General features: G+C 51.4%; 5 protein-coding genes and 1 non-coding gene across 12 annotated transcripts in view; 3 read left to right on the top strand and 3 right to left on the bottom strand.

The window, feature by feature from the left end:
• Positions 1–5326: 5326 nt before the first annotated feature.
• On the bottom strand, positions 5327–74321 carry OTOG (otogelin). Its single transcript, XM_036258969.1, has 55 exons — positions 74270–74321; positions 72814–72889; positions 71830–71922; positions 71508–71662; positions 70590–70708; positions 69179–69378; positions 68805–68810; positions 68288–68418; positions 67947–68053; positions 67461–67570; positions 66972–67100; positions 66009–66117; positions 65682–65728; positions 65055–65200; positions 63186–63318; positions 61751–61928; positions 60028–60152; positions 58914–59126; positions 57114–57294; positions 54599–54673; positions 54291–54334; positions 52708–52861; positions 44510–44617; positions 42535–42673; positions 40756–40890; positions 40310–40456; positions 39914–40033; positions 37822–37938; positions 37084–37240; positions 35108–35134; positions 32520–32687; positions 29774–30052; positions 27655–27772; positions 26865–26944; positions 24616–26402; positions 23549–23717; positions 23046–23191; positions 22386–22475; positions 21516–21699; positions 19051–19271; positions 18701–18839; positions 16908–17102; positions 16489–16701; positions 15813–15917; positions 15517–15624; positions 15059–15160; positions 13374–13472; positions 12304–12344; positions 11212–11287; positions 10937–11115; positions 10117–10221; positions 9802–9921; positions 8382–8427; positions 5735–5814; positions 5327–5627 (listed from the first exon to the last, which is right to left on the bottom strand). The coding sequence occupies exons 1-55, from the start codon at positions 74279–74281 to the stop codon at positions 5427–5429; spliced, it is 8544 nt and encodes a 2847-aa protein (XP_036114862.1). The 5' UTR covers positions 74282–74321; the 3' UTR covers positions 5327–5426.
• A 3488-nt stretch (positions 74322–77809) lies between these two features.
• On the top strand, positions 77810–124257 carry USH1C (USH1 protein network component harmonin). Of its 3 annotated transcripts, XM_036258347.1 has the most exons (28): positions 77810–77900; positions 88572–88639; positions 89520–89663; positions 89775–89913; positions 93440–93548; positions 93684–93708; positions 93914–93971; positions 94272–94366; positions 96145–96229; positions 97111–97170; positions 97322–97378; positions 97688–97830; positions 98906–98971; positions 99349–99473; positions 103632–103681; positions 107346–107495; positions 108551–108667; positions 109190–109663; positions 112897–113016; positions 114115–114165; positions 116722–116763; positions 117211–117264; positions 117591–117690; positions 120327–120433; positions 120903–120905; positions 121766–121821; positions 122868–122970; positions 124109–124257. In XM_036258347.1, the coding sequence occupies exons 1-28, from the start codon at positions 77865–77867 to the stop codon at positions 124157–124159; spliced, it is 2688 nt and encodes an 895-aa protein (XP_036114240.1). In that variant the 5' UTR covers positions 77810–77864; the 3' UTR covers positions 124160–124257. The 3 variants fall into 3 exon arrangements, with proteins under 3 accessions (XP_036114240.1, XP_036114241.1, XP_036114242.1); XM_036258348.1 differs by lacking the exons at positions 103632–103681; positions 107346–107495; positions 108551–108667; ... (2 more) ...; positions 114115–114165; positions 122868–122970 and adding an exon at positions 102515–102582 and having other exon boundaries at positions 124115–124257; XM_036258349.1 differs by lacking the exons at positions 97322–97378; positions 103632–103681; positions 107346–107495; ... (3 more) ...; positions 114115–114165; positions 122868–122970 and adding an exon at positions 102515–102582 and having other exon boundaries at positions 124115–124178.
• Positions 124258–140811: 16554 nt separating this feature from the next.
• Positions 140812–219671, top strand: ABCC8 (ATP binding cassette subfamily C member 8). Of its 5 annotated transcripts, none has more exons than XM_036258151.1 (39): positions 140812–141012; positions 142272–142413; positions 146440–146561; positions 152050–152216; positions 153784–154023; positions 154923–155111; positions 159363–159527; positions 162845–163000; positions 173195–173329; positions 173671–173833; positions 182922–182962; positions 184101–184246; positions 186988–187093; positions 187227–187343; positions 187732–187807; positions 188539–188644; positions 197820–197852; positions 199555–199590; positions 200217–200315; positions 201376–201460; positions 202098–202178; positions 203819–203956; positions 205309–205434; positions 206317–206416; positions 206645–206886; positions 206988–207154; positions 208240–208309; positions 208792–208949; positions 210915–211007; positions 213813–213915; positions 214462–214575; positions 214972–215092; positions 215239–215369; positions 216261–216339; positions 216543–216651; positions 217041–217144; positions 217869–218002; positions 218461–218523; positions 219034–219671. In XM_036258151.1, the coding sequence occupies exons 1-39, from the start codon at positions 140865–140867 to the stop codon at positions 219169–219171; spliced, it is 4743 nt and encodes a 1580-aa protein (XP_036114044.1). In that variant the 5' UTR covers positions 140812–140864; the 3' UTR covers positions 219172–219671. The 5 variants fall into 5 exon arrangements, with proteins under 5 accessions (XP_036114044.1, XP_036114043.1, XP_036114041.1 ...); XM_036258150.1 differs by having other exon boundaries at positions 197817–197852; XM_036258148.1 differs by having other exon boundaries at positions 153784–154026; positions 197817–197852.
• Positions 219672–223261: 3590 nt separating this feature from the next.
• KCNJ11 (potassium inwardly rectifying channel subfamily J member 11) lies at positions 223262–225935 on the top strand. The gene has a single exon (XM_036258798.1). The coding sequence runs from the start codon at positions 223651–223653 to the stop codon at positions 224836–224838; it is 1188 nt and encodes a 395-aa protein (XP_036114691.1). The 5' UTR covers positions 223262–223650; the 3' UTR covers positions 224839–225935.
• A 7743-nt stretch (positions 225936–233678) lies between these two features.
• The window catches only part of NCR3LG1 (natural killer cell cytotoxicity receptor 3 ligand 1), an 11455-nt gene continuing 1340 nt past the window's right edge, over positions 233679–243793 (bottom strand). Inside the window, exons 3-5 of the mRNA XM_036258757.1 lie at positions 237553–237876; positions 236009–236111; positions 233679–235844 (exon numbers count right to left, since the gene is read on the bottom strand). Of these exons, the coding sequence (XP_036114650.1) occupies positions 236041–236111; positions 237553–237876 (395 nt within the window). The 3' untranslated portion in view covers positions 233679–235844; positions 236009–236040. The remainder of the gene's footprint in view (positions 235845–236008; positions 236112–237552; positions 237877–243793) is intronic.
• On the bottom strand, positions 241978–242140 carry LOC118629198. The gene has a single exon (XR_004959432.1). It is a non-coding gene; the product is annotated as a U1 spliceosomal RNA (small nuclear RNA).

The following is a 243793-nucleotide window of genomic DNA, read 5'->3' as shown; positions in this document are numbered from 1 at the left end:
TGCTTTTAATATTCTCTCTTTGTCTTGAACCTTTTGCATTTTGATGATGATGTGTCTTGGTGTGGGCCTCTTGGGGTTCATCTTGTTTGGGACTCTCTGTGCTTCCTGGACTTGTATGTCTGTTTCCTTCACCAAGTTAGGAAAGTTTTCTGCCATTATTGTTTCAAACAGGTTTTCGATTTCTTGTTCTCTCTCTTCTCCTTCGGGCACCCCCAAGATGCGAATGTTGGCACGCTTGAAGTTGTCCCAGAGGCTCCTTACACTATCCTCATTTTTTTGGATTCTTTTTTCTTTTTGCTGTTCTGATTGGGGATTTTTTGCTTCCTTATATTCCAAATCGATGGTTTGCTCCTTGGGTCTACATACTCTATTATTGAAGCTGTGTAAATTATTCTTTATTTCAGTTAATGCCTCCTTTAATTCTAACTGTGTATCCATGATTTCTAACTGGTCCTTTTTTATGCTCTTGAGGCCCTCCCTAAGTTCACTGAGGTTCTCACTAAGTTCATTGAGCATCCTTATAAGCAGTATTTTGAACTCAGTATCTGTTAGGTTGCTTATCTCCCTTTCGCTTAGTTCTTTTTTTGGGGTTCTGTTCTGTTCTTTCATTTGGGACCTGTTTCTTTGTCTCCTCATTTTGGCTGCCTCCCTGTGTTTGTTTCTGTGTATTACTTAATGAGAGGTATGGGGCTCGCTGAGACCCGGTGCTGCTCGTTTGAAAGAATTTAGGAAAAACCTGAAGCAGGATCCAAGATCGGCCAATCCTATGGTTAAGCAAGTGGCAACAGCTTGGGTGGGCTTGAAAGTTGGGTGGGGTGGGGCGGGGCCTCAGGGAGTCAGCAGGGCGGGGCTACCAGTGTGAGCCAGGTTGCTGGAGTCCCAGATATGGCTTCTGTCTGCCGCCCCCGGGAAGGGCTCACCAAAGGAACAAAGGCCTCTGACAGCACGTTTGTCCCCGAGAAAGCCCCCTCTCCAGCCCTTGCTCCAGTGCCAAACAGCTCAGTTCTTCCCTGTATGTCTCTGGCGCCCCTCGAGCTGCCTCCCCTCCGAGCTTAGAGGGAGAGAGTCCGATAAGTTCGTGCGCCGGCCCTTTAGGGAGCTGCCTGGGGCTCCAGCCGCTTCAGCTTCCCTGAGCCTCAATTTCTGCTGGTTTTTCCAGCCAGAAGTTATGGGGACTTCTCTTCCTGGCACGGGAACCCTGAACGGGGCACCTGGTGTGGGACGGGGACCCCTCAGTCCTCAGGAAGGACCTTCCCAGCCGCAGGAGCCTCCTGATTTTTATCCACCACGCTTGGGTGTGGGACCAGCCCGTCTCTCCGCCGCCCCCCTCGCGCCGCCGCCTGTCCTACCGGTCTGGATATAGCTGCTTTTTTTGTTTTTAGTTCCGTAGTTGTACAACTTCCATTCAGCTTGATTTCAGGCGGTTTTGAATGATGGTTGTTCTGTAGTTTAGTTGTAACTTTGATGTGGTTGTGGGAGGACGCAATACCGCGTTTACCTACCCGCCATCTTCAGTAGTTATTTCCATCCTTCATTTTTGACTGGTCCTTTTTTATGCTCTTGAGGCCCTCCCTAAGTTGGCTGAGGTTCTCACTAAGTTCACTGAGTATCCTTATAAGCAGTATTTTGAACTCAGCATCTGTTACGTTGCTTATCTCCATTTCGCTTAGTTCTTTTATTGGGGTTTTGTTCTGTTCTTTCATTTGGGACCTGTTTCTTTGTCTCCTCATTTTGGCTGCCTCCCTGTGTTTGTTTCTATGTATTACTTAACGAGAGGTATGGGGCTAGCTGAGACCAGATGCTGCTTGTTTGAAAGAATTTAGGGAAACCTGAAGCAGGATCCAAGACAGGCCAATCCTATGGTAAAGCAAGTGGCAACAGCTTGAGTGGGCTTGAAAGTTGGGTGGGGCGGGGTCTCAGGGAGTCAGCAGGGCGGGGCTACCAGTGTGAGCCAGGTTGCTGGAGTCCCAGATATGGCTTCTGTCTGCCGCCCCCGGGAAGGGCTCACCAAAGGAACAAAGGCCTCTGACAGCATGTTTGTCCCCGAGAAAGCCCCCTCTCCAGCCCTTGCTCCAGTGCCAAACAGCTCAGTTCTTCCCTGTTTGTCTCTGGTGTCCCTCGAGCTGCCTCCCCTCCGAGCTTAGAGGGAGAGAGTCTGATAAGTCCATGCTCGGGCCCTTTAAGAGGAGCTGCCTGGGGCTCCAGCTGCCTCAGCCTCCCTGAGCCTCAGTTCCCGCTGGTTTTTCCAGCCAGAAGTTATGGAGACTTCTCTTCCTGGCACTGGAACCCTGAGTGGGGCGTATGGTATGGGACGGGGTCCCCTCAGTCCTCAGAGAGGACCTTCCCAGCCGAGGTGTCCTCCTGATATTTATCCGCCACATGTGGGTATGAGACCAGCCCGTCCACCTCCGCCCCTCCTACCAGTCTGGATGTGGCTGCTTCTTTAATTCCGTAGTTGTAGGACTTCCATTCAGCTCGATTTCAGGCAGTTTTGAATGATGGTTGTTCTATAGTTTAGTTGTAACTTTGATGTGGTTGTGGGAGGACGCGTGTTTACCTACCTGCCATCTTGACCGGAAGTCTCCTGATTGGTGATTTGATTGTTAATCTTTCACTAAAGTGTTTTAGCCCAAAATAATGAAGGGAGATGAAGGACCAGGACTGTGAGTTTGGGCTAAATGATTGGGGTGGGAGGTTGGCTTTCAGGAGGAGAAGACAAGAGAGGGTGCCTGGGTTAGAGTAAAGGTGGGGTGGGGGATGAAAAGCAAGGAGCACTGTGATCCCATCGATGGAATGTGACCATCAGGGCTGGGGCTACCTGTAAGGATAGGATGGGGAGACAGCAGGTTGCCTGGAAACTGGTGCCCACTGAAGAGAAGGAGGGCCAAGTCAGTAAAGCTGGGTCACTGGTAACAGATAGGATATGAAGAACAGGCATCTGAAAACCTGAGGCCGCCCTTCCAAACTGAGGCTGCAGAAAGATGTTCAGGCCAAGGCTGGCTTAACCTGATGCTCTCTGTCTGTTTACACATGGCTGACTAGGAGCCCTGCCTGCTTGTCCCTGGATGTAAACAGATGGGCGTGGTGGTGAGGTGAAGGGTGAACAGCCAGGAACACTGGCATTCCAGCAATGACTAAAGAATCACTTTATGTCTTAATCTAAACATCTTGCTGTCTAATAGAATCAGTATTTTAGAATCTTTTCTATTTGAAGGTATGTTTAAAGTCATGTTCTGTGGAGCTGAAGGTTTGAAACTGTCTCTGAAAGCTATTGATATGTGACTTAGATGACTGAGTTGTGCTGAGAAAATGCCTGATCATGAGTCTTTGATCATCATGAAGAATTTAAGAATTGTGAAGTATGCATTTAAGGCTATAAATGTTCCTCTAAGTACTGCTTTAGTATCTCACAAGTTTAATGTGTCATAATATCATAATCACACAGATCAAAACATTGTGTAGTTTCCACTCTGATTTCTTATTTGATCCATTGCTTATTTAGAAGTGTGCTTCTTAAGAGGCTGCCAAGCTCTCTTTTCATTAGGAAAAGTCCCAGGGTACATGTTAGCAGACAGATGTAACATGAAGGAAGACATTTACTTGTGAAATAAAAACCAAGACTTCCAGGTTTTAGCTTCAAAGGGGATGCTCCACCCCTCTAGTCAGGGTGAAGCTCTCACACCCTAAGCACTGACTCAGGTCCTAGAGTGTCGCCATCTTACTGGTAGGTGCTTCCTCAGACCTCCCTTCTCCTACCCCTCCCCACATGGGACAACCAGCAAAGCATCCTCCCACTTGCCCTTTAGATATGCCAATGTTCCTTAAAGTTGAAAGGCCACTAAGAACCCAGTCCCTGGACTCTCCCTGACCCTAGCACAGTCAACAGTGGTTGTAAAAACTTACTGAGCTCTACGAGAGAACAATGGGAAAATAGACACAGAAATGTTGAGAGGCCAACACGCAACCTACTCTCAGTGCCTATGTGAGAAGCATCTGTCCCTGGCCCCACAGAGCTGGGACCATTCCTCAGGCACCTCACCTGGATGCCAGTTCCCCAGCTCCCAATGTCTTCTTCCTTCTTCCCACCCCTTCCCCTAGGAGCCAGTCTTCAATCTGTTCAGTTCCAAGCAGCAGATACCCACTGAGGGCCTGTCCTGTGTGGGGGACATGGTGCTGGGCATGGGTGGGGCAGAAGTCAGGTTAACTTCCAGGGCCATAAAATAGGGTCTTATCTTCACAGCTGAAACTCCTTCAGATTCAAAGCAAACCTGACACCCCCAGAGATGCTCAGAGGCCTGATGTCTTCCATGGTTTATTGGATATATAAACAGAATACAGGTACAGGAACAAAGGGCCTGCAGGAACAGCTGGGGACCATCCTGGCACAGAACCCTAACCCCAACCCTAGGGGAATAGGGCCACCCCACATATCCAGATATACAGGGCAGTGCTGGGGCCTGAACCACCTCATGTTCATGCTGTTTGGACCCAGCAGCACAAAGTGGCAAGGTGGTGAGTGTGTGAGGGTGCTGCAGAGTAGGGTGTGGAGGGGGCCCTGCCCTGGTTTAGGAAAGACACTCTGCTTCAGAGACCAGGCTGTGACAGATGCTCAGGGTCTCCGGCTGCACACACACGGGGCCTGTATTGTCCAGTGACAGGTGCTCGTCTACTAAACAGTCCCAGGAAGCAGTGAGCTGAGAACCTACTGAACCATAAAACCCACACTGAAGCCCCTCCAGACACCAACTCTGCTGTGTCCTTGGAAAAGTGGCCGCTGCAAAGCCGGAAGCTACCCATGCAGGCTGAAGGTACCCACTGAACACTTAAGGCCCTTGGAGGGGTGGGCTGTCACCAACACTGAGAGGAGCTGTGCTGGGCCCTCGCGGAGGAAGTCATTCCCTCCCATCACCACCCTTAAGAGCCAGCCCAGCTGCCAGGAAGGCCAGCTTTGGTGGAGAGGTGGGGGTGACAGGGAGCAGGCAGGGACCTGCTCTTCTAAATCCTTCCTGAATCACAATGTCAATAACAGAATACCAGGGCATCCCTCTTGGTGCTCAGGGGACTCGCATGCCACCGAACCCACGCCTTGGTCTCTGGGCCTGACCTCACAGATGCTGGTAAGACTGGGTCCAGGAACCTGCCCTTTTTGCCTCTGGGAATTCATTCTGGGCAGCTATATGCAGGCCTGTGTGTTGTGAAGCTCTCAGCTGTGGCACTTTCCCAAGTGTGGAGGAGGGGCAGCCTAGAGAGGGAGCCAGGTGGGCAGGTGTGGCCCGTTCTGGTCACTCTCTGTGCCTCTGCGCGCCATTCCTTGCTCAGCACGAACCAGCTCTCCACACCCGTGGTGCCCCCATGTCCACACATAGGCCAGCTGGAAGCAGAAAGTGGGGGTGGCAGTGTGGCCCAGCCAGCCCCAGCCCCCAGGCTTAGGACCACTGGCAGGCGCAGTCAGTGGGCTCCTGCACGGTGTAGGGCACCCAGGTGGCGTTGGTGGCACAGAAGAGCTGCACGGAGCGCCGCTGCAGGCCCACCTCTCGGCAGCACTTGCAGAAGCGGGCATAGCTGTTGATGTTGTAGTTGTAGATGCTGGCGGATGGGCACCTCCCATCACAGGATACCAGGTTCACCTGGAGATAGGCAGGCCCGTGAGACAGCCTGTGTAGCTCCCACCCCCCAAAACCTCCATCCTCATCTTTGGCTGCCCCCCCCCCACTGCCTTGTGGGTGCTACGCACAGGGGTGTTGCTCCTGCATTCATTCTTGCGGATGGTCATGCGGATGGTCACTTTCTTGCAGGAGCGCCCGTCCTCTTTACCTAGGGGTGGGGTGGGTGAGGCGGCCGTGGCTGAGAAGTGCTCCCAGGGCAGCATGATGAGCCGGACTAGGGCAGCTAGTGTCACGCTGGAGGGTCCCTCTACCAGCGTTAGTGCCCATGCATCACAGTCCCTCCCCATCAGAGGGAAAGCTTTAACTCCGTGCCCTGGCAGGAGGTGGTGGCACGGAGGCGGAGACAGAGGATGGTGCCTGGGATGGCCTCGGGCACTCTGGGCTAGGGAAGAGAAGGGTTTGGGGACAGGCAGGCTGCCTCCTCACCCCAGTCCCAATATCTGTCTCCAGTCCCTGTTGGTGACCTCACCTCTGTCTGATTTTTTCAGCTTTTCTACTCAAGAGGGCTTCTAGCATTAAGATTCTGCAATTTCTTGAATGAATGGAAACCCCGCTCCCTGGCACCCTTACACACAGCAGGTCCACTTGGTTTCCATAGCTATCAAACAGGGGGAGGGGGTGTCACCCACCTCACACAGCTGTTACAGGGATGGAAATGGGGAAGTATGCAGTTTCCTCTGCCTGGGCCATGCCCCCCACAGACAATAACAGCGCGGCTCACTCACGCCCGCCCCTGCTCCAGTACGTCCTCACCAAGGCCCAGCTGGAGCCCTTCCTAAAATGGCAACTCTCCCTGCACAGTCCTCCCCCCTGCCCCCTCTCCGGAAATTTCCATCCAGGACAGTGTCTCACCCCAGTCAGAGACACACTTCTAATTATTCTGGAAGCTTTGGAAACTTCTTCTTTTTTTTTTTTTTTTATCCTCACCCGAGGACACTTTTCCACTTTTTGTTCAGATAGAGTAGGAGGGAGAGAGAGGAAGAGAGAGAGAGAGAAACATCAATGTGAAAGGGACACATTGAGTGGCTGCCACCCACACAACCCAACCAGGGCCGGGGACAAACTGCAACCAAGGTACATGCTCTTAGCGGGAACCGAACCTGGGTCCCTCTGGACCACAGGCTGATGCTCTAACCGCTGAGACAAACCGGCCAGGGCTGGAAACTTCTTTTGCATGGCCCCTTCCACAGTTTGTGTGAGTTCTGTTCTCATTCTAAATAAATATTCACTTTCACAGCTCAGTATGGGTTTGTGAGTTTGCGTTCTTTCCTGAACGAGGGCCTGCAAATTGCCTAAGCTTCAGTCCCCATAAAACCAGAGGCATCCACTCTCTCACATCCTGTATTTTACTCGTCACTCTGTCCCCCCCCCACTACAATGTCAGCTCCACGAGGCTGGCGCAGGGCCTGGCACACTGGTGCTCAGTGAATATTTGCCAGATGCATGGACTTGCTCTGTGACCCCAGGGTGGCTGCTAGAAACGAGGGGACTCCTTTCTCTGGTCTCTGGGCCTCACCACAGTAGGTCCCCCACCACACAGGCAGGTCGACTGCCGGCCAGAGCTAAGTGGACTTTGTCCTTCCTCTCTGCTCCCAGAGGCAGGAGAACCGAGTGCTGTCCCTCTGGGTTCTGGACTGAGACTGGCTGAGTGACCGGCGGGAGCAAAGCGGTGGCAGCATTGGGCACTGGTGGGCGCCAGGAGAGCAGGCACCGCCGAAGCATCCCCATGCAAGCCCAAGGGCACAGCTCGCTACCCAGCATGCACTGTTGGCTGAAAGGTCTTCGCCAGAGGCAGGGAGCAGGGGCGCCACCCTCCCCTCCCCCACCCCCTCCGCTGGGGCCACCTAGCAGAAGGGGCATTGTTGGAAAGAGCGATGCTCCTGCCCGCCTCCAGTTCCGTGGGCTTCTGAGAGGAGTACCTGAGTGGCAGTGGACACTAACCCGTGGAGGAGAGGCGGGGCTAACGGGGACCACGGGAAACAGGGTCCCCGGGGAACCTGGGGAGAGGGACACGGTCACAGGTCACACAGGAGCACACAGGATATTCAGGGAACATGAGTTGTGGGATCAGTGATCAGCCAATGTGACACTGAACCCAAATTCCTTGAAGTATGCGAGGTGAGCATAAAAGGGTCCCAAATTCTAAAGCTCTCCAAGGAAGGATCTGGGCCCAAGGGGGAGGCATGAGGGCAGAGGTGCCAAGGCTGCCTGGACATGCGTGCATGCATGTGTGGTTGGGGCTGCAGGCCCTGGGGCCGGGGGTGAGGACACGTGCACAGAGCTTTCACTCAGACTCATCAAGGAATCTGTGGGCCTGAATCCCAGCCAGGAGGCCCCTCCAACACAGGGCTCCTGGCCACAGGGAGAATTCAGGTGGTGCTGGGGGTGCGCATCTCGGCTGGGCACCTTGGCAGGGCAGGAAGAGGCAGAGCAGCCAGTGAGCCACTGACCTCCTGGACCCCATTCCCCAGGTCCCTGTCTCCAACAGGAAGCAGAGGCCTTGGGCAGGGACAGGAACGTGAGCATGGTCTCTGCCCACCAGCATTTCTGTGCCGGTGCCTGAACCTTGTGGTGAGGATTATCTCTTCATCAACTCACCCCTGAAGAGCCACGACTGGAGGTGCCAGGCCAGGAACCTGGCCCTCTGAGCCCCATCCTGACACCATTTCCCCCACCAGAGCCCCTCACCCCTGGGCCTCCACCAGGCTCACTCACATGTCCTGCAGCAACCTTCCAAGGAAGGAACCACCGAGCCCCCAACCTGGAGGGAGAGGGGGAAAGTGGGTGGGAGATCGTGTCCGACCAGAAGCTACGATCCCAGTAAGAGCCAAAGAGTCCAAGAGACTTGACTCCTTTCCTCCCACGATGCCCCAGGCACGACCTGCTGGCTATTGCGCCTCGGCCAGAGGAAGAAGGGGTCCCTGGGCTGGCCATGGGAGAGCCACAGGTATGAGCCGACTGCCTGGGCACTGGCACTCAGACTGCCTGCAGCCCCCGTGAGGCTGGAGTCTGCTTTAAGATGGCGCCAGACCTCCCAGCTTTCCAGTGGCAGCTGCCCACAGGGAGGGTCAGGGAGGGAGGGGTGCAGGGGCTGACCCACTTGGGTGAGCGGCCTGGGCTCTATCTCAGCTCTGGATAGTTGTCCCTTTCTTCTGGGCTTGATTTTCCCATTTGTAAGTTGGGGGCAATTCTCCCTTAGAGCCCTCCTCCTCTGCTGTCTAGTGGACAAGGTGGTGGATGTGGCGGTTCTTTGTGAATACGTGTGGGTTTCTATACGTGTATGATTTTATGAGCATATATGTGTATACACGTGTGGTTTTGCATGTGTGAGTGTGTTTATGAGAGTATGATTGTGTATGTGTATATGTTTTCTAGACAAGATCAGAAAGCTTTAAATGTCCAATGTCCAGTATTCATCTCAGGAGCTTTAATAATTTTTGTTGCTGTTAATCCTCACCTGAGGACATTTTTCCACTGATTTTTAGAGAGAGTGAAAGAGAGGGAGGTTGAGAGAGAGAGAGAGAGAGAGAGAGAGAGAGAAACATCAGTGCGTGAGAGACACATTGATTGGTTGCCTCCCTTATGACCCCGACTGGGGCTGGGGGTAGAACCTGCAACCCAGGTACGTACCCTTGACCAGAAATCAAACCCGTGACCCTTCGTCCATGGGCTGATGCTCTAACCGCATAGCTGAACCGGTCAGGGCTGGAGCTTTAATAATTTTACAATAACCCCAAACCTTCTAAGAAATCCTTGTCCTTGATGTGTGCCCATAGCTGTCCATGCTAGTGCAGAAGTGCTCGGGTGTGTGATTTACGTGGTGTGTGCACTGGTATGCTGAGGTGTTAATGTCCCTGTGGGGTGTGTGGTGTGTGTGAGGAATTGACTGCCTGTGTTGGTGTATCTGTAACTGTGCATGTACCTGTGTGTGGCCCTGTGGGCATGAGGATGTGGGTGTGATGTGGTCAGAACAAAGATGCATGGACAGATGTGGAGTTGGGGTGGCAGGGCAGGCACAGGTTCTGGGAACCTCTCCTCCCACACCCCTGCACACAGGACCTCTCCCACCCCACGAGTAACAGAGCGGATGCACTGGCCCCAGGCCATGCTGCAGTGGGAGGAGGCTGGCACTGACCTTGGTACACTCAGTCTCATTGAGTGGTGGGCAGCTGATGGGTGAGCGGACAAGCACGGCGCCCAGGGGAGTGCTGCTGCAGTGGTGGCGGGCGCAGTCTGCGATCCAGGACGCCCCTGGCTGGAGGGCACAGAGGTGGGCCATGGGGACGTGTGGCCAGATGGATGGCCCAAGTAAACCAGGTGGGTAGGGTATAGCTCCAAAGACAGGTGCAGCGCAACAGCTAGCACTGCCCAGGACCCTGTCTGTACCCAGCCCTGGGGCCTGGTCCTAGGGGTCTCCCCTTACTAGGCGAGCATGTAAGGAGTTGCATACCAAGAACAGGGAGGTGGTGCCGTTGGGGAAAGTGAAGAGGCAGGACACGTTCCTGCAGGAGCCGCAGCAGGCCGCCAGATCCCGTGGGTGCTCATACTCCTGGTTCTGTAGGACAGGGAGTGACCGGATGGGACCCGCACATGCCCACCTCCACCCTCCTGCCTCTCCCACCGTCTCTTGTCTCTGAGACCAGAGCAGGGCCCCCTGGAAAAGCTCAGGAAGGGGACTCCCAGGTTCCTTCTATCTTATGCAAGAAAGTCACCCTTCTGTCTACCCTGTGACTCCTTTGCTGCAGTTCCTAGGCTCAGCGCCAGTGGACAAAGCCATTCCACCGTTCGGAGACAGCATCACTGGTAATTACAGGTGCTAAGTTTTGGTTCTAGCTCCTGTCGGACTTTTGACAAAGGACTGGACCTCCCTAAACCTCAATTTTCTAATCTGAAAAGTGGGAACAATTTTAACCCTTCTATTCAATTAATATTTATTTAGCCCTTACTAGAAGCCAGTCACTGTCCTAGGTATTGGGCATGTAAAAGTGTTCAACAAATGGTAGCAACACAAACAAAGAAACCAAAAAAACAGGGAATGTGCCAGCCATAGAAGGTGCTTCATAAATGTGTTCTCTCTGTCAAATCCCACCCTTGCCAGGCCTCTCGCCCAACCCAGCCTGGTTCCCAGGGCTCTGAGGGGCCCCTGATGCCCACTCTCCAGACTTGTCTAGAGAGCTTGGGACAAGCTGGAAGGGCCCCTCTGGTTCCCCGAGCCCTAGGCTCTGCCAGGCCAGCCCTCCCGGCCCCGCCCCGTCCTGTGCTGCCCCTACCGCCTCGCAGTGGACGTCGCACAGCACGGAGGTGGTGTTGATCTGGTAGAAGCCGGTGAGAGGGTCCAGCAGGTCAGTACAGCGGGAGGTGTGGCACACCCCGTCGGCCGAGAGCTCCACCACTGTCTGGCCCGGCTGCATCACCCCCAGCTCTCGGCTCAGACACACGGCAGCCTTCACTGGATGGGTGTGCAGCGTGGCCACCGTCACTGGGAGCGCAACACCCAGCCCCCCGACCCGCGGCCCGCCCACGCTGGCGCCACCTCCCCGCTCACCGCACTCGTATTTGGCGCAGCCGCACACGTTCTCCGCGCTGTGCATGAACTCCTCGTCCAGCTGGGACTTCTCCCACTGTGGGGGAGAAGGGGGCAGAGGTGGTCGGCACCCTGGCGTGGGGTGGCCCCGCCCCGCCTTGGGAGCGGTCTGCCACCTGGGTCCCCCACTCTCCTTGCAGCGGTGAAGGGACTGCCAGGCCTGAGGACCCTTGGCACCCTGTGAGCTCAGCCACCCTCCCCCAGGGAGAAATGCCCCGTGTGGCTTCTGAGCGTCCCCGCGGAGGAGCACTCCCCAGTGTCCTCCCTGGGACCCCAGGCCTCTGCCCGCATTCTGAGCACCCACTGGCCCCTTGCATGGCTGCGGCACAGAGTCCCGCTGGGCTTATACTACTTCCCTTCTTCCTTCACCAGTTGGAGGGAGGAGCAGGTGGAACAGGAGACAACATGGGAGGAGGTGCATGCTGGGGTTTGGGGGGGAATACATGTAATCCAGAAAATTATGTGGGAAACATGACTTTAAACACAACTTTACACTTCTGAGTATTTCCACTTCCCTCAGGGGCTGGGGAGGTGGTGGTTAACAGCATGGTCTGTGGAGTCAGATTTCCTGGGTTCCAGCCCTGGCACTGATTTACTAGCTACGCGACCTTAACCTCCGTTTCCTCGTTTGCATCATTAATTAATTATAGAATCAAAGAATCACTGGGCTGCTGTGAGAATTAGTTTGATGATATGCATAAAAGCCTTAGGCGAGTTCCTGGCGTGTAGTTAGCTCTCAGTTAACATGAGCTACCATCATAGGTGTCATCATCTCGGTCGTCATGGTCTTCACCATCGCCCCCAACCCCACCATCATCATCATCGTCGTCATCATCGTTGTACTTAATCCCTACCACAACACTGAAGTATGATTACACCTATTTTATAAATAAGGACACATGTCCAGAGAGCAGCTTGGGACAGGAATGCTGACCTGCAGTCCAAGGCTCTTTGTACTAGATGGAAGGAATAGGCTCTCCAGGGGAAGGGAGCACAGAGAGAAAAGGAAAGGGAGCAGACCAGGGAGAGTGGGGAGGGGCAGGGTCTACATACCAGATGGCACCGGGGCACTGGGATGGTGTCACAGGCACACTCTGGAAAACAGGAAGGGCCAGGACCCACCTCACCAGAGATGTCCAGGTGGAAGTCCCGCTGGGTCTCCAGACCCCTGGCTGCAGGCGCAGCCCCTCCTCCAGCCTGCCTCCATTCCCTCCTGGGGGCTGTGGCTCCCCTGGCTGGGAAGGCAGGGCAGACGGTGATGGGTCCCCACGCAAGCTCCACACTGGAGGTGGAGTGAGAATAGACAGGCAGCCGGACCAACCACAGGTGCCCTTTAGTCACCTGGCATCTTCCTTCCCCAGGCCCAGAGCCCATTCCCGAGCAGGTGTGGGCCTCTCCAGGAACAAACATAGCAAAGGTGAAACTTCTCACCATCTGCATTTCCCAACTCTATGTTCCAGTGAGCTCAGCCTTACTACCCGAGCCTCCGCCCCTGAGCAGGTCCAGTCTAAGCTGCCAGGGAGCCAACCGCTGGGGCGCCAGGGCTAAGGTAAGGGAGACCTCTGACTCGGGCGAGGGGCTCCAGTGTGGAGCGGCTGCGAGACACCCTCTGGGAAACTCAATGCAGCAAGTGGTTTTAAATGCCTACTCTACGCCGAGCTTTTCTCTGCAATGACGAAGACAGACTAAAACCCCTGCCCTGTGAGGTTTACCTCTAGGCCTGGAAAAAAGACAAGCAAAACATCCAGGTGCAAAATAGAGTTTCTTGGCTCTTTTTAAAAATAAAATTTTTCTATAAAGCTCACTGGTGTTCATTACTGATCATTGACATTCCCACTTGCTTCCCCAAAGGCTTTGAGGTGAATCTAACAAAATTATGTTTACTGTCAGACAGTTTTAGATGGAAAAACCTCTCTGAAACAAAGAAGTTGCCTTGTTCTTCCTTTTATCGAGGGGAGAAGAAGGTGTCGGACTGCCCTGCACCCAGAGCAGACGCAGAGTGGGAGGGAGGCGATTTGGAGAGACAGAATCTGAGCAAGTTGATAGTGGTGGGCCTGGTACCCCCCTCCCCCACAGGGGCCCTGGATCTGCGCCTGCGGGGGCCTCCCTGTCCAGACACTCACCACAGGACTTGTAGGGGCAGCAGCGGTCTGGGCTCCACACCTCCACCAGGGCAGTGCCCATGCCACACTGCACTTGGGGACAGCGGAAGTGCTCACACACTGCGCGGAGGGGAAGCGGGGGACACATCAGCCACAGGCAACTGGAGCGTGAATCCTCAGAAATGCAACATGACTAAGGAGGGGGTACCTCCCAGCTTCTCCGTAGGGCCCCCCAATTTTCTCAGTACCCTCCTGGGCTGGAAGGGGAGAAGCCTGGGATCCCGGAGTCTCCCTCGGAACTACATCAGGAGGCCCCACTTCTGCTCTGGGAGGCGGCACGGCATGGCAATGGCAGAATAGTGTCACCCACTGGGCCTCCCCCTCGGATTCTGTGTCACCCTGGGGGGAGTGGTCAGAGGGGAGCCAGTGACCAGGGCAGGCACCACCTGCAGAACATTTCTCTCTGTAGGAGGGCACGCCCCTCCCACCTGTGGGAGTCACCAGCTGCAGCCCACTGAGCCTGCTCTGCCTCAGCCACACTCCAGGGCTCACACTCCCCTCCTCCCGCTCTGCAGGCAGGCCCATCCTCGCTTAGGATTTCCCAGCCATTCTCACGTATTGAGAGGCCAGGCGAGGAGTGAGGACATCTCTAGGCACAACTTTTTGGTGGGGAGGGGAGGTGCAAGGGTCAATGCTGAAGGGGAAAGACTCTTAAGACTTCTTCAATTTATTTAAAAAATTATTGGCACTGCCTGGCCAATGTGGCTCAGTGGTTGAACGTCAACCCATGCATCAGGAAGTTGCCGGTTCAATTCCTGGTCAGGGCACATGCCCAGGTTGTGGGCCAGATCCCCAGTGGGGGGCATGCAGGAGGCAGCCAGTTGATGTTCTCTCTCATCAATGTTTCTCTCTCTCTCTCTCGCTCCCTTCCTCTCTCTAAAATCAATAAAGAAAAAAAATTTTTAATTAAAAAAAAAATGATTGGCACAGGGCCAATGTTAACATCAGTTACAGTGGCTCAGCCACACAGCGTGCGTCTCCTGATGGGATGTGCTATGAAGCTCGTGGACTGTCCAGTTAAAAACCCACCCAGTCTTAGATCTAACGTCCGGTTTGCAGGGAGTGCACAGGAGAGACGAACAAGATAAACAGTCTGAGAGGAAACAAGAGGACAACTCCGAGGGTGGGACTCTGCAGGACCGCAGCCCAGGCTCTGCAATTTAGGGTCACACAGAAAGAGGGACCCGTGCTAAATGAAAGGATACATAAGAGACAGAATATTAATGTGTGGTCCTGGACTGGATGGGTTGGACAAGCCAGGAGAATTGTGGACTGGGTATGATATAATTTTAAAAACATGTATTAACATGGAAAGGTGAAGGGCACATTTTTACAGCTGGTTAAGAAAGAACATTACAGGTGACCTCATTTTGGTAAAGGCATAGAGAACACCAGAGGGATAGGTACTAAAATGGCGACAGTAGGGTACCGAGGAGGTAGGAAGACAGTATTTTCACTTTCTTGCATGTACTTGGATTATGTACTTTCTATGAGGCATATATAGTGCTTTTGTAATAAAAGTATATTGACTGGGACAAGGTAGTAATATCAATGGTTCTGGGGCTAGGACTTTGTGACGGGCCCGGTGGCACATAAAGGTCCCAGGAGCCCCTTCCGGCCGCGGCCGGTGTCCAGCCAGGACTCACCACACTGGTACAGCGGGCAGCAGAGCTCCGTGGTGTTCCTGTCCACCGTGAGCGCCTCCCCTTCCTGACACTCGGGGATCGGATCTGGACAGTCGCCACAGGCTGAGGGAAGAGGGGCCACCGCTGTCACAGGTGGGCCCCTTCATGGGGGGCTTGTGGGACTTGGGAGAGGACAGGTTGCTGGGTGGGGACACCTCGAAAACCCAGGTGTGACAGGGCTAGATTCACGGTCTCATGTGACCTCTCCTGGAGCCAGAATTTGGAAGTTCTCCTAAAGTCTTACACTGAATGAGCTTCGATTTCCTCACGGTCAGTCACCCCCGGGGTGAAGAGGGGTGGGTTTCCTCTCCCTCCTACACGGCTCCCTGTGCCCACCCTAGCCCATGACCCCACCCTTTCCTCCCAGCTGCCCAGGAAGCGGGGTGAGGAGGGGTGGCTGCGTCCAGGTGTGCACCCACCGCAGAAGTAGGAGGTGCAGCAGGAGTCCCCCAGGCGGCCGGTGATCAGGATCTGGTCCTGGCGGCAGCTGGGGATCACCTCTGCCTCACACTGGTCTGGGTCACACTCTGGGGAAGGACAGGATTTAGGCTCCGGGAGCACATCCTGCTTGGCCACACCGAGGGCCCCACCTGGCTCTGGCCTAATCTCCAGCCAGAACCCCGTCCCCGGAGCTGCCCTTGCTCCCCTACCTCCGCTGCAAGGCACCCCTCTCCCCCGGTGGTCGGTATCCCACGCCCCCGCCCCGGCCTCTCACCACAGCTGTAGCTGGGGCAGCAGGAGTCCTCCTGGAAGTGGGTGAGGAGTCGGTGGCCTGGGCTGCAGGTGGGGGCAAGGCCCTCACACAGAGTCTGGTTACACACTGGCCCGGGGGCCACAGGGCCTGTCACCTGGAGGCCAGGACTTGCCCAGCCTCCAGAATTGCCCAGCCCTTGGACACCTGGTCCCCATTACATCTCCTGGCCCCCAGGACCCGTGTTCTAGAAGGAGCCTCTGAGGGTCACAAAGAGGGTCCGGTCTGGTACAAGAGAGCAGTGAGGGTTAACATTCAGCACAAGGGCCGTGTGCCAGCTGCTGTCCTGGATGAGTATTAACTTCTGTCATTCTCACAGCGGCCCAGGAGGTGGGCACCGTCACCAGCCTCGTGTTACAGGATAATCAGCTAAAGCGCAGAGGATGTTAAATGATCTGCCAGTGTCACAAGGCTGCGAGGTGGTGGGGGAAGAGCCGTCCTGCTGCCTGGCTCCAGAGCCTATGCTTATAAGCCCTGCTCACCCTAAGGTGTGGCTTCTGGCCCTTAGGCAGGGTTTTCCACTCTCCTCAACCCCCCTTCCCCCCAAGACACCTTCATTCTTCCAGGCCTCGTCCTGTCCATCAGGGTCAGAGCTAGAGCCTTAGTGGTAAGGCCCAAGGAAGTGAACAGCGGGACTCACCGCAAACAGCCCCCAAGCAGCAGGGATCCTCGGTGGGCAGGAGCAGGACCACCTCCCCAAAGCGGGGACAGGTCTCAGGACGGGGGCCCGGGCAGTCCAGGTCCACTGGGACGATGGTGTCCTGAGCTTGGCACTGGTGCTGGCAGCACCCGCTGAGGGAGCTGTTCCAGGTCTCCCCCAGGGCCCGCGGCACCCCCGTGCTGTCCGTGCAGGCTACAGTGGGGGCATGGGGGACACGGAGGACTCAGGAGTGTGGGGAGACCCAGACTGTCCCAGGTTAGAACCTCCCTGGGACAAAGACCACCCCAAAGCCAACCCTGGAGGGATACAGATGGGCCTCAGACATGGGCAGCAGGAGGGCAAGGAGACCCCAGGTGAAGCGGCTCTGGAGGGTCCCACCCGGGAGCGGAGGAACCTACCGCACTGCTCCTCTGGGATGCAGAGCGCCGAGTGGCGGCGGTGCAGGATGGTGCCCTCGGAGCAGACGCAGCCCTCGCCCATCACCTGGCACTGCTCCGGGTCCAGCGGGCCGAGCATCCCATCCTGGCACGACTCGGGAGGCTCGCAGGCTGCCACACAGGCCTGGTATGTGGAGTCGCTGGAGCACAGGAAGGCTGCAGGGGCAGTGGGCACCCAGCAGGGTGAGGAGGGGGCTCAGGGCACCACCTGTGACTCAGCAGACAGTGCAAAGGGGTTTCGTTGCCTCTTTCCTCTAGATCAGGGGTCAGCAGATGAAGTGTCATTGAAATACAGCCACGCCCACTCAGTTACCTATTGAAGCTGACTGCTTGTGTGCTACAGGGCAGGGTCGAGTCGTCGTGACTCAGGCCATACACCCAACAAGCCTCAGATATGTATCTGGCCCTTTACAGAAAAGCTTTGCCAACCCCTTATTCTAGATCAGTGTTTGCAGACTCAAGTAGATTTTACATGGTGGTCCAATACACACGCACATGTGCAACAGTGGTCCCCAAACCCGATACCCAAAGAATCACCTGGGAGCTTTTATTTATTTATTTATTTTTAATCCTCACCCGAGGATATTTTTCTATTTATCTTCAGATAGAGTGGGAGGGAGGGGGGAGAGGAGAGAGAGAGAGAGAATCATCGAGGTGAGAGAGATACATCGACTGGCTGCCTCCTGCATGACCCTGACCAGGGCTGGGAACTAACTGCAACCAAGGTACGTGCCCTTGACTGGAATCAAACCCAGACTCACTGGTCCATGGACCAAGGCTCTACTGCTGAGCCAAACCGGCCAGGGCTCACCTGGGAGCCCTTAAAGTGCTATTAGGGGGACCCCACTCCGGACAATGGAATCAGAATCTCTGGTTGTGGGGCCCAAGCATCACTACTTTTTGAAGTCCGCTGGGCGATTTCAGAGGTTAGCCAGAGTTGAGAATCACTGATATATTGAAACAAAAAAATACTTGTTCCTGAAATAATGCTTAACCTCTCTAGGTGCAGTACACGCTAGTCTCTTCTCTTCTATTGTGTTTTTCAAATGCTGCTGACCCCCAACGCTGACTTCACACCCACTGAGTTGAGATCCACAGTTTGACAAACACTGCTCTGGATGGCACTGTCTTTTCATGTTTATCTGTCATAGTAAAGGTGTGGTCTTCCTGTGAGCTGTTTGCAGCCCTTCTGGATGTGTCCGAACTGCTCTAGGCCAGTCCACCCCTGCTTGCCCCACGGAGGCAAAGCTGATGGGGGTGGGACCTGGTGGATGTCAATTCTCTTGAAGGAAGGAGGGGAGACTGAAAGAAGACAGTGACCAACTGTGGAGAGAAAGGAACTAGTATTTGCTGGACGATAACCATGTGACGGGCACGGGAGCAGCACTCTGAACACAGGAACTCGTGTCATCTTCAGAACGACCCTCGAGGGAGCTCTTATTACTGTCCCCATTTCATAGGTGAGGCAAGGAGACTCAGAGGAATTAAATAGTAAATAAATAAGATTGACTTGACTTATTAAAATAAATTATAATAAAAAATAAATGTGTTAATTTATTGAACTATTTATAGATTTATTTGTAAAGCATAGATAAACTTGTTAATTACTGCAAGTGAATAAATGAACAATTAAATCTGGAAAGCCTCCACTTGGACTCAGGCCTGTAAAACCCTTTTCCACTCTTAACTGTGGGAGCAAAGAAGGGATGGAGGAGGGGCCCCGCCCCGCCCCACCCCACCCCGCCCCCACTCACGGCAGTAGTCGGAGCGCCGCCACTCGATGCACACGTGGAACTTGTGGCACATAGCCACGTATACAGTCAGTGCCACACAGGGTTGCTGCACATACTTGGTGTCCCGGATCCACAGCTCACAGAACGACTCTGGGGGCACCTGGGCACATGTATCGGGCAGTGCTGCCTCCCCTGATTCCCCACACCACAGGGCCCAGCTCTCCCCAGCCCTGCCTGGGGGCAACCATGAGCCTCTGCAGGTTCCCAATCTGGTCCCAAACAATACCTCTGGGACCAGATCTGCCCCCTTCCCTGGCCATTGGCCCCTCTGCAGGTAGGGGTCCCCCACGCTGAACCCCGCTGGCACATACAAAGTGGTGGCAGGCGCTGAAGGTGCGGTTGGACACCATGCGGAGGCAGGGGGAGCAGTCGGCTGTGTCACAGCTGTCCGGGCGGAAGCGGGTCTGGCCCACCGAGGTCAGGGAACTGGGCACCTGCCAGCTGTCCAGAAAAGGAGCGGGGTCCTCCGCCTCACCCACCACAGAACCATCCTCCAGGGTGAGGTCATTGGCTGGGTCCCCATCACAGATACCTGAAGGGGGGAGAATTATCCAATAGCCATAATAATCACCACCACTCTCAGGTCCCCAGCTGTCACCTTGCATGTTCCTCAGAACAATTCGTTGAGGCTGGTATTAGTATTATCCCATTTTATCGGTGAGGAAATGAAGTGCCGAGAGGCTAAGAAACCTGCTGTGTAAGAAAATGCCTTTGTTCTACATACCTATCCAAGTATTTAGGGATACAAAAACCCTTTCAAATGGTTCATAAAAAATGCATATATAAAAATTGCATATGCATAGAAAAGTGCATAGCTATAAATTATATATATACAATATATCTATATATCTTTATACAGAGAGAAGCAAATGGGGCAACACGTGAACACTTGGTACACCTGGATAGTCAGTACATGGGAGTTCCTTATACTATTTCTGTAACCTTGACATTGATATTATATGAAAATTAAAGTTATTCCAAAAAATCTGCTTTCACAGAGATGGCTAGCTAATTATCACACCTGTTTCCTCTTCTTCCTGGGCAATCTGCTAGCCTATTTTTCCCAGGCTCCCTTGCAGCTGGGTGAGACCATGTGACTGAGTCCCAGCCAATGAAGCATGAGTGAAGGTGATGGGCATGCCTTCCAGACCTGGTCCATAAACATCTCCCAGCTCTTTCCCTCTGTGGAGTTGGAAGCTCATGTTGAAGTGGCAGAGTCACAAGATGGAAGGAATCTCCATTTGGGAATTTATGTGTGCAAGAAAGAAACTTCTGTTGTGTTAAGACACTGAGCAGGGGGTGGGCTGAAGTTTATCTGTCACAGCTGCTAGCATGACCTTAACCTCCAGCTTCATCTCTCACACTCTGGGTGCCAGACACACCCTTCCCTGCCCTTGACTCTGCTTAAGTAGCTCTTTCTGCCTGAAACATTTTCTCGGAAGTCCTTCCTTTGAGGGCCCCTCAAATGCAGCCTCTGTGACTTTCCCGATTCTGGGTAACAGGCTTTGGTCTAGCTCTCAGAGTACAAAGACTCATTTGCCTTTAGATTCTCACTATCCCAGTATTCCCCCTACATGGCCTAGCAGAGTGCTCATGATACCAAGTGTTGGTTTGGATAAAATAGAGACGAGTGAGCTGTTTTCTGCCCTGACACCTTCAGCCATCAGTTTCATGAACATAAAGCATGATTGAATACAATTTTATCAATGGTCCCAATGGTCATAGTTTTGGTCTTGGCACTGAGTCACCGAAGGGAGGAGTTGGCCCGCCAGATTACTGCTGACCACAGCACTCTCTGCCAGGTGTAAACAGTAGAAGAAAAAAGTGGTGAGAAGAAGATAGTGGTAGTGGTGGTGGTGGTGGTGGCGGTGGTGGTGGTGGCGGCGGTGGTGATGGTGTGTGTGTGTGTGTGTGTGTGTGTGTGCGTGCAAGGAGAGCTTCTGGTGTCAGTAAAAACAGAAGCTTCATCAAACAGGGGTTTTGTCTTACTTGCATCCTGGTCTGTCCCCAGGGACTGGTAACCGTGTGTTGCACAAATGGAAGAAGAAGCATGAAGCAGACTTACACATGTTAGTTCAAGTGAAGAGGGCATTTTGAACACAGGGGCCTAAGAGTGAACAATGTAGTTACAGATCTATAGATGGAGGCCATACGAGTGTGTGTGTATAAGTATTCCTATGTCATCCATCATCATAATCATGACAGTCGGTCATGGAGTTCTCCTCTCCAAGGAGCAACAGTCCACACTCGAATTCCTCCTGTACACTGTTTGCTTATCAAAATACACCCAGTCCTTAAGGGCAGTCACACTGTCGTCTGAAGAACACTCGTTCTATGTGTTGTGGCAGCTCTGCTGTGTGACCTTAAGCAAGCCACTTAACCTCTCTGAGCCCCCTTTCTTCTTTAGTTCAGTGACTATCTCTCGGGGTTATTGAGTGGATGACCTGGAATAAGTGAGGTCAGAGTGTGAAGTGCTTTGTGAAGTGCTCAGGCATATGCAGACTGGAAGGATTATCTGGTATTAGAAAACTATCAGGGAAGCTGACAGACAATCCTGCCTGAAGTGACAACTGGCCAAGGCCAGAGCCCTGCGCCATCTCGGGGCTGGCAGCTTCAGCCCAGGACACAAGACATTAGGTCTCTCTGCCCTGGCAGCTCCATGGTCCCCCCTCTGGCCTGGCACTCTGTCCCAGCTTTCCCGCGGACAGGGAACCTGTGTCTGGGAGCAGAGGTGGACCCAGGAAGCGTCCCCTCCCCCAGCTGGGTCCCACCTCACCGCACAGGCCACGGCCCCGGACCTCGCTGGCTTTGCTGGCCTCCAGAATCATGAGCCCTGAGCTGTGGAGCCACTGGATCAGGATGTGTGACGGTGTCCGGATCACATACATGTGGCCTGTGTCCTCAATTCTGAACCCATACCTGCTCACGGGTGGCCACACAGGCTGCGAGTCCACAGCCACCTTGAAGCGGGGGAGGTAATCAGTGTGAGCACAGCTTTTCCATCCGTCCATCCATTTACCCAACAGTTTCTAACCACCTGCTGTGTTAGGCTCTGTTTCGGGCACAGGCAGCCAAGGCACAGTCCAAGGTGGCCTGGAATAGTTCTGGAAACATTGTTATGAGCACGGAACAATGAAACAAAAAAGGCAACATCTGGAGGCAGGCTGCATCTCTATGCCCAAATTAACCAGTTATGGGCCCTTCTAATCACTCTGTTCTTTCCTGATCTTGCTCAGATCATTTCTTCTGGGAGATCTTCCCTAAATTCCCAGCCTTGGGTTGGGCACTCCTTCTCTGGGGTCCCCCATCTCTGGGCCAACCATGAAGACAGAATCCCTCAGAACAAACATGCAGACGTCAGATAGTTTAACCACAAGCAGCCAAGGCACGGTCTCGTGCCACTCGGACGTCCTCTCCATCACGTATTGCTCCTGGCACTCTTCCTTGCTTGACAGTCGAGTGGCCACAAGTACTCAAATTAAAATCACTTCTTAATATACCAAATTTTGCATGATTTTTCTCTAAGAGGGTCCTTCCCCATCCCTGTTCCCAATCATGAATAAGCCTCAAGGCCCCTCCGCCCCTGGACACCCTGCCCCTCCACTGACTCCTGCCCTGCCCGAAGACGGCTCTTTGATGCACTCACCTTCCTGTTGAAGCGATCAATGGTGACCTGATGGGTCAGGTGAGTCACATTCAGCATCACCAGGCAAAACGGAGGCCAGTTCAGGTGCCCCTGCGGAGACAGCCCAGCCCTTACCAATCGGAGCCCAGTGTGGCCTTCTATCCTGGTGAGCAGGTGTGATCACACTCTTCCCGCCCCCATCCTCGTCCCCCACCCCCGGCCAACAATATGCCAGGGGCACCCAATGGGGCTGTGCAACGGTGCAGAAACTCATGGAACATTGTTGGCTTTACCTGACCTCTTGCAAGCTCAGCCACAAACAAACCCTGCCTCCTCCACCTGGCTTGGGATGCATCCTGGTAGGTGACTCCCTGAGCTGGCACCCTTGACCAGGCCACATCCCTGGAATGGCATCCCGGCTGCTCTGTACTTGGGTGCCATCCCACACGTGCCTAGGAAGCTGGGACAAGCTGGGGATGCACAGGTCCCAGGAAAGGCCAGGAGGTGGCAAACTCCACTGACCCTTTCCCCCACGCCCATTTCAGGGGACCCCTGGGAGACAGAGGAGCTTCTGCATCTGTCCTCACCTCCAACGCCCCTCAAATCCAACTCACTGCTCAATTTCCCGCCAAACCTAGTCAGATCCCCAAGGGCTGGCAGGAGAGAAGCAGGGGCAGTCACCAGGTTGGCACTTTTGCAGTCGAGGACGTGGACGGTGACCATTTCGTCTGGGCTCTGGCTGAGGGTGTAGATGGCCTCCTTGAACAGGGCTGCGTGGCTCCCGTCAAAGGTCACAAAGCTCAGATCAGGGAAGATTGAGCATCGGCCTGGGGCAGGGCAGGGACAAGAAGAACAAAGAGGTGCCTTTGAGGTCAAGGCTGCCGAGGAACACGAGGAACACGGAGCAGGTGCTTGGGCCTTTGCCCGAGTGAGTCAGAGGCCCTGGGGCCGGAGGGTCACACAGAGCAGGAGTCACACAGAGATCAGAGGTTGCAAGGGTAGAAAATCTGCCAGGTCAAGGGTCACACTGAGACAAGAGGTCCTATGGGAGGTCATATTCAGGTCAGGGTTACCCTAAGGCTGGGGAGCACCAGGTCAGAGGCAGAGGTCATGCTGGAGCAGGGGTTCAAGGAGGACACAGTACGAGGAGGACTCAGTAGGCTCCAGTGGACCCCAGGACTCACAGGCACATTCCCAGAGGGGGCAGCAGCGGTCCCCGCCCACTCTCACTGCGAGGCCCAGCACCCCGCAGCGAAGGGGTGCAGCACCATGGGGACAGTGTTGGGTCAGGTTCACACGGGTCAACTGGCCCTCCAGGCAGATGTGGCGGATGCAGTCCTCCTCTGCGATTGGCTGGGGCACGGGGTGGAGGGACAGCGTGAGTGCCCATCCTAGAGGCCACAGCCACTCACCCACCCCACCTCCCCGGAGCAGTGAGGGCACGGACTCCTTTCAGATGCACGTCCCAGCAGGAGGAGACCCTGAGGTGGAACTTCTATTGAGTGGGGACCCCCTTCTCTATCTACCCAACCCACCTGGGGCCTGGGCTGGGATAAGCATGAGCCTGAGGGTCAGGGACTGACTTCCCGAGATATCTGCATATCTGCCAGGTCTGTGCTGAGATCCCCAGGTATGCAGATGTGCAGACTCACAGAAACCCAAGCACCTCTCCATCTATCTATCTATCTATCTATCTATCTATCTATCTATCTATCATCCATCTATTTATTTATCTATCTATCTATCTATCTATCTATCTATCTATCATCATCTATCTGTCATCTATCTATCATCTCTCAAATGTACACGCACAGTCTCTCAACAGCATGTATCACACAGACATCTGAGTGCTCACAGAGGCTCACACACATGAATGCAGACATGTGCACACACAGTCCCGTGCAGGTACCCAGACATAGGCATGCACGTGGACACAGCCATGTCATCACAGTCTGGATATCACACTAAGCCATCCAATTAGCTCCTGGGGCCCCCGTGGGGCACAGTGTGACCCTGCTATGGTATCAGGGGCCCAGAGGGGCCTGAAGACTTTTCAGGCTCCAGAGGCTTGGGAAGGGGTGAAGACGATGACTAAACGCCATCTCGCAGCCTGGCAGCTGGTTAAGGAGCTGCCACAGGACTTGCCCAGCCCAGGAATGTGAGTGTGGTGGTGCCCGAGCCCGGTGTGCTGGGAGGAGGGAAGGCATGAGGGTCCGTGCACAGGAGGCCAGAATCCTGACAAGTCACTCACGACACACATGGCGGATGCGTTGGCCTCAGTGGTGGTGGCCAAGGCCATGGCAGAACCCTCTGAGAAGCTCTGGACTGGGGCCGAGCGCCCAGACTGCTCGGTGGTGGCCTCTGCCACTGGTTCTGCTGGGGGCCGAGGTCCTGCCGAGGTTCCGTGGGCCTCAGCCAGCTGAGGGAGCAGAACCAGTGAGCTCTCGCGGGAGGCGGTCCTGGCCGAGACAGGGCTCAAGGGGTAGGATGTGGGCACCAGTGGTACTGTGCTGGCCCAGGGGCCCTTGGCCTCAGTCACCAATGTATCCAGAGTGTGGGCCACAGCAGGCGTGAGCTCTGTGGGCCCCTCCTGGGCAGAGCCATGTACCAAGGTGGGCAGAGACACTTGCTTGGACAGGATAGCCATCTTCTCCGTGGTGCTCTTTCGTGGGACAACAGACACTGTGGAGGCCACGCCCTCAGCCACAGCTACCACCCCAGAGGTCAGCAAGGTGGCTCCCAGAAGCAGGCTTGGAGCTGTGCCTGTTGCCTGAGGGACTGTGTGACTGGGTGGGTGCATTTGGGCCACGACAGCCGGGGTAAGAGGCAGTGTAGGGCCGAGTGTCCGAGCAGATGGAGTTGTGGCCATGGCGAGAGATGTAGCCTGTTGCTGGATTGGAGGAGTGATGACAGAGCCCTTGGGACCAGGAGTGGCCACTGGGGCAGATGTGCCCACCTTGGCCAGGGGTAAGCTGGTGTCAGGGGGTAGGCCAGAGAGGAGCTGGGGTGGCTGAGTTGACTGCGGAGGCACGAAGGGTGTGGCCCCCAGCCCATGAGCAACTGTGGACAGGCCGGTGGCAGCCAGAGTCCCTGGGGGTGGCGCTGGAGGCCTGGAGGCTGTGGTGGTGTGCCCAGTGGAGGGGGGTGGGGCCGTGGGGGGTGGGCTGGGAAGTGGGGATGGTGGCAGGCCTGTGGGCTGGCCTGGCCCCGGGTGGGCCTTCTCTGTGGATGGCACCATCCCCACTGCCTGGGTCGCCACAGCACTGACAGGACCCTGTTCTGCTGCTGTCCCAGCCTCGGCTGGGGGGCTGCTGGGACTGGGAATTCTCTGGGTCGGTATGGGCTGGGGAATCCCTGTCCTGTTTGTGGCCTCTGTTCCTGCAGGTGTCAGCAAGGCCTTGTGGGACTGTGAGAAAGTGGGGGGCCTGGAGGTCACTGCAGGGGAAGCTACAGGCCTGGAGGAGGAACCTGCAGGCAAGTCCGGGCTGGGCGAGGTCTGTAAGGGGGTTGTCTTAACAGGCAAGGAGCCGGGGCCTGGGACCGTCACTGCTTTGGTCATGAGTGGGAAGCGAAGTGCAGGGGGTGACTGGGAAGAGACTGTAATGTTGGGGCTCCCTGCAAAGGTTGTGGTTACCCTGGTCGTCTCCATGGCACCCAACCCCATGCCAGGTGTGGACACCTGTAGCGAATGGGGGAGGGGGGAGGCCCCTGGGCTGTGGGGGGTGGTCAGGAGGCTGGCGGTCTCCCCCTTGCTGGCCGGGGCCTCTGTGGAGTGGGCAGGGAGGTCAGACGCAGGGATCCCCGGCAGCTCCGGGCTGGGGGCTGGAGGCAGCGCTGGCCCCTCCGTGGCTGCCATGGGTGGGTTCAGGGCTGAGGTGAGTGGGGCAGCTGGGGTGGGTGCTGGCTTATGGGAGGGGGCCCCGGGGGTGTCCTGCGGAAACTGTAGCTCCTGGTCACTGGGGGTGGGCAGCTCTTGACGGGGAGGCAGGGTCTCATTGCCAAGGGCTTCTGCGGAAACCACAACCGCGGGCTCCACACCTGGGGCAGATGAGAGAAGAGGCTCAGATGGCGGGGTGACTGCTGCCCAGACGTCATCACTGTGCAGGGCAGGGCTGTGACTTAGGCTCCCAGACACGCACCCTAGGCGAGGGGGGAGGACAGCTTCCACGGCCAGTTAGGCTGCCTGACAATCCCCAGGCCTCTGCCAGGTGATGACTCCAAGAGGTCAGCGGGTCTGGACTCTGCCCCAGACCTCAAACCCCGAGCCCCCGCCCAGAGACCCCAGGTCTGAGTCTGGCTGCATCACGTTCTCCTCACTCTGGGCCTCATTATCTCTCCCTGTGGAGGCAGCAGAGTGGGCTGGATGAGGTCTCTGCAGTGTCTCCTCCCGGAGGCCCTCTGCTGGCCCTGCCTGTCCAGGAATCTGGGAGCTCGGGCATGATGGGGCCATGAGACGGGATTACAGCAACTCTGAGGGAGGGGTAAGTGCAGGCCACTCACAGTCCTCCAAGTAGACGCATCTCTGTGTGACTTCATCCAGGACCTTGGGGGTGGGGCACGCAGGCACACAGCCTTCCACCCTGAGGACAGAGCAGGAGTGGGTTAGTGGTCTGCAGTGCAGGGAGGGTCACTTCGTTCCCCTGCACTGCGCACAGGCCTCGTCCTTTCTTATGACGTGTGTGTGTTCTTATCATGTACACACCCCCATGAAGCTCCATATACTGTCACACATGCCACACAGAAACACCACACCCAGACATGCGTGCTGCACACTCCTGCCTTCAGACCAAGGGAAACACACGAACAAGGTCCAGCTGTGCACACACTCGCACATGCTCACACGTGCCTGTATTCAGGCACATTCTCACACACCTCTCCACGCCTGCAGGACTCAAAGAGATTCACACAGACATACATGTACATTCACACAGACCACTACAAACATTAGCACACACACTCATGCACACAGCTGCACCAATATCCAAACACATGCAACTCCCATGTGCATATACTGCTGTACAAGCCCAGGCACAGTTGTGCACACATGGGGCTCAGCTATATGCACACTGCACAAACAGATACTCACATATGCCTATATGAAGCACATTCACCCTGGTACATGCCCCTCACACACACAGCACACAGATCATGTGTATATAAGTATATGTGAATACACATACACCCAATATATGCTCACGCCTTGCCCACAGATGACATACAAGCCCATTCCCACACAGGTATGCTCAAACATGCTAATGCACATAGCTTGATGCCATCCATACCCTCTCACCTGGGCACGTCCTGGCAGCTGGCTGCCCCGGGGTCCCGGCAGGTTTGGAAGCAGGGGCTGGCACAGGCATCGTAGCGCCACTCGCAGATGGGGTAGGCAGCCCCCGATGGCTTGGCATCTGGAAAGGTAACCCGCCCCAGAGTTCGAAGACTGGGCATCAGCTGTGAGTCAGCACCAGAGCACAGAGGTGATCCAGCTCAGCCCACATCTGCCCTGCCCTGTGGGAGAGATGATGGACTCACGCGGGGAAAGTGGAGACCATACAACAAAAGCCAACCTCAGGGACACTGTATCCCTGAGAGTCTGGGTCAGTGCCTGGAGGATCCTGGGGTGGAGCTCAGGGAACTTGGTGTAGGGGCTGCGGATGGAGGTGCTATGAAGTGGGCTTTGAGGGGTGGCCGACGAGGAGGCTGCAACCCCTGGTCTCTTCATACGCCTCTGGGATCTTGCCCTGCACCCCGGGATACAATCCCCTCCTCTCTGCCCTGCTTCTGGCCAGGCCACTGCAGACCTCCAGAGAGGCAAGAGGCTTTCCCTTGAAGGGTGGAGGAGGTGTTAGGGACTCCCCTCCCCTCTCGCCCCAGACAAGGGACAGAGCTGTTCTTTACAAGCCCCACCCTCTGTTCCCAGGGGCCTCTGTGAAGTGGCCAGGCTCAGGACCTGGAGGGCGGAGTTTGCCTGGGCACTGTCTTTGCTGCCCCTTGTAACTTAGGCTACTACTAGTAACAACAGCCGATTCTTAAATAGCACCAAGTGTGACACTCAGCATTTCACAGGTGTGCACCCATTACTCCTCACAATAATCTTACAAAGTAACATTCTTCTTCTTCCCATTTTATAGATGAAGAAACAAAAGATGCTGGGAAAATTAAACCTTCCCAGGTGAGAGTTCCTCATAAAAGGCCCTGTGGCCGGTGCCTTGGCAAATGCGGGATCCTCAGGGGCAGTGTGTAGACTCTGGGGGCCTCAAGGCAGACAAGACCCCAGACCTCCTTGGCACGAGTGACGGTCTCTGCCCCACAGCAGGCTGGAGGGAGCAGCCCCACCCTGGCAGCCCCTTCCTGACGTCCCATCCCCACGCCGCTGCTGACTGTGAAGAAATCGACTTTCTAAGATCCACGGGACAAGAACTGAGAACTTAGCTATGAGCCAGGCCCAGAGCAGAGCCGATGAGATACAATCGATCATTTCACAATAACCTTCAAATATCCTGTTGTTCAGGAGGAGGAACAATCAGGGAGATTGGGGCTCTCCTCCAGTGCCAAGGACCACGGTCAGGGTTCGAACCCAAGGCTGTCTGGCTTCAAAGCCTGGGGTCATTTCACTCTGCCTCGGTGTCTTCCAGAGAGGGACACGGTCCTGCCATCATCAGTGATGACTTTCTCCTTGGTGGACTGGACAGCTGACCTCTGAATGTAAGAAGGAGCTGGCCCAGCCGGGGTGTGTGTGTATGGGGAGGGGGGCTAAGTGAAGAGCCTGGCTGGAGACACATGTACACATGTGTGGATCCATTCACAGGCATGTACATACATGTGCACATGTAGGACAGAGAGGCTGGCCTGGAGTGGTACAGAAATTGTGAGCCCTTCCTCCAGGGTTTAGGCCGAGAATAAGTACTTTGGGGGCAGACACACCCGGCAAGGGGATCGCAAAGCCCTGGGACCCTTACCAGCCTTGGCTGGAAAGGACCTGGTGCTGCCCCACCCCTTCCCAGGGTCCTGGGCCTCCAAGGGGGACGGGAGAGGCTGCTGGCTCCCAGGGTAGGCACATGCCCTCGTCAGCATGACACCTGAGCCAGAGGCTACACAAGCACGACCCCAATCTCTTCTCCCCTCCTTCCCACAAAGGCTGCCCTATTGTTAGACTGGTTAATGGCCTGGGGGAGTAGCAAGACCCAGGAAGCTGGCTGGGCCCCCAAGACACCTGCCACAGCTCCTAGACCACCAACACGGAGGCCAGGACCTGTCCCATCTCAGGGAGGCACCCAGGTGGCCTCCCTTCGCCAGGAGAGCAGGGATCCTGTCTCTCGGGGCCGACTGGAAGGGTGAGTGAGGGGAGGGCAGGAAGGGCAGTTGAGTGAGGGCCGAGGGGACGGGGGTGATGGCAGGTGGTCACCTACCCAGAAGGCGGAAGAGTGTGCCCCGGCGGAACACCTCCGTGTGTTCATACGGCCGCAGGGCCAGCGCGGGGCCTGACACATAAAGAAAAGACCCAGGCTCCGCCAGGGACTCCAGGGCCACCAGGCCTGCCCGCCACGTCCCCTGGTGCAGCGAGAAGGAGGCCTGGTGGTGGAAGTCCTCGTCGCCCTGCCACTTAGCCAGCTCCAGCGACCCATTGGCTGTGACGTGGAGGAAGAGGTTGGGTCTGTCCGCCGCCTCCAAGGACACCACATCCAGGTCTGCAAAGAGCCGCACGGGTGAGCTCAGCACAGAGAGGGGCCCAGAGCGGGCAGACACGGGCACAGGACGGCACACACGGGATTGGCTGGGCCCTGCCTGCTCCCCCACGCCAGCCCCCCTCCCTCAGCCCACCGACTTCTGCCCGCTGGCTGCCCCTCTGCCCACTCCTCTTCCCCAGGCCAGGCAGAGGGTCAGAGAAGCCACCAGCTGCCAACCCTTGGGAGGTGACTAAATGCCCTTCCTTCCTCCCTCCCTTCCTTCCTTCCATAAGCATTTTTGAGGACCCTCCCTGTGCCAGGTGCAGTTCTAGATGCCAGGGACACAGCAGTGCCCGGGACGGACAGAAACGGCCACCCTGGTGGTGTAACGTTTTATTGGTCATACTGGACACGCTGGGCTTGGTGACTTGCCAGATCTCAGTGACCCCAGCTTGGTCCTGCTCCTCACAGAATCCCAGAGGGTCAGAGCTGGCAGAACTTGGGGACACTGAGTCCAACCCACAGATAGGAAAACTGTCCCAGAGAGGGGACGGGGCTCACCCAGAGCCCCAGAGCCTGTTTCCCTACCCTTTCTCCTATGTCCACAGAGGCTCATTTCTGGAGAGGGGTTGACCACTGGCTAGATAGCCTCCTCCCTACCCAGGACCATCATACTCTTTCCCATCCTTCAAGACCCACTTCAAGAGCCACCTCCTCTCTGCAGCCACCCCAGATCTCACCTGGGAGGCACTTTCTCTTTTGCTGTCAGTACCTTGGACTCAGTATAGGAGGGAAGGAGCACACAACAGAGTGGGGGTGAGAGCCTGGACTCTGGACGTCTCCAAGGCCAAGCTACTCTGGGGCTCTTCTCAACACGCCCACAAAACCACTGGAAAACCAGCACTCCCTCTGCACTAGACCTCTCTTACTAGACTCAGATATTGAATGGAGAACAGAAAACTCCCACTAACAGATGGCCTATCATATCTGAAAGGTTGTGAGACACCCTTCTTCAAACAGGGCCACACAGATCTGGGGATCAGCAATGTCTTCGGAGGAGGTATTCTTTTGGGGGGTACTTCTGGCCCTCTTGGGGCTCGGTGCCCGGTTCCTCACTCCCAGGCCTCCTCCTGCAGTGACATGATTCCTCCTGGCACCACCTGCTCACCTCCGGCTCATACTACCATGAACACCACCCATGGCTGGGGACTGGCTGTGCCTGCAGCTGGGCTAGAGCTGGGGTGTCACTCCCCTCCTTAAAGCCCCTACATAGCTCCCCACTGCCCTCGGCATAAAGATCTACCTCCTGAGCTTGGCTCAGGCCCCTTCCTGCCTCTTCCCACCCCTCAGGGTACGTCACTCATTCTAAGACTCTCGGACTCCCGAAGACGGAGTCAGGGCTTCTCCTAAGTGCTCCTGTGGGCACTGTGACTGCCCTTGACCACGTCTGTCTCCCGAATGAGACTGTTCTGGTGGGCAGGGATGGTGCCTCTTACATCCCCGATTGCCCAGTGCCCAGCTGTGTGCCTGGCATGGGATCAGGGCTCCGTGAAAGGGAGGGAGGCAAGGAGAGAGGAGAGGGGGGAGGAGAAAGGAAGGAGGGCAGAGCCTCAAAGCTCGGTAAATGGCAGCCCCTGAGAATCGGAGAACTTCAGTTCTTGGACTGAGATGAACTCTCTGGGGTCAAGGTTCCGGTGGATGCTGGGGCTGGCTCATGGACCATCCCTGGGACTAGGAAGATACTGACTAGCTGGGGCCAGCAGGATTTGCGGGGAGAAACCCTGCTCAGTGACCACTCCGGGGACACACACAAATAGCCCCGGAAGAGAAGGCTTCCTAGCACTGGGGCGCTGAGGTGCTGGCCGGCCCTGCACGAGCTGCACACGGGGCCTCCCCTCCAGGCAGGGTCTGCCACTGTCCCAGCACAGCTGAAGCCCTCCGGGTGGCTGGAGGTCTGGGACCCCGGAGGCTGTGGCTGGTTCCAGGGGTGCTCCGGTCTGTGCATCCCACCTGCCTGGACGCAGGGTCATAACCTGAGCGAGTCGAGAGCCCGCTCCTCCATTCACAGGAGGACGCCCTGCCGGAGTCAAGACATCAGCCAGGTCCCCCTGGTATTTAAAGTCTATCCAGTCTTAGAACTGGGGAGGCGCAGCGAAGGAAGAATAGGACGGCGGGGAGAGGGAAGAGGAGCGGGGAGAGGGAAGAGGAGCGGGGAGAGGGAAGAGGAGCGGAAGGGAGAGCAAGAGGAGTGGGAGAGGGAAGAGCGGCCGTCGTCGCCACCTGCCTCTCGGGACACAGCTCTTGTGTGGAGCTCGGCTCGCAGGTGCGCCTGGCCTGGCCTCCCTGGGCTTCCCAGGAAGGAGGGGAGAGGAGTTTCTTCAGGAGCTAGGGGGCGGACATCGAACCCTGTCTCGGCAGGGAAAGGGGCAGCGACAGGAGCCCCACATGTCTTCGGCCACTGCGGCAGCTGCCGCCCCAAGGACCTCACCGTGGGCCTTGGCCTTGTCCAGCGCAGCTGTCAGCAGGAAGTTCACGGTGTCCCCTGGTGCCACGTCCTCCGCGCTCACAAGGACCACGGCACCGCCTGCTGCCTTCATGGCCACTAGGGCACCACCGGCCACCTGGCTGGCCAGCTGGTAGGGGCCCTTACCTAGTGCTGGAGAGACAGGGCCAGTCACAAGGCCTGCCTCCTTGGCCTTGCCCACCTCCCATCTCTACCTGCCCACCCCTGACAGAGGTGGGAGACGAGGGTGCCAAGGAGGTGCTCTTGGTCACTTCCTTCATCCCAAGCCCTGGAGGCCGTGACTGCACAGGAGAAGGAAGCACAGGAGCCCCAGGCCGTCAGCCCTTGATGGGGACGGACTCTCTGCATAGCACCTGAATCATTTCACAGGAAGCCTGGGAGCAGGTCACCTATGGGGGTCATCTGGGCCCCCCGAGGGTCTCTCCATGGGCCTGTCCCACTGCCTGAGACTACCGTGGCAGTCACTGCTGAGTTCAGAGCTATGAGGCTGGGTCTGCCCACCCTGGCCTGAGGGCGGAGGCCGGGAAAGCGTTTCCTTATTCCAAGCAGGTGTCACTGTCGTGCGTGTCTCCAGGGTCCCTGCGGTTGTCAGTATAGGCTGGCTTCCTAGACAATTATAGCAGCCTTGAAAGTGACCTCCCTGCCTCCGGTGTGCTCCCAGCTCCAGGGCCTCCTCCCCAAAGTGCCCGAGTCACCTTCCTAGCCACACTCCCTGCTGGGACTCATCAATAGCTCCCCATTGCCCTCAGGACAGAATCCAAGAGCCCAACCCCTGTCTGCCCCCCACCTCCCCACACCTCTGCCCCTGCCACATTCAACTTCTCTGTTGTTCCCGGAAGAGCTGTGCTGGGTCCCACCGTGTCTCCACTCATGCTGCCCCCACCCCTCAGAGTCGTCCTCCCATTTGGTGCCTGGCAGACGCCGCCGACTCCATCTCGGGGGCCCAGCTCAAATGTCAGCTCCTTGGTGAAGCTCTCCCCGCACCCCCTCCTGCCACACAGAGATGCCACCCCTCCCTCTCTGCACACCGATCACGGCTCTTATGAGGAACTCAGTCAGGGTCCACGTGTGTCTCCTCTGCTAGACGGGAGACAGGCAGCGTCATGCTGGCAAATAGCTAATAATCAGCCTTCAAAGAGTGAACAAACAAAACCCAATTTGTAGTGTTTGCTGATTTCCACGCTGCAGAAACTCCCACCTGATAGAGGTCAGTTTCTATCTACCACCTGAACGGGCGTCAGGAGCACACATTGGGCCCAGAGGGCCGGTGTGGGCCCCTCCAGCGCACCACTGACAGTTCTCCCTGACCACGGACTCCCCGCACCCGGCGAGGGCCTGGACCAGAGACAATGTGGGCAGAGAAGCAGAGCGAGGAATGGATGGGTGGGTGGGTGGGTGGGTGGAGGATGCTAGAAACAGCTTGTCCTTTGCCAGTTACTGCTGCCCGAAATGCCACAGAAGGGAGAAGACTCTGCTCAGAGCTGTCTTGTTGAAATGTCTTGCCTGATGTCATAGACACTGCCTGTCCCAGGGACCACGATTCTCCCATTACAGATTTATTCCTTTAGGGGTTAAAGGTTTTTGTCTATCAAAAGTCCTTAGGGGTTAACATTTAGGTGGGACTGCAGAATCTGTGATTTATACTATACCGTGGCCCAGCCCTCATCATTCAGACCCCCTAACTGGTATCTTTGTCTCTGATCACCCCCCTATCATTTCACTTTCTATATTCTTTCCAGGGGGATGTTTTGCAACCCAAAGTCTGAGAATGCAGTAACTGGACAAGAGGACAAAGCCTTGGGCCTATACCCACACAGGCCTGCTCCTGGTAGGAGGGACCTAGAAGGGATGGGGGCAGGGGGCGATGATAGGCGGGAGTTGGAAGTCAAAAGTGAATGACACCAAGGACCTGATGAGCATCTAACTGCCAAAGCCTGACCTTGGCCCAGCTGGACAGAGGCAGCCCTCCCCCCTCTGCCCACCTGACCTCAGTGATTCAATGGACTATTTGGCTCTAATGCTGGGCATTAACCTCCCTGGGGTCTTTAGTTGGGACCTGTGCTTTCAACCTAGTTAATGCAGAGGTGGGAGCAGATCCTGGCACCCTGCGACCTTGGCTAAATGTGCTGATGAATCTGACGGGCTGAGCCAGCATCCTCAGGAGAGCGGCCTGCACTTGCCATTGCCACCTCCAAACTGTGGTGGACCCAAGACCACGTTCTGTGGGCCTGATGAGCTAAATTATGAAGGTTATGGGGTGGCCCACTGGTGCAAATGGGATTTTACTTCCTAGAGGAGCTGTCCTGGGTGAGCACCATCCCCAGGAAGCTGACCTGGCCTGGGCTCCAGATAGGCTGCGGGGGACAGAGTTCAGGGGCATTCCTGGGCCCTGCACTATCAGGGCTCTCTCTGCATGTGGGGTCCCTCCCTGCCCCGCGTCCCAGCTCTTCCAGGGCCAGCAGGGCCTCAGGGCAGCTGATGCTGTTGTGGCTTCAGGACAGAGCTGGCAGTGCCCTGGCCCCTGAGGCTCTGCTTGGGGAGAATGAACTTACCTTTGTTAAAGAAGTCACAGTCGTAGGCTGAAAAAAAAGAACAGAGATTTCTTAGGAAGCTGGAACAGAAGGGCAGAGCCAAGGCCCCTAGCATCCCAGCACTTCCTCCTTGCCACAAGGGCTGGACCTGGACAACCTCCCCAACTCCAAGGTTCAGGTATGGACATTCAATTCAGATGTCTTGAGATGTAGGAAATACAATGGCTCCTCTCTGTGCCCCCAGCACAAAGCTCAAAGCCTGGTCCAGAGTAGGCACTCAGTATTTATCGAATGAATGAATGAATGAATGAATGAATGAATGAATGAATATTGGACAGAAGGGTATGTTTTATGTGGCCCCAAAAGGCAAGATTAGAATCAAGGAGTAGAAATTACAATCAGAAATGTTGCAGAAGGTCCCAGAAGAATCCAAGTACAACATAGAAGTCAGTTTTCCAAGAGCCTTGGGTGGAAAGGGACCAGGGGTGATGCAGTTTCCACCAGGCTGCACAAGCTCCTCCAAGTATGTGCTTAGCCTGCCCTCTAGTGGCCAGTCTGGTAACACAGCCTGTTCCCCTGGCTCCTCAACGAGAGTCCTCTGAGTTGGTTGGGGTAAGCTGGGAGCCTTGAAGAGGGCGCCTAAATCCAGGAGCAAGGCTATGAGGAGCCACTTGGGTAGCCCTGGGATAAAAGTTGAGGAGGGGCTTCTCCATTCATGGCTATGGTCTGAAGAGAGCCACCAGCGCCACCCCACAACTCTGGAAAGAGCACTCAGGGTCAGAAGATTGACCTCCTGTGTTGCTATGAGCAAGTAGCCCCTCCTCCCCTGTGGACTCAGAAAATGGAACTAGAAAATTAGGAGATCTCCGAGCCTCTGGTTTCAAGTGTGGACCCAGGGCACCGGTGGTGGAAGGGCCTCAGGGGAAAACGGGCAGAAGAAAGAAGTCGAAGGTCAATTCTGCTCTAGCTTCGTCCTGAGGTCATCCTGCCTGGAGCCCTGGGGCTCGGAACATGCCAGCACCACGTCCTCAGAAAAATGACAGCAATAGCATAGAGCACTCTGCCAAGCGCTTTCCATGCGCTATCGCATTTAAATCTCACAACATCCCGCAAGGTGGGTACAATTCCCCTGACCCCCGATTACAACTCAGCATAAAACGTGCCCCAGGTCATCCTGCTTGGTGGAGCTCCGGTCTGAAACCAGAGAGTCCAGCGCCAGAGCCTGTGTAATAAGCGTAACACCGCAAAGTGAGGTATGTCTGCACCAGAAAGATCACTGGTGTGCAGGAAGAGATAATACATAATTAGTTAATCATTTAAATTTCTACATATTTGGTTTCATCTTTAAAATATGTACTATTGTATCTATTTTATGATATACATGTACACTAATAATATACACAGGCACATGTACCTATATATGCATGTGTGTGTGTGTGCTCAAAATATTTTTACCTGATAAGAGTGTGCAACCAAAAGCATTTGCACACTAACAGTGCCCTAAATATACTGATGCCTTGGGCTGCCTCTGACAGCATGTCTCAGCTGACAAAGGACTTTTACATTCACTATCCCATTTGATCCTCACAATAAACCTGGTGGGATAAGTCTATTCTTTCTCAGATGAGCAAATTGAGCCCCAGAGAAAACAGGTGACTTGTTTGAGGTCACACAGCTCACAAATGGCAGCTCTTGGTCTGGAATCCAGGGTTCCTGACTCCTCTAGAAAAGTGTGTAAGAGCATAGGTGTGCAGCCAGGCCCCACTACTAAACTGTGTGACTTTGAGCATTTTACTTAATCTCTCTCTAACCTGTTTCTTCAACTCTAAAACAGGAATAAACAGTCCTACTTCATAGAGCAGTTGGCGAAGAACTCAATGAATGGCATGAACAAAGCAGTCGGTGCCTGGCACATAGTTAGAACGCAACAAACGCTAGCCAGGGTGATGGTCACCCACAGGCCTGCCCTCAGAGGGGCCCACGCTCCCGACACTCACGGCAGAGACGCGGGGTCCGCCAGTCGATGGCCACCCCGTGCTGGCAGCACTGGTGGGCATAGGCAGACACACTGGCACAGAAGCACTCACAGTCACCGCCCCGGCTGCACCCACATGTGTCCGTCAGGCAGTTTGAGTAAAACCAAGTGACATCAACCTAGAGGAGGTCAGAAGTCAGAGGTCAGAGGACAGATCCTGATTGTTCACTCTGAAGCTTCTCAGCTGATGCCAGTTCACCCTCAGGGAGGAGCAGAAACACGAAAGGACCATAGGATGGGGCGAGCTGCCGGTGCAGGGTCAGGGCCTAAGCCACTGATCGTGAGGCTGGAGGTGTGGCTGAGGAACAGACTGGGCCAGTCTGACAGCTGCCTCCAAGGCCCCGAGGCTGCAGTGCTGAGTACCAGCTTTCCTCTGTCTCCACTGTGGGCAGAACAGGCAGCGGCGATGCCAGGGCACGAGGGGTTTGAGATCACTGTTCAGAAGAACTTCCTGACTAGGAGGAAGAGCCAGGCTGAGATGGACTTGCAAGCACATAGAAGCTCTGTCTGTCGTCTGTCTGTCCTGGGTGGGCTGGGAAACAGGACATGCTGTTTCCTCCCAGCAGGCTGGAGGCAGGGGAATGGCAGAGATGGGTCTCCTCTCTAACTTGGGGTGTCTCTCTCAAGGCACGATGGGATGGGGGTCTTAGAGCAGAGGGGTCCCTAGGTGGAGGAGTGGCCTTGGCTGGGGTCTACTCACCACGGGGTGGCAGGTCTCAAACACCTCGCTGAGCAGGATGCTGCACTCCTTCTTGGCAAACGGTTCTCGGAGAGGATTCAGGACACATGTGTCCCGGGGATCAAGGGCGTCTGGGCACTGAGGGCAAAGGCAGGGGCTGTGGACCTCCCTACCCCCTAAATGCCTGATGTGGTGGACAGACTCTTAGAGTGCCCCTGATCCCCCACCTCCTGGTGTTCACGTGCTTGTATAACCCCCTCCCCTGGAGAGTGGGAGGGACCTAGTGTTAGGGTTTTGTTTAGGCAGGTGACGCCGGCTGGTGCCACCTGGTACCTGGCCCTTTCCCTGTCTGTGGGGACAGACAGAATAAATGTCCTCCCTTTTCTCAGTTGTGAATTCTTTCACAAGCCTGCATCACTGACCTAAACAAAACCCTAACACCTAGAACTTGCTTAAAATCACCAGAAGACAGCGAAGGTGATGGACAGATGTGGTTAGAGTTGGTGACTGCATGATTGTGCTGCATCACTTGTACGGCCCGTCCTGCCGAAGTCTCTCCCTCGCTGGCTGCGAGGAAGCCGGAAGCCATGGTGGGGAAGCTCACCTGGCAGGAAGGGTGGCTGATCTCTAGCAGCTGAGGGTCCTCTCTGGACAACAGCCAGCAAAAAATCTCTGAAGCTCTGTTTTGCAGTTGCACGGAACTGACTGCTGTCCACAACCCTGTGAGTGGACGGGGAAGCGGACCCGCCCAGCCCCCCCTCGCAGTGAAAGCCCAGCCCTGGCTGATGGTGTTCACTGCAGCCCACGGCGCCGGAGGCAGACGACAGAGCAAGCCGTGCCCTGACTCCTGGCCCACAGAAACACATCGTATGTGTGGACGGCTGACTGCTGTGTAGTCTGTGGTGATGTTGCTGCACAGCTACAGATAATTAATATGATGTCCTGATGTCTGCTGAACCTCCTCCCTCAGGCCTACATTGTTACTACAGCCCCCCAGGGAGTGCCCAAGGGAAGTAGCAAGAAAGAAATAGCAGTGGCGGGACGGGGTGATCGGAGGGAGTAGAAAAGGTTAGACTCCCACCCATTCTCCAGAATGAGAATGGGGTAGAGCACACCTTTCTGAGCTGTGAGCACAGCCTTGTCCCCGTTTAGGACTGCACCGAGCTCCAGGCCATGACTAACAGCTCTCTGGAACCCAATCTACATAGGCTTATCTCGGTCTGCTCCCCAACAGAGAATTAAGTGGCTAAGATTACTCAGTCCAGGAAAGGCCAATTATGTAACACTGATCACCACTCTCCACTGCGGCACCATGGCAGACATAACTAATCAACCACAGTTTTCCTTCCAGCTGAGCCTGGCACAAGTCTTAGATAGTTCTCAACACAGCATCCCTGGCAGCTCCTTCCCACTGGTCAGAGTTGTCACATGAGGTGAAATTTATTCACCAAACCTCTCCTGGCACAGCCTCTTCACAGAGGATCCTGAGAAGAGGGGACTAAAGGTTACCCAACAAGTCCCTGGATGATCCAAGACAAGAGCCCAGGCTTGGTGCTCACAGCTTGGCAGCCTCAGCCAGACATTTCCCAAACTTTTGGGACACCCCCTCTTCTGCCCCCGCTAACGTTGTTCTCCCTTTCCAGGGCTCTTCTCTCCGATACATGTATCCTTCCAAATTTGTCCTATCCTTTAAGTACCACACTAGTCCCACCTCCCTCAGGAAGCCTTCTCTGATTGCCTCAACCCACATGGGTCTCTCTTGGCTTCTCGTCTGTGCCAGACCTAGTGCCAGGCGCTGGGGGCACAGAGGTGGGCAAGATGGTCATACTCAAGCTTCACCTTCCTAGGACAGAGATTTTTTCTCCTTCTCGGTCCCCACCCTCCCGCTGGAGCCTGGTCCAGGGCAGGTTTGCAGAGCGATGTGTGAGATGGGATGGTGGGTGTCCTTGGGCCATAGGATAGTCTAGGCCAGGGAGGCAGCGCAGAGGCTGAGGGGACCGTTGCAGGAGCAGCCTCACCCCAATGTCCCTTTCCCCTGACCTGGGCCAGGTTCTCTCAGTGCTGGCCAGGGCCCAGCTGGGTGAGGGAGTCAGCCAGCTAGGGGAGGCTTTACCTCCAGTGCAGCCCAGCTGCTGCCAAATTCCTGGGGGTTAGTTAACTCTAAGTTCTCCGGAGTCCTCATCTCGTTGACGGTTTTTAAGTCAAAGTTCCCACAGAGTCCTGCCAGCTGGCCCTGGAAGAGGGGAGGACACCACGTCAGCTGCAGGCTTGCCAGGGGCGAGCCACAGGCAGAGGGGTCCCAGAGCCCAGCTGTCTGTTATGAACCCAGAAGTGACTGCTGGGGTCACAGTCTGAAGAGGAATAGGAGAGGGGTCAGAGGAGAAGGGGTGGGCGAAGGCAGGACAGAAGGCTCCCTCGTAACGGTATAGCTCACCCTCAGACATCCAGGGCCTTGGCTCAGCCCAGGCAGGAGCAGAGGCCCCTTGAGGGTCACTACCCATGTGAGTACCTGCCACTGTGGCCCAGCCTGAACGTGCACCGTGGTCCTCTGGTCCCATAAGAGGGTGATGTGCTCCCGTGGGAAGTGCACCAGCGTGAAAAACCCTGCTCGCCACGTGTGGACTTCCTGCTTCTCATCTAGGAAGCTCTCAGGACTCTAGGGGGACAGAGATGGTCACTCCTGAGGCCAGAGTGTCACCCCGCACCTGGGGCAGCTGAGCCTGGCGACAAGTCACTACTCCGCCCCGGGACCTCACCAACTCCTATGCCTCCCTCACGGCATGACATTGACCTCTAAGTTCCTGGCCCTGGCCAAGGAATTCAGTCTGAGCTGCTGACTCAGGAGCTCCCAGAGAAACTGCGGTGGTAAAGAAACCAGCCCTCAGCCCTCGTCTGCCCCCAGCCCCCGCTAACCTGCAAACTGTCCCTACAACCTTCACCTGCACCAGGCCTTACGGGGTTTCCCGAGTCGTCATCAAAGATGATGAGTGAGTTTCCAACGCTGATGGAAATAAATTTCCTGCAGATGATGCCGGAGCTGTAGCAGTTCACATTTTCCACGATCACAGAGAAGCTGAAATCTGATGTGCTCTGAGGAGAAAACAAGTTGGTTTAGTGAAACCAGAGAGAGAAGGGTTCTGCCGAGAGGCATGTGAGCTCTGAAGTGGTTTTCAATCCACCTCTACTTCCTAGCTGTGTGACTTTGGGCAACCTAGTTCAGTTCTCTGAAGCTCAATCTCTTTTGGGGGGCACTTTGTGCACTGTTTAGCTTATAGTGACTCTCCAAAAAGTATCTGATGAATGAATGAATGGACGAATGAATGAATGGATGAATGAATCTATAATAGGATGATGGGTGTGGGGGAAAGGGCACTGTCTCACATACAGTGATAATGGTAGAATGGTAGTACAAGCCTTTCTGGAGGTCAATTTATAGTCATTAAACAGCATTTTACAGGTACATATTTTTTATAGCAATTTCACTTCTCAAAGTCTAGAGGTACATCCACAAAAGTATTCACTGAGCATTGAAATATTGACAACAACCTAAATATCCATCAATGGGGGAATAATAAAACAAACTAGAGCAATAGGAATAAGAAAGAAAGAAGTATATGACTATATGATATAATGTTCAAGGTATACTGTTAAATTGAAAAAAAAACCAAATTGTACAAACAAATTGTACAAATCTAGCCACATAAACTAAACAAAATGTGTGTGTGTGTGTGTGTGTGTGTGTGTGTGTGTATCTGAGAGAGAGAGAGAGAGAGAGAGAGAGAGAGAGAGAGACTCATGGAAAATGATCTTGTAGGATTCACACCTGACTTAGGAACAAGGAATGAGAACAGAAAAGATGTGAAGAGGAATATTTGTTTTTAATATGTGCTTTTATATAGTTTTAAATGTTAGTGAAGAGTGTATATTAGCTTTGAAATTTAGAAATTAAAGTGGGGTCTGTGGAGTTATTGAAATTGTGTGCCTGCCCCATAGACAGGACTCACTCCATAAAAGATTGTCATGATTATTGTTATTACTGTTATATAATGACATCAGCCCTCAGCAAAACCAAGGTCCCCTGGAGTGTCTCTGGCACTGTCCCACCGTCCCTGCTGGTACACTTTTCTCCTTCTGGAGGGATCCTGCTTCTACTGTGCCCCGCCCTCAGCACCATCCTCTTCCTCCCGGCGAGCTGAAGGCCTACACGGGACTCCTTAAGCACGCCAACTCTCCAGTCAGAGTTCTCGGTTCAAACCCAACCCAGCTCTGCCACCGCCTAGCTGTGTGACCTTGGGCAAGACACCTAACTCCCCCAAGCCCAAGTTGCTACATCTATAGCATGGGGTCCAAGACTCTACCTCGTAGGGCTGCTGTGAGAAGTAAGTAAAATAATCCACACAAAAAATTGCTCAGTAGACCACTAGGATATAAAGAAAGCTCAAAAAGCATTAGCTCTTACTACAGACAGTACAACATGGGGACCCAGTGGGACAAACGCCAACAGTGGGTGGACAGGCTGAAATATTTCAAGACTAGTGAGTTCTGTCCAGCCTCTAGCTTGCTCCCTCAGCATTTCTTTCAGCCCCTGGATAGCCACACCCTAGGGCCTAGATCCCCGGCCACACAATTAGCATCAGACTGGAGTGCAGAGCATCACCCAGCCCTGACAGGTCTGCAGCTTCAGCTGCCCTGAGTCCCCATGGAGCCAGTCAGGCAGACACATCCAGAGCTCACCTTGACCAGGTGCACTTTGCATGCACCCACGAAGTCAAACGGGAGTCCATCAAACGTGCGGTAATGCCGGTCGCCATAGGCCGTGCAGGTGGCGGCGCAGGGGTGGAGCGCACACTGGAAGGAGCCTTGTTGGCACAGGCTGAAAGACACGCACTCGGACCAGCTCACAGGGCACCCCACCCCCACTCTGAATATCCTGGACAGAGACACTGCCTACCGAGCTCTTACTGTTTACCCCTGGGCAAACATCCTCAGCCTTCCACAGAAGCCTGGAGGGAGGAGTGTAGGTCTCTACTTTATGCAGGAGACACAGCCATTGGAGCACACAGTCTGTGCACACTCACATGTGCACACATTCATTGCAGTGAAAGGAACCTCTGAGTCTAGAAGACTCTCCTCGGCCCACAAGAAACAGGGTTCCAGATAGCTGAGCAGCTGGAAAGGGCTCGTACAGAACACACTCATCTGTGAAACAACAGACCAGGAGCCAATACCCTGGCCTGACACAGGCTCTTGTGCCCAGCCTGACCCCTCTGGACAGTCACTGGGATGTGCTGTGGGACCAGGACAGGACGTGGGTGGGAGGCTCCACTGGAATGAGCTGAGGCCTCCTGGTCCTGCCTCCTTCCCCTCCCGGTCTTAGTCCTACTGTTCAAGCTGACACGCTTTGGTCATTGACCAGGGAGCTGCAGGAGCCAGGGCTCAGGGCTCCTGAGATGCCCCCTGGCCCTGGCCCTGGCCCCTGGGGCAGTGACAGGGCGGCCTCCGTCCTGCAGGCACATTGAGAGCTGGAGGAGCGCCTGGACTCTCAGAGCCCTGGGAAGCCCCGCCTGGGCCTCCTCAGGGGTGCGAGGCCAAGGGCAGTGCCTGCGGCTCTGTCTGCCCCCAGGGGTGCTCTCTGTGCCTGGAGCCTCTGAACGCTGGCGGTGGTGGCCGCAGTAGGAGCTGCCCGGCCTGGGAGGCACGGGTTGAGAGGCTTCATTGATTGTGGGGAAGTTGTAAGACCTTTGGAGGGGTCATTGGCGTAATTACAAAACTGGGGAGACTCTTGGCTCTCCCAGAAGCAGAGGATAGGTAGAAATTAGAAAAATAAGTTGCTTAAAAAAGAACCACTTCTAGGAGCTGAGCCTTTGGATGGTAAGTTAATGTGAGTTAGGCCCAGCAGCAGGGGAAGCCTGGGGGCTGTTTAGGAGGTTGACCCACTTCCCACACCCTACTGCTTGACCCAGCGCCGGTCCTACAGAACTGCTTCACCTATCTGTTTCTGTAGAATCAAACCAGGTGCACTCACTCTCACATATGTATACTTCAACTGTTAATGTACATATTATATGAAAATATATTTAGATATATACTCACTTTCATATGTAAGCACATAAATATTCATAGGAAAACACAAGTGCACATTTACACATGTATATTTGTGCACATGTAAATATAAATTTATATCCCAATGCACACATACTTTCACACACTTTGTACATACATGTCCCCACATACTAAATGAATACATATTCACAGATGTATATAAACATACCTGCATACATACACAAATTTATAATTGTATATATTCACTAACATATTCAGGTTTATGAATGCCCACTTATTCATATACATGCACTTTCATGTACATTCACATATGCACTCTCTGCATTTGTTATTTCTGCCCACATTTACACATTTATATAAATATGCAAACACATCATCATGGTTACAAATATGCATGTATACACATTCATATACATGTCCGAACAAATCACATTTATGTAAATATTCACAAAAAACACCCCTACCAATTCTTTCTATGCAGACACTTGTACATGTAGGCAAACCCCTACATAACACACACAAACACACAACATGAATATGAACATGATAGAGGAGCATGCTAAACTGTGCTCATGATCCTGCATCCCATATCCACCCTCACCCCACCCCTGGTAAAAGCTAGAGTCTGGATGGGGCCCTCACTTACCAGGTATGGCAGGGAGACATGACCTGGTCCCCAGGGAAATACTCCTTCCCCTTCCAAGTACATGGGCACTCCTCTGGCAGGAAACACGCATCCCCGTGTCTGAGTAGGCTATAGGGACACAGCAAGCAGGTGGTCAGGAGGGCACCCTTCCCATTTCCACCTGTGGAGGACCCTGCAACCACATGGATACCCTAGGGTGGCTCTCAGCATTTATCCTAGAAGAGGCGGACCATGTACCCACTGCCATCCTGCCCAGTGGGGTGCAGTAGTACCTTGATAACAGGAAACACCAGACACAGACTTGGACCAGCTTGGAAGTCTCTGCCCTTCATCATGAAGCAAGGCTAAGCTCTACCAGCCACGTCCCCAGCCAGGCTGGATGGCAGCTGCCCCTAAGCACTAGCCGTATACTAATAAACAGACCATGGACATGGGCATTGACCCTCCTACTCACATTGCTCATGGAGCAACCAGTGGGCCTGCACTGAAAGAAATGTTAAATGAAATTTTTCAGGAAGATGGAAACTTAGCTCCACATGAAGGAATGAAGGGTTCAAAAATGGAAAATGTATTGGTAAACATAAATAATTATTTCTTGATTTCTTTAAGAGAGAACAGCATTGAGAACAAGTTTTATGTCAATGAATTGTGGAATTTATAACATATACAAAAGTAAAATGTATGACAGTAATAAGAATGAGATGAAAGTATACAGTTACAAGTATTCTACATAGAGTGGTAAAATACTAATTGTGGTAAGCTGATAAATGAAAGGTACATATAATCTCTAGAAAAACTCCAAAAATACCAAGATATATAGTTTAAAATTAATAAAGGAGATAAAAGACAATACTGGAAAATAACCTAAATTAAGGCAGAAAAGTAGGAAAAACAAAGAACAATGGAACAGATAATAACAAGATGGTAGTATTGAATCTAATCAAATTGCACTAAATACAAATGCATAAATCCTCCATTAAAAAGGGAGAAACTGTAACATCAGCTGAAAAAGCAAGACCTAACTATATTCTGTTTACAAAAGACATAATTGAAATATACAAGCAGAGATAAGATAAAAGCAAAATGGGGGGGGAGGGGGATACCATGCAAAGTCCAGTTGTAAGAAAGATGGAGTGGCTATATTAACATCAAACAATGTAGACTTCAAGACAAGTAGCATTAACAGCAACAAAGAGGGATATTTCATGATAATAAAAGAGTCAATTTATCAAGAGACCACAAAAATCCTAAATGGGCATGCACCAAGTAATAAAGCCTGGAAAAAAAACTAAAAAAACCAGAAGCAAAATCTCATAGAACTAACAGGAGAAAGAGACAAATCCACAATTATAGTTGAAGATTTCAACACTCCACTCCATTGATGATAGAATAGGCAAAATAAATCATCAGAGATGTAAACAACCTGAACAACTCTAACAATGCTCTCAACCTAATTGACAATTAAAGAACTCTCTATCCGATGACAGCAGAATGCACATTATGTTCAAGCATACATGGGAAGTTTACCAAGAAAGCTATATTCTGTACCATAAAAAAATAAAATAAATTTCAAAGACTTGAAATCATACAAAGTATATTCTCTGATCACAGTGAAATTAAATTAGAAAGCAGGAACAAACAGATATAAGGAAACCTCTAAATACACCAAAATTTAGTAACATTTCTAAATAACCTATAAAACAAAGAGGAAATCACAGAATAAATGAAAAAATATTACAACAAAAACACATTGTATCAAAATTTATAGAGTGCAGCTAAAGCAGTGCTTACAGGGAAATTTTTAGCTTTAAATGTTTGTTTTAGAAAATAAGAAAGAATACAATAAAATATCTAAACAAAAATAAGTTCAAATTAAATTCAAAGTAAGTAGTAAGAAGAAAATAATAAAAACAAGAACAGTCCTGGCCAGTTTAGCTCAGCGGTTAGAGCCTCGGCCTGTAGACCGCAGAGTCCTGGGTTTGGTTCCCGCTAAGGGCATATACCTTGGTTGCAGTTTGTCCCCGACCCTGGTTGGGGTTGTGTGGGTGGTAACCAGCCTATGTGTCTTTCTCACATTGATGTTTCTCTCTCTCTCTTCCTCCCTCTCTCCCTCCCACTCTATCTGAAGATAAATGCAAGAAAATATCCTTGGGTGAGAATAAAAAATGTTTTAAAAAAACAAGAGCAGAAATAAGTAAAATAGAAAACAGAAAATCAATAAAACCAGAAGTTGGTTCTTTGACAAGATCAATAAAATTGACAAACCTCCTGATAGACTGGATAGTAAAAAAATAATAATAAATAAATAAATAGCCCTGGCCAGTTTGGCTCAGCAGTTAGAGCACCAGCCAATGGACCAAAGAGTCTTGGGTTTGATTGTGGTCAAAGGCATGTGCCTTGGTTGTGGTTCGATCCCTGCCCTGGTCAGGGTCATATCGGAGGCAACCAGTCGATGTGTCTCTCTAACATCAATGTTTCTCTCTCTCCCTTTTTCCCTCCCTCCCACTCTATCTGAAAATCGATGGAAAAATATCCTCAGGTGAGGACTGATAAATAAATAAATAAGTGAAAGATTCAAACACCAATATCAGGAACAAAGAGAAGACAGCACTGCCAACTGTACAGGTATTAAAAGGAAAGTAAGGTGATATTTGTACAATGTTAAGCCAATAAATTTGATGACAGTGGACAACAATGACATCAAATGCTTATGAATAAATCCAGCAACAAATGTGCAAAGACCTTCATGTGAAAACTGAAACATGGCTGAGAGAAATTAAGAAGACCCCATAAATGAATCGATAATACCATGTTTGTGCATTGGAAGGCTCTCTAGTGTGAAGATGTCAGTTCTCCCCAAATTAATAGATTTAACACAATCCCAATCAAAATTCCAGAGGCTTTTTGGTAGAAATTAACAAGCTGCTTATAAATTTGCATGGAAATGCAAAGACCTAGAAGTGCCAAAAAAACCTGAAAAAACAAGGACATTGGAGCACTATCACTTTCTGATTTCAAGACATAGTACAAAGCTTTAGAAATCAAGACAGTGTGATACTGACCTAAAGATAGAAAAATAGATCAATGAAACCAAATAGAGAGTCCTAAAATAGATCCACATTTATCCAGTCAATTGATTTTTCACAAAGGTGTCAAAGCAATTCAACAAGGAGAGGAACATCTTCTTCTTTTTTTTTTTTTCCAAATGAGGCTAGAACCACTAGATATCCATCAGAGGAAAATAAAATCAAACTTGACTCCATTTTACAACATATATAAAATGTAATCATTTTGATAGCTTATAGACTCAATGTAAAGCTAAAATTGTAAAGCTCCTATAAGGAAAATAGGGGAATATCTTGGCAACCTTGGAGCCAGCAAAGATTTCTTAAGACACAGACAGCACTAATCATAGAGAAAGAAATGACAAATTAGATATCATCAAAATTTAAAACTTCTGTTCATCAGAAGCCTTTAGACATATTAAAACACATTAAGTAAATAAACAGGCAAACCACAGACTAGAAGAAAATGTTTGCAATACAAGTATCAGACAAAGGGCTTGCATCTGGCATATATAAAGAACTTCCACAGTTCAATTTTAAAAATCGGCCAAACAAAAAATGGGCAAAAGACTTGAATGGACACAAAGGAAAATATACAAAAAGCACATGAAAAAGTAGTCATTATTAATCGTTAGAGAAATACAAATTAAAACCATAATGAGCTATGACTATGTTCTCCCTAAAATAACAAAAATGAAAAAGACAGAAAACTCCAAGTGTCAGGGAGAAGGTGCTGCAGCTAACACTCTTGAAGTGAGAGTATAAAATTGTACACATGCTTTGGAAAATAGTTTGGCAGTTTCTTACATAGTTAAACATAAATCCACCCTAGGGTCAATGCCATGCGTTCGTGTTCATCCATGAGAAAGATGTAGCAGCCTTTTCCAAAATAGCCCCAAACTGGAAACAAGCCAAATAGCCATCAACATTTGAGGGATAAATGAATCACTGTACATTCATACAATGGAATACTGAGCGATAAAAAGAAACAAACTACTGGAAAATGCAACAATGTGGATCAACCTCAAAAACATATACTAAGGAAAGGAAGCCGGAACACTGTATGATTCCAGGTGGTGGAGGTCTAGAGCAGGCTGAGTCCATCTATGCCGAAATGAAGAATACCGATGGGGGTGGGGGAGGGACCACCTGGGAAAAGGCATGGGGCATGAGGGAATTTGTTTAAGTGACAGAGGTGTTCTATATTTTGAGAGCGCTATGGGCTACAAGAGAGTATACATTTGTCAAAGCTCAGTGAACTGTATACTTAGAATCTGTGAGTTTTACTGCATAGAAATTAGGCCTCACTTTTTAAAAATTAAAAGAAAAACAAAAACAGAAAAAAACAAAAAAATTAAAAGAAAAACAAAAACAAAACCCAAAGCTGTTTGGAAGCTCCATATTTAAGGAAAACCCACCATTTTCTTGAGGAATCCCCCAAACGTCAGTCAGTTTCTTTACTTTGTTTGTTTGGTTGTTTTTCTCTTGGCCCAGCCAATTATCAAGGAAGAATTCTCTTTTCACTATGGCCCGGGATGCAAAAGCTTTGATGCCACCAACCTGGGAACCAAGCTGGGGAGGCTGGGGTCCCCGCAGGCTTTCATTTAATCTCCCAGTTTTCACTCTGTCTCTCATCCTTCCTGGTTCCTCCAAGATCAAAGCCTCTGATTTGGTTTCTCTAGAAACCACCTTTCTCCTGCTGGACGGTGCTAGGCGGTCACAGGCCCCAGAGGGTGGGGAAGGCGGCCAGTGGAGTAACTGCTCCTTACACAGACTTGCAACTCCTCCCCCGGCTCCCTCCTACCACCTCACCTGCGATTCCTGGAGCCTCCTGTTCCTAAAGCTGTCAGCACGAGGCAGCTCCTGTGTGCCAGCATCGGCTGTCAACCTCTGCTCTGCAAGGTCATTTTCTACACATCCGCCCTCGCTCCCTCTCCAAGAATGATTGGCCCATCGTGCCACTGGCCTCCCACTGCTATTCTCGGTCCCTGGGGATCTGCACTTTATTTACTCCTTCACCAACATTTCATTGTGATTGTGGGAGGAAGCAGGGGAAAAGTTTGTGCTTAATCCAGTGTTTTTCTCAAAGCCACTTAACCGTTCTAAGCCTCTATATTTTTATATGTAAAACGGAAATAATGACGCCTTCCTCTCAAGGTCATGATGGGAATTCATTATAGACCTGGCCCACTGCCCGTCGCTGGGTAGACATAGTACTATTGTTTTCATCCCCTCCTTTCCCATAATTGCATCAGACACCAGGAGTGGGCTGGCTCAGTGCCTTCCACCCTCAGCTCTGGGCCCGTGCTCTAGATGCTTCATTAGAGGTCTTCCTGGCCACCCACCATCCTTTGCCCCTTCCCAGCCCTCGGCAGACCTGCCGGCATCCCTGAGCATCTGCTTTGTGCCCACCACAGAGAGGAGTATGCAAAGGCTTGGAGCTTTGGCCTCTGTCTTCAAGGTGCCCTCGATCTGTGGAGCACCCTTTCCTTAACTGTTCAAGGGCCCTCTTGTTCCAAGCCCCCTCTCACGGGACATCAGTAAATGCATGGGAGACAATACTGTCTGCCCACACTGAGTGCTTACTCTGTGCCACTATACAGATGAAGAAACTGGGCTTCAGGGGCTAACTAACTCACCCAGTAAGCAGTGAAATCAGGATTCAAGCCTGACTCGACTCCGTGCTCCTAACCATTGTGCTAGACTGCCTAGTGGCCCTTGGAGCAGCACAGACAGCCTCAGTGGCCCCTGCAGTGGCCCAAGGTCCTTTGCAGCAATACGCAGCATCCAGAGATTCTTAGAAACACTATGGAGAGAGGCATTGGGGTCAGGAGGCTCAAAGGGTCCCCAACGGGGGTTGTTAGGACAGTACTTGGGCATCACAGGGAACCTTATCCCAGCTCCCAGGAGGATGTTCTGAGATGCTAGGAAATGCCTGCCTTTTCTTTACAAGTTGAGACTGTAATCACTTCCCTCTGACAAGCCCCTTGGAAGGCAGAGCAGCTCCTCACAGGACATCTGATACGGCCCATGAGCCACGAGGGCAAGTACCCCTAGAGGCGACGGGGGTTGTGAAGGGGAAGGAACGAATCTCGGGGAGCACTCCTGTGCAGTGCCGGCTCCTTGCAGCCACTGTCTCATTTAAATCCCATGAGAACCCTGCACAGTTCACTACCCTCAATTCACAGAGGAGCAAACCCAGGCTCGGAAAAGTTAAGTGATGTCACATAGCTAGTAACAAACATTAAGCCCTCTGGACTGTGGTGTTCTTGGCACGGCTCCAGGACCTGGACTGACCTGTGAAAGGCCTGGAGCGGAAGAGGAGGATGTGGGTACTGCTCTGCTCAGACGGGTCCTGCCAACAGCCAGCCTGGCCTTACAGATGAGAAAGCTGATGCCCGAGTGGCATGGAAACCGTCAAAGGTCACCCAGCGCATTAGAATCTTCCCATCCTATCCAAAGGGGACTTCAGAGCCTGGGGATTGAAAAGGGAACCCCACTCTGGCTTCTGATATCTTCTGAGTTAAATGAATCCCTAGTGTTGGGCAGTGCTTTGGACCTTGCTACTCAAAGTGTGGTCCCCAAACCAGTAGTTCCAGTGAATGCCGGGAGCTTGCTGGAAACGCAGTCTCGAGTGGAGATCCGTGTGCACAGTTACCTCTGAGCAGCACACACAGCCCTAGAGACCCCAAAGCACAAAGAAACTCACTGACTCCTCCACTCCCCAGACCCCTCTGGGAGGGAGCCCTCAACCCTCCTGTTACAGCTGAGGACCTGCTCAGAGAGGCCACATGCTGAGTCGCTGGCAGAACCGAGCCCAGTTCTCCCAGTCCCGCCCACCTCTCCCAGCTTCACCTTGCCTGTGGCCTTGCCACCATGCTTGGCAGTGACCGGCCCTCTGCTCCTGACCCCAGAGGCCCTGGTTCTCCCTGTCCTCAGGCCAAGAGGCAGGCTGTACACACCAGGACAGTGCCACAGAGGCCTTCAGTGACAGACACCCTTCACAAGCTCCTCTGGTGCCTAAGTGACAGCAGGTGGTAGTTGGCCTAGGATCCTGTGCAGGTTCTTGAGATCTCACAAGGTTTCTTGTGGATGCCCTGGCTGGGGAAGGGGCAGGCTCATAACCCACACTGTGAGCTCTGTGCAGGGGGCCAGGCCTGGGCCTCACAGAGCCAGCTCACTCTAGTCAATGGACAGGGTTTGGAGTAAGCAGAGCTGAATTTGAGTCATGGTTCCCAGGGCAGACCATCTCCCTCCATCCTGCCCCTGCCCTCAATTTCTTCATCTGTAAAATGGGAATAATGATCCTTCCCTCCTTTCTTCTAGGGATGCTCTGAGATCGAAAGGGACAGCAAAGCTCCAACTGACTACCTCTTTCCCACCCTAGAAGCCCTGATATCAACGCCCCCACTTCCCTTGGCTGTCAGGCCTGGCCCAGGACTGCCAGCTGACCACCGATCTTTGCACAGGCTGAAGGACAAGCCCTGCAATGCCAAGTCAATGCCCAAACCCGAAGCAAGACCAGCATCAGGAGTGAGAACTGGCAGACCTGGGCGAGGGGCCTGCAGCCACCTCAGTGCACAGAGTGCCCATGAGGCAACCCACAAAACGCAGCTCATGTGGATGTCACAGTTTTAAAGGGATGCAGGGTGGGGCCTTTCTTTTTCGAGGATTACAGGGGCACCAACCTGTCACTTGAGGGTTCTGGTCAGATTTTTGCGGGGAAAGAGGTTGAGAACTGAAACAAGGGTTTCTTCCCTCATGGCCTTGAACCCAGTGGACCTCTAGAACCTGCCACACAGCCCACTCAGTGCTCAACTTTAGTTTAATCCTCACAACAGCCTGTTGAGTGCTAGGTATTACTATTATTCCCATTTTATAAATGAAAAACTGAGCCTCAGAGAGGCCAGGCCCTTCCTTATCCAAGGTTGCATGTTGGTAATAAGCAGGGACAGGTAGAATCGCGTCAGGCTGGCTCCCCAGGCTCCTGCTCTCTCTCAGACTCCTCACTGGCCGTTATGTCGTCACAGGCCAGCCTTGGCCATGTCTGTCTGCAAGGCTGTGTGAGGTTCTCACTGACCCTCGTTCCGTCTCGGTCACAGAGTGGGAGACCATGGCAACACAGATACCCACCCTTGGGGACAGGCACAGCCTGAGAGACAGGGGCCACGCACTGGCACACTCAGGTTCAGCAGCTGCTGCTCACACGTCCTCTCTCTGCTCAGCTCGGGGTCGGTGTGCAGGTCACTGCAGTTCACGAAGACCTGGCCCGCTGGGCAGGCAGCAGCTGAAAGAGGAGAGGGTGGGTTCTGGAAGGAGCTTGGGGACTCCGCAGGATGCCTGGAGCACCTGGGCCTGGGGTTGGGCTCCTGGACAGCAGGGTTAGCCAGGGAGACAGGGGGACCCAGGATCTGGGAGACTCGTGTGCAGGGGAAGATGGGGCTCTGACGCTTTTTGGGCCCCGGCTTCTCCTAAGGCTTCCTTGGGTTCCCAGATGCATGTCACAGGGAGAGGGAGGGACGTGTGGAGTCACACAACAGGGCACCCCCGCAGCTACCAGTGCCCGCTACTGGGCATGTCCTCCCCACCTGGTGCTGCTCCGGGCCCTTCACATGTGGTTCTTATTTCATCCTGCAGCAGCTCTGCAGGTGTTCTTAACCCCATTTCCCCGTGTAATGGAAAGAAGCCATTTCTGCTTGCAAAAGGCATGGTAAAGGTGAGAGGAAGCGCCCCAGAGGGACTAGGAGAGGAGCCAGAAATTGGGTAGCCATGCAGGGTGGCAGGGTGGCCAGAGGGCTTGTAATGACAGGATGTCAGTTTTCCATTACCCACATTTCTGTGACATCAACCCTCTCTCTCTCCCTGGGCCTCCAGCCAAATTGGCCATGCACACTCACACCTGTGCAAGTGATCTTTAGGATGCAGCAGAGAGAAAGGAAGAGCCCCAGGAGATGAAATGAAAGTCCCAAAGAGGCAGAAACCTGAAGCCAGAACCAATAAAAGGAAAAGACCTTCAGGAATATACCTGAAACACGGGGAGAATGTAGGAATCTAGGTTGTGTACAAAGAGTTAACAAAGGCTCAGAGAAGTGAAGTGAGTTACCCAGGACTGCACAGCTAGTGAGTGCTAGGCAGGCTTTGAACCCAGACCGCCTGACTCTGGAGGCCCTGCTTTTGGCCACCTGCCATATTCTCTGATCCCCTCTGTGAGGATCTCCATCCTTAGTGGACTCCTCTGCCCCAAGAGCTCCTCCCTGAAGACTCCACCCCTCTGTTCTACCACCTCCAAGCCCCTCACAGGCTGACCCACCACCGTGCCACCTCACCCCCATCTTCATTGCCTGTGACCCCAGCATCTAGCACTCCACTGGACTGAGAGTCAGCCTCAGACCGAGGACATCTGGGACCCAGGGGAGGAAGAGGGACAGTCCAGACACCCAGCCGGTTGCCTCTGGGAGAGACAGAGTCTCCGCCTGTCCTAGAGAAGCAGGAAGGACAGCCACTAGGGTGGGGCTGAGCTGGGACAGGACTTCTGGATGCCACCCTCTGAGCTGGAGTCTTTTCTGAAGGACAAGGAATATAGAGGGCTCAGTGTAGGGCAAGATCGGGGGTGGCCTCTCCCAGTCCAGTTGTGTCCTTGAGCGTCCCCCTCTCCTCTCCGTTACCCCACCGCCATGGAAGAGGCAGAGAGCCCCCTCCCTTCCAGTCCCCCTTACCTGGGGCTCTGCTGTCACAGCTCATGACTCCATCTTTGCAATGGCTGCAAGGAGAGAGAGAGGCCCTGGGATCAGCTGACCCAGTCACTGCACAGCCCAGGCACGAAGCCCCGTCACTGCAGGCCCTGGAGACCCCAGGTCACAGCACTCAGGTCTGCAGGGCTCAGACAGATATCCCCACTCCCTGTCCCTGACTCCCTGTGCAGAGGGTGGAGTCACTCCGTGCAAAGTTCTGCTCAGATGCACTTTCTTCAGTTAGCAACTTCATTTAGAGAGAAGACAACAGCACTGCTATGTAGGGGGCTCACCAGTGGCCCAGAGACGGGATGTCGCTGTCTCCGGGGGGATAGTCCACTCCTTGGAAGTGGCAGGAGCACTGATTCCTATAAAACCCAGGGACAGAGAAAAGTGAGCCAACTCAGGAGCTGAGACAGGGACGGACGAGGACAGGGACTCACTCCTCAGCCAGCCAGGGGCATAAGGACACACAGAGAAGTAATGGCATCTACTGTGACATGGGATGCATCTCCAGGGAGTGAGGAAGCCCGACTGGCACAGGGACAGAGGTCAGGACTAGGCCCCAGACTCGAGGCTCATCCACCGAGCTTGGACAAGATCAGCCTCACTGTCCCCGTGCACTCCCAGAGCCGATCTCATTTGGATAGAAAAACAAAGCCACACTCCTGAGCCCATGCTATGTCGGGGACAGGCCCTGTTCTCGTGTTGGTCATTCACACAGCATCTGTCCTAGTCGCTCAGGCCTGTGCCATACAGGTTGTTCCATATTTGATCACCAGGCTAGGCCCTCCAAACACGGATCCGGTAAGGCAGGGATCCCGTGCTGTCTTTCAGGTCCTCGTCGTAGGTCATCTCAGGACAAAGACTGTTTCTTCCTCACCCCCCACCCCCGCCCCCCAGCACCTGTGGGTTATAGCCAAGTGCAGGCCTTGGAGCAGAGCATTGGGGACTGGAAGGGAAGTCTGAACTCATCTAACCCCAGGGCTTCTATCACCTTCTCCTTCTCTAGCCCCCACCCCCATATAACCTACAGAGGCTCCCCTTGTTGGCAAAGCTCAATTTTATTTATTTATTTATTTATTTATTTATTTATTTATCTATTTATTTATTTATAATCCTCAACTGAAGACATTTGTGCATTCATCTTCAGATAGAGAGGGAGGAAGAGAGAGGGAGAAACATCGATGTGAGAGAGACACACTGACTGGCTGCTACCCACATGACCCCAACTGGGGCTGGGGACACACTGCAACCAAGGTACATGCCCTTAGTAGGAACTGAACCCGGGTCTCTCTGGTACGCGGGCCAATGCTCTAACTGCTGAGCCAAACCGGCCAGGGCGAGGCTTCTGTAGTTTAAAAAGGCCCCTTGCCCTGGCCGTTTTGGCTCAGCGGTTGGAGCGTCAGCCCATGGACCAGAGTCGCAGGTTCGATTCCAGTCAAGAGCACGTACCTCGGTTGTGGTTCGTCCTCTGGTCAGGGTTGTTCAGGGGCAACCAGTCAATGTGTCTCTCTCACATCGATGTTTCTCTCATTCCCTCCCACTCTATCTGAAGATAATTGAAAAATATCCTCGGGTGAAGATTAAAAAATAATAATAATAAAATTAAATAAAAAGGCCTCTGAACTTATATGCATATAAGCATAACCAATGGACATAGAGAACAATGCTGTGGAGGGGGGGATCGAGAGGAGGGTGTCAATGGCGGGGGGGGGGGGAGGGAGAAGCACCTGTAACAAAAATAAATTTAAAAAAATAAAATAAAAAGGCCTCTGAGTGCCCAGCTGGGGGGGCTCAGTGGACTGAGCATCGTCCCATGGACTGAGAGGTTCCAGTTTGATTCCTGATCAAGGCACAAGCTCCGGTTGCGGCTTCGATCCCCAGTAGGGGGCGTGCAGGAGGCAGCCGATCAATGTTTCTCTCCCACAGATGTTTCTCTCTCTCTCTCCCTTCCCCTCTCTCTGTAAAACAAATAAATAAATAAATAACATATTAAAAAAAAATAAAAAACCTCCGAGTGATTTCAATATTCCTTCAAAAAAAGCCGCTCTCCAGCCCACATCACTCAGTCGAACATGATACCATTTTACAGATGGAGAAATAGGCCTGGAGGGGACCAAGGGCCTTGCCTGTCAGCCCTGGGGTCCTGGAAGGTCACCACTTCCCGTTCTGCCTTCCAGCCACACGAAGACCCTGTCTACAGCCAGCCTCAGGGCCATCCCCTGTCCCCTGCTGGGAGCGCTTTTCCCTCGGGTCTCTGGGTTTCTGCTCAAACGTCACCCCATCGGAAAGGGCTTCCTTCCACGCTCATCTTTGGGGGCATAACAGTGACCCCTCCCACACCAAGGACTCCTATTCTCACTCCGCTGCATTTGGCTTTATAGCTCTTATCACCACCAGGCCCATCAGGCGTGTTTATCTGGTGGCTGCCCGTCTCGCCACTCGGCTGTGCACTCCCAGAGGACAGCGTTCTGTGTTGTTCACTGCTGAATGCCCAGGGCCTAGCAATGTCTGGAACACACTAGGAGTGGGGAGGTGAGAACAGAGAGACCCTCTGGGCTCCGTGGGGTTATTCTGTCTTGTGGGGAAGCTGGGCTGGAGTGCCTGAAGAGCCAGAGCTGAGGAGAGAGGCCTGGAGGGGGTTCAGAGGGGGAGCCCACCTGCCCCCCTGACCCGCCAAAGTCTGCCCTGTGACTGTGAGATGAAGTAGGGCCATGAGAGGTCCAGGCAGGCTCCCCAGTCTCAGATGCCCTGGAGACCCCTGGCCTCCTCCCCGACTGACAGATGTCAAGCCAACTTGCTCACCTGGGGACACAGAGGTCAGCCTGGGTGTCCAGATAGGCATCCGGTGGGCAGGCACAGCCTTCCACACACTCATCCTCACTGAGGTCACCACCACAGGCCTCAGGGCCAGCCAGGTCCTGGCAGGTTTGTCCACATGGGGCCACACAGGGGCTATACTCCTTGGTGGCCTCACAGGACAGCGCTGTAATAAAAAATGGAACTGAGTTTTGTCTCCTTTGTACCCACAACTGTGTAGGGTGGAGTCATCATCCTGATGAGAACTGAGAACCAGAGAAGTTAAGACACTCACCCAAGGTCACACAGCAGGTGGAATTCAAACCCAGTCTGACTCCAGAGTCCCACGGCCTCCCACTGACCAGAATGGCAGAGCGGCAGAGCTGAGCCCCACCCAAGTTCAGCCTGGACCCTGCCATTGGTGTTTCTAGTTCTTTGCAGGGCGTTCCACTCAGGTAATGATATTGGGGGAGGGGTGGAAATCACTGTCCCCTGACAGCCACATACCCACCCCACCACTCACACTAAACACACACACATGCACGGGTGTGTAAATGCACACACATTTCTGCCCCTCTCATTTCCACTCTTGTAACACGCTTGGGCTTTGAAGACCAACCGTGCCCCCTCTGCAGCCTCTCGCCCACACTGCCTTTGTCTAGACTGCCCTCTCTTTATCTGACCACTGTCCCACCTCGCGGGGGTCCCCACCCTGTCAGGGCAAGTAGGTCATGGAGACTGTCAAGCTCAGTTGTTCTCTCCAAGGCTGTGCACCAAAGTCACCTGGGAGTTTTTAAAAATTCTCCCCTGGCAGATACATTGTTTTCCTTTATTTTTTTTAATCTTCACCTGAGGACATTCTTTCCATTTTTTGTTCAGATAGAGTGGGAGGGAGAGCGAGGGAGAGAGAGAGAGAAAAACATCGATGTGAAAGGGACACATCGAGTGGTTGCCACCCGCACGACCCAACCAGGGCCGGGGACAAACTGCAACCGAGGTACGCGCCCTTAGCAGGAACCGAACCCGGGTCTCTCTGGACCGCAGGCCGACGCTCTAACCGCTGAGCCAAACCAGCCAGGGCAGATACATTGTTTTTATTGATACTGAATGTGGCCCAGATAGGTGCATTTTTAAAAAGTTCCCATGGTGAGTCTAATGTGCCCCAGTGTTAAAAAGCACTGGTCCTATCCAATCACCTCTGAAAATACCTGGCTCAGAGAGGGCACGGCCTTGCCAGGGACACACAGCAATCACCTACAGGGCTGGAATAGTACTCGGGCCTCCTGACTCCCAGTGCTGTCACCTGTTCTTCAACAAACATTCTCCTAAAGCTCACTGAGGGTGGGGCCCGTGCTGGGGCTGGGGGCACAGAGACAACTGAGACATGGGGAGTGTGTGGCCAGGGTGAGGGTACAGTGGGTAGGGGCAGCCCATGCCCACTGAGCCGCACGTGCGCCTAGGGGCCCAAAGCCAGTGGTCTCGAGAAAGCTCGCTCTGGCTCTGACCAGAGAGGTGGCCATGCAGGTGCTGAGAAGTGCGTGGATTTGGGTTCAACAGAACTGACAGGACCTGGAGGTGCGGGTAAGACAGGAACCATGTATCCCATGTCCCAGGTGTCAGGCCTGGGTGACCAGGGGGACGGGGCAAAAATGGAGAGCAGGAGAAGCAGTTTGTGAGGCCGAGATGTTAGGCTGAGGAGACTGTGGGACATCCCAGTGGAGAGTTTGGGGGCAGGTGGACACTCAGGTCTGCAGCTCACATTTCCCCAGCCCCCTTCACGTGGGCACACAAGTGTGGGGCACTCACCACAGTCTGGCAGGTGGGTGCGGAAGTCGACAGGGAGCCCGTGCCGCCGGCACAGGTGGGCATAGTGGGCCAGTGCGGCACACAGGCAGGGCTGCCCACAGCGGCAGGCGTCCCGACGGCACTGCTCAAAGTAGGGCACGGGGCTCAGATACAGGGAGCAGGGTGCAAACAGCTCCTCCGTGAGCACACTGCAGGACTGCACCGCGTAGGAGGCTGGGGACAGGGAGCACAGGGCACGGGGCCAGGGGCTGGTGTGCCTGGTGCCCAGGCCCAGCCCCTTCCTTCCTCCCCACAGCTCAGGGTGTGTGTGTGTGTGTGTGTGTGTGTGTGTGCCTGTGTACATATCTGGTTGGGAATGTGTGAGTATGGTTTAGTGAGTTTGGATGTGAACATGTGGCTGGTCATGTGCATGAGTATAAATAACTGTAAAGGAGTATGTGTTGTGTGTATATACATGTCACACATATGTACATGCATTTGTGCAATGCATCCCACCAGGCATGAATCCACATGCTGGAAGGAGTCAGAGGAGTGAACGAAACAGACAAAATCTCTGCCCTGGTGGAATGTACATTCCGATCAGAGAAGACCACCACTAAACAATTCCCATAGAAAAGTAGAAGGAGAAGACTAAGGAGAGAGAAGGCCAGGGAGGTAGTCATCTTCTCTGTGGGAAGATGATGTTTGAGCAAAAACTTGAAAGAGGTGAGAAATGTGTTGACAGAGGGAAGAGTGTTCCAGGGGGAGGGAACAGCGACGGCAAAGGCCTGGAGAGGACAGCAGACCTGGTTGTGCAGGGGACATCAAGGAGGCCCGTGGGGTGGAGAGGGTGGAGGGCAGGGAAGAAGGAGGTGAGATAAGGGGGTGGGCAGAGGGTATAGGGCCTGGGGGGCCACTATGAGGGCTTGGGGTTTTGCTCTGAGACTGGGGAGCCAGTACAAATGTATGTGAACCTGACAGTGTTAGAACGTGAAGCCTCCTGTCTGCCAAACCCTCACGTGAAGGGAACCCCGGTTTCTTAGTACTCCTGCCCAATTTCACCAGCATCCTCATGCTGAGTTCCCATCTCCTCTCCCTCAAACCAGTCCCCATTCCCCTTCTCCCCCCATCTCACCAGCTTGCAGGTGCACATCACAGGGGTCCAGTGGGGAGCCAGGGACCAGCGGGGAGCAGGCAGACAATGTTTTCCAAGAATTGCCAAAGAGTTGTGGGGTGCTCTCGGGCATGCCCACCGGGGACCTGCAGCCATGACATAGCCACACTCACACATCTGCCCGTGTGGACCCAGGTGAACATCCAGCATATACCCAGGTAAGCACCCACCTGACCATGTACACACACACACAAACCAAGCATGAGCACACGCAGTAAGGGGTACAAATGGACCTCCCCAAACCGGGACACCATAGGCCCATGTATACCACTTGCACACACCTTTCACACACATAGCACAGATACATGCCAGACACGTGACCAGCCAACAGGGTCTCCACAACTACATTCAAACACAATTATGGCTGTGTGTGCGTGCACACGCACATCACAGTCAACAAGTTCCAAAGGGACTCAAAATGGGAGTGGGGCCACTCCCTGTCCTCACCACCCACCTCAGCTCTTCATGTCAGAAAGAGAGAAACAGGAACATATGAACCAAACTTCTTCCTCCCTTCCCTGTGGGCAGTTCCTGGAAACTCCTCTGCCCTCCCCTTCTCTCTGGGTCGGAGGTAGTCACACGCGGGGCAATGAAGAGAGCAGGGGGGAGACGCATGTTTTCTAAACATCACCAGCCTCCAAGAGTCACCAAAACCCGGTGTAGAATGAAGAGAGCTCTCGGTGTCCACAAGGGGCAGGCTTTGCCCACATTACCATCCAGGACAGAGAGAGTACTCGGTTACCTGGAGTTCACATTTAGGACGGTGGCAAGCAGCCCACACAGCAAACCAAGGTCTGCCCCCACCATCTGGCCAGCTGCCCTAACATCAGCCCACCAGGCAAGACAGAGAGAATGCTGCATTTGCAAGTGTGCGGACATTGAAAAGCTCTCAGCTTTTTCTTGTACTGGTTTTCCCCAGCAAATCTGAATTCTTATATCTGGCTGGAGGAAGCCCCTCGTGTTTCCTTCCGCATTGCCAAATGCATGTACTCAGAACCTCCATCTTCAAGATCGACCCTCTTTCTTGTTTCTGGAAGGCCTGACTCCTGTCCCCTCCCAAGTTCCTAAACTGTGCCTATGCCGAGTCTTTCTCTGGACTCTCAGTCAGTCTGGGGAAACAGCCCTCCCTGAATATTGGGAGGCTCTCAGGGTGGGAACCCCAAGCACCAGGCAGTGAAGTTAAAGGGTTAGACTGGCCTGGTGGGACAGAAAGCAGGAATTTGGGCATCACTGGCCCACTGGGGACTTACACTCATCTGAAGGTGTTCACAGTCAATTACAGCAAACAACCATGAGCCAACTCAAATCCCGACTTGGGTCTACTAATTGTAAGACTTCCCCACAAAAAAGTATTTCTCAAAGTATGGTTCATAGACCTCATATACTAGAATCTCAGTGGTGCTTATTAAAAGTGAGATTCTCAGGCCCCAACTTAAAGCAGATTCTTAAGGAGGGGAACCCAGCAATCCACATATTGACAAGCTCTGCAGGTGCGTCTTCTGCATAGAGAAGACTAAATCACTGCCTTAAAGAAACATACCTAAATGTAAATGTAGAGAAATAAATGATTAATAGTGAATGTCAGGCACAGCGTGGGCCCATGGGATTTTGGGAGATGAGGATATCCGGCCTTACAGGGGGGCCCCCTCCTCCCTCCTTCCTGTTCCAGGGCAGGGCCACGTACAGAAAGTCATCTTGCGTGTTGCCATTGAAGGTGCCGCAGAGGCCCACCGTGTCCTCCACCCACCGCTGGTCCACCTGCAGGTAGAGCCGCAGGCCTTGGCGATCGTACAGCACTCGCACGCCCACGTGGGTCCTCACCTGCAGGAACTCGGAGGACAGCCTCCGGATCTCAAAGGCGTCTGGGCACAGAACCAGAGAGGGATGTCAGAAGTTGGGCCAATATGCACCCCACCCGCCGCCACCACTCGAGTGGCACCCTCCGGCCACCATACCCAGCCATCTTCATACACATTGAAGTCATGTCAAGGAATTGGTTTGGGGGGCCTTGAGGAAATCCTGTTCCATGATGAAATCAGGACCCAGGCGTAACCTACGGTGGCAGCCCCAGCTGAGAAATTTCTTTTAGCTTTAAGTGCTATTAAAACATTGCCTCCCGCCCTGGCCAGTTTGGCTCAGAGGTTAGAGTGTCGGCCTGCGGTCCAGAGAGACCCGGGTTCGGTTCCTGCTAAGGGCATGTGCCTCAGTTGCAGTTTGTCCCCGATCCTGGTTGGGTCGTGCGGGTGGCAGCCACTCGATGTGTCCCTTTCACATCGATGTTTCTATCTCTATCTCTCTCTTCCTCTCTTTCCCTTCTGCTCTATCTGAACAAAAAATGAAAATATATCCTCGGGTGAGGATAAAAAAACAAACAAACAAAACTTCGCCTCCCTAAGGAACTGGTATGTTTCCATCTCTAGCCAAGGGGAATTCTGTAACTGCCCATTCTTTTCACAATGGCCACTAGGAAGCTCACAATATGACTTTAGATTCATTGGGAGGGAAAAGGTGGGACATCTGTAATACTTCCAACAGTAAAGATAAAATTTAAATAATAGGTAATAAATAATAAATAATAATGGAGAAATACTTTCTTAGACCAAAAGAAAAAAAAATCGTAGCAATTTTACATTTTAGATGCAATTGTAGTGAATTTTATACCCTCTGTGGTTTGTAGTTCTTTGGCCTCTATCCCCCTGTGTGCCCACTCCTCTCAATCTTGAGCCTCTATTCTATGTTTTTCCGTTTGAATTTTTTCTGGTGCTATTTTATTTCTTAACAGTTTTTCCATTTTTGTTAGATGCGCTTCCTATGAGCTACCATGAATCCTCTGTGGAATCGGACAGAATAATAAGTCATCAGTAAACAAACTATGAGAATGGGGTGGAAAACAGCTCCATCCATGCCCTGATGTTAGGAGAAGCCATCATACTGCTATTAAGCCTGTCATATTGGGATGGGGACAAAGATCATTTTACGAGTCCAGAGTCCATGTTCCTGGGACCAAGGTGCCCCCCTGGCCTGATTCACCCAGTGTCAGAATTGGAGCTTTTGGCCAGAGGAGCCTGAAAGAAGCTGGGCAGCCAGCTCCCTGCCAGCTCTCATCACCACAGCCGTACCATCTGTGTAGGGTGGGGTGACCTTGTACTGGTCGAACAGAAGGACATCCCCCGCTTGGGTCAGGGTCACCTGTCTCCGAGGGTCCTGGTGCAGAATCACTGACACCGACTGGACACAGACTCCATCCTGGTTCTGGAGAGATAGAAAGGCAAATGGGGCAGAATGAGTCTGTCTGTCCTGCTGGTCCCAACAGAACTCTCCAGGAGCAGAGATTCGAGTGCAGTTTGAGGCCAGGGGCAGGTTTCTCATGGTGACAGAGCTCAAAAGGACATTATAGGTCCTCAAACCAAATGCCTTCATCTAGGGAATGGGAAGGCAGAGGCTCAGGTTGGAGGTTAGTGGCAGAGCTAAGATAGTGCAAATAAATACTCTAGTCAACACTCAGGCTGTCTGTGACACCAAGCAGAGATGGACCCTGGAGGGCCCAAAATCTAGCCCCAGAAGCCCTGGCCTCCCCACTCGACTGCAAGCCAGGACTCAATTTCATCCTTGTACGGTTGTTTATAAAGTTCTTTCCATGTGCACATCCTGCAAAGCATCGAGCTTTGCTCAGAGGTAGGCAGGAAATGAGCTAACGTTCTCGGCCTCAGGTTCTCGCCTCTAAAATGGGTAGTGCCGTTGGTCCTTCTCTTGCCCAGAGAGACATGGACACAGTCATACAGTGATGAACTTGACGGATATGGTCCCTGCCCTTGTGAAGTGTACGTATTTGTGTGGGACACAGACATTACATAAGGAATACAAAGTTGATTATTTAATCGTCATTGTGATCAGAGCTGCAAACACACACGTGGGAAAGAACATAGCGAAGGAACCAGGCTTAATCTGCAGAGGCAGGAAAGGCTATCCAGGAAATGACAATAATAATAATGTAAAAATAATCATTACAATAGTAAAACTCTTAATACTACAACTTATAAGAATAGTAACAACTAACTTTAATATAAAGTTTCAATGTTCTGGCACTGTTCTAATCTTTTTTTTCATTTATTCATTTAATCCTCATAGCGATCCTATTCAGTGAAGTTTTGCAGATCAGAAAGCTGAGGCCCAGGGGGAAAGTCACATATGAGCTGAGGTCTGAAGCATGCATAAGTTAGTTGGGCAAAAGGAGGAGGGGAGGAGGGAGACATCCAGGCAGAGAGAGTAGCCTGAACAAAGACCCCAGACACGGGAAGGCATTTAAATCATTCAAGGACATAAAGGAAGACTAGAGAGGCAGAGCCCACTGGGCAAAGTATTTTAGAATAAAGTTCAAGTGGTAGGCAGGGGCCAGTTTAGGCAGAGCTGACACAGCTCAGGGATCACCTCCACCAGGACGCTTTTCTTGATCCACCCCCTCCTGATGCCCAGGTAAAATAGCTACAAGAAAAAGTTCCCCCATGGAGATCTACCCTATACTCTCCACATTGTCATAGCTCCTATAACAGTGTGGGTTATGGGGTCTCTTTTCTGTCTCACCCACCAGGAAGGCAGAGGCAGGTTTAATTCATTCCAGTCTCCAAAACCTAACACAGCTTTGGGCCCAAGTAGATGTTCAGTATTTGCTGACCGCATGAATGAATGCATGCATGCATAAGCACAGTGGTGTTGAAGATACAATCCAAGGACGCAGAGAAGATTAAGTTGAATTAGAGCCATGTTACAGATTTTTTTTTTTTAAACATTGAGACCCAAGAACAGGAAGTGACTCTCAGATGTTCTAGAGGCAGAACCCAGTGTCCTGCCTCCAGCTCTACCCAAGAACAATAGACAGGTTAAGTGGGCTGTAGAAAGACCTGGGGCCCTGCCCTAAATTCCCCAGCCTCTCCAGGGGACACAGGGCAGGAGTGGCTAGCTGGATTGTGTCTGGGGTCCCCAGCCCTTACCAGGCCACATGGGGCATTCTGCAGTGTCACTGTGAAGGTGCCTGAGGATCGGCTCTTGGCCAGGATGTACTGACACGTGGCAGGGAACGTGTACCGGCGGCCGTCAAAGGTGGTGAAGTGGATGTCGCCAGTCACTGAACACTCGGCTGAGGGGCAGAGAAAGGTGGCTGATCCATGGGAGCTGCCACATGGGGACAGCCTCTGCCCTGCAGGCTCTCAGCACCAGGAGGAGCTAGCACCCTGTCCTTAGGAATCGGGCAGTGTCTGGAGCCTTGGCCTGCCCTGTAAGAGCCCTGGTCACTGGTGAGCCACAGACCTGCCCCGGGCAACTCTGACAGGAGACCAGGATTTGAGCTTGAAGACCAATTCTGGCCCAAGCCCCTCAAGCTCAGGAAGGTCCTTAGACATATAGAGCTTCATGAAAAACGGCCCCTGAAGGGATGGAGCAATTGCTTAATCAAGCAAAGCAGCTCTAAGGAAACACAGGGAGGGTGGTTGCATGCAAAAACTGACACCCCCCAATCCACCACCCTAGCCCCAACAGCAGGCCTGGCTCCTGGCGCGTCCCTGCCCCAAAGCTGTGAGACTAGAGGAAGGAGGCAGAGCCCAGGGCGGGGTCAGGTGTACCTGGGCAGACAGATGTGCTGCACACCCACTTGCCGGCCGTGCAGGTGCTGAAACACAGAGAGCGAAAGGAAAAGGCAGGGGCTCGCCCTTCCGGGCCGGGAAGAGATGCTGGAGGATGGCAGGGTCCACAGAGCTCCTGCCCCAGCCCTCAGTCTTCCCATCTCTGAAATGAATAGTGGAGATTCCGCCCACAGATTAGATCTAATGACTCGGAGATGCTAAGTGAGTGCCCCCAAGTCATCAGGGCTCCCAGACCCCAGATGGGCAGCCCTGATGAGAAGCCCTGGAATGGGCCACCTCGTCCAACCCCCGGTAGTGGACACGGACCAGGCATTGCAGTCTTCTTTCACCACAGAGCCAGTTGGGTACAGGGTCCCATGGAACTCACAGGGACAGTCAGCTGGTGCCACACAGCCCCCATCCTCGAAGATCAGCCCTAGGGTGACAGCAAGGCTCACTTAGCGCACCTCCGCTCCTGTTCCCACACCTTCGTGGCTCCCCAGGGCCTGTGATAAGGATTCCCACATCCAAGCTCTTGCACCACCGAGCCCACTTTCAGACTTCCTCCTGTATAAACCTTGGCTCAGGCCAGACCTGAACCCCCTCTGAGCAAATAATCCCTCCTCCAGAACTTTTCTCAGAGACCACCCACCCCAAACAACCTGCATACAGTCTAGCTTCTCCTCTCCACCTCTCAAAAACTTATCACTGTATCTAGAACCAGCATTGGTACCACTTCCTCCAGGAAGCCTTCCCTGACAATCTTTCCCACCACCGAATTCCTATATCTCTTTTTGTGTGAATCCCTTGAGCTGGCCTTCACTACCTGTGCCTTAGAGTGGATTCATATGTGTGTCTTACCATTGCCGTCCGATTCTGATCCCTAAAGTCAAAGGCGTATCTATATTTTTATCCCACCCTCTTCCTGGCGAGTGACCAGCACACTACAGATGTGCTGTAGTTATACGCCGTGAAAACAGTATGTGGATAAATGTTGAAACAAATGTATGTGTAATAAATGAATAAATGAATGAATGAATGAATGAATGACTTGTCCTCATCTACACACCTTAAAAATTTCAGACCCAACGAAATGAAATACCCTGATGAACCTCTCAAGAGCCGCAGTCCCACCCCCACCCTCACCTCCCTTAACCCATTCACTCATTTATTCACTTATTCATTGTTTGCTCCTTCCTTCATTCATTCCACAATCAGGCATCCTCTGAGTCCCTGCTTCAAGCTCCTGGGTGCCAGGCCAGGTCAGACACCCACTCCACCCCAGCATACCATCGGGGCAGTAGCAGCCGTCCACACAGGCGATCTCGCTGTCCACGCAGGCCGCCCGGGGCTGGCAAGAGGTGGGGCAGCAGGCGATGCACTCATTGTAGGTAAAGGCCTTCTCCTTACAGTGCACGGCTTGGGAGGAAGCGAGCAGTATGGTCTGCCAGCTCCTTGCTGGCCCAGCTCTGCCAAGACCCACCCAAGTCCCTACCCACGGCCCTGGGGCAGCGGTGGCAGGGTATTTTCTCCTGATCCCTTAACCCCAATGGGAACACTGGAGAACCACCCTCATCTCACTCTGTGGCCCTAGACTAGTCCGTCCCGCTCTGAGCCTGTTTCCCATCTGTCTGATGAGAATGGGATCTCAGGGCTTAAAGCTCTCACTGTACTTCTGAGCAGGACAGGACACTGAGCTGAGGCCTGGGAATGCCATCCACAACCCGAGGACAGAGCTTGTCTGAACCCCCTCCTTGCCCACCACCAGGCTGCACCTACTGCATTGCCGGAGCTGGGTCCTCCAGCCCTGCAGGGGCCGCCCAGCCTGGGCACATGCCCGGGCATACTCCGCCAGTGCCCGGCACCAGGTGGCTTCATCACCCACTGATCTGTGCAGGAAAATTGAGGGTAATATTGGAGCAGAGCTCAATCTGTCACCAGCCCTGCAGCATTCTATAGAGACTGCCAGGGCTCAGGGAACCCCTGCTCTCCACACTCAACTGGAAAGGAACAGGGAGGGCATCTAGGTGTGCAGAACCCTAGACTGGAGGCAGGACACTGAGGGGGTCAGGCCCCATTTCTGAGTCTCAGTGGATGGAGAAGCTCTGTCCCATCTTTGCAGATAGGAATTTCAGAGCTGTGGGAAGCATATCTGTCAGTGCTGAAGATTGTCCGGCTCAGGGACCCGCGTGCTGAGCCCCTCCCCAATAATGGGAGGGATCTCCCACCACCCAATACCACCCCCAGTCCTGGCTTCCCACTCACTGGCAGAGATCGCTGGTACAGCTGGCTGCAAAGGGCAGAGGGCTGACGTAGGCGTGGCAGGCGTCAAAGGGGGGCCTCAGCAGCACCTCACACCGGTCATACACACTCTGGGGCAAGGGCCAGGAGCTGGAGCTGGGGGCCAGCAGGGCCATGCACAGCCCTCTGACTTCACCAGCCCCACGTGGAACCCCAACTTAGGCCCAGGGGAGGGGCCCATGGGCACCAACAAGCCTGGGCACCTACAGCCAGTGATTTTTCAAGAGGGAGATGGGAAACCAACTTAAGCCAGGCACTAGGGTGGAGGTAAGGAGCCAGGGTGGGGACCTCCCCAGGGTCCCTACCTGCATGGTTCCCAGGCTCTGCTGCAGGCACGGTGGGCGAGGCAGAGAGGAGGTTGTGGGCCCTGGAGGCTGGTTGGGGGCCTGCTCCTGCCAGCTGTGTACAAACTCAGCCACATCGTCCGTCAGCTTCCCTGTGGGGGCGGGGGGCAGCGTGACCACATGGGGGCAGGTGCAGGAGAAACAGAGGGCTCTGCAGGAGGGCAGGTGGAGCTGAGGAGATGGGCACGGAGTTGAAGATTCCAGCCTCCTGAGCTCCCATCTCAATCTGCGTTCCCAGGGGAGCCACTCTCCCGAGGAAGCTGTTCGGTGATAATGGTCAAGAATGCTCAAGAACCGCAGTGAGTCCCTTCTGCTCCACATCGGGCGGCAACACCATGCACTGGACAAGGAGCCTCCGTTTCTCCTCATAGGGCAAATAATGCCCCCATGAGATTACCTCATGGACTATATGGGATGACACATATAAAGTGTTCAACAGATCCTGGGAGCTCAGGGGTGTCACTGCCCCTCCTCGGGCCAGAGCCTCCACGATTTGGCCTTGCCCCCTTCACTTTCACTCTTACTGCTCCTCCTTAGGGATCTTCAGCTCCAGTGGGCCCTTCCTCTGGCCCTCCGTCCCCGCCCCTCCACCACACGCCTCGCAGGGTCAGGCCCACCCAGCAGAGTGCCCGTGGCCTCTCATACAACCTAGTAGGAATTCTCATTATGACTATTTTACAGATGAGGAAACTGAGGTCGAGTAGTTATGAACACGCCAGAGGTCGCATGTTTGGTAAGAAGGGGCCCCTGGCCTCCCCCTAGTCTGTAGTGTCATGACCCAGGGTGCGTTCCAGGCAGACCTGTCCTCCACCAGAACCCACCGGAGGCCCCCATCCTGCACCTCACCGTAACTGGTCACCAGGTCGTCCTGGGGGTCGGCATTGTTGTTCCCACACAGCCCGTGGGTCCAGCCCAGGAACTCGGGGCTCATCTTGATGTAGACAGCGGAGGCCCCATCCCACGCCAGCGTGAAGGCGGACTGATGCCGCACCAGGACGTAGCCCGCAAGCCTCTGCAGGTGCACACTCCCCACCACATGTGGCAGCTGGACCCTGTAAGGCACAGCCCAGGGCTTCAAGGTGCTTACACCACCTCCACTAGTCCAGTCCCTTCACCAAGGACCCACCGTCCCTCCCTGCAGGACCCATCATGTACACAGCGCCTGCCTCTCCGCATGGCCCTGCTGCCATGAGACCCGGGCCCCTCCCTCCCGCCTCCTCGGGAGCCTGGAAGTCCACCACGACAGAAAGGTTCTTTTGTCTCTAGAGTTTTAAAATGTCTTTTTAAAACTGCAATTTCCTTGGCAGGGATAAACCTTAGAGGGACTGACTGCTAGCCCCTCTAAGACAGTATAAGCAGACAGCGACTTTGCTCATTATTTTGGTGTGGATGAGAAAGGAGTGGGGAAAGCAAAAGCCGAGGGAGCAGGCGAATGGAGAGTGTAAGAGGAGATGCAGGGAGCACAATCCCCCGTTTTCCTGCTATAGTGTCTCCTAGACAATCTGGATGTGGCAACTTGCAATCCACCTGAAAAGCGGGAAAGGAAAACAAAGGAAGTGTCTAACCAATCAAACTGGTACCAAAGATCCATAACGCAACCCTTTAATCTCAGGAGAAACTCCTGGGCCTTGCATTTTATACTCAGCCCCAGAAAGCCTGGTTACCCAGTTTCCAGATCCGAAGCCGGAAATGAGGAAGAAGGGTCACTGCAGGAGACCCCCACCTCTCCTTCAGCAGCAAAGTGACAGCAGACAGCAAGGGAAGGACAGTGTGACAGTTTCAGAAAGAACCGCAATCCATGTAGTGTGGAAACAGAGTCCTCATTTCTTGTGTGGTCCTGATGTCCCAGAAAAATGACGTTCAAAATGACCCTACGTCATCGGGAAAGGGTGAAAGTGAAAGTGTGCTGCTTCTGCTCTGAGGAGGCTTGAACTGTGTATTATCCGTTCAGGCATGGGTGGGAAGTAAGCACGCGTTAGCAGTACACGCGCGGCTCTCCGGAAGATCGCTGTTGCCTGAAAACCCGTCGTCTGGAAACCCACAGGGCCTGAGACTTTCAGGAAATCACGAGGGACTCATCCCTCTGCAAACCCAGCTGGCTAGAACCCAGCTGGCTCCCAGTATGTTCCTGCCCTAATAGTGGAGATACTGCTGCTTGTCCCCAGAAAACCATTTCCTTTGGGCCTGAGAACACGTGCTCACCCATCCCCCACCAGCACTGTGCAGGAGTAGGGGAGGTCAGGGCAGAAGGTGTTCTGGTTACCTCACTCCTCCGTGGGTGACCTCCTTGGCCAGACGGAGCTCCTGCTCACCCGCCAAGAAGAGGCTGACAGACCTGGAGCAGGTGTAGGGGGAGGAGCCGCACTGCTGGTCGTTGTGCACCTGATTGGGGGTTCAGAGGCCAGAGTGCAGGGTTCCTGCTGGGGACTTCAGTTCTGGGCCCAGTGGCCCCCTGTTGAGCTTCTGCTAAATGCTGACCACCTGCCCACTGCAGGCCAGGCACCTGTCCTCTGTGACCTCTCCCAGTCCCCACAGCACAGGGAGGTCAGAGCTATGATCGTCTGAATTTCAGAGAGGAGGCAACTGGTGCTCAGAGGGGTGAAGTGACGGAGGTCACACACAGCCAGGATCCTAACCCAGGTCTGCTGGCTCAAGTTCCAGGGCTCCTTCAGTATATTGTGCTGTCTCCCCACTTCTGGACTCTGTTTATCCATTCAGGCTACCCCATCAGGCTGAAAGCCAAGGGTATACATGCATACCATCTCACATGCACACAGAATGAACACACACACCTCATTATCTACTCACAAGGTACTCTCAGGGCACACACTATAAACACACACTTCTACCACAACCCGGCGAGTACTCTAGCCCTCCCCTGCACAAGGTCATTCCTGTGCTGCCTGTCAGATACACATCCCCTCTGCCCCTGCTCAGACAGAACCCATAGCTCCGAGGCCATAGGAACCGAGGGGTGGGGGAGGGGTGGGGAAGTCATGAAACTCTCTGATGTGTAACATCCCCAGGCAGAGAGGGCAGGATTGGTCAAGGTCCCCAGCCCGCCCACCCAGGGCATGGCCCCAGGCATCCTCTTGGCAGGTCCATGCCTGAGACAGAAGGGTCTCTAGCCTCCAGGGCCCAGTGGCGCCTCGCTAGACAGGAAGGGCAAGGGAGGCCTCACCTGGACAGAGAAGGTCTGTCCCTCAGGCTCATGGCACCCAACCAGTGTGTAGCTGCCCTTCCCAGAGAGGTAGTAGTAGAGGCCATCAAATGTCTCCACGTGGTGCTGTCCCCATGCCCGGCAGATGCTGTCCCTCTCAGGGCCAGCATTGTACACTGAATCAAGAAAAGAGAACCTCTCTATGTAGCTGCAGTGGGCATCAAGTCAAAGACTGGTGGGTTCCAGCCCTGTTAGGGTCACCCCATTCACCATGCAGACCAGGATCCCCATACTTTCCGTGTACCCGTGGCCCCTCCCAGGGTGGGAGGAAGCCCAGACCCACCCATCTGGCAGCGCGGCCCAGTGGCATTGAAGCGTCTGCAGTCACAGAAGGCTGGGTGCACACACTCGCCCCCGTTGAAGCAGGAGAACAAGTCTGCAAGGGAGACACATGGAAGGTACCTCCCCATTGAGCCGAGACTGGCGTGACTTGGGGATAAAGCACCTCCCTCATGCCAGGGCCCCAAACCCCAGCCCTCCCAGAGCTACATGGAACTCAAATACTCATCCCAGGCAGCCCCAACATTCCTCAGTAGCTAGCCGTAATGGAGGCACAACCTGGGTGCCTCAGACTGCTGCCAAGCCCCTTCCCTGGCAGGCAGGGGGGGTGGAGTACCTGCCTTCAGTATGTACCAAATGGCCCCCAGGCCAGCCCCATCTGGGTCATCAGCTCCTGCAGCTAAAAGTTCCTGGCCCCCAGGCAAGGCAGGCAAAACTGAGATTATGGAGCACATATGGTGAGCACCCTGAGATCTTCAGGTACTGCTCTTCCTCACTGCACAGAGGCCACCGCATGACCAGGGGAGGGGAGAGGCCACAGAGGACAAGACGATAAAGCAGAGCAGTGTGGTGAGGAAAGGAGCCATGATGTAAGAGGAGGGACCATGGATACAGGACAGGTGAGGCCACGGACAAAGGACAAGTGAGGGGAGAGGCCAGGGACATGGGACAGGATGAAGGGCAACGCCACAGAAACGGTGGAGAGGAAGCAGCGACTGCACAAGGAAGCACCAACTCACTGGAGTCAGACGGTGTGGAAATGAGAGGCCACAAGGCCATGGCCATAAGAACAGAACACTAGACAGGAGCTCCTCAGCCAGGGAGGAGAGCACAGAGTGGGGCGAGGGCTGGGGAAGGTGGAAAGAAAGCCCACTCAGGGTAAAGAGGTCAAAGAGGCCCCGAGGGAAGCCCGACTGGCCCTCACAGGCCTCTCTGCCAGCGGGGCCTCCCACACACGCCCACGGACCACAGGGAGGCGACCACTTACAAGACGGTGCGCATTTGGCCCTATGGAGCCGCCTTTCCCAGGAAGACATGGCCAAGGAGTCCAGGGCTTCAGCCTCCTTTTAAAAATGGAAGAGAATGTGATGGAGGGCAGCCTTGCTGGAGGTCACAGCCCTTTCTGTCCATCACCTGGAGGCCCCTGCTCTCTGAGCCCCCGCCGCCTCACCTCCCCAGGCCCATCTCGGACAGGTGTGGGAAGGAGAGTTTTCAGGCCTGCCAAAAGCCCAGAGAAAAAGGGCTTTTATTTTACCCTCCAGAGCGTCATCTCACACCCACGCCCCTCCACACTCCAATATCCAGCCTGCCCCCCTCCCCGCTCCAGTAAACCTCTGTGTCTCCACAGCCCAACACAAAACCCCCTTGTCTGGAGAACAAACATGTACCTCCACAGAAACCACATGAGGCAGAGCGAAGCCCCCCTCACCCCAGGTCGGGAGAACATCTCACCCTACCCCTCACCCAGCCTTCCTTTGGGGATCTTCCAACAACAGCAAAAACAGTGCCTCCCTGGTCACCACCCACCATCCTCAGAACTCAGCTCCGGGTCAGGACTCTCCCTCATACCACAACTCTGAGGACACAGGCAAAGCAAAGCTACTGATGCAGGAATTTGAGACACTGTTTCCTGTTATAAATGATGCTCCCAGACCTGATCCCTAAGGTGCATGAGGTGAGGCTTGAGACACTTGGGGGACCTGGCTGTGGTGGACTGGATCTGTACCATGTCTGTGGTTGTAGGAAGGAGACAAGTGCAGATCAGAATTAGAAAGACAACCTGAGTCACCTGATCCAGAGCCCAGAGAAATTTGGCAAAGGAAGAAAACAAACCAGCATCTCTCCGGAAAGCACGGAGGACGCTGAGGGTGGCAACAGGGAGTGGTCAAGACTCAGAGGATGGTAGCTCAGGGCTCTGCTCCTCAACCATCCCTTCTTTGCAAATCCCACCAGGTGGCCCAGTTTTTCTCCCCTCTCGGGGCAGCTTTGCTGGGCCACTGCTCAGGGTATGGAGAGGGGCCTCTGAAAAGGTTTAGGGCCTTGCAGGCCAGGCAGGGAAAAGAGAACGCCACTCTCCTAACCCCGCATCTTCCCACTTTTCACCAGGGGAGCGAGAGCTCAGCTGTCTCCTAATAGCACCTTGGTGCCCTCCCCCTACTAAAAGATGACGATAGATAGATAGATAGATAGATAGATAGATAGATAGATAGACAGACAACTAGATAACTGAGCTGGCTGCAGGGCCCTAAGAGATTAGGAAAGTGGGAATAGAAGTGACCTACGAATTTGCACGCTTCAGACACATACCAGAAACCTTGTTTGCTCCCTTCTGAATAATTGCAGAGACAGACTTCCTGAAACCCAGGAGCTCCCTACGAGCCTCAGATTCCAACAGAAATGAGCCCCTCCCCATTGAAGCCCCCCTTCTTCAGGCCTCTCCTTACCTGGCCTCCCATCAATGCTGTGGCATCCCCTATGGCAAGGGTCCCCTCCTGATGGCTGTGGCTAGGTGAGAAACAAGCCTGACATGGGCAAGGGAATAAGAATGGGCCACGTCTTCCCACCACTCCGTGCTAATTCCTGGGGTCACTCACACCAGGAATACAGATGGGAACAGTGGGCGGAGCAGCCGCAAGCTCACACCTACTCACCTGGGATCCTGGACTGGCTCCGGCTGCAGCTCTGCATTGCTGGGGGGTGTAGGTCCTGCGGTTGAGGACAAGGAATTCCTCTCCACTCAAATTGTGCCCTCTTTGTTGGGCCTCCCGCCGCTTGCTCCCCACCTGCTAGGAAGCCTCTCCCGTGTCTCCCCTGCAGACTTCTCAAATCCTTCCTCCCTCTCCCTGGTGACTCTTCAACAAGGGTCTCCCTCTTTCCCTCTACTCTCTGCACCCAGTTATCTGTAGTTCCCCATCTGGGTCTCTTCCACTCTGCCCAGCCCCGTCACCTGGCTATCGCTGGCCTCTCTTTCTTTCTGTGCCCCTCTCTTCAAACTCTCTCCCTGGCTGTCCCTCTGCCCTCCCTTAAACCTTCTCTTTTCATTCCCTCTCTCCAACCTGCCCAGGCCCGTTCCCCCAAACGTTCCCCAGCCCCTCTAGTCCACACTCCTCTCACCTAGAGCCTGCATCTGTAGGGACTCCCCTCCCGGCTCACCCCAGGACAGCCAGGTGCAAGCCAGTAGCAGGCAGAGCGCGGGCGCCGGGAGGCGCGGGGCCGGGGCCCCCATAGGGGCACAGGGGGACTGGGAAGCCTGAGCGAAAGCCCAGGGTCCAAGTGCCTCTCCAGGTGAAGGCTAGGTCACACCTCCACTTGGCGGCCGCCCTCCGTCTTGCTGTCTTTTGCTCCAGGGTTCTCTTGGCCCCACCTCCCAGGCGCTTGGCTCCTCCCCAAGCTAGAGTGACAGGACGGCCCAGCTCATTACCATAATTTAGGCGCCTGACGAAGGTCCAGCCTTCGCCCTTCTATTACTGGCTGCCCTTCCCCAGAGGAGGCTGAATTCAGCCCCAAGTCTCTCCGGGTGCCAGGAGGCAGCCTTGGTAGCCCCCAACATCCCTTACTCCTCAGAGAGCCCAGCGCAGGAACTCAGGTCCTGGAAGCCCCTCACACCGGAGACCCAAGATGCTAGTGTGAGTCTCCTCCGCTCTCTTCATGGAGGTCATGCAACATGCCACTTAGTGGTCAGTAGCAGAACCAGGGCTCAGGACTGCAGTCCTAACCTGTGTTCCCACCACTCTCCACTACAGCCTCCTGAGTCCCCATATCCACCCCCCCACCCCGTTTTCAGCAGCTCAGTAAATGCTGACTGAAACACAGAAGTGCCTCACACCTCCATATTATTGCTCCCATCAAGGCAGGACTTTGACAAAACAAAAACAAAAAACCTGCTTTAATTTTGTGAACAAGGTACACCCCCTGCCCAGAAGGAAATTGAACATGGAAATGTGGGCCTGAGAGCCTTGGGAACCGGTGCATCATTCACTTGTCCAACTGAATGTTGAACACCAACTAGATGCCAGGCCTTGGAGACGATGGTGATGTTAGCCCGAGTAGACCCCTGAACAGGAGTATAGATTTGGGCTGCATTCATTCATTCATTCATTCATTCATCCATCCATTCTACTAAGTTGTTGAGCATCTATTCCTTGCCACACCTTGTTCTGGGAATAGGGTGGTAAATAAAGCACATACAGCTATCCCCAAACATGGGCATAGACGAGAAGATGAAGAGGAGACACCAAGGATGGAGCCTGGTAGGGAATGGGTAAAGGCAGGGTTGTATCAGAGGAAGCTTGAAAAGGAACATTTATGGGAGAGGAGAACCAGGACCTGGAGCTATCCTCAAAACTGAGAGTGAAGTGTTTTAAGAAGGAGTTTATGTCCTGGCCAGTTTGGCTCAGCAGTTAGAATGTCGGCCAGCGGTCCAGACAGACCCGGATTCGGTTCCTGCTAAGGGCATGTACCTTGGTTACAGTTTGTCCCTGGCCCTGGTTGGGGCTGTGCAGGAGGCAGCCACCTGATGTGTCCTTTTCACGTTGATGTTCCTCTCTCTCTCTCTCCTTCCCACTCTATCTGAACAAAATGGAAAAATGTCCTTGGGTGAGGATAAAAAAAAAAAAAAAGAAGGAGTTTATGGGGGAGGCAGTCATGTAAGAGAAGGATTGGGGTGCCAATGGAACACATTCCCTCTTGTAAGGGCATTTGCCACTCTGCCTGGATTCTAAATATGGCTATATGATATAGTAATGAAATGCAGAGAATCAACAAAGTAAATTGGAGAGGAATATATTTTGTGTTTTTCCTGGACCTTTGAAAATCCCACAAGTCTTTCCTTTTTATCTCTGACATAACTAGTTAATACTAAGGTGAGATTGTGGATAATATTTTACAGTTCTTCTCCAGGAAGGGTTTACATCTTAAACTAGGCAATAATTTAAACCAAATAAAAATAGTCTGCTAGAAAAACTTCAGCTACTGGAAGTGGAATGCAAATGAGCAGAGGGTGGTCTTTAGGTGCCCCTGAAGCTACAGTTGTAAGGGGTTCACTGATTTGGGCTGCTGTCCATCTCCTGTTCCCTTCCCCCAATGTGGTGTAAAACAAGTCAGGCCCCCACCCTCCATTAAGTCCAGGCACAAGCTCCTTAATTAAAGGTATCCACTCTCCCCACTCACACGTTTTATTACCCCTTTCCTGGTCCCCTCCTTCCTCTTGTCTGTCCTAAGCTTGGTTCATCATTTCCTTTACACCCAGCACTAGACCTAATGCTGGGTGTAAAGAAAATCAAATGGATCAGATGGGGCCTCAGACCTGGGTAAAGTTCAGCCATAAATCAGGCTGTCATTGCTAGGCCCTTCCACGCTTCAGTGAGTGTGTGTGGGTATGTTTGGAGGGAGTGGGCTAGGGAGGTAAGAGGGGAAGTTGGTTGAGGAGGGGCACCCCCATCCACTGGTTCTGGCCTCTGTGGGCCACACTGAGACCCAGCCCCAAGGAATTCACAGATCAAAGATGTCTTCCTAGTGGGAAAAGCCCATGAAGAAGGCCATTATGGAATGTACCCTGAAGGTGAGACACGTGGCAGTGGGTGACAGACAGCCTCATGAGGGCAAATGGGTCTCTGTTTGTGTATCCAGCGAGTACTGACTAGATCACCCCAATCCCTACCCACTTATGTGCGAGTCTCAGGACCTCTTCATCCTCCCCCTGCCCCCCAAAGTCCCAAACCTCCTTCCCACGCCTCCAGAGATCCTCTCCTTCAACCGTGTGTGTTTGGAGGGTCATTCCAAGAGGACTGGAACAGCGCCAGCCACTCACCTTCACAACCACATACACACGCGCAGCCCATTTGCTCCCCGGCACGTCAGTGAGAGGAGAGGAGGTTCAGACAGGTGTCTCCGGCCTCCCAGCGGTCCTGCCCCGCCCCCGCCTCCACAGGCCAGGCCCCGCCCCCACTGCTCCCTGGCCCGCTGGTCACTGTCGCCCGCTGCCTGCCAGGCACTCGAAGGAGCGAGTTGTGCAAAGACGCAGCGCTGTCTGGCCCAGCCATGGACCGGAAGGTGGCCCGAGAATTCCGGCACAAGGTCAGAGCTGGTAGAGGCGCCCCAAGCGCCCGGAACCCCTCCCTTTGCCAGCTGGAACTGAGGGACCTGGGTAGCCTGGCACCTGCGATGGAGCCAGTAAGATGAGGGAGGATCACTGGGACCCCAGCTAGGAACTGCTAAACTGATCTGAAAGTGTCCTTTCTCCTTCTGCCCTCCAGAGGCTGCCACTTCTTTGGAGTTGTCATTTTAGCCTTGGACACTTCTCTGGGATGCCCCATAGAGGGCAAACCCCCCAGCTCCTAGTGCCCCCAGCTCAGTTGGAGGGTGTGGAGAGGGTTGGGGAACTGCATGTCTCTCTCTGTCTTTTGACTTCAGATGGGACACCCCCCTACCCCACCTTCTCTGCTTAAGGACATTTCTTAGGTCCCGAAGAAGAGAAGCAGTTGAGGAAGTGCTGGCCAGGCGGCCGTAGGAGGAGGGGAGGTCCAGAGAGTCAGACCCTTCTGGGAAAGCCTCATCTCCCCGCTGGGTCCCACTGAGGGGCCTCATCGGTGGTTGGGAACCCAGACCATCACAGAGCTGCTGAATTCCACCCAGGGAATTTCCAGAGCTGTGCAAGGGCCGCTGAGGCCCTGAGACCAGAGAGGACTATTCAGGAGACCCAGGGGACCTACCACTCCACCCCACCAGGCCTTAGGATGCCTCAGAGCCCAAGGGTGAAGCCAAGGGTGCCTGGAGCTACCCATAGGCCCTGCCTGAGGGACTAGCACTGTGTGCCCTGTAGCCCTCCTAGAGCCCAGAGGGTCAGTCTCTTTAGACCAAGCCAATCCCCTTCTCAGGCCTGAGGGGCAGAGCTCAGATAGGCAAGATCAGGGTACTTAACCCCTCTCTCCCCACAGAGAGGCCCAGGGTGCCCAGGAGCCAGCCAGTGCAGAGGCCACTGGGGCTAAGCACCAGTACCCAGGGGTCGGTCGTTCATTTAATAAACATGGGTAGCCATTCTGTACCAGACCCAGTCTCTGCCCTCAGATTGTTGGTCATGTGGGTGGGAGGCAGACCCTGTACTAGTAATTACCCACAGCTGACTGCTGAGTATTGTGATCAAGGTTTGCTTGGAGCACAAAGAGGGCAACTCATATGGGCAGAAAGCCACTGAAAATGAAGCCTTGGGCATCCAGGGGTGAGAGAGAGCAGGGGGCTGCTGAATAGCTAAGGGAGCATAAGACAGTGTTTGCCGGTGTGTCCTCCTGTGAAGGGACGTGAGGAGAGAAAGTTCAACAGCAAGGACATTGGTGAGTGTAGATTTCAGACAACCCACTTTGAAGGATCACAACCTCCCGTCCCCCACCCCAAGACTCAGGCTTGAATTTCACTTTCCTGCCCTTGGGCTGAAAGTAAGGTCGGGTCCTCTTTTGCCTTCTGCCTGTGGGGTACTAGTCTTTGCCTCTCTTGAGAGAATTACTTCTGGGGTCCCAGTGTCTGAATCAGGCCCTGGGTTAGCCCCCGTTCCTCTTCAGCAGGACCTGCAGGCTCCCAAGGGCCTCAGGCCTCTGTGTTTCCACAGCCCTGCTCTTCCTCATAAGTCATTACCTATTAATGCCCCTGTGTGTGCAGGCGGGGAAGGCGTCATGCTGGGCAAGGCCTGAGCTGGACTTTGTGCCCTGCAGCTTAACAGGCAGCAGCAACCTTCCCCTCCCAGGCTGGAGATCATCTAGGAACTAGGGAGAAAGGAAGAAGCAGCTGAGGATAGAGACGGGGGCACAGGGGCATATTAGGTGAAATGTACTACTTGCTGTTGATTGCTTTCTGGATTTCCCCTCAGTATTTCACAGTACATTAAAGTTATGTTGTCATGGCAAGTGCTGTGTGACCTTGAGCCAGCTATTAACCTCTCTGTGCCTCAGTTCTCTGATTAAATGAGGATAACAATAATATTTAACTAGTTAGGCTATTATGAGTGCTGGATGAGATCGACACATATGTAGAGAGCGTAAATCGACGCTGTCACTTAGCGAGTTCTCAACAAATGTCCACTGCTGTTGTCAATTATCTGGGATTACGCAGAACTAGGATCAAATCTCAACCCTGTCCACCCTGTCAACCCTGCCAGTGAGCCTGTGGGCCAGCCACGTAATCACTCTAAGTGTTAGTTTTCTCAATTATGAGATGAAGTTCATTGTAATCCCCTTAAAGGACAGGATATATGAAATAGGAACTCAAGTCCAGTTATTCTAGGAACATAGTAACCATTTGGTAAATGGCCACCCTGTTCCCACCAACGCCTTCAGAGCAACAGGAGTCTGTTCCTCTGTGCAGCTTCCCCAGGCCACCAGGGGCACGTGCATGGCCCTCCCAAGGCTCTCCTGGTAGCTTTGGGCCAGGATACCAAGGGGAGGGGAGGGGGGCAGCAAAGACTAAGGCTTCCCCCCACAGAACCATCTTCTGCAGAGGAGACTACCCCTCTACTCACTCACCTGCACAGTGCAGGAACTGGGTTACTCATTTGCTCAAAGGTATTTATGACCTGTGAGTATCTGTAGTGTACCCTGCCCCAGGCCAAGCATTTGGAGGTGGGATGGGGTACATAAAAAGGTCAGGAAGAGCCCCTCCCTTCCAGGGATTTCCTCCTCATCCATTCATTTATGCATGTAATAAATATTGACTGAGTTCATAATATATGCCAGACAGTATTCTAACCATTGAATAATAAAACAAAGTTCCTGCCCTCTTAGAGAGCACATTCTAGTAGGGAAAGACAGAAAGTTAACAAGTAAACCAATAAAAGTATCATATAATGCCAAGTAGTAGTAAATGCTATGAAAAAATAAACTGGGGTGAAGGGATAGAGAGTAATGAAGTGGTATTCTCTATATAGGGTAGTCAGGAAGGCCTCTCTGAAGAGGTCATATTTGAGCAAAGACCTGGAAAAAGTGAAGGAAGGAGCCTTGGGGATATATGTGGAAAAGCATTCCAGGAGTGGGAACAGCAAGTGCAAAGGCCCTGAGGCAAGCAGATGCTTGCCTTCTTTTAGAAGGGCAAGTATGATGGTGTGTCTAAGAGGAATTATAGAATTCTGAGAGGAATTCAGAGAGTGGTGGGAGATGGATCAGAGGGGTGATGGGGGTCTGGCAGGCCATGGTCAAGACTGGGATTTGTTGTACGTGTAATGAGAACCAGTAGGGGAGTGGCATGACTGATTTACATTTAAAATGGATTGCTCACCCTGGCTGGTTTGGATCAGTGAGTGGTTGGAGCATCAGCCTGCGGACCAAAGAGTCACAGGTTCGATTCCCAGTCAAGGGCATGTACCTTGGCTGTGGGTTTGATACCCCGCCTGGTCAGGATCACGCAAGAGGCAACCAATTGATGTGTCTTTCTCACATAGATGCATCTCTCTCTCTCTCTCTCTATCTCCCTTCCTCCTTATCACTCTATCTAAAAAAAAAAAAAATCAATGGAAAAATATCCTCAGGTGAGGATTGAAAAAAATAAAAAATAAATGGATTGCTCTAAGATTTGAACATACACTTAACAAAAAAGATACACAAACAGCCTATAAGCATGTAAATAAATGCTCTACATCATTAGTCATTAAGGAAGTGCACATTAAAGCAATAAGATCCATTTTATATCCTCTAGAATGGCTAAAAGAAAAGACTTACAATCACAAGTATTGGTGAGGATGTGGACCAGCTAGAGTTCTCATATGTTGCTGGTGTGAATACAAAATATACAACTATGTTGTAAAATATGTAGCTTGACAGTTTCTTATAAAAGTTAAACATACATTTACCATATGATCCGCCAATTCCATTCCTAGTTATTTACTCAAGGAAATGAAAATATATGTTCACAAGACTCATACATAACAATAAACAGATGAACAAATTGCAATCTATATACACAGTGCACTGTTACCCAGTAATAGGAAGGATCACACTATTTTTGCACGCAACACTACAGATGAATCTCAAAATCATTCTGCTGCGCAAAACCATGAACACAAAAGTGTGTTCTGTATCATTACATTTATATGAAGGGGCTGGGAGAGGGCCTGGTGGAAGAGGAAACTCAGATGATGAAATGATTTGGGTGGTGGTCACTCTAGTGTAAAAATTTGTTGAAACTCATCAAACTGGACATTTAAAATGAATCAATGAACGAACGAATGAATGAGTAAATGAATGAATAAATTGCTCTGACTGCTGGTAGAGAGCAGACTGAGAGGACCAAGAGGGGCATCCAATTAGGAGGCTCCTACAGTAGCCCAGGCTAGAGACAGGGGCTTGGACTAGGGTGAGGACTAGTCAGATCCCGCATACAAGTTAAAACATCTAGTTTTAACTAGACGTGATGGGCTTTGCTGATGGGTTGGCTGTGGGTGTAGAGAGAGAGGCATCAAGGGTGAGTTCACATTTTGGGAGAAGGAGCAAGCTGGTGGGGACAGAGTGGGAGGTGATGGAAACAGAGTTCCATCGTGAATGTTTTAAGTTTGAGATACCTGTTTGACCTTCAGAGAGAGAGTGAGAGAGAGAAGGCCGGTGGCTGGAGGAATGTGAAGACTTGGAGAGAGCTCTGTGCCAGACTGACATACGTCTCAGTGAGTCCTTGAGGTATAAATGGTAGTTCAAGCCCTGAGACTAACGAGGTCGCTTAGGGAGACAGTGCAGATGAAGAGCAGACCCAGGACAGAGCGTGGAACACCCCAACCTTTAGAGGCGATGGAATAGCAAACAAGGCAGGAGAACCAGGACAAGGGAGTATGGTCAGCTGTGCCAAGTGCTGGGTCAAATGCTACCAACTAGTTGGCAAGATACGAGTCTTTTGAAAAGTTGAAGGATAATAAAACAAGAGACAAGCAGACCTAATACTATCTGGGGTGCAAACCGTGAAGGCCTGGGAAGGATATGCCTGGGTCCATTCATCCCACCAACATTTACAACATTTACGGACAGCCTGCTCTCTGCCAGCTGCTGAGAATATAGACTTTGTATCATTTATTCTTACTTAGTTTTATTTAGCAAATACTTAGGACTTACTATATGCATGGCACTGTTCTAAGCATCTGATAACTAATAACTCATGAATAATTTTAAAGTTTTGAATCCCTCGTAGAAGGGTGACATTCTATGAAATAGATACTTGTATCCCCGTTTTACAAGGTGAGCACAGACAGGTGCAGACCCAGGTGGAGAAGGGGCTTGTTGGCCTGGGCCACACACACGTTAGTGGGGAGACAGGCGGGCACAGCTCGGTGAGTCCCATGGCGGGGATGGGAACAAAGTGTCATCCTGCGTGCAGAGAATGACAGGACAGGCTTTGTGGCGGAGCCTGAGGTAAGGCTTGACCTAGGAGAGCTGACATTTGAGCCGAGGAGTCTTAACAGTGGAAGAAGAGGTCACAGAGAGGAAATGCTGCTGGCCCCACCATCAATAATAGCTTATGTTTCAGACCCGCCAGGGTCAGGTGGAAACAGCTGGCTCATCCAAAAGGGAAACTGAAAAGAGTTTTATGATGGGACCACGTACAGGGAAGGTCAGGAACTCGTGAACCAACAAGGCTTGTTAACGTAGCCTGGGAGGAGCAGCAGCCGGAAGCCAGGTGCTCCTAAAGGCAAGGGGAGGGAGGGTCCCCAGGATGGGGGACAGCCATGGCCCACACAGGATCTGCAGCCTCAGGTGGGAACTTGCCTTAAGGTGATCCGCAGGGTGGGAGCCAGGAATCAGAACCCGTTCCCTTTCTCCTCACCCCCTCACCACCCACGCTGAGCACAGCAGGAAGCTGAGGGCAGGGTGCTCAGGCAAAGTTTCCTGGACACAGGGCAGGGTGGCAAAGGCTGGAGAGTGGGTCTGGAGGTGCAAAGGGAGAGATTCAGTACACATTTTGGAGCCCTGAGCACTGTCCTAAGTACATGCATTCACTCATTTAATCCCCATCACAGCCCAAGGTTGAGTGGAACGATATACATTATTTAATTTGTTCTTGCTCTCTTTTTCTCTCTTTGGCTGGGTGCACACATGGAGTTGAATTTGCATGCGCTGAAGGTTGTGTGCCTCCCTTGTGCAGCTGTCCTGAAGGGCCAGACCACACAGAGGAAGGCTGAGACTGCAGAGGGCCTGAGGGCAAACCTCAGCTTTGCCTCTCATGCCCCAGACAAGGGACTTGAACCCCCTCTTCTCCCTGCCGTATAGGCCTATAGCACAGAGCCAGTTGCGCATGCTGATGTTAGATGGAGGGAACCAGACGCAAGGTCAGCAGGGGTGGTGGGACTGGTGTGATAAAGAGATCTCCCAACAATTATTTGTAAATAGTGGATTCCTTTAGGATTTCTGTGCCCATCAGTGAGAGGGAACCTAAGAAAGGGGAAAGCCTTCTAAATCTGGCTGGAGAAAGAAGACATGGTGTTCTATATACAGTAGGTGCTCAATAAATGTGTATTAGACAAATGCATACAAAAAAGGTTATATCTGGCAAGTGGATACCATGTGGTGGTTTAAAAAAGAGTGCGAGATCTCAGCTCTGCCACTTCTCTGGGCCTCTATTTACTCATCTGTGAAATGGGGATAATATTGGCATCCATCACCTCAGAGGGTTGTTGGGAAGTTCAAGGCAGCACATGCAAACGTCCCCAGACATGGTGAGCAGTCAATAAACAGCGTCTGCCCTGAATGAGGGAGTGGGCAGCAAGGGCCTCAGGCTGGGAGGCTGGTGAGAAAGCCCTGGGCTGCACTCCCCTTAATGAAGGCAGGGTTCAGCGGGGAGGAGGGAGGATGGTCCGTTTTGTGTGGGTCTGGGACTTGCTCTTTTGTGACAAGTTGAAAGTGAACTAAAAGGAGACAGATCCAGGAGGCTGTGGCAGGTATCTGCTGAGAAATGGGGGGGAGGTGATCACCCAGGACTGGGCCAAGCGGTTGGAAGGAAGGCTCCAGACTAGGGCAATGGGAGCTCATTTGTCATTTCATAGCCACCACTGAGCACGTGCACCTATGTGCACAGCAGAGGACAGGTGCCTTACACATAGCTGTGTGCAAGGTACTGGAGATGCCACGAAGCGTCCTGGAGCAGAGGCTCCGAGGCTGATCTTAGGACCGCTGCCAGGTGGATCCTCCTGGACAGTTTGCTAGAACTCAGGCTGCAGGAGGAGGGGATACCACATACATTTTTGTAATGATTTGAACAGTGAAATTTGAATTATGGTGATGATATTACTGCATGCCAGACTTCTAAAGAAAGTTCCACCTTTCTCAGTTGTCTTTCTTGGTGCCTTTTTTTTTTCTTTATTGATTTTTAGAAAGGAAGGAAGAGGGAGAAAGAGATAGAAACATCAATGAGAGAGAATAGCAATTGGCCGCCTCCTGCATGCCCCCACTGGGGATCTGGCCCACAACCTGGGCATGTGCCCTGACTGGGAATCAAACTGGCGACCTCTTGGTGCATGGGTTGATGCTCAACCACTGAGCCACACTGGCCGAGCTCTCGGTGCCTTTTAAAGCCCAAAGAGTGAGGTGTGAGTGTGTGTTTTCACTTGGGTGTGGTCCGAAAACAAAGCAGAGACATTTCCAGATGGGTAGCAACAGGACATCCATGTTGATTTATCACTTAGATTCATTTTAAAGAGCATTCCACATCAACTAGACGTGTTTTCCCAGCTGTTATAGCATATCGATACTTTTTTGAGTGGATGCATTGAAATGATAGAAGTAGCTGAGTCATTCTGAGTAAGGACAGAGAGGTTCCAGTGTTTGGGGAAAAGGTCTGTTCCGTTGCAGCCGAGTCCCACTTAGGAGATGGTGGAGATGACCCTGGAGAGGAAGGTAAGGGCAGAGTCAAGACCAGGATTTGAGTGACCTAACTGATGAGAGTGAGTGGACATCAGGCTAAAGAGCTGAACTTGGCAGCTGCCTCAGGAGACTGGTAGGATGTGATTTCCAGTTGTGTGTGTGTGTGTGTGGGGGGGTGCTCTGGATGCAGTGGTCAGCATTAGAGAGCTGCCTACAAGGACCAGGACCCTGGGACCCCCAGGAACAGGCTCTTTTCCACAAAGACCATCTCCAGGTGATCTGTGCTTAGCTGGGAAGACAGAAAAACAGAATCTCAGGCTGAAATGAGGGAAATTGCTTTTGTCTTCTATTCCCACTTTCCACCCAGTGCATAAACTCTGCCTACCCCTCAGGAGTGCAGGAGGCATTTTTGCAAGGAGGGGTGGGAGAGTATCAGCCCTAAGGCCTCAGCCAAGAAGAGATTCTGTGGCCCATCGTTTCTCTCACGCACCCCTATGGCTGCAGTGGGTTAGAAGCCCTTTGGTCAGAATGTCCTCATTCCAACCAGAGCAGATAGGATTTTTATGCTCCCCTAGGAGAGCAGAACATCCATGGTTCAGAGTCACTCAATAGACGTTTTGTTTTCTCGCTCGTTAAAGGGTTTTCTTAACAGTGCAGAAGAGAGAGATGGAGATTTGAGATAAGGAAGAACTTCTTGAGAGCAAAGTGTTGGACATTTTGACTTAAAGAGCCCCTAGAGTTTTTCCCTGGGAAACCTGAGTCACACACACAGTGCTACAGCAGGAAGAGTATGGGCTTTGAATCAGATAGACTGGGGTTCAAATCTTAGCTGTCTCTTATTACCTGTGGGTCCTTGGGTGAGTTGACTTAACCTCTCTGATCTTCAGTTTCCTCATCTGCAAAATGATGTGAGAATATCAACCTCATACAGCTGGTGAGAAACAAACAGAAGTCAAGAAAAGAACCTGGTGCAATCCCATAGGGACTCTGCAAACATTCTTTCCTTTCCTCTCCTGTTCCATGATTCTCTTCCTCCCGTTGATTGTGTGAGCATACAAAGAGGCAAGGGGGTGGACCAATCCATCCGATATTTATTTATTGGCCACTTATCATGCGTTAGGCACAAGGCATTTAGAACAAATGGACCTCATCCTTGCTCATAGGATTTTCTGGTTGATGAAGGAAACACATCAATTTACAAAAAAAGCAAGCCTTTTTTACAAATTATGACTGCTGTAACGAAGGAACTGGACCATCTCTGGGAGCTTTAACGGGTTCCGTTTGGGTAGGTGAGCAGGAAGACCTTCCAGAGAAGGAGGCCAGCCATGCAGGGAATGGGGAAGCAATCCAGGCAGAGGGAACAGCATATGCCAAGGCCCTGAGGCTGGAGCAAGTATGGCCTGTCGTAGGCACTGATTAGAGGCCCTTACAATCAGGAAGAATGAAAGGAGATGAAGTTGGGCTGTGATAAGTCAAGGTAAAGAATTTGGATTTGGATTTTACTTTAAGTACAATGGGAAGTTATTAAGCAAGCAAATATGATCCAATTAATCAAAACAATTCTTTCCCTGATCCTAGGGAAGTTCAGAATTTTTCTCTGCTCAGGCTCCTCCACCACAGCGAAATGTGGGCAGCTCAGGCCGATCTCAGGAGGCCTCCCGCCCTGTAGGAGAGAGTCCAGGCTGTGTTCTCATAGAGATGGGCTTGGGAGGTGCCCACTTATGTGTTATGTGCAAGAGTCCCGGCTACCACCCCAAAATTTAGTACCACCCACCCACGCCGATGCGTCTGTCCCCCATCTTCCAGCTGACCGGGAGCCGCTGGCCTGAGGGGGGGCAGTGAAACAGGTGAAGGCAGGAGTGGGCTCACTGAGCAGGTGGGGTGAACTTCTGCAGCAGCTGAAGCCCAGCTGTGAGTCAGTGGGGGCCAGCCTCCCAGGTTATTCCATCTTCACTGAGGTGCTCAGCCACAGGGGTATTGCCAGAGACCAGACATCTGCTTTCTGTACCCACTGCTCAGGCCAGAAACCCCAAGATACCCAGGAAAAAAGGCAAAGCTGCTCTGTGAAAAGAAGCAGCAGCTTCTGCCTGTGGAGAGCTGACCCTGAACCATACTGTTGGGCCTGGAGGCTGCAGGAGGGATCCCCCGAGTCTCTAACCCGGCCTCTTACTCAGTCCCGGAGGAACCAAGGATGCAGCGCATAGAGATGCACACTGAGCTGTCCCAGGGAGTGGAGTTCGAGGCTCCTGGTTCCCCAGCTCCCCTGGGACTGAGGTGCTAATGAAACAGCTCCTGACCCTGACCTTGGAGTCCCAGACATTGACGTCAGCAAAGATGAAATAATGTAACCTGACTCTCCCCTTCGTGTGTGTTGGGGGGACATTCAGGGACCTGGGGAGGGGAAGGAGTGGCCAGCCAAGCTTAGGCCAGGAAGGGACAGGGTGGAGTTGCCCCTGGCTTCGGTGACACAGAAGAGCGCGGTGTGGGGTGCTCCCGAGGGTGGGATGTGCTATCTGAGCGAGTGGCCCAAGTCCTTTCTGAAAGCAGTGATCCGGCATTACAGCCACCATCAGGTAAGACCCGAGCCGACGCTGCTGTCACCCCGGACGCGAGTGGCAGCACTGCTGTCACGGGGTGTATCGCTGTCATGTGTGTGCATGTGTGTGTGCATATGTGCGTGCACCCCCTGGGCGAAGCTCGGCCTGCCACATCTGGATGTGCAGAGGTACTCCAGCAGCCACGCGAGGGTCCACATGAGTGTGATGTGTCAGGGTCAGAGGGCCAGCCTGGCCTGTGGCTTTCCTCCTCTCCTCACAACCCCAGCCCTGAGGGGATGCTGAGGAGGTCCCCAGCGGTGGTCTCCTCTCCCCTGGGATCTGCTGTGGGGGTGCTGGGCCTGGAGCTGTAATTCTACTCTCGGGTTTTCCAGGTGGATTTTCTGATTGAAAATGACGCGGAGAAGGACTATCTCTATGACGTGCTGCGGATGTACCACCAGTAAGTGTGCTGAGTCTAGCTCCTAAGCACCACCTCTGTCTGCAGGGAGCCCCGGAATGGCTTGTTCTGAGACAGGAGGACCTGCCCCTCCCATCCTGGGGAGCTGGGAGGTGGGGCAGATGCTCAAGGCTCCTGGGAACCACATGGACACGCCATTCACTTGTCTCAGCAAACATTTGCATAAACACTCTGTGCGGCTCTGTGCCAGGGGCAGGGGCACACGTGTGAGCATGACAGGCTGGTCGCTGCCCTCAGGTTGCTCACAGTCTGATGGGGGGGGGGGGCTGTCAAGGAGCCACACAGGTTCAATGAAGTGTGTCTGCTGAAACAGGCCAGGAAGTGCCAGCTGGCCCCAGCACCTGCGTCAGATGTCTCTTATCACCCACCTGCTCTCTGATTCATTCCACATACATGTATAAGCTCCTGCCACTTGCCGGACACCATGCAGAATCTAGTAATGAATGAGATCCACTTTCTTTCCCAACTAACTCGCAGCCTAGAGAGGGGAGATGGGCAGGCCCTACAAACACGAAAAGCTCTAGTATACGTTACAATAAAACAACTTCTAAATATAATTAAAAGCAGGATGTGAGGAAAGGGAGTTCTCATTTCTAACCATGAGGGAAAGGACCAAAAAGGCTCGAGCTTGGGTTTGAATGGGAAGAAGAATTTTGATGGGTGGAAATATCAGGAAGGACGTTCTGGGATGAAGAATCAATGTTAGCAGACATGAGACATTGACGTGGAAAAGCAGAGGTGTGACTGGGAAGTGGCCCGTGATCTGGGCCCAGTCGGTGGGGAGCCAGTCAGGACTGCTTGGGTCTTTGAGGTCATGGTCATGGTCATGGGTGAGGCTCCAGGTGTCCCCTTGTCTCTGCAGGACCATGGACGTGGCTGTGCTTGTGGGAGACCTGAGGCTGGTCATCAATGAGCCCAGCCGCCTGCCACTGTTTGATGCCATCAGACCTCTGATCCCGCTGAAGCACCAGGTGGAGTACGACCAACTGACCCCCCGGCGCTCCAGGTGCGGAGGGAGCCACCAGGCTAGAGGCAGGGGATGGGCGAGGTCACCCTGGGCTGGGGCAGCACTGGTGGTCAGGACAGAGCTGGGACATCTCTGACCTCTCCCACGCAGGAAGCTGAAGGAGGTGCGTCTGGACCGTCTGCACCCGGAAGGCCTGGGCCTCAGCGTGCGGGGGGGCCTGGAGTTCGGCTGCGGGCTCTTCATCTCCCACCTCATCAAAGGCGGTCAGGCAGACAGTGTTGGGCTGCAGGTGAGCGAACAGAGTCCTCGGGCCTCCTGCTTTCCCCACGCTCACTCACTGGGCTGCGTGACATCACGTGATCCCCCCCACCTTTCTGAGACTTTGGGAGGGGAAGAGGCTGATGCATCCCGATAGATTTCCCTCAGGCAGTTGCCTGTGCTCTTGAACATGGCTTCCACCTGCTGCTGCTGCCCTGCTCCCCTCCTCCCTAGTTATGTCCTGACACCTGGAGTTTGGGACATCTAGCCTTTGACTGGAAGGTAAAAGGAAATCCTGGTGCAGTATCCTTACTTCCTGGCTTGGATCTTCATCAGCTGCGTGACTTTGGTGAAAACACTTAACCCCATGCCTCGGTTTCCTCATCTGTAAAATGGGGATTATGAGGACACTGTCTTCCTCATAAGGTTGTTATGAGAAGTAAATGAATTCATATTATAAAGTGCTTACAACCTTGCCCGGCATGTAAGTGCTGTTGTTTGTTAGGTTAGCAGAGAGGGAGATTGAATAAACACCTAGAATGTGCCAGGTAACCTGCTCACAACCAGTCCTCGTTGTACGCCTTGGCTGTATCATCTCCTTTTCAGAGCTGAGAGAGGCTCAGAGTCTTGACCAGAGTCACAGCCAGCAAGCGGCAGAGCCAGGATTTGAACCCAGCTCTCCCGACTGCCAAGCCCAGGTGCCCCTCCCCTGAGGTCCCCTCACCTCAGTGTCTGAGCAGAGATGGGCAGACCTCCAGGTCTCGCTCCTGTGGAGCCCAGAGCTGTGTTTTGTATGTTCAGATAAAAGAGGCCCTCCCACCCCCTCCCAGAGCGCCCAGCATGTCTGTTATCAACACCCCAATCTGGGCTGCCAAGCCAGGGGCTTCAGGGGCCCGAAGGCGAAGGGTACAAGACACCGCGGGGTGGGAGGTGGAAACGGGGAGCTGACAGACACCGCTTTGTTCTAAATCCCTGTCTCACGGCTCACCGGTGGCGTCTGAAATTTCAGTCGCTTCATTATTCCTCTCCTGGTCGGCACATTTTCCAGCCCAGAAACGCAGCCAGTGAAAAGGCATAATGAGCTCTTCTCCGGGCGGCAGCGGAGGCCTCTTCTTCCCAGGGCGAGCTCTCCTTCTAGGACGTGCACTTCTCAACGGTGCCTGCAGGACGGGGGGGCTTTGGGACCTTTTAATGAAACAGTTTTATCTTCCCTCCTGTTTCTCAGGCTTATGAACTATCGACCCTTTCTCGGGCTGACGGGCTCATCTCTCCTTAGTGCCGCTGCCCCTCAGATCGTCATTTCATTGTGGCCCTTGCACAAAGGGCCTTTTGCAGGGCTCCACTCGGGAGCGAGAGGGAGAGGAAAGCTGATCTGGCAACCTGAGCCGGGGGCTGTGTGGGAACCATTCTGCCTGGGGTCCTGGGCAGGTTCCCTTTAGGAACAAGACAGGGAATTTCACTCAGAGGCACTGGGGGGAAACACATGCATCCATTCATCGGTCTGGGTTCATGTTTCTGGGGAGATCGCATGCCTGAGTGGGGCTGGAGGAAGATTCTAGAAGGCATGGGAGGGGCATGTTCAGACACAGCCTGGTTGTACTGAAGGCCTATTGATCTGACCTGTGAGGCTGAGCCCCTGGATTGGGGGACTTGGACCCACCAATGGGACCTAGCCCTGGAACCCCATCTCTCTGCTCTTATCCTCCTACTGGATTTTTTTCAAGTGTATCCTGCACAGGATGGTCTGCTGCTTGCTATCTGGTTCAGGGCTGAACAATAATTCTGCATGCCTTGGTTGTCCCAGCAATAAAATGGACGGAGCAATCCCTGCCTTTCCTATGGGACTTGAGGGCTCTGACAGGTGGCAAGGATCCAGAGAGGGCAGGACACAGGGCACTACAGCCAGGCGTGCGCAGGCCCCCTTCTTTTCTGTTTCCAGACACCCAAGAGACAACGCTGTGGTCTGTCATGGAAACCTGACTTCAAATCCCAGCAACACTGTTTACTGGCTGGGTGACCTTAAGCAAGTGATTTGACCTCTTTGAGCCTCAGTTTCCTCATCCGGTTAACAAAAACGCAGAGTTGTAAAAAGTGGGTGCAAGGAGCTAGTAGTTCTTCTCCTTACAGGAGACGGCCCCAGAAACCTAGACAGTTCTTCCATGAGTCCCTCCCTGTGGCAACTGTTTGAGACCCTTACCACTCCTGAGAAGATCAGGATGTGTGCCCAGGTGGCAAGGTGACTGTGGCGGTGCTGTAGAAGGTAGGAGTTGACACTCCCTCAAGGGCGGTCTGCTCACTCAGCCCCCAGACCCCACAGAGAGTCGACATGTAACAACAAGTCCCCGGAGGGCCAGCACGTGTGGTGTGAGCTAAGCCCTGGCTGACCTGCGCTGGCCTCAGGCTGGAGCGGGGCCTCCAAGGTCAGTTCCTGTTTTACAGCTAATGGCTGTGTGACCTGGACAAAACATCACCTCCCCGGGTCTCAGTTTTAGCTGATGTCTGAGGTTCCTTCTAGCCCTGCCGTTATTAAATGAGGAGCTTCCGGCCTGACCCCCAGGAGCCCAAGGCAGTGTCCAATGGGGAGCAGTCTCACCACGGATCTATATCCAGGGCTGGCCCCACAGGCCCCTGAGCCCCCATCTCTCCCGGTCTGATGAGGTCTAAGCCCTGAGAAGAGGGATCAGATCAGAATATTTAGAGCTCAGGTTCAACTAATAATAAAAATAACAATCATGTATTTATTATTTCTGGGATGCTAGGCACTAGCTGGCTTTACACGTTCACGTTCACTTAATTTTTGCAGCATTTCCCATTTTACAGATGAGAGAAACAGATTCAGAAAGTTCAATAGACTTGCCCAAGGTCACACAGCTAATAAGAATAAAAGCAGGGGTTTGAACCCAGGACACCTGATGCCAAAGCCTTGTGTTCATTTCCTGTTCTTTGCTTATGCCAAGAATGGGAATTCAGAGGTCAGGGCTGTGGCAGATTAAATGTCCATCAGGTTTCCATAGAATGGAAAAAAGCATCGCGTGTGTGTCAGCGATGTGCGCTTGAGTCCGGAGGCACGGACGTTCCCCACCTGATGCAATCATGGTGTTGCAGGGAAGCTGCTCCTTGGGGTGGGGGGTGGGGGTGGGTGGGGGGGCAAAGGCCAGGGAAGAGCTGCTTGAATGTGAGTGAAAGGTGTTCCTCTGCATGGATTCTGGAACCTGGTGCCCCAGTGGGGTGAAAGGAACACCAGGGTGAGGGTACAGAATCCTACTTCCCGCTCTGCTACCCACTTTCTGTGCCCCTCCTCCACCATCTTGGTCTCCTCATCTGTAAAACGGGGTGGCAGAAAGACTACTAAGAAGTGCCACCATCCTGGGATCCCTCAGGCCGTTGGAGGGGGCGTTGGTCATCACAAGGCACTAAGGCACATATCAAGGCTCTTCCGCGGAAGTCGCGGCCAGCATCCCCTTCCTGGAGAGCAGGCCTGGGGCGTCTGGCAGTGAGCCTGCCCAGTGCCTGGTGCTCCCTCAAGCTGGTGCCTGTCCCCTCTGTCTGTGGCCAAGGTAGGGGACGAGATCGTCCGGATCAACGGGTATTCCATCTCCTCGTGCACCCATGAGGAGGTCATCAACCTCATCCGCACCAAGAAGACTGTGTCCATCAAAGTGAGACGTGAGTGAAGCTACAAGGCAGGGGACGGGGTGGTTCTGGTGGTGGGGCAAGGTGGGGTAGGCAGCAGGGAATCTGCTCCTGAGGGAGGAGGGGGAGCAGAGGAGCCGTCCTAACCCCCATGCCTTTCTTCCACAGACATCGGCCTGATCCCTGTGAAGAGGTGAGCAGGACCCTCCTCTGCAGGCAGACTCCTCCCTGAGGGCTCAGGTTCCTGGCGTCAGTCCTGGGGTCTGGCTTCCTGCAGGCTAGCGCTGCCCCTGAGCCAGGGGTGGCCAGGGGCTCCAGATGGGTCAGACCTGGACTTGCGGCCTGGTCCCTCAAACATCTCTCTTTAATGACCCCCTTCTCATTTCCCTTCCCATCAGCTCCCCTGACGAGCCCCTCAAATGGCAGTATGTGGATCAGTTTGTGTCGGGATCTGAGGTAAGGGCCAGGGCCACCAGTGATGGGGTCTGCGTGGACTGGTCTTCGAGGAGGAGCAGCCAGTCCTGCAGGGGGACCTGCTCTAAGGATGTGCCCTCAGGGGCTCCACACAGGCCCCAGTGCATCCGGGAAGCCCCTTGTGGGTGGTGGGCCCTCAGCCAAGCCCAGCAGGAACAGACAACCACCCCGACACCCGGGGACAGAAGGACCATAGGGCTCATGTGGGGACAGCAGTGCCTATGAGCTCAAGTGGCCATTTGCACACGTGACACCTAGCGACCCTTATTCTCTTTCCTCCAGGGTGGGCGGAGCATCCTGGGCTCCCCAGGGAGTCGGGAAAACAAGGAGAAGAAGGTCTTCATCAGCCTGGTGGGCTCCCGGGGCCTTGGCTGCAGGTGGGTGGCAGGCACGCCCTGGGGCTCACTCACGGCCAGCGCACCCTGGTAGGCCCCTGACGCCTCTCCCCTTTCTCACTGCTGCTTCTGAGGAATCTCTCTCCACTGGTCATGATACTTCTTGGTGCCTGGTTTCCCCTCTGAGCTTCACAACAGCCCTGTAGGGCTAGGGGCACAGCTCTTAACAGACCCCTTTTACAGATGAAGAAACTGGGGCCCAGCGATAGAGCCATGTTCCTTTAATAGGCCCTCAAGTCACTGTAAAGGGCGCCTGTCCTGCTGGTCATCTCCGTCACTGTTCCCTTGTCACTTATTACTTTGTGGGCTTCCTTAAGAAGCCGTCAGGAAATTGCAAACAGGCCTTCGATCCCACGGCATGGGCTTGTTGAGCACACAAGTGCTACAGTCCTCGATCTGGGGGTCAGCCCCTGCTCTGCCACCTGTGAGCTCCAGAACCTTGGACTAGTTACTTAGCCACTGCGAGCCTCAGTTTCCCCCGCTATACATTGAGGATACTAATATCCGCACGGTGAGGAGGAATGAGATGACAGAAGTCAAGTCCCAGGCGTAGTGCCTGGTAATAAGCATTTGGTAAATATTAGCTATTATTGTTTACATTATTCTTATTGTTTTATTCACATTTACTCACTACTTTCCTGCCAAGTATAAGTGATAAAAAGTCCTTCCTTTCTAATGGATTACAGCCTAATATCAAAGCCAGCTGCATAAATAGTTACAGTAGAGTGAAAAGGAAGCTAATGAGCTGCATTCTGCTATCTTGAATCAATTAGTGGTGGCTGCCGGTGTACTGTTTTGGAAAGAATTCTAAGGCTGGCCCTGGCTGGTTTGGCTCAGCGGTTAGAGCGTCGGCCTGCGGTCCTGAGAGACCTGGGTTCAGTTCCCGCTAAGGGCACGTACCTCGGTTGCAGTTTGTCCCCGGCCCTGGTTGGTCGTGCGGGTGGCAGCCAGTCGATGTGTTCCTTTCACGTCGATGTTTCTCTCTCTCTCTCTTCCTCTCTCTCCCTCCCACTCTACCTGAACAAAAAATGGAAAAATGTCCTCTGGTAAGGATTAAAAAAAAAGAATTCTAAGGCTGTATGTAGGCTGGGTGGGAACGAGTGCTGTGATCGATCAGTGATGTCTGTCACAGCTCTGGGAAGGGAGGACTATAGCACTAATGCCGCCCTAGCTGTGGGTGTTTTAGGAGCGCTGAGAAGGGGACAGCATAGTCATAGGGTAGAAGAGTCATTTAGTTAAAACCCTGTAGAGAAGATAGCATTGGAGTCTTAAGCAGTGAGTAGTGAAGTGCTAGAAAAAGAAACAGCACATGTGCCTGGCTGGTCTGGCTCAGTGGTTGAGCATCGACCCATGCACCAAGAGGTCGCCAGTTAAATTCCCGGTCAGAGCACATGCCCAGGTTGTGGGCCAAATCCCCAGTGGGGGACATGCAGGAGGCGACCAATCAATGTTCTCTCTCATCGATGTTTCTATCACTCTCTTCCTCTCCCTCTAAAATCAATAACGAAAAAAATGAATAAAAGGAACAGCACGTGTGATATGTTGGGTGAGAGGTTGGACGAGGGGCAGAGGGGAGGGATTACAAGTAGTGGTCTGCAGCTATTGCCACAGGTAGACAGTGGAGACCTTGGGTACTGAGCTCACGGGTGACCTGTATCCTGAGCGGCCAGAGCGCTGGGCACACATGCGAGGGGGCAGGGCACCGAGACTGAGCAAGCGCTGAAGGCAGAGGCTCACCTGCACTTCCTTCTCTTCCCCAGCATTTCCAGTGGCCCCATCCAGAAACCTGGCATCTTCATCAGTAGCGTGAAGCCTGGCTCCCTGTCTGCCGAGGTGGGGTTGGAGGTGAGTGAGCCTGGGTCAGACTGTGGTCACACAGTGATGGAGGCACATGTCTTCCCACACAGCCCTTTCTCGGCAGTCACTGGCTGATGATTCCTACCCACCCCGAAGGGAAGGCGTCACAGAGGGGGTGGCATTTGACCCTTTCTACAGTCTTCTCCATCTCTGTAGTAGTAATAATAATCAAAGAGTGTTTACTGGGTCAGACATTGTTCTAAGTCCTTTAACAGTTATGAGAACTCTGAGAATTAGGTACTATCATTATCGCCATTTTATAGATGAGGAAACTGAGATCCAAAGAAAGTATGTGATTTTTCCAAGATCACATACCTAGAACGGGAGGGCTGGAATTCAAACCTCTGCGGTCTGATGCCAGAACCAGGACTTTTAACCTCTACTTTGGACAAATTGCTTCCTCTTTTTGTGCATCAGAATCCTTTCCTTTAAAATGAGGGAATAGCCTTCCTTCTAGAGCTGTTGTGTAGGTTAAATGAATTAATACACATGCTTGGAACTGGCATATAGTAAGGGACTGATAAATGTAAGCTACCAATTGTCATGACTCAGCACAGCCTCTGTTACATGAGAAGCCCAAAGGCACCTATGTTTATATACTGAGTTTTTAAAGCAAATGTCATAAATTCAGCAAAAGGAATGAACCTCTAATGATACAATATTTGGCAGCTGATGAAATAGATATGAGGTAGATGGGCCCTGGGAGGCCCCCATCAGAGCTTTCTGACTGCTCTGCTCATCAGGGAGAGCTGAGGTGCAGCCACTGGAAGACCCAAATTCTGCCCTCAGCCCCCAGGGTGAACCTCTCCTGCAGATGAGTATTATACAGATAGGGCAAACACACTGATCCCTCTCCATTTCTCCCCCAGACAGGGGACCAGATTGTTGAAGTCAATGGCATCGATTTCTCCAACCTGGACCACAAGGAGGTGAGATGTGGGATCCTCACCTGCTGGCTGTTATCATCTCTGCCCACTTTCCCCCTCCCCCTGCCATGGTGTGTGAAGCCTTCTGTGCTCTCTAGAGGCCTCGGTTGCTCTGGTCTTTAGGCCTCAGCTGACTGTCCGTCTGTCCCCGCAGGCCGTGAATGTGCTGAAGAGTAGCCGCAGCCTGACCATCTCCATCGTAGCTGGAGCTGTAAGTCCAGAATGAGCTGCTGGGGGCTCCCTGACTCCTGACCTCCAGGCCCAGCCACTCAGAGCCCTGATCTCTGCCCACACTCCCGAGAAGGGCCAAGAGTTCTCCCCTGAAGCTCTGACAGGGCAGAGAGAGAGGACCTCTGTCCAGCCAGGGGACATGTGGGTCAGAGACAGCAGGAACCACATTGTGCCTGACACTGGGGCCACGGTCATGAGAAGACAACCTTCATCTTGGCCCCCCAGGCTGTGGCAGTGGGAGCCCAGGTTCCCCAGGGGACTGAGCAAGGGGCCTCTTTCTCCCCATGAGGGCCGGGAGCTGTTCATGACGGAGCGGGAGCGGCTGGAGGAGGTGAGGCAGCGTGAGCTGCAGCGGCAGGAGCTTCTCATGCAGAAGCGGCTGGCGATGGAGTCCAACAAGATCCTCCAGGAGCAGCGGGAGATGGAGCAGCAGTGAGTGTGACCAGTCAGGACGCCCTTCCCTACCCTCCCAGAACACTGTACGACCCCACTCGCGTGCTTCCAGCTCACTGTCCTGAGCTGACCTCACGCTCTCCCTGATGCCTGTTCTCAGACTGGATGGGTCCGGTGGTGGTCAGTATAAGCATCCCCTGCCTCCAGACTGGGCTCCTCCCTCCTTGCCAAAGAAAGCCTCTGATGTCCAAGACTCAGGAATATGGGGATGCTACTAACGGTAGCTATTATCTGTTGAGTACCAACCAAGTGGCTGGTGTTGTATTATGGCCTTGCGTATGTTACTTAATGTCATTCTCATAAGAGCCCTGTGAGATAGATGGCATTAACCCATTTTACAGGTGGGGACACTGAGACCCAGAGAGGGCAAGCCACTGTGTACAAAGTCACACGTGGCCAAGCTGCTATTCATACCACATAGTCTGGCTGTCCTATCTATGGTGATAAGCCTCCCACCCCGACTTGGGGTAGTTGAGATGATGGATTGAGAGAATAAATGGGGTGAGCAATTCATAAATCAAAAACAATGTCAAGATCTAAATCCAGGTACATTCTAGGAGCTTCATAAGAATTTAGAAAGGGAAGGTGGGCAGGATTTTCCCCTCTGTCCTATCACAGAATTAGCCTGTAGAACCACCCCTGCTGGTACCTCCTCCCACAGCCCTGGCCTGGGGTAGTGGCTCAGCCTTGCCCCTGAGGTCTGGGGCTGGCTTCCAGGAGGACCTCACTCAGGCTGGGCCCTCCTATCATCGGGGCCTGGTGATCTAAGTGTTTGGAAGTGGGTGCATGGAGTGTGGCCCACATTGACCTGCACTCCAGCTTCAACAGCACAGAATTTCTTCCGCTTAGTGGTGGTAAACACACACACACACACACACACACACACACACACACACACACGAGCACACAACCAGCATCCAAAGCTGCTCCAGGCATCCTTAGAAGGGAACCCGAAAGAAATACTTAAAACTTTTTCCAAATCAGGAGTTAGCTACAAGGAAGAGTTAACTCTCTTGTATAGACGCCAGCATGCCTATCCTCATTTGTGTTTCAGAAGGAAAAAGGAAATTGCCCAGAAGGCAGCAGAGGAAAATGAGAGATACCGGAAGGAGATGGAACAGTGAGTGCCTCAGCTCCATGCATCTGCACACGTGTCTGTGTGTGGACATGAGTGTGCTCTCGGGAGTATAGCCAGCCAGAGGCCACCTCCAGGCCCGGTGTACCGGGCCCTCTTGTCCCCTGGTGGCTCTTCCTTTATTTTTAGCCATCCCATAGTCCTAATAAAGCCCATCCTGTTAGAGTAACTAGAACATAGCCTTACATAATTGCCAGGGAGGCATTCACACTCGATGTAGAATACACGTGCCAAGAACTTTGTCTTCTTCACCACAGCTGGGACCATGTGCCCTCTCCCCAGGCTGGTTGGGGTTTCCCTGTAGGCAGAGGTGGGCCTGTGAAGGTTCTGGCTCCAGTCACGGCGTGGGGGTCTTATTTCAGGATCATGGAGGAGGAAGAGAAGTTTCAGAAGCAGTGGGAAGAAGATTGGGGCTCGAAGGAACAGTTGCTCTCGCCGAAGACCATCACCTCCGAGGTGCACCCTCTGCCCCTTCGCAAGCCAAAGTGTATGTATCATGTGCTGGTGGGTGGGGAGAGGGCTTCCTTCTGGGGCCCAGGGGTGGTCCAGAGATGCTGGTCTCCCTTCACTCACCACCACCTCCCCAGGTGAATAGCCCATGGCTCTCTGGGCTGCATTTCCTTCATGGAGGGGCAGCCATGTGCCAGGGGCTGTCTGCCAGTGCACTGGGGTGGGAGGCATCTGTCTGTCCTCCTTGTCCTGGAGGCCTGCTGCCAGAATCTCCCCAGCAACACAGACACGGGCAGGTGGACCCTCCCCATGCCCTTGGACTACTGAAGAGAGATTGGAGAGCAGTGGTAAAGGTGGACTGTTCATGGGGTCATCTTGGTTTGTTGGGTGTCGTGTCTTCTTGCTGCCTGGTTCTGAACTGGGGCTAAAGGAGGAAAAGCAGGAGGAAAGAGGGCAGGGAGCTCACATAAAGAAGACTCTGGTAGTCCAGGGTTGCTGGGCAACTGTGGGAGGAGCTTACCTGAAGTGCCCCTTCCACCTGCATCCCTGTGCATGGACCCTGCAAGGTCCCTCCACTGCAAGGGTGGAATCAGGACTCCCAGGCACCAAACGATGGCCATCCTGTAGCCTCAGCTCCCTCTTCCTTTTTCTCCTTTCTTCATCTGTACTGTTTTCAACTCCAGTTTCAGTCCAGGCCTCCACCAACTCTTTCCATTCCGTCTACTCTTAACCCCACTCCCAGGATGCTTCTCCAAGGGGCAGCTCATAGCACCAGGGCGACCTGGGGGGCTCAATCACAGTGCTTCTTAAGTGGGCTCATGGTGGGGAGCCAGGAGCAAGGCAGTGTGGGGGCCGTGGCAATCACAAGTTCAGAAGGCCTGGTTGGCCTCTGCTCTTTATAGCTGTTTGATCATACTTAACGTGGGGCGGGTTCTACTGTAGCTGGCTGTGCTCAGCCGACCTGGGCAGCTCCAGACCTGGAGTGAATCTGTACCCAGGAACCAAGTTTCCTCATTTCTGCTCTATGGTAGCCATTTGGGAGCCTGTGATGGGGCCTGGACAGCTCTGGCTCCAACTTTAAATCAATCCCAAGCCCTAGAGGGACGGCAACTTGGGTCAATGAAGAGGTTCGGGGCATCTGGATGGTTCCATCTCATCCCTCGCTGGTGCAGGGCAAACAGCTCCCACCCAGCACATTTTGTCCTGGCAGCAGGCACAGTGTCATCTCAGGGTCCTCTCCGAGGGACAAAGCACACTCTCATCGGCCTTTCCTGTGACATTTGGTATTAGTAGAGGATGCAGCCAGAGCTAAATTCCCAATGAATAATCTGTTTTAGACAGGGAGTTAATTTGCTCTTAATGCATGAAATAGGAGCTTCAGAAGGAGAGAAATCGATTTTAATTGGTTCTCATGAAAGTAATCCCAGTCAATTTAGTACCTTCCTTGAAACTGGGCCTTGGCTTCAGAGCAAACACACTCAGGAACTGTGGAAAATAAAAACCCTTTCTCTAGCTACCTATTTATTTAGTGCTTTAAAACCAAATCAAGCTTCTTGAATAAAAGGAGTGAGAACTTTCCCTTTGTTCAAGATACAAATGTTTTCTAAAGGAACGCCGTGAAGCCTGAGATTGATGAGCGGAGTCTGCCAGCCCGAGCTGGGGCAGCTGCTGCTTCCGTCCATCTCCATGTGCACCGGCGATTAATTCTCCTCTGGAGATAAGTCAGAAAATGCAGGAAGGCCTCTGAGCCAGCGCAATCCCTGCCTTTCTCCGCATTCCTGGGAGGCCGAATGGTCTCAGCCTTGTCGGGCCAGCAGGACCAGGCCGCATTCAGGAGGACCACTCTTTAACTCAGTTAGCTGACAGGTTACACCTGACTCAGGTGTCTGTGCCCGATGAGGCGTAGACCCTGCATTTTTTAACAGTCGGTAAAGAGTGTGGAGCATCTCTTGCCCAGGAAATAAGGCCACTCATCCTAATGATGTGATTGGGACGGGCTGTTCCCCTCGCTGCCACCTGTCCCAGGAATTCACCCCGCCTACCCATGGCCAACCCAGCAGAATCCCAACATCCTGCCAGGCCCTCAAGTCCGAGACACACTGTCACAGAGGCCCCCAGAACAACTTCCTTAGCTAAACCACTGAGGAGGAGGGATTTTTATTAAGGATCCCAGAGCTAGAGAATGCCTGGAGAGATGAAGAGGTTTAAACAAGAGATTTCCAACCTTATTTCACCATTAAAGATCCCATCAGTTGATCCCCACACCCAACAGGCCTGTAGTTTAGAAGGTGAGTTTTTTTTCCCACCAAACTGTTAAGTAACAATGTGTGTCCCCATTGTTGGATTAGGTAGTCCATTCTTGTCAGCTAGAAAGCATCAGTGTCTGACTGCTGAGTAATCACAAAAACAAAGGCTCCTGATGTTAGCCTTTTCACAGGTTACTGGGCAAGTTCTTCTAATTAATATTTGGAAATAGTAATAAATAGCTCGCAGCAGATTTACACACTACCTTCCACCATCCCAGGGAGGCCGGAGTCCAGGTTGGTTTGCTATTCTCCCCATAATATCAAAATTCATGTCTTCCTGACCACATGTGCCCCTTTAGCCCTGGGAATCTCCTCAGCTCCTCAGGACCCCCAGTCCACCCACACAGCTCCGACATCCCCTGGGGACCCAGAGCTCCAAAGGTGGTGAGAAGCCAGAAGGATCTGTTCTCCCGTTGTACGTCTGGCACCAAGCATGTGTGATACTCAGATATTCCCGTCTCTTGTGCCACACCTCCCAAGTTTCAGCTGAATGCCCCACAAAATGCTTCTCACTCTGTCACATCGAGGCCCCTGTTGTGAGCCCATTTTACAGACAGAGAAACTAAAGCTACCAAGGTTGAAAGCACTATATGCACCATCCCAGAGCGAGAAAGCTTTGCACCCTGCTCTGGAGCCCTGCTCCTGCCCCTGACCTCACGGCTCCCCTAGAGGAAGCTGGTCCCAGGTCCCCAGGCTCCTGGGAAGCACCTCTGTCCTCTTGGTCTTTTGAATCCCTCTCGGTTCACCAGCTTCCTCCTGTTTTCCTGGGTAGATGATCAGGGAGTGGAGCCCGAGCCTGCCGAAGACCCGGACAGAGGCACCGAGGCGCAGGGAGAGCAGGTTTGCGGCCCCCGCTTTGCTGCCCGGCCTTGCTGCTCCGCTTGCTCTGCCCACCTTCCCGCCAGCCCTGCAGACACCCAGCTCCAGGGGGCAGCACATGGTGTCTGTGTGCACACAAACCCTTGAGAACAGGACTCATGGCCAGGCTGACATGTCAGCTGCACACAGCACCACGCTGAACCACGGGCTCAAATATTCAAGTGCTGCCCAAAACCAGGTTCATCCTCTGGCCTTTCCCCAGAACTCCCCAGATCTCCCCAAGATCCAGCAACTAGGGCTTAGTGCTTGGCCAGCAAGGGGCTTTTAAGCTTCTGTTCTGGAACCCAGGCTGGTCAAGAGTGGGTAATTATGTAAGGCTTCGCCGCTGGCCTGGGCAGCTCAGGTCCAAGCTACTACCCATAATGGTGTAGCCTGAGGAAGTCAGGGGCTGGTGCCTATTTTCTGGCCTGGATGGAGATATGCTTTTCTGAAGGCCGATCTCCTGCCCGCTGCTGCCTGAGCCGTCCTTCCCAGAGCTGACCCCGATCATTGCTTTCTTTTTCATCGTTGAAAGTGGAGGACATGGCCTGGACTATGAGACAAGACTGTTTTGTTCTGGCTGATAGCAGTTCTAGGCAGAGGCCCAGGCTCCCTTTTGTCTCGAGCCATTTCTTGGATGGAGGGACCAGGCGTTGGTCAGGAAAAGCCTCGTTCTCTTTCAACGGGGCTTTGTGTTTTGCTGTGGCTATGATTTGGGAAAGCTCATCCTCCCCCAAGGGGCTTTCTCTTTGATTTTTCTGGCCCTGGCTTCTAAAGCCAGAGGCCGCTGACGGGCCCAGGGGCGGCAGCCGGGGCCTCTCGCAGGTGGTCTTGGGCCTGCTTTACAAGCCAGGTGAGGCCAGGTAAGTGGAGAGTCAGACACAGGGCGCAGTTCTGCTGCTGGATCCGCTGTGCGGCTCTTCGTCTCACAAAGCATGCGTTCCCGGGCAGCCAGCCCCTGGCCTCGGCCCTAGCTCGACACTGACTGGGCCGCACTGGGCCTCACTGCCTTGCTCTCTGTGTTGTTACAGCCTTTGGGTGGTTTTACCGCTATGATGGCAAATTCCCGACCATCCGGAAGGTAGGACAGGCCTGAGTGCTGTGCTGTGTGCCACTGAGTCTGCTGTGGGGTTTGGCCTTTTCTAAACATTGTTTCTTTTCCTGTCAACTCTCGACAGTGTGACCTGGCCTTTCCACTTAGGGCGAAGCGTGTCTGCGCCTCTGTCAGGCTGCCATCAGACGGCAGGGCACCGTCACAGAGGCATCACGGGGGGAAGTGTTCATGGGGTGAAACCTACCCAGGCACCATCAGGCACCACCTGGGTCAGCACCCGCCCCAGTGGGCACAGGGCATCGGGGCAGGGGCATGGCAGGAAGCTGCCAACTTGTCGTTCTGTTGAGTGCAACTGGAGGCCAAGACCAGAAGTCAGGGTCAGACAGTGAAATGTCAGGTCGGGTGTACAGCGTACAGATTATGAGACCGACTATGCCAGACACAGGCAGGCTGCCAAGGCGGGAGTTTGCTGCCTGGGGTGGAGACCAAGAGCCACACCAGTCATAACTCTCCCTGGAAATATCTCTGCATGTGCCCAGGGTGATGCAATCTGCTGGTCTCTGGGGCCTTGGGTTTTCTCTCTAAATCTTATTACTGTATCTCCAGGCCCCATAAACCTTTCTCATCCTTCTTCTTTTTTAAATCACTCTGGCATTTGATTATGAAAATGCTGCTGTTAATATCTATAGGTCAGACATTCTAGATGACTTGGTATTTGGAATCTGTGCATCAGCATAAATCTGGGTGAACCAAATGAGGCATTATCTCCCGACCGGCTCTTTCTGGCAGGGTGTCTGGCCTCCAGAAACCAAAGGCCTGGCAGCCGAGCGAACTTGATGATACGTAACTTTTCCCTGTGTGTAAAATGGGAATATCTGATGTGCTAGAAGCATCCACCCCTTCCTCTGTTCAGATACTAGACAGCACTATCCTTCCTGACAGGGCAAACATCACCCGGAGCACAGGTCATGGTTTGTATGGCACTAGGGCACAGCCTCTCGCGGGATTCCTTCCCACACCGCCGTGGCCTCAGAAAGGATTGGTCTCGCAAAACTGTCCTTTTCATTTTACAGGCTGACTCTGGCTTAGGATGCTTCATTGGGTTAGATTTCAAATTCTTTCCTATACACTGTCTCTACTAGAATGTAATTTAACTAGACACACACACACACACACGATTCTACTTGAGAAAGTAATTAAAGGAGATGGAAGGTCACATCCTTCCCCAGCACTGATAACTAGGTAAAGGTAAAAGAAGTGTGTGCTCATCTCCTCCACACACACTTCCCATCAGCGATCATGTCCCTTGAACAGTGCTGTGGATAAAAAAGTAGACCTGTTTCCCCCTGTTCACCAGGTCAGGCATTCTAGAAACAGCTGGTATTTCAGTTTTCATTTCATTTCAAAAGAGAGGAACATTGTTTCTAAGTGGCAGCAAGCAGGCATCCACCCATCTGACTCTCCTCTTAGTCCAGACTGAAAGGAACATGTGCCTTGAATTTAACTGACAGCTGAGAGGACAACAGAATGGAGTTCCTCCCGCTGGCTCTGGAACTCCATCACCCTTCTCTCCAGAGCCCTGTGAGACACCCAGGGCCCAAGTAATACAAGTGGATGTCTATGGTCATGACCACTCAGTGTCTTTGATTCCTAACCCCAGGCCTGTGGCCCCACAAAGTCTATGCCAGCGCCTGGGGACTTATGGTTGTGACTAACCCTTTCACCAAGACTAAGTAAGTCACGCAGACCAGCCTTACTTGCAGGAGCCCACTGTCTGGCGGAGAGGCAGAGTCACACACAACCTAGTGCCCATAGGGAGCAGACTGTTATGAGATCAGTAGACAATGCCCTGGGGCAGCTGGCCCTTCTGCATCCGTGAGCAGGTGCTGCTTTCTTGGAGGTGAGATAGAAACTGTCACATGTGCCTGCCCCACCCAATAGTCCCGGCTCTAAAATCTTAGCCCTGGTGTGTTATTTTAAACCAACAGAACGGCCGTTCCTATCACAGTGGTCCTGTGGGAGGCCATGCCCTTATTCTAGCTGCCATCAGGCAGAATGTTTCTGGCTCCTTTGGGCGAATTGCTGTTTGAATTCATAACATGATAGCAGGGATTCATCTATCAACTGACTTGAGAGTCTAGTCAACAGGGTAGGCAAGGAACCAAGCAGGACTCTGAAGCAAAGAGAGCCATCTTCTCGAGTGGCTCACAGAAGGCTCTGGGGGAGGGTCCCATCCCTCACATGGTGGGGGTGGGATCATCTCCAAAGCACATTCCATGCACACAGAGGTGAAGGTTGTCCTTAGGAGGCAGGTTGACTCAATCATAAGTCCATAATGACCCCCGAAGTCCTTCCAGCTATGGACAAATTTGTGTGTCTATTGCTGGTAAACTCAATTCTTCTTTCCTGAGCTTTGTTGCTGGAGTAATTCAGGAATTCTGAGAGCAGGCCCCAGGAAACTTGTTGGGGGTGGAGGTGAGCCCACAGGTGGGTTTCCTCCTTCCCCCAGACTTTCCCCAGAATGCTGACTCTCTACTGGCCCCTCTCTGGACTGTGACGGAGCTGACGCTTCCTCCCGCCATGGTCCCAGTGCCCCCAGAGCATCTGGACACAGTAGAAATTTTGTGGGACATGGAAGACTTGGGTCTAAATCCTGGCACCACCACTTACTAGATGTTTGATGTTGGACAAGAGACTTTACCTCTCTGAGCTTCGGCTCCTTCATCTAGAGAGTGAGGATAATACCTACATAGGAGAAAATCGATGTAATTTCCTTGACACATAGGCAGTTCATAAATGTTAATTCTTTTCCTGCCTTACTCCTTTGGAGAAGCAGCCAGAAAAACAGGCTTTGTGGGTCCAATTCCAACAGGAAAACTAGGGCGTCATTTAGTCCTGCACCTTCCTCCCCAACCTCTTGAATCCTGACAGCCAGTGAAAGGCTATTAGGCATTCTCTCCCCGCAACCCCAACTCTCAGTCTTGCAGTTTCTGACTACTCCTCATTTCAGGGGCCTAGTTCAGAGAGAATGGTGGACTCTCCAGGATGAAATGGTCTGGAACTTAAGCATCAAGGCAAAATCTGATGTCCTTGGCTCTGGGCTCCAGGGTCAAGGCTGGTGCCCACTTTCTCTAGCTCAGGACAGAGGAATTCTACAAATGAGGCTTACCAGCTCTGCAGAATCTCCCAGGGTGTGTCTGTGGCATCTGAACATGAGACACCTTTCTCTCCAACTAATGGAGAAGGCATGTGCCCAGATACCAGGAAATAAATACAATGCCTTTCATTTGTACAGTGCATTAATGTTTATAAAGCACTTTTACAGATGTTATTTCATTGGCTCTAGATGGCAAGCTTATGGGGCAGGTATGTCTTCATTTTGGAGGTGAGTGAATCAGGCCCAGAGAGGTTAAGAAACTTAGTCAAAGTCACACAGCTAGTTAGTGAAGGAGTAAGCCCATTCTTCTGGCTGGCAAAGGGAATGTGTCTGTCTCCTACTCTGTGATGGGTAACAGCAGCCTGCTTGCCCTAAACCTGCGGTCCGATGCCCAGGGGCAGAGCTGGGGGAGGGGCTCACCTTGGGGTGGTTGCCTGGTGTTGTCTGAGGACTGAATGCCCTGTTTGTGGTGCTGTGCCAGTGTCAATGCTACTTTGTAACCCTTGTCATGTAAAAAATGCCACACCTGCTCAGAAAGGAAAGGATAAGAAAGCCAAGTATGACAGCCTACAAGAGTTGAGAAAGAATAAGAAGGAACTGGAGTTTGAGCAAAAGCTTTACAAAGAGAAAGAGGAAATGCTGGAAAAGGAAAAGCAGCTGAAGATCAACCGGCTGGCCCAGGAGGTATGTGTCCTGCTCATGGGCCAGGTGAGCACCCCTGGGAGGCGGTTTGGTTGTTCCCCATCATGCTCCCAGGGAACCAGCTAGAGCTGTTCTCCCCACGTGTGGAGCGAGCCCTGCCCCCTCCTTAGTGTGGAGAGTGAGATCGTCCCACCTGCCTGGGGACATCAGAGACTAGCTTCTAGCTTAGGTGTATGTTTGGGATTGAGACTGGCCTCCTTGCTCAGGTATGGGTCTGAGGCTAACCTCTCTGTCCAGATTGTAGGACTTAGGCTAGCCTTCCACACACCTGGCCAGAGGTTTGAGTCTGTGCCTTCCACCCTCACTGTATCAGAGTGTGAGTCTGAGGCTCACCCCTCTGCTTAGACGTAGATCTGAAATTAGCCTTCCACCCACCATTCATTAGATCTGAATCAGTTTGGTCTCCTACCCAGGTTATAAGTTCAAGACCAAGTTTATCCAGCATGAGTAATTCTTGTTTCCTAGGTGAGTTGGTGACCTTCACTCCCTAGCTATTTGAGACAGTGTTGGTTCTGCTTCTCTTTAATGCTTCCATGAATCAGATCACCAAGCTGATTACATTACAAAACCAGAGAAGTCCTGGAAAATGTGATGGGATTAGGTCTGGCATTAGAAACAAATTAGCTACAAAATAAAAAAAAATTGAACTTGTGCTTCTGAGGATAAGGCAGTCTTAGAAGGGAAAAAAAGTAAAGTTAAACTCAAATGTGCTAAGAGCCTACAAAAGGACTATTTTTGGAGAATCGTAAGAGCTTCAGGGTTCATGGGGGTGCTGGGGACCAGCGAATCCCATGCAAAGCAAGAGCGCCTTCTCCGATCTCGTCAGCAAGTGGCATTAGTCCGCCCAACACCTCAGCCCACTCCCCCTCCTCTGGGCCCAGGTGAAACAAGCTTGGGGCTTTTTCTAGGCAGCTGACACACCCAAAAGTACTCTGGAATTTTTAAGAAATGCTTTCGTGCTACTGGCCAAGTGTGCCGCCGCATGTAACTCAAGTGTGCCCTGTGTCCTCTCCTTTTTACGTTGGCCTCGGTCCCAGGTGTCCGAGACAGAGCGGGAAGACCTTGAGGAATCCGAAAAGATTCAGTATTGGGTGGAAAGGCTCTGTCAGACGCGCCTTGAGCAGATTTCCTCTGCTGACAATGAGATTCCAGAGGTAACAGAACCCTTCTTTCCACATAGACCCCCCTGCTGCCTTCACCATGACCTGCCCTGGGGACAGTGGGAGGCAGAATGGCCACTGTCCAGTGTCACCCCCACCAGCTCACTCCCCCTTTCTCTCTTGAAGAGGGTGAACAGATCTGTTTTCCTGGGCTTATCTCCAGAGTGACCACTAAGTCCCAGCTTATCTGAGATGGTCCAGTTAGGCCCGTTGTCCTGGCGTAATTACTAAGGGTGCCATGTTCACTGCCAAGTATGTTCCAGTTTAGATAAGTCATATGGTCACTTTACTTATCACCCACACATGGCATAACTTGGGACCCTCTTACATTTGAGCATTCCCTACCAGCTGCCTGGCATGAGCTCAGGTGGCAGAGAAATGGCACCCCCATGGCTCTGGTTTGAGGGTGGTGGGTCTCCAGCAATGAGAGAAATCGATGAGAAGAGCCCTGTACTCAATGCAGTGTGAAGTGGAGCACTAGTCAGATGATTACAGAACTTCTTTGCAACCCCCCAGATGACCACGGGGCCCCCACCTTCTATGTCTCCCCTGGCCCCACCCCTGAGACGCTTTGCTGGCGGGCTGCACCTCCACACCACTGACCTGGATGACATCCCTTTGGACATGTTCTACTACCCCCCCAAGATTCCCTCTGCCTTGCCCGTGATGCCCCACCCTCCACCCTCCAACCCACCCCTCAAGGTCCCCGCCACCCCTGTCCTTCCATCATCAGGCCGTGTGAGTGCCTCATCCTCACCCTGGGTGCAACACACCCCACCGCCCATTCCCATCCCTCCCCCACCATCTATTCCCACCCAAGACCTCACTCCTACTCGCCCACTTCCCTCTGCACTGGAAGAGGCCCTGGGCAACCACCCCTTCCGTGCTGGGGACACAGGCAATCCTACAGAGGACTGGGAGGCAAGGAACCACAGCGGGAAGCCTGCCAATTCCCCGGTCCCTGAACGGAGCTTCCCTTCCACCCCAAAGGTACTACCTCCATCCTGCATGCTGCGCTGGGAAGCAGGAAGAGTGGGCAGGGCTGCTGCTGTTTCCCACGTCCCCTGCTGCTCCTGTGGGAGGAATGAGCCCCCCAGCCTGCATGTTGTGGACATCCTGCATGTGCATGGTATCTGCTGATTGTGAAGTGCTGTATTGTATGGTGAAGTGCCTGTGATACTTGGGAGGAGCAACAGCGTATTGACGTTCATGGCCCTCTCTTCCTCTTGGCTAGTGTGGGCTGGTGGCGTTTGGTGTAGTACTTGCAAGGCTGTATTGAATAGCTAGAGCTCTATGTCACCACGAGTCATTTCTTGATATTAACCTAGAAAGCCTTGAGTGTGGGAAATGAATCCCCTGTGTACCAGGGAGAAGGGGGGTTGGGGGCGCAGTTTTAAGCTCTGTGAATGAAGTAATAACACTGCCCCATGCAGCATGAGGACATTGCAGTGACATTTTCTATGGCACGAGCCAACTCTGTTGGCTTGAAGTATAATCCCCAGAAATGTCTGGCCATCTCCCAGCTACAGAAAAGATGAAGATGGAGAATTCCTAGAAATCTTCAAATTCACTACTGAAAGACGAGGGATCTTTTTCTTGGATGTCAGGAGGCAGAACAGTGATCTTTCTTAAAAAGACATATTTCTTATTGTTTATAATCCAAAGACTGTATCGGTAGTGCCAATCCTCAAGGAAGACACGGAGCTTTGAGTCCATGGAAGGAAAAAAATATTCCTCTGCTCCAGTAGCTGTGGGGCCAGGCTTGAGTCAGAGCTGATGCAGCTCATGGCAGCTGGGGCGGAGGCTGGGGGAGGGCAGGCACTACCTGGTCAGTGGTTTCCATTAACCTTCCTGGCGTGGATTTGAGTCCCTCGTGCCGAGCAGAAGAAGCATCTCAGAGCATTCAGGAGAGCTTGGTGGAAGGAAGTGAGAGTAAGAAATTACCAGGTGCAGGCTAGGCTGTAGCTCCCAGCAGAGGACCGTCAGGGGGACGTCCTCTGAACCCCTGGTGGAGTCCTGAGCCCTGTAGCTCTGACCAAGAGACATCTGTCTGTTCCAGGGATGTCTTTTCCCAGCACTCAGCCAGGACCAAGTTTGCAGGTGGCTGAATTAGCCTGGCACAGAGGGCCACATCCTTATTGTGAGTGGTCCCCACCAAGATGGACGGCAGCTTTTCCTCAACAAATTTGATTCAAAAATCATTGATTGAGCACCAGCCTTGTGCCTCTCTGTGTAAAGGGGAGAGGGTAGCAGTGCTGAAAAAGGCACAGGGGAGACTGGCCCTACCTGTGCTCTCCAGGATATTGGCATCTGAAGGGGGAGCAGCTGGGCAGGCAGGATCCAGCTATAAAGTCAGCACAGGTTGGATGTTGTGGGAGAGACTCCCAGTGGGAGGTGGCAGGCACCTCTGTAGAGTAAAGGCTTTTAGAGCAGTGCCTCGAGGGATGGTGATACCTGGAGGATGGGGATAGGGGCATTGCAGGTGCAGGGAACATAAAGATGGCAAGGAGGAGCTGCCTGGGTTTGAATCCTGGCTCGACCACGGACTGGATGGCTCTGAGCATGTGTTACTTCATCAGTCTGAGCCTGGGTATCCTCATTCATAAAATGGGAGTGGGAATGGCACCTGCCTATTATGAGGATCAAATGATTTAACACGTGAACTTTAGGAGTATAGCAGACACATAGTTGATGCTCAGTAGACATTCACTGTGATCAGTGACAAATCAGGGCACAAGAACATTTGGGTGACGTTGCAAACATGAGATTGGAGGAAACCTCTGCCAACTTTTGAGTCAGGGTCAAGATTCAGAGCAGGATCCAGCTTTCTCAGGTTGCTCCAGGAATCACGAAGTCCCCTCTGTGAATTCCCGATCAGGGCACAGGAAAAGTTAAAAGCCAACATGAGAAGCTTGTGAAAAACTGGACCATAAGTGTCTTAAGCAACATCGAAGCCAGGGTTGCTCCTGACTCAAAGACCAGGGGCTACTGTTTTGTTAGTTAGCACTTTGGCCCTTGGACCCCCAACCCAGCCCAACTTCCTTCTCTCTACATGCTCCTGGCAAGCGTCCATCAGTGCGGCAGCAGGAAATGTGGCTGATCACATCTGCACTGTCAGCCCAGCCACCAGCAGGTCTCAGGTGGTGGGAAAAAACACCTGTGTCATTTTGTGTACCTGCCTCGCAGCACCTGCCAAGGGAAGGTTTTCAGGGTCATATCTACCCCCAGACACTGCCCCTTGGGCCCGCTATACATTTGAGTCATGCATTTATTCATGCAGCGTGTTTAGTGAGCAACCACTATATGCCAGACACTATGCTGGGCACGTGAGCACCACCACAAAATAGGCATCCCTGTCTCTGCCCGACACAGTCTGGTGGGAAGACAGACAAGTACGCTGGAATCTACCACACTGCCAGAGGGAGATGGGGGAACACAGTGCCGTGGAGAGTGGTGGGAGTGGAGAGGAACTACTCAGGGAATGCTTCCTGAAGGCAGTCACACATACCCACGTGAACGCCCGGGCAGGTAAAGCAGGAGGAAAGAGCATGTGCAAAGCCTTGAGGCCAGAAAGCCTGGCATTTTGGAGGCTGAAGTCAGGCAGTGTGAGAAGGAGTAAGGGATGAGTCTGTAGACGGAGGTAGAGAAGCTCCTGAAGGACCTTGGGTCAAGTCAAGGAGCTCGGTAGTCAGTGGGGACCCAGTTGAACTTGTCTTGCCCAAGAGGACCAAGTGGGTTAGAGCAAAGCAGGCAGGTGCATCCGCTCTCCGGTGCCTCTCACTGCTCCTCACAACCAGCCTCCAGAGACGGGGCTCTCCCGCCAGGATCAGCGGCGCTTTCTGTGCCGGCCAGGGACTAGAACTGCGGCCAGAAGAGAGAACCCGTAGGGAGGGAGGAGGCTGATCGGCATCCAAGTTCCCTGAGAGGAAGCCTTGAAAGCCTACGCTCTGAGTGACAGTGGCTGCTGGTAACCCCATGACCAGCCTCTGGCTCGAGTGCCTGATTCCTTAGAGCCAAGTAGTTTCTTTGGCTTCAGGGCAGACTGTGGCCAGTGGACCGCTCGTCTCTGCTGGAGATCACACCCCTAGGACTTCTGGCAGAGTGAACGGGCTGGGCCGGTTCAGCATGGGCATGGTGTGCGTGTGCACGTGTGTCAGAGCGCATGGGGGACCTGCCGCGCCCGCCATCACCTCACGCGCCCTCTCTCAAACTGACCCCTATAGACTTTCTGCCCAAGCCCGCAGCCTCCACGAGGCCCTGGCGTGTCCACCATCTCCAAGCCTGTCATGGTCCACCAGGAGTCCAACTTCATCTACAGGCCAGCCGTGAAATCAGAGGTCCTGGTAAGCCTCTCAGGTCCCCTCCGGGGCGTCTCCAGAGGAGCAGACCAGGCGGTCTCCCTGGGGTTCTGCTGGGGGACAGTGAGGTAGGACACAAGCTCCTTCAAGTGCCATCTCCTAACCCCTCACTGGCCAAGAGATGAATCCACGCAGGTATAAGTGGTGTTGCCGTGAGCAGTGACACTCCTGTTCCTCACCTGACCAAAGAGGCTGGAGTTCATCTAGAAGTAATAAAAACAACAGCTCAGACTTATTATGAGCCTAACATGTGTCGGGCTCTACAGAGTCTCATTTAATTAATCCTCCCAACAATCCAGTAGGTAGTGCCTGCTGTTATCCCTGTTTCATACTTGAGGAAGCTTAGAGAGCTGAAGTCGGTTGCCCAAGGCAAAGCCTGGACTTACTGCTTACTCCAGAGTCACTCGGAATCCAAAGCCCAAGCTCTTACCTATGTTGCCATCTTGCCAAAATGTATAGTGATTCCAGTTGTCCTGGCCTCTGCCCCCAAGGCCTGTCATGGTATGGTGTGGCCCGGACCACCCTCAGAGGGGCAGCTGGCCAAGCAGATCCGCTCCCTGTCTCCACTCCACATCTTGCTCCTCACTGGGACTGGGAGTGCGAGGGGTGGTCCTGGGGGAGTGGGAAGGTCTGCCCACCCTCGCCACCTAGAGCTGAGCAAGCTAGTGCCCCAGGGCACCAGCCACAGACTGGCCTCCACTCATGGTGGGAACAGTTATGCCAGAATTCAAATTCTCCTTTCAAGGAAACCCTATCCAAATGGCAGGGCAGGGCAGCTCAGATGGTGATTCTGAGCTTTGACCGTCCTGTCAGCTCCCCAGAGAGCTAAGTTCATGCTCCTGGGAAAGCCTGCTGGTATACCTGTGTTGCGTTCTCCGGCTGATGACAAGGGGTGGTGTCTGCTGAACTGGGGAGCTGCTGTGTCTGGGGACATCGGGCAGGCGGAAACATAAATCAGGCTGTGTGTGTTTGGGAAGGGATGTTGGCAGGGCCGCCCCAGGCTGGCAGGCCCGGGGTCTGGCACCAGGGGGCAGACGAGACCTATTGGTAACATCCAGCGTGGAATTTTCTTTTTTCTGGCAGCCACAGGAGATGTTGAAGAGGATGGTGGTTTATCAGACAGCGTTCAGACAAGTAAAACGATACCCACTGTGTGTCTGTGGTCCTCCCTGCCACCCCCCGTGCCTCCCACTTTGACTTCTCTCTCTGGGAGTGCTGGTCAGCTCTCGGGTGGCCCGAAGCGCCGTCTGTCAGGAACCTCAGGCCAGAGCTGTGTCCCCATGGCCACAGCCAGGGCTTGGGAAGGGTCTCATTCATATCAGATGGGGACATTAGGCTTGTTGGGCCCCATGCAGGGTCCCTGGGGGTTTGGCTCTTTTGCTGCTGTTTGTTCAAAGAGAAACAGGCAGAGGGAGTCCTCAGAGGGTCTCAGAGGCCAAGACGGGCCCTTGCTCCAGCCCTACGTGCCTAACTAAGGTTTCTCCCTGCCCCTTCTGTCTTGTCCCTTCAAGGCATATCATAGTTTTAATCCAGCCCCACCTGGCACCTGGGAGGAAGTAGTGACCCAGGCCCTCCATCTGCCCAGGATGCTCCTGTGCACAGGCCTGTAGAAGTCCCTGCTGGTCCATGAGTGTCAGGCAGGCAGCCACTCATCCTCCCCACCTCCTGGGGCTTGCATCCATAGAACCAACCACTGGATTGGCTGCCTCAGCACCAATGAAAGAGACCCCCAGATGAAAGGAGATCTTGCAGCCAGATAACCCACTACCCAGCCACAGACTAATGTGACTATAGGCAGGGAGCTAAGGGGGGGGGGGGGTGTCGGCTGTACAGTGAGACACGGGGGTCTGCAAAGGAGGCTGCTCCCAGCCCAAGACTGGGCAGTGACAGGCCGTGGCCAACAGAAGGTGTGCTGTGCCAACCCTGTATCTAAATACTTATGTATATGAACTCATTTAATCTTTACAACAATTTAGAAGTTAAGGGCTATTATCACCCCCATTTCGTAGATGAGAAGCTGAAGCAGAGAGATTAGGAAACACACCTGTGATGCCCCTGCTAATGTCAAACCCCAGACTTTAATCCAGGAGGTTGGGCTCCTAGATGCTCCGCCATTCTGCTTCTCAAAGCAGAATGACTATAACATAGACTTGAAGGGCCTTATTGTTGAGGGCACACACAGGTCTCAAAGAGAGAGAGGCAGGAAGGTGAAAAGGCCAAGGATCCTTGCTCTGTTGCCCACTGGCTAGGTAACCTTGGCCATGAATGTCAACCCTCTGGGCCTCAGTTTCTCCATCTGTTGGGTGAAGAATGGGGCTCCCTCTTCAAGGCTGACCAGCTGTAATGGCTTATAAGACTCTGATCTCAATTTACACAAAACACAAGTACTTGCCATCCGGCCTGCCCCTGAGAACAGATTCCCAGGGGGGGATTCTCGGGCCCGTAGCCAACACCGCTAAGTCTTGCAGAAGAAACAGCCCTTCATGAAAGAGCATTGACTCATATCCTGCCTAATCATCTCTCTTCCTTCTGGATTGGCTGCATCCTTTCCGTCTGCTGCCCGACACCCATGGACTGACCTTGTCATGGCCTCAGAGCTGGGCCAGGCTCAACACTCCCTGGCCTTTTGGGGTTGAGCTGGGGCAATGAAGCCTAGAGGGGAAGGAGGACAGGCAGATGCCTGGGGATTCATCATCTGGTGCCCAGAGCTTGGGCATAGAGGTGGCTGTGGCCTCCCCCTGATGCTGACCATAGGCCCTAGGGGACACGTGTGGCCTAGGGAACTGTGTGCTGGAGGTGGCTCCACTCTGTCCGGCAAGGCCACTCCTTTGCTCCCACCTTCCTGTGGGGATTAATGGAGGTTTTGCTGCTCTCAGGCTTGGTGTGCCTGGCCCGTCAGTCTGCGGCCCCCACGCTCCGCTCGCTGTGTGACTCCTAGGAAAGTGGTGTGTTCTGGTTCTCACATCCTTGTCTACTTCTTGGGGACGTTGTCTCCAAAGCCCCACAAGCCAGGTCCCCTGAGCTGCAGGCCCTCTCTCCTTCCCGGCTAAGGCTCCGGGGAGGCCTCTCGCCTTCTAGATGGGCGTTACGTTCAGAACAACACTGCATGTGGGCAAGCATGGACTTCCTGCTTGTCCTCGTGGCGCCTGAGTCCCGTTGCCCCCCTGCCCCATCACCTAGTGGCTGACTCCCCAGGAAGAGCAGTCTCTTGAGCAGTACTGGTGCTTCTTTGGGATCAGAGCCCTGGGTGGAGAAAAGCTGGGCTTCATCCCCCAGAGCCTGTCCTCGCAAGGTGCTTGGAGAAACTGAGGTAGGGTCAGAGGGCCTGTGGCTGTGGGAAGGTAAGACCTTCAACAAGGCTGGCACTGCCTGGGCCACCTAGACGTCTGTCAGTCGGTGAGCCTGCCAGCCACAGATGCTCAGCCCACTGAAACAGGGCAGGCTCCAGGCAGCCTTCTTCCCGTGCTTCCCAAGGCTTTCTGCTTCTCCCTGGCCAGGGGTGCGCTGGCAGCTGGGGCTGCCAGCCTCCTCCCTGTGTCCCCCAGCCGGGCCACATCTGGCCCCCTCACTCTCTCCCCTGCCCCTGACCAGCTCCCCATTGGCTCCTCTGTCCTCCGCTTGTTTCCTGCAGTGACCTCTGGCTCCTAGAGGCCTCTGCTCTGTTGCCCTAACACCCGGCTTTGCTTCCAGGATTTCCGGAAATATGAGGAAGGCTTTGACCCCTACTCCATGGTGAGAGAACGCCCTGCCCCCAGGGAGTAACCCCAGGAATGGGGGTCGGGTGGTATATTCTGGGCCCTGGGGGTGCCGGGATGAGCAACTGCTCTTTCCTGTGAAGGCTCCTTCCAAACAGCATTCCAGGGTGGAGTGTGTGATTTCTAACAGGTCACAGGTACTGAGCACTCGCTAGACACCAGGCACCATGCTGTGCTCACGAGGCATGCTCTCATCCATCTCACAGCATTCCCAGGAACAGGGGATCTGTTATCTGTGTTGTGCTCAGGTGCCCCCCATGGGGCTGGCACCCCCAGTTGAAGACTGATGGCGGTGGGGCTGAGAAAGTTCCCGTGTTCATGTCCTCAGTGGGCCCAGTGTCCCACAGGTGCCAGGCTTCCCTTCCCTCCCTGCCGCACCCTCATCCTTCAGGCAGACTCAAGCTGCCCCCGTCTTTCCCTCTAGTTCACCCCAGAGCAGATCATAGGGAAGGATGTCCGGCTCCTGCGCATTAAGAAGGTACCTGGGCACATGGAAGTCGGGGAGCCGTCCCCTTCTCTGCCCCTGCCCCTCCCATCTTGGTCCCCTGCTTTTCCTACTCTCAAGAGACTCCTGGGTGACCCCCTAGATCCCCTCTATCCTTCTTTCACCACTGAGGGTGCCCCCTTTTGTGGTGGGACCCCACGCCCCTGCATGGCGTCCATGCCTCATTTCCTCCCTTATGGCCCTGCCGTTGCCCCATGGCTTCTCCTGTCATCTGTGTGCCCCTGCTGAGAGGCTCATTGCCCAGGTGCCCACAGGCTGCTGTGTGCTTGGCTCCCTAAGGCCTGTTTTCCTGTAACCAGGAGGGATCCTTAGACCTGGCCTTGGAAGGCGGCGTGGACTCCCCGATCGGCAAGGTGGTCGTTTCGGCTGTTTACGAGGGGGGAGCTGCTGAGCGGCATGGTGAGTGGGGACCAGCCGGTCCCAGTCTGGGGATGGTGTGATGGTTATACAGGGCTCTGCAGGAAAGCCACCAGCTGCCGACTTGGAGTGCGTTGACAGCTGCTCTAGAATGCCCCTCCAGTTCACCCATCCACCCCGCCCCACATGTTGCCTGTGGGCAGACAGTGGTGCCAGGGTCTGCCTGGCTGTGTACCCACAGGTTCTCACCCTGTGTAACCCACAGCAGGTACCACCCTGCCCCTCAGGGGCTCCCCATCTAGTGGTGAAAACCATCACAGTGTGGTCTCCCAGGGCTGAGAAAGGACGAAGGGGGCAGAGGGAAGCTGTGGGAACTCGGGCCCCTAACCCACCACGGGAAAGGGGATGCTGGGAAGGCTCCTAGAAAGGAGATGCCTGTGCTGAGCCTTAAAAGATAAGTCAATATAACCCCTGTGAAGGTGGGAAAGAGCTTTCCAGAAAGGGGGCAGCACATATAAAAGCAGGCGACAAACTAGCGAAATCTTACCTGCCCTTTTAATAGCGATAAGAACTAACCATGTGTCAGGTGCTGTTCCGAGGACCTGGCGCATTACCCTGTGTCTGACTCACTCGGTCCTTCCAACACCCCGACAGTAAGCACTGTAATTCTCATTTGACAGCTTAGGAAAGTGAGGCGCAGGAAGGTCAGTGCTTGTTCGGGAACCCCTAGCCAGTGAGCAGTGGGGGCAGGACTGGAAACCAAGCCCCTGGTCATTTTGTGTCACTGTGCAGTGCCACCTCTGCCCGCTGCTTTGCCTTTTCCCCTCACCAACAAAAACACCTTCAGCTGACGAGTGAAGCCTTAGGGGACCCCAGGCACAGACTGTTGCCTCAAACCATCAACCCATTCGCCTATCAGACAGCATTTGAAACTACACCATTAGTGATTGCTTACTTCAAGTTCGGGAGGCTTTTTAGTACTCCCAAGTCTTTTGTAAAGGCACAGATGTCCTCAAAGGAGGACCCCAGGCCCCTGGCCTTTCTGGGCCAGAGCAGGAATCCTTCGATCAGATCCCTCCTGGGCAGGGAGTCAGGCTCACCCTGAGCCCGAGGTGGCAGAGGGAGGGTGGGTGAGGGCCTGAGGCAGGAGTGGTATGATGGGAGCCACCTGGTCGCCAGTAGCCAAGCTTCTGTGGGGCACTAAGGCAAGTCTGATTCTGCAAGCCACGGCCTTGGTGACCTCAGGCCCCACATGCCACACTCTGAACCTCCATTTCAGCTATAGGAGGGGGGGGGCTGCTCAGCCAGGGAGCTGCCTTGACCCACCACTGCCTGCCCTGCCCACACCCTCCTCCTCTGTCTTATTTCTGATTCAACTGAGAAGTAGGTTGATGCTCAGCCAGAGGAGACCACCTGTCCGCCCTGTCTAGCAGGGAAGGAGGACCAGGATGGATGGATGGCTTCTCCTGGGCCCTCCCCCACCGCACAGAGCCCAGCCCAACCAGTGCCTTATTGCCCCCTAGGCTCCATCTTGGGTTTGTACAAAATGAAAAAGTGAAAGTCACCTCTCCCCAGGCCCGTTTTACACAGGAAACCGCTGTGTAGTTTGGTCCCACACTGCTTTGGACGTACAAGCAGCTGACGAAAGATTCCATGGGAGCACGCGTTCCAAGCCAGCACAGCCGCCTCCCTCAGTAATACACACCACATTCCCACGGGCCTTCGTGCCCACGGGCTTCTTCCGGGTGATCTGTCTCAGCAAAGCCAGGGAATGTTCTGTGAACACCAGGACTGGTTCGGGGGTGGGGGGAGGTTCTGAAGTTGAAGATGTCCACTTCTTAGAGAGCCACTTACCTATTAGCATATTCAGTGTTCTGACCAGTCCTGCAGTGAATAACTGTTTAGCTTATAACTCAGCCTTTCCCAGATTTATTAGATCACAGGTCGTCTTATCCAGGAACACCTTCAGCATCACTCATGTATTCAGAAAACATATCTATTGAATTCCTATTTTGTGCTGGGGATGTTGAGGCAAAAAGATAATTCCTGCCCTCGTGGAGCTGACTGCCTGTGGAAGAGACCATCCGTCAACAAATAGATGATTAAAACTGAGAACGGTGCTATGCAGGAAAAGACCAGGATACTGTGAACGAATAAAAAGAGAGATCTACTTTAGAGTGACTGGGGATGAGAGAAGACCTCTTTGAGGAGGAGACATTTCATCTTAGATGTAGATGAGAAGGAAGAGAGGGGACAATGTTTTGGGTGGAGCAGCATGTGGGTCAGGAAAGTTCACATGCAGGGACCCGAAGCAGACCGGCCGGGCTGGAGCACAGAGATCGATGGCTTGCAGAACTAGCTCGGGTTTCCAGTCACCTCACTGGGATTGCAGGCTGCCTCCCTCTGAAATAGCAGAGGCCCATAGAAAAGCTGGGGTGACAAAGATTCATCACGGATGTCCCTACTCTACTGAGCAGGGTGAGAGTGTGTGGATAGTGTGGGGAGGAAGCGCCCTTTGAATAACCTGGTGCTTGTTTCCCCACGTGCTTTCGGAGCCCAAGTGAGCGTCCCAAATCCAGGAGTCAAGCTCCTTCTACAGCTCTACAGTGATCCCTAGTCAAGCCAGGCCAGGGACCTGTTACACAGCCCAGTTGCCGATCAGCCTCATCTTCCCACAGGCGGTATTGTGAAAGGAGACGAGATCATGGCCATCAATGGCAAAATCGTGACGGACTACACCCTGGCTGAGGCTGAGGCTGCCCTGCAGAAGGCCTGGAATCAGGGGGTAAGAGTGGACCTCCTCCCTGCCTCCCTCCCTTGCCTGCTTGCCTCAAACCCAGGCTTCTGCAGCCAGGCCTTACAGCTGGGGTTCCCCATCCAGGGCAGGTATCCAGGGTCTGGGCAACTCTTGGGTGACACCCACATACTCCATCCAGCCGATGGTCTCAATCTGATAATGTGGGACTGAGAAAAATACATGTCAGTTCCTGATCTTAAATTCAAGAAGCAGGTGACACAAATACAGGTTCCAGAAAACCCCCTGTGGCAACCCACCCAAGAAAAGACTTAAAGGTCTTCTCTAAGTGCACACTGATCAGGAATCAAGAGTGCCTGGACTATTAGAACGTATTAACAGAAGTAGAGGGCCCAGAATGGAGGAGGGGCTGATGGTAGTCTGCTCTGTGTTCATAGACACCCACCTGGGTCAGGGCCACCGCATAAGCTCTCCCAGGCTGTGCACTGCACAACTCGAGGGGGTGCCCTCCCACCGACTACAGTGTGAATGGCGCCCGCTCATGTTGTGCAATGCACAACCTGTGCAACTGTGTGCAGGCAGCCGAGCCTGAGGTATTAAGTTCAGTGCCGAGGAAGCTGACCAGATGGGACTGGGACCCACATGAAGGGATGTGGAGAAGAGAAGACTTACGGGTAACATGATGACTGTCTGTGATTGTCTGAAGGGCTGCATTAGGGTAGAGGGAGCAGAAGCATTCTTTGTGGTTCTTGAGAGCAGAACTGGATTGGATGGAGGGAGGTCCTGGGAAGAGATTTCAGTTCAATATATTAGGAGCTATTGCATGGTAGAGGGGCCCAGTGATCGTTCACATACCTTTTATTGGATACACCCAAGTATGGACAATGATGGATAAGCCAAGGATGGCAGTGATCCATTGAGGGCATTCATGTGTTAGCATCAGAAAGCTAGGCCTGAAATTCCCTTATTGGCTGTGTATGAGAATGATCCAGGGACCTTGTTAAAATTACTGTTTCCCAGGACCTACCCCAGATTTCCAGGGGCCAAGCTTATGAGTCTAGAGTTTTACCCACCATGATCCCGAGGTTGCTGCCTGGCCCAGGTCCACAGATCAGCATTTGGGAACTGTCATTCAAGGGCCTGGCAATGCTGGCCTCTGTGGTTTGAAGCCTCAGAGACTAGAAGCTTCCCAAGACCATGGGACTGCACGGTGAGGCCCATCCCTCCACAAGGTCCTCCAGCCCATGGGAAGGAGGTCCTAGCCAGCTGATCCTGGGCGATGGAGCCCAGGAATGGGAACGAAGGGGCAGAATGCCGTCAATACCTGAGCGTACCCCAGAGTCACATACCTTCTCCCCGTAGGACTGGATCGACCTTGTGGTGGCTGTGTGTCCCCCGAAGGACTACGATGATGAGCTGTAAGTGTGTGCGGGATTCTGGCCCACTGCCTCCTCTGTCCTCCTCCTCCAGAATCTTGTACCTTCTGCCAGCCCACTCCCAGCCTCCACCCAGGCTGAAGAAAGTGCCTAAGCACACAGCTTCTAGTACTAATTGTTCCTAGAAAGCACCCAGGCCAGAGAAAGCCTAGAACTAAGTCACTGTCCTCAAGCATGTCAGAGCCGACTCCAAGACTATCTTGTCCTAGCTCTTCTTTACATATGGAAAACTAAGGCCCAGAGAGGTTACGGGCTCAGACCAAGTAAACAATGAAGTTGGTACAAAGCCTCGGGACTTCTGATTCCCTACTCAGAACTTCATCCCTTGCACCATCATCAGCTCATTTAAAGATTTCTGGCTTTTATTCTCTGGAAGGTCTCCCTGATAGGTAACTGCTTTCCTTCTTGCTGAGCCTTTAAGCTGCCAGACCCACAGGCTGGGCCCCACTTTCAGGGTCTCCAAAGAGCCTTGGCCCAGTCTCCATCTTTCTCTGCGATTCCCTATATGTCTGTTTCTCTGTTTTATTCCTATCTCTGTACCAGAGTGAGTCTCTATCTCCTTCTCCCCATCTCCCTATCTCTCTCTCTCTCTACTCCTTCCCTTCTCTCCTTCTCCCCCATCCTTCCTGTCAATATCTCTCTCCCATCTGCCCCTCTCTTTCCCCTTCATCCTTCATCACCTTCCCTCTTCTTTCTTACCCTCTCTTTTGCTTGCTTCTCTCTATCCCCAGCTCTGAAGCTCCACATCCATTTTATCTCTGTCTGTCCCTCTCTGCCTCTCTGGTGTCCAACACCCATCCTCATCTTATCACATCACCCCCCTACCCCGCTGCTTGCCCGTTGTGGCTGTACCTGCTTGCTCCTCTGCCCTGCAGAGGCTGAGTTCTGTGCGTGCCCTGGAGAAATCAAGGTCTTATAGCAACTAATTCTGGAACCCAGGGCCTAGGTGAAGGGAGAGGTCCGGTGGAGCTCTGCCTGGGAATAACTGAGCCCTGTTTTGTGTTTCTTGCTCCGCTCTGCGTATGTAGCCCTTCTCTTCCCTCTTCTGCAGCCGAAAGCTCCCAGCCGGTCCGAAAGCTCCTTGAAGACCGTGCTCCCGTGCTTAGACACGGGTTCTTCCTGCAGCTGGAGCCTGGCAGCCCCCCACGGTGAATAGGCAGGCGGGCTGCAGGCCCCGTCTGTCCACGCTGCGTGCAGTGGCCGTCTGCTGCCCATGCCGTCGGCAGGTTCTTTGGACTGGTGTCTGGAGGGGTGCACGAGGCGCCATCCCTGAAGTGCCACCCAGGCCTGCTGTTGGCCACACTGGGATTCTGTTGGACTCAAAGGCCTTTCCACTCAGGGGAGCTGAGCAGAGCCCACTTTGTAGCATGCTTGGGACTGGGCATCCTGACTTACCACAGCCCTTGGGTCCTGCCATGGGTCCCACGCAGAACCCCAAATGAGCAGGATGGAGCAGTGAGCACCATTCTCTCTGGGCACAGACAGTCCTGCAAGCCAGGCTCGATGGGTTGGGAGAGCCAAAGAGAGCACAGCCTGGGTTTCCCCTTCCCTGGGGGCACTGCCTGGGGCCTGTTCCAGTGCCCCGTGCTTGGCAGAGCCAGAGCGATTAAGAGGCAATTAAGGCTGGTCCAAAGAACTAGGGTTGGCCATTGGGGTTGTTCATGTCCTGTTGTGACCTCTCATGGCCTGAGCCCTGCTCAGACCAAACTGTCCTCTGTGCCTTCTGTCTCTCTCGGCAACAGATTCTTATCTGTGGGACATGGTAGAGCCCAGCTTTGGGATGTTTCCCACCCTGTGATGGGCTGTGCCATGGGCAGAGCTGGCAGGTGGCTGTAAACTGGTGTTTGATGTGGTCTAAAGCCCACAGCTGACAGCATCGAGGGCAGACCCAAGCCTGGACTTACGACTTTTCTGTTACAAGTTTCTCAAAACATAAGGGCCTCATGCTCCCAAGACTGTTGGCCTGCTATGCGTGCCTTCTGGGCTGGCATCAGGGGCCCTCTGTTTTCTGTCACTTGTCCTCTGCTCTTTGTGAGGGACCCCAGCCTCTCTGCCTTCGGGTCCCCCGCTTCCTCATCCCAGGTGTCTGCTCTGCCTTCTTCCTGACCTCCTGTGTGCTGTGGCTGTGGCTAGCTGCTGGGGCTGCACCAAGAGGGGCTGCCAGAGCCTGGCAGGCCTTTTGCCCTGGGGGTCCTCCCTGTCGCAGGCCCTTCCCTGGGCTGGGTGTGCACCCACAAGGCCTGCACCCTCCTGGTCTGTTTCCTCTTCCCCACAGGACCTTCTTCTGAAGTCCAGAAGGAGAAACCAAATTCACCCCTAGAAGCCAGTGAGCTCTGGACCCCCCTTCTGAACAAAGCCCAGAACCAGCCTTGAGAGACACCAGCCTGCAGGCACCCTGGAAACCCACAGTCAGCACCCAGAGGCATCAGCCTCCTACCAGCCCTGTGGGAGAGCTCCATCCCTCTGAAGGCCGATGTCAAAGGAGAGAGCAGCCAGCTGTTCCGAAAAGGGCCCTGGGACCAGACTCTCGTGTCTTCTCTCTAGCCCTGTGAATTTGGTCTCTCCCAGCCCTGGGAGACTCCTCCCTTGAAATCTAGTAGGACCTGACTCTTAGGTCTCTCTCTCCAGCCCTCTCGCTCCTGCTGTCATTGCTGCCACAAACCTTACTCCGAAATTATCTATAAAATAAACAGATTTCTTTTCCAGCTGATGGGAGAGAGTGTGGATGTGGGCAGCCGATGCAAGACTGTCAGATAAAACACCATAAGGCTGTGGCTCATAGTCAAGAGTGAGGAACAGAGCCCAGTGCTGGGAGTGGGGTCTGTCATGAAGGGCACGAGCCAACGGCCAAGGGCTGGCTTGGAGCCGAGTCTGGGGCAGCAGGAGCTGGGCGGAGCTGGGCGGAGCTGGGCGGAGCTGGGCGGAGCTGGGCAGAGCTGGGCAGAGCTGGGCCAATGTCTTCTCAGCAGAAAGATGGCAGGAAATGAAGCCTGTGAGGGGGGACTTCGCTCAATTCCAGAAAGCATAGCTGAAGGCAGGAGCCCCAGATGGTCGCCTCAAGGTGTGGGGTGCCTAGTTTGCCTCAGGGAAGGCATGGCTACAGTTGCTTCCTCTGTCATCAAGACAGGGTGTGAGTGAGGGAGGTGCAGGGGCCCCCTCCATCCATGAAATTACATCCAGCAGAAACTCATGGAAGGAGGCAAGGGCTGGGGCCAAAGGGCTGCCAGGGGATATGTTGCAGCCCTCCTGGCACAGGGCAGAGGGAGGCTCTCTGGCTAGCTCCAGGAAAGAGAGTGGGGTCCTGTCAGTGTAGGTATTTCCTGGAAACCCCAGTCAGGGAGACAGGGTGTCTCCAGGCCTCCTGAGAATTGGAAGTGGAAAGTGGTTCTGATTTCCAGAGTCTCAGAGAAGCAGTGCTCTCTGTTTAGGCCTCTCGTCTCTGCCGCCAGCTCCCTCTGCATCCCCGGGGCTCAGCCTGAACATAGCCATATAATCATCTGCCTAACTCTAGGTGACCTTTCAGCTGTAGCTCTATCACCACCGCCTGGCTCAGCTTCCATTTCTCCATCCCAGATTCCCAAGGAAGAATCTGGTTGGGCCAACTCACCTGAGTGGACAGCCCTGGGGTCAGGGATCATTCCCAGGTCCAATCAGCTGTGGGTAAGGGGTGGGGTCACACCCCACCCAACATGGCTGCTGAGGCAGTAGGGACTGTGGGCAGCAAGTCATGGTCAGTGGGAGGGGCAGAGAAAGAAAGGGACTTGGCTGGACTTTCTGATCTCAGCAGAATCAAAGCCACAATGACCTCCAAATAACTGGCTCCCAGAGACAGCAACCATGCTGAGGAATTCTCTGTGTTTTCTTGTCCAACTCCTAACTTGGCTCTGGAGATAATTCCAAAATGAAGGTAAATGGAGGATGCTCATATCTGCTGCCACCTAATGTGTGCTTGCTAGGGCTGGGCTGGACCCCGGTGTCTGCCATCTCAAGGTGCATGACCCCCCAAGGAGTGTCATGATAACAGCCAACACTTCGATAGCATTGACTACATGCCAGATACTGTTCTAAGCACTAAGCTCATCTGTTCCCCTCAACAGCTCTACACGGTGGGTACTCCTAGCATCACCAACCCCATTTTATTCAGAGAAGACTGAGGTACAAAGAGGTGAGTGACTTTCGCTAGGTCACATGAGAAAGTAGAGGAGCTGGCATTTGAAGCCCAGGCACTCTGGCTCCACAGACCATAACTTTTATCCTGACATCCTGTATGGGGCAGGGCAGCCCTCATTGGAATGTCTCGGGTTCCAGACCTGTGGCGGAACAATTCTCCCCACAGCTGAAGAACAACTAATACTCTGCTGTTCAGCAATGGTTAGTACCTCTAGTTACTTCACATGACGCACAAGTACTGCTGCTGGAGGCCTCCTGCTTGTTGATGCCTGGAATCTCACCATTTGAAGTTTATCTCCAGCTATTCTTAGTTCTTGGCACCTCAGAGTGAATGAGTTTATCAGTGCTTGTCTGTAGTGATGAGTGAGACAATGAAGAGGACATTGAGCCCTGGTTGGAGAAGAGGGCAGGGAAGGTGTGCCACTGGGCAGAGTGGGAAGAGGGAATAGGGAAGGCTGGGACATGGGTGACATAAGTACTGAGCCATGAGGTCGCCTAGGGCTGGCAGAGTGTGGGGGCTGCACTGGGCTTCAGCTTCCTTTTCTATGAGGCCTGACTCCCTCTTCACCATCATCAAGGAAATCAATCCTCATGTGTTGGAAAGTTGTCCCATGTTGAACCCAAAGTACACAGCTCTCCCCAGCAGACATTGGCAATACCAGGTAAGAAGTGGAACAGTCCAGAAATGAGTGGTAAGATAGCGGTGGGGCCTAAAGCAGTTCCTGACCTCCCGTGGGGCCATGAGGGCACTGCTAAGGCGAGAGTCCACTAGGGGCGCTGGGCCAGACCTGGGAATCCACTTCGGTGCCAAGACTGAGTATTCAGGACTAAAACCCATCCAGGAAAAGGACTACCAACGCACCACCCACTGGCTCCCACGCACATGGCAGACATCACTACATTAGTCCCAGAGCTCTCTCTAACCAGCCAATCAGGGAGCCACTAACAACCGGTCATATCTGGCCCACAGAGGAGCCCTACTTTGAATTGAATTCTCATCCTTGGATGTTCAGGAAAATTGAGGCCAAGGAAGGGGTGACTTGTCCAAGTTAGTCCCCCTAACTTGGTGGTAGAGCTACAATTTCTAATTTACTGTGGAAACAACACTGAAAAAGGCTGGGAATTCAAGGTGCCCTTTGACTTGGAACTTTTAGCAGTTTATTTATCTCACTGAACTTGCTTCCCACAGCTGGTCCCCAGGTCTGGGAGCTGGCCTTGAGCCTCTAACCTCTGCGTCTGGAAGTTGGGGTGCAAGGGCTGGGCGTATAGCTCCGAGTTTCAGAGGTTCCCCTTTTGGCCCTGTGCAGGGCTAGGAAGCTGGTTTTTACCCAGTTCCAACCTAATTCTCAAGGCTGAGATTTGGATGCAAATCCGTTTTCAGAGCTGAAAGCCCCTTTCCCTTCCTGTCCCTGCAACGGCCACTCCCAGGTCCCTGGGGCCCAGGCTGGGCACACTCTGAGAACTGGAGGACGCAGGCACAGCACCCTGGGAAAGGCAGGTGGGGGCTGGCGCAGGGAGAGGGCAGAGGGCCAGAGGCCCTGCCACAGCTGTCCTCCTGGGGCCTGAGTGTTTCAGCCCAGGAGCCCACCCACTGACCTTGGCAAGAGTCAGATTGTTACTAACTACTAGGTGTTTACTATGTGCTGAGCCCTGTGCTGAGCCCTAACCATGGAGTGACATGTAATCATTATAAGACATTACTAGGAGGTAGACAATATGCTACCTTCTAAGGCAACTGAGGCACCAAGACTTAAGTAACATACCTGAGTTAAATAGATAGCAAGTGGAAAAGCCAGATGTAGACCCAGGCAGGGTGGCTCTGAGCGTTCACATCAGTAACCACTGTGAAGTGGTGTACAGAATATGATTTCAGGAGCACCAGGGAAAACTCCGGCCATACAATAACTCCTCTCTGTACCTGTTTCTCTCTGCTTCACGGATCCTTTCCACTGCAGAATGAAGCCGCCGACACCTGCTCTCCTTAAAACTCTTCAATACCTCCCATGCTGTCCTCCGGACAATGTCCAAACTCCTCAGCCTGGTATAGAGTCCTGTCACTTGGCCCCTGACACTTGTGTGTGTGTCTTTGCCCATATTCGTGTTCACTCTACCCTGTCCTCCTCACGCCCAAGTGGACTTCTGTGCATCCTTCAAGGCCCAGGTCACTCGTAGACTGGGAACACTGGGCCTGGTGTGGAATGAGAGCTCAGTCACGTGAGCTCTGCTCCTGCCTAGGATGGACCCTTTGGGTTGTTAGTGACAGAAACCCAATTCAAGATGACCACTTTTGTGGAAATCCAAGGGTATTTGCTGTCAGGTCTGGCTAGATCCCAGTAGTAAAACAAGACATCAGGAATGTCTTGTTCTGGCCATCTGTAACTGTCGGAGAGGGTTAGACAGGAGAGAAAGGATGGGGGAGGAGAAGAGAGATTTTAAGGAATTGGCTCACACAATTGCGGGCTTGGCAAGTCCAAAGTCTGCAGGGCGGGTGAGCAGGTTGGAGACCCGGGAAGAGCTAGTACTGCAGCCCAGGTCTGGAGGCAGAATTCCCTCTTGCTCAAAGAGATCAGTCTTATATGAAGTTCTTCAACTAATTGGATAAAACCCATCCACATTACAGAGGATAATCTTTACTCAAAATCTACTAATTTAAATGTTAATTTCATCTTTAAAAATGTCTTTACAGAGCCCTGGCCGGTTCGGCTCAGCGGTTGAACGTCAGCCTGCGGACCACAGAGTCCTGGGTTCAGCTCCCGCTAGGGGCACGTACCACTAAATAAATAAATAAATAAATAAATAAATAAATAAATAAATAAATGTCTTCACAGAAACACCCAGATACGTTTGACCAAATCACTGGGTAGCGTGGCCTAGACAAGTTGATACATAAAATTATTCATCACACCTTCTCTTGGCTCTACCCACCTCTGGTGGGCTTCATTCTCATATGGGCTCTTCCCCTGTGATGCCAAGATGGCCCGCCAGCACTCAGAACATATTCTACCGGGCAGTGCAACCTCAGGGGAAAAGCACATCTCTATCATAAGAGCTGGTAAATCCTGAGGATTTACCCTGATTAGCTTGACTTGGGGGTGAGGCCTTCTCCAATTGGCCAGGCCTGAGTCACACATTTACCCATGTTGCCGCACCAGGCCCCCATGGACTGAGTAAGGGGAAAGGGTGGGTTCCAAAAAGGAAAATTGGGATGCTGTTACAGAGGAAAGGGAAGTAGATCTTGGCAGGCACAAAGCAGGGTCCACTAAGGACCTCAGTCCCCAGTAGCTCCTTCCCTCACTCCTTTCCTTCTGTTCTTCCCTCTTCCTGTCCCTGTGCCCTACTCTGGGAGAAACCTGGGGCTCAGGAGGCAAGGGGTTAACTCCCTTGGTGTGTGGAACCCTCACCAAGTCCCAGCTGGCAGAGCCAGCTGCTTGGCCACCACTTGGGGACAAGAAATGGGAAAATGAGGGGTCTGCTATGACCACAGAACTCTCGGGGCTGAGATACACTTGCTCCCCAAATATTCTGAAAAGAACTAAAATCTGACCTGGACACTACGTAATCTCTATCTCTGTTTCCCCAACTATAAAAGAGGGTGTTAAGTACTACCTACTCCACAGAACAGTGAGAATCTAAAGAAATATAGATAAAGTGTTTAGAAACAATCTTGGGTCTCAAGTGAATGTTACTTTTTTAAAAACCTGGGATAAGCCCTGGCCAGTTTGCAGTTTGGCTCAGCGGTTAGAGTGTTGACCTGCGGTCCGGAGAGACCGGGGTTCGGTTCCCGCTAAGGGCATGTACCTCGGTTGCCCTGGCCCTGTTTGTCCCTGGCCCTGGTTGGTCGTGCAGGTGGCAGCCACTCGATGTGTTCCTTTCACCTCTTTCTCTCTCTCTTTCTCTCTCTCTCTCTCTCTCTCTCTCTCTCTCTCTCTCTCTCTCTCTCTCTGTGTTCCTCTCTCTCTCTCCCACTCTACCTGAACAAAAAATGGAAAAATATCCTCGGGTGAGGATAATAAAAAAATAAAAAATAAATAAAAACCTGGGATAAGTGCTGTAGAAAGAGCAGCTTGGAGCCCATTTTGCCCCTCAGGATGGAGCTTCCCAAAGATGAGCTCTGCAGCCAGGGGCTGTTCTTCACCTGCCTCTGTGCCCCCACACCTACAACTCAGCACCTGGGGAGCTGTCTCCCCCTCCATTGTTAACTGCAGAAGGTCCTCTATGCACCTTCCCTTTCTAGGGAGCACTTGCTCCCCCAAGAGGCAACCAGCTGAATGCTTATGTGCACACACGTATCCAGGTTGAGTTTTAATATTCATCTTTATTAATTTTATCCTGAAGTGCACACAAGGTATTCTAGAATAAAGACAGAGTTCTTATCAATTACCTTACATTAAATAAGCATGTTCGTTCCCCTCCCCCTCTCAATTGTCCCAAACCTTTCCCCGGGGATGATGCCATGAAAACCAGATGGAAAATCTACATGAATGGTGAGATACTGCACAGGCAAGGGATGGAAAACATGACGTTTCTCCATTTACATACAGGAGAAAGACAGTGTCTTCCTCACGTCCAGGGAGAAGAGAAAGAGAGAGAGAGAGAGGGAAAACACCCTCTGCTGCTTTGAGAAGGGATGGAAAGGATTGCGGATTCTCACCCTAAACTTCGGGAATGTACGCACCTAGGGAGCTACAGCTCTAGTCTTCATGGCACCTTAGGGGCTTAACCTAGGAACCTGGTCCTGGCTATAACACTTCGGCCTTCTTGGAGAGATAAGAGAAGTTTTATTATCATTTTTTTTTAATTGTGGGAAAATACATATAACATAAAATTTACCATCTTCATCATTTTCAGTGCATCGTTCAGTGGTAGTCAATACATTCACAGTATTGGGCCACCATCACCACCATCCATCTCCAGAACTCTCTATCATGCAGAACTGAAACTCTGCGCCCACTGAACACCAATTCCCCCTCCCCCTCCCCCAGCCCCAGGCAACTGCCATTCCACTTTCCGGCTCTATAATTTTGACAATCCTAAGTACCTCATAGAAATGGAATCATACAGTATTTGTCTTTTTGTGACTGGCTTAATTTCCTTAGTGTAATATCCTCAAGGTTCATCCATGTGGTAGCACGTGTTAGAATTTTCTTCCTTTTTAAGGCTGAATAATATTCATTGTATGTAAGGACCATATTTTATTTATACATTCATCTGTCAGTGAACACTTGGATGGCTTCCACCTTTGGCTATTGGGAACAACGCTGCTGTGAACATGGGTGTACGAATACCTCTTTGAGATTCTGCTTTCAGCGATTTGGGCAGGTGCCCACACGTGGTGTTGCTGGATATGTTTGATTCTCCTTTAGGACCAGAGCACTTATCTAGACAAACAGCTACAGGTCTAATTCTCATAGTACATGAGATATATACTTTCCAAGTCTCAGGAGGCCAGGGCTTTTTATAGGAGCCCTGAGAAATCCAAGCAAGTGTTATTTCCCCACAGTCCCTGTGCTGTTGACAGATGGGCAGACAATGGAGGTTCTCAGCAAGCATCGCAGGCAAGTAATGAAGGCTGCCACCTCAGAGGAAGACTAGATGCCACACCGCTAGCCACTCTGGCCATGGACTCTTCATCTGTCACAGATGATCCTGAAATGATTGAGCTGGCTCAGATTTTGCAGTTCAGGCCTCATTCCCACTTGACAGGTCACAGAGCAAAATTCTGCCTGATGGGGCTCCAAACCCTCAGCGCGGACCAACAGACACCTGGCAGCCACCTCAGGACTGCAGTTCCTGACTCAGGGTCCACAGATGCATTTAGGGAGGGTGTACAAATCCCAGGAAACTATTGGAGAAGTGAGCCCAACTTTTTATTGTATTTAACCCCAAAGAGTTTAAACCCACTCTCATAAAATGTTGACAATTAAAACAAAAACAACCCGGCTGGAGTGGCTCACTGGTTGAGCATCGACCCATGCACCAAGAGGTCACTGGTTCGATTCCTAGTCAGGGCACGTGCCCAGGTTGTGGGCCCAATCCCCAGTGCGGGGCATGCAGGAGGCCGCCAGTAGATGTTCTCTCTCATTGATGTTTCTATCTCTCTCTGTTTCCCTTCCTCTCTCTCTAAAATCAATAAAGAAAAAGAATTAAAAAATAAAACAAAAACCTTAATAGTGAGGTATTGGGAACTCCCCAAAAATTAAACAGAGAGCTCCTTCGGTGTAGGCCTTGTATTCACCACTGGTTCTCCAATACTTAATAAGGTGCCCACACATAGTATGTGCTCAGTAAAGCTATGCCAACAAATGAAGAAGAATCTGTCAAGAACAGACCAAGAAAATGTACCTCGACTAGATAATGTAAGTCAATGAGAAAGCTGAATCCAATTTAGAGACATCAATTTTTCACTTAGCTGAGCAAGCACACAGCTGCTATTTCTGTGTGCTTCATCACTGATGGATTCATTTGTTCATTTGTCCTCTCAGTCATTCATTTAACAAATACTTACTGAAATTGAGAACCTACTCTGTGCCAGAACCAAAGATACATAAGACAATCTCAAACCTCAGGCAGCTCTCAGTCCAGTGGGACAGACAGACTCGCAAATGACTCATCGCCATACTGGGTGCTAAGACCAGTGACAAGGCCTATACCAAATGCTGGGGGACCCAAGCCAGAGACTATCTTGTGGGAGGGTCAGGGAAGGCTTCACCCAGGAAGTGACATATGAGCCCAGTGCTGAAAGCTGAGAAGCAGGTAGTCAGTGGGTGAGGGAGCCTGTTTTTAGCTTCCATCGCCTAGTGCAGGGCACACACACAACAGGTGCTCCCTAAATGCGGGTTGTCAAGTGAACAGCCACCAACTGTGGAGGCAGTTCCTTAGAAATGCCAGAGCACAAGCAGTCCAGCCCCCACCACCCATATCTTCCATGACTCCTCAGTGCGCCCCATCCCAGCAAGACTCATGGCTCACTCACTGCATCTGGAAAGTCTTATTTTAGCTTCCTTCTTCTGCCTTTACACACTGATCTCCCTCTCAGCCATGCAGTCTTCCCCCTTCTTCACCTGGACAGGCTGGGCCATCCCTTGAAAACACCTTTTCTCCTAAAGCGCCCAACAAGCTACCTCTCATAGTCCAGTCACCATTTTTTTTTATATATATAAATGTATTTATCTTGTTTTCCCAACCAGACTGTAAGCCCCAGAGAGCAGGAACAACCTGTTGTTGTTCCTTACCAGGAGAGGATGTGGTAGAGAGCAGTCATTCTCAAACTTTGCATGCATTGGAATCACCTGGAAGACTTGGTAAACTAGATGTCTGAACTCTACCTCCAGAGTTTCAGGGTTGGTAGGTCTGGGGCAGGCCAGAGAAGTTGCATTTGTTCAACTTCTCAGGTGATGCTGCTGGTCCCCAAACCACACTTTGAGAACCAGTGGTATAGGAAGCACACAGGTTCCAGTCCCTGCTGAACCTGGGTTTCAACCTAGGCTATGTCTCTGGCTGTGTAACCTAGGGCAAGTCCCTTAGCCTCTCTGGCCCTCAATTTCCTAAGAACACAGTAATACTCATGCTGCAAGGTTTCAGGGGAACGCAGCTGGCACATAGCACATCCCCAATAAATGCTTCCTCATTGATTGACTAATTGCCTCTGTTACTGATCTGGGCACCCTTTGGCTGAGCTGGGTTATTTCTCCCAATTAGGGGAGCAAGCAACACCTCAACATCCTCCTGCCCCACCCCCACCCTCTCCATGGGAAGCTGGACCAGTTTCACTAATCCCAGTGCAAATGGTGATGATTTCTCCAAACCACCAGGCTCACTCTTCTTGACAAAACGTCTCCAAGCTCTGTCCTTTGCCCAAGGCCGAGACTGCCCACATCATTAAATGATTATCTTCTGAAGAGCACACTAGCTATTCAAAAGCTTAAAAAGGAATGTAATTACCAATTTGAATGTTTATTATATTTGTTTTAGCTAAAAACAGATTTTGACTGTACATGGGCATGAGGGAAGTACTTCAGCAATGTTTCCTTCAAGCAAGTAAATGTTAGATAGTGGCTGTGAGTCTCTCAATGTCGCTCTCTCACCCCCAACTCTCCCTCCCTCCCTTCCAGGTCTCAGCTGGCCTGAGTGGAGAAGTCTTTCTTTGCCCAAGCACCAAAGGGAAGAGTCTCCCTCACTCCTCCCCGGCAGAATCACAGTCCCAGGCTGCCCCACATCTCCATGTATGCACTGAGTTTTCACCAGCACACGAGGAAGTCAGCTATATACGTTACATATAGGCACACACTCACGCAGCAAGTCTAAGCAAGGACATGGGTTGCTCTGCAGACACCACTTCCAGACACGGTCACCCACCTTGCTCCCACTCCCCTTTCTGCCTCCCTCATTTTCCCCACCCCTACCCTACCCACCCCATTTCTCAGCAGGAGGCTCCCAGGCTCTGCAGTTTGCTTTGCTGGGGGACCTTGGGCAGTGAGTTTTCCTCTCTGCCTTATGCCACCTGCCTTAAAGGGAGATGACAATCAACCAGAATGCAATAAAGGGCTTGGCACTTCGTTCTTGACCACTTAAGTTTTAGGTAGGAGCTCAATTAATGATTAAAAATTAGTAAGTGTTACAGCATTATTTACAATAGTCAAGATATGAAAACAACCTAAGTGTCCATGGATGCATGAATGGATAAGGAAAACGTGGTGCGAAATGGAATATCATTCAGCCACAAAAGGAAGGAAATCCTGCCACTTGTGACAACATGGACACAATGCTAAGTGAAATAAGTCAGACAGAGGAGGACAGATGCCATATAGTCTCATATACAGAATCTAAAAACATTGAAGTCATAGAAACAGAGGAGATTGGTGTTGCCAGAGGCGGGGCGGGGAGGGAGGGAGGGACGAGTAAAGGGGGTCAAAGGTGTAAACTTTCAGTTATAAGATAAATAAGTTCTGGGGATGTTATGTTCAGCATAGTGACTATAGTTAACAATATTTTATTGTATATTTGAAAGTTACTAGGATAGTAGATCCTAAAAGTTCTCATCACAAGAAAAAAATTGTAAATAGGTGAGATGTAACTAAACTTATTGTGGTTATCATTTCCCAATATACACATATGTCAAAACATTACGTTGTGTGTCTTAAACTTACACAATGTTATATGTCAATTATAGCTCAATAAAACTGGTCAGAAATCAATAAATGTCTTAGGATTGCAAGCAAGAAGCCCTCAGATGATCTGAAAATGGACATGAGGTCTACCGTGTGGCAGGCTTTCTCACACACGATCCATGAAGGAGGGATCCTTCTTCCTTGTTTATAGTAGAGGATCAGGAAGATTGACTTGCCCACGGTCATGGCTGCTCGGGTAGTCCTGGGATCTAAGTTCCCCAGCATAGAGTTTGGGTCCAGCCAGCCTCTGCTCAGGGAACAGGAACTGGGGGGATGAACTGGGAAAGGCAGGCTGTTCAGCAGCACCCCATCTTCCCTGGCCTCAGCCCCAGCTCTAGCAGAGCCCTCCCAGCCCTGGCAGCTGAGGCAGCTGTCCACAGCCAGGCTGTGCCAGAGAGAGGCATCTGCTTCGACTGAGCCCAGATGGAGGTTCTGCTGGAGTGTGGCCCCAGGCGGGCAGAGGGGTGGGTCAGCATACCTAACGGGATCCCACAGCGCTGGGCCAGATCATGAACTGTTCCTGTGTAGCTCGTATGCAGTCATTTCCCTCTGTCGCTGAAGGGGGTTCTCCCCAAAGCAATCACCACGGGGTCATTTGTGTGGCTGCTTTACCCACAGGGCGAGGCCCCAGCCCACAGAGCCCCCTCACTCAAGTGCTCCCATCTGGCCTCCTGACTGATGCCAGTGACCGATGCCAGGACTAAACTTTCCTTTGGTTTCTAACACAGAGAAAAGGCAAGATGCACAGATATGCAGGCTTCCCCAAAGGTCTGCTCTTTGGAGCCTGCACTCCTCCCTCAGGAGACGGTCTCAGGCAGAAACATCCTCAGTATGCCCAACATCCCTTTGGGAAGTGGGCAACAGCACAGACTTTGGAGCCAGGCTCAAATGGCTTTGAATCCTTTCTGTACCAAGTCCCAGCTGTATGAGCTTGGGAGAAGATTAACTCCTCTGAGCTTCAGCTGTCTCTGAAAATAGTAATTGCTAAACAGAGTTACTCTGAAGTTTAAAACAGGGGAAGTGTGTGGCACATACTAAACATTCAACAAATGTTGGTGAAACAAAAGATAGGAACATCTTATTCTCTCCCCGCTGCCCCGTTTATCACCCAGGAAGAGAGCAGGTTTGAGGATGGTCAGGGGCTGGGAAGGGAAACAGGTGTGCTGGAGAAACCCTGAGTGGGTGTGACACTGGATGCAAATGCTGTGTTGCTCTGGGGAATAGGGGAATGTTTTTAAAAAGAGGCTGCTGTATGGAAGAAAGGAAAAGGAGATACATGATAACACACGAGGGAGAAGACTGTTAGGGGTAGAAAATGGGGGGATTTTACTAAGTTTCTGCTGTGAAGTGTGAAAATTACAACCTTCCACCTTCCTTTGAAGAGTTCAGCAAAGGCTCCATTTTTTTTTTTTTTTTTTTTTGATCCTTACCCAAGGGTATTTTTCTATTTATCTTCAGATAGAGTGGGAGGGAGGGAGAGAGAAGGAGAGACAGAGAAACATCGATGTGAGAGGGACACATCAACTGGTTGCCTCCGCACAACCCGATCAGTGCTCAGGACGTACTGCAACCGAGGTAGGTGCCCTTGACCGGAATCGAATCTGTAACTTATTGGTCCTCGGGCCAATGCTCTAACCACTGAGCCAAACCAGCCAGGGCAAAGCCTCCATTTTTAATTGATGTACTGGGGAACTGGATCTTTTGGGGACGCAATGGGAGGCTGAGTTCGACCTCAAGTGGCCTCAAGAGTGTAGAGCACACGTGTCATGCATGGAATCGAATCGCCTTCCAAATAATGTCACTGTAGTCAGGATGATCTTGGACCAAAACTTAAATGAACAGGAACAAGAACTTGATTTAATTTCTATTTCAAGACCCCATTCCACCAAGCTGGCAGAAAACATTGACACTGGGCTTTCTTGGAGTTCTTTCCCCACCTCCCCAGTTATGTGGCACCAAGATACTGGAAAGGTGCACTTTGTCACCCATGCAAGTATGGCTGAGGGTCCCTTGCCTCTGTCAGTCTGGTGGCCCTGCCTTGGGGTAAAGACACCTTTCTTCAAAATAGCCCATGTGTGGGTTTTTTGGCACAATGTACAGCCTTTTGCTTGTTGAGTGACTATCTCCCCCCCCGTCCCCCCCCCCCACACACACACACGTAGAGCAGATAGGCGGAGGCTGGGCACAGGCTCCTGCTCTCAATACCTTCTCTCTCCTCTTCCTTCCTCCTGACATAGGACAGGATGGAAATGAAAGGGGAAATGACTTTTCCCTTCTAGTTCCAGCCATGACATTTTGTCTGTAACTCAATCCTCTCTTTTAATGATTTTACAGTCTTCTAAATCTCTCCCCACCCCATGGACACAGGCTTTGAAACAGCAATTGTCAGCTTTCCACCTGGCCACAGCTTCAATCATTTGCCTGAAAGAGGGATGGAGGCTAGGAGGAGGAGATATCTTTCTAAGTCAGTACAGATGGCCCTACATCATTCTCTGTATTTGTTGCACAGTGTTCCATAATTCCTTGAAATATCGCCCCACTTCATCGTGTCATCTTTATCGTCCTGATGACTTTCCCTGCCATGATCAATGACACACCTGATCAGCGAGATAGAGACAGGGCACTAAAGCTTGAACATCAGAGCTGGGAGACTTTTGTGAAGCTCTGCACCATGCCCTTGCCTGACAGAGGGGAGGGACCCTGCATTAGGCCACACCCACCCACTGGGCCAGTGCGTGGGGGAGAATCCAGGTTCCATAAATCCATGCCAGGTTTTCCATCCTGCAGGGAGGAAGGCTGGGAATTCCCAAAGAGGAATGAATACCCCTGCTCTGAGCAAGATCCTTGAACCTGCGCTCCTCACTGCACGCCTCATCAGAGGCTAGGAGGCAACGCTGGAGGTGGGAAAACGTGAGACCCGCGCCTCCCGGTGGAGACGTTTGTGGCTCCGTGTCTATTTCTGTTGTAGAAATAAAGGGTTTCCTGCAGCATAGGTTGCTCCACATCGATGCCTTGGGTATCTTTCCATGCCTGTATATATAACTCTACTTTATTCTCTATACTTTCCTCACAGTATTCCCCTGTATGAATAATGCCATGTTTGTTTGTTTTTAACCAACCCCCTACTGATGAGCATTTGGGTTGTTTCCAAGATCACAGTGCATGATACTGAAGTCCTTTCATGCCCTATGTGCATCTGACTCCACACTTTCAAATAACTGCAGCCACACAGCCAGCAGTGAGCCGGGTATCTTCCCTGTAAAGCTAGGTGTAAGAAAAGGCGAAATTTACCCACAGTCACACAGTGGGTTTGTGCTAGAGATGACCAACACAGTGCTCCACTCCAGCCTCCAGACCTAACACTCTGAGTCCCAGCTGAGGGTCCTTTAATAGTCCTTTATGCTTGGATTGGACCTGGCTTTTTGTTTATTTCAAATGACCTGAAAAAGGCAAGTGTGTGGGTTGTGCCAGGCACTGTGTGCTTAGTGCTAAGGAAGGGGAGAATCACTAGATAACCTTCAATGATTAGGGGGTTCCAGGGGATGAAGTAGCTGGTTGAACCATCTTCCTGGCTTACAGAGCATATTTAAACCTGTGATCTCATTATAATCCTCTGGGGCTGGTATTACTATCTTCTCCACTTATAAAAGAGGAAATTGAAGCACAGAATGGTGACTTGTCAAACACACAACTAGTGGTGGTGGATGTTGGGGACTTACCTAAAAATATGCATATTGTTATACTAAAAGGAAAAATAGCATTGCTGAAAGTGTGAAAAACTGAAATTGTAACTACAAAAATAAAATGGCAACATTGCAGAGAGTTCGAGAAAACTTGGATTAAAAAATCTTGTTAGGGGACCAGCTCATCACTCTGAACCTCAGTTGTCTCGTTTTTACAGAAAGAAAATGGTAATAATAATCACAAGCACAGCAATGGTAGGTAACATATAACTGCCCACCACCCTAAAGCAATAGCCACTTACAAGTCTGAGCTTCCCCTGCAGGCTTGCTTTCAAACATCCACATTTAATATTTAATAATCACAGTAAACACGATTTGTTTCCTCCTTTTCCCCGAAAATTATCTCACAAGTTTTTTCACTTGGCTACATGGACTCAGCAATTGCTTTTTCAGAGCCTGCATTCACCTAGATTAATGGGCTCCTGCCGCTAGTGCTAAACATATGCTGCCACCAAATTGTCACTATGTTGGCTGGAAACATCTTTCAGCTTCAGCAAGATTCCCTGAAAGTCTGAGGCTTTAGGACCCTGAGCACCTGCCCTCCCAAGCTGTTCACACAAACCACCTGCCTTATTCCGCCCCAGTGACTTCCAGGGCCTGAGGCAGAGCTGAGACCTTGCCTGACCACATCCTGAAAAGGCTCTGAGCCTCAAAGCAACCTCAGAACAGATTCAGAGGAGCTCAGAGGGAAAAGGGCTGAAAAGAGTTTCTCTTGGTGTCCCCGTAGTCCCTCCTGAGAACACAGGCATTTATGCTCCATACCCCTAACTCAGGAAATTCTTCTAAAAGCTCATTTAAAACCCCATTTGCTCTTCTTTCTTCATAAGCTATAAACTTTATTGGCCATGCACCTGTGAGAATCTCTCCAAAAACTGTGGGAGTGCATAAAATTGTCTACATTTCACCAGGTCCTTGAACTCCTTAAACCTGTCTGGATCAGATTAAGTACAGTCTAGGGTGACTATTCTCTCTCTCCATCCTTCCTGACTGTCTCCATTTGCTTTTGCTGGACACAACTCCACCAATGGCCTCTTTGCCAGCCTTGGGCCAGGATCCATTCTACCCATTCACCTGCCAGGCGCTGGGAGGTTTCAATGTATTAGGTGGATGCCTTAGGAAGATGGGAAGGGGCGGTGAGGATCTGAAGAGCTGGGTTCAAATTATGCTTCCCCACTTGTTGGCAGTGAAATCTTGGGTCAGACATGTTACCTCTCTGAACCTGTTTTCTCATCAGAAAAAAAGGGGGAGGGGAGAAATTACAACTTGCACTTAGCAAAAGTGTTGGGAAAAACCGTTTGTGTAAAGTGCCTATGAGCGCTCCACGTCTAGGACCACTGTTGAAAATATTCCAAGCACCGCCATCCAACCCCCGGCCCAAGGTAATGTTCTTCACTGCTTTTCTTGTCCTTGTGGGGTGGGGACTTGCTCCACTCTGCCCCCACCAGGACCCTCGAATCTAACTACATCTAATGACGCCCGGCCCAGGTGAGCCCACATCTCAGACCCCAGGCAGTGGGCTCACACTCGAGACCCCGAACGCTCCCACTCCAGACCCACGTGGGCCCTTCTCCTCTCTTCTGCACCCCCAACCCTTCCACCCAGATATGAGCGTGCCCACTCACCCGGCCTGCCTTCCCCCTCTTTCCAAGCGCACGCGCGCAGCGGGGCGCTCACAAAGCGTCCCCGAGCACATCTGGCGCGCGGGCCGTCACAGCTGGAACGGGGACCCAGCGTGGCCCGGTCAGTCGGGCTCCCGGCCGCCCCCCGGGCCCCGCAGACAGTGGAGCAGGACAAGGTTGCGGGGAGCCGGAGAACCGGCGGGGCGGGGCCCGCAGGGTGGGGGGCGGGGGCCTGACGGCCGGGCCGGCAGCTGAGCAGCCGGGGACAGAGGCGCGGAGGCGCGTGGAGCCAGCCGCAGCCCAGCCCGTGTCCGCCCCGCGCCGCCATGCCCCTGGCCTTCTGCGGCAGCGAGAACCACTCGGCCGCCTACCGGGTGGACCAGGGCGTCCTCAACAACGGTTGCTTCGTGGATGCGCTCAACGTGGTGCCGCACGTCTTCCTGCTCTTCATCACCTTCCCCATCCTCTTCATCGGTGAGCGCGGGCGGGAGCAGCGGAGGAGGGGAGGGCAGAGGCGGCGAGGGAGGAGGAGGAGGAAGCGCCGCGCGCCGTTCGGCGTCCCCTTGCGCCCCGCGACCGCCGCTCGTCCCCCTCCCGGGATCCCCTGCTCTGTACACTACCCCGGGTCCCCGCACTCGCACACCTGCGCATCCCCTCACTCCCCGGGGTGCCCCTGAACCTGCGTCGAACACGGCGGACGCTCCTGCCCGAGGAGACCCCCAAGTTATGCTACCTCAGGGCCGGAGCTGAGATGGGGAAAGGAAAAGGAGAGGTTTCTGTACACACTGAAAAGGTCGGGAGAGACTTGGTCTGCGCCGAGTCAGGTCACCCCTCCCCCAAGGCACCCTCCCTCTCAGCCGCAGCAGGGCCCAGGAGTGCAGCCTGCGCCCCAGAGGCGGGCATGGAGGCCCTACAAACCCCTGTGCAGTCTCTGACCGTCGCAGGGTCCCACTCGGCCTGGGAGAGAAGGGGTGAGAGCTAGGGATTTGGATCCCCTTCCCTCCGACCCCACATGGGTGCGCGTCTTCGGAGCGCAACTTCTCAGGCACCGTGCCCAGCAGCCCCTGACTTTGGACGCCAGAGGCCCCCAGCGCCCCTGCTTGAAAGCTCTCTGCAAAGTTGGGCGCCACTGCCCTGACAATCTGCGTGCCTTTTCACAGGGTCCCCTTCATCCCTCTTCAAGACCTTGAATTTCCCAAGCTGGCTAAGCTCTGTCTACTCATAGGGTGTCCCCTGTCTCCCCCAAAGGTGTTAATTCACTCTAAGAAAAAAAGCAAATCTTAAAATTCATATACAGCTTTTGGGAAGAAAGAAAATATTGTAACAAAATTAAAAAGAGCAGGATGCTGCAGAAGCAAAGAGTTGCTAGCTGTTAACAAAAAACAAACAGAAACAAGAAGGAAGCATATGCAGCATATGCTCATTGGTGTATCAAACATTATACCAGCATCTACACTTCTGTTCTCAACCAAATGGTTTATTTATGTGATAACTTATCACACAAGAGATCAGAATTTAAAATGGGCACCTGCATGAGTGGGCCTGGGCAGGTCCAGGCTTCATGCTTGAACACTTAGTTGGTGTATGCCAGACTCTGGCATCTCATGCACAGGTGTAGGAAAGGGTACGCTCCTCGCCCCCACCATGGACCCAATGCCTAAGCACCTTCCTGGAGTTCATACACCTTCCTCCCTGTTCACCAGGCTTCCCGACCTTCCTGTCTCTCCTTGCAGGATGGGGCAGTCAGAGCTCCAAGGTACACATCCACCACAGCACGTGGCTCCACTTCCCTGGGCACAACCTGCGCTGGATCCTGACCTTTATGCTGCTCTTCGTCTTGGTGTGTGAGATCGCGGAGGGCATCCTGTCTGATGGGTGAGTACCTCTCCGGGAACTCAGGAGAAGGGATCTGCTCCAGGGTGCTTCCTGAGAGGCTCAAGGAGAACCCAGCTCGCCTGCTTTCCATGAATGAGTATCATCTGCTAATAAATCCAGCAACTTTTTACCCAACATCTCTGGTGTGCCAGACTCTCTGTGCCAGGCACTGCACACAAGTGAGCCCCAGGCCCCGCTCCCAGTGGGGCAGGATAGAGGGAGCCCAGATGTGCATGCCACAAACCAGTGAAATAAGCCAAGAGTCTGAGTACCCCAACTCTATGGAAGGCACCGGCCTCTTCTACAAGCTGCTGGAATTACCTTCTTAGGGGGGAATAGCACTCTTGTTTAATTAAGATCTTTCCTTGGTTTCTAATTGTATATAATATCCCAAGTCCTCAGCCTGGCATCAGGCATCCTCACAGCCAGCTCTCCATGTCTGCAGGCGTCACCTAGAAAGGCAGGTGGGGTGGGAGAAGCGCACGGGGCTGAAGCATGAAACACAGCAGGGGAGCGAGGGGAGCATGGAGGCTGAGTGTAATCAGCGCAGCACTTTCAGGTGAGAACCCTAGGGGTTTGGAGTGAGCAAGAGCCTGGAGGTAGAAACAGCACTTAAGAGGTGATTGCAGTCGTCTAGGTGAGAAATAACAGCAGCTGGAAATGGTGTGTCAGCAGTTGGGGTGCAGAAGAGGAGGAGGTGAAGCAGCCGAGTCACTAAGGAAGAATGGAAGAATCAGCAAGATTCAGGGACTACCTGGGTGAAGGTGGTGAAGAGTGGGGCGTTTGGCTTAAATATCTGAGGTCCCACCCTCTGAGCTGGAATCAGACTATGCCCAGACTCCACTCCTGCCAGCCCTGGCGCCTGCAGCTGGATGGCAGGGGGATAGGATCCCTCGCCTCCTCACACACTCCCTCACCCCCAATGCCCCTGCATCCTGGCTTCAGTGGTAATCTCTGTGATAACTGCTCACCTGGGGGCTCCTCCTGATTATCAAAGTCCCCAGACCAGCAAGAAGACCAGAATGCATACTGCCCCCATAACTAGCAGATGACAAGTCCCCAACACCCCTTTCAAAGCACACACGTGCTAGATAGGGGAGGGATGCCTTGTGAGCCTCTAGGCCAGAAATACTCACTGGGTTATAATTAGCAGTGACAGAGAGGAAGACACTCTGCCCATAGAGAAGGTAGACCTGGGTCTTCTGCTAGCACTTCTGCTATGCACATACCAGCTGTGGGACTTTGGACAAGCCACCAGCCTCTCTTTCATTATTATGAAGTGGGCACCAGAATCCCTGCCTTGCCTGCTTCATGGAGCCATGGAGGATGAAATTAGAGCATGAACAGGGTGCCAAGCAAGGAGTGGCAGAGCCCTGGGCAGATAGCATATCCCCAGGTTGTGGGAGTCTGGAATGAATCATGTGGAAAACTCCTTCTTCTGGCTGCCCAGCATCCCCTCCTGTGTGCACTGCCCTTGTATCCCAAATCTCTCCGGCGCAGTGCAAACCGCCATCTCCTCCCCAGCAGACAGGTCAGCTCCTGAAATGGGTACTTGCTGGTCTTTCCTGGCCTCCACCTGTGGCCCAAACCCCTGAACAAGCAAATGTGAGGAAGGGGCATCAGAAAGGAGCAGGCAGGAGGAAAAGCCACAGTCCCTGCCCTGTCGCACCCCCTGGTCCATCCTGGCCTGGGTTTGCAGAGCTCCCTGGAAGTCTAGGGGGCCAGGTGGGAGTGGGAGCTGGTTAAAACAGTGGTCTTCAAACTTGACCCTAATTTAGAGTAAGACTCATTTAGTGAATAACCAAGGCATCCTTAACCTGCAGGGCTTCCTGTCTTCCTGTGGGTATTATTTCTGCGTGTGATGCCCTGAGTTCAAAACAACCAAAGCAGTATGGGTTCTTGAGGAAGCGCTTTAAAAAAATGTGAAAGTAAAATGTTTTCCCAGACCACCATATACTGCACAAAGCCCATTTGTAAAAGAAGTTTACCTAATTTCTTACCTAATTCAGTGTGTATTATTCAGTCCAGCAGCCAAAACCTATTTTATGAAGTCATGCCATAAAATAATTTATTTTGATTATGGTTATTTTTCATCTTATAAAATGTTTACAATTTCTACCTTCTATTGCAATAATAATAATAATTTATTTAAACTTAATGATGTAACCTTTTAGACATCACTTTTAAAATTAGTGAGAGAGTATAGAGTTTTTCAAAATTATATCAAGAATTCAGAGGCAAGAGTTCTGAAGACCCCTGGGCAGAGTGTTGGTTGCTCTTAGTGTCCCCACTAGTGACTGATTGCCTTGTACCCCCATATCAGTACTTTGCTTAAAATATCCACTAATCAAAGAATAAAGAATATTGACATTTACAGTCTCATTTAACAAGAAATCTGAAGGTTGCCTTTTTTAGTTGGTGTGGTGACTTAGTGATGGCATCAGGGACCCAACCTCTCCCTACCTTTTTACAGGTTCTCTGTGTTTCTGCTATATCTTCCCTCATGGCCACAAATTGGCTGCCCTAGTGGGGGTATCACTCAGGCAAGGGCAAAGAGGTCATGCTTCCCCACATGCCTCTTCCTTATGTAGATGTCCTCTGCAGGCTTTCCTGTACAGCTCATTGGCCGGAATTGGGTGATATGACCACCCTTTAGCGTGGAAGGAGAGGAGCATGCTATTTGGTGAACAGCTCACCTTGCCTCTGTGCCTGTTCCCTAGTCCCACCAGACCACCTGGGGTTTCCACATGGCTCTCCTTCTGTCCCCCCTCCTTCTCTGTTGAACTCCTGTTCATCCTTCAAAGTCCAGCCTGGTCCCCCATTTTCTGTGAATCTCCTTTGTCCACCCGCTCCTCTGTGCTCTCAGCCTTCTGTTCATCTGCAGTATCACTTCCCTCCACTGTCTGGTCAGTCAGCTCTGAGCTCGGTTGCCCACTCCCTCCTGTCAGTTTGTCCAGGGTGGGGCCATGGCGGGCTGTATAGAGGGCGCAGTGTGGGCCAGAGCAGCACCAGGGCGGAAGACGGGGGAGGCCTTCTGGCAGTGGAGGGGATCCCACCATGGCTTCAGGAGGAAGAGCAGGCTGGGCAATGCTAGAACAATGGCTGAGGCCACAGCACTGAACCTTTGGTGCTAGCTGTAGGCTTTGCGATCTATAGCAGGGAGCCTCGGAAGGGCACGATCAGGACCGAGTAAGGTGAGCCTCCACACCAGTCACGGGGAATCCTCAGACCTAGGAGACAGCTCTGGCTCCCTACGGGTCTCATCACCAAACCAGAGCCACCCACCAAGGCCTCTGCGAGTTAAAGTGGGAAGGGGATGAGCTGGTACTGGCTGCCTCCATCCCCAGCCCAAGGGAGGACACAAAAACAGTGACCTTGGCCTTGTTACTTAACCTTTCTATGCCTCCTTTTCCTCAACCATAAAATGAGGAGTCTGAGAGTACCAACTTCGTGGAATTGTATGAAGATGAAGTGAGTTAATATACATAGAGTGCTTAGAACAGTGCCCAGCACATGGTAAATGCTCAACAAATATTGACTATCAGTGTTATTATCACACCACCTGGGGGGAGAAGCAACGCTGACTTATGCTGTTCATGTTAAATGGGGCTGTCACTAAGACCGTCGTGGTGTACCGGCTCCTGCGCTGCCCAGAGGACCCTGAGGACAGACCCAGCTGTGCTCACTCCCAGAAGAGTGGTTCCAGGCCAGAGGCTCTGCAGCTGCGACTCAAGGCTGGCTTCCCTCTGCCAGATTCTCCGAGCATGAACCCAGGGAAAGAAGGCCGTGAATTCCAAAGCCTGAACACCAAGCCTTCATAGCATCTCTGTGTAGCCTCCTGGTCCCTTAGTTAACAGGCACATTTGGGGTGTAGGCTGGGCAGAGCTGCCAGCGTTTGGGGTGGAGCTGTGCCTGTGTCCAGGAGGTCCCACTGTGCGCTGAGCTCTGAGCCCAAGGCCTAGGCTGCTCTACTGGGGTACTCAGCATATCCACACCCTGTCTGTCTCTCTCTTGCCCCCATCTCAGGGTGACCGAATCCCGCCATCTTCACCTGTACATGCCGGCCGGGATGGCGTTCATGGCTGCTGTCACCTCCGTGGTCTACTATCACAACATCGAGACCTCCAATTTCCCTAAGCTGCTGATCGGTAGGGGAAGCAAAGGGGCCGGGGAGGGATAGGCACCTCTATTCGTTTCTTCAGATTACGTTTACTGAGGACCTCCTATGCTCCAGGCACTCACCTAAGTGCCAGAGGTTCAGAAGCAGAGAAGAAGAAAAAAACACCCTGTCGTCATGGAGCTTACAGACAGACAAAGACAGGAAACAAACAAACAAGTAGTGATGATGCTAGGAAGAAAATAAAGCTGGGAAAGTGGCAGGGTGACGGCAGGGTCCCTGTCTGTACAGAGAAGGCTTCTGGTAAGAGTGAGCTTACAGATATTTGGGGGAAGAATGTTCAATGCAGATGGAATAGCACATGCAAAGGCCTTCTGATAGGAAGAAATTTGGCAAAGGACTAGTGTGGGCGAATCAGATGGAAAAGGGGGAGAGTGGTAGGAGATGAGGTCAGGGGCTTTGGGTCCAAGTGCCTAGGCAAGTAGTGGTATTAATAACCGACAGGAATTGGGGTGGAGTATGGATCAATTTTTCTCTATGCATGTTGAGCTTGAGATGCGGCTGAGATGCCAATTCAAAGGTCAAATAGGCAATTACATAAGTGAATCAGAATTAGAAAAATGGGAGGTCAGGGCTGGAAGTATGCATTCAGCAATCACAGGCTTATAGGTAACATCTAAAGCTTGAGCCCGGATGAGGTCACCTGGAGAGAGAGGGGAAAGACCTCAGACCGGAACCTGTGGTTCACCAACAATTAAGGAGACTTAGGAAGGAGTGACAGCTCAGAGCTTCTGATACCATGTGGCTGGGGTCCCAAGCAGAAGCAAAAGTGATAACTGTCAACGTTTATTGAGCGTGTACTGAGTGCCAGGCCAGTGCTAAGCTTCTTCCATGCATTATCTCACTTAATCCCCACAATCTCCCTATTGCTGCTATTGCTATCCCCACTCTACGGATGTGGACACTGAAATTCAGAGGTTAAAAATGCTAACAGTGGACACTCACTTAGCACTTACTGTGTGTCAGACACTGTCCAAAGCATTTTGCATATATTAACTCATTTAATCTTTACAACAACACGGTGAAGTTAACACCACTATCATTTCCCCTTTACAGATCAGGAAAGAGAGGTTCAGAGGTTCTGTGACTTGCACTTGCCTGCCCAGCAGGGTGCTGGGAGCTGGCTCCCTAGCAGGCTCTTAACTGTTTCTGAGACTGCATGTCGGGGGTCCTGAGGCCGTATGTGGGACAGAGGTGTAAGTCCACTGGTCTGCCTCTGTGCTTGGGCTCAGTCTATATATCTAACACCGGTCTGCTCATTCATCCGTTAGGCTGTGGTCAGACTGTGTGCCATTAAGTCAGACTCTGACTTTTAGGAGTCACAGCATCTCACTGATGTCTGGAGTGTGGACCTCTCTGTACTAAGCCAGAAACAGTGCAGTATCATGAGGGGGCAGATAGTGTTTCCCAAGCTAATCACAGATCTGCCTTCCTGTGTAAGGTGGGTGCCAGGCTCTGTTGGGATCATCCAGGTGATACCCTCACCCCCGGTGCCGCATGTAAGTGTGGTTGGGGGACTAGGAAGAAGCAGGGGGAGAGATAGTAAACACGGGCTTCCTAGAGCTTCCTGCTCCAGGTTCTGAAGCAGCTTCTCATGCACAGCTAATCCCTCATTGACCACCAGGGCCTGGCTGACTGGTGCCCCTGGAAGGGTCCTGCCTGAGCATATGGTGAGTTCATTTTCTCATTCTCCGGGAAACACATAATGTTCTCTCCTTAAAACACAAATTACCGCCCTGGCCAGTTTGGCTCAATGGTTAGAGCGTGGGCCTGCGGTCCAGAGAGTCCCCTAAGGGCACGTGACTCGGTTGAAGTTTGTCCGGGTCCTGGTTGGCTCGTGCAGGTGGCGACCACTCAATGTGTCTCTTTCACATCGATGTTTCTCTGTCTCTCTCTCCCTCCCACTCGATCTGAACAAAAAATGGAAAAAAATGTCCTCGGGCGAGGATAAAAAAACACAAATTACCACCCATGGATGGCCCTGTCTTTCTCCAAGGAACAAGGCTAACTCTCTTCATTCCCCTTTGTTAGAGTTTTGCTCTCTACAGAGTCAGAAATTCTAGAACAGGGAAAAGTGGAGAGGAGAGAGAGCAACGGTTATTGGGGAATAGCTGGCCCTCTGAGGAGACTACTCTCTGATCACAGGTCTGGAGTCCCACAGAAAGGTAAACCACAGTGCATCTTACATTGTCCCGCAAAATAACCTTGATGCTGCGGCCCCAGGTGAGAGCAAGGAAATGTTCTGTGAGAAAGTCATGCTTGAGCTGAGAACTGAAGGATAGGTAGGAACTAACTAGGAGAAATGAGAGGGGAGTGCTTTGGGAGAAGTAATGCAAAGGCCCTAAGGCAGGGGACGCAAAGCACATTGGGAAATCTGAAAGAAAAAATGGTGGCTGGAGTGCAGAGCAGAACAGATCCGAATTTTGAAGACTGGCGTGGCAGTTGAGGCTCGCACTAGACAGGGCCTTGATGGCCACGCTACAGGCATTGGCCTTTACCCCAAAGGCAACGGGAAACCGCTGAGGATTGGGGTGTGCGTGTGTGTGTGTGTGTGTGGTGTAACATATACGTGACATAAATTCACCTTTTTAACCACTTTTAAGTGTGTAGCTCAGTGGAATTAAGTACATTTAGATTGTTGTGTAACCATTATCACCATCCATCTCCAAAATTTTTCATCTTCCCAAACTGAAACTCTGTACCCATTAAACAATAACTCCCATCCCCTTTTCCCCCAACCCCTCACAAACTCTGTTCTTTCTGTCTCTATGAATCTGACTACTCTAGGTACCTCGCATAATTGAAATCATACACTATTTTGTTCTTTTGTGGCTGGCTCATTTAACGTAGCGTAATATCCTCAGACTTCACCCATGTTGTAGCGTGTATCAATGCCCTTGCTTTTTAAGGCTGAATGATACTCCATTGTATGTGTGTACCACATTTTTAAACATTTTTTTTGTCTTGCCCTGGCCGGTTTGGTTCAGTGGTAGAGCATCGGCCTGTGGTCCACAGAGACCCAGGTTTGGTTCCCAATAAGGGCATGTACCTTGGTTGCAGTTTGTCCCCGGCCCTGGTTGGGTTGTGCGGGTGGCAACCACTCGATATGTCCCTTTCACGTCGATGTTTTTTTTTTTTTCTCTCTCTCTCTCTCCCTCCCACTCGATCTGAACAAAAAATGAAAAAAATGTCCTCAGTTGAGGATTAAAAAAAATTTTTTTTTGCCTTTATTGATTTTAGAGAGGGAGGAAGGGAGAGGGAGAGAGAGAGAGAAACATCGATGAGAAAGCACATTGATTGGCCGCCTCCTGCATGCCCCCCACTGGGGATCTGGCCCACAACCTGGGCATGTGCCCTGAGCAGGAATCGGACTGGCGACCTCTTGGTGCATGGGTCGATGCTCAACAACTGAGCCACACCGGCCGGGCATGTGTAAACCACACTTTGTTTATCCAGTCATCAGTCCATGGACACTTGGGTTGTTTCCACCTTTGTCTATTGTGAATAATGCTGCTGTGGAACATGGACTCCAGTGCTTTATGAAGGTAGATCGGAGGAGGGAGAGTGGGGGAGCCATGAGAAGGCTCTCAAGGAGGTCCAGGTAGACATAAGGGCAGCCTGAGCCCAGGTGGCCACCAGGATGGAAAGAAGTGAATGGATTCAAGATATTTGTTGGGGGTGGGGGAGTAAAATTGACAGAACAGAGTAATGGGTGGAATGTGGGCCTGAGAGAGAGGAAGGGGAGGAGAGAAGCGGGAGAAACGCATTCTGAGCTTAAACCTCCTCAGCAACCCCTGTTCTACCACTCTTTTCCCTTCCCCCTTTTCTCAGTCAAGCACTAAGCTTTTGTGGGGTGCTGCTGTGCCTGGCAACAGGCTGAGGGCTCGGCACTGTAGGATGGGACTGCAGAAGTAACCCTTGGCCTTCATTCTGGGTCCAATACTAACTCACTCCCCTTGTGACCTTGGACTGGACACTTAGGCTGTCTGAGCCTCATTTTCCCATCGGGACAGGAATAGTAAGTCCCTGAGTAAGTCGCAGGGTTGTTAAGGAGATCCAATCAGACCATGTTTGTTAAGTGTTAGAGGCCAGACCTGTGTGAGACGTATTGTCAAGTCTTGGCCCTAGTAGGTAACCCTCACTAAGGGTGAAAGAGGTTCTGATGCCTGGGATAGAATCTGTCCAGGGGGGTGTAGGTCCAAGCAGGGAGAAAGCCTCCAGCTATGGGATTCCTGTGACCTGGAGACCAGTCCTGAGGATGCTTCTGCCGTCTGTCCTAATGCTCTTGCCTTGGGACCTGAGATAGAGTGCATTTGCCTCCCCCAGGCAAGCGTATTGTCTCAACCTAGCACCCAGTCCAGAGCCAGGCTGGGACAGACCCCAGCTTTTGTCCCCACGAGATGCCTTGGCATTCACGCCCAGGCTCACCTAGGGATGGAGGGCTAGGTGAAGGTCTCCCTCCCTCTCTGTGGTTCCCCTAGAGAGGAGTTCTAGGGGAGTTCAGTCGACTTCATCTGCAGCTGGCTCGAGGGAGTGAGGGGAGAAGGAGCTGCCTGTGCTTTTGTTGTTGTTGTTGCCATCTGACTGTGGTTTATTGGTGGGTGGCAGTGTTGGAAATAAGAGGGTAGAATCCACTGATAGCTTCTGATGGTTATGGCCCCAGTTCTGAAATCTGGAGACAATAAAAATATTAACAGCTGATGTCCAAAGAGCACTCACCGCATGCCAGGCTCACTGCGCTAAATGCTTTTCACACATTGCTCACAACAACCTTTGAGGCAGTAGTACTATTATTATCCCTCTCTGCTACTAGCTTGCAGTGAGCTTGGGCAGGTCACCTCCTCTCTCTGGGCCTCAGTTTCCCCACCTGTAAACTGGAAGGGCAGGAATGAAGGACTGTTAAGATCTTCTCAGCCTGTGAATTCCACAAGGAAACCATTATAGGGTGGAGACTAAGGGCAGCCTTCCACTTAAGGACTATATGACCTTGGATCAGGTACCTAAGCTTTCTGAGCCTCGATTCCTTTGTCTGTTAAATTGGGGGTGTGACACAATACTTCTGTCACAAGGTTATTATAAGGAATGAATGCAATGTTTCAAGTGCGCGGCACCTACAACTTAGTTAAATTAAAGAAATAATTTTCCTATTTTTCTCACTATCATTTATTGTAAAGGGTGACCAGCTTGACTTCCAAGACTATTGTTTTTGAACATGCATGAATGTTTCATGTATGTACATCATCTCAAAATTATACACTCATATAGGCACACATTCACATCCCTTTACTCACACATGTGCACACACATCTATAACGCTTGTTCACATACCTCCTCCGGCACACCCATTTCTCTCCTTCTCTCCCACACTCTTGCACACACATGAGGGCACACGCACACACACACACACATACAAACTGTGCATACACACATCCTCTGTGTTCTCTGTCTCTCCTCCACAGCCCTGTTCATCTACTGGACCCTGGCCTTCATCACCAAGACCATCAAGTTTGTCAAGTTCTATGACCACAACATCGGCTTCTCGCAGCTTCGATTCTGCCTCACGGGGCTGCTGGTGATCCTCTACGGGATGCTGCTGCTCGTGGAGGTCAATGTCATCAGAGTGAGGGTAAGCAGGCCAGTCCTGGGCTGCCACCCACCAGAGGATGCACCTGGGCTCGGGTGGGGCTTCTGACCAGTGTGGTGCCCCATCCTGCTTCTTAGCCAAGTCCTGAAAGAAGTCAGCTTGTTTTATCTGCCTCACAAAGGGGAGTCGCGGCCAGTGTTGGAAGCTTCAGAAGCATCCTTCCATCTGGCCAGCTGCCCAGAAAGAAAGAAGACAGGATGTGTTAGCAAGGTTGTAGGATTCGGGGCTTAACCCCACAGAGAGCTTTAGGTACTGGCTTCTCTGAGTTCGTTTGGGGAGGCTGGGGGGTAAGGATGCTTATTTTTATTTTGATGTGTACACATAGTTACACATATACACGGATGAGTAAATGTAGCTGCGTTCATGTCTTTTGTTATCATTTGTGCTCGCCCCCTTTTCCTCTCTAGGACTTAGCCCCTCCCCTCCCCTCCCTGACCTTCCCTTCCCCAGGTAACCCAGATTAACAGCCTCGTATGTGTCCTTCTATTCTTTGTTTTTATTAATATAATACCATAAACTTCTATCTATGCACAGTTTTTTCTCTTAATATTTATTTTATAAAAACGAGATCATATTATACAGTTTTCTATATCTTGCTTTTTGCATCCAACAGATATCTCTTAGGACTCCCTCCAAATGTGGAAGGGCTAATTTAGTTTTCTTAATGGCTGCATAATATTCCATCATGTGGTTGAGCCATAATTTATTAGCCATTACCCTATTAATGGGCACTCACTTTGTTGCCAAGTTTTTGCCTCCACAAATAATGGTATATTAAACATACTTACTATATCCTTATGTATTGCTGCTTTTATTTCTATGGGAGAGAGTCCAAGGAGTTAAGTTGCTGGTTCAAGCGCTCTGTGTATTTTAAATTTTAATCGATGCTGTGGATCACCTTCCAGAAAAGCTGTCATCTACCAGCAGTGAATAAGAAAACACTTTCCCTCCCTCCCACCAGTAGTGGGGGTTATAGCATTTCTAATTTGGGCCCGTTCGATGAGTGTGAAATGCTACCTCAATTTGCATTTCTCTGACTCCTCTGCTTTTAGTTGATTTGCAGGGTACAGAGTTTTTCTACATTGCCTGCCTCAACCGCCCCTCATAGCACCCCCTGTGATGCAAGTACTGTCCCCATTTTAGACGAGGAAACATTTTAGATAAGATTTGACACAAAATCTAGCAAGTCGAGAAGGCAGGATTCTAATCCAGGTCTGCATGGCTCCATGTTCTGGAAACCCTACATGGTGATATCTTCGGATGTGTGGAGAAGACAACATATGGGAGATCTCTGCTCTTCCTCAGTCTAACTTGAACCCAACCCAGCCAGCCCTGGGGATTCAGAGTAGCCCTCAGGGAAGAGTCAGGAGGCTCTGCATTGGTGGCCAAAAGGATAGGGTGTCCCTTTTCCTGAAATATACAGACGATGGCCCCATCTGTTAGAGGTCAAGGGTGAGATGTTATAACCCCAGATCTTTGCTGTGGGGGCAAACTGGAGAATGATGAGAAGTTGCACTTACCCATTCCCAGTGGCCTGTGTGCCCCACAGAGATACATCTTCTTCAAGACACCGAGGGAGGTGAAGCCCCCCGAGGACCTACAGGACCTGGGGGTGCGCTTCCTGCAGCCCTTCGTGAACCTGCTGTCCAAAGGCACCTACTGGTGGATGAACGCCTTCATCAAGACTGCCCACAGGAAGCCCATTGACCTCCGAGTTATCGGGAAGCTGCCCATCGCCATGAGGGCTTTGACTAACTACCAGCGGCTGCGTGAGGCCTTCGACGCCCAGGCGGTCAGTGGGAGCATGGCCACACTATCCACTCCCTGCCCTCCAATTTAGAGTCACAGATGGGAACCTCAGAAAGCATCAGGTCAAACCCCTGGTGGGACAGGTGGGGGAAACTGAGGCCCAGGGAGGGGAAGAGGCTTGCCCTAAGTTACACAGTGAGCCAGGGACAGGCCCAGAACAAAAGATTCACAGGTCAGTCACAGCTGGAATGGCCCTTATAGTTTAGATATTCTGGTCTAACACCCTCATTGTCCAGATAGAGAAACTGAGGCCCTGAAAGGGAGGTGACCCCACTGGATACACGTCTGCCCCGTGCTCTTTATTCTGTCGCTCAGTGATTAAAGGTGGGGATTTTCACCCATTTTGGAGAGCAGGGGTGTTAATGACCTGTTCCTTACCATAACTGAGTTTGGCCAGGTAAGGATCTCCCCATATCCCTGGGGAGGAAACTGAGGCCCTGAGAAAGGCCATGAGCTCCTCAGAGCTGGACCACTGCTGGTAGGTATGAGAGCCAGTCTCCTGACTCCCAGGCCGGTGTTCCTTCGCTGCCTCCGCCCTGGCGCGGGGAACACTAAGGCAGGTGTGCTGGCCGGGGCCAGCGAGTGAATGTGGCATATGCCACTCCCTCATTACAGTGCTGTGCTCACCAAATAGTCCCTGACCAGCTGTGTGACCTTGATCAATATTCTGGCCTCAGTGTCCCCATCTGGACCATGTGGCATTGATAGGGCCCACTCAGTTGTGCACTTGGTGGTTCCAAGGTTTCTTTCTGGAGTTCACCGCAGACATGGCCACTAGGTTTCCCCAGGCAGCAGGATCCAGGGGCTTCCTGGGATGCCAGGCCCTGCTGTGAATGGGCCCTCGGCCACTCTGACCTGGCCATGGATCTCTCTGAGCAGCGGAAGGACACGCAGAGCCCACAGGGCGCCCGGGCCATCTGGCGGGCACTCTGCAATGCGTTTGGGAGACGCCTGGTCCTCAGCAGCACTTTCCGCATCTTGGCTGACCTACTGGGCTTCGCCGGGCCCTTGTGCATCTTTGGAATCGTGGACCATCTTGGGAAGGAGAACCGTGTCTTCCAGCCCAAGGTAGGCCACCCAGGGGTGGAGCAGGGCACCCTTTGGAAGGTTTGCCCTGGTGGACAGGAATGTGCCGCTGTGTGTGAGCTGTGGCTGCAGTAGGGCGACTCCTCACACATGCTCAACATTGTTCCTCACTTGGCAATATCTCCCATCCAGAAGATGCTCTGTATCAGTCAACAGAAAGGCCAGGAGGCAAGCTTGTGCCCCAGGAGGATTTCTGGCTCCCTGCTCTCCTCACAACACCATCACCACCAAAATACCTCTCTCGGTTACTTAGTCATTGAGAAAGTTGCAGGAAGTGAATTTGTTTACTCAGTGTCAAGAGCTTTTATGGTTTGTTGGCTTTTAGTTCGTGTCATCCTAATGGACTCTCAGTGCCTTTTCAGGGATTTGTCTTCCCCGCACTCAAGGTCCTGCAGGGGCACCGTGGGGACTGCTGTTGGGGGAAGGAGCGTGGGAAACCCATGCATGGGGCTTGTTCTCCCCCTATTCCCAAGTTCATTCAAAGCTGTCCCAGTTTTATTAAGATGTTAGACTTTCCCATAGAATTTCTTTTGAAAAAAGAGTTCCATGTCTTAAAAATATTTGAAACCCATTGGACTAGGTGATATCCACTGGCCTTTCCAGCTCTAAAGATGCTACACAATGAAAATTGTTGGACAAACGAGACAGAAAGTCTTCTGGGGCGTTATTCTCTCTGCTGGACACAATAGCATTCACCATAGAGTGGGAGAGGGTGGGCTACTTAATTCTTTCACCTGTTTCTTTGCTGCCACTTAGATTTAAGATGGCCACAAAATGAAAAACTTTCCACCTCTCATAAGACCCAGTGTTTTATTTTCCCAGAAAGAACATCATTATAATCTTTTAACCACAGTCTAAAAATGATGCAGAGAATTACTAATTAGAGATCTTAATAATTTATGGTACTCCCTTGTGCAATATAATTCATCTCGAGACCTTCAAAATCTCAGGTAGCATTTAATTTTCAGGAGGTTTATATTAATTTTTTTTTCGTGAGCTATAATTAATCAGCTGAGCACTTTTGGTCAGGAATGTGAGACTAAGTCCATTTGCCTGATTTATTCAGCAAATGTTTAATGAACCCTAGGATGTGTCAGACCTGGGTTTAGGCTGTGGGAATACAGAGACAATGGTTATGATGAGGACGATTAACAATAACAACCATTTATTAACTTCTTACTGCATGTCTGGCCATGTATAGGAGTTATCCATGTGTTATCTCATTTAATTCCAAAACAACCCTTTAGGGTAACTATTTTTTTGTAACAGCTTTATTGAGATATAATTCACATACCATACAACTTAGGTGTGTTTTTTTTTGTTTGTTTTTTTTTTTATCCTCACCCGAGGATATTTTTCCATTTTTTGTACAGATAGAGTGGGAGGGAGAGAGAGAGAGAAACATCGATGTGAAGGGACACATCGAGTGGCTGCCACCCGCACGACCAACCAGGGCCGGGGACAAACTGCAACCGAAGTACGTGCCCTTAGCGGGAACCGAACCCGGGTCTCTCTGGACCGCAGGCCGACGCTCTAACCACTGAGCCAAACTGGCCAGGGCCAACTTAGGTGTTTTTATCCCCATTTTACAGTCAGTAACTTGAAGCCCAGAGAGATCAAGTAATTTTCCTTAGGGCCTTTCAACTAGTTAGGGACAGAGACTGGATTTGAACCAAAGTCTCTTTCACTCTCTAGTTTGGGCACTTACAATTATGATGCTAAATGGACTATTATAATTACTATTATCAAGTCATCACCTCTGGCTCCAAGAATTGTAAAATCCAATGGAGGAGAGAAAAATCTAAATAAAATATTGTTATACTACATGTTAAATACTACTCTTAGGAGGCATATATAGGGAACTAAGAGAAAATGGAGTGACAGATTCAGCTAGTATTCATGACAGCCTCATAGAGGAAGGGGTATTTGCTTTTCTAGGCTTCATCTTTTTTAAACTGTCTCTTTGAAGAGAGATGAAACAATGATCTCATGATTTATACCTGCAGGGAGATTTTTATTTTAACAGGTCACAAAATTCTTGATCCAAACAAATACTGTTTCTGACCCTAAAGTGTGTGTGTGTTGCAGGGGGGGGAAGGGTGAAAGCCTTGCATTTACATCTACAAAAAGGAGAATGTGTTGCCTTGTTAAAAATGTACAAATATGGATGAGTCCATTTAACAAATACTACCGATAGCCTAAGCAACATTTGTGATCCATTTATTTTTTCTAGCCCTCCTTCTCCACCCGATGTGTCTTCTGATCATTGTGACATAGCACATGTGTGGCATTCTATGCTGCTCAAGAGCTTTCATGATGATCAGTGTTCTTGGGTGGTCGCACCCCCATGAGTATCATAATACACCTGACAATTCCCTGTGGTTTAGACATTTACAGGGATGTTTGCCCCCCCCCCCCCCCCTGCTCTAATCCAGAGATACACGTTTTTGCACATACAGCCATTTCTTTATGTTAAATTATTTTCTTTGGAATGAATTCCCATGATGTGCTTTGTTACGTTAAAATAATGAACTCCACTCTCCAGAGCTGGGTCTCTGCAGAGAACAGTAGAACAGAAGAATCCCCTGCATGCCTTCATCTTTGACTCAGATCCAGCCAAGTGGGCATGTTTCTCTCCCCGACAAGTCGCAAGCTTATAGAAAACTCAAGGTCAAAGGCTAGATGACCTAAGCATTAGGTCTGGGGGTACTCTTTTCAGTGTCACACAGATCCATGTTCACATATTCTTCTGTACAGCATGTGGCCTGGGTCCAGCCACTTAACTGTGCTGAAACTCCATTTCCTCATGTATAAAATTGGGCTAATAATGCTACCCTTCTCATTAGGGTTTTAAGAGGATGGAGTTCTGCACCTGAAAAATAGTGTGTCCTGACCCTTGCTTCCCTGTAAGGTCAGGTTTACCCCCCCACTACCCACCCTGCAGCCTAATTTTAAGGTCCATTTGCTGCTCTCTGCCCACCCCCACCCACTACCTCCTCCTCTCCCTCTGGTACTTGGACAAATGAGAAGGAGAGTCGGTTCAGGGGCGTCAGGCCTCAGTCAGCCTTCCTCTAAGAGTCCTGCGTGTATCCCTCAATGGTTTCCCTGTGTCTGCTTCCTACTGCTGCCCAAAGGGAGAGACCCTGTCCCACAGGGCAAGGAAGGAACAGTTGTCAGCAAGACCAGCTCCACGGAGCAGTGAGGGCTGGTCTGAAGAGTCCTGTTGAACCAGAAGGCAGTGTCATTTTTGACCATCAGGAAGCCCCGTATCCAGGATCCGGGAATTTCTGACTCCAGGGAAAGGACTGCACTCAGAGTCCTGCCCCTTTCAGCCTGCTCGTGGTCAGGGCCATGCCCTCGGCTCCTTCTCACCACTTTGTTCCCAGCGCGCTCTCCCCTGCGGCGGCTCCCACACCCCTCCAGATAGCCGGCAGTGTTCAGGCAGAGCCTCAGAACGGGACAGTTCCGTCTTCATGGAAATATGGATGTGGCTCTGTTGGGGAGCAATGAACTTAACCAAGATCAAAGTTTTCCTGGGAGTTCTCAATGCTGAACTTGGAAGCAGACATGCTGCTGTTCCCTGGTATCTTCGCAACAAAGTCAACATGGTTGTTTGTTTTTTCATTGTTTATCATCTGAGATCTTGCTAGAGGGTGCAAGAGAACCTAACATTTAAAAGGAGGCCCTGAGAGCCCACGAGCGTGGGGGGCCTGGGCCAGAAATCCTTTGAGGGAGACGTTCCCACCTCACTGGGAGCACTGCCCTGCCACGGTTTTCGCTGGTCTTTTCTGCCCAGACATTACTACAGAGCAGGCTGTTGGTGAGTGTGGGACAGGCCTCCCCGATTCCAGTTTTGTAGCAGAGAACACACGTTGTGGGATTTGCTCTAGCGGTTCTGGTTTTGGCTGCTCTGTGATTCATTCTGTTCTTGTTCCATTCAGCATGAGCTCCTTTGGGCTTGGTGGCCACAGCACTGAAGTCATATTCATGGGCTTGAGGTTAGAACTGGGCCGCATTCTGTTCCCCTACGCGGGATGTGGAAGAGGGCAGAGGCAGCCCTCTCTGTCGTTAGAAGAATGTGTAGTGGGATTCATCAGTCTGATTTTTCACTCATGAACAATCGCACAAGGCTTTGCGAGCATGGCGGGTCCTGTGATGATGGCACAGTGACAGGTACGAACAGCAGCCTTTTTGCTGGCAGTGACAGCCACTCTGAACTTCTCTTTCCAACAGACACAATTTCTCGGGGTTTACTTTGTCTCATCCCAAGAGTTTCTTGCCAATGCCTACGTCTTAGCTGTGCTTCTGTTCCTCGCCCTCCTACTGCAAAGGACATTTCTGCAGGCTTCCTACTATGTCGCCATTGAAACTGGAATTAACTTGAGAGGAGCAATACAGGTACTTGGACGATTATTTTATTTCACTTTACAGTAAGAACCACATGACTTGTCCTCATGGACACCCAAGGATAATTCTGCTGTGAATTTATTTTTCTGTGGCTCTTTAACCCTGATTTGAAACAATGACACACTGACAACACAGTGTGGGATAGTGGAAAGCGCCTTGGACGGGACTTAAGAAAGGTAGTAGTTCAAGCCCTGGTACTGCCTTGGACTAGATCCCTGATGTCAACTCCTCAACCCCTGGGCCTCCGCGTTTTCCAGCCTTGACTGGGACCGGCATCCCTAATCCATCACAGCAGTCTCTCCTGCCCAAGGCAGGTGCAGCCTCAGACCTTCTCTCGATACTATTCCAGTGTTCCGCTGCCAGGCAGTCTTCTTGGAGTGCAAAACAGGAAACATGTTTGACATGCCAGGACTGGAGAGCCTCTAAGACCTATTGGAGATCTTAAATCTTGGGTCATAATAAGAGTTATCTGATCTGTCAGAGAAAGACAAGTCTCACATGATCTCACTTATTTGTGGGATATAATGAACAAAATAAAGTGATGAACAAAATAGACCCAGAGACATAGAAGTAGGGTTCAGACTGACAAACTTCAGAGGAGGGGGCGGGGGGTAGGGAAGAGATAAACCGAAGAACTTATGCATATAAGTATAACCAACAGACATAGACAACAAAGCTGGGGTGGGGGGAGTTGGAGGAGGGTGTCGATGGAGGAAAAAGAAGAAATATCTGTAGCAAAAAGAAATTAATTCCATTTTTAAAAATGAGTTATCTGATCTGATGGGTCCCTTGGGTCTAGCTTCTTGCTGCAGCCTTCTGCAGATTCCTTCTCGGGGTCCGTTGGAAGAATGATCAAAGTCGGAGGATTCAGGCCCCTTAGGCAAGCTGGTGATGAGAGCTGTAGAAGCCCCAGTGTTGTTATTAGAATCTTGGCTCAGCATTTGGAATGAAGAGACCCAGTATGACAGTGGTTTACATAAGATAGAAGTTTGTTTTTTACAGTCAGTCAGGGCTGGTATGATAGCGACATAGTCATCAGCGACCTTGGTTCTTTCTAGACTGTTGCTCTGCCAGCCTTCTCACATGACTTTTACCTTGTGGTTTAAGATGACTGTTGAAATTGCCACTATCCTGTCTACATTTAACCCAGCAGGAAGAAAGATGGAGCAATAGGAGGGAATCCTGACTACCTTTACATCATAATGCAGAGGTTGCACATATCCTCTTCCCATTAGTGAGGCATCGCCCACATGGCCATACCTAGAGAGGCTGAAAAGTGGGTTCTTTCATCTTGACATATGCCCTGCTAGAAATTCTTCCGGTGAAAAGGAGAGGATGGATATGGGGGACAACTACAGATTCTGCCATATCCAGCAATTCCCATGAAGTCAGTACAACACTAGGAAGTTGTGATTAAACCGCAACTGCCCAACTGCCTTGTTCTCTAGAAATGTGCCTCAGCATCATTAACATTGACTGGTCCTCTGGGAGCCAGGATCAGAGGCTTTGTAAAAGAAAAAAAGGGGGGGACTGAAAGGAAAAAGGGATAGCCTGGGTTGGGGACAGTGTCCGGGTCCAAACTCTGGTTGTCTTGGTGTAGTCCATGTGCACGGCGCCCCCCTGGAGTTGTATAGTGCATGATCTGAGCAGCTGCCCATCCCAGTGGTTTTTCATTGAGGAAACAGAGCCATTTCTTCAGGAATGTCATTATGTGAGAAGGGTGGAAAGAGCCCAGGAAAATCCAAGGCTGTCTAAGACGCACAGGGGCTCAGAGTTAGAACCATTGCTCAGTTCAGAAAACCTCTCTGCAAATCCCAGCCTCTGCTCACACCCCTCCAGGGACAGGCAAATGTGCACCCACAACCAACAGCCAAGTCTGTAATCAAACAGTTTTGTAATTAGATCTGCTTTCTATTTGTATGTCATAACTCACACTCTGGCCCAGTATTTTCCAATCACACTGAAAGAGGCAAAAATATTTGTTTAATGTGTTAGTATATAACTGTTTTTACCAATCCATCTGAACCTTTTGCATCAATAAGAGATCAATTCATATGTCACAAAAAGAAAATGTTAGCATTAATTATGAAAACAAATTAGATAAAAATGTCTTTCTTTCAGAGGTTTACAGAAAATTATAGACAAGAGTCCATGTCTTCATGAATTTGAGAGTCATCCCATTTCTTGCATGAAAAGTTTTTAAGCAAAGTTTCGGTGTTGCATAATTTTTTGATCTATGAGCTTACAGTTGGTTGTATATTTCTGTATATTTTGGTCTTTACTTAATAATGCTTTCTTCGATAGATTATATGTTTCTACTTCACTGGAACTAGGTTTATTATTATTCTTTAAAGACCGATTTCACAGAACCTAGTATGTACATTGACCTGTCAAAAAATGTCATTGCCGTTATTTTCAACCTTACCCATGGTGTACGTAAACTCACAAAAAACACATGGAATAGGTTTATGCTTTAAGCTCACCTGGCCCACAAAAAAGCCTGGGTTTACACAAAAGGTGAATTAAGTTCTGGGAATCCGCCTTACAACAGAAGGCACAATAGAATTTCATTCGAGAGCAGGCACCCCTAGGATATTTTAGACAGGAATGTATTTTTCCTTTTTTAAGTGCACAGAGCCTGAAAATTGCCATCTTTCTGGGAGGCACAATCACTCTGCACGTACAGCTGTTAGGTTCAGAGCTCATGGGGAGCCATTACCGTGACTGTTCCCATCTGCCTGCAGGGGGCAGAGCAAGGTCCCCAGGGTGGCTAGACTCCAGGACGGAACTGGGGTCGATGGACATTCATACATTGTATCTCACAGAAGACCATTCCAAGCTGAGCCCTTGTTTAGTTTCAAGGCTCAATGAAGCCAGGACTTGGCCCCAGATCATACCCCTCCCCCTGGGTGGAGATGGCTGCCCTACTCTGTCATTTTTATGGCTCTGAAGTATGCTCTCTACTGGCCTCTGGTAAATCAAGAATAAACTGGACATGAAGATCTGCTTTTAAGATTTAAGAGCTAATTAAGTCCTGTCCCCAAGGGAGAGGCCTTGCTTGCTGGGAAAGAAACTTGCCATGCTGGCGTGGCTTCCTCGTTTGAAGGCTGCCCTCTGACTTGCTGGACCGCCGTCAAAGCCCTTCCCTCTCTGAGCCTTAGTTGCCTCCTTTGTAAAAGTGGAACAGCCATGCAGTGGAGCACAGATGGAAATGTCTAAAAAGCCCCTGCACAGTGTAGACATGTGGCATCTGGAGTGGTGATTAGAATGATGATGACAAATGTGAAATATTCCGCTCTTGTTTCTAGACCAAGATTTACAATAAAATTATGCACCTGTCTACCTCCAACCTATCCATGGGGGAAATGACGGCTGGGCAGATCTGTAACCTGGTTGCCATCGACACCAACCAGCTCATGTGGTTTTTCTTCTTGTGCCCAAACCTCTGGGCTATGCCAGTACAGGTAAGGGATGCATGCTTCGGTGGGGAGTGGGAGAAGGGGCACCAAACCAGAATCTGCTGGTATGTGCTCAATGACTAGGAGTTCACCATCTTCCTTTGCATGTTTGCCTGTACCTTCCACCCCCCTGGGGTGGCCATGGGAGTACCCCTGGGTCCCTATACTATCTCACACTCTGCAAGCATCTAGCCATCTCTCTTGATGATCAGAGAAGGTAGTGCCATTAAGACTTTTAAAATGCAGCTTAAACTTTAAAAACCTTAAAAAAAAAGAAAAACTATAGAATAATCATACATGGAGCACTTGTGAACTTTAAAAGTTATGTTGTAGCGCCCTGGCCAGTTTGGCTCAGCATTTAGAGTGTCAGCCCACAGACCAGAGAGACCTGGGTTTGGTTCCTGCTAAGGGCACGTACCTCAGTTGCAGTTTGTCCCCGGCCCCAGTTAGGGTTGTGTGGGTGGCAGCCAGTTGATGTGTCTCTCCCACATCGATGTTTCTCTCTCTCTCTTCCTCTCTTTTCCCTCCTGCTCTATCTGAAATGAAAAATGCCCTCCGGTGAGGATTAAAAAAAAAAAATTATGTTGTAGCAAAGCACTTAATTACACTGAAAAGTGTTCTGATATATTTTAAGCAAAAAGTAAATTACAAAATAGTATGTGCATATACTCCCTACCAAAGTGGAATATATGCATGTATACATTTGCACAGATTCACACAGTCAAAAGAAATAGAAGGTCGCCTGGTGGGATTTCAAGTGATTTTTATTTTATTCGTGCATTTCTAAATTCTCCAATAAGCATCTGTTACTTTTGAAAATCAAACACATGATTGTTTTTAAAATCAAAACCTTTGAGACTGGCTCTGAAGGAGGTGCATTCTCCCCACGCTATAGTAGAAGAATCTTGGACGTGGTTTACCTGACTCCTGGCCTCATCTGCCCTGACTCCCATCTTCCACCAGGGAGTCTATGATTCTGTCCTGTACCTGGGAATGAATCTTCCCTCGGGAGCTCAGGCCAGAAGCAGAAATCCCAGACCCATTCCCACAGGGCCTGCTAGCTCCTGGGGGCTGCCAGGTATAGAGGAAAGTGTCTGGACTTGGATGAGACAGGCTGATTCAGATAACCTCTCTGAGCCTCAGTTTCCCCATCTATGATTCCCACCCTCTGAGTTGCTATGATGATTCAATTAGAAGATGTCAGTGAAGCCCTGCTCAGCTCAGTCACTAAGTGAATGGCATGTCCCTCTAACGAGTACACTTTGGTGTGAGTGAGGACTGGACCGTCCAGAATTCACAGCTGCTTGGGAGGCACAGTCCATAACCCTTAATCTCAAGTGATTTGTATCAGTCCTGCTTACCTATAAAGCTCATATTTTAAAAGACATCAAAGGAAATACGAGGAGAGGCTCACACCGGGAGGCAGCTAGACAAAAGACAAGTAGGGCAGAGAGTCTGGTGGTTCTTTTTACGGGAACAGGCCTAGAAGCCGTCCCCCATTACCACTTACCCACACCAGACCCCTGTGTCCCCTTCCGCTCTGCTAAGAGTTTGTCCTAAACCAGCTTCATTGTTACCGTTATTATTTATCATATTTCTTGCACAGGCATCATTGCTAATAATACTAATGAATACTAATAACCCCTGCCCTGTGTCTGGCCCTACTTCAGCCTCTCTCACTTGCATAATTAACTCTCACAACACTAGGGGATAGGGGGAGGAATTTTTATTTCCACCAACTACTTACCTTTGCTTATATATGATGAAGTGTTATTTGGTTTTCCATTTTTAATTCCTCATAGACTGTACCTTTGCCACTTAGAGCTTTGACCAGCCCTCAGGACCCAGTGTTGCCACTGGAGTTCATGCAATCCCTTCAACCCGGTCAGGACTCTGTGTGCAGCCTGGCTGGCCACAGGGCACGTGAAGATTTTGATGATGTTGAAATTAGCTCAGGAACCCCATTTTTTTATCCACAAGGGCTCTCCCTGGGTTGCATCTTTTATTGGTCACGTAAACTTCTTTTTAGTAACAGCTTTATTGAGATATAATGCACCCATTTATATTGTACAACTTAATGGGCTTTAGCATAATCACAGGGTTGTGTAATCATATTAGAATTTTTTTTTTTTTAAATTTTTATTTATTTATTTTTTTTTTTGTTACAGATATTTTACCTTTTTACCCCATTGGCACCCCTCACCCCACCCCCCCACACCCTGTCCCCGGCTTAGTTGTCCATGTCCATTGGTCATGCATACATGCATATAAGTTCTGTGGTTTATCTCTTCCCACCCCCCCACCCCCCATCCCCTCTTCTGAGGGATGTCAGTCTGTGCCCTACTTCCATGTGTCTGGGTCTACTGTATTCCTCAGACTGTTATGTTCATTATATTCCGTATATAAGTGAGATCATGTGGTATTTGTCTTTTTCTGCTTGGCTTCTTTCACTTAGGATAATACTTTCCAGGTCCCTCCATGTCGTCTCAAAGGATAAAAGATCTTTCTTTCTTACCGCTGCATAGTATTCCATTGTGTATATGTACCACAGCTTTTTGATCCATTCGTCTACTGGTGGACACTTGGGCTGTTTCCAGATCTTAGCTATTGTAAATAGTGCTGCTATGAACATGGGGTACATATATTCTTCCTGATTGGTGTTTCAGGCTTCTTAGGGTATATTCCCAGCAGTGGGATCACTGGGTCATATGGAAGTTCAATTTTTAATTTTTTGAGGTAGCACCATATTGTTTTCCATAGCGGCTGCACCAGTCTGCATTCCCACCAGCAGTGTATTAGAGTCCCCTTTTCTCCACACCCTCGCCAACACTTGTTGTTTGATGATTTGTTGATGGCGGCCATTCTGACAGGTGTGAGGTGATACCTCATTGTTGTTTTAATTTGCATCTCTCTGATGATTAGTGATGTTGAGCATTTCTTCATATGTCTCTTGGCCATTTGTATGTCCTGTTTGGAGAGGTGTCTATTCAGCTCCTCTGCCCATTTTTTAATTGGGTTCTTTGTCTTCCTTTTGTGGAGTTGTATGAGCACTCTATATATATTGGAAATTAACCCCTTATCTGATACATCATTGGCAATGATGTTCTCCCATACAGTGGGTTGCCTTTCCATTTTGATGATTGTTTCTTTTGCTGTGCAGAAGCTTTTTAGTTTGATGTAGTCCCATGTGTTCATTTTCTCCTTTATTTCTGTTGCCTTAGGTGATGTATCAGTGAAAATTCTGCTCCGTATGATGTCCGAAATTTTGTTGCCTACATTTTCTTCTAGAATTTTTATGGAGTCACGGGTCACATTTAAGTCTTTTATCCATTTTGAGTTTATTTTTGTGTATGGTGTAAGTTGATGGTCTAGTTTCATCTTTTTGCATGTAGCTGTCCAATTTTCCCAACACCATTTATTAAAGAGGCTGTCTTTACTCCACTGTATGCTCTTGCCACCTTTGTCAAATATTAATTGAGCATATTGCCTTGGGTCCATTTCTGGGTTTTCAGTTCTGTTCCACTGGTCTATATGCCTGTTCTTGTGCCAGTACCAGGCTGTTTTGGTTACAGTCGCTTTGTAGTATATCCTGATATCTGGTATTGTGATCCCTCCAACTTTGTTCTTCTTTTTCAAGATTGCTGTGGCTATTCGGGGTCTTTTTTGGTTCCATATGAACTTTTGAAGTATTTGTTCTAGTTCTATGAAATATGTCGTTGGTATTTTGATGGGGATTGCATTGAATCTATAGATTGCTTTGGGTAGTATGGACATTTTAATTATGTTAATTCTTCCAATCCATGAACAGGGTATGTGCTTCCACTTTTTTATATCTTCCTCTATTTCTTTTTTCAATGACCTGTAGTTTTCTGCAAATAGGTCCTTTATTTCTTTGGTTAAGTTTATTCCTAGGTATTGTAATTTTTTTTGGAGCGATGGTAAATGGGATTGTTTTTTCAGTTTCTCTTTCTGTGAGTTCATCATTGATGTACAAGAATGCCGTTGATTTCTTGACGTTAATTTTGTATCCTGCTACTTTGCCAAATTCATTTATTAAGTCTAATAGATTTTTGATGGAGTCTTTAGGGTTTTCTATGTACAATATCATGTCATCTGCAAATAATGACAGTTTCACTTCCTCCTTTCCAATTTGGATCCCTTTTATTTTTTTTTCATGTCTGATTGCTGTGGCCAAGACTTCCAGTACAATGTTAAATAAGAGTGGCGAAAGTGGACATCCCTGTCTTGTTCCTGTTCTTAATGGAAATGTTTTTAGTTTCTGTCCATTGAGTATGATGTTGGCTGTAGGTCTTTCATATATGGCCTTTATAATGTCGAGATATGATCCCTCTATTCCTACATTGCTGAACGTTTTTATCAGAAATGAATGCTGGATTTTGTCGAATGCTTTTTCAGCATCTATTGATATGATCATGTGGTTTTTATTCTTCATTTTGTTTATGTGGTGTATCACATTTATTGATTTGCGAATATTGTACCAGCCTTGCATCCCTGGAATGAATCCCACTTGGTCATGGTGAATAATTTTTTTGATGTATTTCTGGATTCGATTTGCTAGTATTTTGTTCAGGATTTTGGCGTCTATGTTCATCAGGGATATTGGCCTGTAGTTTTCTTTCTTCGTAGTGTCTTTTTCTGGTTTTGGAATTAGAATTGTGCTGGCCTCATAGAACGTGTTTGGAAGTCTTCCTTCTTCTTGAATTTTTTGAAATAGTTTGAGGAGAATGGGTGTTAGTTCTTTTTTGAATGTTCGGTAAAACTCCCCCATGAAACCATCTGGGCCTGGGCTTTTGTTTGCTGGGAGAGTCTTGATTACCTCTTCAATTTCCTTAGTTGTTATTGGTCTGTTCAAGTTTTCTATCTCTTCCGGGAATAGTTTTGGGAGACTGTGTGTTTCTAGAAATTTGTCCATTTCGCTGAGATTGTCGAATTTGTTGCCATATAGTTGTTCATAGTAGTTGTTAACGATCTTTTGTATTTCCGTGGTGTTGGTTGTTACTTCTCCTCTTTCATTTCTGATTTTGTGTATTTGGGTTCTCTCTCTTTGTTTCTTGGTGAGTCTAGCTAAGGGTCCATCAATCTTGTTTATCTTTTCGAAAAACCAGCTCTTTGTTTCATTGATCCTTTGAATTGTTTTTTTGGTCTCTATGTCATTTATTTCTGCTCTGATCTTTACTATTTCCTTCCTTCTACTTGCTCTGGGGTTTTCTTTTTGTTTGCTTTCTAATTCTTTAAGTTGTGAGGTTAGACAGTCAATTAGAAATTTTTCTTGTTTTTTGAGGTAGGCCTGTAGTGCTATGAACTTCCCTCTCAGAACTGCTTTCGCTGCATCTCATAGATTTTGTGTTGTTGTGTGTTCATTTTCATTGGTTTCCAGGAAGTTTTTAATTTCTTCCTTGATCTCCTCGGTGACCCATTCATTGTTTAATAACATGCTATTTAGCCTCCATGTGTTGAAATGTCTTTGCATGTTCTTGTTGCAATTGATTTCTAGTTTCATGCCATTGTGATCTGAGAAGATGCTTGATATGATTTCAATCTTCTTGAACTTGTAGAGATTTAGTTTGTGTCCTATCATGTGGTCTATCCTTGAGAATGTCCCATGTGCACTTGAGAAGAATGTGTATTCTGTAGTTTTGGGGTGTAATTCTCTGTAGATATCTATTAAATCCATTTGGTCTAGTGCTTCATTTAGAGTCTCTGTTTCCTTGCTAATTTTTTGCCTAGAGGATCTATCCAGTGCTGTCAACGGGGTGTTGAAGTCCCCTGCTATGATTGTATTGTTGTCGATTTCTCCTTGGAAGTCCTCCAGAAGATTTTTAATATATTTTGGTGCTCCTATATTGGGTGCATATATGTTTATCAAGGTTATATCTTCCTGTTGGATAGATCCTTTCAATATTATGTAGTGGCCGTCTTTGTCTCTAGTTATGGTCTTCATTTTGAAATCTATTTTATCCGATATGAGAATTGCTACCACAGCTTTTTTTTGCTTTCCATTTGCTTGGAAAATTTTTTTCCATCCCTTCACTTTCAACCTATGTGAGTCTTTTGTTGAGAGGTGGGTCTCTTGTAAACAACATATAGATGAGTCATGCTTTCTTATCCAATCAGCTACTCTGTGTCTCTTTATGGGAGCATTCAATCCATTTACGTTTAAGGTGATTATTGATATGTACTTATTTATTGCCATTTTGTTTAGTGTGGTTCTATTTTTCTTCCCATTTCTACTGCTAATTACAGCAGTCCTTTTAACATTTCTTGCAGTGCTGGTTTGGTGCTAATGTATTCCCTTAGCTTTTTTTTGTCTGGGAAGCTCTTTATTTGATCTTCTATTTTGAATGATAGCCTTGCTGGGTAGAGTAGTCTTGGATTCAGATTCTTGTTTTTCATGACTTTGATTACTTCATGTCATTCTCTTCTGGCCTGTAGTGTTTCTTGTGAGAAGTCAGCTGAGAGCCTTATGGGGTTGCCTTTGTAGGTAACCTGTTGCTTATCTCTTGCTGCTTTTAGGATTCTCTCTTTGTCTTTAATTTGTGGCATTTTAATTACTATGTGTCTTGGTGTGGGCCTGTTTGGGTTCCTCTTACTTGGGACTCTCTGTGCTTCTTGAACTTGAATGCCTTCTTCCTTCACCAAATTAGGGAAGTTTTCTCTCACTATTTTTTTGAATATATTCTCTATCCCTTGCTCCTTTTCTTCTTCTTCGGGGACTCCTATGATGCGAATATTATTACGTTTCCAGTTGTCCCATAGTTCTCTTAAGCTGTCTTCCTGTTTTTTAATAGTTTTTTCCTTTTGTTTTTCTGATTGGTTGATTTTTTCTACCCTGTCTTCTAATTCACTGATCCGGTCCTCAGCTTCCCCTACTCTGCTTTTTAAACCTTCCAATGTGTTTTTCATTTCGGCTATGTCATTTTTTATCTCTTCTTGTTGGTTTTTAATTTCCATTTGGCTTATTTTCAGTGTCTTTATGTCCTTACTCATGCTGTTCAGCTTCCTCAAGATCATGGCTCTGAATTCTAGCTCTGTTAACATGCCTAATTGCTCCACATTGATCTCATCTTCGGTGGAGGTGTCTTGCTCTTTCATTTGGCTTCTGTTTCTGTGTTTCACCATTTTAGCTATCACTGTGGGCTTTGGAGCCTGTCAAGTTCTCCCTGTGGGTGTTGGTGTTCTGCTGTTTGTGGCTCCCTCTCCTGTGTTTAAATGAGCGAGGGAGGACCCGCGTTGAACACCACTGTCAAGTCTTACTTTCCTGGTTAAAGTTGCCAGCCCAGGAAACGTACTGTTATCCTCTAGGTTTTTGCCTGGAGGCTAGCAGTCTAGGTTACTTGATGAGTTTTGGGTTGTCAGTTGATTGAAAAACTCCCTCTGGGGCTCAGCCAAGGGGCTTTCACGAGGGTGGGGCAGATGCTGGTTGTTAGTGAGCCTCAATTAGCACTTCAATGGCCCACAGGGTGGGGTTGGATCTCCGAGGGAGGGGCTGCTGCCTCTCCCCAGAGCCCTGGGAAGGAGCAATGTGGCCCCCGTCCTGAGTGGCTGCACTCAGCCAAAGCTCTGAGCGCCCTCCAAACCCCGAGTGTCCCCACACAGCTCCAGTCCAGTCCGCCCTCCCTCTGCCGGAGCCCAAGGTGAGTGGCTGTGGCTGTTTCAGCCTCTGTCCCGGCTCTGCGCTGTGGGGCCGCCTGGGAGTGTGACCCGAGAGCGCTGCTCCCAGCTAAGGCCGCTCCCGAGCTGCCGACCGAGGGCTCCCAGCCCCTGTCTCGCGCCTTCACAAGCCTACCGGGATGGAGTCAGTGTCCCTCGTTGTATGGTCCTCGCAAGCTGCTTTTCTGTTGGTTTTTCCCGTCGATTTGTCTGTGTTATAGTTGTAATTCCAGTTTGGTTCTGGGAGACGGTCTGTGTAGCTCCGTTCACTCCGCCGCCATTTTTCGGTCCATATTAGAATTTTAGACTGGTTTCGTCACCCCATAAAGAAACCCATACCCACGGGCAGTCACTCGCTCCCCACCCCAGCCCTAAGCAACCACTAATCCACATATACATTTGAAAATCTAATGAAAGCTCTTCAGAAAAACAAATGTGTCTTCACACATTTTGCCTTCAATTTTAGGGGCTTTATGGGCTCCCTGAAGCTTACGGATACCTGGGTACCTCGTTAAGGAACTCGGCCACAGTGGAACCTCTGTGTTTCCTTGTCCCGCCTCTGGGCATCAGAGGCCCAGAGAGCGCAGGGCTTTCCCTGGGCCACACAGCAAGCTGGTAGCAGCACCATACCCAAGTATCTCCTTTCTGTGGTCCCCTAGTGACAAGGTTCCCACAGGGCTTGTTTGTTTATTTGTTTGTTTTTAAGAAGGGAGTCAGCCACCTTGAATTGATCAGCTGTGATGTTCCAGGCACTATTCTTGGTGCTTATTATATATGTTCATTTAATCTTCACAACAGTCCAGCTGAGTGCACATTAAAATCACCATTTTAAAAATGAAGAAGCAATACAGCCAGTGTGGCTCAGTGGCTGAACATCGATCCATGCACCAAGAGGTCACAGGTTCGATTCCTGGTCAGGGCACATGCCCAGGTTGTTGGCCAAATCCCCAGTGGGGTCATGGAGGAGGCGGCCAATCGATGTTCTCTCTTATTGATGTTTCTATCTCTCTCTCCCTCTCCCTTCCTGTCTCTCTAAAATCAATAAAGAAAAAATAATAATAAAATAAAAATAAAGAAGCTGAGTCTCAGAGAGGTTAAGTAACTTGACCAAGATTGCACAGCCAGTAAGTGCTAAGACTGCATTCAAACCTCAAGAGTATAGACTCCAGGGACTGAACTCCCCACTACTACCCTAGATTGCTTTTCTAACTTGTAAATAGGAGTGAAAATAGCCGCTTTCCTCCCACACTTTCTTTGCACACTCTGAATACCTGACTTCTGGTATGTTTTCCATGGGTCCATATAGACCCCTGCAGAGAGAGGAGTGGACAGAGGCGTCTGAGGAGCACGAGGAGGGGTCGGTGGAATGTGAGGAGGAGCCTTGGCAGCAGCATGTTGCCTCCCCAGCTCCTGCCCAGCAGCTGCCCGCACCTGGAGGTGGTGGGGGTGCAGGCAGCAACCCCCAGCCAGAGCGCTGGTGGTGACTCTGAGCGTGCTCTGGGAACTTCCTTGGTGTCGGGCTCTGCCCAAGCTGCTGAATGACACCCTGATTGCTTCCATATGAGAGGACTGGATGCCAGGGATACGTCTCCAGGAGGGCGATGGCAGTGGGGCCGGCAGGAGTGGGAGAGTTCATTTCCTAACGAGCTCCTCTGCTCATCCTGCCCGCCGTTCACATCAGTGGAACGCTGGGAGGCAGGTGGTGAAGGGCCACTCACCAGCCCCTAAGAACCTCCTAATGCAGGAGACATTCTGTGAGGAACGGAAATCACAGAGGCTCGCACCCGCTCCTCTGTCCTCGAGGTGGTGCAGGCACGTAGCGCCAATTTGGCGTAGAGCTCTGGGAGTCAGGGCCAGCCCAGGCAGACTTTTTTTTATTTTCAATTAAGGAAGGCAGCACCACTGTTCCTCTAGAATGAGCCCTGAATTTAGAGGCGCCTCTTTTAAAGGCAACCTGAGAAACTGTCATCTTGATGTTTGGAGGACTGGCAAGAGTAACTCACACTTCTCGTAAATATTCAGACAGTCATATACATAAAGCTAGAAACAGAATGAATTCTCTCTTCAGAGAATATCTGTGAGATCCACTGAAAAATTAAAGATGCCAGGAGCATAAGAATGAAAAGCGAACTCTCAGATCCTGGGCTGGTTTTGCTTAGCACGGATGTGGGAATTGTGCCCCTTTGCTCATCTATCACTTTTTCCCAGTGAGAGTGAAACATCAGCCCTGATAACCAACACAAAACAAAGGATGCTGTCACATTTGTGTGCAGCCTCAGCTCCGAGACCTCCGCCTGGAAGGTAGACTTGGGGAGACAATGCTTCAGCCAGCCTTGCAGATAAATGCAGTTAGTTCCTAGCCCAGAAACTCCCTGCTCCACCCCCTGCCCCACACCAAGACCATTTGGAAACCCGAGCACCAAGGCATGTCCCACTTTAGGGGACTGGAGAGGAGGGGGATTTTGCTAACACACTCTGGCAGGGCAGCCAACAGGTCAAAGGGAACTCATTCCCATGACCCTCCCTCAGATCATCGTGGGCGTGATTCTCCTTTACTACATCCTCGGAGTCAGTGCCTTAATTGGGGCAGCTGTCATCATTCTGCTGGCCCCTGTCCAGTACTTCGTGGCCACTAAGCTCTCCCAGGCCCAGCGGAGCACCCTGGTAAGTGTCCCCGGATGTGCACCTGTCCCCTTTTCGCATCCTTCCCCCATGTGTCTGCCTTTTCTCTCTCCCCTCTCATCAGTGGGTCTCCTTACTCTTTCCTCAGATGCCACCAAATAATACCCCCACACACACACATGCACACTGTCATTGACCTGAAGCAGGCCACTTCACCTATTTCTTTTTCTGTGAAATGGGATTAATGGAAAAGACAGGGAGCATCCCTATGGGGACAGGAGATGGGCGTTTCTGTGAAATGGTGAGGACACTGACTCAGCTCCTTCCTCTTGGATGGGATGGGGGCAGAAGAAACCCTTCTCTGACTCGGTGACCCCTGGCAGGAGTATTCGAATGAGAGGCTGAAGCAGACCAACGAGATGCTCCGTGGCATCAAGCTGCTCAAGCTCTACGCCTGGGAGAACATCTTCTGCGCGCGGGTGGAGATGACCCGCAGGAAGGAGATGACCAGTCTCAGGGCCTTTGCTGTCTACACCTCCATCTCCAGTGAGTCCGCCCCAACCAGCCAGGCCTGTGTGCTGCTGGGATAGGGTATCAGGCTTGGGGAGGGGGTGGTAGCAGAAGTGGGAGGCTTTGGGGTCATCCAATCCAGGAGAGTCTCAAACTGTCTCATGTAGCCGAACCCCCAGGAATCATAGTATTCTTCAGTCATTTATTCAGAAAGCATGGGTTGAGAGCCTGCTATGTATGGCACTGTGCTGGTCGTCAAGATACAGTGAAGAGACAGAGAGACGAGGTCTTTGGTATGCTACTGAACGGGTATGTTATCGAGAAGCATCAGTAAAGGAATAAATAACAGTTTGAATTCTCCTAAGCATGAGGACACCTTTTCTGTAAGTTAGACTGAGCTACCACTGCCCTGGGGAAGCTACAAGGAAACTTCCATTTATCTGGGGCTCTGATAAGGAGAAACATTTTCTTTAAGCAACCAGAGCTCAAGTTTGAGGTCATCACAGGTATATCTGCACTAACTGAATTTACATTAACCCCAAGCCCAGAAATAGAGAAAAAATAGACCAAAACTGGTCACACTCATAGGGTTCCAGTAGACACACATAATAAAGCCACTTTTCAGAGAACATGGTGAACAATGAGCTAATAATAAAGAAATAAAAATCCACCAGAGAAAAATGCACCACCAGAGTGAGTCAGCAAGTGCAAAAAACAGGAGAATTACTCCCTCAGTACCTTTAGATGTCAGGACAGTCTGACAAAGATAATAAAATAAGTGTGTAAAATAATTAAAGAGCTGCAGAAGGTGTAAAACCTAGAGGGCAAAACAGGGAAGTATCAGGGGAAAAGAAAGACAAAAGAACTTCTAGAAATTAAAATTTTAGTTATTGAACTTAATTTGGTAGATAATAGTTCCCAGATCAGAGTCAGGGTGTATGGAGGTCAGGTGATTGATGGAGTCCTGGCTCAAGTTTATCTCAGTTGGTCTGGTAGCTCCATGGACCCACGCGGTGGCGGTTAGTACCCAAGTGCATAACTGAGATGTTGACAGTTACCAGCTGACAGACCTCACACTGGTTCCCTGACCCATCCAGTTCAAAAGCCATGATGGTAGGAAAGACCAAGAAGAAATCCTCAGATAGAGAAAACAAAATGGAAACAAAAACAACTCAGTGTACAGGTTAAATGAAATAACATAGCTAAAGAGAGAATTTGTGAATTAAAAGATAGGCCCATGGAAATTACACAGAATGTGGCAAGGGAGGTCAATGGAAAATATTTTCTGATGGGAAGTGGAGATCCAGAGGCGTGTCTTCCTGAGGTCACTCCTGGGGTTACTAGCATGACTCAGAGTAGATCCTCTGGAGTCTCTAACTCCCAACCTTGAACTGTTTCCACACAGAGCTGGGAGCCCATGGGCAGAGAAGAAGCCTTAGGACAGAGTGAAGCACCATTTTCGGGCTATCTTCTCTTACCGAGAAGAGAAACAACCTGGGATAGGTTCTGACTGAGTGAAAAAGATGGAAGGGAATTAGAAGAGATGAACAAAGTGGATGGCCTCCCCCAGCTGAAGGTGTTTTTTGGTGTGCAAAGAAAAGACACACCCAGCGTGGGTGACAGGTTGTGAGGCAGGAGTGGAGGGGGCACTGGATGTGTCTTCCACGTATGCTCCTAGAGAAGGAGACAGTCCCTCGGGTCATCTCTGTATCCCTGGTGTTCATACTGCCGGGAGAAGGTCAGGTAGGGGCAGGTGGCCTCCCTCCGACCTGAGGGTTCTCACAGGGCAGGGCTTGTACTGAGCTCCCCAGTGTCCTGCCTTCCTGTATCCAGCCAGACCCTGATGTCCTATGCCTCAGGCAGGGATCCTCGTCTGGGTCCAGTCATTGATGGCCAGGCCATCCACCATACTCGGCACCAGCCACAGTATCTTTCTGCAGAAAGTCCCGCTAGGATTTGATTCTCTCAGACAGGAGCTGCGAGCATGGCAGGCAGCCATCGCTTCCTGGATTCCTCACCAAGACCCTCCAGGGTGCTGCTCTCCCCCCTTTACCTTCATCCCTGACACTGTGGCCTCCGACCTCAGGCTGAGCACTCTATAGGACAGGAGAAATTGGAAAGGACCATCTAGGGGGCTCAGAAACCAGTGTCCACAGACCCAGGCCCTCTACATCCTTCTCTCTGCCTGCTCTGGCTGCCCCTGGGTCTGGTTGTGTTAATAGTAGCCCCACACTGTGGACAGCCCCCTGAGTTCCATACACCTGGATTCCAGGCTTTCAACAGGGGGAAGAGCTGATGAGGTAGGAAGAAGCACTTCCCCCAACAGCCAGGTGACTTGCTCTTCCAGCAACACCACAGCAGGGTGGGGTCAGGCAGGCTCATTGTTGCTGCAACGGGAGGGAAGCAACAAGGAAACTGGGGTACTGGCAGCAAAGCAGGGGCAGCCTCGGGTCCCAGTGATGGGGGCAGGTGCTTCTAGGAGATGCATGCTCACTTCCTGCATTCCATCCTATGTAAACAACATCATAAGATACCTGGTTCCCAGGCCAGCCCACAGAAGCCTGTCTAGTAAGCATGCTTGTCTCATGAGGCCCTGAGAAAACAAGCCAGGGCTTTGTGAGGGACCTGGAGCCAGAGGACCTGGGGAAAGGAGATTATGTTGTCAAGAGCTGCGATGACTCTGGAAGGAGTAAGGGGCTCTGGGGCCAAGAAGGGGTCTGCCCAGGGCCCCTCACCTGTCCAGGATTCAGCAACTTGGAAGGATAAACAGAGCAGTGCAGGCTGGTCCCTGGAAGAGGCGGAGGGGAAGGGAAGAGCCCTCCTGGAGAACTCTGAACGTCAGGCCGTGTGCTCAGTGTTCACCTTCCTGGGATGGGTTTCTTAGTGTTGGTCAGTGGGAGGGGACAGATGGGACAGGAGGGTGGGGTGCCTCCTGGCTGCAGGTAGATGCTTTGAGTGTGTTTTCATTTATCTCCTCCCAGACTTCCTGCCTTCTGCTCTCTGTTACCAGAGATCAGGATGCAGATCATTAGGCTCGAGGTAATGGGGCATCTTTAACTCTCGGCCCTGGCGCCAGCCATGGGGTCCTGGTGCCACAGAGAAGCTCCGGAGTCACGTTTCCTGATGGGGCCCATCTGGTGCTGCCTGCTGGGCTTTCAGTCTGTCATCCTACACCAGTTAGTCAGACAAGTTACCTCTGACAGTCTATCTGATGATCTCACCCTTGGCCTCACCGAGAGCCCCTGTGTGTGGAGCCTTGGTGCAGGGCAACGCAGGGCAGCACCAGAGCGGGTGAGAAGGAAATGGGCGCAGTTTCCCCACCATCAAAATCCAGAATCAAAGAAAAACAGACGTAAGTTACTCAGTGGGTGCTGAGCGAGCCCAGCCCCGTGTGCTTGGCCTTGTGCTAAGTACCCAGAGGAACACCAGAGACAGTGAGATGTGCTCTCCATCCTCACGGAGTTTGTCGTCTGCTGAGTGGTCAGAGCTGGCAGCGGGTCAGGGAGCTCTGCACTGTGTGGACCTGCTCTGCCCGGCTGCCTCGCAAGCCTGACCACACGGAATCCTCGTAGCAGCTTTGCAAAACGTGTAGCTCCTTTGTCCCATTTTACAGCAGAGAAGACTGAGGCTCAGTGAAGTGAAATGACTCTCTGAGGACAAGCTTTGCCCTATCAGCCAACCAGCCAACGTGCTGCCAGTTCATTCTGTCCTTTGTGCTGCACCCATTCCAGAGCCTTCTCTCTGTGCAGACTTCACTGAGACCTGGAGGTCAAAGGGGAGGCAGGCACGGTCCTCACCTCACAGTCTGTGGGAGACCATACCGTGACCAGTGACCGCGCTGTGGTCAGAGCTAGGGGGTCAGATCCAAATGCCTACTTTCTCTTTTGTGGCACTCCTCTGGCCCTGGCCTCTTTTGTTTCTTTTATTCACTTATTTAACAAAGTTTATTGGGCACTTGCCCTGTGCCAGACCCTGTGCGAAGCATGGGGGATGCGGAGGTGAGAAGAAATATCGATCCCTGGCTGCAGGTTGCTCACCGTCTAGTGGAGAAGCCAGCCATGAGACTGGTGAGTGACAGGAACAGACAGGGGTACGCTAGGTGCCCATAAAAACTGTACTCGACCTAGTCTTAGGGGTGGTGATTGTCAAGGAAGCTTTGTCAGAGTGAAGTTCATTGCCAATGCTCCAGGAATGCCTACACGTTAACCAGATGAGGAGAAGAACATTCCAGGCACAAAGGGCTAAAGGTGAGAAAGATGACAGTGGGTTCGAGACTCCCACACAACCCAGTGAGCAGAGGGGAACAAGACCAGATCATACAGGACCGTGTGTCTGCGTTCAGGCCTCTGGGCTTTCTCCTGAGGCAGGGGAGCCACGGAGCAGTTTAAGCACAGGAAAGATGGGTTCGCCATATCTTCTAATGTTCTGGGGTCGTGGTCTTCCGTCCTCCCAGTCTGGTCTGTACCAGTCTGGTGGGCCCTCCTTGGATGAATGTGACTGGCCTCATTCAATGCCCTGAAAAACAAAAAGCAAACCCAAAACCCAGCTATGCCATGGACTGGGGTGAGATGGGCAGGAGGATGCTGGTGAACCCCATTCACAGCACCCAGCACCTGCCCCCATCTGCAGCCCAAGACTTGAGCTCCTTCTGTCCTCCTCAGTGGAGGCCCTGACTCAAAACAGCCAGTGTTAGGGAACAAGTGACTTCCAGACCTGGTCCCTCTTCCTTCTCCAGCTTCTCTGAAATTCTTCTTCAATATCTGCTCTTCCTGCCACCAGCTGGTGCAGCCGCAGTGGGTTGCTGATGCATATGCTGCCCTGCTTGGGCAGGGAGCTGGCTGAGGGAGAGCTGGGAGGTTCATCAATGAAGGAGGCAGGAGTTGGTGTGACTTGCGGGACCTCCGGCTTCCACTACTGCCAGCGGCAGACACGCCATTAACCTGCTTTTCTTCTCCTCTGTTGACTTTGAATGACTATAGGACTGAATGGGAAACAGCCCTGTGCACTTCAAACTACACTGCCCCTCCTGCTGGTGCAACCTGAAATTAGGCCCAGGCTCTGAGCCTGCAGCTCCCCCTCTCACCCCCACCCCCTGAGACAAAGCTGCAGTTAACCAGAGACACAGATGGCTGGCTGTGGCTCCCTGACACATGGCTTCTGGAATATTTATCTTTGGAAATGAAGAACTGCTGGTATTGTGGTGCAGGTGGCACACACACAGGGCCAGACCACATTCCTTCGGCAAAACCGGGGGAGCAGTGATCTGAGCCCTGCTTTGGCTTCAGTTGATTTATGGGCTTATTTCACCTGGGGTGGGGGGAAGCTGATATTGTTCACTGCTATACCCCCAGAACCCAGCATCATGCCTAGAACAGAGGAGACCCTTAAAAAATAATTTTTGAATAAACACTTCTTAAAGGATATTTTTGGGGGAGGATTAAAACAACACCTGCCCACATCCACACCACAACAGAAAGCCTTTTGCTTTCGAAGGAGGCCTTTCAAGCCTGCCTACATGCGGCTAAACTTGTCCGTACCAGCAGCGCGCTCGCACATCATTTTGTAATCTTCTGCTCTCGGTTATTTAACAGGATTCCTTGCTCCCTAACATGCAAGAGTTAAGCACTGTCATGTTCTCCTTTTCTTTTTCTTTCCTACATCAAGTCAAAGTGAGTCAGCCTACCCCATGCCAAAGTAGGAGAAATCTATTCTTGGTCATACTTTTTTACCCCTCTGACACCTTTAACGGCTTACATGGCTTTGTGTGATTCAGGAAAATAGAGGCAAGGGCACAGGTCTTCAACCCATGGCAGCTGGGATGCCCAGCTCCCTGCCCTCCCCACCCTCACTAGGGTTCAGGGGTGTCTGTTGAGCTCAGAGAGGTGCCAGAGCCTCCCAGGCCTCCCAGTCTCTGGCACTGATGGGATAGTCCCATCCTTGCCCACCCCGGGGCCCTGTGGGGTGATCTTTAGAGAGGCCTTTAAAATGCATGCAGGTGGCCCTGGCCTGTTTGGCTCAGCGGTTAGAGCATTGGCCTGTGGTCCAGAGAGACCTGGGTTTGGTTCCCGCTAAGGGCACGTACCTCGGTTGCAGTGTGTCCCCGGCCCTGGTTGAGTAGCAGGTGGCAAACACTCAATGTGTCCCTTTCACATCAATGTTTCTCTCTCTCTCTCTCTCTCCTCCCTCCCTCCCTCCCTCTCACTCTATCTGAACAAAAAATGGGAAAATGTCCTCGGGTGAAGATAAAAAATAAAAAAAAAATGCATGCAGCTGGTAATTCCATCCCCCAACCTCCACCCCAAAGGGGACCCAGAGTCCCCTGCACAAAGGCCATCTTGCAAGGGAGGGTGAGGAAAATGAAAAATTATATTTTCACCCTGCTGGTGTGGCTCAGTAGATGGAGCGTTATCCCATGGACTGAGAAGTCGCAGTTCAATTCCCAGTCAGGGCACTTGCCCAGATTGTGGGCTAGATCCCCAGTAGGGGGCATGCAGGAGGCAGCCGATCCATGTTTCTCTTACATCTATGTTTCTATCTCTCTCTCCCTCCCCTCTCTCTAATAAAAATAAAAACATATTTTAAAAAAAGAAAAATTATATTTTCATTCTTTAACGTCTCTATACAACAGCCAGAACAGGGTAGAAATTAATTATATCATATGTATTCTCTTTTGAGAGAATCAGCTTTGGAATACTCGTTTTTAAATTTATAGCTTGTCTCATTCCTTAAAAGAGTTCAAGCAGCTACAAGAATAAAGACAACAAAATTGAAAAAAACATAAATTCAGAAAAATTACGACCAGAGAAAACATGCAGTAGAACAAAATGTCGGTTATGACATGTTCTGTGACCACAGAGTCTCCCTGGGAACTGATGAACCACTTGACTCAAATAGCCCCTCGCTGTTAGATGTTGCCATTTGCTTTCATTTCAGGTGGTTTGTTGCTGCGGTTGTGGTTTTGTTTTGCTGTGAGTATGCTATAACTAACGCCAGCTTGCTGAGGGCTTTTTGCTTCTCTCGGTTGATTACATCTTCAAGATGAATTCCCGGGAGAGGGATTACAGGATCAGAAGGCCTAAACTTCCGTGTGGCTCTAGCTACAAAGCACCAGATTGCTTTCCAAGCAGAGCTGTACCAATTTACAATCTAACTCTCCACCCATTCGTCAGCTGGGAATTGAGCCCCAGAAAGTGTAGGAGAGGTCTCAGCCTGAGGAAGGGGGCCAAGGCGTGGTGTGCAGGTGCCTTGTAGTTTGAACCCCTCCTCTGGTTATTGCTGGGGTGGGCAGGAGAGGAACAGAAGGAGGCCCCTGTCCTGAGAGAGCTCCCTGGAGTAACTGGCCCTGGAAGGGAGGGACAAGGTTACTTTGTGTTTAGAACTATACGGTTGGTGATGGTCAAGGGCCCAGGCCTCAGAGTAGTCCTGCTCCACCCTCTCCCCAGCCAGCAATGGCTGTGCTGTGGCCAATTCCCAGACCTGGGCTCTTCTACTGTAGGAAAACCAATCATGCATATACTGCCCCTGCCAGAGACTGTGAGGGAGGGCTGTGGCATTGCTGTGGGTACCTGGAGACATGGAGCCCTCTTCAGGAAGGGCAGTTACAGCACGGTCATCTATGATATTGGTGTTGATAAAAAGCCTGTGGTCAGAGAGTTTAGCAGAGCTCCAAGAGGTCCAGCCATAGCTCCTTCATGGGACTGGGAGCTCTGCAGGAGCTGTGTCTCCCTCATCAGAGTAGGAATCCCCCAAGATGGGCACAACGCCTTTCCTGCTGCTTGGGAACTCACTGGAGGAATGTTTCCTTTCTCCCCAGCTTATCAGGGCCTTCCTGGGAGCATAGTTCTGTCTCCTTCCTCAAACGAGGGGCCCCCTGAGGGCAGGGGCCACATTTTTCCTCCCACTCAGAGGCAGACCTCCAGTATACACTGTGTATGTACTAGCTGGTGCAGGATTCTTCAAGTAAGTAGACCGTCAGCTTCTTGGATCGGTGTTAACCATCTAGACTTCTTCAGAGTGTCAGAGACTCCACGATTCATTAGACAGGGGCCATATGCACAGGCTGAACCCTTGGCCTTTGTCTTCTGGCTCCTGGCTCGTTCTTTCATTTGGCTTATGATTCCTTTCTGGGCAGGGCTGGAAGAGGCTCCCGGGAGGATGGAAGAAGAGATAGGAAGCTAGGTGGACATCTCTTACTCTAGGAGGGCTGCTCTCTCTGCAAGTCAGGACCTCATGCCCAGACCTCGGGCATCTTACACATTGAGCCAGAGGAGTGGTGACCTTGGAGCTTGGCTGAGCTAGTAGCCGGTGAGGTGTGAGAGTCAACACCTGGGACTCACAGAGCCTCTTTCCTACATTATCTCCTCTCACCTTGGAGAAAGCCGGAGTGGGTGAACAAGTACAAGTTTACAAAGATCAAGTGAAGAAACTGAGGCACAGAGCAGAGAAATGACCTGCCCAAGGTTACACAGCTTATCTGTAATAGGGACTCCACCGTTCTCTGACTTAAAGTCCAGCTCTCTTTGCTCTCTGGAGTTCCTATGAAGGAACTGGGGGCCACACTTTAAACAAACCAACTTTCCCACTTGGGCATGGACTCTGTCTTACAGCTAAGGGAGACCCCATTTTAAGCTGTCCTTTGTCACTGATACCTCAGTGTGAATGAGTTTGAAGTCTTCCCAGGAGCCATGGGAGATTAGGAAGCCTCGAAGCCTCAGAGAGAACCTGGCTTGGGGGGATCCAGGGACCAAAGCCAAGGAAAGAGCAGCAAGACAGTGACTCCAGAAACCCATGCTGCGGACCTCACAGTTGACCACAGTCATTCAACTCTCCAGTCCCATGTCCCACCACTTTTTCATGGGGCTTTCTTCACACTGTCCACATGGAACAGAATAGGAGCACTTAACCCTTATAAAGGCTTAAGTCTCAGAGACATGAGACAAGAGTCCTGAGGGAAACAGGCAAGGAGCTGGAGGTGCCACAGGACTAGACTTCTGCCCCTACCCTGCCCCAGCTCCACGCCACTGGCTGGGAAAGGACCCACCCACAAGCTGCACTGCCTTCACCACCCTGGGGGCTTCATTTTTAACTGTCTCATCCCTCCCACTAACTTGTGCTTCCTCCACAGTTTTCATGAACACGGCCATCCCCATTGCAGCTGTCCTCATCGTAAGTGGCTCCTTCCTCCATCTCCCGGGGGTGGGGGACAGGATGTCTGGAGTGAGAGGTCACCCAGGGTTTGGCTTTTCTGCGCAGGTTTCCTGAAGATGACTCAGCAGTGAAGCTGAAAACTGGGCAATGGACTGAAAATCTGTATATGAGCGGGCCCCTCCCCCACTCCAGGAAGCCAGGGGTCTTGGGCTTCTGGGCCTGGAGGGTCTGAGGCTTAGTCTTTGAAGAAATTAAACTTTCTTGTAAAAATAGCTATCAACATGTTTATTGTAGAAATGTTAGGAAATTCAGAATGGAAAGGGCAGAGAGAATTTAAATCACCCATAACCTCACTGGCAGAATCTTGAATGTGTTTCTTTCCAGTCTTTTTGGGAGAGACCTAATATAACCTTTTTACAAAAATAGGACAGTGCTGCAGTTTTATGACCTGCCTTTGAAATGTAAGCATATGGCATGAACAATCCTCCACGTCATTAAATATTATAGTGGGGGTTTTTCTGAAGCCATTTTGACCAGAGCCGTGTGTGAGCTCAGGAGCGGGCCCGGCAGCGTGCCCCTCCAGAAAGGCCTGGGCCCCCACGAGCCCACAGCTCCTTCACCCAGGACTCCCACCCCTGGCTTCTGTGAAGGCTGCAGTTCTTTAAAAAGATGCATTTATTTCCCTTGGGGCCAGTGTCCCTGAGCTGTGACGACTTCACAGCCCGTTGGGCATGTTTGGGAATTCACTTTCGACATGGTTTATTGGGTTAGTTCTGGCCTGGCTCTCAGGGAATTCTGGGTAAGAGGTGCCTGAGCTAGCCAGGTAGCCTGGGACAAGCACTATGACCAGGTGGTTATAATTCTGATTCCGTTTTCTTGACTGAGGACTGCTGTCTGAGAAGGGGCAGAGCTCACCCAGCGGGAGGGCACAGAGGGATAGGAAGGGAGCAGCCCTGTCCTCCAGCTTGAAGTTCTGAACTTGCTGGGGACGTTGCCATGAGATGACTGTGAGGATGAGGGAGGTGTCTCTAACTGAAAGGTCCCTGTGAGTGCCCCATTGCGGACCTCTTTTTTCCTTCCCACGGACTAAGTGCTTCCCATCTGGGAGAGACCCACGACCTGAGTCCCCCCGTCTCACATGTGCTTCTGTCCACAGACCTTCGTGGGCCACGCCAGCTTCTTCAGAGAGTCTGACTTCTCCCCCTCGGTGGCCTTCGCTTCCCTCTCCCTCTTCCACATCCTGGTCACGCCGCTGTTCCTGCTGTCCAGTGTGGTCCGGTCTACAGTCAAAGCTCTGGTCAGGTGAGAGGTGGCCCCGCCAGGGCACTGGACGGGCAGCTCATGAGGCATCCCAGCACTGCTCCAGTGACTGCCGTCACAGCCAAGCGTTTGGTCCCAGGACACGCCTCCCACGGACCTGGCCTCGCTGAGCTGGGTGTGTGGGCAGAGGGATGAGGGCCTCGTGTGGCTCCCCTCCACGCCATCCCTGATAAAGGGCTAGCCAGCTTGCTTGCATACCTCCAAGGAGAGGGAACTCAGTATCACCTCCAAGATAACTGTAAAAAAAAAATTTCAACAATGAGCCAAATTTGGTATATCTTCATAAATTCTACCCATCGGTCCTAGTTCCACCCTCCAGAACCGCCCAGAATGAGCACCATCCCTTCCCCACAGGACAGCCCTGAGGATTTCAGAAGGTACCCCCTGAATCTTTCTTCAGGCGGAACATCCCCTATTCTTCCCATGGGTTCCAGAGCCTTCACAGCCCTGCTCATGTCTGTGTGCCCTGTCCCCCACTGGCCCCCGCTGGAGGCCTCCACTTCCAGGCCCTAGAGCCCGGTGGTGACTGCCACTCTCCCAGAGGCACCACTCTCTGGGAATGAAGGTAAAGGGCCCAGGCTTTTACTGTGAAGATCTCCTTGGGCCTCTGAAATAGCTCCTTGAAAACAATGGCCTATCATACCTCTGGGGAAAACTATGTCCTTTCTCATCATCAGTGAGACCAGACAGTAACAAATGTCCTCTGTACCCAAGCCCTTCCGCCTTGAGGAAAATGGCACCCCTGTCTCATGGGACCCTGGCAGGTCTTAGGCAGCTGGCAGGGAGGAGTAGCTATTGGATTGAAGTAGCTGATGGAATGGAAGGAACAATTTATATAAGGAAGCTCTGGCAGGATGGGAGGGGTATAACTCAGCAGAATTGTGGTCAAAGAAATATCTAATCAGGGACTAACAGGTGGGAAAAAGATCAGCTCCCATTTCTGGGGTTGGCTGTGCAGACTCAGTTTTATTGGCCATGGCACTGTGAATTCTAATGGTCGCCCCTCCTCCCACACACCCACCCAGGCCTGTGATTCTGTGTAGAAACCACAGGTTTGAGGATGCTGTGCCTGTTGGAAATCCCTTGTGCTGATGTAGAAGCATGCCCACACGCATCTCATTGTCATCGGGGTGGCTGAGGCCTTTTTAAGAGGGAGATGAGACTGGGCTGAAGGTGGTAACAGGACACAAGGCCAGCTCCACCTTCCCCAGTCACTGACTGTTGAGAGAGTGCTGGATGGAAGAGAGACGGTGGGGAGCAGCAGTCTCTCCTGGAGGGAGCTGGGGGCGGGGGTCTGCAGGCTGGCAGTCTACTCCTGGTTGGGGCTGAGGGAGGGGGTCTCCAGGCTGGCGGTCTACTCCTGGTCAGGGCTGGGGGCAGGGGTGTCCAGGCTGGCGGTCTACTCCTGGTTGGGGCTGGGGGCGGGCGTCTGCAGGCTGGCAGTCTACTGCTGGTCGGGGCTGGGGGCGGGCGTCTGCAGGCTGGCAGTCTACTCCTGGTCGGGGCTGGGGGCAGGGGGTCTCCAGGCTGGCAGTCTACTCCTGGTCGGGGCTGGGGGCAGGGGTCTCCAGGCTGGCAGTCTACTCCTGGTCGGGGCTGGGGGCAGGGGTCTCCAGGCTGGCTGTCTACTCCTGGTTGGGGCTGAGGGAGGGGGTCTCCAGGCTGGCTGTCTACTCCTGGTCGGGGCTGGGGGCGGGCGTCTGCAGGCTGGCAGTCTACTCCTGGTCGGGGCTGGGGGCAGGGGTCTCCAGGCTGGCTGTCTACTCCTGGTCAGGGCTGGGGGGAGGGCGTGTTGCACAAAAACCAGGGGCCATAGCTTGTTTAGAGCCTCAGACTGTTCTTGCCTTGAGAGTTGGAGGGTTCGTCTGGCCCTGGGTCAATTGGATATTTAGCAAACGGGAGGCAAGAGAAAAAGAAAACAATTCTCAAGTTTCCTCAGACAGCTTCCACACCTGCAGAGATGAGAAAGAATGAACCAAAACTTCTGGAGCCTCCTCTGGGTCCATAGGAAGATTCCTGGGGTGGGTGGGGTGAGGTGGAGGAAGGCATCTCCTTTATGAGATGAGACTAATATACCTCCCCTAGCGGGATTAAATTATATGCTTATAAAACATATAATATTAATAACCAATTCTAATCCTAATTAACCTTAACATTGACCAACCTTAATTCTCACAATGACTAACATAGTCCAACATTAACCATCTTTTTTTTTTTTTTTCTTTATTGATATTAGAGAAAGAGAGGCAGGGAGAGGGAGGAGAGATAGAAACATTGATGAGAGAGAACATCAATTGGCTGCTTCCTGCATGCCCCCAACTGGAGATTTGGCCCACAACCTGGGCATGTACCCTGAATGGGAATTGAACCGGAGACCTCTTGGTGCATGGGTTGATGCTCAACCACTGAGCCACACTGGCCGGGCCAACACCAACCATCAAATCAACCTTAACACTGAACCATTCCAAAAACTAACCAAATCTACCCTAATCTCGACCCTAACCTACTCCAGAGGATTGGTCAACCCTAACAACTCCTGATAACACCTAATGCTCCCACCATGGATTCCCCTGCTTTATCCTCTTCCAGTGAGGGCTTTGTGGGGGCTGCACCTCAGGACCCAGAGCCTTCTCAAAGCTGCTCTCTCAAGCTGCACCCTCTCTCTTTTCCCCTCTCCTCTGCCCCTGGCAGGGGCAAGGGGTATCTCTGTGCTTCCTCCATAGCGTGCAAAAGCTGAGTGAGTTCCTGTCCAGTGCAGAGATCCGAGAGGAGCAGTGTGCTCCCCGGGAGCCTGAACCCCAGGGCCAGGCCAGCAAGTACCAGTCCATGGTGAGTGTCTGGCCTCCCCTTGCTACTCAACCCTGCTGCATCCTGCTTCAGCCTTTCCTCACAGGAAGTGGGGCTCCTTTCCCTGCACAGCTCCCAGCCCCATGTGCCTTCAGCTCTTCCTAACCATCCCCAGCCCCTCAAGGTCGTGAACCGAAAGCGTCCTGCCCGGGAGGACTGTCAGGGCCTCACGGGCCCACTACAGATGCTGGCCCCCAGTACAGACGGGAATGCTGACAACTGCTGTGTCCAGGTGAATCCAAACCCTGCACCCCACGCCCGGCCCCCCAGCACCATCACCAAGAGGGAGCTCAGCATCTAAGGAGCTAGAGACCTATGTGCTGAGGCCTCTGTCCCAAGGTCACCCTACCTGCCTGTAGGGTCCTTGGGAGTACCAAGACCAGGGACAAGTTTTCTGTCTCCACCGAGTGGGGGAAACTGTGGCTGCCCTCTTGGGGAGGGTGCTTCGGACAGGTGGGCATGGGAAGACCATTTTCCAACTCCCCTGTCCTGGAAGTGATCCAGGGACTGGAATTAGTGTTTGTTTGGCTTTTGTGGGGAAGGGGAGGCAAGAGACTTTGATAGTGAGAACCCTGCTGTCTTTCTGTGCTCTTCCGGGCGGTGGGGTGTTGCCAATGAAGATCATTGGAGGCTTCTTCACATGGACCCCAGATGGCATTCCCACACTGTCCAACATCACCATCCGCATCCCCCGAGGTAGGCTCCACTCATCCCTCCATCAGGGTCTGGGATGTCCCCCTTAGAGTCATGTCTGAGGTGCTCCTCCCCACGTCTCACTAAATGACATGGAGAGAAGAAGAAAAATCAACGTTTATTGAGTGTCAGCTCTATGCGTACTCATGGTGGGTGCTCTGGGGCATGAATGATAGAAAGGGGTTGGGCTTCATCCCCGAGGAGTCCATGTGCTGGGTGGGAACGCAGCAGCCAGGACAGGGCAAGACAGGGGTCTTGATGTCCAGACAGTGTGGGCGCTTTGCAAAAAGGTCAAACCCAAGTAGTCTGGGAGGGCATTATGGAGGAGGTGGGGTTCTCAGAATGAGCCGGTCACTCAGGCCACGAGGCAGAGTGGACATTCTGGCAGGGCAGCAGCTTGAGCAAAGCATGAGAGTGGGATGGAGGTGGGACCCAGGGTGGCATTAATGGAACCATGAGGAGCTAGGCTCACACGGGGAACAGTAGAAGAGAGCAGCAAGAGCTTGGGAAGGGGTGGGGGGAATCATGGGCGAGGAAGGACCTGGGGAGCCGAAAGGAGGATGCCAGGTTCCAGAAGGAAAGGTTCAAAGTGGGAAAGGACTCCCTGGGGATTCTAAGTGGGAGGAAAGCAAGTGGGAGCCCCAGGATTGGGTGTGTCTGTCTGTCTTTCCGGGTGGTGGTTGTTCAGACTCCCTCCTGGCCCTGGCCCCCTCTGTTGCCCTCCCTCCCTGCAGGCCAGCTAACCATGATCGTGGGGCAGGTGGGCTGTGGCAAGTCCTCACTTCTCCTAGCCACTCTGGGGGAGATGCAGAAGATCTCAGGGGCCGTCTTCTGGAACAGGTAATAAACACATGCTCGGGGCTCAGTGAGTGGGGAGAGAGTAACAGCAGGCGAGTGGGCAGCCTCCTCTCAGCCATCCTGCTCAGTTGAAGATGCATTCATTGTGCATTTGCTGAGTACCCACTGTGTGGGCAGTGCGTACTCATTAAGTGCTGTGGATTGTTATTCTCATCATCATCATTAGTACTTATTAAACCCTTACTATGTGCCAGGTACTTTGCTAGGTCCTTTGCACGTATTATTCCACTTCATCCTTATGGCAACCAGCAAGGTGAGTACTGGGAACAGTTCTCATGTTATAGATGAGGGTTCAGCTCTTTGCCCTAATTCTTCCCCCTAGTAAGTGGCAGAGCTGGAATTTGAACTCAGTTCTGTTGGACTCCAAAGCCCATGTTCACTCAGCGGCACTTCCTCCCAGTGTGGGGAACTGCAACACGAACAGAGTTCCGGGTCGATCAACAGCAAAGCTGGAATAGGCCGTTCAGTGGGTGTTTTGAGAGGCCAAAGTTAACCCAGACAAACACGGGTTTTCTGGGGAAAGAGCACTATCTTTTTTTTTTTTTTTAATCCTCACCCGAGGACATTTTTTACATTTATCTTCAGATAGAGCGGAAGGGAGAGAGGGGGGAAGAGAGAGAGAGAGAAACATCGATGTGAGAGAGACACACCGACTGGTTGTCACCTACACAATCCCATCCAGGGCCAGGGACAAACTGCTACCAAGGTAGGTGCCCTTAGCAGGAACCGAACCCGGGACTCTCTGGTCCGTGGGCCGACGCTCTAACTGCTGAGCCAAACCGGCCAGGGTGAAAGATCACTATCTTAATTAAAGAGCCAGAACCCCAGGCTGAGTCCATCACGAATCTATTATTTTTACCCAGCTATTTCCAAAAAGCACTTGAGACTAGTTGATAAAAGATACATATAAAATAGAAGCTTTTTAAAATGTGAGAAAAGAGGAACCAAGAAATGAAGAGGTTGGAAAAGGTGTTCAGAAGCCTGGGCAGAGGACGGCTACTGCAGTCAGCACACAACCAGGCTGGGCGCTCCCAGGAGCCGCGAGCTTGTCGGGAAGAATCGCCGTAGCCATTTAAGGCGAGGGCCAGCTTTCCACAGCAGTCATTTCTAGGCGGAAATTGTCATTCAGTATGTCAGGTTTTTCATAAGCGCGAGTGCAGAACTGGGCAGAGAGAAAGACCTTGGGCCCGATGTCTGAATACCTGCGTGCACGTCTATTTGCTGCTTGTCTAAAATGTCCCTGAATAGTGCATCCCACAGATGGCGAGTTTCCCTCTTCAGTGTGGCTGTGAGCTGGCACATGTGCCCCATGGTTTCCCATGACCCAGTCTATGAAGCATAATCCCATCGGGGACTGTGGTGTGTTTGGGGTAGAGGAGTCTCTGCCTCCATTTCGCACTTTCTTTGGAGGCTTTTCAACACAGCCTGACCAGGGAGGTCCAGGCATTAGGTTTGAGATCATGTTGCCAGTCTCTGTACAAACTTCCACTCGGGGTTCTGTAGTGACTCCTCACCCCTGCCCATAGGCTGACAGTGTAGGTCTGTGACAGGAAGACAGGAGCACCCAGTGAAGTGTGCACTGAAGAGAGCAGCCAGTATTGATTAGGCATCCGCTACCCTTTGCTAAGTACACTGCAAGCATCAGCTCACTGAAGCCTCCCAGTAAGCCTCCCACTGAGTATTTTCACTCCATTTAACAGAAGTAGAAACTGGGACAGAGAGGTCAGGTGACTTACTGATCAGCATGTAGAACAGGGACCAAGCGTGGGCACTTTCCCTGGAGCCCGGCCTCCTCTTTGGACTGGGGTCCATCCCCTGGGTCCAGTCCCAGTGATTATTCTCCAACTTCCATGTAGAGGGTAAGCTGGATCCAGGCCCACTCTGAGGGCAGGCCTTTTCTACATGGGATCACAGAGCACAGAGGCGGGGGCTGCCCCTGGGCTCCCCTGGCTGTGCACCACTCAGCGTGAGTCACCCCACTCTGAGCCTGGCCCCTTTGCCCCACTTTCTTCGTCTCCTCCCCAACAGCCTTGCCCTCCAGCGCATCGTACCAGCATCAGCACCTCTCTGCCCTCTGCAGAGGCAGCAGTCACCCTTGGTGGGGGCTCAGCCCTGCCCTGCCTCCACCCCCACCTCTTTCCCAAGCTGTGCCAACCCTCAGGGTCTGACAGCTGCCTCCTCTCTCTTTGGAAACCTTTGCCCCAGCCAAGGGGACACAAGGGGCCTCTCCAGGGCCCTGGAGCTCCTCTTGTGTGCCAGACACTGTGCAAGGCACTTTATTTACTTCATTCTCACTCAGTCTTTACCAAACTGTGAGGTAGGTATATTATTATCCCCATTTAACAGATGAGGAAGCTGAGGTGAAACAAGTTGCCCAAGATCACCCTGCTCTTAAAGGCAGAAGTGGGATTTGCACCCAGGTGCTCGGTGCATGGGTTCTCCACTGTGCTGAGAGAAGAGGCCCAAGGCAACCTGGAGAAATAGCTGGCCTGGCAGTCCACAGGCCAGCACCCCTATGGCTGTGACCCCCTCCTCCACCTCCTTGGCAGAGCCACCGCCTGGTGCACACAGCTCTGTCCTCGTCCGCACTCACTTCAACAGGCAGCCTGGCCCCCCCGTTCCTGGCCCTGTTTGAGGCTGGGGGTGGGCAAGGTGGTGAAGAGGTCATTTCTCCAGAATCCACTTTGTCCTCCTCCACAGTACAGCTTCTGTCCTGTGCACAATGAGGGGCATCAAGATGGCTTGCAGCCAACCCTAGGAAGTTGTGACTCAACTCATGTGCCAGTTTCTCTACACTAAGCTTTTTTTTTTTTTATCCCTGCCCGAGGATATTTTTGCCTTTCAGATAGAGTGGGAGGGAGAGAGGGAGAAGGAGAATGAGAGAAACATCAATGCAAGAGAGACACATTGACTGGTTGCCACCCACACAACCCCAAATGGGGCCGGGGACAAACTGCAGCCAAGGTACGTGCCCTTAGCAGGAACCGAACCTGGGTCTCTCTGGTCTCTCTATTGACTCATCCCATATTTACTGAGCACTTACTATGTGCCAGACAATGGACATGGAAAGAGAAATGTCAAGATGATTAAGACATGGCTCCTGCTTTTAAGGGAGGGAAGGGACACTGGCACCATCATTGAGCGCAGAGGAACAATGGCCTCTGCGGTCACGGAGAGGAGGCTTGGTGGATGTGGTATCTGAGCCTTGGATGAGTGTGGTCTCCTCAGTGGAAGAGGCAGGGGTGGGAGAGGAAGGTGTTCCAGGTAGGAGTATTGGCCTGGGCAGAGGCTGATGTGAAAGAACCTGGTTCTGGTCCGTGGAGGACCGGGTGTGTGAGTGCTGTGGTGGAAGACGGGACTGAAGAAGTGGGCTGGGCTCCGGGCAGACACCCCTGTATGTCATACCTGGATATAAGATTTGCCTGAAGGCTGTAGTGGAATCGTGCTGGCAATACAGGTTGAGGGATTGAAGGGAGAGAGAGACGCAGGAAGGGAGACCAGTTAGGAGCTTGTTATAATGGCTGAGAGAAGGAGTCTGGGCAGATACAGCTGAGTTGACTTCACGTGCTGTTTGTCTCTCAAACCCCTGGACAAGCCCACAGCTCTGTCAAGCCCACCTATCGTGGGAAATGAGTTAAGAGTGGGGCTGTGTGCTGAGGGCCCCCCTCTGTTATTTGTAGGAGCTCCATGCTTCAGACACTGGACCCCAGGTCTGCAGGGGGGTGATATACTTGCAACATGAACCATGAGCAAAATGGCATTTGACTCAGCAGCCCCTCCTGTCTGCGGCCAGAGGCGAGGGCTATGCCAGGCTGCTCTGATGTTTTCCATACCAGCCAGCCAAGGCCTGCCTGGTGGCCAGGCAGCCAGAAGGAGCTCCAGGAGGCACAAGGCTGGGAGTTGGGGATTAGAGGGTGCAACATGGAGAATGCTCTGGGGAGATTGGTTCATACAACTGTGTGTTTATTTCTTCAATGAGTAAAGAACAGTATGTCTGAGCAAGTTCTGGAGGCCTGGGTTCAAATCTGAGCTCTGTGCTTTGGGAAATTCTGCGAACTTTCTGTACCAATTTTCCCGTATTACCTACAGGGTTGATGTGCGGCTCAACCTAGCATGTAGTATGTGCCCTATAAATATTATTGTAAATATTATTCTTTGATAATGTACTTCTATGCCAGGAACAAAATTTCCCAATTGCTCTTTATTTGTACTCCAGCCTATCTCCCAAGAGAAACTATGAGCTCCCTGGGGACAGGGATCATATCTTATTTGTCTCTGCATCCACATTGGCTTTGCTAAGTGAATATATTTGCTAGATGAGTAAACCGGAAACAACTCATGACCTTCAAGAGACTTCCATTATAAATTTATTACATGTCTCTCCTTCCTGCATTCTTTTGCCCAGGCTGTTCCTCTAACCCAGAATTTCACCTCCCAGCCCAACTTCTCCACCAACATTTGGAATGAGTGAATCCTATTAGTGCGTATCTCACACTGTATTGTGATTATCACTGATGCGTCTTCTCGCCCATGACACTGAGCTCTTTGAGGACAGGGCTGGAGGATTATTTTATGTTGTACCCCAGGTGCCCAACATAAGATGTGTATTTGGTGAAGCCATCTGTGCAGACTACAAAGGAAAAAACCTGGACCCTGCCCTCAGAGAGCTCTCCAGTCCTGGGGGACAGAGGCATGCAGACAGACCCTAGGGAAGGTACAGAGGGTCCATTGGTGAGGTCTAGCATTCTGGGGAGAATTAGTGCAGTAGCCCTGAGCAGATCTGGCAGCTCAGCCAGCTGGGTCCAGCTCTCAGGGAGAACCGTGTGCCTCCCAAACATTTATTTTCATAATGATTTTCTGCCCCTGCCCAGCTCTCTGCTTCAATGCACTATCAACCTGGGAATTTGCAAACTCTCTGCTTCATCTTTAAGAGGAGAACATTTTGATAAAAAGGCAATATGAGCAGATATACTTAAGTGAAATCTTTTCCCTGAAAATAAACAATAAGGTCATTAATGTCTATAGTAAAATGATTTTAAATGTCCCCAGGGAGCCAGCAGGAAGCCCCACCCTCCCCAGGAAAGCATGGGTTGAGGAAGAAGGTCCCACCTCCCTGTGAGGAACTGCAAATCAGTCACTCTGGAGCTCCCTGCTGCACCCCGTCCCCGCCCCTACCACCTGCAGAGGCTTCCACATGCCAACCCTGTATTATTTCTGTCTGTGTCCACAGCCCTGCTTGCCCTGGGCTGCTCAGAACACTGTTGCTTTGTGGTGGTTGGTGTGAAGGCTGCCGCCCAAGAACCCCAATTCCTCAGGGGCAAGAAATAGGCTCCTCTCGGAACTGTAGTCCCATTTGCCCAAATAGTTCCTGGAGCCTTTGGGGGCGCAGGTACACCCCCGGTTTCTGGAGGAGGTGGGTGTGGTGGGATAGTGGGCAGACAAGAGAAGGGGCACTGTGTGGAGCCAAACTTGGGAACCAGATGGTCTCTGGTTGTAGACCTGACTCTGCCACTCACTAGCTGTGTGACCTTGGGCAAGTTACTTCACCTCTCTGAAGCTTAGCTTCCTCATCTGGAAAACCCTTTCCTTTCTCAGAGACGGGGGTTATGATGCACTGATGTCATTTGGAAAGGGCACTGGGGGTGAAAAAGGTAACATTTCAGGGCAACAAGCCTGCTTGGGGCAAGATGAACAGAATGTAGAGACCTAGAAGTCTTAACTTCTTCTTCCAATCTCAATTCTCACCTCTTCCCTTTTCATTTATTCCCGGGGTCTTAAATGAGTGTTGGGGCCGGTCAGTTTCTCCTGTGCCTGCACCCTTGGGACCAAGCACTAAGCTGAAAAGATGATGACCCACCCCCACCCGGTTCTCCAACCCCACGTCTTTCCCTCCAACCAGCTACAAGTTGTATGTGTACTGTATTCTCCTAGTGTCGCTGTGAGATTTGTGCCGTTATCCCCATTTTATACATAAGAAAACAGGCTCCCCTCATTAAAGGGACTTGCCCAAGATTTCACAACCAGTGAGTAGAGAAGCCCCTCAGATACAAACTTCAGAGCCTATATTCTTTCCACTTCTTCAGCTGCCTGCGCTCACCTGCTGCCTACTGCTCCGGGCTGGGGCCCTTCCCTCCATGTCCCCTCAAGGCTCAGCTCCTCCGAAACTTCTCCTGGCCCTTCCTCACTCTCAGATTTCTTCTGCCTCCGAACTCCTTTTAAAAATTACATTCTTCGCCCTGGCCGGTTTGGCTCAGCGGTTAGAGCATCAGCCTGCAGTCCAGAGAGACCCGGGTTCCCTTCCCGCTAACGGCACGTACCTCGGTTGCAGTTTGTCCCCGGCCCTGGTTGGGTTGTGCGGGTGGCAGCCACTGGATGTGTCCCTTTCACGTCGATGTGTCTCTCTCTCTCTCCCCCTCCCACTCTATCTGAACAAAATATGGAAAAATGTCCTCGGGTGAGGATAAAAAAAAAAATTACATTCTTCTATGAGTCTACAAGGATGTGCATTAAATTAGAAAAGATACACAGGTATAAAAAAGATTAAAAAACACCTAATATCCCCTTACCCAGAAGTGTCCAGTGTTTTCTCTATGCATTTCGCATATGTGTTTGTGTGTAGCTTCCCTCAATTTTTCTGTAATAGTTTCTTGCTTCCACTTTTCTTCTGGCCCTTAAAACTTTCTGTACCTGCCTGATTTGCTCTACCAGACTGTGAGCCCGGAAGGGCAGGTTCTTAATTCAGGTTGATGCTCTCACGTGCCCACACCATGGCTGGCTGGAGGGAAGAATGCGAGGTTCAAAAACTAGGAGAAACTATCCTTTCAGCTCATTGCTTTGTCCCCAGAGTGCAGGCATGGGAGGAATCAAATGTCCCCAACACTCTCTCAAGAGCCCAGCAATCAGTGAGAAAGTGTGTGCTACATGTACCATTCTTTATTTTTCAGGTTAATACATAGACACATGTCTTGGAGACTCACTCTAAGGAGGGTGGAACTACACTAGAAAGAGAAGATGAATCTGGATTCACTCCCAGCTTCCCCCTCTTCCCTGTACCATTGGGCACATTATGCAAACGTTAAGCCTCAGTTGCCCCATCTGTAAAATGGGGATACTAACACCTCTTTATAGGATCGTTATAAGGATGAAGTGGTGAATACAAACAACTTCTTCACACAGTGCCTGGCATGAGGACACCCATATTGCATGCTCCTTCCCTCCCTTCTTCCCAAATAATTAACATGTCAGTTAACAACCTCTAATTTACTACAGATCTGCCATGTGCTCAGCACTGTGGCAGCTGCAAAAGATGCTCTTCCTGCCTTAAAATCCCACTGGGGATAAAAGACTTACATAGGAGCTGATTAGGGAGAGAGAGCTAGTCCATTATAAGGGCTAATTGAGCAACCTAGACAATGATGCAAACTGAATTAGGGCCGAGAGAGCTCACTGTGTGCCTGGGTCCTCAGGGAGGCTTCAGAGGCGATTTCCTCCAGATAAATAACATTCTTTGCAAGTCTGGGAGCAGTCAAGGCAGGAGACCCACAGAGAAGCTTATCAGGGCTGTGGCCACAGTTGGAATTTGTACGCTTGGGTTTTTTATCTGTCGTTACCAGCTTACCCATAAATTGCAGCTATCTGATGGTTTAGGGAAGCAGAGTTGGGTTGGGTTGAGAGGATGAAATGAGACCACAGAGATTGGAGACTAGTGGTTACATATCCATCAGGGTCTCCATTCAGTTCTGCCCCTCAGCTGCAGACAGAAAAGGATTTCCACAAGCTTCTTTCCATCCCTGTTTTTTGTCCATCCTGGTTTTCCTGGCAAGAAGGCATTATCAGAGCTATGACATAAGTAATCACAGTGAAGTTATGTAGCATGGATTTAAGATTTTAAAGCTTTGGAGTTAAACGAATCTATTTTTTCTGCTACCTACTGGCTGTGTGACTTTGGGCAAGTTACTTAGACTCTCTGACCTCACTTTCTTTGTAAAGTGGGGACAATCAAAAGAAACCTCCTTCATGTGGTTATTTTGAGCTTTAAAATAGATAATACTATCACAGTACTTATTATAGTGCTTATAAAAGTCCAACAAATGTTAGCTGGTTTTTGTATTGTTGCAGTAAGATCTATATGAGAACAGAGCCGATTGGTTTTCCCCAAATATGTATGTCAGAAGTACTTTCACTGGCAGGAAGCTGCTTCTGAAAGGTTGAGAGGTAGCCTGAGGCAGAAGAAAGGGGGGCAAAATTGGTACCAAAATTCAGGTCACCTCACTCAGTATTTTTCAAAAAAACATTTACTGTAATCCACAGTATGAAATGCATTTTACATCACAGTCCACTACATTCATGTATTCCTTGATAAACAAGAGAAACAATTTCACACAAAAATCATTCACCTTGACCACATGTGGTGCACCCTGATTTTTTTTTCCAGTGCAATTGCAGTTCACTTATTTCAGATCCACTTATTCGGTCCCATTCCCCAGTTTGAAAACACTGTATGAAATGATTATGACCCTGGCCCTGGCCCTGGCCCTGGCTCTGGCCGGTTTGTCTCAGCGGTTGGAGCGTTCACCTGCGGACCAATGAGTCACGGGTTCGATTCCGGTCAAGGGCACGTACCTCGGGTGCAGTTCGTCCCAGCCCTGGTCGGCTCATGAGGAAGGCAACCAGTCGATGTGGCTCTATCACATCGTCGTTTCTCTCTCTCTCTCTCTCTCTCTCTCTCTCTCTCTCTCTCTCTCTCCCTCCCTCCCTCAGTCCCTCCCTCCCACTCTATCTGATGATAAATAGAAAAATATCCTCAGGTGAGGGGAAAAAAAATATTATGACCCTGAAAATGCTACTTTCCCTCACTGAGCTTTAGTTTTCCCCACCATAAAACGATGTTGGTGCCAACCAGCCTCACTGCCGCGCTGAGTCATGGCCGGAGCACCGATGAAGCCAGGCTGTTTGGAGGGCACCCATCCAGCTCCGGGAGAGACAGATACTGAGGAGAGCAATTTTTGCCCCAAAGAAGCCACTTGGGGACACTGAGGATGGGTAGGGGGTAGGGACCATGGGGATTGCTTCTCCTCAAAGACCCAGTGTGATAGAGAGAAAAACAATAGGGTGAGAAGTAACTGGTGCTAATTTCCTCCCATTTGTGCCCCAGCAGCCTTCCCGACGGCGAGACGGCAGAGGACCCCAGGTACAGCCTTGAAACTGGGTTGGAAGTGGGTCCTGATAAAGGAACAAGTCTGGGTATGGGGCACGGCAAGGGGGGACATGGTTATGGTGGTGGGGATCCTGAGTACGGATTCAGGGGTGTGCAAGCCACATGATTTCAGAGGCATGAGGCCTGTAATAAGGCATGCATTCCCAACAAGGGCAAAATCTGGTCCTTGGGGAGAGAAAAAACTTAGACATGACAATGATTTGCGGCCCTCCAAAGGGCCAGAGCATATAAACGGATGTGCAGTATATCTGCAATATTGGAATTTCCCAGGGAATAGGGTCAAAAAATAGGTTTGGGGTTGCCACCGAGTGGGGGGAAGGCAGGGAGTGACTATTCATGGGTGCGGGGTTTATTTGAGGGCTGATGAAATGTTCTGGAATTAGATCAGGGTGATTGATGGTTGCAAAACTTTGTGAATAAAAAAAAAAATTAAAAAAAAAAACACCAACCACTAAATTGGATAAATTAGATAAGAAATATGACAAAGAAAAGACAATAAAAACATTTTGTCTAAAATGGTCCTAGGGGGTGATCATGAAAAAAAAGTTGAGAAACTTGGCTGAAAGGAGAGGAGGTGGGTGTCCCCCAGGCCAGACAAAAAATTTGATCATGTTGCTTTATGTTCAATGTGCTTTATGTTCTTGTTGTCAAAAAATTGATGGGAAATAGATTAATGACGCTCTGAGACCCCCTCAAAACCCTTGCTAACCTCACCTCTCTCCAGAACATTCAAGCACACTGGGGTGGTGGAAGTCAGGACTGGGATACTCAGAAAGGGTGACTCAGCTTCATAAGTTTAAGCTCTGGCCTTTGCTCCCTAACTCCAGAGAGGTTTCATTTCCCTGCCTGTCTCTGCCCTTTCTCCCCTTGTCCCTAAGTGCCAGGGTGTGATGACAGGCCTGGCCTGTCTAGCCATAGTGACCACAGTTCTTGAGCCAAAAACCGAGCCTCGTGGTATGTGACAAGTGTGCTTGTGTGGATGAGAATAACGGGACGGCAGAGTTGATACTGGAGCAGGTCAGGTCAGGTCAGAGCACATGGGCACCTCAGCTGACCAGGGCTCTCCAGGCAGACCCAGATTCCTCTGTTGTCTTCTGAGAGGGCCAGAGGGCGCTGCATTCACACCTGGGGCCCTCTCAGCTCTCTAGATGCCACTGAGTTCCATTAGCTGTGGATTCCCACCCACTGACTGTAGGCAACAGTGTCGGCCTGCCCAGCCGGGCCTGGCTCTGACCAGACAGACTCCCTGCCCCAGCTGTTTGTGCAGCTATGTCAGCCTAAGACCTCGGCCAGTGCGCTTGAGCACTGCTGCAGAGGCTGGGTCTGGAGGAGCCGCGTGTCGGTCCTCTTACTCCTCTGACACAGGAAGTCCCCCCGCCCCCATGAGCCTATACCATGTCTCCCTCATTCTCCCTCTTTTTTGAACTGGGTCCCCCAGGGCCCTCCTCACACATGTCACATGGACTCTGGACACTACTGGGGTTCAGGCAGTGGAGCCTCCCCCTGGATGGCCACAGCCCACTCCTACTCCCCTCCATGCAGCAAGTGTGGCTGCAGACTTAGTCACAGGGATGATAAAGACACTTGTGCTGGGTCTGAGGGAGCTCAGAATGTCTATGGAGAAATCAGTCCATTCACGTGAACCCTGAAGGTGCGTTTTGTTCCCCTGCTGCAGCCCAGAGCGGGAGCCGGCCGCCGAAGCGGATGTCAGGTAGGTACTGTGTCCTGGGAGCACCCACCCCCCTCCCCGCCCCCGGGGCAGGCCTCCGCAGAGGGGCTCCCAGGCTGAGCGCCCTGCTCCAAGGGCGGTTTGGAAGCTGCTGTGCTGCTGTGCATCAGGCTGCTCCCATCACATCAGGTCATTTTTATCTGATACTCATCTTTTCAGTTTCTTTTTTGAGGGAGGGGCCTTGAAAAATTACATCATACTAAATGTGGTTTCCTTGGCTCCACTTTTTTTAAAGTTCCATTTGGAGAGTTACCTGCTATCATCAAAGTTGAATGGCTTGAAAGCTGCTCAAGGAAGGAGGAAACCAGGGGTCCAGTGTTCACCTGGTTTCTTCCTGGGCTCTGGGTGGAAACTCAGAAAGGAGTACAGACTGCAGGGGTGGGGCGTGTGTGGTGTAGGAAAGGGTTGAGGTCCCCCCAGTCAGCTAAGTCCCAACACCTAAGCCTGCTTTAGGCCCTGGGCAAGAAGAGGCCCCCAGGGGCCACACAGAGCAGACTTCTGCCAAGGGCACCTCCCCACCACTGCTCTGGTCTAAGCCATCACCTTGACAAGTGCCTCTAAGAATGAGCCCTGAAAATGCCTCCCTACTCCCACCCTGCTTTTCCCAGGAAGAGAGGCCCCGTGGCCTATGCTTCTCAGAAACCATGGCTGCTAAACGCCACTGTGGAGGAGAACATCACCTTTGAGAGTCCCTTCAACAAACAACGGTAAAAGCCTCTCAGAGGGAGGAGGGCTGGGGGAGGGGAGAAATTGATCATGGGCAGCATTAGCTCCCTGCCCGGCCGGCTGGGTGCCCTGCCTCTCCATCAGTCTCCCACACCCAGCCGTCCGCTCTCCAGCCACTTATCTGGACTCCAGCCTGTCTCCATATGGTCCGTTTGGAAACAATCCAGATGTGCCTGGGTATCAGGTAGCCCCACTCCGGGGTGGCTGCGCGGGAGGTGAGGGAGGTGCAGGAGCCCTGTTGCCCTCTCTTGTGGCTGCTGAGAAAGCTGACCCAGCTCCCCAGGAATCTCTGTGCTCATGATTCCCTACCCCCAGCTCCTCAGCCTGTGCACTATTTTTTCCAGTGAATAATAACCACTAACACTGACTGAGCTCTTCCCAGATGCAGTGCTGAGCTCTGCACGGATGATTTCCTCTAATTCTCACAACAACCCCAGTAGGCAGGTACTATTATCATTCTCATTTTGCAGATGAGGAAACCAAGGCTCAGAAAGCTTAGGTAATCTGCCCAACACCATGTAGCCACTAAGTGACAGAAATAGGTCTCAAATCCAAGGGTGCCTAATACCCAAGTCTGTCACCAAGACACTCTGATGCCTCCTCTGTGCATCCTGGCTGACACCTGCCAGGCAAAGAGCTGACCAGGGAAGTATGAGAGGAGCAGGCAGGACAAATATTTAAACAGCCATTATTATTACTAAGCCAACCAGCAGTGACTTTCCCTGGCAGTGCCCCAAGCATGGGCTCTGACTATTGCTTTTCCCGCCGCACAGGGGCCATGGGCCCTCTCATGTCAATTATGTGGCATATTTGCTGCCATCTAATTCTCTCCTTCAAATATTTAACTTGCTCCAAGACCGCGTAAGGTGCTGCCCTCAGCTTTTTTTAAGCTCACATGGTGTTTGCTTGCACCAAGCAGGAGGCCCATTAAAGCCATTCTCACCCTGGCACAGCTGCCCGGAGGCTAATGACTCTCTGCAAGTGCTCAGTCCCCTCTCTGGTCAGATTGATCAGCAGTGTCCCCGCCCCACCCCACTCCAGGTACAAGATGGTCATCGAAGCCTGCTCCCTGCAGCCTGACATCGACATCCTGCCCCATGGAGACCAGACCCAGATTGGGGAACGGGTTAGTAGAGCCTCCAAGGGGTTTTCTCAAAACCAGGGACCTCAACCTCCCCTGCTGGCCACCCATCACCGCCACCAGGCCCCAGATCCTTCTCAGGGAGAGCAGGCACCAGGGAACTGGGGTCAAAATGATCTCCTTGAACCCTGGGCTGGTGGCTGTCCTTGACAAGTATTCGGCCTTACTTTGTGAAGAGGTCAGCTCAGCACCTTCCCAGATTGGAAATGACTGACATCTCCTTCATTCATGCCCTGGGTATATATTGGGAGCTCCCCAGGCACTGAGCTAGGCTTAGGGTTATGCGCTCCCTGTGCACTCTCCAGGTGGGGCCCCTCCTCCGAAAGCTTAGACAATAGGATGCTCCCGTGGTTGTGTTCCTTGTGTGTGATGAAATTCCTCCATCCTCTGTCTTGGTTTTCACTGATCAGATGGTCCCTAGACCCTATATGACGACTCTTCAAAGACTTGAGATTATATTTCCCGCTTTCCAGTGAACTGAGTAAACATGTACCAGTTCCTCCTCTCTGCAAAGTGAGGAGGACAAAGAGATGGAAAGAGCCAGGTCTCTATCCCCAGATGCTCCCAGTCATGCCTCCTGGAGGGCTGTGAGGGCATGACCTTTCCTCCCCTTTGGTGACAGGGCATCAACCTCTCTGGTGGTCAGCGCCAGCGAATCAGCGTGGCCCGAGCCCTCTACCAGCATACCAACGTCGTCTTCCTGGTGAGTGCACCAGCCAGCACCTCCCTAGGGGCTTGTCTCCCTGGCTCATTGCCTACACACACACACACACACAACATCACCCAACTACCTCCCTCTTCAGGAGCAAACTTCTGCCAGAGATATTACTTATTCATCTTATTGTTGGGGAAAATGAGACAAGGGTAGTGCAAATGGCCCACTGGGGACTGCACACTGAGCTCCGCAGAGCCATCAGGGAAGGCAGGTAGTAGTTGCAGGCCATCTCTCTGTAGGAGAGTGCCCAACCGATCAATGTTTACCTAGCCTGACTGTAAGAATGACTAGTACATGGAATGTGTGCTGCCCCTTCCCATCTATGCCCACAGCCGACATTGCTAGTTGATCACATTTTTTGCCCTAGGAAACTTAACTTGGCCTCAGAATCCTTCTCAACACAGCTCTCCAGGTAACCACTAGCAAGCAAACATGAGATCAAACATATTAGCTATCCCTGTCCTATTTCATGCTAAGTGTGGTGTTAGGTGCCTTGGCTGATACTGAAAAATCTTTGGCTTCAAGGGTTTAGAGTCTGATTAGTGATACAGAGCTTACCCACACTCAAGAGCCACAGCCCAGCCGAGAGTCAGATTGTGTGGCACAAACTATGAGGAGCTTTGTCCAGGAAGATAACTGTGAGGACCAGAGTAATCTGGGAGGGCTTCCCAGAGGAAGGCCTTGACGTGTCAGTCAGTTAAACAGAAGAAACAGGAGAGGCTATTTAGAGAAAGAATTGGAAGAAGGAACCTCAAGTCACTGACCCCAGCTTTATTCTCACTCCCCCACGATACATAAACACTCCCTACTAAACACACTTCATTATGTAAACTTCGCAGCCTGTAACTATCTGACTCATGCACAGCACTTTACAAAGTCCTAGCTCATTCATGATCCTGTGTGAACTTTAAACAACCTTGTTAGAGAGAAGTAAATTGGATATTTTAGTTTATTTTAGCAAACTTTTATTAAGTTCTGACTCTGTACCAGGCATAAGCACAAGGAGGTCTCCGTTCTCTTTTTCAAGGGGATGGTGGGGTCTCAGTTCTTAGGGCCTCATGTAAATCACTGTCAGGCTTTGTGCAAGGTATCACTGGAACAGAGAGGAGGGGAGGCTAGGTGTGGGGGTCTGGAAAGGACACAGGAAGAGCCAGTGTTTGGGTGGAACCCTGAAGGGTGAGTAGTTCACCAAGCAGACGAAAGGCACATCAGACCCCAGGCAGAGGGAACAGTGTGGACAAAGGCCTGGAATGGCAAGTTCCCTAGAAACCTGAAGTGTAGAGAGCTTGGGCAAGACAGATGAGCCATGAGACTGTAAAGGAAGACTGAGCAGGTTGTCAAGGGCCTGGATTCCCACAGACAGGAATTCAGACTTCATAGCCTGTGGGGAGCCACCAGAGGATCCGGGGTCAGGAAGTGCTTGTGATGAGATCTGTTTGAGAATGATAACTGATAACAGCCCATTTTCAGATGAGACAACTGAGGCCCAGAGAGCTAAAGTACATTGTTCAAGTCCACACAGCTAATTAATGTCAGTCCCTAGACCAGAGCTGATGTAACTGCTGAGTTTTGTACTCACTGTCACCCCCTCCCTTTACACTTGCCCCTACCTTCTCCCTTCTATCCAGGATGACCCCTTCTCAGCTCTGGATGTCCACCTGAGTGACCACCTGATGCAGGCCGGGATCCTCGAGCTCCTCAGAGATGATAAGAGGACAGTGGTCCTAGTGACCCATAAGCTACAGTACCTGCCACATGCAGACTGGGTGAGAGACCACAAGAAGGTCAAACTGTGGAGGGCTGAGGTGGGAGAGACAGTCTGACATCTTCCAAGGAGTTCATCAGATGTCTCATAGCAATGGCTGAGGGCCACCAAGCAGAAGAAATCCGCACCGGATGGCTTCATGCCGACTGGGCAGATCAGGGAGACCTGCACAGCCCAAGGGTTTGGTATCACCTAGAGCGGCAGATATTCCCCATCCTGGCCTGGGTACCACAAGGGATGGTACCAAGAAGTCTCAGAAAGAAGCAGACATTCAAATCCTACCTTCTGTTTCCTGCTCAGTTGGATGTCCCATCCCTCTGGCCTTGGGGAGTGCCCACTGGATGGGAAAACCAGCTTCCCACCATCTTGTGGATCAGATTTAAGTTAGGACAAGATAGAAACAAACAATAGCAAAGTAACAGGAATTGCAATGCAATTTTGTGAAACCCCACATTAACTAAAACCCATACCCCTCAACATGTACACATAGTTACTTTTTAATTCATTGGAAAACACTTACTCTTTAAGATGGAAATCATGTGACTTTTGAAATCTGGGCCTTGCCTGACCCCTATTTAAATTTGCCCCTGCAAATTGAGGCTCTCTCTGAGCATCAGGCCTGTGCTAAATTCCCTTCTAATTCCCCCCAAATAAGTCTCCCTTCTCCATGTAGTGAGACCCTCCCTCCACTATGAAAAAGGAAAAAAATACAGACTAAAAAAGAGCTATTAAAACAGGGCAGGTTCATGTCTGTTTCCATGGTGACCCCGACAAGACAGGACAATCCTTAATCCAAAGTCAAACATGGAGGTACCACCCTCCCTAAACCACCATGAGGTGTGTGGGGCCGAGAGGTGCAGAGGTAGGTGTCTGAATTAATCACAAGTCTACATGAGTGCGAAACACTGAGTGTTTCTAAAAAAATAAGTTTTATTGGTTTCAAAGAGGCATGGCCGCACACATTTAGACCAACAGGTGCTTTGCCAAAACGGGTGGAACTTCCCAGACCTGCCTCCAGGAGGAGCAAAGGGTAGTGTGCAATTAGCCCATTGAGTGTATAAAAGCAGCTGCCACTGCTGCCTTTCAGATAACAGACAGCTTGACCAGGATGCAATAAGTTGCTCTGCAAACCCTCTATCAACCGGGCAACCATTGACAATTACCCCCTCGATGTACCAAATTTTCAATCCTGGGAGTGTGCTGGTAGGTTAGCACTACCGGCTCACTGCGGAGGCCACTTGTGGTGGGGAAAGAATGGATGTGTGCCACCTCTGACTCCTCGGTCAGGTGGGGTGTGACCTCCAATCCACATCCACAGCCAGCCCTCCGCGGGGTTTGTTTCTGCCTTTCCAGATCATTGCTATGAAGGATGGCACCATCCAGAGGGAGGGCACACTCAAGGACTTCCAGAGGTCTGAGTGCCAGCTCTTTGAGCACTGGAAGACCCTCATGAACCGGCAGGACCAAGAGCTAGAGAAGGTGGGTATATCCTATGGCCAGTCAGCGACACCCTGAGAATAAGGTTCTGCTAGAACTAACCTCATAAAGGCCTCCCCACCCTTACTGGCTCCAGGAAACTCCCCAAAGGACAGATACGAGAGCTAAGTATAAACTTGCCCTTCTCGGAGGAGAGCCAGTACCCATGCCCGCTACCCAAGGCAGAATCAGGTGGATGCCTTCCCCTTATCCTGAGATAGTCGGACACTATTTAGTTTACAAAGTTTCAGAAAATCAACTCAAACTGGCTAAGCAAAGAAAAAAGAGGGGAGTTAAGGATTTATTGACTCATGAAACCAGAAAGTCCAGGGGTGTCATAGCTTCAGGTAGAGTTGGACCAGTCAGTTAAACAAGGTCCCCAGGGATCTGTTTCTCCCCATCCCTTGGCTCTGCAACCCTCAACTTGGCTTAATTCCCATGGTAGCAGTGAGGGCCTTTGGCAGTCTTAGGTTTACTTTCTCCTGGATCAACAACTGCCAGAAAGAGAGTGCCTCTTTCAGAATTGTTTAGCAAAAGCCCAGGGCTGACTCCCATTGGTCCGATTTGGTCTTGTGCCCATGTCTGAACAAATCACTGTGGCCAGGGATGTGATGTGTGGATTGCCCACCCCTGGAGCCAGGGAGAATGACCAGCCCACCTGAGTCAGAGAGACTAAGAATAAGGGGGAGGTGGTCTCTCACAGGGACATTGGGTGGTGTTAGCTGATGAAGAGGAAGGCAAGACAAACATGTGTTCATCTGGACCCTCCCCTAGGCCAGGGCAGCCTGGAAATTAACACTGTTCATTACCAGGGATGGTTGCCCCCATCCTCCCTTCCCCCTCTGCGCACATGAGGACCTGAGCCAGGCCCCATATGTCTTTCAGGAGACCATCATGGAGAGAAAAGTCCCAGAGCCACCCCAGGGCCTGCCCCGGGCCATGTCCTCGAGAGATGGCCTTCTACAGGAAGAGGAAGAGGAGGAAGGTACAATTACTGGGACTGGGAGTGGAATCATGGCCTAAGATCTTATCCTTCACTGGGAGACTGAGGTTTGAGGTTCTGAGGATGATAAGATAGTATGCCTTTGATTATACCCTTTCCCCTCGGTGTGTCTCAGTCTTCCCATCTGTAAGTGGGCATAACATACCCCCTGGTTCACTCTCAGAGGGATATGAAATGTGAAGCCACAGGGTAGGTTCTTGCGGCCTGCAGAGGAGGCAGCCGAGAGTGAGGAGGAGGACAATCTGTCGTCAGTGCTGCACCAGCGCGCCAAGATCCCGTGGCGAGCCTGCGCCAAGTACCTGTCCTCCGCTGGCGTCCTGCTCTTGTCGCTGCTCGTCTTCTCCCAGCTTCTCAAGCACATGGTCTTGGTGGCCATTGACTACTGGCTGGCCAAGTGGACCGACAGCGCCCTGACCATGAGCCCCATGGCCAGGAACTGCTCCCTCAGCCAGGTGCGGCCAGCTGCCCCAGGGCAGGGGCCGGGGGTGGGGGGGTGGAGAGAGCTGAGCCACGGACACCCCCAGGACCCTGTGTTATTCTCTGCCTGGCCCAGGAATGCTCCCTCAACCAGACAGTCTACGTCATGGTGTTCACGGTGCTCTGCAGCCTGGGCATCGTGCTCTGCCTGGTCACATCTGTCACAGTAGAGTGGACGGGGCTGAAGGTGGCCAAGAGGTTGCACCGCAGCCTATTGAACCGGATCATCCTGGCTCCCATGAGGTACCCCTCTCCCTGTCCATGCTGGGGCTGTGGGCAAGTCACTATTGGGCCTCAGTTGTCCCATCAGTAAAATGGGGCTATACAATCTCTGTCACCAGCTGTTGGGCATGACTCAGGGAGCCTCAAGTATGGGTAAGAGTGCCCTCCTCAGTGAAGACAGCAGAGGGAAACTGGCATTTACTCAGCCAGACAGTGTTAGGCTTTCTAGATGGTTAACTCATCTAATTGTCACAACATTCTTCCAAAGAGTGTCTGCAGGCTCTGGGCAAATGTTAGTTTCCCTTCCCTAGGCAGGTGCCATCATCCATCTCCACCCACGAGTTCTGCTCTCCCACTTCTCTCTGTCCTCCCTCAGCCAGCCTGCAGGTTCTGACACTGGGGACACGGTGTAGCTGTTCTAATCTGTAATGACATGGAGAAAAACCCCAAAGACCACTTGGTGTAAAAGAAGTCACTGCCCAACTGGCTAGCCAATGCGCTTAAAAAACACAACAGGTGAACATGTCATCTGGCCCCACCCTTGGCAACGCCAGACCTCGCCATCTGACTATATTATTCGCTTTTCAGGCCCTTCAGCTCTCTGTGGCCCAGAGACGTGGCCTCAAAGTTGACTTACCCTCTGTTTGTCCCAGATCCGTGGTTCTGAAATACTCTGGTCAGAGTTAGGCTGGCTCTGTGTCACAGCTAGAGTGATGACAGCCAGAGTGGCCTTGCAGGGTCAGCCAGCTGACTGCCTGTTCCTGGGTCCCTGTTCCCTGACTGGCTGTCCCTCTGGTGAGGACTCTGTGTCCCGGGGAGGACAGCTGCTGAGTGAGTCAGGACTAGTGAGCGGCTGAGAAAGGTGGCGGTGGTCACACATGGGCTTGATAGTTAGAGAGGCCAGCAAGGGCCCAGCTCCCCTTTGGGCTGTTGTGGGAATTCTCAGGGGCTCAGGCCAGATGTCTGCAGACCTGCAAAGGCCACCACCCCTGGGAAGTTAGATCCAGGGATGACTCCAGACACCAAAATGAAAGAAATAACTACCCTCATTCAATAAACAGGAAAAAAATCAATAAACAAATGAGTAACTTCTAGTTGCCTCTTAGGTTTTTTGAGACCACACCCCTTGGAAGCATCCTGAACAGATTTTCATCTGATTGTAATACCATCGACCAGGTACACAGGGCTGTGACCCATTTCTCCAGTTCAGAGAGAGGCCGGGCTCCTATCTGTTGTTGGCTTCCCTATCTGGTGACCTGGGCCCTAGGGGAGGAACCCAGTGGCCCCTAATCTGATGATAATGCTGCCCCAGGGCCCACCCCCGAGGCCTTCGTAATAAGGCTGAAGGAAACCACATCCCTTTGGCTTCCATCCAAGAGCTCCTGGCTCACTCCAGTAAGGTTCCAGCATATGCTGAACCAAGCTGACTGATTTTGTGGGGGATATTTATTTTGATTCAGCCTGTGGTATTTATTTGCCATTGTACTAGATAGTGAGAAGACAAAATCCTGACTCCTGCCCTCAGGGAACCCACAGTGTAGCTGGAGAGAGAAGACACATGTAATAATGTGAGAGAGCAAAGCCTGGTGGCAGGTAACACTGAACATCATGGAACACGGAAACTCACCTCCCTCTGTCACCCTCCCTCCCTCCCTCAGCACATCCCATCCACGCTGGAGTGCCTGAGCCGCTCCACCCTGCTCTGCGTCTCCGCCCTGGCCGTCATCTCCTATGTCACACCTGTGTTCCTCGTGGCCCTCTTGCCCCTGGCCATCGTGTGCTACTTCATCCAGAAGTACTTCCGGGTGGCGTCCAGGTGATGGCATCCTGTGCCAGCCTCTGAGGCTGGGGCTGGGGTGGGAGATGGGGGGTGCTTTGCAATGGGTAGTTTGGTACTCTTGATAGAGTCCTTATCATAAAAGCAGTAGAGCCCTGGCCAGTTTGGCTCAGCGGTTGGAGCATTGGCCTTTGGACCAGAGAGACCCAGGTTCAGTTCCTGCTAGGGGCACATACCAAAAAAAAAAAGTAGTAGAGTCATATTCCCTATGAAAAGGAAAATGGATGAGAAGGAAGTGAAGTGCCTTGTATTCCACGATCCTGATATAACCGTGTGTCAGCACACACTGCAGTTAATCTCTGGACTGTTTCCTTGGGAGCCGTGGTCAGGAACGGAAGTGCTAGATCAGGGTGTATGTGTGTGCTTCTCTGTCATTTTGACAAAATGCTTCTCAGGAGGGTGTATGAGTCTGGCGACCAGGCAGATTGCTGATGTGTGAAGTCAGAGGTCACCTGATGTGAGGGGTGCTATGGCAACCCCGCCTCCCAGGCTCGGGGGCCGGGAGGACCGCTGGAAGCCTTGACCTGAGGGCGTCCCTCACCCCACTCCATGATCACACTCGCCCCTGTGGGCCTCGGAGCCATGCATGCCTCTTTTCTCCTCAAAATTTGCTAGGAACATTCTCTAAGAATTTTTTCCAGGAGTCTATTTAACTCCTAGATTCAAAGATCTGTTGGGACAATTTTAAAGATCCTCTAGGCCAGCATTTCTCAAGCTGCCTATTACAATCTAACCGTGGGTCATTAAATCAGTATCATAGATTACAACCGGCATTTTAAAAAGATGAAATAACAGAAAATATCAGGCCGTAGTCACATAGTCACAGTAAGCTTTGCTTCATGAAAGCTTTGTTTGGGTGGCATAGGGGTGTATTATGATATAAAATATACTTCTTACTACAGGCTGTGGTCAGAAAGGTTAAACACTTTTCCCAAGTGCAAAAGTTGGTTAAAAACTGAAGTCAAAATTCTGATTAGCAATAATAATTAAATTTAGGTACATCTTGGCCCCAATTACCTTGACCACAAGGATCAATATTTGCATAAATGGCTTTTTGCCTGGATGATCCAGAATCCTTGGTATCCAAAAGAAACATAGTACATGAACAGTCACAAAGTCACAGTGGCTTTTTTTTTTAGTACTTACCCAAGGATATTTTTCTATTTATCTTCAGAGAGAGTTGGGGGTGGGGGGAGAGAGACACATCGACTGGTTGCCTCCCACATGACCCTGACCAGGGCTGGGGACCAACAGCAACCAAGGTATGTGCCCTTGACCAGAATCGAACCCACGATTCATTGATCTGCAGGCCAAGGCGCTAACCGCTGAGCAACTGGCCAGGGCACAGTAGCTTTTTAAACACTGTTCAAGCTGAAATACGAAGTTAATCTCTTCTGCCAGAGAAGCTGCCCTGTTCCCCTGCACCCACTGTGGCCCTGGAGACGGCGGGTCCCGGAAAGCTGCTGCAGCCCACCCTGGCCTCCCGGCACCGAGGCGCTCGTCACGGTGCCGCTGTGGAGAACAGGAGCGATTCCGTTTTCGTGGAAACGGCTGGCCTTTTCCCCTCAAGGAGCTCTTTAGATTCTGCCCTGTGATGTGCTGAAACCTACTGTGATTACCGGGGAGGGGACTGGAAGCTGTGAGCTGGCTTTCCCGTTCCTTTGACTAGCTGGCTCAAGGTTCAGGGTGCAGCAGAGGGGCAGGGACGGAGATGTAGGCGGGAGGCCGGTGATGCCCAGGATGGCAGTGACTGTGCTGCGTGCTGGCTGAGCACTTCACACAAACAGCTGTCCAGTCCCCACAGCAGCTTGGTGGGGTACTGCCATCGACTTCCCTCTTTATGGCTGAGGGACTGAGATCTAGAGGTGAAGCCATTTGCCCACAGGGACAAAGGCTGAGCCTGAGACTGTCCTCCTAACCATTTCCCTCCCTCCCCCGGCACAGGGACCTACAGCAGCTGGACGACACCACCCAGCTCCCGCTGCTGTCTCATTTTGCTGAAACTGTGGAAGGCCTCATCACCATCCGGGCCTTCAGGTACCAGAGTCACCCCGGGGTGGTGGGGATGGGGGTGGGTCGGGTGGTCACAAGTCATGAGACTCAGTTCTCAGGGCTCCAGTTAGGAAGGCCCAGGACATGTATCTCCCCACCCTCCTCAAACAAAAAGGCCCAGATGATGTCCACCAGAGGGGTTAGGGCAGGTGGGCTTCACTGTATGACCCAGAGAGGAAAATCAGCCCTGCAGCCATGCCCAGGCCCTCTGTGAACTAAGGCAGGATTTCAAAAGAAACAAGGCTGGGACAGGTACTCATATATCAATGCTAAACAGGACCTTACATCAAGGGTCAAGCATGAGGCCGTCTTTGAGAATCTCCTGTAAGCCAAACGCTGTGCTGAGTTCCTTCCGTGCCAATCTCCTCCATTCTGCCCTGCAATCCAAGGTAGTGACAGTGACGAGTCCCATTTCTCAGATAAGGAAACTGAGACTCAGAGAGCTATGCATAAGGTCCCACAAAGCCCAGACTTGAACCTGTTCATTCATTCAACAAACTTAACTGAGCACTCACCATGTGCTAAGCCCCACGCCAGGTGCTAAAAAAAAAAAGATGAGCCAGATGAGCCCTTGCCCTGGAGGCATGTACAGTCCAGCTTTGAGCAGGCCAGGACAAACCCACGTGACAGCTACTCTGAGAGAAAGGACACAAGCTGTGGGAACACACAAGGGGAGGATAGTCATGGAAGGCTTCACAGAGGAAGTGGTAGTGGAGCTAGGATTCAAAGAGTAGATAGAGTTCCCCAGGTTGGAGAAATGCCCTGAAAACTGTAGTGCCCCTGCCATTCTCTTGCCACCCTGAGTTGTGATGTTGGGCTGGACAGGAGCATCTGAGGCTGCCCGGGGAGGGAGGGGACTGTTGCTCCCCTCCCTAGTCTTTGTCGGATGTTTTAGGGCATCTCTCCTCCAGCCAGACAGGTCAGAAACCCCTGACCTGAATAGTTGGGCTCTGGTATCTAAGCCTCAACCAGAGAATGATTCCAGGTTATTTTTAGGATGGCACAGCTGTGCAGGGTGTGACAGGAACTAAGCCCTGTGTCCAAGAGTAACCCTAGGGCCCAAGGACCAGCTGAGAGGGTCCGGGGAGGTTTGCGTCTTCTCCACCCAACCCCCAAAGTCCACCTGCAGCCCTGGGAGAGGTGCCCAGGTCCCTGGTGTTCACACCCTGGGACCTGTGGGAGATCCTCTTAGGAATCTTGTCTGAGTAAAGCGAAGGAAAGCAGAGCTTTATCCGGCCTTGGCTCTGCTCCCTGGACATCTCCTGCCCCCTGCAAGCCTGCGCTGTTTCTGTACAGAAGCTCCTTGGAGCCTGGCACGTGACTCTAAGGTCTCCTCCCAGACCCCTTCTCAACCTTGAACTTCCCCAGTTCCTTCAAATTCCAGGCCCCTTGACACCCCTGGGCCTAGTATCCACTCTGTTTTGGTGATGTCTGTCTTATAACTGGTGTCTTGGAGGCCTTTAGGCTGGGCCTGGAGCAGAGAGATTGTGACTTTCCAAAGTGGGCCAGACCTCTCAGTAGAATCCCAGTGAATCCCAGCATCCTGTAGCCAGGCCCAGACCAAGCCTGTGCTCAGCCAGAGGAACTGTTGGCTTTGACACACTGTACTAACACAATGGATGGTCTTTAAATAAATGGAGAACTTTATAATCCCTTGGATGTGTTTAATTCATTGGCTTTTGCCCAGCAGCCCGCCCCGTTGAGAGCTAAGTAGCATTTATTGATTGTGCACTTGCCAAGTGCCAGCCCCGCGCTGTGCTGTGTGTGTGCGCTTGGGTTTCCTCCTCACAAGAGCCCCACGACACAGTTACTGCAGCCCCGCACTCGAGTGAAGAGCAGAGATCCAGAGAGGCTGAGTAACCAGTTCGAGGCTACCCAGTGAGAGCTGGAGCTGGGCTTGGAACCCAGCCCTGCCTGGCCTTCTGGTTTCTCTAGGTGGCCCTGCTTTCCCCCAAAACTTTCGAGAGTACCCAGCACCGGGCTTAGTGTTGGGCTCAAAGGTTGCTGCAGTCCATGTAGGAACTATTAGTATCTGATGAGGACACTGAGTCTCAGTCTTGACACACAGCCGTAAGTAATGGACTGGATTCCAACCTGGGTCCACATGGCCCCAAAGCTGGGGCTCTTTCCACCATCACACACCTGCCACAGAAGCCCACCCTCATCCTCACACACTCACCCCTCAGACCAGTCACATACCCCGCCCGTCACACACATGTGTACCCTCACTTACACATCTTCAACACCTACTTAAGCTCTTCAGACGTATGGCTTCACACTCGCCTCAGACACATTGCCCCCCATCCACCCTGTGGCTGTGCAAACACACACTCTCTCACACATGGTTCAGTCGCAGGCCCTCCCCCAGAAATAGTCAAAGCAGGACACCTTCCAGGAGTGAAAAGCAAATGCCCACCAAGGCTTGTCTGGAGTCGCTCTGAGTCCCGTCAGCTGTGTCCCTGAGACCAGCGCAGAGGTGGCTTTCATGCACTCACTCATTCATCATCAAACAAATGCTCCTGCCCCTCCTCTGGGCCTGGCTGAGCCAGCCAGGTCTGAGGAGGGCGGGGGACAAGGAGAGTGAGGGCAGGAGCCCAGGCTGCTCAGAGAGGAGGCAGATCCATACGTAGTAACCTCAGGAGAGAACGCGATGAGGGCCCGAGGGCAGGAAAGAAGCCTCCAGAGTTCCTTGTACAGAGAGATCTCATCTACCTCAGAGGGTCAGGGAAGGTTCCCAGAGGCTACGTGGACCAAAAGTATCCCCTCAGACCGTCCTCATCCTCCCTCCAGGTACGAGGCCCGGTTCCAGCAGAAGCTCCTCGAATACACAGACTCTAACAACATTGCCTCCCTCTTCCTCACGGCTGCCAACAGATGGCTAGAAGTCCGCATGGCAAGTACCATCCACTGGCGCCCGGGCCCCGGAACAGGGGTTCTGATGGGGGGGTTCTGCAGAGCAATGGCCAAACATGGACCAGAAGGTGGGAAGAGGTGTACAATACCTCTCTCATGTGTGCACGCAGGGTGGGCACCAAGCCTCCTGCTTCTCCCACCCTGGTGGTCCTCCCAGGATCTGACCTGAGCCCCCTGTTCTCCATATGGTTGCCTGGGGACTGTGTATTGAGGTGTGTGAATAGTGAGAATAGGTGTGTGTTTAACTGTGATGAGGGTATCTGAAGTGGGTCTTGTTGTGTACATGTGTGGGCCAGTGGTGAGGCGCGTGTGCAGGTGACTGGGGAGCATGGAGCATAAGCTGTGTACAGGCATTGTCGCCTGGGGCGCCGGCCTTCACAGGCCTCCTGTGTGTCTGCTGGTGTTTACGTGAGTTTAGGGGCTGGAGCTGAGTCTCAGCTGAGCTACTGTCTGCCCTGAAGGGGAGGTGGGGAGGACACTGTGGCTTCAACGCCCGAGGGCCCAGGCCAGCCCCGTCCCTCCACAGGAATACATTGGTGCCTGTGTGGTCCTCATCGCAGCTGTGACTTCCATCTCCAACTCCCTGCACAGGGAGCTCTCTGCTGGCCTGGTGGGCCTGGGCCTCACCTACGCCCTAATGGTGAGTGGCAGCAGCCTAGGTCAGGGGAGAGATCAGAAACTGGACTCAGAATCCCATCACCTTTTCCAAATGTGATGCCTCCCAGGCCCTACCCCAAGCTGCTTTGAGTCTGATGCCAGAGGGACCATGCAGGCAGGAGAGCTGACTGCAAGGCCCTCCCTCTTCACCCAGGGCCCAGGCCTCAGATGGGTGGTGGGTGAGGAACTCATTCGCTGTGATCCTCCCTGTGCCTCTAGGAAAGGCCACTCTAGACAGCTGTCCTCTCTGGACAGCTAGCCACTCTGGACAGCAAAAGATATTGGGGGTCCTGGCTCCTCCTCGGCTATAAGAAGAGCATCCTGGTGGCCAGGGACCGGACCACGTGGTCACTGACTGTGACCGGCTCACTCTCCACAGGTCTCCAACTACCTCAACTGGATGGTGAGGAACCTGGCGGACATGGAGATCCAGCTAGGGGCCGTGAAACGCATCCACGGGCTCCTGAAAACTGAGGCAGAGAGCTACGAGGGGCTGCTGGGTGAGGGGTGCTGGAGGGCTCCTGGGGCGAGGGCCAGGAGGAGGGGTGTGTTGGGCTGAGGGACCAGGAGGGGGCCTGGGGGTAGGGCATACTCCTAGATACCGCTGTGGCCCACGCCTGGTGGCTGACCCCCGCTCGGCCCCCAGCACCCTCGCTGATCCCGAAGAACTGGCCGGACCAGGGGAAGATCCAGATCCAGAACCTGAGCGTGCGCTACGACAGCTCCCTGAAGCCCGTGCTGAAGCACGTCAACGCCCTCATCTCCCCAGGACAGAAGGTCAGGGGCGGGAGGGTATAGGGCTGGCAGCCCCAGAGACACCTCGCGCCCTCCAGGGCCCTTCAGGTCTCACACCCAGACCTTCAGGTCTCAGAGCCCCCAAGCCCCTCACCTGATGTGGCTCAGCCCACCTCTCCCCTCCCTCCTTCTCCCCTTCTCCTCCTGCTGCCCGCAGTTACCAACCAAGGAGGACACCCCAGGCTTCCCTGATTATAGGGACTTGGTCAGCGCAACCCCTGACGGGACTCTCCCAGGGCACTGCTTCCTGAGCCTCAGAGCAGGGCCCTAGGGGCAGAGTGTGAGGCCACTCTTGTCCTGGGGAGGGAGCCTCTGTCTGGCACTCTGCCGCCTCTCTGACTGATTCCCTCTTCCTCACTCCCACTCTGCTCTCTGCCACTGCCCCTCTCCTTCCACCGCGTTGTCACTATCTGTCTCTGTATTCGTTCTTTATTGTCATTGCTGTTGGCACTCAAGGGCCAGGAAGCGATGCGGACAGAGATGGCTCCAGTTCAAGGTGGGACACACAGATACATCCCTGCACCACACTCAGCCACCCCAGGCCCTCCTGTCACACCCTTGCACATAGAGACACTATAGTGCCCCCAACTCCCCTGCAGCCACGTACCAGGCACAGCCAGGCCCACACCCAGGCCTAGGCAAATGGACATCTACACCCTGCACTTGCTTGTGGGCCCCCACGGGAGCCCCCTCTAGACCCACTGCAGGAAACAAGCCTAAACCCAGGGCCCAGCCCTGGCCAACCAGAAGCTGGTGATAAAGCCAGGACAAGAAGATCCACTGTGACCTCCCAGCCCTGCACACCCCCACAGCTAGCACCAGAGGCTCCCAGCGCCCCCGGCGCCCTCAGCATACCTGCTCCTCTCTTTCCAGATTGGGATTTGTGGTCGCACAGGCAGTGGGAAGTCCTCCTTCTCTCTTGCCTTCTTCCGCATGGTGGACATGTTCGAAGGTGAGTGGTGTGGCGGGCACCACACAGGTACCCGCAGCAGCCAGACAAAACCTCAGTCTTGATGTATGATCAGATGTCACAGGGGCCCAGCAATCACTGTCTCCCCCTGCATCCTCATTGGGACTCAAGTCCCAGGCTGAACCCGACCCCAGCACCACCATCCCCTTCCTTGGTGCCCCACCTGTGACATGGCCTCCACGCAGGGCGCATCATCATTGATGGCATTGACATCGCCAAACTGCCACTGCACACTCTGCGCTCCCGCCTCTCCATCATCTTGCAGGACCCCGTCCTCTTCAGTGGCACCATCCGGTGAGCCCCATCGCCCTGCCCAGGCCTGGCTCAGCTCCATCCATCGAATCTGGGGCACAAAGTGGAGGGGTGGACACGGCCAGGAGCACTTAGCTGAGTGCCCCCCTCGCTGGGCAAGCGGCCCTGCTCAGGCTCCAGGCATGAGGGGCCGGCGCCGGTTCCTCAGAGTTTTACCCTCATGCCCCTCTCTTTCCCATTAGCCCTGGGCAGGCACTGGTCCCTAGGGGTACCCAATGCCACCACCTCAGTACCCAGCTCCCAGCCAGACCCCAAGTCAATCAGTTCTCACTCACTGCTCTCTTCCCCAGCCTCATCCTCTGCAAGTCTCCTGGGAATGGAGCCAGGAGCCTGCTCCCCTCCCTAAGGGGGCTTTCTGTGTCACCCTCCAGATTTAACCTGGACCCAGAGAAGAAGTGCTCAGACAGCACTCTGTGGGAGGCCCTGGAGATAGCCCAGTTGAAGCTGGTGGTGAAGGCGCTGCCGGGAGGCCTCGGTAACTGCTGGTGGACAGCTGCAAGGGCCAGGGAGGGAAAACTCATGTTTTAGGTTTGCCCAGAGTTTGGAGTCTGAGGTCTGGCAGGACCCCAGGGACCATTTAGTCCTACCTTTCACCATGTAGGAGCTCAGAGAGGTCAAGTGACTTGCCCCAGGTCACACAACTGGTCAGTTCAGGATCTGGCACAGAGAGGACAGTGGGGTCACTGTGAGATGAAGCTTGCAAGTCCCCAAGACCATAACGGTATGCTCAGACCTGCCCTTCCCTGTCCACCTGCCTGCCCAGATCTTCCAGAAAGAAGACTGGGAAATCACAAGCACAGGGCACTCATCAAGGCTCCTGGGAAGACTGCCCCGACCCCAGTGGTCAACAGCCTTGCTGTATTTGCTGCGGCCCCTTTAACAGCAGAGGCTGGCCCAGCCTTGCCTTAGTTCGTCACCAAGGCCCCCACACCTGGGGCACATGCACACTCAGTGCACACACCCCTCCCAGAGCTGTCCAGGGCCCCAGCAGCACCAACTCCAGAGGGTGCTCTTCTCACGGTCACCCATGCAGGTAGCACCATGTTGTGTAAGGCAACCGTACACACCTGTACTCACCACACACACCCACATATTTGCTCCTGTACAGACATTTCCCAATACCCCCAAGCCACACTATCTACTCTGCTCACAACAGAGGATTCACTCAGCCCTGCCCCTCCCCCTGGGGCTGATTTCAGATGCCATCATCACAGAAGGCGGGGAGAATTTCAGCCAGGGCCAGAGGCAGCTGTTCTGCCTGGCGCGGGCCTTCGTGAGGAAGACCAGCATCTTCATCATGGACGAGGCCACAGCTTCCATCGACATGGCCACGGTTGGTCCTGGGCACATCCAGGGGTGGGGGTCTTGGAGAGCGTAGGGGTGTTGAGGGGAAATTTGCACAAAGTAGCCCTGAAGTTCAAATCGCCTTGACCATCGAGGCCATTTGTGGCAGAAAAGGCAAAGGGCTGGGGACCCTGACTCCAGCTCGTCCTAGGGCATGTTCCTGACCCACATACACACACTGCACACAGATCCACAGAGACTTCACACCTGCCCCCCACCACACAGCACACCCCACACATGCTCACAGCATACCTACAGGCACAGAGCTGAGCTCCTTGAATGCTAGGATCCTGGTCGGTTCTGTGGGGACTAGGGGCAGACTGGGGTGGGGGGTGGGGCCTGGGATTGGGGTCAAATGGGAGCTTGGCCACAACCCTGGGCCCCAAAGCTAGGCCAGGCCACATCCACTGAGCAGGTGAGCCAACAGCTGCTGCTCCAACCTGGCAGGAAAACATCCTCCAGAAGGTGGTGATGACGGCCTTCGCAGACCGTACCGTCGTCACCATTGCGGTAAGGGGCTCATTGATGAGGTGGAGGGGGAACATCCAGAAAAAGGGGAGCCCTTGGGCTCACTGGGACCTGGTAACCAAGAGAGGACCCTGGAGCAGGGAGGGCAAGGAGTCTGGAGGGCTTGCAGGGACCCTGGATTGAAGGATTTGGAGGAGGGGGGTGGTGCCTGTCCCTCAGACCTCCCTTCTCATTCTTCAGATTCCAAGGCCCCCACCAACGCCATCCCAAGGCCTTGTGAGCTAGACTAGGGTTCCATCTCCATAGGAAATGAGGGATGGGGGTGGGTCTCTTAGACTTGAAGCCTAAAGTTTGGGGCAGAGCTGAGACTTGGTGAGGAGAGAGGATGTCATTAGTGGAAGGAAGACTTGGAGTCACAGCCACCCCAGGAAAGGGCAATCACCACAGAGATGGGCATCTGGTCACGTGCCTCCTCCTCCAAGCTGCAGGAAGGATGCCCTCAGCTGCGCCCTTTCCCCACCACCCTGACCAGCCCCCTCCTGCTCCATGCAGCACCGTGTGCACACCATCCTGAGTGCAGACCTGGTGATCGTCCTGAAGCGTGGTGCCATCCTCGAGTTCGACACGCCAGAGAAGCTGCTCAGCCAGAAGGACAGCGTCTTTGCCTCCTTTGTCCGTGCAGACAAGTGACCTGCCGGAGCCCAAGCGCCACCCCATGCCCCATCCTGGCCCCACCTCCTGCCTGGGTTTTCTAACTGTAAATCACTTGTAAATAAAGAAATTGGTTATTTCCTACCATAGGCCTTGGTTCAAGCGGGCAGGGGCTGGGGTGGACTGTGTGCCCAGTGGAGCCAGCATGACTGGCATCAGGCAGACCTAAAGAAACTGTGTGAGATGGGCAAAAGCAGGTTTCCTCGTCTGTGAAATAAGGGTTGTATTAGTGTGCTAGGACTGCCATCATAAAATAGCAAGGATTGCATGGCTTACACAACAGAAATTTATTTCTGACAGTTTGGGAGGCTGAAAGTCCAAGATCAAGATGTTGCAGATTCCGTTTCTCCCGAGGCCTCTCTCCTTGGTCGCAGACAGCTACCATCTAGCTGTGTCCTCACATGGCTGTTCCTCTGTACGCACATCTGGCGTCTCTCTCTTCGTGCCAGAATACCAGTCATCTTAGATTAGGGCCCCACGTCTATGACTTCATTTAACCTAATTACCTCTTCACAGGACCTCTCTCCAAATAGTCACATTGGGGAGCTTCAACATATGAATTTTGGGGCAACCCCTAACAAAAGTTATAGCATTTTGTAATTGTCTCATCAGGTAAGGTAGCAGATCTCCTTATAGCTTGGTCCCCTTCCTTCTCACTTTAACTCCTCAACTAAAATTGTGGGGCCTCAAGTACTCTGGATTAGTACTATTTCCCTTGCAAATGACAGGACCCCAACTCCATATGGCTTAAACAAAAACTGGAGTTTACTGTCTTACGTGACTGAGAAGGGCAGGAGGTGTACTACTTCAAGCACAGCTGGATCAGGTTTGCCATCAAAGGTGTGTCTCTGTTTCTGGGTTCCATCGTCCTCTCCCTCCTCAGTGGCAGATGGCCACTATCAGCTCCAGCTTATGTCCTACCCTTCTGTAAAAGAGATTCTCTTTCCGAATAGCTCTAGCAAAAATCTTGGGAACAAATCTCAGTCGACAACTTGCATCACGTCCTTGCCCCCAGTCACTGTGGTCAGAGAGTTGGAACAAACTGATTGGCTAGGTCTGGATCACATGTCCCCATCTCCATCTCCCATGTACAAGCATTCAGAAGTAGGGGACAGTGGCCCCTCAGAGGGAAAGCACAGTGCATGCCACAAGTCAGCCAGGTGGTGGCTGGGAGATGCTGTGGCCCAGACTGGGGAGACCAAAACAACAGCTGTCTCCAGACTCCATCTGCATCATGAAACAGGATAGCACACCTGCCCTCAGCCAAGAAATGGCAGGTGCTCATTTACATATCATTTAATTATCATTTACATGTTGCCTTCAATACTGGCTGTATCAGGCCTGGGGTGCAGACTCAGGAGTCTTGGGCCTGCATTCTTCTTGTATGCAAGGGGGTCAAAACCATACAACATAAGTAAAACCCACCAGTCATTGGAGAGGGGTCCAGCACAAACCCTTTTGGATGTTCTAAGAATCACAGGAACTCAGAAAGGAAGAGTACTGTAGGTACTCCTGGGAGAGACAGGATTTGGGTTAGGCATGGGAGGGATAGGAATTAGATAGGCAGAGTCAGAGAAAATGGCCCTTGGAGTGGCACGTGGGAAGCATAAGATCAGAGATCCTTGAATGCCAGGATAGGAAGTCTGGGATAAGCCTATGAACAAAAGGGAAGTGGAGAAGTTTTGTGAGTAAGAAAGAGACTTGACAAGTGCAGTCTTTGGGGGAGGTGAGTATGGGGAGATGAGCATGAGGAGATGTAGGGTGGAACAGGGCATGAGACTGAGCCCTTTGGGTAGTGGGCTCACCCTCCTTGAAAGAGCTGAGGCCTCAGAGTCACACTGTGAGGCAGGGCCTGGCCTTTCCAGCTCTGAGATGCCTCTGGAGCCCAGCAGCTTCCTCTACTGTGGGGCTTCCCAGGAACAGAGCCTAGGAGCAGGAAGAGAATTCCCATATTCCTGTGCCCACCCCCTTAAGGAACTGAAGGAAAGTAGCAGGGGCAGGGCCCACACTGAAGTCTTGCAGGGATGCCCAAACCCCTCTATAGTATCCCTGATGGTCTGCCAATCTTGACTTGGATACCCTACAGACATGGATCATCTCTGATTATTAGAACTGACTCCTATATGTGAAATCAAAGACTGCCTCTGTTCTACTCAGTGTCTATAATGGGTCTACACTTGGGGCCATACAACACTACTAGTCCGTACTTCTTGGACCCCAAGGGTTTCTGCAATAGTGCCCAAACTACCTGGGGTAGGGGATTTTCACGGCTCCTTTTCTGATGGCTAAAGAGCTGTAGTTGCCCCCAGAGGTTTCCTGTATAACCCTGTCTCCTTGAGCACCCCACTTTGCTCATCCTGTTTTCCCCTCCCCACCCTAGGTACTGTGCCTCTGATAATATAGCCCAAGATCATGCTTATTCTGAGTAGTAGTGTTCTGCCTGCTGGTGGGTATGGGAGAGAAAGAGGAATGTCAATATGAAAGTCACACCCAGCCCCACTGAGGCCCACAAACCCACTGTCCTTAACTTTCCAGCCTCTGCCTCAAGCCTCCACTACAACAATAGACACACATAGATCAGGGGTTCCTCCAAAAGGACCTAAGCCCCAGAGAAGGAGTGGGGCCATTACTGCCACATTACTGCAGGCTTTCCCTTTCAGCTAAGAACTGGGGACCTTCTATCTGGGCCTAAGCCACAGGACAACCCTAGGCTAATTCCTTCAGTAGAAACACCACTCAGGTCCAGGCCAAGAGCTTGGGTCCCCCAGTGCCCAAGTCAGCCCTCATACAGCCACACAGACCCAACTGCTTCCCATTACCTAAAGTAGAGGAAACCAGGCTGCCAGTATAAGAAGGTGTAAAGCAAGTGCCAGTAACTCAAACCCTCTTTAAAATGCAGGGCTGAGGTGAGCGTAAGGGGCAGTCATGATTGAGAAGATGCAACCACCCAGGATTCTGGGCTGCGTATCCAGCATCCCCTGTAGTGGCTATTAAATTTTGTTCCTACACCTCCAAAGATACATTTCCCCCCACCCCCTACCCCATAGGGAGACCGTAGATTTTATCAGATTCTCAAAAGATCCATTACTCAGAAAAGATTAAGAGCATCTCCAAAGAGAAGCAGACAGTTGAGAACTCATCGGGCCACCTAATCTCCCCCCAGTCACCGGGTTGGTTATGCAGCCCCTTGGTGCTTCCTTTTTCTGGAACCCCGAAAAGCCCAGTGCTACACTCAGAGGCGGATGTTGACCCCACAGAGGACGGGAAAACAGGACGGGAGCCAGGGCGACAGGGGCTGTCATCCGAGTGGGAGGGAAAGTCACGACTTCTTTCGCCCCTATCCCGCCCTAATTTCGTAGGCCGTGGGCAGAAGGGACCTTTTTTGGTCCATCTGATGGGGCAAATCAAAGGCCAGAGTGTGTCTGGAGAAAGCAGGCAGAGGGAGGTGAGCGGCGAGGGGCGGGGCTTGAGTCTGTGCCCGCCCCTCCAGTTCAGAAATAGGTCGGGCTCCCCCTGGCGGCCCCCGGCCCCCACTCCACTCCTCGGGCGCCCCTCGCCCTCAATCTTCTACCCCCACCTAGCACAGGTCAGTCTCCGCAGACAGTCAGATCGACCCGAGGTCAGCCCGCTGAAGCCCAACGGCAGAAGGGGGCAGGGAGGCGATGGCTGCAGCTTGAGGAGCAGGAGCAGGTGCCGCGGCGACAGGCGGGCGGGGCAGGGACGGAGCGCGGGGCGGGGGCGCGGCGCCGGCGTACGTGCGGCCGGCCGGGGGCCCGGAGGCCCGGAGCAGCGAGTGAGCGGGGTCAGGTGGTGCTGAGGGTGAGGGGATCTGGAGTTGAGCCTGGTGGGGTGGTGACTGGAGGGCGCAGGATCCCAAGGAGACAGAGGACGATAGCTGGAGGGGAGATCCGAAAAGAGGCGAGAGCGCTACGGGGGTGGGGTAGGAAAGAGGAGGCATACTTGGAGGGGAGACTGGGGAGTGGTCAGGATATGAAACTAGCTTGGAGGGGACCTGGGGGTAGAAATGGGTGAGACAGAAGACACGGTGGGGGTTGTGTGAGGTCTGGTCAGTTGATAATAGGTATTAAGTTCCATGGTGAAGAGGTGGGTTGAGTGGGGAGAAGGGGTCTTAGACAGGAGACTCCCAGGGGTGTCAGCGGGTGGAGGAGTGTTGAGCTGAGATACAGGGCCCGGTGCGGAACCAGCAGAGTGGGGGGCTTACTAGGCAATGGGCAGGTGGGCTGAGGTGTGAGGCTGGTCTAAAAAGTGAAGCAGGGGCCAGATGGAGGAGAGGATGAGTCCGGTTGGGCAGGCATCTCAGAAGTGAGTCCAGCTTAGACTGAGGGTGGTCCCAAAGAGGAAGGGTACCCAGGGAAGGAACCCCACAGTGAGGCTCGAGGCTGTGAGTCAGGGGGCACCCCCCATGAAGGAAGCCTCTCCCTGGTGGTCGCCGGAGCCATGCTATCGCGCAAGGGCATCATCCCTGAGGAGTATGTGCTGACGCGGCTAGCAGAGGACCCTGCGGAGCCCCGGTACCGTGCCCGTGAGCGGAGGGCCCGCTTCGTGTCCAAGAAGGGCAACTGCAATGTGGCCCACAAGAACATCCGGGAGCAGGGCCGCTTCCTGCAGGACGTGTTCACCACACTAGTGGACCTCAAGTGGCCGCACACACTGCTCATCTTCACCATGTCCTTCCTGTGCAGCTGGCTGCTCTTTGCCATGGTCTGGTGGCTCATCGCCTTTGCCCACGGTGACCTGGCTTCTGGTGACCTGGCCCCTGGAGAGGACACCATCGTGCCCTGCGTCACCAGCATCCACTCTTTTTCATCTGCCTTCCTTTTCTCCATTGAGGTCCAGGTGACCATTGGCTTCGGTGGTCGCATGGTGACGGAGGAGTGCCCACTAGCCATCCTGATCCTCATTGTGCAGAACATCGTGGGGCTCATGATTAATGCCATCATGCTGGGCTGCATCTTCATGAAGACTGCCCAGGCCCATCGGCGGGCTGAGACCCTCATCTTCAGCAAGCACGCGGTCATCTCCTTGCGCCACGGCCGCCTCTGCTTCATGCTGCGAGTAGGTGACCTCCGCAAGAGCATGATCATCAGCGCCACCATCCACATGCAGGTGGTACGCAAAACCACCAGCCCCGAGGGTGAGGTGGTACCTCTCCACCAGGTGGATATCCCCATGGAAAATGGCGTGGGTGGCAACAGCATCTTCCTGGTGGCTCCCCTCATCATCTACCACATCATTGATGCCAACAGCCCACTCTATGACCTGGCGCCCAGTGATCTGCACCACCATCAGGACCTCGAGATCATTGTTATCCTGGAAGGTGTGGTGGAAACCACAGGCATCACCACCCAAGCCCGCACCTCCTACCTGGCTGATGAGATCCTGTGGGGTCAGCGCTTTGTGCCCATTGTGTCTGAGGAGGATGGCCGCTATGCCGTGGACTACTCCAAGTTTGGCAACACCATCAAAGTGCCCACACCACTCTGCACGGCCCGCCAGCTTGATGAGGACCGCAGCCTACTGGACGCCTTGACCCTCGCTTCGGCCCGTGGGCCACTGCGTAAACGCAGTGTGGCCATGGCCAAGGCCAAGCCCAGGTTTAGCATCTCTCCGGATGCACTGTCCTGAACCATGGTTCCTTTGGCTCCCACCCCACATGTGTGCACATGGGCAGTGTGTTTTGGTATGTAGAGTGGACATGGTGTGGGCCTCTTGGCCAGGCCAGGACCTGGTGTGAGGCCGGGCCCTCTCCAGCTCAACCTCCCCCCTGCTGCTCATCCAGGGTGTTATAAGGCATTGTCACTGCCTATTTCTGGCCTCAGTAGGAGCCTGTACTGGGTTATTTTTGTCCCTGCTCCTTCCAGCCCCAACTCAGGACTGGTTGGTCCCCCTCCCCAGACTCAAGGCTTGAAAAACTGTGAGAAATGTTGGGCCCTAAAGCTGAGTCTCCAGCTATTCTTGCAGCCCCATGATCAACAAGCCACAGCTGGGCAGATGGCTGAGGAAGAACAGTTCCCAGGTTGGGGGCCTGCTGCTGTGTTTCTGTGGCCCCAAGAGATGCCTGCGGTCAGGCCCCAGCCACCCTTGATCCCTGAAAATGTGGTGAGCTAAAGAGTTGGCCCAGCCAGCTGAGAAGGGTAGTCATGAGGGAGCACCTTCACAGACAGGGACAGGCTGAGCTGACAGGACTCCCCTCCACAGGGCAGCCCCAGCAGAGAGGAAATGGCATGACACTCGCTTTGCTGAGTCCTCTCAGACACAGGGAAGGGGAGATGGGCCCTGTACCCCTACCCTTTGCCTCAACACCAAGGCTTCTATGGTGAGGGCTCCGTGGGCTGCTGAGCCTGCCTGTTCCCATTCTGTTCCCCACCCTCAGAGGCTGGAGTGGACTGAGGAAGACACTGGCGTGACAAGCAGAAAGAGACTGAGGAGAAGGGATTTCTGGGCCCACTATACTCAGCAGGCCTCAGACCCAACTCTGGTCCTGGCTTCCCTCCAGTGGCTGCCCCTGACTTTGTCCAGAGGGTGACCGTGGAGGGTCTGTGGATTGCTAGAAAAGGAGATGTTGGAAAGCTCAGGACAGTGGGATGAGCAAGGTTCCTGAGGTGAAGGGGCCCTTGGCCCCGATAGGCTTGACCCCAGGCCTGGATTCTTGGAGCAGTGATGTGTGTACTTACCCATAATTCTGCCTTCTCCCTTGTCAATAAAGCCTCCCTCCTTCATGACCTAAACTCTGGGCTGTTCTTGCTGGGGAGGCAGGAGGCATGCTGGTGGACAGGGAGGGGAGGGGCTGCAGCTCCCAGCCCACATTCCAGAGGTGCCATGGACCATAGTCCAGAGGTCTGGAAAGAGACCTGAGTCTGGCCCTCGCCCCAGTTCAGGGAGACATTTCCCCTTTTGCCTCAGGCAGCCTAACCTTGCCAGCCTGTCTAGCCATTTCAACTTTTGGACACCCACCAGGCATATAGCCCTGCCTCTGCTTTCAGGAATTTGCTGCAGGGCTGGAGTGCCCAGGGAGAGAGGCAGGGCTGTCATATGCATCAGTGTAGTGGTGGGAGCATAAGCTCTCAAGCCCGCTGCCTGGGTTCAAATCCTGGCTCTAACTCTAAGACCTGGATCAAGTAACTTAAACTCTCTGTGCCTCAGTTGCCTCATCTATAAAGTATGGATACTAATAGTACCTATCTTATAAAATTGTTGTGGGAGGAAGTGAAAAATATATGTAAAGTGCTGACACGTCTGGTCCATAATAAGTGCTCAATATATGTTAACTATTGTGATTGCTACTGAATCAGCCACATGATGAGACAATTGACCAAGCAGATGTTAAGAGAGAGGGTGCTATTATATATTCCCTCAGTGATGAGTTTCTCTGCCTGGTCTTGTTTTCTTCACAGTTCCCCCTCTGAGCTAATCACAGGGACTGTGGCACTACCTATTACCTGATCTTCTTGTCTCCATCTCACCCCCTCAAGTTCATCTGCCATGCAGCCACCAGTGGTCTTATCAAAAGACTTGTGATGGCCTGGCTGGTATGGCTCAATGGCTGAGCATTGACCCATGCACCAAGAGGTCACCGGTTCAATTCCTGGTAGGGCACATGCCCAGATTGCAGGGTCCATCCCCAGCAGGGGATGTGGAGGTGGCAGCTAATTGATGTTTTTCTCTCATCGATGTTTCTATCTCTCTCTCCCTCTCCCTTCCTCTATCTCTAAAATAAAACAATAAAAAAAACCCATATTAAACAGCTTGTGATCACCCCCTCCCATGTCAACTACCTGCAGTAGTTCCCCATCACGTCCTGGGTCAAGGCTGGGCGCATCGCCAGCCATGTCAGGCTTTGCCTGCTTTCCAGCCTTCCAGTTCATAGTGGCCAGGACACTGTGCACCCTTCCACTCCCCTGGCTATTTTACTGTCCCCTCTTTGCATAAAACATTGACCTTCCTATCTCCAAGCCTTTGCCTAGACTGCCCAAGCCTCATCTCTGCCTGTTGAAATCCATAAAAGTCCAGACCAAATGATGCCTCCTTGAAGCCTTCCCTGATTCCTCTGGAAAGACATGGTCCCCTTTGTCTGTGTTTGTGGGCTTCTACTTTTGCCTGTGTTTATGGGTCTGTCTCCCCATCCCCAAATCCATGGCTCCTTGAGGTCAGGGACAGTGTCTGATTTAGCACTGTGCCTGGCACTGAGTAAGTGCTGAATGAATGAAAGATGGATGGATAGAGGGATGGAGTACAGGACAAGCCAAGGTTGTTGCTGCAGTGTAAGGCCTGCAGAGGGCTTTTGTTGGATCAGTGAGAGTTTGTCCCAGTTACTCGAGAGGCAGGGCTGCTGCTGTTCCAAGCTCTAAGCTGTCCCCTCCCTACACCACACAGTCCCCTAGCATTGATTTCCTTCCTTGCTGAGCAGACCCATTTCTGGCTTAGAGGAAAAAGATGAGGAGCTACTCAGAGTCAGCCCAGACTTTCTGGGAGCAGTGCCTGGCTCTTGGGTCTTAGATTGGCTGTTCTTAAGGTCAGAGGAGGGGCCAGACCAAAGTCGAAATCCCTTGGCAGCACTACCCTGAGGACCCCATTCCTCAGCGCTCAGACCTTAAGCTGCTGGTGACAGTGAACTGGCAGAACTGAGGGCTCAGCACCACCTGCTGGCCACAGAGAAGACCTACTTGGTCCCAGAAAAATCAGGGCCACTAGTCACTCTGAGAGACACCCCCAGCCTCAAGGCTTAGCCAGAAGAAGCTGGAAAGTTCCAGGCATGGAGAGGGGAAACTGGACCAAGCCTTTTTGACCCTATGAATGTTCTTGTGCACCGATAGTGCTCCTTCCATCTGGGGGCACCCCTGCTTTAAGGCATTGGACTAACCTGGCCAAGGAATGTCCCCTGAGTCCATTCAGCCTAGCAGGAACTTCTGTGACAATTTAGTTTCTGATATTCTGCCTCCAGGACAGCATTGGACATCACATAAGAGCAGATAGGAGTGGGGTAATCCCAGAGACCTGGAAGTGGGGTACAGACTGACACTCCCCAGAAGAGGGGGTGGTCGGGGAGAGATAAACCACAAAACTTATATGCATGTATGCATGAACAATGGACATGGACAACAAAGCAGGGGACAGGGCGGGGAGGGAGGGAGAGGTGGGAATCATTGGGGGCAAAGGAGGAACATTTGTAACAAAAATAAATTAATTAGGAAAAAAAAAAAGAGCAGATAGAGCAGTCCATGTGAGGTCACACCCTGTGTGCAGAACTGACTCTCCACCAGACCCCCCCGAGAGGGGGAGAGTACCTCCTGTCACGATGGCCCAGTGCTGATGGAGGTGCTGTTCTTCAAGTTTGCAGATAAAGAAACAGGATCAGAAAGTGACAATAACTTGCTAAAATCTCACAGCCAGTAAATGGCAGGCCCAAGACTTGGTCCTGAGTTCTGTCCCAGACTGCTGCCCAATCCCAGTGACCTGAGCTCCGGCTTTTACTAGGGGTACCACCTTTCCTAAGGGTCAAATCCACCACAGAAAGACAGGTGTCTCTAGATGAAGAACAAGAGAGTAAGTGTAACTCGGGAAGCCCCTGGGCCTCCCTGAGCCCCAGATTTGAGACTGATGACAGGTTCAGTTATGGTGATGCCTGTGGATTTGGCATCTCCAGTCAGTCACCACGAGGCCCACACGCCCTTCTGCTGGAGAGGATCCACCTGCTTCTATAGGACCCACTCTCCACAGGTGGCATCCTCCCAGCTCCATTCTGCGCTTGAGCTCCTGCCCAACTGCTTTTCTTAGGGACAACTTTCCCAAGGAGCTTTCCACTGGGAGTAAAGTAGCCGAGGCTCCCTACGTGTCTCTGGGTTCACCTCTGAAATCTCCCCAGGTCCAAGTATCAGACACCTTATCTAGTACGCAGACATGCAGAAGACTTTGGGGAAGAAGATATAAATTTTGCATGCCAAGGTCACGTTGACCCCAGGCTAGGGCAAGTGTGAAGAACAAAGGATCTGGTCTAGCTTGAAAGAAGCTGGGGAAAGACAGAACAGTGGGATTCAAATCAGACTGGGTTCTAGAGAGTGGGTTCATTTCACTAGATTCTAAATTATTGGCATCCTCCCTGCCAGGTTCACCTGCCTGGGACATTGTATATCTTCCAGGAAAGGAAAGCAGGTGCTAGACCCACACCCTACTCTTTTTCTACTCTGGGCCGCCCCAACTCTGAAGTGACATGAAAGGCAGGTCACTTACGCTGGCCAACTTGGGTACTGGAGTGAGAACTTCTGCCTTTCCCCTGACCTCAGGCACTGGTGCCAGTGAGTGGGAAAGTAATGCTAAGTGCATGTACATCTACACAAAGTTATTTCCTTCACTGGGAGAAGCAAAGGTGTACAGGAGTACAGGCCAGGACGGCAGTACCCAGCTTTCTTCACCCATACATCTCCCCTTCATGAAGGGGCATCACTCCCCGCAGTGCAAATGCATCCCAAACTCCTCCACCGACCATCAGCACCCAAAGTGAAGCAAACCAGACTTTGGGGAACCCTGCCTCTGTGTTCTCTTTAGTTAATCCAGTCCAGTTTTTCTCATAAGGCCATTATTATTAGGGAAGTCACTCCAGGGTAACCCAGAGAGAAGTAGGTGCAGTCCAGTTCTGACTGAGACTCTTTTGTTAAAGTCCTACTGTGTCCTTGGTTTCCGATTCATCCTGGAAGTGGAAGAATGAAAATCACCCCAGAATTCTGCCTCGTTTGTGCCTCTCTTCAGGTCTCTCAAGGTCTGACCAGCATGCTTATTCTGAGTTTAGTAACTCCTTGATGCCTTTGTTTCTACATCATAGATTCTCTTCCAATCAATGATGTCCATTTACCATTCCCCGTGTTTTACATCTAATATTTTCATCTTCCTCTAAAAAGATCCCATTTGTGATTTTCCCATCTAATTGTATTTTATTTCTTTTCTTTCCCCATTTTACCATTTTATCACAATCTCTACAAAATTATCATTTCTTTTACTAAATGTACAAAATGTCATCTGCCTTACTACTTTCTTCCAAAGGGTGTCATTCTCTTGCAACCACTGTGAACAGCTTTGGACTACTTCATGTGTTCCAGCCCCACTGCTCCCGCGTGCCTCCTTCCACTTGGAGATTTATTGGTTCTTCTAAATGTCTTCTTGTAATAGGCACCAACCACACGGATGCTGCAATCCCCACGTGCCACCCTTAAAGGCCACCCTCACTCACTTTCAGGTGGGAGCTCAGCTATGGGGGTCTGTTCTATTCATCCCTCCAAGCCAGCATTTTTTTTTTTTAATCCTCACCCAAGGATACATTTTTTCCCATTTATCTTCAGATAGAATGGGAGGGAGGGAGGGCAGAGAAGGAGGGAGAGAGAGAGAGAGAGAGAGAGAGAGAGAGAGAGAGAGAGAGAGAAACATTAATGTGAGAGCGACACATCGACTGGTTGCCTCCCACACGACCCTGACCAGGGCCAGGGACCGAACCGCAACTGAGGTACCTGCCCTTTGACTGGAATCCAACCTGTGACTCATTGGTCCATGGGCTGACGCTCTAACTGCTGAGCCAACCAGCCAGGGTCCAAGCCAGCAGTTTTCCACCTTTTTCATCTCAAGGCACACATAAACTAATTACTAAAATTCTACACCAAAAAATATGTTTTTTGTCAATCTGACAAAAATAATAGGTATGGTTTTGATTCACTCACACTGGATGGCTATTGCTATGTTGGCTGTTGTCATTTTTGTATTTGTATTCTAAGGGAAAAGAGGTCAGCGCCCCTGACTAATAGTCAGGTATTGCATGGTCTACAAATTCTTGAGGCACACCAGTGTGCCGATGCACACCAGTTGAAAATCGCCACTCTAAGCCAGGAGACTTCCAAGTTATGGCTGTGTGCTGACTGGACCCTCCTGAGTGACCTGAGAACATTTCCGAGTTATTACTCCACCCAGTAGAGATGGGTACAGGGCTTCTCTGTCTCACAAAGGTCCTGAAATACAGCTGCACAGCCCTTTCTCCTTAGACCTAATTAAAGATCAAGTTCATAATTCACAGCCTAACTCCACCCTAGATCTTCCTTGGAGATATCGGATAGTGATTAAAAATCCAAGCTGCACCCTTTACTAGCCATGAGACCAGGGGCAAGTCACTTATTTTCTATCAAAGAACAACTCGGATATAAATTAAAGGTGAATACTTTTATTCATACATTGGCAGGTACAGATTTATCTCACTGAACAAAGAAATAGAATTTGAAATGGAAACAGGCCACAGTCTGGAAATAGTCAGTGTTACTTTCTCCTTTTTTCAAGCTCATTTTTAAAAATTGAGGTACAGTTGAACATTATATTAGTTTCAGGTGTACAACATAAGATTTGGTACCTATATATATTGTGAAATAATCACCACAATAAGTCTAATTAGAATGCATCACCATACAGTAACACAGTTTTTTCTTGTGATGATCTTTTAAGATTTTCTTTTAGTAATTTTCAAATATGCAATACAGTATTATTTTGTTGTTGTTAATCCTCACCGAAGTATATTTTTTCCATTGATTTTTAGAGAGCGAAAGGGAGGGAGGGAAGGAGAGAAAGAAATGTCAGTGTTAGAGAGACGCATCGATTGGTTGCCTCCAGGATCGAACATGCAACCCCAGTACATGCCCTTGACTGGACATCAAACCCATGACCCTTTGGTCCACAGGCTGACACTCTAACCCCTGAGCCAAACCAGCCAGGGCGCAATACAGTATCATTAACTGAAGTCACCATGCTATACATTACATCCCCGGGACTTATTTTAAAACTCAAAGTCTGTACTTTTAGACTCCCTTCACCCATTTCACCCTCTTCCTATCCCCCACCTCAAGCAACCACCAATCTGTTCTCTGTATCTATGAGCTTGTTGTTTTGTTTTTGTATTTTTTTCAACTCACATATAAGTGAGCTCATACATTTCTCTGACTTATTTCACTTAAAATACTGCCCTCTAGGTCAATCATGTTGTCACGAATGGCAAGATTTATTTCTTTTATGGTTGAATAATATCCCATTGTTTCTCATAGTGACGTTTTGAGGAACAACGGACTGACCACATATACCACAATGGTCCCATAACCTTAGAGTGGACCTTCCTAACATAGCCATCCTAACATCGCAGCACAATGCAGCACAAATGTCACCTGAGGACATTTTTCCATTTTTTGTACAGATAGAGTGGGAGGGAGGGAGAGGAAGAGAGAGAGAGAGAGAGAAACATCGACATGAAAGGGACACATCGAGTGGCTGCCACCCGCACGACCAACCAGGGCCGGGGACAAACTGCAACCGAGGTACATGCCCTTAGCGGGAACCGAACCCGGGTCTCTCTGGACCGCAGGCTGACGCTCTAACCGCTGAGCCAAACCGACCAGGGCCACAATGCAGTCTTCATGTGTTTGTGGCGATGCTGGTGTAAACAAACCACTACACTGGTTTAATATAAAAGTATATATAAAAGTCATATGCGGGTGGCAGCCACTCGATGTGTCCCTTTCACATCGATGTTTCTCTCTCTCTCTCTCTCCCTCCCACTCTATCTGAACAAAAAATGGAAAAAAAAATGTCCTCGGGTGAGGATAAAAAAAAAAGTCATATAAAAGTATATATAATTACATACAGTACATAATACTTGATAATAAATTATTATGGGCTCATGTATTTGCTATTTTTAAATTAACATTTAAAAGGATTTATTAGCCCTGGCCAATTTGGCTCAGCGGTTAGAGCGTCAGCCTGCGGTCCGGAGAGATGCAGGTTTGGTTCCCGCTAAGGGCACGTACTTCGGTTACAGTTTGTCCCTGGCCCTGGTTGGCCGTGCGGGTGGCAGCCACTCGATGTGTCCCTTCTTCACGTCGATGTTTCTCTCTCTCTCTCCCTTCCTCTCTCTCCCTCCCACTCTATCTGTACAAAAAATGGAAAAATATCCTCGGGTGAGGATAAAAAAAATGAATAAATAAAATAAATAAATAAAAGGATTTATTATATATATATATATTTTTTTTTTTAATTTAATCCTCACCTGAGAACATTTTTCCATTTTTGTTCAGATAGAGTGGGAGGGAGAGAGAGGAAGAGAGAGAGAGAAACATCGACGTGAAAGGGACACATCAAGTGGCTGCCTCCCACATGACCCCAACCAGGGCCAGGGACGAATCTCAACCAAGGTACATGCCCTTGACTGGAATCAAACCCACAACTTATGGGACGCTCTAACTGCTGAGCCAAATCGGCCAAGGTGATTATATAATTTAAAAAATGTATCTTTATTGTTGCAAGTATTCCAGATATCCTCCCTTTTTTCTCCATTGACTCCCTCCTCCCCACTCTCGCCCCCCTCCTGCCTTCCCCACACTACTGTCTGTGCCCATTGGCACATCCTTGCCAATACTTTTTATTTCTTGTCTTTTTATAGCAGCCATTCCAACAAGGGCAAGGTAATGGCTCATCCTTTGGATTTGCATTGCCCTGATGATTAATGATGTCGAGCACCTTTTTATGTACTTGCTGTCCATTTGTATATCTTCTTTGGAAAGTGCTGCTTTCTTTATCCTTTTCTTAGAAAAAGCTGATTGGCCGGAGGATATCCAAAGAGGGCAGCTTAAACAGTCTGCTCTTGAGCAAGCTGTGTGGGTCATCAGGAAAAGTGATTTCCGTTACTTACACATTCTCTGAGAAAGCTTGTGGTTTCTGCTGTCACTGTGTAAGAACAGCCTGTGTTCCAGTGGCTCCCCAATCTGAATACGTCATGAAGGCACCATAATGAAAGCACCGTGTTACAATTCTTTAGTCCCTTCTCATATTAGTTTGGGTCTTCTGAGAAGCAACTTTCAAGGTGTTAGAAATAGGAGAGAGTCATCGGAAGTAATGCCAATGAAAGAGGGCACAGAGGTAGGTGGAAAAAGCCCTTAGACCATGACATAGATCTGATATCTGTGAAGGGACGAAGGAGGGAGGATTCGGTAGCAAGAGCTTCAGACTACTGTGCAACTCTGAGAAAGTCTCAGCCACTCCAACAGGGAGCCCCAAAGACTCCTGCTTTGTTCAGCCACTGGCTGGAGCTCCCTGGAGTGAGCATGGCATCAAATCGAATACTGCGGCAGATCCCTGAGATGACACAGGTGGAACATGTTGGCTGGGTACATTCTTCATAGTAGACTCTGCCAAAGAGGGTCTCAGGAGCACATCTCCATGGCAACCACACTTTTTTTGGTCAAAACTCAGCCTCCTGAGGAGCTATATCAGTTAGCTTTTGCTGTGTAACAAGCCAGCCTGAAACACAGTGGCTCTTAAAAAATAAATATTTGTTTCTCACACGTGAGAGATGGCTCTGTTGATGCTGATAATCTCAGCGAGATTTGTTCACATTGGGCGTTGGGTGGCTGTCATCTAATCTACAGCTGGTCCTCAAATAATGTGGTTTCAGTCAATGTTGTTTCATTATAACATTGATGAAACACCGTAAGAACTTAACTCTTGTTTATATCGATTAGTCTATAGTAACATTAGCTTCATCACACGTCGTGTTGTTTAAAGTTGCAGAATCTACGGACGTTAAGTGAAGACTTACTGTACACTGGCCCCCTCCAGAGCAATTAGCTCCAACTTCCAGTGTCTCTCATCTTCCAGCAGTTTACTTTGGACGTGTCCTCCTCTCACCAATGTCAGAAGCACAAAAGAAAGCAAATGGAAATATACAAGGCTTCTTTCACTTCTCTCCCATTCTATTGGCCAAAGCAAATCATAGAGCTGAGCCCAGGATTAAGGGGCAGCCCATGATTGGAGGGCACTACAAAGTTATACGGCAAAGGACAAGGATATAGAGAAGGATGGAGGACTGGAGCCTTCATTGCAAACCAGAGTGATCATGAAGGCTTTTTCAATAAATAACCTGGTCACATGTCCGCTTATGGCGACAGCACCAGAGGAAGGTAAGAAATATGAGAACATTCATAAATATCACAAGAAACACCGAAAAACTATGTTATACACAGTTTTCGCATTGGCCTAAGTCCAATCAGGAGAATATGTCCCATGAATCAGTTGGCCAACTTTAGATAAATAAATAGCCTTTTTTCTTGATTAATTGATCATTCTAATTTTCCTAAAGCATTTCTAATAAGATGTACTAGCTATTGCACAGATTCTGCCTTGGCAGGCCCATAAATACCCTAACTGAGGGCAATTTAATATCTAGAACCAATTTAACCAACATGTTTACACCGGTCTCTTAGGCCTCTACAACCTGAGCTGTTTTATCTGCTATTTGGACTACAGTTAAGGATAAACATGTTTGGAAACATGTCTTAGTTTGGAAACACCAGTGAGAGCTAGAAATTCTTGTTTAACCATGAAATCTGGTTGTAAACTATCCCATTGAGCTATTAACAAAATATGAACACGTGGGGGAAGAAAATCCCCTCTCTGAGCTGTGGTTTCTGTGTTTGAAAACAACAATGCGGTCCACATGTAGTTCAAAGGCCGGGTCTGAACTAATACATGGGGTCTGGTCCACAGTGAGACTTGTATGTTAAGAAGACGCAGAGGAGCTTTACAGTGGATCTCCCCAGAGTCACAAGCCACCACACGTGAATCTGATGAGAAAGAGAAACACATCAGAAAAAGACACACACCACACGAAATCCCCCAGCATCGATCCTGAGACTTCTCCAACACCATCTGCTTGCCATGATCCCTGAATTCCCAGAGCCAATTCTAAACACAGGGCTAAACTTTGCTTTTGGCCCCTCACCCTTACCTTTTCCAAAGTGTTGTTGAAAGCAGTATAATTTAAACAATCACCCCAAAACAGAAAATGATGGAAATGATGATGATCCACAAGCAATTTCCTGTCTCAGATCCTGCAGAGAGAAAGGGCAGACAATGCTGAGAGGAAACCTACCGGCAGGAGCCAAAGTGACCACACAACCACTGCTAAGATCTCAGTGATTAGGTGTCATTTCCCTGTCATGCATATAACCACCAATCCTCTGCCACACGTTTGGTCATTCCTTCACATACTCCTCCACTCATTAAACAGTGTGTTTAGCACTTCCCAGAGATACATGGCAATATCAAACACCACGTACCACATATATATGCCATGCACATGTTCAGAGCTTCCACACTACTACACCATCTTACCTAACCATACATTGCTACATATTGAATGCCTGTGTCCTCCCAAAATTCATATGTTGAAATCCTAATACCCAATGTGATGGTATTAGGAGGTAGGGCTTCTGGGAGGTCATGAGCCCTAGAGAGATCCCTCATCCCTTCTACCATATGAGGGTACAAGAAATCTGTGACCCAGGAGAGAACCCTCACCCAAGTCTGGCACACTGATCTCAGACTTCCAGCCTCCAGAACTGTGAGAAATAAAGCTGTTGATCATAAGCCACCCAGTCTGTGGCAATATGTTATAGCAGCCCAAACACACTAAGGCATACACAAATCACCAAGACAAATCTCTTATATTATACACAAAGCATATTTTAATTCCATACTCCCCATGCCCCACACATACCCTGCACACACCACACACACACATCCCTGGCCCTTGCTTCCAAAACCAATTCCTCTCTCCCTCCAGGACCACTCCAGGCCCCACTGGCACACCCAGTCAGCCCCTGCCTTCCTAACCACTCTCAGCTCCAGGCAGATGCATTTGACCAGCAGGATCATCCCCCCTGGGACCAGAGCCATGACCACAGAAGCCAGGATACAAGCCCAATTAACCACACCCCGCCAGCAGGAGGGGTCCTATAGTAAGTTGTATTATCTTAAGCTAAGGATGTCATATGCCTGGGGAAAGCCCTTGGCATTTGCAGGTCTCCCTACTATGGCCTTCCTATCTTGGGCACAGAACTACTGATTTAACCTCTACCAGCCAACAGTTTGCAGTGGACCTGGAGCCAGACCAGAAGAGTTGTAGGCAGGGCTGGGTCTCTGGCCCCTGATAGACCCTATCCTTAGGGGACATGGACAGGATCCTATCCCCTTCCTTCTGGTAGTTGGCAAGCTTCCCATTCCAGGTCATACAGACCACCCAGACCACTTAAGCTGCCATAAGCTAATAGCAGCCCTGAGGACTATTGTCACTACTCTCCACCTCTTAGACCATCCACCCTGCCTTAGCGACCTAGTCTGGACTGCTAACTCTGGGGCTGAGTTAGGCCAAACCCAGCTTTCTCTCCTTCCCTATGGGGCCCTATCATGGCCTAGACTAACTGGGAGCCTGAGTTTTATGTTAAACCCCTCAAGGTATAAAGTAGGGGAAACATCTAGGAGGATGCTCACCTATTCCAGACAGGGTGAAGTTCAACTTCTGGGAGGTGGGCAAGGATACGTGCCTTATCACACATTGGCAGATGGTCCCACTGTGCACCTGAGATTGCTTCAACCTCCAACGGTTAGTGATATTAAATGTGCCGTCTTCATTCTTGATGGCTTTACGAGAGGTGATGGCTTCAGAACAATTCATGTACTGAGAATTCTCCCAGGTCCATTGACATAAAGTTATGCTAATGTCCTCTGGGTAGAACCCACTTGACTCACACACAATAATAATGTCATGATCTTTTACCACGGCATCCTCCTGAAACAATCTGCTGATTGGAGAAGCTGTCAGGGAAGAGAAGTCATACTTTGAGGTAGGTTGAGACTAGCTTATTATCAGATCAATGTCTGACACATAGCAAGTCTTCAGGAAGGGTGAGTGAAGCGAATAGGATCCTGTTTAGGCTAAGTGTTCTGGGTATGTTGATCTCAGTGCCAGCAAAGTGCTGATAGGCCATGACCCAGACTCTCATAGCCCTTTTGTAAAGCAGAGTTTCTTTGTGTCATAGACACCTTTGAGAATCTAAGGAAACCTTTGGAACACTGTTGTGGTAGAGACTGCTAGTTGCCACACATTCCATTCTTCAATGACACATCCAAGTTAAAGCTACATCTCCCAACCTCCGCTTCAGCTCGTGTAGCCAGGTGAACTCAGGGTCTAGTAGTTTGGATAGAATCAGAAATAGAAAGAGCAACCTCAAGAAGTATCCTTAAACAACAAGGGTATCTTAAAGAAAAGGACTGCGGCCCTGGCCAGTTTGGCTCAGCAGTTAGAGCGTCAGCCTGCGGACCAAAGAGTCCTGGGTTCAATTCCTGTCAAAGGCACATACCTCGGTTGTGGTTCATCCCAGCCCTGGTTGGGGTCGTGCGGGAGGCAACCACTCAATGTGGCTCTCACATCAATGTTTCTCTCTCTCTCTGTTCCTCCCTCTCTCCCTCCTGCTCTATCTGAGGATAAACGGAAAAATATCCTTGGATGAGGATTAAAAAGAAAAAGAAAAGGACTGTGTCCTTCCTCCCTCTCCCCTTCTTCCTTCCTGCAGAATGGCCGGAATGCCATGTGATGGCTGGAGATGGAGAAGCCATTTCCAAATACAAGGTGGAAGCTACATGTTGAGGGTAGCAAAGTGGCAAAATAAAAGGACCCTGGGTCCCAGGTGATCACAGAACTGCCCTACCTGCCCTGGGTTGGCTACATTGTTGTGAAAAAAAAATAAACTACCTTTTAAAAAGCCCCTGTTGACGTCTAGTTTCTCCTCTGTTGTATAAAGACCTTAGAGGCCCTGGCCGGTTTGGCTCAGCGGTTAGAGCGTCGGCCTGCGGTCCGGAGAGACCCGGGTTCGGTTCCCGCTAAGGGCATGTACCTCGGTTGCAGTTTGTCCCCGGCCCTGGTTGGTCGTGCGGGTGCAGCCACTTGATGTGTCCCTTTCACGTCGATGTTTCTCTCTCTCTCTCTCTCTCTTCCTCTCTCTCCCTCCCACTCTATCTGTGCAAAAAATGGAAAAATGTCCTCGGGTGAGGATAAAAAAAAAAAAAAAAAAAGACCTTAGAAGTCATCACTCCTGTCCTCATAATGGGGGGGGGGGGGGGAAGCTGAGCTAAACAAACTGCAAATGAACAACTTTTCTTAGATCGATCAGAGAACTGAGGTGACAGGACAAACTGCCACCCTGAAAACTAGAGAGACAGGCAGATTGAGAGAACCATGGCCAAGATCACATTACCATAAACTGGAGTCATAACTTTGACAAATTGCTAAAAGATGAGGGTGGACGAGCTGGAGAGTAAGAACTCCTGGGACCAGTCTTAGGAGGTTTTCATGGGTTTTACCTTCAGGGACCCACCCAGGTTCTTGCAGTTGCAAAAAAAAAAAAAAAATCCCTTCCTGCTTTAGGGAGAGGGGAGAGGAAAAGTACCATTTAAAAATACAAACAATGCTCTCAAGGGAGAAGACTTTGGCAGAGCCTTGTCTGACCTGGAAAAGATGATTAGCTCTTCAGTCCTCTATAACCTTCCTATCTCACCTATAAACAATCCTGAAGGTCACAGCCTAGGGGCTCAGGCCATTCAAAGCATGAGATTTAATCATAAGATGATGGACTGCTCCTCCTCTGCACCACTTTACCACCATATCAACAGGGCTCCAGTATAAGAATGGTAGATTACAACTGGGAGAGCTGCAAGACACAAACTCTGTTTAAGGAGTTCGTAGGAAAACTCAAAACAGGGGAGGGGGGAAAAGACACTAGAAGACCCGGAAATCTCTGACACCTACAGCTATGGCATTAACATTAAACACAGTTCCCAGCCAAATTAACACCGAATCTCTCACTAAAAACCCGTTTACCTCAGTTCCTATTACCTGATACATAATAGCTGGCTTTCAATAAAAAATTACAAGTCATGCTGAAAAGTGTGGAAAGACAAAGCAAGCATCAGAACCAGGCTCAGGTATAACACAGATTCTGAAATAATCAGAAAATTTTAAATAACTATGATTAAAACAGTAAGAGCACTAATGAAGAAAGCAGACAACATGCAAGAACAGATGGATAATGTGAGCAGAGAGATGGATACTCTCTAAGAAAGAATTAATGGAAATGCTAGAAACCAAGAACACCATAAAAGAAATAAAGAATGCCTCTGAGAGGCTCGTCAGTAGACTTAACACTACCAAGGAAAGAATCAGCTAGCTTACATATATCCATAAAAACTTCCCAAACTGAGCCCTGGCCAGTTTTGCTAAGTGGTTAGAGCGTCAGCCCATGGACCAATAAGTCCTGGGTTCGGTTCCCACTTAGGGCACATACCAAGGTTGCAGTTTGTCCCCAGCCCCGGATGGGATTCTACGGATGGCAACCCCTCAATGTGTCTCTCTCACGTCAATGTTTCTCTCTCTCTGTTCCCCCTTCTCTCCTTCCCACTCTATCTGAAGATAAATGCAAAAATATCAAGGATTAAAAAAACAAACTTCCCAAACTGAAAGGCAATGAGCAAAAAGAATGGGGGTGGGGGGTGTAGAAACCCAGAAGGGAAAGAAATATCCAAAATCTGTGGGCAATTGCAAAAGGTATAACATACATGTAATAGGAAGAAGTAAAGAGAAAGGAGCGGAAGAAATTGTTTGAAAAATTGTGGCTGAGAATTTTCCAGACAGACACCAAAGCACAGATCCAGGAAGTTTAGAGAACACCAAGAAGTAAAGTACCATATCATATTCAAAATGCAGGAAAAAAATATATCTATCTATCTGTCTATCTATAGATAGATCAAAAGACAGAGAAAATCTTCTAAAAAAGAAATTGGGAAGAAAAAAATAACTTACTCATAGAGGAACAAGGAATGACACTGGACTTCTTTTTTGTTGTTAATCCTCACCCGAGGATACTTTTTCCACTGTTTTTGTTGTTGTTGTTTTTTGTTTGTTTGTTTTTTATCCTCACCCAAGGACACTTTTGCATTTTTTGTTCAGACAGAGCGGGAGGGAGAGAGAGGAAGAGAGAGAGAGAGAAACATCGACGTGAAGGGACACATCGAGTGGTTGCCACCCGCACGACCAACCAGGGCCAGGGACAAACTGCAACCGAGGTACATGCCCTTAGCGGGAACCGAACCCGGGTCTCTCTGTACCGCAGGCCGATGCTCTAACCGCTGAGCCAAACCGGCCAGGGCTTTGTTGTTGTTTTTAGATAGAGTGGGAGGGAGGAAGAGAGAGAGAAACATTGATGTGAAAGACACATCAATTGGTTGCCTCCCATACGACCCAACCAGGAACTGAACCTGCAACCCTTGACTAGGAATCGAACCTGCAACCCTTTGTCTGTAGGCCGACACTCTAACCGCTGAGCCAAACCGGCCAGGGCACATTAGACTTCCTATATGCAAGCAAGAAGAGAAGGACATGAAATATTTTGTGTTGAAAGAAAATAACCCACCTATCAGAATCCTGTATTCAGAAAAAGTATCCTTCAAAAGCAAAGTACCAATACTTTCTCAGACAAACAAAAACTGAGTAAATATGTTGGCAATAGACCTCCCTTGCAAAATGTTAAAAGAAGATCTTCAGAGAGAAGGAAAATGATACCGGTCAGAAACTAGAATCTACATAAAGAAAGAAAGAGTATCAGAGAAGGAAAAAATGTAGCTAAAATAAAACTTTTTCTTATGCTTAAGTGATCTAATAGATAATTGTTGATTCAAACTAATAGCAGCAATGTATTGGGTGGTTATAGCATATGGATAAGTGAAATAAATGACAGTAATGTTATAAGAAATGGGAGAGGAGAATTGGGAATATTCTGTTATAAAGTATCTATACTACCAATGACAATGATGCAGTACAATGCTATTTCAAAATGGACTTAGATTAGTTGTAAAAATACACTGCAAACTCTAGGGCAATCACTAAGAATTATTAATTTTTATTTTTTATTTTTTTTTACCTATTTGGGGAAATAGCAGGGGTCAGCACATCCAGAGTGCAATGGATAAGCCTCGCCCTGGGAAAACCACCTTCATGACCATGGTATCTCCGCTGTCAGGTAAGTATACTAAGAATTTTTTAAAGGCATATAATTGATATATAAAGAGAGGAGAAAAAATGGAGTGATATAAAATATTCAATTAAAACCAGATAAGAAATAAAAAGAGGGGAAGAACAAGTGCACTAAATAGAAAACAAACACAAACATGATACATATTAATCCAACTATATATGCAATCACTTTTTAAAAAAAAGAAAAAAAGAATAGTTTATTGATTTTTAAAGAGAGAGAAACATTGATGAGAGAGCACAACATCAATTGGCTGCCTCCTGCATGCAGCCCTTTGGTGCACAGGACGACACCCAACCAACTGAGCCACACCAGCCAGGGCTATACGCAATCACTTCAAATGAATGGTCTACATACATCAACTAAGAGACAGACTGTCAGACTAGATTTTTTTAAAAGGCTCAAATATATGTTTCTACAAGAAACCCACTTATTCTAGGGGGGCGTAAATAGTGATGAAAGGAGAACTGACTTGGGGTGGTGAATACAATATAATATACAGATAATGTATTACAGAATTGTACACCTGAAACCTATATAATTTTATTAACCAATATCACCCCAATAAATTCAATAAAAACTTAAATATGAAGACCCACATAGATTAAAAGTAAAGGGATTTAGTCCGGCTGGTATGGCTCAGTGGTTGAGCATCAACCAATGAATGCACCAAGAGGTCACCAGTTCAATTCCCAGTCAGGGCACATGCCCTAGTTGTGGGCCCAATCCCCAGTGGAGGGCATGGAGGAGGCGGCCAATCAATGTTCTCTCTCCTCGGTGTTTCTATCTCTTTCCCTCTCCCTTTCTCTCTCTCTAAAATCAATAAAAAAATATTTTAAAAAGTAATAAAATAAAATATTAAAAAGATACACAATACTAACACTAATCCAAAGAAAACTGGAGCAGCTCTATTAATTTCAAAGTAACCTTCGGGACAAGAAAAATTATTAAAAATATTAGATACAAACTAAGGATATCTGAATAAACTATGGACTTTAATTAATAAAAATGTATCCATATGGGTTCATTAATTATAACAAATATACCATACTAATGCAAGATGTTAATAATTGGGAAAGTGGCCCTGGCTGGTTTGGCTCAGCGGTAGAGCGTCGGCCTGAGGTCCAGAGAGACCCAAGTTCGGTTCCCGCTAAGGGCACGTACCTCGGTTGCGGTTTGTCCCCGGCCCTGGTTGGGTTGTGTGGGTGGCAGCCACTCGATGTGTCCCTTTCGCGTCGATGTTTCTCTCTCTCTCTCCCTCCCCACTCTATCTGAACAACAACAACAACAAAAATTGGGAAAGTGGTATGCAGGGGCAGGAGTCATATGGAAACTCTGTACTATCTTTGTAATTTTTCTGTAAATCTAAAACTGTTCTAAAAATAAAGCCTATTAATTTTTTTAAATCTTTTATTTTAGGCTTTTTGTCAGTTGCAGGTGAAATGAATCCTACACTCCTATTTCCCAAATTAATATGTATAAAATATTCGAAGTCTAAAGTACAATTTTGGAGGGCTCATAGACATTGCCCCCATTACAGGCTGAATTGTGGGCCCCTACCCCCAAATTCATATGATGAAATCCTAACTTCAGTTCCTCAGACTATGACTGTATTTGGAGATAGCATCTTTACTGCAGTGCTATTACAT

This window comes from Molossus molossus, unplaced genomic scaffold (assembly GCF_014108415.1).
Source record: "Molossus molossus isolate mMolMol1 unplaced genomic scaffold, mMolMol1.p scaffold_m16_p_13, whole genome shotgun sequence".
Lineage (NCBI taxonomy): Eukaryota > Metazoa > Chordata > Mammalia > Chiroptera > Molossidae > Molossus > Molossus molossus.
This window is presented reverse-complemented; position numbering and strand designations above follow the sequence as displayed.

Bases quoted from the DNA above. Each gene is read 5' to 3' on its own strand.
- OTOG (XM_036258969.1), bottom strand. The intron at 21,700-22,385 runs GTGAGTGCATCA...CCCCGCTTCAAG, and splicing joins TTGATCGCTTCAACAGGAAG to GTGGCTGTGGACTCGCAGCC. The intron at 11,116-11,211 runs GTGAGCGGGGAG...ACACCCATCCAG, and splicing joins CTGCGCCAAATACGAGTGCG to TGAAGGCTGCCGTGTGTCTG.
- USH1C (XM_036258347.1), top strand. From the start codon at position 77,865: ATGGACCGGAAGGTGGCCCGAGAATTCCGGCACAAG. The intron at 93,549-93,683 runs GTGAGTGAAGCT...TTTCTTCCACAG, and splicing joins TGTGTCCATCAAAGTGAGAC to ACATCGGCCTGATCCCTGTG. The intron at 107,496-108,550 runs GTATGTGTCCTG...CCTCGGTCCCAG, and splicing joins TCAACCGGCTGGCCCAGGAG to GTGTCCGAGACAGAGCGGGA.
- ABCC8 (XM_036258147.1), top strand. From the start codon at position 140,865: ATGCCCCTGGCCTTCTGCGGCAGCGAGAACCACTCGGCCGCCTACCGG. The intron at 159,528-162,844 runs GTACTTGGACGA...TCTTGTTTCTAG, and splicing joins ACTTGAGAGGAGCAATACAG to ACCAAGATTTACAATAAAAT. The intron at 216,652-217,040 runs GTGAGCCCCATC...GTCACCCTCCAG, and splicing joins CTCTTCAGTGGCACCATCCG to ATTTAACCTGGACCCAGAGA.
- KCNJ11 (XM_036258798.1), top strand. From the start codon at position 223,651: ATGCTATCGCGCAAGGGCATCATCCCTGAGGAGTATGTGCTGACGCGG.